This window comes from Mirounga angustirostris, unplaced genomic scaffold, assembly GCF_029215605.1.
Source record: "Mirounga angustirostris isolate CCGP_5_RB_7025 unplaced genomic scaffold, mMirAng1.0.hap1 SCAF_7, whole genome shotgun sequence".
NCBI classification, from domain to species: domain Eukaryota; kingdom Metazoa; phylum Chordata; class Mammalia; order Carnivora; family Phocidae; genus Mirounga; species Mirounga angustirostris.
This window is the reverse complement of record NW_026991715.1, coordinates 46,538,244-46,826,601: the sequence shown is the minus strand read 5'-3', so window position 1 is coordinate 46,826,601 and position 288,358 is coordinate 46,538,244. Positions and strand designations below refer to the sequence as shown.

The following is a 288,358-nucleotide window of genomic DNA, read 5'->3' as shown; positions in this document are numbered from 1 at the left end:
GGGTGAGGTCCAGGGAATGTGAAGCCAGGGGCAAAATGAGTCAGAAGCTGAGTTTAAGGAGAAGGAAAAAGGGCTCACACTGAAAGTCCACGTTGTTGCCTGAAGGACTGGCTATTCTGTCCTAGAGCTGAGCTGCGTTAGCTGCCAGGACAGGGGCAACACAGGCCAATAGGACTGGAAAGAAAGCCCCTGTGTAGTTGTGGTTCATTTACTTTCACTGTTCTAAAATATTATATCATATGATTTTAATACAATTTATTTACACAGTCGATGGACATTGGGTTGTTTCTAACCTCTTAATTCTTGGAGGGGAGTTGTTTGATTTTTGTTATTGTAAACAGTGCTGTTATAAACATTCCTATACAGGTCTTCCGGTACCCAAGTGAATGTTTACATTTAGAGGCCAATACCTAAATGTTTTCCCCATGAGGGCACCAAGTGGTATTTCCACCAGCAGTGTGTATTGCATTTGCTCCATATCCCCACTCACATTTTGTATTATGACACTTTTTAATAAAAACAAAAATCCTGTGATTTCCAATGCAAATTTGAATTTTTCTGATTACTAAAGAGATTAAGTATATTATCATGAATATTGGTCATTTGTGTTTCTGCTGTGAAAGCTTGTTCAAGGCTTTGTTCATTTTCATTTTGGGATATTTGTATTTTTCTAACTGATTTCTAGGAGTTCTTTATATATTCTGAATAATAATCATTTGCTTTACAGTGTCTCTTAATAAACAAATGTTCTTCATTTTTATGTACACAAAAATATTTCAATATTTTCTTCATGGCTAGCAAATTTTTGGTCATTTCTAGCAGGTTCTCTACATTGAAGTCATAAAGATAATGATCTATTTTCTGCTAAAAATGTTGAAGTTTTGTCCTACACATTTATGTGTAATTTATCTGGGATTAATTTTGTGTATGGTGTGAGGTAGGGATCCAATTACATTTTTTTTTTTGTTATGGATAACTGACTGTTCCAGGACAATTTATTGAATTATCCTTCCTTCCTCCAGTGATTGCAGAGCTGCCTCTGTCATATATTAAGTTGCCATAATGCATAGGTCTGCTTCAGGGTTTTCTATTTTGTTCTATTACCAATTTGTTTAGTCCTCAATCAATACCACCTTGTCTGAATTACCACAACTTGATGAAAAAGTGCTTATATCTGGAAGAGCAGATTCCCCACCTTAATCTTCAAGAGTGCTTAGCAATTCTTAGGCTGTGCTCATTAATATATGTTTAGAATTGTCAAGTTCTTTGAAAAACTCCATTGGGATTTTTATTGGAATTGCACTGAATTCATCAATTTGAGGAGAACTGACATCTTTATAATGTTGAGCTTTCCTATTTAATAAAACCATGTATCTCCATTTATTTAGGTCTTTTTTAATGTTTTCATTTCATTCAAAATTCAACTGCTTTATGCTGGACACTACTCCAAAGGGCAAAAATCCCTGCCTTCGTGAAACATATATTCTGGTTGGGAGAAGATAATAAACAAAATAAATAAGTAAAAGAATAAATAAAAGTAAAATAAATAAGTAATAAATATGTAAAAGTTCAGAAGATAGTGGGGAAACCAGCTATATGGCTTTCTAGGGGAAGAGCATCTCAAGCAAAGGGACAGCAAGTTTAGGCTGGTTTAGTCTGTTCAAAGAACTCTGAGGAGCCCACAATGGTTGGAGTGGAGAAAATAAAGGCAGGAATTATAAATGAGGTCAGAAAGGTGATAGAGACCTATCACGTAGATCAGGGTGAGGCTGGGCTGATAGCAGAGGAGGGACATGATCTGACTGTGTGTAACAAGACTGCCTTGGCTGCTGTGTTGGAACTGATGAAGCAGGGAGAAAGCAGGAAGGCCATCCGTGAGGCTCCTACAATAATCCAGATGAAATATAATGGTGCCTTGGATCAGAGTAGTGGCAATGGGGTGGTGGAAGAGGCCAGCGAAAGGTAGTACCAAGAGAACTTGCTGACAGAGCAGACAGGAGGTGGGAGAGGAGGCCAGGACTGATTAGCCTAAGAGATATGTCTGAGCATCAGACATATTTACCAAGATGGGGAAGAGTGGTGGATGAATAGGTTGGAGGGAGAATGTCAGGAGCTCAATACTGGACATGATAACTTTGAGATTTCTGTTAGATGGCTCAGAGGAGGTGCTCTGTTGCCTGCTACATATGGAAGACTGGAGTTCAGAAGGAAGACTCCAAATAAAGTTATAAATTTGGAAGTCATCTGCACCAAAACAGTCAGAGTCCCAACAGAAAACAATGGCATACTCAAATTAGGAATATTTCAGGAGGGTTTATTTACAAAGGGATTATTAGAGGTGAGCATGCAAAGAAATACAAGGAATCGCTGAACATCCTGAGGGTTCCAAATTCTAAAAGAACAGGAGAGGTAGGTGTTATGGGAACTTGGAAACAGAAAGTTAGGTGGAGAAGGGGGCCTTGAGAGGAGTCATCTTGGTTAAGAGTCCCCACAAAGAAGGGGTTGAGGAAATAAATATCCCAACATCAGTCTTCTCTCTTCCCTGACTATGCTGCCACAGCTTGTTGTTGGTCACAACCAACTAGAAGTGAGAAGGCACAGAGGCCTGTCAATAAAGTACAGACAAGTCAACCACCTGAGGCAGAGACCAGGTTGGAGAAAGATGGAGAAGAGATCTGGAGGGAAAGAGCAGATACCTGGAACAAGCAGATAAGATGGTATTTGAAGACAAGAGATTGAATGAGATGACTAGGTAATGCATATAGACAGAAAAGAGAAGAGGTCCAAGAAGCTGAATAGATGAGGAATCCGCAAAGAGTACTGAGTGACTAGAAAGCAACTTTAGGGAATTAGGAGGTCTTGGAAGTCAGATGAAGAAACCATTTCAAGGACAGCTCTCATGGGTCTAGTGCTGCTGACAGGTCTAGTAAGATGAGGCCTGAGAACTGACCACTGGATGTGGCAAAGCAGAGCCCGCTGGTGGCACTGACAAAGAACAGTGGGAATGGGTAGGGGCCTCACCAAAGCAGGTCTATCTTAAGAGTGAATGATGAGAGAAAAGAATTGAGAATAGATAACTCTTTCAAGGAATTTTGCTATAAATTATAAAATTATATATAAAGGGTTTGAGGTAAATGGGTGGTCACTAGAAGGGAATGTGGATCAAGACAGGTTTTGTTTTTGTATTTAAGATAAAAGGAAATAGTAGTGTATCTGTTTACTAACAGGAATGATTCTGTATTAAGGAGAAATAGTGGATGACACAACAGAGAGGTCAATGGCTAGAGCAATGCACTGGAATAGATAAGACGGGGTGGGACCTGGGGCATAAAGAGGGGGCTTAGGTTTAGTTAATAGCTTGGGGAGTTCATCTATAGGAACAGGAGGGATGTGGTGTGGTGCAGAAGCTAGCAGGTGTGTGCATGAAGTTGGTGGTTTGTGGATGTTCTCTTTTGATTGCTTCAATTTTCTCAGTGTAAGAGAAAGCAGGGTCATCGGCTGACAGAATCTGGGAAAAGCTGGCACTTTGTGCAGAAAGGAAAAAATATCAAGTAATCAACTAACTTAGTAGTCATCAAATTTTTTTCTTTGCATACCTCCTAAAATAATTTTGAAAGATGGTATCTCCTCATACATTTTAAAATGACATCTAAAATGTTTCACCATAAATTTATCATTGCATAAGATATAAATTCACTTATAACTAGTTGGGAAGAGGAGTTTTATTAAAGCAAAGTTATAAAATTTTTGAAACTCCTTTGTTATTTATCAAAATCACAAAGATTATGATTGAAAATTATTTTTATAAATATTTTATATCTATTATCAAAAATTATTTTTCAGTTCAGTTTAAGTAAAAGCAAAGAGTTCTTATATGAATCTTATGTGTATATTCCTAACTGAAGGAATAAAACTATTGGAACTATACCAAATTAAAAAGCTTTTGCACAGTGAAGGAAACCACCAACAAAAAGAAAAGGCAACATACTGAATGGGAAAAGATATGTGCAAATGATATACCCAATAAAGGGTTGATATCCAAAATATATTAAGATCTACAATCCAATTAAAAAAATGGTCAGAGGACCTGAATAGACATTTTCCCAAAGAAGACATACAAATGGCCAACAGACACATAAAGAGATGCCCAACATCACTAATCATCAGGGAAATGCAAATCAAAAGCACAAAGAGATATCACCTCACACCAGTCAGAATGGCTAAAATCAAAAAAGAAGAAATAACAAGGGTTGGCGAGGATGTGGAGAAAGGGGGAACCCTTGTGCACTGTTGGTGGGAATGCAAATTGGTGTAGCCACTATGGAAAAAAGTATGGAAGTTCCTCAAAAAATTAAAAATATAAATACCATATAACCCAGTAATTCCACTTCTGAGTATTTCTCTGAAGAAAACAAAAACACTAATATGCATGAAGAGACATATATCTCTATGCTTATTACAGCATTATTTAAAATAGCCAATATATGGAAACAACCAAGTGTCCATCAATAGATATACACAATGGAATATTACTCACACATCAAAAAGAATGAGATCTTGTCATTTGCGACAACATGGATGGACCTAGAGGGTATTGAGGTAAGCGAAATAAATCAGACAGAGAAAGACAAGGAGCATATGATTTTACTTATATGTGGAAATCTAAAACAACAACAACAATAAACAAACAAAGGAACAAAAACATTCTTAAATACACAGAACAAACTGGTGGTTGCGAAGGGGAAAGTGGGTGGGGGGATGGGCAAAATAAATAAAGGGGATTAAGAGGTACAAACTTCCAATTATAAAATAAATAAGTCACAGAGATGAAAAGTACAGCATAGGGGATATAGTCAATAATATTGTAATAATGTGTGGTGACAAATGGTGGCTACACTTACTGTGGTGAGCACTGGGTAATGCACAAAATTGTTGAATCAATATGTTGTACACCTGAAACTAATATAACATGGTATATTAATTATATTTCAAGAAATGATTATCTGTATAAATATTTTATATCGATCATTAAAAATTATTTTTAATGATCTATCTGCTGACAACTCAATTAGTTCTTTTTCAGCTTAATTAAAAGTAAAGAGTTGGGGGCGCCTGGGTGGCTCAGTTGGTTAAGCGACTGCCTTCGGCTCAGGTCATGATCCTAGAGTCCCAGGATCGAGTCCCACATCGGGCTCCCTGCTCGGCAGGGAGTCTGCTTCTCCCTCTCCCGCTCCCCCCTCTTGTGCTCTCTCTCTCTCTCAAATAAATAAATTAAAAAAAAAAAAAGTAAAGAGTTGGAATATAATTGAGCTGTAGTAATAAATATTTCCCAACAATGACTCATTCATTTTCTCAACATGTACAACAATATTTCAAATTATTTCTTTATCTAGATTCTTACACACCAGGGCCATGCTCCATAATAAGATTCATAATAGATGAGATGCATGATTGAAAATATTTTTTTCATAAAGAAGAGAAGAGCAAACGTGAAAGAGGACCCCTGGATCTCAGACATTCTTAGGCACATTAGTTTTGGGAAAGAGTATATCTACAAAGTGACTGCCTCAACCACGAATCTCGTAAGAAGCCTTCATATGTTCTTTTTTTATTTTTATTTTTATTTATTTATTTTTTTAAAGATTTTATTTATTTATTTGAGAGAGAGAGAATGAGAGACAGATAGCAAGAGAGAGAAGAGGGTCAGAGGGAGAAACAGACCCCCTGCTGAGCAGGGAGCCCGATGTGGGACTCGATCCCGGGACTCCAGGATCATGACCTGAGCAGAAGGCAGTCGCTTAACCAACTGAGCCATCCAGGCGCCCCATATGTTCTTTTTTTAAAGTTAATTTTTTAAAAAGATTTATTTATGTATTCTAGGAAGAGAGAGAGAGGCAGGAGGGGCAGAGGGAGAGGGGGGAGAGTTCTAAACAGATGCATCGGTGAGTGCAGAGCCAGACGTGGGGCTTGATCTCATGACCCTGAGATCATGACCTGAGCCAAAACTAAGAGTTGGATGCTTAACCAACTGCACCACCCAGGTGTCCCGGATATGTTCCCTTTTAAAAATTGTGGTAAAATATATGTAATATAAAATTTACCATTTTAACCATTTTTAAGTATACAATCAATGGCATTAAATAGATTTACATGGTGGTACAATCAACTCTATTACTCATCTCCAGAACTTTTTTCACCTTCCTAAACTGTAACTTTGTACCTGTTAAACAACTCCCCATTCCTCCCTCCCTCCAGCCCCTGGTGACCACCATTTTACTTTCTGTCTCTATGAATGTGACTATTCTAGCTACCTCATATAAATGAAATTATACAGTACTTGCCTTTTATGTCACTCAGCATAATGTTATCAAGGTTTATCCATGCTTAGCCTGTGTTAGAATTTCACTTGTTCTTAAAGCAAAATCACATTCCATTATACGTAAATACCACATTCGTTTATCCATTCATCTGTCAAAGGACATTTAGGTTGTTTCCACTTTTTGGCAATTGTGAATCATGCTGCTCTGAACACGGATATACAAATTTCTGTTTGAGTACCTGCTTTTAATTCTTTTGAGTGTCTACCTAGGAGTGGAATGGCTGGATTCTATGATTCTATGTTCATGCACCCATTTTGAAAACACTGGTATAGGAGAATGGGAATAGAAATGGACCAAAAAAAAACACAGCATAGTTTCAGGGAAGCAGTAGGGCCCAGTTAAAATGAGCAATCCTAAATTTGAAGTGAAACCAGCGGGCATGTTTGTGTTATTTTACTCTAGTCACATTCAGTTGCACAGGTGCGGGGCTAGGGTGGGGGGAGTGTTGGCTATGACTATGATTTTGGCTAAGCAGGCCAGCATGCAATGAAAATGCAAGGCAGTTGAAGATCTGCACATAATTCTTAGTGATTATAGTTATTGGCCATGAAATATATGCTGGGTAAGGACTTCAAGCAAGTTTTATAATCTTTTCCATACCAACCTGGGGAGTCCTTTGTTAGGCTAATTTCTAGGTTCTTTATAAAAGAAAATCTTTTAAAAGATGTTTCCCAACTGTTTGTTGTTTGAGTATACAAATAAAATGTTGGTTTTAATATATTAATCATAGAATCAAACTAGCCTGAAAAACTCTCTTATTATGTACGTAGGTTCCTTGGGGTTCTCTCCAAAGTGGTCATACCCTCCATAAATATTATCAATCATGTTTCCTGCTTTTCAACCATTATGCTTTTCTTTCTTTTCATATCTTGCTGTGTTGACTAGTAACTGCAGTATAATGTTAAATACAGAAGTGGTAATAGATGAGTACTATTATCTTTGGACTGATTTTAAATGGAATGCTTCTAACATTTCATTAATAAAAATGTTTACTCTAGGTTTTCGGTCAAAACCTTTATCAAATAAAGGAATTTCCTAAGAATTGGCTATGAGTTTTTAATCATGATTAAATGTCGAAGTTTTTCAAATACCTTTTCTTCATCTGCTGAGATGATCCCATGGTTTTTCGCTAATAATCAGTTAATAGGTTATACTTATGTATTTCTTTATATTAAATGACTAGACCATTCCTTGGATTCCTAACTTGGTGATAATGTAATATATTTTTTATGTGATTACAGTCTTTGAATATTCATGACCTAAGGAGCTAGAGCTTATTACACCCATTTTACAGACAATAAACGAGACTTAGAGAAATATGTAATATGCATAAGACTCATACTCAGGAGGTGGCAGAACAGTAATTCAAACCCAGGTCTCGAGAATTTGTGCTGAATTAATATTGAATAGAAGCTTCAGGACCTTATAGACTCTTTAAACATTCCTTAGCTGGGAAAAAAAAAAAATGCTTTCCCATCAAATTAGTTCACCTTAGGTATTGGTCACGAAATGATGTTAAACGTAATTAGAGGAAAAGATGTGTATAAAAGTGGGCCTAAAAGATAATCCTAGTAGTTCTTCATTATTAAAGTTCTTTAAATACTTTATCACATTGGAATTTATTTAAAAAGGACCAACAGGGGACAGAAAATAATGAAATCAAGATAAAATTTCTTAACATGTAGAGTCTCTCTTGGTCAATGTTTCTACTAGTATTGCATACTCAGGACCAAAGAGAAATTGAAACCATCAACATTCAAGTCTTTGTTAGAGCTTCCTCGTTTCTTTAGTGAAAAAAAAGTGGTATTTCCTGGGCAGAAATGTTATGAGGAGATGGGGAACGAGCCTCTCCAATTAGAAAAGGAGGAGTAGCATGTGAAGGCCTATGTGAGAGCAGTGACAGGCAGAAAAACTAGGTCACAAAGGCTCTGAAAGTGGATCCCCCATCCTGCAAGACCCTAGCATGGGCCTCTAGGACATAAACAAAGGCAGGAGACTCTCTACATAAAACTTTTGCCAAAATAGAATGAAGGAGTCAACAGTTGTCGCCAAAATAATATTTCATTGCTTGTTGAAAAACAGGCAGGAAAAACTACACTGTCACCTCTTCTGGGAAAAGCAAAAATAAAGTTGTATTTCAACGTTAATTTTCCACCTTGTGGGCAAAAATAACAGGAAAATTACTTCTGGGCAATACTGCACATATTATAGAATAATGAGCCATCTTAGGCAGTTGAGCAAGAAGCAAAGCAACCAGGGTGCTGCTCTCTAGAAAAGAACAACACAGTAAGTTTCTTTAAAGGAAATCTTAAAGAAATGCTATATGAGAAAGGAGACACAATAAGATACACCAAGGGCCATCTAAGAATGCCACATTTATCTATATTAAAGAGACAGTGTGACACTTGGAAATAAACCGGAACTTCAGCATTTGGGATGCTGATCTGATTCACATGTGGCTCCTTCACCACTTCATGGCCATCTCAACTTGATGTCATTTCACATCGGTTTCCTTCCTCCCTCCCTTTCTCCTTCTTTTTATGTTTTGGGTATTGATGCGCTGAACAAAACAACAAATTCTTCTGTAAAGCCAGCTATTAAGATGGTCCCAAGCACTACCAGCTTGCAAGACTGGCTTCTAATTGCACAGATATGGTCCCTCTATGTCTCTATGTTGGAAGAATTCTAAGACGGCCCCCAAGGTTCCTGTCCCTCGGTGTATATGTCCTGTATAATCCCCCTTACCACTTGAGTGTGAGAGGAACCTGTAAATATAATGGCATTTATACATCACATTATGTTATAATTACATTATGTTATATGGCAGAGGTATTTGTAGATGTAATTGAGACCCCTAATTAGTTGACTTTGAGTTAATCAAAAGAGAGATTAACCTAGGTGGGCCTGACCTAATCAGCAGAGCCCTCGAAAGAGATCAACAAAGTCAGAGAGCTTTCTCCTGCTGACCCTGAAGAAGCATCTCCTGCTGACCCTGAAGAAGCAAACAACTGTGCTGTGAACTGCGTCTAGAAGACGCTGTGTGGCAAAGAACCTGAGTGTGACTGCTAGGAACTGAGAGTTGTCCCTGACCAATAGCTAGCAAGAAGCTAGGGACTTTACTCCAATAACCACAAGGGACTGAATTCACCCAACAACCAGTGAGACCGTAAGAGGAACCTAAGCCTCAGATGACATGGAGCCCCTGCGGACACCTTGATTTCAGCCTGATGAGACCCTGAGCATAACACCCAGCTAACCCATATCCAGACTCCTGATCCATGGAAAGTACCAGATAAAAATACAGATTGTTTTAAGCCAATAAGTTTACAGTAATTTTTCATGCAGCAATAGAAAACTAATAAATGTACCCTCGAACCTTAAAGTTTGATGACAGTATCTTTAATCTGGGGTTTTGAGGTATGGTAAGTATTTATTACGTAATGTGAGAAGAAAAGCTAATGAGCTCCTTCATAATCTGGAAAAAGGTAGCTCTATTGTTTTGTTTTTAAAAGATTTATTTACTTATTTTGGTGGCGGGGGGGAATGGGGCAGAGGGAGAGGTAGGGAAAGAATCTTAAGCAGACTCCCTGCTAAGCACAGACCCTGACTCAGGGCTCAATCTCACGACCCTGAGATCATGACCTGAACTGAAATCAAGAATCGGTCACTTAACTGACTGAGCCACCCAGGCAGCCTGCTCTATTGTTTTAACTGAGGGGATGTGATAGTCATTCATGCTGGTCACCAAGTGCTTCCAGCTCTCCCTTACTCCAGACCTATAATAGCTCTGTACTGTCTGTTCTCTCTGGTACAATCCTTGTTGGATGGAATATGAGCATCATGTTGGTCAGTGTGTATCACTTCTGGGCCAGAACACTTGACCTATGCAGGACTCCCCAGAGCTCTCTTTTCCACTGCCCCAGGGCACAGCAATGCTCCTGATAGCCTGGGTCCTAAAGTGAGGTTATGTGGGGCAGAGCCTATCCCGCTGACCAATACGCTCACCTCTAGAATGAAAAATAAATGTTATTTTAAGACACCTCAACTTCACAATTGTGCGTTACTGCAGTGTAATGTAGCCTGTGCTAACTAAATGTGGGAGTTACTGAACTACACACCCAAAAGGAACAGCCCTCCAGAGACCCAGACATGAGAAGGTCAGAGATAGAAGGACACACAGTATCTTAAAATGTGTTCATATACCTAAATTATTTCCATTGGTCAATGTGAAACAAACAAACAAAAAAACCCAAACCAAAACGAACAGCTTCAGTTATGTTAACCTTAAAGATAAAACGCAGTTATTTGGCCAGCAAAAATGGGTTTATTTGGGAAGAGCCAAGAATTGTCATTTGGGACATGCAAGCCATGTCAAAACCACAGGCAACTCAAGAGAACAAAGGAGAGGAACACTCTTACAGAGGAAAGGGAGGAGCTGGGAGGGGGTCTTATAAACAAAAAGTCCATTGGAGTAAACTAGGAGTTTGAAGTGCAGTGGCTTTTCACAGGCAGAGCTGTGGCAGTTTCTCATTGGCTGGGCTGTTGCCGGGCGAGGAGAAAACCTTTCTTCTGCCCGCTAGTAAAGCAGTATTCATTTGGTCTGGGAAGGTTCTGCTCTTCCTGTGGGTTCTGCATTTGATAAGGAGTGGGAGGGCACGAGAGCTCCCCCTTCTGGCCTCCTGGCTCCATTTTAATGAGGCCTCCCTTCCATAATAAGTGCAAACAGAAGAAAAAACATGAGAACACCAATCATTACTGATCTATGCTGATCCTCACCCAGGATCTGTTAACATCTGCAAAGATCAGAACCAGTTGAGTAGCTGGCTCTTCACTCCAGGGAGAAAAGTTGGGGGAGCTCTTCCTGGACAGCTCTTCTTAGTACAAATGTCATCATCAGTCTTTGCGAGTTCAGTGTTCCCTTAATTTTGAGAACGTAGGGGGCAGAGCCTTCATATCTTGCTGTGCAAGACTGTCAAAGATAATTTAGAAGGAGTGTGTCTGTCCAGAAGAAACAAACAAACAAGCAACACAAACCAAGGTCTGATGAAAAAAAACAACACTGCCATCATAGGAGAAAAAAAGAGATGAGCAGTAAAATCCTGTTTTTAAAAGGGCAAGAAACAATATCAGATTAATAGGAAGATGTGTGTTCAATAATCAGTTTGATCAGTTTTAAGGTCCTTATGAAAACAGTCTGGATGGTTCCTGTGACAAATACTAAACCTAAATCTTAAAGATAGAGATTCTGGTAAAATGTTCTTTGGGAAATTAGAAATTCCATTCTAGCAGATTTGGATTTTGAAGATAAAAATACCACTGGCTCTGTGAGTAGTGGGATACTTAAAGCAGGAATGAATAAATTAAGCTAATCCTATGTATATCTTTGTTAGAGTGACATCAATAATGTATAGCCAAGGATGTGGATTGAGGAGTGAAAGAGATCTCCTGACCCCAACACCCAGGGCCTCTTGACCAATGATTATAGAAGTGACTAGATGATACTTCTCAGATAGTGAAATTTCATCAAAAACATACATCACCAAGAACTACAGTGGACACTACTACTTGTGGAACATTTTTGAATTTGAATATATTAGCTGTTTCTACATAGCAAGAGAAAATGGAATGCTGAGGCAATAATTTGGTAATTTGGGCCATAAGCTTATATTTACAATGAAAACATAAAGTAACTATGACAAAACAGGTTGTTGAATTGAACTGAATCATGTAAGGTAATTGCTTCAATTCCCTATCCCACCTTTTTTCATATACACGTAGTCATAGCCTTTGGGAGAGATATGGATATTGTGGGTACTTGATTGTTGGACTTAAATGCCATGGGACACATTCCTAGTGGTAGTCCAAGAGCTATTCTAGCTGCAAAATACTTGCCTGCTAGTCATATGCTCTTCTCACTCCAAAGCTAGCTGATATTACCAGCATATGGCTTCCATAGCAAGCTGGTGGCTATATTTTTCGGGTTCTATCTATATTTCCCTGGACCTGTACAATGAAGTCATCTGGATGAGGAGAACAAAATGCAGCATTCTTTAAAGAAATGTCATTCTGCTCTCACACATTCTCCTCTCACAACAGAGAGAGGCAACAATTTATGGTACATTTAAATATAAATCAATACATCAGATTTAAAAACGAATGATCTTATCGCCAAAGTGATGTGAAAATAGGCACGTGATGACTTTTCATGTTCCACCCAAAATTGTAAAAAGTTGGCATAAAAGAGGTAGTTTGGGTCCTTCAAAAGAATCACTTCCTTCTAGAACCAGAATTCTCCCCTGGTTTCTCAGCTTTTCTTCTAAATAGAAATGCTGACGCTTTATTAGTTAATCAATAAGACATGATACAGAGTATGGTTATCATAAAATAATCATACCCTGGAGCATTTTGAGGCATGAGCCACTTGCCTCTAATCAGATTGGGTTGAGATTACCTCTGGATAACCACACTCTTGGGAACTGTCTCATTTCTATTATAAGTACATTTTATAATAGGGAAAAATGTACATTTCTGTGGGGGGAAAATGAAGTTGGCAGCTTCTACCTAGCAATCATTTCAGTTGAGCCGAGAAACATTCCTCTTTTGAACCAAGTCAAACTATGCTTGGTCTATTCAAGTAATGTCAGAGAAAAGAGGCAGCTCACATGCAGCGTGGGTAATGCAATACAATGGAAACTGTATTTTACTTTGGCATTGCAAGCTTCAAATTATATGCAAACATTAAAAAGGGCATTTGAAACTTGGCATGCATGTTTATAAATGGCACATTTTGAATCTGGAGTGGGTTTAGGTGTCTAGGTTACAATAACAGATGATCTCCAATGTAAAAATGGAACAAAGCCTTTCTTTAACTTCCTACAGAGAAAGATGTTCATTTCTGCTTCAATTATAATCCCAGGCACACTGCAGATTCCGTTAAGAGCAATTTCCCTCTATTTCTCCTTATCCCGACCAGCCAAAATTTTTAATCAAATTACATATATTGTAAAGTTAAAGACAGAAAAACCCAGTGAGCCATGAAATACACTTTACAACAGTGTGTATAGCAGTTACCCTATTGGTTTAGAATGATGGAAAAATCCATTTAAAATGTTAGATGAACACAGTGGGCTGCAGAGATGATTATAAACTCTTAGAGCTGTAGGTTTTAATCCTATTTTTCTATGAATAGTATTTATATCCAGGAATTTTTAACATTGAACAAATGATAAAGAAAAAAAAAGATAACACTTATGTGAATTGCTTGGTGATGGAAGTAAGGATTTGTAACAAATAATGACAGTGAGATACAAGAAAGTCCAACATTATTGCCATATTGATACAATCAAATGACACTGTGTTGGTCTTTGTTAGCTACACACCTCTCATAATAAAAACAAAATTATTTCAGGTTGATCTTTTGAATGAAAGGAGACAGAATGGAACACAATCCTGAGATGCCATGAAGAGAAACTGCCTCATTTATGGATTTCCTACACTGGAATTAAATTTAGCTTTTATATGGCAACACTGCATTTGATTAATGAGACACCTCTCCAATACTGGTTATTTCAAGAGTCTCAGAATATCTGTCTTGGGCCCCAAAATTGCTTAATGCTTCCTATTATTTCATTTCCTCAGAATTCTACTTGATTTCTGCAAAACATCTAGGGCAACTGGGCTCCTGACTTGAAAGAAATGCGGCCTGGCCAAAAGGAAACCAAGCAAGGGATTTTTACTCATCATTAAAAATTCAAGTCACGAACTAGATGGAAGAGTCTATTTTTAATTATTCAGAGAGCAGAAAGGCTCCCTACCTCCGATTCCCCAAGTTGGTAGGTGTTTTCTCCTAAAAGTCTCATTTGTCTTGCCCAGGAGAGCCCCCAAACAGCCTGAAGGCAAACTGTGGTGTTACCTCGCACTGCAGAATGAAAGTCAACAGAGGGCGGTGTAGGAAGAGCTAGAGTAAACAGGCCCCGGTGGAAGCTCATTCTCTTGCAAAAGCAGTGACTCCTGACCCAGCCCAGCCCCTGACGGACGTGGGAGTTCTCAGAGGCCTCGACCCAACACTCCTCCTCCGCTACTTTACCAGCCCCTGCTTCACTAATTCCCCGCAGCCTCGACTCTGCCACCACCACAGCACCACAACAGTGTTCTCTAAGGTCACTGCATGGTCAAGTGGATGGCTTTGCCAGTGTTCCCCTGCAGGGCTGTGACCTTCAACTCTATTAATCTCCCAGCTCTTGAAATTCCCTCCTGTTTATGTGAGAGTTCGCTCTGAGTTCCTTTCCTCTATTTTGCTGATCTTTCTCTTCTTCTCTAGGTCCATTTCCTTTCCTAAATAGTAAACATCTTCCCAAAACCTAGAGTGTCTTTGTCCCTTTGCTTTCCTCTCTGGATAATAAACCTTCTCTCCTAGTACCAACTGTGTCCAACCCACAAGTCCATATGACCTTTCACCCATCACTGGCTTCTTGTCTCCCATTAATATTCAAATGTGACAAGGATGGAGCTGACTTACTGTGATCTGTAGGATTCCAGAGTGGCTCCCTGTGATTCCTACCCCCTGGTATCTATACCTTTGGGTTATCTTCTCCCATTCAATGTGGGTAAAGCCTGTGATTTGCTTCTAGCCAGTGGAATATGGCAAGGATGAAGAAATTGAGCAGATGTAATTAAGATCCCCAATCAGATGACTTTGGGTTAATCAAAAGGGAAATTATCCTAAGTGGGCCTGACCTAATCAGGGGAGACCTTTAAAATAGGGTGTATCCCTTCCATGAAAGAAGAGACCTGAGGAAAGACATTCTTCTATTGACCTTGAAAAAACAAATGACGATGCTGTGAACTACTTAGGAAGAAGACAGCCACTAGCTGCTGAGCGGCCCTATCATCACAAGGAATTGAATTCAACTGACAATTTGAACGAGGTTGGAAGAAGACCCAAACTCCAGAGAAGAGTATCAGCTTTGGCTGACTCTTTCATTGCAGCCTGTGAGACCCTAAACAAAGGACCTAGTTAAACTGTGCCCAGATTCCCCACCCAATAGGTGTATTGTGCATCATTTTAATCCAAGGTTAGTCGTTCTGCAGCAACAGAAAACTCATAGACTTACCCTTCTAACTTATTAATGCCCTCTCAGGCTCAAAGCTTTAAAGTTATGTCACTGTTCTCCTTCATCAGATACCAAGACTTGTCATTTATTCTTGACCAATTGAATTAAACTACATTCCTCTATTTTATTCAAGCTCCTCATTTATTCAGCAAATATTTGCTGGACACCATGGTGTCTACCTCTGGATATGCAATGATGAATAAGACAGGCATGGTTCCTGCCCCTATGCAAAGTAATGTTTAGTGGATAAAGTGAACACTGAATGTGTAATTGCAAGATGCTTTGAGAGACTTCTGCAGGGACTCTAACCTAGTTTGGTTGAGGGAAGCAGGGAAGGCCTTACTACCTCAAGTCTGATCACTGTGTCAGCTTTTAGTCTGTCTCTCTGCTTCTCACTCTTCCAGGCAGTACCCCCAGTGTTACTGGCTTCACCTTTCTTCAAGATACTTTAAACCAAACGGTCTCTGTTGGAGGACTTTCAACAGCTCCCTATTACCTTCTAAAGAGAATAAGCAAATATTAAGGTTGTAGCAAATGTCAATTATCCCTTATCTAATAAGAACCCAGACAGGTTTAAAGACTTGGCCGAAGTCACAGAAGTTGTAGAAACAGGACTGAATTCCCTGAGAGCTAACCCTGAATGAAATTTTCTTTTTACACTGTTATTACTCCTTCCATATTTTAAAAATCATCCAGTCGTGAGTATGGACCTTACAATGCTATAATCAGGTATAGTCCCTAAAGGCAAAGCACATTACCCGTTTGTGGTCTACAAGCTTGAAGATAATCTAAGATCAATATTTGGTGAGTGTGGCTAGCCTCAAAAGCCTGAGACTATAAAATGAGGGTCACTTCCCATTTATACCTAGATTACAATGACTCAGAGACCCCCACCTGTGAAAGAGGAAGCCCCACTCAGCTCCCTTTTATAGGCCATGCACCCACTACTCTAGTTTGGATTTTAATAAGACACAGCTTCCTTTTTCTCCAAAGAATTGCCCTCTTCATTTGGAAGGCTGTTCCAAACCTCTACAGCTGGTCCAAACTTCAGCCAATGACTGGCTGATAGAAAATTATGGAAGACCAACTCCCTTCGCCTCAGGGACCAGTTGTGAGGTGCAATCTACTCTCCAGAGCTTTTTGTGAGGTCTAATTGAAGCTAACCTCTACCTAAGACCTCATTTTGGGGTAGCTGTCTTCCCCTTGCCCCATCTTGCTTTCCTCACACCCTTCTCCTGAGAACAGTTCTCAAATGAATTACTTGAATAAGAATTTCCATCTCAGGCTCTGCTTTTTAGGGCACTTATTCTCAAACAATAAATGTACTCAAAGCATCCCTCATTTGTTTCCATCAGCCACCAAAGGGAGACTCATCTCTGTCTACTACCTAGTCTGGCACGGCAGTCTCACGTGGGTCCACCACCTTTTCCCCTTCCGTACAGATGTCCTCATCACTGCTCAGGAACCTAGTTGAATGAACCCCACTGAGGTCTTTGCAGAAGGCTCACACTCTGAGAACAATGAGGTCCAGGCCAAGGACCTCTAATTGTCAGCCCTCAACATACCACAGCTGACCTGACTTCCATGCTAGTTGGCAGAATGGCCTCCACCTTCACTCTCTGCACATTGGGACATGTAAGCCCCACATGGGCTGGTGCCCAGAGTTGCAGGAGGTCTACTTTCTGACCTTTACTTCTCTAATCCTGAGGGGCCAAACCCATGCTATGGGCAGGTAGCAAAGATACCATCATCACTTTACAATCTTCTTGAACCTATGCCCCAAACACGTCCCTCCTGTCACAGCTGAAAAACAAAACCCTATTGTAGGCATGAGTATGTGGGGAGGGAATTGTCTATAAAAGCATTTTCTGGCACCCAGCTCAAAAAAATTTTTTTAATTTGATTTTTATTTTAAGCCTGTATCAAGGAAACCTCCTTCCTGAAGCCATTTTGGACAGAGAGCTTCCATGAATAACAGATACAACCTGTTTTAAAGAAATTCTTCCTTCATACAAGTTACAAAAATGTGCTTAAATACACACAGAAGAAACTTTCAAAGTATAATTCTTCTAGCTCTTACAAACTTTGGTTTTAAATAAGGATTCTAGAGTGAAATCCAAGGTATCTTCTACTTCACTTTCACAGAGGTTTAACATTTATGATATTTTCTCTAATACTTCATTACAAACATTTTCAAGCATACAGCAAAGTTGAAAGAATTTTACAGTAAACGTATCTATACCCATCACTTAGATTCTATCATTAACTTTTTTCTGTGCTCACTTCATAATGTATATAAACATCTATCCATTTTTCTATCCATCCATCAATCTGTGATGGCGTTTAAATAATTTTTCTAAGACATTTTATACTTTGATTTACAACAATAAAGTCTAAGTGAAAATAAATTCTACTGAATATTATCTCTTCAATAAAACAATGAGAGGTGTAATCTGTTATGGTCTTATGAGGCTCTACTTGACAGAGTGGCCTAGTCAAGGAATCTTATATTATCTTAAAAAGCTCTAGTTCTGAGTGAATATTGTTTTATTTATTTTAGAAATTATTTATTTTTAAGCATACCCCCAACATGGGGCTTGAACTCACAATCCCAAGACCAAGAGTAGCATGCTCTACTGACTGAGCCAGCCAGGCGGCCAAGGGAGTGAAGATCATTTTAAAGCCATTGGTAAATCAATCGCCATATAAATCCCATGGAAAGTTGAGGAGACTGCCAGGTAAAGGTTTAAGTAATAATTTTCTAAAGCCCTAGTCTGTTCAGCCATCAATGTGGGGGAAGCTGTTTATATTTAATCAGTAGGTAAATGTGTCTATTAACACTTGTGTATGAAGTCAGGAACTGCACTTCATTTATAATATTAATGCACTAACGGAAACATATATTTTAACACAATGATTTCCAAAGATCTCAACACTTCTCTAACATTTACATACATATGATCTAACCACCCCAAAAGTGTTAAATTAGGAACAATAGATTCCATTCTGTGATGTAATTTTTGATAGGGCTCCAAGAAAAGAGACCCAGCAGTGGGGTTTGGAAAAAAGCAGATGTGCATTTTGTTTCACTCGTGTAAAAATAAAATTTGATCATCTTGGCACACCCGAAGTAGTTTTATCATTTACAAAGAATAACCATATAGTTGACTCAGAGAGAGATTTGGTTGATTTATTTTTGGCTTAAAATCACTAGTTTCTTGAGAATGCTATAGGAGGATGGAGTGGTACTGGAAACCAAACCCCGAAATAAAAAATGAGCAAGTTGACACTACAACTCAAAAGCTATAGACTACATTTACAACCAAACTTGGTAACAGAGTATCAGCTCTATAAAACCCAAAACATAAGTGGGTGGAGACAACCACAAGATCTGCCCAGTATCTGCATCTGTACAAGGGGAAGCACAGAAAAGCTATAGGATATCTGCCAGATATGAAAACAGAAGATACCAAAACTGCCTACAGGAATTCACTGAAAGCAGAGCAGGCCAACTACAAAACAGCAGCTAAAAGTGGCAGGATTTTACCTACAACCACAGGGCCAAGTGCACAAGAGCATCTGAAGCGGTTAGAGTCTATGAACTTTTGGAAATGATCAGCCAGAGTTCCCTTCCAGGCCAGAGCCCTACATTGTAGCAAAAAGGCTGTTAGTGGAATCAAACTTGAGAAGGATATGGATGACAGAGACCATGGAAAGAGATGGTCCAGATACAAGTGGGAGAGGGAAACAAAACCAGGAAATTTAAGAACACAAGCCCTCATATTTTGTTAATACTTTACGAAAGCTACATGAACCAAGCCTCCTTCTAAAAGTTAAGGAAAACTAATCTCATATAAAAAAAAGCAACATGAAAGTATTGAAGTCAAGTCCCACACTAAGTTATTATTTTTAAAAACAGAATAAGGAGAATAACATCCCTAAAGTCAATGAGAGCATGCCAGAAAGAGATGTCCACAAAACACACAGACTTTAATCTGCTATTTCAAAATGATCTAAAAAAAATTAAAAATTTTAGTAAGAAATAAAAGAATAGCATAAATCAAAATTAGAAAATGAGATGACAGAATTCAAGAAAGAATTAGAAATAAAAGGAGAAAACAATTTTAGACATGAAGGCCAAACTAGGAGCATAAGAAAGAAACAATAGGAAAATAAAAGGTCTTAAGAGAAATATTTACTTTTTTTAAGTAAAAAGAGATAAAAAAAGCATTTGGAAAAAAGTGACAAATGTTAAAAACAATCAAAGATCTACTATATGAATAATAGAGGTTCTTAAAGAAAAGTAGACAAAATAAATACTAAAAACTAACTTAAAAAAATTCCTAGCTCCTGGCTAGCTCAGTCGGTAGAGCATGAGACTCTTAAAAAAATTCTTAAAATAAATATTCAAAGCTACATTTTTAAAAAAAGATTTTATTTATTTATTTGAGAGTGCGCACGCGCACACACCTGCACAAGCAGGAGGAGCAGCAGAGGGGGAGGGAGAAGCAGACTCCCCACTAAGCAGGGACTGTGGGGCTTGATCCCAGGACCCTGAGATCATGACCCAAGCCGGAGGGCAGCTGCCCATGAGCCACCCAGGCATCCCCTAAAGCTACATTTTAAACTCAATGGATTTTAAATAAAAACTTATTTGGGTGTCCAGCCCAAAAGGAAAAGAAAATTACATTACTATCAGACATTCTGATAGCAGTGCTTAAAGGCAGGAGAAAATCAAGTAACATATTTAAGACACTCAAGATAATATGAGCCACAGATACACATTGAGCAAAACCTATCTTCAGGTACAAAGCGCATGAAGTATTAAGGTTACATGAGAACTCAAGGAATGTTGTTTCTGTGAACACTTCTTCAGGAATCTACTCGAGAGTAAGCTTCACACAACAGATATGACTCAGAGATGTTATATAAAGACTGATAGTCAACATTAACTATATAATTACATGTAGAACTGAATACAGGTTAAAAAGTATGTAACAGGGGCGCCTGGGTGGCTCAGATGGTTAAGCGTCTGCCTTCAGCTCAGGTCATGATCTCAGGGTCCTGGGATCGAGTCCCGCATCGGGTTCCCTGCTCAGTGCAGAGCCTGCTTCTCCCTCTCCCTCTGCCACTCCCTCTGCTTGTGCTCTTCTGTCTATCTCTCTGTCAAATAAATAAAATCTTAAAAAAAAAAAAAAGTATGTAACAGTTACAGCCTCCTAAAACTAGAGTGCAAGCATAAAAAAATGGGGATACTATATATGCCAAAAAAAATTTTTTTAACTGCTTCCAGTAATCATAATTGTTGGTGGTATTATTAGTAATATTAGTATTAGTGATATCAATGTTATTAGCATTGTTCCTCTGAGACTGTTGTGTGTGCAGTTGGGATAAAACAAAGGAATTATTATGGGATATTCTAATTCTATTATTGCTTATGTCCTTGAGAAGCAAAATTCATGACGTGGAAGAAAGGAGATACAGATATAACATAGAAGAGGGTAAGTAAAACCCTTATAGTCATGAATATGAATTACATACAGCAGTATAAAAGCAGAATCTCAAGAGATATTTTATGATTAAATAAATACATATTTCTTTTCTAGCTCCCCTGAAAAGCCTAGAAACAATGACCAATCCCCCAGACTATGGTCTTGATATACCACTTCCTACTGAAGGAAACCAGAGCTTCTTGGAAAATTGGCTGATGTCAACTGTGATATTGTGATTTATAATAAGAAATATATATTTGGTCTTTGTCCCTGTTTCTAGCACAGAGCTTCTAAAACCCTTGGAATTTCCTAAGTGGTAAGAGTAAAGGTGTCTTTTGTTATGTTAATAAGGTGACTTTTAGAATGCAGCCAGGTCACCTAGAGATGGGGCTGGTTGCCAGGGGAACCAACTCAGTGACTGGAGAGTTGAAACTTTCAATCCCACCCCTCAACCTCCAGAGAGGGGAGAGGGGCTGGAGGTTGGACTGTCAGTGGCTAACAATTTAATCAATCATACTTATGAAATGAAGCCTTCAAAAAATCCAAAAGGACAAGGTCTGGAGAACTTCTGGGTCTGTGAACACATGGGAGAGTGGTGTGCTTGTAGACCATGGAAGCTCCCCACCTTTTTCTCATACCTTGTCCTATGTATCTCTCCATCTGGCTGTTGATTTGTATCCTTCAGTATCTCTAGTAGTAAATCAGTGATCTAGTAAGTAAATGGGTTTCCTGAGCTCTGTGAGCTACTCTTGCAAGTTAAGTAAACCTACAAAAATGGTCAGAGGAACCTCTGATTTATAGCCAGTTGGATCAAATGCACAGGTAACAAACCGGGCTTGCAACTGGCATCCGAAGGTGGGAGGGGCAGTCTTGTGGGATTTGCTACTATCTCTGGGCAGACAGTGTCAGAATTGAGTTGAATTGTAGGATGCCTACCCAGTGTCCAGAGACTTGGTTGTTGGTGTGGGGAAACCCATCCCCCACTCACCTTGGAAATGGGTGATAAGAACACTCTACCAAGTCTGGGGCAAGAAATGTTTAAGATGAATCTGGTACGTCTTGTCATACCAGAGTAAGAAAGCTAACAAATCACTGGGGTCATGTCTAAAGGACTCAGGAGGCAACTTAAAGAGGCTCCTACTGCCCCAAATGGAATACTTTGAGCTTCGATAAATATAAGAATTGCAGTGGATCAAAGCCTATCAAACGTATATAAACTCAAATGCTTATAATAATCTAAGTATCTCCTCCAGGGGATGACAGGGAACCAATTCATTATCTTGAAAACTGATAAATTAAGGAAAATCATTTACCTTGCCTTTCCTATATAAACTGTACTACTGAGTTATCAAATAGTAGATAAAAAGAAGCATCTCTTAAAAAAAAATTCCAGAGAGTAAAATGAAAATGGCTAAAGTAGGATGTCACCAATTTGTAACCCCATGAAGTAACATATCTAGACAATGATGTCATTACAAAAGAGAGACAAGAAAATCAGCTGCAATCCTACTAAAGGGATCTAACCTGAATTTGATCAAGTGTCTGGACCCAATTTGCAAGAAATACATTAGAAAAAGAACATGATAAATGGCACCATGAAAAAAATCTAGACTGCCAAAAACACTACAGGTCAAAATTGCCCAGGTCCTTCAAATTGTGAGGAAGTCCAAAAATATATCAAAAAATTCAGGCAAGTGTAAACAACAGAGTCTAAAGATGCACACTTGGGTGATAACATCATAAACACAAGAGGTTACTACAAAGTCAGGAGAGTGGTTACTTTTGGAGAGAAGCATGGTGGCATGAAAGGGTTGGAGAAATACACAGTAAGGCTTCTGGGTCTATTTCTTGATATGGATAAGGATTACGGGGGTATTGTTACAATAATTCCCTAAATGATGAGATGGAATGAGACAAGCAAATAATTAAATACACAGTGTGGAGTTCTAGGGCTAGATTTGGAAGTCAAACAGACGATATTTACATTTATGGGGATGAATAAGGTCACTTAGAAAGTGTCTGGATTTTTAAGACCAGCAACTCCAGTACAGAGCCATGGGGAATGTCAACATTAGGACATGAAATGGAGAAACCAGAAAGTAAGATGGATAGATACTTGATAAGTGTGGTGCCAGGAAGCTCGTGACTCCTTTACATCTTCTCAGCCCTAATGTTTACTCCAGTCACTGATGCAATGACAAGTCCCAGGAAGGCTTTTTACTTTTTTTTAAAGATTTATTTATTTTTTCAGAGAGAGGGAGAGAGAGAGAGCATGGGGCGGGGTGGGGAGGGGGAAGGGGGCAGAGGGAGAGAGAGTCTTAAGCACTCTGTGCTGAGCAAGGAGCCAATGTGCAGCTCCATATCACAACCCTGAGATCACGCTTGAGCTGAAACCAAGAGTCGGGACGCTTAACCAACTGCACTACCCAGGTGCCCCAATGAAGGCTTTAAAGGCTTCACGCAGGTGCAACCAGGCAGGTACATCCCTAGAAACCAGATACCTCCCTCTTCCTGCCTTGGAGCTTCTCTGGCCCATGGAGTGGGAACCCATTTGGCACTTGGTGAGGACTAGAAAGATAACACATGTAGGAGCCCACCCCTAAGCTAGAAGGGATGAGATCTGACAGACACATGTTTCTTCTCTTAAGCTCCAAGCAGACAGTTCTAAGGCATATTTTATAAGACTCTTCAAGGTCTTATAAATCTGAGTCTTCTGAATCAAGTACTGGCTGCATCGGTCACCCATAGCCATGGCCAACACCAGAACACAATCTTGTTGGCTTTTTCTCTTTGTCTGGGATCTATCATGTGAGCTCCCTGGAATCTTTCCCCCAAATAAACAAGTCTGCATACAAGACTTTGTCTCAGGCTCTGCTTTGGGGAGAACCAGTTTTTAAACAGAAGATTCAGTTGTACTGAACACTGCCAAGAAGTTAAGGGTACACAGGATATGACTGATGGGATTCCTGGGAACCCTTACAAGAGCAGTTTCAGGGGAGTGATGGGGCAGAAGCTTGGTGAGGCGAGGCTGAAGACAACAGGAGATGTGGAAATGGAGACAGTAAAGTATAAATGCTTCCTTGAGGGTCCAAAACTGTGGATCCCGGACTCCTCAGCAGCATTCAACACAACTGACAATTCTCTATTTGAAATACATACCATTTACCAGTGACTGGGGAGAAGAGAAATGGGTCAGTAGCTAGAGTGATAGGTAGGGTCAGGGAAAGGCTTTTGAAAACCAGGAGACAGTAGACCATGGGGATGACGAGAATGTCCAGCAGAAAGGGAAAGAGGGGAAAACCACAAGTGACAGGTAGGAGGATCTTGAGCCTAAGCATCAGGTTGGCCTTTGGTACCCTTCATTCAGGGAAGTAGAAGGAAAGACAGATTCAGAGGCAGAGAAGTTTGGTGGTTTAGATGGTGAGGAAATAATGGAATTCATGTCTGGTTGCTTCAAGTTCCTCAATGAATTATACTGTCAGGTCAAAAGCTGAAGGAGAGCAGCAAGGGGTGTAGCAACTTTGAGAAAAAACGGGGAGTGAAATGATTTTGGCAACTAAGAACACAGACATATCAGGCAAGTCATAGCTGAGCTGTACTGAGTGTCCATTTATTTGACTGGAAAGATGGCCAACTCATTTCTATTCCATTTTGAGGGTAGTGGGCCCAGGGCTATACCCTGGTACTGTTTATTCCTTAAAACTTTTTTTTTTTTTTACCAATGTGTTGGAGTTGGAAATAAGATTACAAGGAAGAAGACCAAGTTAGAGATCTGGCTTCTCAAAACAAAAGTAAGGTGGTAGGTAAGGGATGGTGGCCAATGGAAGTGAAGGCCAGTGGAAGGACGACAGCTCAAAGGAACGTGGTCCAGGCGGAACATTAATTTGGGTCACACAGTTGGCTCAGTGTTGCCAATGTCTACCAAAAAACTTTTGCTGCCAATGCACAGATGATTTTTCAGAAACAGTACACTTTAGAATACATATTTTCTTCCAAACTACATTATACAGAATGATCCTGCTTCCCCTATTTTCCCCTCAGAAAAATAAAAGTTGTATCAATTTATTACAGAGGTGGAGGTGAGACTTATTAAATAACTGCAGGCTTCCCAAACCATGAGCCCAAATAGGGACGTTACTAAGTACTATGCTGAGCAGTGACATCATTGTTTCCCTAGTTACCCAATGTGGAGGCAGAAATGAATAAGCTAGATATAAATGCAATATCTAATAGGGTGGGAGTGTTAGAACTTTTTATGGCCATGAGGTTGGTTAGCCTTGTAACTCAAAATGTGGTCACTTAAAACATGTAACCAAAAAATGTCATGGGGCTTGTCAACTCATTGCTTATGGCACTGGCAAAAGATGTTCTATATTCATTTACTTTGGCAGAAGCTAAATGAGCTGGTTCTTTGGCTATACCTAAAATCCTGACTTAGGGCTTTGTGGCTATATCAACACAAAAGCATACAGATACTCTGTATTTTACACAGAGCTAGTAGATAACAAATATCTAGTAAATATCACAAGATTTAAAAATATGTATGTGCTTGGGACGCCTGGGTGGCTTAGTTGGTTAAGCATTTGCCTTTGGCTCAGGTCATGATCCCAGGGTCACGGGATCATCCTGCTCCTTGCTCAGTGGGGAGCCTGCTTCTCCCTTTCCCTCTGCCCTTCCCCCTGCTCGTGCTCTCTCTCTCTGACGAATAAATAAAATTAAAAAAAAATATGTGCTTATTTATATAATACACATGATTCACTCCTTCTCCTTAAATGATACCTACTCACATAAGACATTGAAAAGCAGAAACAATCCCCTTACTATCGCGATATGAAACTCAATGTCACTTTTGTGTTTATCATACTATCTAACAATTAAATAGTCCTTTTTTTTTTTTTTTTTTTTTTTTTTTTTTAGGTGATGTCTTTGACAATCAATCACCTTAATTCTTTTTTGGAGCAACCCTAACAGGTAAGCTAAAATGATTATTCCCATTTTAGAGTTGGCAAAACTTAAGTATAAAAAGATTGAAGTTCTGTGCAAACTCAATTTGTACTGCTTGTTATAATCACTTTTGTTTCAAATTGGACGTAGGATCAGTGACCAAAGAAGGCTTCTGAATTGTGCTGCTCCTCATCCTCAGGTCTAGGATCTGGAGAGCTGTATTTCAGTGCCAAGCTTGATACATAGTAACTAGAAGACAAAACACACAGTCTATGACTAACAGACAACAGAACCAAAAATTCAGCCTAGGCAACTAATAAACATGCCTGAACAAAAATACATTTCCATCAGAAGTGTAGAACAGGATTTTTAATTTTTTTTTTTGCAGTTTTGCAGAAATCCTCATTTTTCACAGTGTTTAATAATGTCACATCATTTGGACAATAATTTTTCTAGTTTTTGGTTTATCAAATAATATGTTTTCAATTATTTTTATGGAGCTTTTCCTTTTAATCAAGATAATAGCTAAGCTGTCTTTTCAGCTCGTGATTTCCAAATAAAAGCTTAACTTATTTTCAGAATTTTAGGGCTATGCACATATAGCCATCAACCTAATAAAAATCCTTGCAGATGAACAGCACATACTTTTAAAGGTTTTATTTTTCTTTCTCTCTCCTTCTTTCTCCTCTTTCAAAATTAAAAGCAGGCACAGCATGCCTTTACCATGTGGAAAAGGGCAAAGGAATTGGCTAAAAGCCAACTGTTTGAAATAATAAATCAACTGATACTATAAGTTTTAGTCAAAATATCTTCAAGTATTCCATTATTTTCTACTATATGTTTCTTATATTTTTAATTAGCTCTGATAACTTTTTTTAAATTTGAATTTTACCAAAGTTACAGATTTTATTAACAGTTTAAAGGGTCAAACAGCTCTAAAAACCATGTTATAAATATCAACTTGATTTCTTACTCCCAACTCACCACTACACCTCTAGTCAACCATTTTGAACTCTTGCAGCAGATTATTATTTACTTTCTCAGTTCCAAATAATATGATCATTTTGTGACTTTTTAATTTACGCATTATGTATTTATTTCCCAACATAGAAGATGAAGATTTAGCTATCTTTTATTTCCTGCTCCTCCACACAAATACACTTCTTTAAAAAAAAGATTTTATTTATTTATCTTAAAGACAGAGAGATGGAGAGCACGAGCAGAGGGAGGGGCAGAGGGAGAAGAAAATCTCAAGCAGACACCATGCTGGGTGCAGAGCCAATGCGGGCCTCAATCCCACAACCCTGAGATCATGACCTGAGCCAAAATCAAGAGTCAGACACTCAACTGACTGAGCCACCCAGGCCTCAAATATACACTTTTAATCCCCAAGTTTAGCCCATCATAATTTCAGTTAGATCACTATTCAGTACTTAAATTACCCTCATCTGTGCCACACTAATATACTATGATTATATTTCCTTTCCTACATAAATTTCTTCTTTTTTTTTCATTAAACATGAGGTAAACAGAATAAGATTAATTGTAATTCATGACACATGCTTCATTGGGCTATGCATGGCCCTTTTTTATTTATTCAATTAGCTGTTCTTAATAATGTGACTAGCTCCCTTGAACTGACACTTGAAACAAAAGCTAGAGGCATGAGAAGAACCTATATCTAACAATGTTCTCCTCATCTACAACCAATCCATCTTTCAGTATCCCCTTATCTGAATGAACCATAGTCCTAAATTTTGTGTTGGTCTTTTCCTTATTTTCATTTTTATATAACTTTGTTGCATCTACATGTATTCCTACATATAGGAATACATAGAGATAATAGATAAAAGCATCTTTTGGGAGTTCATTTTAGAGGTAAACTTTGTAATTTGGACCAATCCTTTCACTAAACAAGTTGAAAAGCTAGAGAAAAAAAACACATATATGTTTAATCTGCTTGTAATTATCAGAAAGATAACACAAGAGTAAAGAACTGTGAGTTCACAATCAGGGAGAAGAAACCCTGAGAGGTGAGGCAGAAATTTGGGGCTACCTTCCCCTTAGTCATCTGCTGTTTTGGATGAGGTGATGACAAAGCTGCTGGTAAACTCATAAGGCCAACAAGACAAAATTGGGAGTTCCATGTTCACCAAGGAGGAGGATGTAACTCCCAGGTTTTAGATTGAGATCATTAAAACCTAAACCCTAGGGGTAAAGAGAGGACTGGAAATATATTAGCCCTTACAAAGATAGAAGCTCAGTTGAAATTTTCTCAATCTTTTAAGGGATTAAGGTGATCTAATATTGCTGATGCCTTTATAAGTCTTTTGGAAACAAACTCAAATCTTCACTGGAGTAAGATGGCCTCATCTTAGACCTCAAAGTATCTGTACAAGTTTTCATTTAAAATGCCTGGCATTCAAAGATATCCAAGTATATGACAACATAATAAAAAAACAAGAAAAACAACAGAGAGGATCAATATAAGGGAGTTACCACACATAGACTTTAAAATAATTATGCTTAATATGTTCAAAGAAATAAAGGAAGACGGAGAACTCTCGTAAACAAATAAAGCTATCAGAAAGAACAAAAAATATTCTAAAACTTAAAAGCAATAATTTTATTAAGATCCCAGTGAACAGATCTAAAAACAGATTAAACAAAGCTGAAAAGAGAATTAGTGAATTGGAAGATAACTCAGATAAAAACATCCTAAATGAAACAAGAAAAAAAAAATGAATACTTTGTTCTGCTTTTTCTTGTAGATTTCTTTCTGTAAGGAATCTAGAGAACACAAAGGGGGAGAAGGAAAATTGGACAGCAGTGATATTTGAATAGATAATTTTTACATTTTTCTAAAAATCAAATATACCAAGCCTCTACTCCCCTCCCATACACACACCTAGACATGTCATAGTATAACTACTAAACACCAGGAACAAAGAGCAAGAGAAAAATGAAAAAAATGTCTTTAAAGGAATATCCAATTCCAGGAGGCTGGAAGACAATGAAACAATACTTTTAAAGTGCAAAAAGAAAATAAATCCCAACCTAGAATTTTATTCCCAGAAAATGTAATGATCAAAAAAGTAAGTAAAATAAATATATTTTCGACAAAAACTAAGAGAATTTAAGTATGTTCATCAAGCAGAAAGAAAATTATTTCAGGGAAATTAGGAAATGTAAAGAGGCACGAAGAGCAAAAAACCAGATAAATATGTAAGTAAACCAAATCAATACTGACTGCAGAAAACAACAGTAATAATGTTTTGTGAGATTAAAAAATGAAAATTAAAATATATGACAACAATGGTAAATAAGTAGGAAGGGTGATAAATAAGTGATAAATTGAAAGTCTTTGAATTTTCTAGGAAAACATGACTACTACTTTGTGAAGGATACAAGGTATAATCTCTAGGATAACCACAAGAAGAAAAGTAAAAGAATATATGACTAATAAATAAAGAGGAAGAGGATTTTGAAAAAGATTTTAAAATTTTATATAAAGTACATTGTGATGTATATATTTGAAAATTACTTTTTTCACTTATGATGAAATATTTTTATAAATTTTTTTAAAGATCTTTTATTTTTTATTTTTAAGTAATCTCTACACCCAAGATGGGGCTCAAACTCACAACCCTGAAATCAAGAGTCACATGCTCTACTGATTGAACCAGCCAGGTGCCCCATTACTTTTTTCACTTATTATGAAATCTTAGGATAAAGTTTCATTCATACATTTATTTGTTTTGATTGCTGTAAACTGTCACCCACTCTCTCACCGACAGGCAGGTTTTTGGGTCGTTTCCAGGCTTTTGCTGAACAGTGGTGTGTTGAAACTTCTTGTGCATTTCTCTTACTATATATATTTTAACTTTCTTTTTCCACCAAACAAAGAAGATTGCTGGGTCACAAGTGTGTTTTTTTCTCCCCCAACTTTGGAATGTAATGCCAAAGCATTTTTATTTTTTTAATCCCACCAGCAACACATACAAGATTTTATGAGCCTACACCTTATCCAACATTTGGTATTATCAGTCTTTGGAATTTTTACCAACGAAATGGCTGTATCATTGTGATCTTTATTTGCATTTTCTTGCTCACCAAGAATGCTGACCATCTCTTTGCATTTATTGGGCATATGTAATTTCCTCTTCTGTTAAATACTTCTTCAGATTTCCTGGCTACTTTTTATTGGGTTGTTTGTGGTCTTTTTATTAATTTTTAGGAATTCATTATATATTCTTGGTATTATTTGTCACTTATGTATATTATGAATATCTTAAGATTCTATTTTTTTCACTTGCTTTTGATCAGTACAAATTCTTAATTTTAATAAGCCCTGAACAACTTTTTAGTTCTCTCTTAATTTAACAATGGTCTTTTAATAGATTTGCTTACTTCTTGATGGGCTTGTTGCTAATTTAATCCAAATCCTTCCCAAAGTGTCCAGCTTTTCTCTTGAGATATTCAAATTAGGTAATCCAACAATTTCAACTTCCTGAAGAATTCCTTCCTGGAAACTTGTGACCTGTTCCATCCTGGACATGTTGCTTTCTAGGCACAGCTGTCACCTTGAGGTCTCCAATCAATCCATCCTACAGACTCTCCTTTTCTCTGTTTCTTGGATCCTAGGTCTTACTCTTTCTCACTTCACTTCCTTGTTTTGGTGGAACATATCCCCCTGTAGCTTCCTGAGAAGGGGTGCAAGGGAGATAGATTTTTAGAGATCTTCATTCTGCCCTCACACTTTTGGATGGGAATGGAACTGAAATTGGAAATGATTTCCCTCCAGAAGTTTGAAGGCTCTGTTCCATTGTCTTACAGCTTCTACTGTTATATTTGGAGGAGTTGGTGCCATTCTGATTCTTGATTCTGGTATGAAACCTCCCTTCCCCACCCCCCTGGAAATTGTAGGATTTTCTCTTTTTCCCCAGTGCTTTGAAATGCCATGATAGGATACAATGTGGGTCTATCTTAGACCACTGTGCTGGGCAAGCATGCCCAGTTTTAAGAAATTTTCTCGAATTACTTTCTATAATTTCCTGCCCTCCATTTTCTCTGTGTCCTCTTTCTGGAAACCCTATTATTTAGGTATTGAATCTTTTGGATTGGTTGTCTTATTTTCTTATTTTTTCTCTCCTACTTTCTGTATCTTTGTCTTTTTATTGTACTTTCTGACATAAATCTTAAATTCTATCTTCTGTATTGATCCTTTAGTTCATCTAAACTTCCTTCATATCTGCTATCTTCATTTCCAAATGCTTGTTTCTTTGTACTCTGATTTTTTTTTTAAACATAACAACTTGTTCTTCTTTTATGAATGTAACAACTTCTCTTATTTTCTCAACATTTCACACACTCACAGCAAAGGTTTTCCTTGTTCTTTGGGTATTCCCTGGCTGTTTGCTCAAACCAAAAGCTGTCCACCAGAAAGCAGATTAGTAACTCTGTGCATGTATGTGTAGCTTGTTTACTGTAGTCTTCATTATAGGGCAATTGAGCTGGGCCTATTCCTTGGGAGATTCTTAATGTCAAGATCTTAGTTCTATTCCTTGGGGACTTCCTGATGTCAGGATCTTAGTTCTTTTCTCTCCCCCAGAGAAGATTTCTATTTTTCTGCCAGCTGCATGTTGGTTGACAGCCAGCAGTCTGGGAGCTGAGAAGGTCAGGGGAAGTTGCTGTGCAAAGTGGGAAAGGAATAAAAGAATAATTGCTTCATTAACACACTGTCAGAGAAGCCTTAACCCCATATTCACCCTTGCTTTCCAGAGATACCTGTGTCTTAGGGGATTTTGCAATGTAAATTAGGTTTCTGTTCAGCTTTCCTTATTGCAAGTTTAGGATTGCTTTCTCTAGTCCGCTAAGTCAATAACCATATGCTTTCCAGCCTTCAGAATTTTGAGACAACATTGTCTTCCTTCCTGTTTTCTCCGTTATTTTAGGTTTGTGCCTTTAACTGGAAATTCAACTCAAGCTTTTTAAAGGATTGTCAGATCAATCCAACAAGCATATACTGAGCACCTATCATGTGCCAAGTTCACAGATTCATCACAACATTAATGGATCTGTGAGCTTAGGGCTGTTATTAAATGCTGAACTGGAATGATAGATGCTTGTCAAGTCTTTATTGTTCTTGCAACCACTGGGCTACTTTCTCCAGCTCTGATGTCTTTTGTTTATTCTTTTATCTCTAGGGTACCATTAATTCTTTTTCTCATCTTCTATTGACTGGAAACATCTTTTCTCATCTGAAATTTCCTTTTAGATTTAAGCACATAACCTATTTCTGAGTCTGTGTCTTCTTCCTAAATAAAAATGTCTCCTTTACCAATCCAGAATAAATAGAGAGGATTTTAAACTCTGTCTAGTAAGAAAAATTACTTCTAATTTGTATTTAAGCTAAAAACACATCATCCTCTTCACTCTCACTGGGCAGTATCATGACTCTTTCTTTGCCACATATCTGGCAATAGTGATTCAGACTATTATAGTTAATCACTTTACACATTAAAATGCATTATTATTTACAGTGGTTCACTACTACTAGGAATTTCCGTATGTGTTGGCATAGCAGCTAAATTCCAACTCTACCGGTTATTAGCTACATGACTTTGAGTGAATCTTTTGTGTGTGTGCTTCATTTCCTCATGTGTAAAATGAGGAAGATAATGGCACCTCCCTCAAATGACAGCTTTCTCTTTGGTAAAATGAATATAATAATAGTATTTCCTCCAAAAAACCATTTTGAAGATTAGATGGCAAGCCCTGAGCACAGCACCTGGTGCACACAGTAGGCATCATGTGTTATTAACATCATCATTGTAATTATTTCTGTCCTCATCTAACAAATTAGGAAACAGAAGTTCAGAGAAGTTTACTTAATTTGTCTACAGTTGCACAGTTAGTCAACAGCAGAGCCAGAATGCAAACTATGGCAATTCTGTTACTACTAACACGTTTTTCAGAGTGTTGATATACCATGTGTCCATTAAAAATGTAGTTCTTTTTAGACTTATTAAGTATTTATTAATTGCCAATTATGTACTAGACAACATGGAGTTTAAATGGAATAAAACGGACTCAGTTGGCAGGAACAATTTCACAAGTGAAGGAGAAGAGAAAGTAGGAAATGTCCATGCAACGGGGTAGCCTGGCACAGCTGTCAAAGCCTGGGTGGGCTGAGGAGGGCATCCACAGGGGATGGGGCCTACGGGAGGAGGGAGCATATGCAACCCTGGGTAGGGTGACAGAACCCAAGCGGGATGAAGAGGGCATTTGCATGGGAAAGGGGGCAACACTGGCAAAGGGGATGGCTTACTACATAGAGGGGAGTTAATAAAATAAATAAATATATTAAAGATAATAGGAGATAGATTGTTCATTGTTGGAGAAGGGGGTTACAAAATATGGAAAAGATGAAAACTAAAATTGACTTTGTGGTATTGTAATTATAATAATCAATTACTGGAATAATCAATTACTGGAATTGAGGGTAATGATATAAACTGTAATCTGTTCAGGAAACAGTAGTTTACAACCTTCCAACAAAGACAATCCTAAACCCAGAACACTTCAGGGTAAATTCTCATAACACTTAATGAAGAAATAATAATAATTCTACTCAAATTACTCTAAAAAATAGAGGAAGAAATACTTCCAAACTCATTCTATTAGGCCAGCATTACAATGACATCAGAAATCAAACAAAGATATTAAGACAGTAAGAGGCACTTAGAAACTGGGGGACCTGGGTGGCGCAGTTAGTTAGGCATCCAACTCTTGGTTTCAGCTCAGGTTGTGATCTTGGAGTCATGTGAGATCAGGCACCAGGTTGGGCTCTGCACTTAGCCAGGAGTCTGCTTCAGATTCTCTCTCCCTCTGGCCCTCCCACGCGTGTGAAAAAAGAGATAAACTTAAAAATTGATATCCCTCATGAACACAGATATAAAAATTCTAAACAAAATTTTAGCAAATCAAATCTAACAAAATATTAAAAGTATAGTACATTATAACTAAGTGGGATTTATCCCAGGAATGTAGGGTTGGCATAACATTATAAAACCAATCACTGGAATTCATCATGTGAACAAACTCAAAAAAGAAAAACATGGTCATCTCAACAGATGCAGAAAAAACATTTGAAAAAATCCAACTGAGATTCTGCTACTACCTTGTCAAGGGAAGCCTCTGTTGAAAATCACAGTTTTACAAGGATTAAAATATAGACAACTGTGTTCTCTTTTTGAGGATATGCAAAAGTGGACTCATACCCATTCTCGTTACACACTGCTAGTGTATATTCTAACTTCCAATTATCTCCAACCTAAATACATTATGCTGTAGTTTAACTCAGTATTTCCCAAACTCTATTCTGTAAAACATTAGCATCCTTTGAAATATAAGGCTCTTCCTGTACCTTCAAGATGTACATTAATATACTAAAAGTTCTAATTCCAAGGAAGAAACCACATTCAGGGTTTTTTTTTCATGTGAATTTTGATCATTGCTTTCCTATCAGGGCAAATTATTCTATATTTACTGCTAAGAGCATTTTATTTTGACCCACCCATCTGTTCTTGCTTATATACTGTATAATTATTCACAGAGGCTGAAAAATCAGCAAGGTTATAGCAGTCTGGAACATCATGGAAGGGCAGATGTTCCTGACTTTGGCCTGTCACTGGATGGTCTCCTTTAAATACCACCTTTATTATGGCATTCCTCTACTCACAGACCTGCCTACACACACTATACCACCATAACTCTATACCACCAACACAGAAACTGGCAACTTTTCTTAGCAACTGTCCTAATTCTTTGATTTCAATATCTTTTAATTTCATTTTTCAAAGATTTTATTTATTAATTTGAGGGAGAGAGAGCATGGGGGAAAGAGAGTATGAGCAGGGGGGAGGGGCAGAGGAGAGGGAGAAGCAGACTCCCCTCTGAGTAGGGAGCCTGATGCAGGACTCGATCCCAGAACCCTGGGATCATGACCTGAGTCGAAGACAGACACTTAACCGACTGAGCCACCCAGGTGCCCTAATATCTTTTAATTTCATAAAAGAATTGAAAATATTTATCCTAGATGAATAAAAACAATAAATTAAATTGTCAAAAAAAATTTAGAAATCACAAAAATATCGATAAAAGCCACTTTCACTTGACTCATAGGAGCACTTTAAGGAGGCTTGTCTCCATACCCAGAGAAAGCCAAGTGATAAAAGTGAAATTTCTACTGGTGTTTCTAGCTGCTACAGTGAGAATGGTTGTGTCCCCCTCCAATTCGTATTTTGAAATCTTAACCCCTAAGAAGATGGTATTGGGAAGTGAGGCCTTTGGGAGGTGGGTAGGTCATGAGGGCAGAACTGCATGAATGGGATTAGTGCCTTTATGAGAGATCCACCTTTCTGCCAAGTGAGATGATAGCAAAAAGAAAATGGTTTATGAACTAGGAAGCAGCCCTCACTAGACAGTGAAGCTGCCAGAGCCTTGATCCAGAACTATGAGGAGTAAATCTCTGTTGTTTATAAGTCACCCAGTTTATGATATTTCGTTATACTAATCTGAAGAGACTAAGATACTAACACACTGTTTCTTTCCATAAGCATGGAAAACACATTAAAGGGAATTGTGTCCTGTGAGAGGTGAATCTATAACAAAGCTGGGCATCAAGTCATAAACCTACCACAGAAAACCAAAATAAAACGGGAAACCCAGCAGAGCATTTTCCTTTTGTGTGCCCAGGGGATTAGTGACTTACTCTTTGTGCAAAGTACTGCACATCTTGGAAGCAAATAGTTTAAATAAGGTAGTAATATATTTAAGAGCGACTTTTGAAAGTTACAATCCCTAAGGAAGACAAAAGAATCTTTTCATTGCAAAAAAGAATTCCAACACATTTGTTGTAGCAAAGGAGCAAAATGAATTGTGGTGTGGGTAGGATGCTGAATTCACAAGAAGCAGCATTTTCTCCCAGCCTGATCCTGGATAAGTAATTTTTAAATTAAAGTGACTTTTCCTCACCACTTGGAATAGTTCTTGAATGAGTTATAAAGTGTTTGTGCTAACTGCATTAGACCAATGGTCATTTCCTATAAACAGGAACAAGATTTCAGCTAACCAAGAATAGTGTGACAAACATTATTTTGACTCTTCCGCAGAGGCTGTAGTATGAAACCCATAAAAACAGGAAGATACTGAAATCAATTTACCATGATCTGACCTTACTGGTGAAATCAGGACAAGCCCTAAAAGACATATGCTCTGAAGCACAGGACCATCACAAGTGACACACTTGCATTGTACTGGATTGTGTATTTTGTCTTTCATTTCAAAAGGCAAAGGACCCGTATTATAATTAAGAAAACAAACAAACAAACCTCAGAAATACACTAATATTAGTTGTACTTAGGGCTAGTAAGAATGCAGTAGGAAAAATTATGGAGAAAACAGATTATTGCACTGACTCATCCAAACTATTATTTTCTGTTTCAGGAAAGAGGCTTTCAAAACAGACACAGTTTTAAGTTAAACTAACCTACTCCTGCCTCCTTTTTAGGGGACTGTCCCTTGCAAATTATACCTACTTATAAAAAAAATTTTACTCCAAAGAATACTTACTGAGGAAATATATATTTAGTGGGGACTTAACATCTTTTTAGCAGTGCCATGGTCTCTGTGAAGAACACAGAAGAAATTTAAGATACATTCTCTGCTCTGCTTCACCCTGTTAATTTTAGAGTTCTAGAAATAATACTAGAGGTTGTTTAAAAATGAAAATGTTTTATTTTCTTGATGAAACGTACTTGCAGATATGAATCTTAAACAAAGGTAAAATCTTGGATACTCTATTTTTTATTTACCTAGATGGAAGTTGTGATCTCTGTGTCTAGACAGCACCTATCACCCTAAAATAACCAAAAGAATGTTTTCTTTTTCCTTCATTAAATTACTGGCTCATTAAATTTGCACCTAGAAAAAGATAGTTTAATTGTCCACTGTTACATCATTAATATTTATTAACTAGGACTACAGCCAACAGAAATACATGTCCTATGTGCACCAAGAGAGGGCCTAAGAATAGTCATAGTAACACTATTGCAGAAGGTACAAAGTTCAGACAACCCAGACATCCAACATAACAGAATGGATAAGTAAACTGTGGTACATTTACACAACAGACTACTACAAAGCAATGAAAATGACCGAACTGCACCTACATTCAACCACATGGATAATAAATGGAAGAAGCAAGACTAAAGAATATATCAAGTATGATTGTATTTTTAAAAAGTTGCTAAACATACAACACAACTATTTAGATGTATCTGGTGCATATAGCTGCACACTTAAGTGGTAAAACTATAAAGAAAAGCAAGGAAATGATTACCGAAAAAGGAAAGCTAGAGCTTTCTCAGAGAAGAGAGGACAAGTGTGGGGAGAAGGTTGTGACTGCCAAGGGACCCACAAGGCTTTTGACATGTTGGTCAAATTCTTCCACATTTTATTTATTTATTTATTTTTTACCCATGGATGGCAGTTACAAGTGATGCTTATTCTTACAATCACTTGTAAACTGTAGACGTCATGTTACCACTTTTTAAAATAACATTATACTTCACAGTAAAATACGTCTAAAAAACCCATGGGTTACCGTGCTAAATATTAAATACATACAATATATACATATATGCGTGTGTATAATATACACACTAAAAGCTACTGGTTTCAAGGGGAAAAAAAGCACAGTGATTCTATACTAGACTTCTCTTGTTCCTGTCCTTATCTGCTGAGCAAATATTAAAAGAGCGAATGAACTTAGAAAATGAAAGAGATAGGGTGTAGAAGTACACTACAGAATACTATTCCCTGTCATGAATGTTATTTGAGAATGTGAAAGACTTATGTGGCTTTCTGGCTGATGGTGGAATTGCATGTATATTCTTAGTCTCTCCTTTGTCTATGATATAACTTGCTGATACAACTATGCAGAAGCAGTACTTGAGAAAAAATGAGCATCATTCTGTCCTTATAGTCGTGACACAGAAGCAGCTGTACTTTGATTTTACACCTAATGGCCTGCTCCTAAGTTTCCTGCTTCCACCAGTAATGTTGATGCTAATCTTTACAAAGTCTGCTTCTTTGAACAACAACAACAACAACAACAACAAAACCGCACTGAACTAACTCAGCCATGTCTGCTTATAAGTTATTTGACTTGAGTTTGGTCCAAATCAACCTATTTTTCCTCCATGCTCCTGAATTAGCTGGGTAATAGGTTATTATGTTAACTTTTCATCTGGCCTGGAAAAAACGTGTGACATCTAAATACTGGTGATACGATGATATCCTCAAAGCCTCCTTCAGCAACGATCCCAATACAAGTCTTGGTTAACAGACTGACATTTTCAAACTCTGATATATCACACAAGAAAGAAAATGGGGGGCGCCTGGGTGGCTCAGTTGGTTAAGCGACTGCCTTCGGCTCAGATCATGATCCTGGAGCCCCTGGATCGAGTCCCGCATCGGGGTCCCTGCTCAGCGAGGAGCATGCTTCTCCCTCTGACCCTCCCCCCTCTCATGCGCTCTCTGTCTCTCTCATTCTCTCTGTCTCAAATACATAAATAAAATCTTTAAAAAAAAAAAAGAAAGAAAGAAAGAAAGAAAATGGGTTGACCAACTGCCCACCTTTATGCGCCAGAATGGATTTCCTGAAGGGAACACAGAAAAATCCGTAGGGCAACTTTATTCTCCCATCTGTGATCAGGATTTATTCTATAGCTCTTGGGTAGGTCAAAATCAGTTTTACATTTAAGAATACCTGAATCTAAGGGACGCCTGGGTGGCTCAGTCGGTTAAGAATACCTGAATCTGATCTGTGCTCTTAGAAGTTAAATGTCATTTTTCAAAGTCAATCCCACCAAGTAATGTGGTATAAACAACGTTGAGGGCAATATAGATCACTCTTGATCTCTGCCAAAGGTTTATCCACAGCATAGATTTCTTCAAGCAAACCGTGATCCAAAGCTTGGTAAAATAACCAACAATACTGCTTAAGTCACATGTGGTCAACAGTCTGTCTACTTAATCTAACACTCAGACTCAGTGCCTTCAAGGCAAAATAATTATTTGTCTATCACCTGGCAAAGATAAACACTGAAGAAAAATGGGCATCTCTTTTTACACTGGTGTGTTATTTCCTCCTGAGTTAATACTTCCTCTCATATGAGGGATAAATTCTGCAAGGAGGAAAGGAAAAAGAGCTATAAAGCAATCTTATAATGAAGCTGCATTATTCTACCTAAGTAGTATCTACATTATAGCCCATTACATGGCTCAAAAATAGTATGGGTCAAAGGATATTTCCCCAAATATAACTAAATACTCTAAGAACATGATACAACAGAGTTATAAACCATAACTCCTATTCCCCAAAATCACTGTTATATATGGGGTGACACCGAATTAGAGTTCCCCAAAATATCACTCACGTTCAAATATAAATTCTAAGACTTATTTCAAAACCAAATCTCATTGTGTTGGGATTCATTACCACTTGGCTTACAGAATACCATGGCTGTCCTCACTTAAAATGATAAAAACTGACAGTACAGAATATACCTCTTTTAACAGAGCAAAAGAAAATATGTTCTAGGACAAAATGTAAACTTCATATATTGAGAAAACATTTTAACAGAGGAGGGATAAAAATATTACCTTACATTTGTGAATAACTGGAATTCAAATTTGGGCCTTCCGATTTCATGGCTGGTGTGCTTTCAGTACAACACAGGTGTCCTTAGCTTCCTTGATAATGATTTATCCAAAACCTTCCTATGAAAAAAAGTGATTTTAGAAAGTAACTGCAACAGTTCAGTCTTTTGTTTTTAAAGATAAACATGTGCTCTCATTTATTTCTACCACCTCTCCCAAACAATTCCTTATAGAATAAAATCTGAGGGGGTGCCGGGGGGTTGCTGGTTAAGTATCCGACTCCTGATTTTGGCTCAGGTCATGATCTCAGGGTTGTGAGAGATCAAGCCCTGTATTGGGCTCCGTACTGGGCATGGAGCCTGCTTAAGATTCTCTCTCTCCCTGTGCCCCTTTCCCCACCTCTCTCTCTCTCTCCCCCCTGCTGTCTAAAAAAAAAAATAAATAAAATCAGAGGGGAAAAAACATATATTTTCTTAGATTCTTTTTTTTTTTTTAAGATTTTATTTATTTTGACACAGAGGGAGTGAGCGAGAGAGGGAACACAAGCAGGGGGAGTGGGAGAGGGAGAAGCTGCTTCCCGCCAAGCAGGGAGCCCGATGCGGGGCCCAATCCTAGGACCCTGGGATCATGACCTGAGCCCAAGGCAGACGCTTAATGACTAAGCAACCCAGGCGCCCCTAAAACCGTGCATTTTCTAAGCAAACATTTTCCCTTAAGACTCCCCTCTAGCATCTGAGGAATTAGAAGATCACAGCCATACGCCTCTTTCCCCACTGCTCAGCAGCAGTCAGTGACCAAGCAGCAAGATAACCAAAGCAAGAATAGGGTCTAGAGACTGCAAATAATATTACAGACGATTTTAATTGAACACTAGACCAGAAATTAAGTATAAACGGTTTCTAAATCAAATATGGTTTAAAAGTAATTAAAGACTTATAGCAAGAAGCTTACTTGTTAATTCATTAAAGTCAAGATCACACTTATTCAGATAATTTCAACCATCCAGCAGCTTCAATTGCAATTTTATTTCCTTTAATTAATCTCTCTCAAGATACATATAGACACAGCACAATCTTTATTTTATTGGGTTATAATATTACTTTAAAATTTTATAGGCCAGCATGGTGATTTTTGTACAATTGCCAAATTCTGAGTTTTGATAAAGGGTGTCAAACATGTAAATTCACCACCAATGAGTAAACAGTTGTTGCTATATTTAAAATTAAGCTTCCCTCAGTTTTTGGACAGTTTTGGATAGCCAGTGATTGCTTATATAAATAAGTAATGTGCTGTATATACAGAAAATAAAATTTTAAATGCTTATCTTTGTGTCAAACTGTGTCTCTTTAAGCAAAAATAGACAATTCTCAATCAATGTATACCAACTCTGCATTAGACATTTTAAAGTTGACTAACACAAAGAAGGAATTCTAAAACAATCACCCAAAGCATAAAAAAAATGTCACCCTGGTAGACCAGTTTCATTAAACTAACTGCATAAGAAGCTGTGTGTCTGAAAATGGAACAGAGAAATCTGACACACAAAACTCATGTTATCAGGAAAAATTAAAAAATAACTTAAAAAGTTGCTATCAACTATTTCATATGCATCTGTGGTTTTTGATTAGTTGAGTGTTGCCTTTCAATGATTGACTTCCCTCTCATTCAATGCCCCTGCTTAGGTTCAAAGTTGACAAAACTGATACAGTACTTGGTTGGACAGCAGAGAATCTCCCACCAACGGCTAGGACAGGAGTCTAGGGAGAAGCCACAGCTGTGTTTTCTTGCAGTCATGATGTAACAGACTGTCTAGATCAGTGATTTCTGAGCTTGTCTGCACATTGGAGTCACCTGGGGACTCAAAACACTATTGATGCCTGTATTCCATTGCTAAAAAGTGTGATTTAATTGATCTAAGTGTGGCCTGGGCTTTGGAATTTTAAATAGATCTTTAGGTGATTCTAACATGTAGACAAACTTGGAAAGAAAAAATGGTCCATGTTCTTTTATATTCCTAGCTTATAAATTTTTGACTAATTAGGTTCATGTCTTTTTTAGCACTCTTCCTTTATCAGTCTTATGCCATTTGGGGAAACCTACCAAAGCACAACTTGTTCTGGAATACTGTCAAAAGGAGAATAAAAGGAAGAATAAGAGGATGAATAAGCTAAATTTCATAAAATGTTTCTTCATGACAATAATTACTAGTGTATGCATTTTTTCCCCCCAAATCCAAGCCCTAGAAACTTTGTTTGACATCCTAAAACCATACTGAAGAATTACAGAATACTGCCTATAATAATCTGGAGTTTTAAGTAATGATCTGGATTTGTATGACCTATCCTAGCTTTCCACTTTATCAGATGGAGCACGGGCAGCTGCTGGAACAAGGAAGAGGAATAAGGAATTGGGTCTTATACATGAATAAACCTGTGGAGATACTAAGTTCATTAATGTTCTTGTTGGCAGGAATCAGAATGGCTTAGAGGCAGCCAAGTTGAATTACAGGGTTGATTTACTTAAGAGATACATGTTATGCGGACATCAGCTTTTTTTTTTTTTTTTTGCACCAGCCTCAAGGCAGGCTTGAGATGAGACAAAGTGCAGCCCTTCCTTTCACAGTAAGATTCAGTTGTATTTCCCTGTGGCTTCTCTGCCTCCTGAGGGGGTATATGAGCTGTCTAGACGAGAGAAGAAAGAAAATAGTTTTAAAAGTTCAAAAGTGTCAGTTTATCACTAGCAAATAATGGGCATAACTAGATATCTTTACTCCTTAAAAAAAAAAAAGTACCCACAACACGAGTAGATTGAAACTGGAAAGCAAGTATCACAATGTCAGGGATTCAAAATAACAACATGTAACTTCATTCTGATACACAGGATTAACATGCTCTAGGTAGACTGATGTACTGAGCGGAATGTACTGCTCCTTTGAAATTAAAACAAATGACCAATGGGTGCTTGGGTGGCTCAGTCGTTAAGCATCTCCTTTGGCTCAGGTCATATTCCCAGGGTTCTGGGATTGAGCCCCAATAGGGCTCCCTGCTCAGTGGGAAGCCTGCTTCTCCCTCTCCCACTCCCCCTGGTTGTGTTCCCTCTCTCACTGTCTGTCTCTCTGTCAAATAAATAAATAAAATCTTAAAAAAAAAAAAGCAAAAAAACCCAAACAAACAAAAAAACACAAATGACCAATACGGTCAACTAATATTTGACAAGGAGCCAAGAATACTCAATAGAGAAGAGACAGTCTTTTCAATAAATGGTGCTGGGATAATTGGATGTTCACATGTAAGAGAATGAAACTGGACCCATATCCTATACCACTCAACAAAAAATTAACTTAAAATGAATTAAAGACTTAAATGTGAGAACCGGAGCAGGGCAGAACTTCAAATTAGTTGAAACTCCTAGAAGAAAACATAGGAATAAAGCATCTTGACATTGGTTTTGGTAATGAATTTTTGGATATGACACCTAAAACACAAGCAACAAAATAAAAAATAAACAAGTGGGACTACCTCAAATTAAAAAGCTTCTGCATAGGCAAAGAAACTATCAATAAAGTGAAGAGACAACCTACGGAATTGGAAAAAATATTTGCAAACCATCTATTTGATGATGGGTTAATACCCAAAATACACAAAAAAATTCATACAACTCAATGGTAAAAAACCCAATAACCCAATTAAAACATAGGCAAAGGACCTGAATAGACATTTATTCATTTGAGACAGAGAGAGAGAGAGAGCAAGAATGAGCAGGGGGGAAAGGCAGAGAGAGAGGGAGAAGCAGACTCCCCACAGAGCCAGGAGCTCAACGCGGGGCTCAATCCCAGGATCTGGAGATCATGACCTGAGCCTAAGGCAGAAACTTAACCATCTGAACCACCCTAGGACCCCCTTAATAGACATTTCACTATAGAACATATACCAAAGGCCAACAGGCACATGAAAAGATGCTCAACATAATAGCCATGAAAGAAATGCAAATTAAAACCACAATGAGATATCAACTCATGCCTGTGAGAATGGCCATCATCAGAAAATAGAGATAACAAAAGCTGGCATTGTTGTGAAAAAAGGGGAACCTGTGTGCACTGCTGGTGGATTGTTAGTTGGTGTAGCCACTATGCAAAAACAATATGGAGGATCCTCAAAAAATTGAAAATAGAACTACAATATCCATCAGTTTCACTTCTGAGAATACATCCAAAAAGAAAAAAACACTAACTCAAAAAGATGTTCATAGCAGCATTATTTACAATAGTCAAGACATGGAAACAACCTAAATGTCCACCAGTGGATAGATGGATAAAGAAGTTGTGGTATATACATACAATGGAATATTATTAAACCATAAAAAAATGAGGAAATCCTACCATTTTTGCAACAACGCCAATGGACCTTGAATGCATTACACTAAGTGAAATAAGTCAGTCAGTTAGGTGGAATCTAAAAAAGAAAAAAAAAAAACCCTTGGAAAAAGAGATCAGACTTGTGTTTACCAGATGCAGTGGGTGGGAAAGGGGTTAAGTGGAGGAAGGTGGTCAAAAGGTACAAACTTGCAGTTATAAGATAAATAAGTACTAGGGATGGAATGTGCAACATGATGACTGCAGCTAACACTGCTGTATGAAAAATATAAAAGTTGTTGAGAGTAAATTCTGTGAGTTCTCATCATAGGAGAAAATTTTTTAACTTTTTTCTTTCTTTTCTTTTTATTGTATTTACAGAACATGGATGTTAGCTGAACCTATTGTGGTAATCATTTCACAAAATATTTAAATCAAACCATCCTGCTGTAAGCCTTGAACATACACAGTGATGTATGTCAATCATTTCTCAATAAACTGGAAAAAAAAAAGATCAGATCATGATGAGGATATGGGGCTGTCACCATCCAAACCCTTTCCACTTCAGGACACAATACAATCTGATGTCAGCTCAAAATTCTAATAACTGGGCAAAGCAAGATATTCCTAACCTAAATGGGAAGAGGGGCAAAGGCATCTAAGGAGAGGAGTGTGTTGTGAGTGAACTGCAGTCAGTAGACACAAATGGTGAAAAGCAGCTTATACAGCGCAATTTTAAAGGTTTCTTTGGTTTAGTGAAATAGAAAACTTTCTAAAAGTCAATATAGCTATTCTCAAGATCATTCCTGTCTTAGTGAGAGCTGACTGCACCAAAACACATGGAGACAAAACAGAAGCTATGTTCTCGATTATTTCCAAATATACAAAATCATCCCCAAGATGTGCTCTTTTGGCAAGTGACATGGCAATTTGGTTTTCATTTCTAGTGCCAACTGCAACCAGTTGTTTCTTCTGAAGCTTTAAACTTAGGTCTAACACTGAACTGTTCATTTCCTTCTGTCTTCTGCTTTTGCTTCCCCCATATCTGTTGCCAAATTTACAGTCTACCACCCACACAACTGCCAAGCCAGAACCCAGGAGTCATCATGGGCTCCTCCCTTTGCATTTCAGTGCATGCTTCCCAGTCTTACACATTATGTATCCTAGTTAGCAAATTAATCCTCCCCTCTCCTCTTCATCCCTTCTGCCACCACTGCAGGGCATGTCATCATCCTAACTGGTCTCCATAACCCTAATTTTGTGTTCTGTCAACACTCCCCCTACCCTTCTGGATCTTTCCGGCCCTATTACTCAAATATGAACATACCACCACCCTGCTTATTCTCGAAAAACTTTGTCCCTTTACTCTTGTACTCCTTTGCCTGCAATGTTTATCCCTCCATGTTCTTATTCTAGATGACTAGCTTTTACATTTAGCTTCAGAATAACATTTTCTATGTCAACCCTTTTCTATCAGGCTGTGTTAGGTGTTTCCTCTTCTGTGTTTATATCACCTTGTAAATAACTTTACTGGAGCATTGCTGTCATTGTTTGTTTACATGTTTATCCTCTCTTCTGACCTATGAATGAAAAGTGAGCTCCACTTCCCATTCAATGTTATAGCTCCTACATCTGGCACCCAGAGGGGGCTTACTAAATCAATTTATGCTGAATCAAAGATTCTTCATCTACTCCCTGGAATTACCTAGGGAACTTTTAAAAATACTGAGGCCTGGACCCATCCCAGACCAATTCAAATTGAATATTTGGGGGTGAAGCCCAGGCACTTGTTTTAAAAAACTGCCAGGTGATTTTAATGTTAGTGGTTGAAAACCACTGTGCTAAATCATTTATCTGGAAATGCTAAAGCTGTATCAAAAAAACACAAAGCTTGAGGGTCTTTTGTGATTTGTTTTTTCAAGGGCACTGTATTAGTTACCTCTGGCTGAGTAACAAATGACCCCAACATTTAGCAACTAAAACAACCAACACTTATTGCACAGTTTCTCATGGTCAGGAATCTGGCACAGTGGGGCTCAGGCCTTCATGGTGTCAGCTGGACTGTTGTCATCAAGGCTTGACAGAGAGGAAGAGGAAGAGCTTACAGCCAAGCTCATGCACACAGTTATGGTAGGATTCGGTTCTTCACTGACTACAGGCTAGAAGCCCTCCCCAATTCCCCTTCCTCTCCATAGGGAGCTCACAACATGGCAAACAGGCTTCCATTAAAGTGAGCAAATGAGAGTACAAGATAGGGTGAGCCAGATGGAAGCCAGAATCTTTCTGTAATCTAACCTTGGAAGTGACATCCTATCACCTTTACCCTGTTCTATTAATCAAAAGTATGTTATTAGATCTAGCTAAACTAAATGAGAAGGAATAAAACAAGGGTATGGATACCAGCAAGTGGGTATCATTGGGAGCCATCTTAAAAGCTGCCTACTACAGATGTTTAATGATACCTGACTTAAAAAGTAACCTACTTTAAAGGAATCTCAACCAGAGTGTCTTAACATTAGGAGTATACATATCATTGATTTCTTTGTAAAACTGACTGAACTTGCTTTGACAGAGATGAACCAAAAGTAAGCTGACAGGAGTATTTTTTAATAAATTTATATTTTTTCTTTCATTATCTAAGTATAGATGTATTAATTTAAGGCCATTTAAACAAAATAAGGTCAAGGCAAGTCAGCTTGCATAACTCCAATCTTCACATGGCTTTATGAATTAGGTCAATGTGCTTTTCAAAGATTAAAAGCGCCCCTTTTTTCCCCCAAACAGTTCCCCAGTTATTCAAGTTCACCAAAAAACAGGCCACTTTAAGGATTTAACATATAATTTCTTTTTAGTGAAAGGCAGTTAATAGTAAATCTAAAGGTAAAATACCAAGCAAAACAGGCAAATTAACGTACGGATGATGTTAAGCTGAAGAGACTAATCAACTTTAAGTTTACCTCCCATTTTAGAGGAAAAAGCCAATGTACTGCACAACACTAAATACTGATCTTAATAACCAAAATTTAAGCATTCCTCAAAGATATTATCAATACAAAAGGATCCATTCATCTTTGGACTGCTTACTCTTCGGTGCTAAGGTGGAAAGTTGAAGATGCTTAATGATATCTACCAAAACTACACAAAGTAGTAAAAGCAAAAAGAAATTGATATTAAAGCACAAATGGCTTGCATACTTGAAGTCTGATGTTAACAGCACATTTACACAAAATCCTAAACTCTAAGTTTCCAACTATAAAATATCATCTCCCCCAAATCAATTAATTTTTGGTGTAGAAAGTGCTAGACTCCAGATTAAGAGTACTGCATTTAATAACACCTTTTTCCTTCAATCATTTCCTAAAAATATTTGTTAAAAATATCAGTAGGTCATAAAACCGGATGTGATTTTTTTAAAGAATATAATTGTTAACAAAAGGTTATAAAAGATGTCACTGAGAAATTGTGCTTTATGTGTGGCAGAAAAAGCTTAAGAACAATCTACTGACGTTTGCTTCTAAAAAAGATTTAATTGCACCGTCAAGGGGGAAATCTATCCTTTCCTTCAGCTGAGGTGCCAATTCTTAGTGCCATGATTATACTTGCTAAGACCTGGTGGATAGAGCCATGATCAGCTACTATTGCCCAACATAAACATTTCTGTGAGTTACAGCTGACGTGAAGTTTGAAGCTACTACCCTAGACTGTTGAAGCTCTATGGCCCTTTAACAACCCCCTGGGCCATCCAGATCTCCTGGCCTATACACACTTATCTGGGGCTTTAGTTTGAATTTATTAACCTTATTTAAGAGATGACTTTTCAGTAGCCCGAGAGTCTGGAAACAGATGGGTCACTTAAAAATCTATATATTTTTTTCCCCCCAAATACTATGAATTAGCAATGCTAAAAATACCTTCCATGTATTTCAGCCTTGAGCAAATGAGTAAATATATTAAAGAGAGTAGCAACAACTGAGGGTTACAGAACGGAGGAGGGGTGCGGGAATGGGGTAACCAGGTGATGGGTATTAAGGAAGGCACGTGTTGTGATGAGCACTGGGTGTTATATGCAACTAATAAATCGCTGAACACTGTATCAAAAACTTATGATGTACCATATGCTGGCTAACTGAACATAATTTAAAAAAAGAAAAAAAAGAAAGATAGTGGCAGCCAGGAGTCTTTCTGTTGAGGGAATTACAAATAAGGAAAAGGGAAAGAAGAGAAAGTAGTGATAGACTGTAACTGAAGGTATTGAAATAAACCCATGGTTTTTAATAGGTATAAGTATAGCTATTTGTATATGTGTCTATCTGCTAAGAGGGACCACAGCCAATGACACACCAGCAGTGGGAGCAAACCTAGCACTTCAATCTTGGTTCCCGTATTCCATTGTCCATAAAAAGAAAGCAGGGCTCCTTGAAGAAATGACTGATTCCAGGACTAGGGCAGGGCAAGTACAAGATGAACCTGGAATATCTGATAGTACCAAAAAGAAAGAGCTCAAATTATGTTGAATACATGACACAACTGGGACTTCTGACACACACAGGGAACATTCTGGGGCCCCAATGGTCAAATGTGGTACAATTAACAACATCAAAATAAATAGTAATGGATTTAATCTGTTAACTAAGAATCCATGAATCCATCTGTTAAGAATAAATGAACAGGTTAAATACTTGCTTTTATTACAATGTCAACAACTAATAAATATAGATGGAATGATGGACTTAGAAAATCAGTCACTCGCTCCAATAGGGACTTGGAGGAAGGGCAGGTTTAACTGTCCCATGGCCAGACATCGTCTTTCCGGGGCTCAGTGACATGCCAAGAGCTGTTTCTCAATAGCCATCCAATTACCTGCTGCAGATGGCATGACCTTACTCCAGAATCCCAGGGGCCTGTATTATGATTCTCCCACTGAATTTGCTATAAATTCCACACTGCATTTTTTCTTACCACGGACACCACTAAGGTCTGCTGGATCACAAGGTCCAAATGTCTGTCAGGGCTACTTACACCAAAGCTTGCAACTGTCCCAGAGAACTCTCCTGCTCTGGGCCCCATTCAAAGTTGGCAGCCTTCCATGTTTCTTGGTATAGGAGCCAGCATTGTTCCTAGTTGTGGAATGCCTTGTCTCCAGAAGGAAAAGAGGCCAACAAAATGTTCTACTTCTTTGTGGTAGGGGCTGCACAAGGCAGCAATTTGACTTTCACTTTGGAGGAGATATCCTGCATTCCCCTGACAATTAGATCTCCAAACTTTACTCAAGTGACCGGTCTCTCAGTCTTCTTAGTGTTTATCTCCCATCGTCTGGGGTACATGTATCTCACCAAGGTCTTCAGGATAGTAGTCACCTCTTGTTCATCTGTCTAACCACATGATATTGTCAACAAAATGGACCAGTGTAGTGTCATGAAGGGTATTCAGGTGGTCCATATATCTTTATATTATATTATGACTGAAGATGGGAGAGTTAACATAGCCCTGAGGAAAAACTCCGTCTAAATGAATAGTGTTGACTGTTCTTTGTGAAGGTGAAGTGTTTCTGATTCTTTTTTCTAACTGGAATGGAAGAAAACACATTGCCAAATTAGTGACACACCAGGTATCTGAGGTCTTACTAATCTGTTCTAGCAATGAGGGCAGCACAGAACAGCAGCTGTACTAAGAGTTACTACTTGGTTAAGTCAGCAGTAGTCCATAGTAACTCTCCAGGATCTGTCCAGTTTATTTAGGAGCTGGACTGGTATATTAAAGAAATAGAACTGGGACCAGCACTCCTGTATCTTTTAGGTCTTAAACGGTGGCACTAATCTTCATTTTCCCCCCCAAATACAGTATTATATCTGATTTACTGTCTTGGTGGTGGTGGGGGGGGTGGGCAGTTTCAGAGGGCTCTGTTTGGCAATCCCCATTATAACCCCTACTCCACAGATCAGGGACCCAATGTGGCAGTTACTCCAACTGCCACATAAATAGATTCTAATTATGCACTTGGGGCCACTGTGAGACTAACTTGAGCCAGAACACCTGGTCTGGTAAATGTCCATTTTAACAGGAAGGCTGTAAATGTTGCTTTAAATTTCCAGATACCAAAATCAACTCAAATCCTATGACCGATAGTCCTCAAAATACCTGATTATTACCCTTTCCCTAGTGTAGTCACTTAGAGATGGTCACAAAGCCCTTTTGAAGAAATGTCATGTATTTAGGTACTTTCTGTGTTGCGGTAGGGTTCTTCTTCCCTGGGACTCATCCACATACTCAGTTCTAGATCTGGAAATTGTTTTAGGTCTGGAAACTAAGCAAGGGATCATGCCTTTTTACTGCTGTCACTGCCTGTCGTCAGTCTCCTGCTCCTCCATTTTTGCTTTTTCAGGGTAATAGATGTTAATCAGCACCCTCACGGACTGCCCATCTATTTTGCCCGTAGGGAGACTATGCTCTATTAGTGGACTCTAGAACTCCTTGTGGGTCAAGCTCTTTTGGATGTAAGAATGACTTTGCCAGTTATTATAACTGTGGTCTTCTAGCTTCTGGCTGTTAAGCAACAGCACCTGGCTTCCCTTACTTCAGGGCTCTATTATTCCCATGGATGTTAATGAGCCTGCTCTGTGGCTGCTTCGCTTCCCTCCATCCCAGACTTGAAGAGGACAGCTACCACCAAACTTCTAAGTGATGTTGAAGTTTCTCTCACCAGTGCTCTCCTGATGGCCTTGGGTGAATGGTGTAGATTCTAGGCCAGCTCATGGAGTACAATCCTCCAGTGAATCTTCTGGCCTTATGCAATGTATCCATTCCAGCATGCCCATTTGCTCAGCCTCTTTATTCCTTCCTCCACAGTCTGCCAGGGCAACTCAGACGTTTTTCACCTCGCTGAGATTTAACCCATTGAAATCTTGGTTACTGGTTAGTTATTTGCTTGGCAACTAGGAAAGGAGAAAGGGAGTAAAGGAGGAGGGCTACTGCCTTGTGGGCAAGAGGCATCTGCAGTATCTCCAGCAGAGCAAACATACTAGTTTTTACTAAAGAAGGGCTACCTTTGCAAGCCCTGAGGGTCCAGAGGGAAGAGCAGGGGAGTCCATTGAGATGACCCCATCCCTTGGGGCACCTGGGTGACTTATCAGTTGAGTGTCTGACTCTTGATTTCGGCTCAGGTCATGATCTCAGGGTTGTAGGATAGCGCCCTGGTGTTGGGCTCAGTGGGAACGTCTGCTTCTCTCCCTCTTCCTCTCTTCTGTCCCTCCCCCTGCTCATGCTTCGTCTCTCTCTCAAATAACTAAATGAATCTTAAAAAAAAAAAAAAAGGACTCCATCCCATATTTAGGACCTAGATTTCCCCACCTTCACATTAACAAAGCCATGTTATCTAAACATTCAAAGCTTAAATGTCTCTGGAGCTCTGTGACGTCAACATTGGCTAACTCTTCAGCATGTAGTTAACGGACTCTGACCTTCTAGGTTATGAAGGCTACCACAGGAGGCCTCCAGCTCTAACACTGAGCTATTCACGACTTGTTAACAGCTATTTCTATTTTCCTTCTGCAGTACTTCAATACAACTTAACCGTAATCAGCCAACTCTATTGTCTTTGTAGATGTTATTCCTCCCGTATTTTTCAAATGCCTGTACACTTACCACAGTTCCCCTTCACTGGGACATTATCCCAGGTCAACACTGGTGAAATCTTTAATAATTAATCTGCAGGCTTATGCCAGGGGCAATGAGTGTCCTACCTACCAATCACGGTGGCCTCTTTGGCCAAGAAATGGAATGAGCCATTTCTAAATCTCAATTTTACCATCCCAGAAGCCAAGATGGAATTAAATATATAAGATTTTTTATTAGGGGAAATATTTGTGAGAGAAAATGGGGCGGAGGCCAGGAAGACTGGGTGAACTGTCACACGATGATGCAAGTCTGACCCTAAGTGAAAGAGAGAGGGAAGGCAGGTTGGGTGGAAGTGTTCTAGATGGCCATGTAGCCTAAGGAAGGCTTGGCAAGGCAATGGAGGACTCCTTGAACCCCTGCAGGCCATCAGGGAAGTCTTGCATCTGCCAAAAACAGGCCTTAGTCTCTGCCATGCTCTCAGTGAGCTGCAAAAGAAACAAAGTCTTGGCACAAACATAATGATGGATTTCAGAGCACAGCAGCTGGGTCCTTGGTCAATTAATTAAGCTCCTTGTAGTGAGGGTCTGTGAGGTGCATTCTCATAGTAGTCTCATCATCCTAGCAAGAGGGAGAGCAGAAATTCAAATTAGGTAGTTTGGTTCCAGAATCTATACTCCAACCACTACACTAAGAAGGCATCTCTTAGAGCTGCGGAGGACTGAAATAAATGGTCCTCTATCATGTTGGAAGATTTATATGGCAGGCTGGACCAAATTGGTAAGAATCATTAGGCTCCTCTAAAGAGTTTGTACTTCATTCTACAGACAATAAAGTGGGGAAAGGGGGTACATCACAGATTAATGTATATGAATATATTCCATATGCATTGCATACACACATGAATATTTATAAACCCATATGTAGCTTTAGTTTCCTGTGGCATAACTATGGCATAAGTTTAGCAGACTTGAAAACAGCTGCAACAAACAGTGATTCCTGGACTGCATATACGGTAAGATGTATCACCCTGCATATATGGTAAGATGGTCAGAAAGTATTGACAAATCATTCATACCAGCTAGGATGTAAAAATCTGGGGGAAAAATGGACTCAGATAAATTCATTTTCTATCTCTCGGTATAAGATCTTACCATGGCACCAAGCTATCAAAAATTCATCTAATTTTTACTACTTTATTAATAGTTTTGAAAATTATATTCTACCATTTTTATGCAAAGGCACTCTTTTCACTTATTCTGTGTGTCAAATAGGCATTTACAGGCTAAATGAAGAACATAACCACTATCTATAACATAATTCCCTGGGAATCTGTGTAAGCTCCCAACAATCAATTTACAGATGAATTCTATAAAATATAACCTTCTATAAAAAGGAGATCACACAATTATTCATTAAATAGTTAGTGTTGCAAAAAACAGGTAAGTCTTAATTCTATTTTATGGACATGGGAACCGAGCACAGAAATAGATGATTTTTTTTGCTCCACATCATGAAATCAAATATGAACCTAGAACTAGAGACTAAGGCAGATTCTTACACACCTATATTCATTAATAATACAAGTGTACAACTGCAGTATAGCCCTGCAACAGAATATTAAAACCTAAAGATGAAAAGAATCTCAAGAGAACATTGGTCCAACTTTCTGTAAAATGGCAGGTATTACTATTACCTGCTTATTACAAAGAATGAAAAATTAGTTGATCAAGGTCAAATCTAAAAATTAAGTAAAAATCCAAATTCAAAGCCTCTAGAAACTCAACATACACACCACTATTATTTATTACTTCAAGAGTACATATGTGAATCTGAATGGAGTTTTAAGATTTCAGACTGTTTCACTTCCTGACTTAATGCCTAAAAACATAAACTGTAAACTCAGCAAGAGCAATTTATGAATCTGGGACTAGGATATCTCTAAGTGATGATTTAGGGAACATAAACCATATATATTTATAGCCTGGCACAAGTAAATTTTGTTTATTCTTTAAACTAGGTTCCTAGTATACACATTATACTCCAAGGGCTATTAAAGGCACAAACTAGATTTTAGTATTAGGCTTTGGGATGCAATTCCACACAATGATTTCCTATGTTCCCTAGTTTTAAATGAAACTCCGTCTATCCCAAGTGCCGCGGGTCACGGGTGCCGGCACCTGCCCTCTACCTACAGGGAATTAGTTTGCTGCATGTTCATGTATAGCACATTTTGAAGATAAAGAACTGTAAACAGTTTCAGTGTTAAAAAAAAACAAAACCTAATTTTCAGCATTTTGTGAAAAAATTCTATAAATTACCCAAAGCAGCAATATGTAACCAAACACACTGAATGTTATAATACAAGATTTTAAAATAGACATAAAATTAGAATCAGTGAAAGAATTTTACAAGCAAATAACTACTTGTTACATACTGAAAGTTTCTGTTTAAGTCTTTGTTTCAAACACTTGATAAACAGGCAACTATATTGTCCCTTATTTCACCAAGGACTTATCTTACTACATTAACACATACGATAATTATAGATAGATAATACCTGTCCTAGGAAAAAGGTGTTTAAAAAGAAATCCAAGTACGCAGGTCAGGATAGATGTTAAACATGAACTTCAAATTTGGTTCTTGAGCTTCCTGACAGTCAAATCAGAAAGAGGCAAAACTTTCACTATCAGAAAGTGGTTTCCAAAAGTTTTTTAGAATCACATTCTAAAGTATCTTACATGGGACTTTATATAAAGGGTATTCTATGACATGGAGAACAATGTCCCTGACAATTATCGTTGAACAAATATGGTTAAAATGTTTTATATGGTTACTCTGAGTAGCTTGTTTAGGTGAAGGTACAAATTAAAATTCTACCCAGTGAAAGTGATATTGCTAGGGGGTGCTTTTGCAATACACATTTTTATACTGAAAGATTCTTAGACATGGATTAGTTTTCCCAATTGGGAGAGCAATTCTTATTTAATGGCTAGGAAACTCCAGTACAGACATCAAAAGTAAATTAACATGGTTAACACAATTTCATCATTTAGGGGCAGTCCCAAAATTTGAACCTTGGGATTCAGCAGGGAAGTTTAGTATCTCACAACTTCAACAGCATTGACTGTAACCCAAGGCTTCATAAGGATTTACTAGAAATTCTACCCTTCCCAAATGATGCCCTCTACCTACAGGGAATTAGTCTGCGGCATGTTCATGTATAGCACATTTTGAAGATAAAGAACTGTAAACAGTTTCAGTGTTAAAAAAACAGAAATAACTAATTTTCAGCATTTTGTGAAAAAATTCTATAAATTACCCAAAGCAAGCCGTATGTAAGCAAACACAATGAATGTTTCTAAATGTATGCAAGAAGCCATGGGCAGCAAGGAATAATCAACGAGAGATGCAGCTGCTGTTCAATCGAAGTATTTCTCCTGCAATCTGCTTTGGGAATAATGAAGGTGGAAAATATCTAGAGAGAGCATCTAGTCTGCATATACACTTCTGCCCTATTTTCAAAGATCTCTATATAGATATCTACTCCAGTTTGTTCTTATCGTAAATCTTAGCACCAACAGTTTCTGTACCTTGTTACATACTTGGTAATTATTAAGCAACTAGTGTTCTTTCATTAACAAGATAATCACAATTAGCCTACCTTTCTCCAAACACCTTACCCACTCATCTTTAGACCTCTTACTGGGGCATCCATTATTACCCTGAAAACATACTACAACTGTTTGGTACTTTATTTATTTATTTATTTTTAAAAAGATTTTATTTATTTATTTGAGAGAGAGAGAGAATGAGAGACAGAGAGCATGAGAGGGAGGAGAGTCAGAGGGAGAAGCAAGGGAGCCCAATGCGGGACTCTATCTCAGGACTCCAGGATCATTACCCGAGCAGAAGGCAGTCGCTTAACCAACTGAGCCACCCAGGCGCCCCTGTTTCGTTCTTTAATACAAACCACAACTTCCCAGGATTTAGGTTATTTCATGATTTGTTCAAACTACAAATTAAAATAAAACTAACAGTTTTATTTATAAGGAGCAATGCTCTATCTTGGAATCAATTATTCAAAACAATATTCTTAGGTACTGAGGTAATTGATCACATAGTTTACCTTCTAGCAGGAAAAACAGACAACAAACTGGTAAACAAGTTGTCAGATTGGAGTGCTATGAAAAAAAAATTTAAGTGATAAGGGGCAGAGAGGGTTTTTGTGAGGAGGTAGCATCTGCCCTGCAAAGATGAGAATAATATTCCAAGCAATTTTTGGCTGAAGTAGGTTTAACTAGTTATTCTGCTATATATGCATTCATTGTGAATTTTATAACCTTGCACTGCTCCCTCCTGAATGTTCTTTTTCTTAATTTGAAGACTAATTCTATCTTTTAAAAGCTTTTTATTACCTCCTTAATTGGTGTATCCCATAAGTTTAAGAAGCATGCCTTCTAATTTAAACAAGTATTTTATAATATTAGTTCATTCTTTTAGTATATGTTTCTTCCAAATTACCTTTAACAATGTGTGAAAAATAACAATATTTGAAAAAAATTCTTTGTGTTACTGGATAAGTCTACATGAATATTCTAAAAAACAGTAATTTTGTGATTCTTTCAACGTCGAACAGGCTGAAAGCAAACTGGCAGAGTAGGACCCATTCAGAAGATGAGGCTGATGGGAGGATGGAAGACAGAGTTAATTAATGATGGCTTGGTCTAACAGTAATGAAAGCCCAAAAGAGAAGTTAGTTGACAGAGATCACATATGTGAGATGAAGAGGCAAAATCAACTGGCAAAGTTGGAGAGAATCTTTTGCACCATACTAGCTCTTTGAGACATGCTGCCACCACCTGGGCAATAAGAAATTCTAAAGTATGGAAAAATTTTGGTTGTGATAATCAGTTAATTAACAATTACAAAATCAAAAAACATACTTTTATTTTATGAAATCAGCTTTTGACAAGTCTTTGGATATTAAGGAAGAGCAGGGATTTTGGCAAGATGTGTTTAGAATCCTGCTCTACTTTTCAAGTCTCTGATTCCTTATCTGTTAAATGGGTATAAGAGCATTATCATTTGGGGTTGTTTAGTCTCAGGATTAGTAATAATAGATCTGAAGCATCTAGCCCAGTACCTGGTACACAGTAAGTACTCAATAAATAGCTTTTAAGAAATTATTATTCTTCAGTATGATCTTGCAAATACTGCTAAGGCCTGATTATTACTTTTTAAATCAATAATTGTGCCCTTTAAGAAATGTATTTTCAGGGCGCCTGGGTGGCTCAGTCAGTTAACTATCTGATTTCGGCTCAGGTTGTGATCTTGGGGTCCTGGGGTAGAGTCCCATGTCTAGCTCCTTGCTCAGCGGGGAGGATGTTTATCCCTCTCCCACTACCCCTCCTCCCCACTCACGTGTGTGTGTATGTGTGTGTGTGTACACGCGCACATGCTCTCTCTCACATAAATAAATAAAATCTTAAAAAAAGAAATGTATTTTCATTATGTTTCAATGAAAGGAAAAAACTAACAATAAAATTCAGGGAAGAAACCAATTTCATCAAATTAAGTCAAATATGTGGCAGGTAGGAAAGTTCTCAAGATCTTTAGTCAAGTCTAGGTTTTTATAATAGAATCTTATTCAGGTTTTACTCATTCATGATGTTTTTTTTCATTCACAATTTTGACATGAGTCAAGGGGAAATGCAACTTTGTACTATCAAAAGACTTTTTAAGCAAACAACAGAGTAGGACTTAACTTCTTAAGAGAAAAAAAACAGCTACAATTTTATAATGTTCTTTTTTTCAAGATAACTAGTGTGAATGGGACAGGAAGTGTGATACACTGCACAGGAATTACGCAAAGACAAACCCTCCTTAACAGTGTAAGGCTTTGTTAATTTGGTTAAAGTTACATGAATAAGATTTCTTAAAAATAAATACAAGCAGAGCTTATTTCCTTGTTATTCTAAGTTGGCAATTCTTAAAGACATTTGTGAAAGAACAAAAATCCAATTAAGGATCTTTTCAAATAAAGGATAAGACCTTAAGAAAATGGTCTATGTTTCCACTAAATTCCTTGTTCTGCTGCCACTTATGAAGCCTAAGTTAGAAAAATGGCCAAGCCCAGTCCAACTGACATAATTTTAAAGCTGAAAGAACACCAGAGATGACCCAGTGTACGTTCCACATAAAGAAGAGGAAACAGGCTCAGAGTGACTTACAGTGTATACAGATCAGCAGAGACAAGGCCTGTGAAACTCAACTCACAAGCTAAGACTCCTCACTAGAGAAAATAGTGCACAGTATTTGAACCAATTTTGACACCATCTTTCATTAAGGCAATGCAAGTTGCATTAAGGGGCTCAGCTGTGGCAACCCCTATGCTATTCCTGGGCTTGCATCCTGTCCTGGAACTGAAAACTAGGTCAGTATTAGGCTGTGAAGGCAGGGTCTAGATGACAGCCAAAGAGCTACAGAGGCTTCTGTCTTAGGCACCTTTTCTTGTAGCCCAAGACTGCAATGCATTTAACTAGAGAAGCAGCAGAGCAAACTACTGGGAAGGCAGTAACTGGGTATACTGTGTATCCAAGATGCAAACAAAACACACACACCTTGGCCTGGGGAGTGAAGGATGTTAAAATACATTCTGACCCCCTCCTAGAATTAATATTTGAACAAGTTTTCAGAGATCACATAGTTACCTATAGCAAGTAAAGTTTTCTGTACACACAATCCAGTGACTGAGTCTGCTTTTTCTGGCTACTACAGGTACAGGCTAGGTCCAAGCAGCAAAAGCTTTGAAACCATCATCCAAGTTTTCAAACAAGAATGAGTAAGAGGGCGCCTGGGTGGCTCAGTTGGTTAAGCGACTGCCTTCGGCTCAGGTCACGATCCTGGAGTCCCGGGATCGAGTCCCGCATCGGGCTCCCTGCTCGGCGGGGAGTCTGCTTCTCTCTCTGACCCTCCCCCCTCTCATGCTCTCTCTATCTCATTCTCTCTGTCAAATAAATAAATAAAATCTTAAAAAAAAAAAATGAGTAAGAAAACAACTGCTGCTAATACAACATACAAACATTAACATATGCCCAACGAACAGTATTTTAGATCACTAGATTCTTTGCCAAAAGCCTGTTCCCTGGTAAATAATAGTTACTGTTGTTACATCTAAACTAGTTATGCATGTCACAGCTTGCTCCTCAAAGAGAGCATTCTATAGTCTCTCAAGAATAAACACCTGCTTTATTTGACACACAAAAGTGAAGAGGTCTTGCAACATTCGCAGTGGTAGTAAAACAGAGCAGTTCAGAGCAAGCAATCACAAAATTTGGTCACCAACCAAACCAGAGTTAATCTCTCAGTTCCTGTAGATTAGAACACAATATTAAACTCACTCTTTCTGCTTGTTGACTTTTGCATCCCTTTATTTGTGGACTGAAAGAACAAGTTATCTCTGTGGGAACTCTATGCCCAGTTTATTTACCGAGTTTACTTTGGGCAAGTATGGTTCATTTTGTGTGGGGGCGTGTGTGTGAAATGAGTTAGGTTCTCAAACTAAAAACAAACAACAAAAATCCCCTCTTCACACAGCATGGTTGCATTTTCCCTTAGTAATAAGGTTCAGTGGATCCACCATGGTCCATTTGCTTCATTGTCTCCAGTACGTGTGGCTTTAACTACTGTCCAGCCAGAAGATGAGAGGGGCAAAGGGTGGGGTGGGAACCGGGAGAAGGAACGCTCCGGAATCCCTCAACAGTCGCTGTGTGACCCTCACCTTGACTTCGGGCGGTTTGCGGAGACCCACTCCTTTCTTGCCGCCGCTCTTTAGTCTGTTTCCGGGGGCTACATACATCACCCATCGGGGCCCTCCATCAGCGGTCTCGCTCCAGCAGGGCAGGGGGGCTGTCTCCTGGCTTACATCGGGGGTAAAGGCAGAGGGCCCGAGTCCACCCGCGCCTCCACGCTGGCCCCTTCGTCCCGGCAGGAAGCGCCGGTCTCGGGCTCCTCGCCAGAGGCCAGCCGGGGCGCCGCCGCACAGCGGCGCGGCCTCACCTGCGGCTCCCCGGGAAGCCGGGCGCCGCTCTCCCCCGCCCTCCCGCCCCCGCCAGTCTTCGAAGTCGAGATGCCGGGACCCACACAGCAATGGCGCAGCCGGAAACCGGCCCCTCGACTTCCTCAGGCCCACTCGGGGCTGGGGCCGGCCTGTGGGCGGGACGGGAAAGCCGCGGCTTCCGCCTTCCTGCTTCCGGCCTGGAGGTGAGTTGGGAGTAGGGGTCTGAGCCCCCGTTCCCGGCCGTGACGTAGGGTGGGCTGGTGGCGGCCGCTGGGGTGGGTCTGCCCGCGTGCCCAGAGGAGGGGCCACGGCGCCGGGCGGATCGAGCTGTGGCGGGATCAAGCCTGGATTCCCGGGAACCGCCCGCCGAGGCCGAGGGGCGCCTGAACGTGGCCCCCGGGGGCGGACGGCCGGATGGGCTAGGAAAGCAGGAATGAGCAAGGGCGAAAACAGGGATGGACGGGACGTGCTGATGGCGGTGAAGCACCATCCGCTGCAGCTCCAGGAGCCGCGCAGGTCTGGTTTGGAGATCAAGCCCGGTCGACCCGTTACGGAAAGAAGAAGGGTAATACGGATTCCTCCAGGTGTGGAGACACGGGCCTTTGGGTCCGAAATTGAAGTGCACGGGAGCTGTGTGGCCTGTGGACGATAACTTTTTTGCGTTAATGAAAAACTCAGCCACAAACCGGATCCTTCGCTTCCGCGTTACTCTTTTTTGCAAAGTTTTTTTCGCTTATCACTGAATTTTGCCTTAGTTAATTCATTACCGTGCTAGAGAAGCTGAAGGGACAGATGGGATCTCTGTGTGGTCCTAAGAATTCAAGGGCAGGGGGCGGAGGCTAGACTAATAATATACTACTAGAGGCGCTTTAACTAATGTTTTCTGTTGAAAATACGAAGAGGCCGGTGGAAGGATATTAAAGCCAGTGGTAGTTTCCTTGAAGTGATGGGATTGTGGGTGATTTACATTTTGTTTTGGTTTTCTGTAAAGAACACGAATTGTATCATAGGGAGACCAAAAAACCTTTAAAGAATAAAGTGAGATGTTTGATTTTGTAATTACATACCTAACCCTATAAATTAATATTTTTAGCATTAAAAGCTCAAAACCTAGGAATGGATGTGCTGTAACTTATCAGTGAACTAATTTGTCTTTTTATATATCCGTGAGCTTCATAATTTTATTTTGGAAGTAATTTAGTAAAATACTTGTAATTACTCCAGTAGGATTTTCTTAGCATTTGCAATTGTAGTAATGATTTCTTTCTTCAAATTAGGAAGAGATAGATATTAAATGTCTATAATATGCCAGGCAGTTTTACAGGTTGCATATATACGATTTCGAAATAGTCCATTTGAAAGTGTCTTAAAGTTATCCTGAATGTTGTGACTTAAACTTTTTTTTTTTTTATCTGTTCTTTTCAACCCACCCAGTATATAAAATTTAAACCTTCTCTCACAAGTGTATGGTAGAGCTAAAGAAGAAGACAAACAAGTAAGGGTCATCTGAAATTGTAATTGGCTCACTAATAATCCCAGGACTAAGTTGGAAAGAAGTACTCAAGCATAAGGTAGATGACTTTTTAAATTCCCGCTGAAATTGTGGATGTATGTACACCCATTCCTACCCAAGTATTCTTAATTTTCACCTTTGAATAGAGGTTGACACAAACACTGAAAGGTTGAAAAGCCTCTGGGCAAAACAGAAAATGTCACTCAGATCCACACCATTCTTATTTACCAGATTGCCCTCCCATACCAACTCAAAGTGGAACAAAATGCATGGCACCTGTTATGGGTAATTTTCTCATTTATTAAATTATGTCCTCAAGTAGGAGTCTTCAGAGCTGAAAGAGGGCATAAAATAGCATGTCACTTTTTTGCTTATATTTCTTTGCATATGAATATGGATATTTCATGCTTCCCATACTCTCTCCTTTTCATTCCTGGAAACAGCTCTCCATTACCTTCCTTTCTCCAAGCATTTCATGTACTCTGTGGCTTGTCCTTTTCAAACACCAAATTTGATGAATCATACTTTTGTTAATTGTACTTAATACTAAGGATGTGTCAAAAAATAACAGGATTCCTCTGTTTCCTGGAAAGAGTGCTTAAGACTCGAGATTCTTATAAAAATGTCTGCTGCTAAATAAAATTTGTCTTGATTACGAAGAATGCATAGTCCCTATGACAGATTCCACATGGTTTTTAATCTTCTATACCTTTACATCTTTTAAGTGTTACCTAGTTTAATTATTTCTTCTTAACTGGAGATAGCAGTCTGTATTAAAATAGTACTAATTGATGCTTTTTAAAAATAAAAAACTAATGATAACAGAATTCTGAGTTAACTGATTGTATGATGTAACTTTTAAAAAAATTTGATTAACCACATAGTCTTTTCTTTTGTTGCCCCTCTCTTCTCTTTTTCAAAGACAACTACAAAGATGTTTGATATAAAGGCTTGGGCTGAGTATGTTGTGGAATGGGCTGCAAAGGACCCATATGGCTTCCTTACAACAGTTATCCTGGCCCTTACTCCATTGTTTCTAGCAAGTGCAGTACTGTCCTGGAAATTGGCCAAGATGATTGAGGCCAGGGAAAAGGAGCAAAAGAAGAAACAAAAACGTCAAGAAAATATTGCAAAAGCTAAACGACTAAAAAAGGATTGAAGGAATGAATGAACAGGCTATATAACCGGAGGAACATCATTTGGAAAATTATTCAGTGTTGAAAGGACCCACTAAGGTTTCTTTTCTGGTTTTTCTGGTTTTTATGTCAGTAATTTGTTGTAAACAAAGTCAGAGCACCTGTAAGAATCATGTTAGTTGTGACCTCTACTGCAGCAACTTTTAGGTTTTGGTGTAGAAGTCTATTGAGAGTTAACTGTAAATTGGCTTTTATTATGCTATAAATTCTTTATAATTGACTTAGTCATTTGCCATTTTGCAGATTGTGTTCTGAAATGAAACATCCTGTGGAGAAAAATGACTGTACATTATGAACTCTATTCAAATAACGGCTTAGAATGGGGTCCTGTTCTGGACGAAGGGAATTGAGAATGTAAAAATCACAACTGTCCAATGGTGAAAACTGTGCTTTGGCTTAAAGAGGCATATAGTATATTATTTACATCTATCATTATTGCTTATTTCTTGGCATAGAATCATTTCTGGCTTTCTCAAAGCCACATATTAACCAATGACTGTGTTCTGCATTTTTCTCATTTTAGTCTTTGAGATAATTAACAGACATTCTATATTTTTTAAAATCTCATTTTATAAGAATTCTCTTACTGGCTATTTAGAATACCACCTACCAGATAGAACAGTTTTTGTACTTATGAACCTGCCATTTTCTTAGAGATGTCTTGAGTAGAATAACACTATGATCTAAAGCTTGCAGTAAAAATGCCAAACCTTGTGGTACCTTGGAACCAGTGTATTCTTTATTGTGCTATGTAGAAATGTAAAGTAGTTAAAATGTCTTATCACATAATTTGCTCATTACATAGATGGCCACTTTTGTGTTTTTATTCATTTCTTCATTTTAATTTATCTAGTAGTGATGTTCTATACTTTCTGATCAAACAGGTTCATGTGAAAATTAAAACTTCATACTTCTCTTAAAGAATTCTTAGAAAGTAATAGTTAAGTACTATTTCATAAGTGGTAAAGGTTTAACATTTGGAAAAATTTTGTTCATCATACTAGTAATTGGGTGAAAAAGACAAATTATGTCAAAATGAGGATGTGTTAAAATTAGAAATAAAGAGCTAAAGGATATTTCCTTCAGCTAAGTAGTATAACTGGAATTTTTTACTGTTAAACATGGCTTTTATAAATGCGTAGTCTAATAATTTTATTCACTGTCAGTATATAATAGCTTATTAACGTTTTCCTCACCTCTGATAATGAATTTTAAATTACAAAAAAATTGTCCACCAGCTTTAATTTAAAAATGAAACTAGATATTGAAATAAATTTGATACTTTTTTATAAAGAGGTCCTGGGTTTTTTTTTTTTTTTAAAGGGGGGTTAATAATAAGGTAATTAAGTTAGATGTGTTACAGAAGTTAGACTTTTAAGAGGGTTTTGAGTTTCATTTCTTTTTTTTTTTTTTTAAGATTTTATTTATTTATTTGAGAGAGAATGAGAGACAGCACAAGAGGGAAGAGGGTCAGAGGGAGAAGCAGACCCCCCGCTGAGCAGGGAGCCCGATGTGGGACTCGATCCCGGGACTCCAGGATCATGACCTGAGCCGAAGGCAGTCGCTTAACCAACTGAGCCACCCAGGTGCCCCGAGTTTCATTTCTAGCCAAAAGCCTACTTAAAAAAGTTAAGGGCAATGTTTCTCAACTATGAAAACATAAGGACTCCTGAGAATGCTTATGGATTGGTCTAAACACTAGTACTTTCACTTTAGGTTGTCAGTTTCTACTTGGTGCCAGTGGAATGAACATATTGCAACTCCAGGCACTAAGATAATTCAGTGTTCCGTTCCGTTACTTTAGCGATCTAGGATATCTAGTGATCTTTTTATTGTCACTGAACGTTTTAATAGTTGAAATTATCATTGGAATTAAAACTTAAAAATATGCTTCTATGGATCTACTGGCCCTCCTGGGCCCACAGAGCACAGTTTAAGAAAAATGAGGTTAAGATATATCTAAAATGTGTTTGGGTTTCTGCAGTCAAGCTGTTCGTGAAAGGAATTTATATCCATAAATCTTGCTTATGGCCACATTTTAGAGTCAAATATTGAAGCAAAAGGTATATTCACCGTAATTCTCAGTTATTTACTAAAAGCTGTGTTTTCATTGGTTCTCTTGTTACAATTTAAAGATAGTTATTTAACTGAAATCTGTTTTTCTATCATTTCTTTTAAAGTCTAACACATGCCAGTTTTGTATTTGACATATGCCATTTGTTGTTCCTTCAGCTTTAGCTTTTTCTAACATTTATGAAGCCTTTTTATATATGCGAGATCAATAGGTTTTATAATATGTATGTCTGTATACTTATGTGTATGTGGGGGTGGGGGGATGTAAAATAGAGAGTATTGTGAGGGTTGGGATTCTTCAGAAAAATCAGAATCTCATTTACTATTAGCTATAATACTTTTTTTTTTTAAAGATTTTATTTATTTATTTGACAGAGAGAGACACAGCAAGAGAGGGAACACAAGCAGGGGGAGTGGGAGAGAGAGAAGCAAGCTTCCGGCCGAACAGGGAGCCTGATGCGGGGCTCGATCCCAGGACCCCGGGATCATGACCTGAGCGGAAGGCTAGACGCTTAATGACTGAGTCACCCAGGCGCCCCTAGCTATAATACTTTTAAAAATTGCCTTTTATGTAGTTTCTGAAATTTTGAGAACTAATATAATCAGTTACCTTTTTATGGCTGGTTTTGGAAAACACACAGGCTGTTTATAACAGACATTTTACCCAAAAAGAAAAAAAAAAGTTTGTGTGTCAGAATTTGATCCATACTATCCATGTGATAAACTTCAGCATGGTATTACTGTATGAGTTTATACTTTTTAGTATAGCATTTTTTACTTTTATTTCTTGAAATTATAGTAAGCAAGCAAAGTAAGCTTACCATGCTGTGAGCTGGAAAACCAGTGTTGAGATAAATTATAATTAGCAGGTCCTGACCCATTCCTTCTCTCCTTGTACATAATGTAAAGGGGCAAGGGGCACTTACACCTCATCTGGTATTATGTTAGAGGATGTCTGATTCCTATTCATGATTGTTTTTATGTTTGCAATTGGTTATAGCATCACTCTGATTTACTTCATATTTGGAATATATACATGTATATATACATGTAACCTCTGGTAACCCTCAAACATATTAAAACAGATTCCATGTTCAAATACCACAAGTTTGGAAAATATAAAATAGAACTTAGGATTTATTCCTAAGAGATTTCTTGAAGTCTTTTAACGTAATTTGACTATCATAGACTCTTCTCGCTTCTGTTTTTTTCCCTAAGGAACACAAACACAGTTTGAGAAAGCCTGTTCTATATAAATTCAGGTTACATTTTATTTTATTTTTGTTTTTGTGTTTTATTTTTTGTTTGGTGAGATCAGGTTACATTTTAAATAGTAAGGTTAAAGATAGCATTGAAAAGATAACATTAAAAAATATAATGGTATTGGTTCAAGGCTGATTAAATTAAGAAATGAAATAAGTGACAGCCAGAAATCAGTTCATAAAAGTAGAAATGGAAAAGAGTAATATAATAATGGGAAAATTTTTTTCCTCCATTTTTGTTGATTTCAACTTCACATATCCAAGCCATAGCTAATAGGCTAGATTTGTATGATTAAACCCATCAGGCAACAAATTTTCTGTACTTGAGCGGTCAGAAATCTGCTACATGCACATATAGCACAGGCATGGGAAATCAAGAACAATTTACTTCTGAGAAAGTATGTAAGGTATATACAACACTTTCATTACTTTGAAATGAACATTTTTACTTTTGGAATTAAAAAATTTTGCATAGGTCTGAAGTCTTGAAGAAAGATATTTTCACTTATTTTAAGGCATTTTCACAAAAAAAAACTTGTAAATGTCCAAAATATAACTATTTAAAATATGACATATGGTGGACAAACTAATACTTTATTTAATGCTTTAATTGTGCTTTGCATGTGTCTGGCATAAAAGCCAAATATAAAAAAGGTTGCTTATAAAGGTAATTTGAATTAGGCCAAAGTTATAATTCAATTTTTAGGTAGGACATTTAACTCTGTTTTGATACCATCTAACAGCGCCACTAAAAAATGTTAGTCTTGAGAAAAGGAGTGCGGATGGATTACTATAAATGTCATTTCCACTTCTTGAAATCACTGTAATACTGCATGCTCTAGGGGTATCTGGTTGGTTCAGTCAGTAGAGTGTGCGACTCTTGATATTGGGGTTGTAAGTTTGAGCCCCACATTGGATGTAGAGATTATTTAAAAATAAAATCTTTTTTTAAAAAAAGTGCGTGTTCTACTAATAATGGTGGGCCAGTATCATAATCTTACTTGAGGTATTTTTCCACAAGGACTTTTGGTTAAGATTTTCTTTTGCTGCTTCTGTAAAACAGGTATTTTAATTTAATTTATTTTACTTTATTTTTTTATGCCTCACCTACTTAGTATTTATTATCTTTAGGTTTTTATTTAAATTCCAGTTAGTTAAAATACAGTGTAACATTAGTTTCAGGTGTACACTTTAGTGATTTAACACTTCTATACATCACCCCAGTGCTCATCACAAGTGCCCTACTTAATCCCCATCACTTATTTCACCCATCCTCCCACCCTCTGGTAACCCTCAGTTTGTTCTTTATAGTTAATAAAACAATGATATTAAAATGAAAACAAAAATTAAAATGAATGTAAATTCTGTCATACATTAAGATATTTACAGACTGTAAGGCAAACATTAAAAGATATGTATAGAATACATTTATTTATTTATTTTTTAAAGATTTTATTTATTTGACAGAGAGAGACACAGCCAGAGAGGGAACACAAGCAGGGGGAGTGGGAGAGGGAGAAGCAGGCTTCCTGCTGAGCAGGGAGCCCAATGTGGGGCTCGATCCCAGGACCCTGGGATCATGACCTGAGCCGAAGGCAGATGCTTAACGACTGAGCCACCCAGGCGCCCTATAGAATACATTTAATAAGCTAATAGGTATTTGGCAGTAGAAATATTCTAGCATGTTAGAACATTTGCAATTTTTCTTATAACCCAGGACTCAAGAACATCTTAATTTACAGTCATTTGTACCTCTGTACTGCCTGGTGACTAGTTCCTTTTTTAAACTGGTAAGAACAGATACTACACTTGATCTTAGCCAAAAGGCCAAGAAGCAATGATTAGTTCCTTTTTTGCCTGCATGGTAAAATGTAATACTATTGTACCTCTGAAACAAATAATGTAATATATGTTAAGAAAAAAAAAAAGAAGAAGAAGAAGAAGAAGGTAGCGGGAGGGGAAGAATGAGGCGGGGGAAATCGGAGGGGTGGACGAACCATGAGAGACGATGGACTCTGAAAAACAAACAGGGTTCTAGAGGGGAGGGGGGTGGGAGGATGGGTTAGCCTGGTGGTGGGTATTGAGGAGGGCAGGTTCTGCATGGAGCACTGGGTGTTGTGCACAAACAATGAATCATGGAACACTTCATCTAAAACTAATGATGTAATGTATGGGGATTAACATTAGAATAAAAAAAAAAAAGTAATACTATTTTGTAATGATAGAATGGTTAAACTCATATTAGCAGGTTGCTGGAATGGCAGTATTTTCACCAAGGGGCTTTTCTGTCATTCAATAAGTATGTAATGGTAATTACATTTGATTATTTGTTTTAATATTATATTTTATAAGGTTGTATTTTTCTGTAATTTATTAAGAAATTAAAATTTTTACCTTCTATTAAGTAAAAATGTTAACCTATGTGTTTTTAGGAATTCACTGTTAAAACAGGTAACCAAGGATTTCCTGTACAGCATTAAAATTTGAATCACTTATGCAGTAAATATTTATTGAGCACCTATTATAATGCCATACACTGTGAGAAGTCTATATTAGCAACAAAAACATAGTTGTGCACTTCAGAAAATTTATGACCCTTCAAAAATACTTTTGTATAATATGAGTGTTTTAACATCACCCGTCTGTGTTTTTCATCAATATACAAGTCCCTGGAATCCCCACTGTCAGTGCAGTCACAGAGAACTATTTTTCATTTTTTCAAAGTAATTTTTTTCGTTCTTTTCTTTTTTGAGGGGTGGAGTGGAGACAGGGAGAGAGAGAGGGAGAGAGAGAATCCCAAGCAGGCTCCACTCTCACAACCCTGAGATCATGACCTGAGCCACCCAGGCGCCCCTCTCAAAATAATTTTTAATCTTAGGAACTCCAATTATTGTACCATTTCTCTGTTTACTGTCCTTTCAGACTTTTGTGATGGATTGTCTATGTCTTTTGGTTCTAATTCCTCTCTTCAAACTCCAGGTCTTCATGGCTTTTTTTCACTTATCAACTACATTTTCTTGGCCTCCACATGTTTTATCCAAGTACATGTTTTTGATTAGTCCTTTAGAATCTTACAGACTGCCTCTCCAGAAACAGCAGTCTTCTCACTTTTTTCTTTTTTTATTGGGTACTTTAGGAGAGCTCACTAATTACCCTTACCTTCTATCATGATAAACATTGGGGTTCCTAAATGATCATAAGGATCCAAAATGTACTGAGAATTTACAACTACAGAATACTTCACAAAGGAGCAATCCTAAGAGGGAAAACCTAAGCAAATTCATAAACAGAATGACGACTAAAGCAAATGAAGGAGTTAAACCTAAAAGAAGTTAGGTTTTGGGGTGCCTGGCTGGCTCAGTTGGTACAGCATGCGACTCTTGATCTCGGGGTTGTAGGTTCAAGCCCCACGTTGGGTGTAGAGATTACTTAAAAATCTTTTTTTTTAAAGATTTTATTTATTTGAGAGAGTGAGCAAGAGAGAGAAGAGGCAGGGGGCGAGGCAGAAGGAGAGGGAGAAGCAGACTCCCCGCCTAGCAGGGAGTCCCACATGGGGCTTGATCCTGGGACTCTGAGGTCATGACTCGAGCCAAAGGCAGACTCTTAACCAACTGAGCCACCTAGATGCCCCTAGATTACTTAAAAATCTTAAAAAAAAAAAAAAAAAAAAAGGTTTCTATAGTTCATAACCTCACATTTCTTAATACATACTAAAAATAAATTCTTAAGCTTAATGGAACAGAGAACTACTTACTGTACAGTCAGAAAATAAAGTAATTTTTACTTCTTTTATTGTTAAAGTTACATCCAAATGAAATACTACCACAGTGTATTCATTGATTGGGGTTCTTGCCCCCTTGTGGCATCCAGGATCCTGGTTGAAAGGTTTTACCAGTGCTGGTGGGAGCCACGGTGGGTTCTTCCTTTCCAAAGTATGGAGCAGAGGCATGCCCTTTGATCTGAGTTTGAACTGGTGGAGCCAAGAGTTCTTCATTGCTCCCTTTGCTAAGGAGCTTTTCTTTTCCATAAAGATCTTGATTTTTTATTTTAATTTCTTCTCTATTTTTTTCATTCTTTAGTATTTCCTGCATGTATATATGAATGGAAGAAATTAAATTTCTAGTTAGAAGAAAACCCAAACTATAGGTTTTATGAAAGTAAAATAGCTAATAAATATATATACATGATACTTGCTTTGCATTTAAATAATATACAGATATGCATAGGACAAGTTTTACAATTTTTTAAATTAATATTTTATTATTTATTTGACAGAGGGAGAGAGCACAAGTAGGGGGAGTGGCAGAGGGAGAAGTAGGTTTCCCACTGAGCAGGGAACCAGAGGCGGGGCTTGATTCCAGGCCCCGGGGATCATGACCTGAGCCAACTGAGGCACCCAGGCACCCGTCAGATAGCTTTTTTAAACTTGTCTTGTGGGGCGCCTGAGGGGCTCAGTCAGTTAAGTGTCTGCCTTCTGCCTAGGTCATGATCTCTGTGTCCTGGGATTGAACCCCGCATTGGGCTCTCCTGCTGTGGGGAAACCTGCTTCTTCCCTCTCCCTCTGCCCCTCTTCCCTGCTTGTGCTCTTTCTCTCTTTCAAATAAATACAATCTTAAAAAAAACCCAGCTATCTGATAATATACCATTATTATTTGAATTAAACAATTCTGCCATCGTATACTGTAATAAGACATGAAGGACCACAAAATAAAAATATTTACAATTTACCCAAGAGGTAAAACAAACTACTTGACATCAAATATCACACAAGAGCATAAGTTACTCTATCAAAGATTTCCTAAGATTCACAGCTATTTTCTGGCTCAAAAGTAATCATCAGTGATTGTACTGGAGATGAAGTGAAGGGGAGATGGCCTCAGAAAGCTGCTCCTACCAGTCTAATTTTCTGTGGGAATTAAAGCATGGATGCTGCTACCACCCCCCATAGCACCAGAACCAAGTCCCATCTCTGTCCCTTTCTCTTCTGGAGTGGTGGGTGTGGCGGTAAGGAGGAGGACAGGGATGGAATCAGAGTTCAGCATGCCCTAGGCACCAGTGGCAGAGAGGCACTTTGCTGTTGGAAATGCTTCTTAAATCAGCACAAGCTATTTGTGCAATACAGTTCTGTCCCTCAAAATTGCTACTCTACCCATAAAGATCTATAGCCAAAATTTCATTGGATACAATGGAAACATCGAATTTAAGATTTAAGAAGCATCACTGTTGGGGCACCTGAGTGGCTTAGTCAGCTAAGTGTCTGCCTTCAGCTCAGGTCATCTTAGGGTCCTGGGATCAAGCCCCTCATAGGGCTCCCTGCTTGGCAAGGAGCCTGCTTCTCCCTCTCTGGCTCCCCCTGCTTGTGCGCTCTCGCTCTTTTCCCCACCCCCTCTCTGTCAAATAAATAAATATTTTTAAAAAGAAGCATCACTATTACACATACTACTAAAAAAAAGCACCAACTCCACACATCCTCATTTCAGAGATGTTAAAATTTGAAAAGATGTGCATCTTAAAAACAGATGAAATGTAGTTATTACATCTTTTATCTTTATTGATTCCTTCTTCCTTTTGTCTTAACAATTACTTTTGAATGGGGAGTATTTTTTAAATGTTCTTTTCACTTACCTGTATTTTTAAATTTTTCCTTAACATATCATTTATAATATGAAAAACATTGAATGTTAATGTAACTAGTATCTGACAACACTGACAAAAACAAGTTCTTCCAAGTTATGTGTTTTAATGTCAACATTTTAAAAAATGACACTTAGAAGCAACATCTGGGTATCTAAATGTATGATGGCACCTTTCTGTTTCTAAAGTGAATTTCAAGTAGTAATAGTCCTTTAAAAAGATAAACACTGATAATTAAAATCACATTTGAAATAATGGTTTCTACTTAAAGGAAAAAAGAGGTTTTTTGGGGGGTATAGTGTCATAGAATTAGTTTTAGGCACAAAGGGCCCATCTAATGAAACTTCTCCTTCAAAGCAAACATGCTTGGGAAAGAATATTTATAAATATTCATGTAATTTCTACAACACAGACCAATTCCCCATGAATAGTTTAATAACCACAGTAACTGAGTTTAGGGGCAGCTCTTAGGAGCGAGGGGGGGTGAGAGTAGTGAGGCTCTTATGCACCCTGTAGAACTGTCAGGTGAAGTGACCATGTATCATAAAGGAAATCTCTCTCAATATGATACTGGAAATAGTGGAATTTAGAAAAAATACTTCTTCATATCTCCATACTCTTCAATACCTTCTATGACCTGCTGTGTCTTCATGGAAGCTCTTGAGCAGAATGAAAGCTACGGGACAGGGTTGAACTTAAACCAGTAACCCACCACAGGTAGCAAAACGCTACTGAGAAGCTGGTCTGCAGCTTGTCTGGTTCTGGTGTAAGAGGATCAGTCACGTCACATCGCCTGAGGCTGCCCACACCTGCTTTATTTACCTCAGCTCTACTGCTGCAGTCTTACAGCTGGTGTAAGCCTGGAGCTTCTGCATCAACAATTGAGGGCAGAGAGCTGTTCCTTCTCTGGTTCTATCTTCACATAATTTCTCTTTACTCACCATCACTCTGCCAAATCAGTTTCTTTCTTACAATAGCCATTTAGGCAAATAAAAAACCCAATGTGAATATGTTAATTATTTTAACATATGAAGATAGATTAAAAATTTCAGCGTTGAGAAACATGGAGATTATAATTTTTCCTAGAAAAGAATTTCCTTTTTGTCTTTTTTTTTTTTTTTAAACTAATTGTTACCAGACCCCTCCTAATGGCCTCCAGGAAAATTAAACAGAACGGGAAAATTAAACAGAACATAAATCATGTATGAAAGGAAATCTAGTTTTGTAAATATTTGGAATAGATAAAATGAAAGTAGTTAGGTGGAAAAAATAGGAATCTGTGGACTTAAACAAATCATTTTGTAACAAAGCCTATTTTACAGTAGGATTTACCATAAAATAAGGATTTTTCCTTACATTTCCTTTGAACACCACCACCTTGAGTCTCAGTATGTTCATCAATAAAAATAGTATGTTTGTTTCAATGTGTAGAGGTAAACCAAGAGCAAGTGGGTCTTCATATAAATGTTTATATGCTTAAAACAAATACCCTTTTATATGCTGCTTTTTTCCCTGATAATATTCTTCAACATAAAAAAAAAAGATGGTTGTATGACTTGGCATCGTACCACAATTTACTTAATGAACACCCCTACTGTTATTTCCAATATTACACATTTTCATTTAAAAAAAAAATGGCAGGGGCGGCTGGGTGGCTCAGGCGTTAAGCGTCTGCCTTCGGCTCAGGTCATGGTCCCAGGGTCCTGGGATCGAGCCCCGCATCGGGCTCCCTGCTCCGCGGGAAGCCTGCTTCTCCCTCTCCCATTCTCCCTGCTTGTTTTCCCTCTCTCGCTGTCTCTCTCTCTCAAATAAATAAATAAAATCTTAAAAAAAAATTAAAAAATGACACTGTGATGACCATCTACATAGGTCTTTGACTCAAACAGACATAATTTCTATGCCAAACCATCTCTTACTAGCTGTGACACCTACAAGGTCACTTAAGTGTTTTTCAGTCTCAGTTTCTTTATCTGAAAATGGAACTAAAGTGACTGTATATGTATAAATATTTACACCTCAAATACTCATATGTATACTGTTCACATTGTCAGGTCTCCTGAAAGTTTGTGGTTAAGACCATGGGCTCTGAAGCAGGACTACCTGCATACAAATCCCAGTCTAGGCATGTCCTAGCTCCGTGACCCTGTCAGTGTTGCTGACCCTCTCTGTGTCTCAATTTCCTCACGTAAAATGGAGATAACAATGCTGTCTTCTTTCATGGGCTGTTGTAAGGACTGAGGAAGAACTGGTTGCCGAGCAGTGATAAGACAATAGAAGAGGGTACAGGGTGAATTTTTAAATAGTGGATTTTAGATAGTGGATAAACGGGTAGATTATTTATTCCATTTCATTAAAAAATAAACATACCAAATTTATATCCATCCCTCTTTTTTACTTCAGAGTAGAAATAAAAGTGTCTTCAATACTTACGCTGTATAAGTAATTAAAATTTTAACTCACTATTTTGTGACAAACATTGAATAACTATTTGTTGTGAAAACGTAAGTAGCAGGATCCCCATATCAATGGCTATTCTTATGAAGAATAGACAAAGTTCGTGATTTTGCTGAACTGAAAAATCTTCACTGTTTTAATGTGCCACAGCCCTCAACAAAGGCAGCAATCATTACCACTTGATTGAGGATAGAGGTGTTAGTAAAACATAATGTACTGGCTTGAGAACAAGATAGAGTAACTGGTTCCACATTAGTCTTTCTGCCATAAACCACTAGAAAGCTGGATAAAAAGTACTAAACTTTTCAGATATTAAACAATTGGTAGTTCAGTACTGTGATTCCTGAGAGAAGGGAAACAAATGAGATAAGCCCTGTATTACCTCAGCTTTCTGCCTGGAGACATATTAGGGGCTGCTGCATAGGGTGGGAGAACCCAAGCAGAAGTTGTGCTAAAGAGATAGAGACGTTGGTTACAGAGGCCAAGGAAGCCAGAATTTGTGGGGCAGGGTACCACAATACACAGAAAAAAAGTTCTAGAAATCTGCATAGGGGAGCACTTAAGTGTTCTGCTGATTATCAAGCTATATGAGGGTAGAGTGAGATGCTACAGGGCCAGGAATAACTACTAAGGAGCTGTAAACTGAGTAGCTGCTGGAATATGCATGAGAATAAAAGACATTCAAGTTCTAATAAGCCAGAGATGCCTCACTGAACACACAGGGTATTCAGTATAAAGGCTTCAGAAAGATCACTCTTTCGGAGTAAGGATAAACTGGCATGACAGCAGAGGTAACTCTAGACATGCACTGTCCAATAGAGTAGCCACTAGCCACACATTTTAAATTAATTAAAATAAATTAAAACTTCAGTTCCTCCACTGCACTAGACACATTTCAAGTGTTTAGTAGCTAAATGTGACTAGAAACTCCTATTGGATGCCACTGCTAGATCCACCCTAACAAAACTTAAAAATAAGCCTCCAAAAGTTTGGGCAGATTAACATGTAATTTCACGTCCTCTGAACAAAACTCAACATTTTTAAAAGCAGGACATCAAAACCCAGACTGTAAGCAATATACTATTTCAGTGTTCATCATCCAATCAAGAAGTGAAGAAGGAAAGTGTGATCCAAACCCAGTCAACAGAAACAGAACCAAACATGATAGAAATCATGAAAATATTTCATAATTATGTGATAAATATAAGGACTTTATCACAACTTCCATAAATATGTTCAAAGACATAAAAGGAAAAGGAACATAAAGAGAAAAATAGAAACTAAGAAGAACCAAATGGAACTTACAGAGGTGAAAAATACAATATATGAAGTGAAAAACATAATGGATTTGCCTAACAGCAAATTAGACACTGCAGAAGAAAAGAAAAATGAATCTGAAAACAAGGCAATGGAAACCATCCAAACTGATGTAAGAGAGAGGAGAAAAAAGCTTAAAAACTGTTCTAGAGCCTCAGCAAGCTGTGGGACAATATCAAGCAGTCTAACATGTAAGTGGAGTCACAGGAAACAGGAAGGGGAGGAAATAATGGATAAAAATATTCCAAAAAGACAAACATAAATCTACATATCTAAGAAACTTAAAAAAAAAAAAAAACAAAACAACTCCAAACAGGAGAAATATAAAAACCAAACACACAAAATCAAAGTGCTAAAAGCTAATGATAAAGAGAAAATCTTAAAACCAGGTACAGAAAAAAAGATTTATTTACAGAAGAGAAAAATAAATAGTATTGAGTTCTCACCAGAAAGAACGCAAGGTATAAAACAATGGATTGGGTTTAATGTGCTGAAAGATAAGAAAAACTGCTAACTTAGTACATAAAATATATTAAAATATATAAAATCCTATATGAAGTGAAAATGTCCCTCAAAAATGAAGGCATAATAACATTTTCAGACAAAGGCTGAATTTATCACAAACCCCTGCCATAAGAAACATTAAAGAAAGTACTTCAGGCTGAAGGAAAATGATGCAAGATGAAAACTTGAATCTACATAACAGAATGAACAGTGACAGAAATGACCAGAATGGAGGACCTCACTGCACAGAAAAATGCTAGATTTGTGGACACTCTGCTACTTGCTTGATGCCCTGGAACTTTATGTCACCCACTGGACATTCCTTGAGCACATGAGGAGTTTCATCATACTGTCCATGGAAAGTACCGCTTTGGATTTTGAGGCTTATTGTGATTGTGCCCCCACTAAAAGGTCTTCTTAAGGCTTGCAAAGGTATCCGTTATCTTTGCTGAGACGTACTGCCTGAAGGCAATGGGACTGTTGTGATTATATGCAGCCCTCAAATTAACAGCACTAGGCAGGAGGAAGACAATGCCTTACTCCCTCTCTACTCATACCCAACAAAGAGCCTCAGCCCACCAAGCGTTCCATGTCCTACGCCATTGTCCTGGCTTCCCTGGCCTGGGCTTTGAAGCAGTAATGTCAACAATGGCCCTTCTCCATCTGAGGCTGAGCCCAGTGGAGTTGACAATCAGAAAGTCACGCATGAGGTCAACCCCATTCTGAGAAAGTCACATCTAAGAGTCCCGGGAGTGAAGTATTGAAGGATATCATTTTTAACTAAGCTCAAGGAAGAAGAGAAAGAAATCATACTCAAAACAGAGAAAGCATGAGCTATAGCAAAATCTGTTATTTCAGAACTTTCCCTAAATATACTGTTAATGAATGACTATTCTGTGACAATCTTCATTTCAACAGGCAGCAGGGTATTCAGCTGGAGCAAATTACTTAGACTTGTTTATGGAGCCTTGATACTGGGAAAAGAGACAAATTCAGTTGTAAAAAGTACTATGTATTGGGGCGCCTGGGTGGCTCGGTTGGTTGAGCGACTGCCTTCGGCTCAGGTCACGATCCTGGAGTCCCGGGATCGAGTCCCGCATCGGGCTCCCTGCTCGGCGGGGAGCCTGCTTCTCCCTCTGACCCTCCCCCATCTCGTGCTCTCTCTCTCTGTCTCATTCTCTCTCTCAAATAAATAAATAAAATCTTAAAAAAAAAAAAAGTACTATGTATTAAATATTTGAATTTATGTATTTTTCCATGTCATATTATACATTACCATTGTTTGTGAAGGATTACATTGAAGACTTCTTTTAAAAAAGGAAAAGCTTTGGATGCCTTTAAAAAGCTCACCCCTATTTTTAGCACAGTCAAGTTAGTGGTTATTTACTGTGTACAATTCATTAATTCAACGATGTGAACTCAAGCCCCAAAAGGTATAGCTCAAGTCCTTTCCAGTGCCACTTCTTGCCTAAGCTCTGCTTAAGAGCCCTTTTGGTAGGTGTAGTACCGTACTCAGTGTTGCAAATTGCTAAGTGTGGTATTGAAAACAGACTGAAAGTTTTTTTAAAATTAATAAGATACAGAAAAAAGCTTGAAAATGGAATCTACTGACATGTTGACTTACAGCTCATTCATAGACCTTAGCCATGATATAATCCCACTTCAATCACATAGTCCCTTATGCAAATTCTAGTATACATGAATTTTTTGAGATGGTGTAGAAATCAGCTCTAATACACAGTTATACCTGGGGGAGGTGTTAGGTAACAGAATTGAATAGTAGAACTATAAAAAAAAAAAAAGAGGTAAAACAAATGGCAGGATAGGACTAGACATCTCTGTGATGATGCCTTGGGAGAGATTATGGAAACTGAGGCAACGAAAACTTGAACCTTGGAACTCCACTCTAGTATCTCAGAGAAGGAAGAGAGCTGACTGTAAGTGCTCTTTGATGAAGAAAGCTGCAAGAAAGTTTAGATTACTCAGCAAGTATGGGGAAAGAAGGGCTGAGAAATATCTAAGTAAGTCAAAAAGGTTACTCAAGATTTTTCAGGTATCCATCTCTGGGGCCACACTTGGACCAGAGGTGTGGGAATGAACAATTCTGAGTCTATGCTATTAAATGGAATTGAATATTTGGGTACAGATCTAAGCATACATACAAAAACATCTTAGGAATATTATCTGTTTTTACGTATATATCTAGTAAACAAGGAAAGGTAAATACAAATTACAAATTACTCATTATTACTAATTTAAGATACATAAAATGTCACTAGTATTCTTAAATTTCCTTGTATGTGCCATATGTATAAATAAAAGCAAATAATAGTTTCATGATATAATTCAAGATCCTAATCCCCTAACCCTATTTCAACTGAGAATACTTCTATCAAGGAGTGTTTCAGTAATACTCTCTATATACATATATATCATGCCGATCATGTGATATGTATGTTAAATATAAAATTCCATAATAACAGATTTCAAAATCATTTGATAATTTTCATACAGATGGATCAGAGCTAATGGTAAGTCCTTTATTAGGGAATTACAATGTTTATTTTAAAAGTGCTATAAATCCAGCTAAGAAAAAATGCAGGCACAACACTCATATGCATATCATAACCCAATGCTCCTTTGATGTTCTGGTTCCACGCTTCTCTGGAGTTTAGTATTTATAAATGGTCTCCATTTGGTTTCTTTTTTTTTTTTTTTAAACCAAACTCTTTTTTTTTAAGATTTTATTTGACAGAGAGAGACACAGTGAGAGAGGGAACACAAGCAGGGAGAGTGGGAGGGGGAGAAGCAGGCTTCCCGCAGAGCAGGGAGCCTGATGCGGGCCTCGATTCCAGGACCCTGGGATCATGACCTGAGCCGAAGGCAGATGCTTAACGACTGAGCCACCCAGGCACCCCTCCATTTGGTTTCAACTACTTTTGAATTCCAAGTATACCATATATAACTATGTTCAAACTTAAGTACAAAACACATCTCAAGATAAAATCTAAATACAGTTTAAAGTAAATTAAACAGTTCTTTATTGTTAGAAAGTTTATTAAATTCAAGAGCAAGCAAAGACTTAGGAGTCAGTCTTATGCATAATGATTAAATTGGCCATGTCACTAGATTTTTTTTTTCAAGTCTTCTGTGGGATTAGAACCATGGCCATTTCATAATGATCAAATTATATTACATACAGGAAAAAAAGAAACTGAAGTCTTTAAAAGTTTTAATTTGAAGTCATAAATTAGCAATATATTTGTGGCAAAAGTGTAATATAAATATAACTTTAATAACTACTGGATCTAGGTATATGCTTTTCAAAGTGCACGTAAGATAAAGATACAATGAAAGTTTTGGTCTTGGAAAGAGATGAACTTTCTAAAATATTTAATAAGTACAGCTCCCCAATTCATATGTTTTTTCACCTCTTGCCACACATGTGCTATATATATAATATAAATACATTTGACTTTGACAGCTCCATTACTTTCTTTCCATAATTTAAACTATACATATGTATTTTTTATTTTAATGAATATTAAAAATTTTAAAGTATAAGCACCCTGCCTTTTGTCAATTTAAGAAAAAACATTTTGAAGAATACGAAAGATTTAGTAAATACATTATAAGTGAAAATTTGGCAAAGTATGTTCCAGGTCCCCAAACCATACACATTTGGTTACTATACAGTGGTCTCATCCAGAAAGTAGCCTTCCAGAATATGCCACTTCCCCCCACCCCACAATCAACATAATTATAATGGGAATTTGGTGTACAACTATTTCAGAATGTTCCAAGCCGGATACTCTTTTTACGGTGTCATTTTTATAACATACCATGAAATAATTCAGGCCTAATAAATATGATAGCAATGCCCAAGCTTGAAAATATTGCCAAATTGTTGATTTAAACTACATTTTCTAGTTCTACAAGTTGAACTGCCAGGATGGAAAAAAAGTTATTAGATCACGTTTGTTCAATATATGAAAGAGAGAAAAAAAAGCAGGGAGGTATATAAGTCACCAAAAGGTACTCTGTATCAAACCCAAGGCAATGTCTGCTAGATTAGTAATCAAAAATGAACTGAATCTTGGCTGGATGGGATCAGAAACCAAAAGGGTAAATAAATGACACCGCTTAGGTTAGTATGACAGCACCAGGTTGCTAAGAAATCTATTAGAATGAGACAACAAGCAAGCAAGTTCTCCTGCAGCAGAAGCTGCTCTTGCTATGTGTTCTTGCCAATCACTAGTGTGCCTCTGCCAAATCAATGTCACATTTAATTTATTCACATTCAAATCTATTGCAAACAGACTTTGATCAATTACAATTATGAAAATGCAGACTGAGTTTTGTTGTTTTGACATGCTTTCTTGAACTTCTCTCCTGCATTTTAAAAAAACATTTCTAATTGCAAGTTGATCTCAATGATTTTTGTTATTTAAAGGGAACAATTGTTAAGATTTGTTTATATTCTTTGCTGGCTAGGAATTTCTGATGTTGAGTTTTCTGTCTTTGAACTTGAGCCAGATTAATTATTACATCTCAAAATGTTACTAAAAGGAACTAATCATAGGGCTCAAGTCATTAATAGTTTTGCGGGTGGTATTTCTTTTAATAAAATAAATGAACTTCCATCTATATGAAAAAAAGACCTTTGAACATAAAGATAAAATTACTTAACTGAAAAAGAATTACAGCAGTTAAACATTAATAAAAAAAATAATGAGACTCACTTAACTTTAGTCCTATTTAATTGCACTGCCCTGGTGGAAGACAAAGAAAGCCTTGCTCCCCTGTGTGAGAAGTGGGGAAGCCCATTATCCCTGGGAGAGAAGCAATGTCAGGTCCCCATGGCTTGTCAGGCCTGGGCTCCTAGAGTGGGGAAGAAAGGGCAGAGGCTGGAGCCCTGGAGGAAAAAGGAGGCTCCATCTGTGGAGGACTGCTAACACTTATTGAGCTGTTATATGCCAGCCGCTGTACGGAGGAAACAGTTCTTCTCTCCTAGGTTGAGGGAGGGAAGGAAAGGAGCTGGGAGGAAGAATCAAACAAGTCATAGCCATGGAGGGAGGTTACCTGCCCCAGGACCTAATGCACAGGTACTGTCCTTTGATGCAAGGGACAATAAACCTGTGGCCCTGCATGATATACTCCTTCATTCATGCATTTTTCATTCTTTCTTTCATTGAATAGATATATATGAGCACCTACAATTCAAGGGCCTGGGGATACAGAGAACAAAACCTGGCTTCTGCTTTTAAGGAGCTTCCTTGGGGGCCAAGAGGAAAACAAACAAAGGAGGTTGCCTGCTGCAACAGAGACTCATCTAGGAATCAACATAGGGAAGAGCTGGGTAAACACCAATGGTCAGTTTTGTGGCTAATGCTTATGAGTTCTTTCCTACTTTCCCATTTGCTCATTCATTGGTTCATTTAGATATTGAGAGCCCACTATGTGCCAAGGACACAGAGTGAGAACACACAATCTTTAGCCCACACTTAAGGAACTCACAATCTAAGGAAGCGAGATGGATTAAACAATTAATGAGATTACAGTATGATAAATTCTGTGATAATATTAAGCAAAGAATGTTTTGAGATTGCAGAAGAAAAGCTGGTGTTCCTATTATTATCCACAGAGGGGGCTGGAGGAGGTGAGAAATGACTTCCCAGAGGGGGTGAGGTCCGAGTCTCAACAACAGGAATGAACCAGAGAACTGAGAACAGAGGAGGCATGCTGGGAAGAGGTGAGTACGTGCTCACAGGTTCTGAGGAGTAAAGCAGCACAGCAAATTCAGAACACTAGAAGCAGTTCATATGGCATGCAGGGGTGAGAACATGCTGACTCTTAAAATGCGATGTTAGGACATTTAGCTTTTATCCTGAAAGCCATGGTAAAATATTTTGACTGTGAAGCAAGAGTAGGATTTCCAGATAAAAGAGGAGGAGAATGCACAGTTAATTTGAATTTCAAATAAACAACAAATAATCATTTTGTATACATAGTTCTTATATATTGCACGGTATATACTTACCCTTACAATTATTCATTGTTGGTTTGAAACTTAAAATTTAAGGTGCCCTGTCTCTTTTATTTGCAAAATCTGGCAAACATAGCAGGAGACCTACGTGTTTATACCACATTAAAAAAAAAAATGACTCTAGCAACTAAAAATTAAACCAGAGGGAGGCGAGACTGGAATAGAGAAATCAGATAGGATGCTACTGCAGAACTAGAACTGAGACGTCATTAAGGCAGGAACCAAGACAGGTAGTGAGAAGGAGGGGAAAAGACAGATTGTGAGGATGTTCAAAATGAGAAAGGTCTTGCTCACCAAGGATGTGGTGGTGAACCAGACCAGGACAATCCCCCAGTCTCTGATGATGACGGATGACAGGTAATGCCATTAACCATGGGAGGAAACAGGGGAGACGAGGAATTCTGTTTTAGACATACTGAATTTGAGACGTCTGTAAAACACCCAAATATCATGCATCAAACTGTTAGCTCCTTCTTCTCAGCCAAACCTCCAAATACCAAAGTGCTTCAGGACTCACTTTGAGGTTTGCCCCTTTTTCTATACTCTCTGCCTAAGTAATCGTTTCCAATCTTAGGAGTTTAAATACTGTCTACATATGCTGAAAAATCTCAAATTTATACTTTTAGGCCTGACTGCTTTTCAAGCTCCAGAATGATACACTATCCAACTATCTAACTGATGTCTTCACTTGGATGTCTAATGGACATTTTAAGTTAAATAAATCCAAGACCAATGAGGCTCGGAGGATTAGCTCAGAGTCACACAATAAACCTAGACTTGAGACAGAAGCATCTGCTTCCACCATGTTCTTTCCACTACTCATTACTGCCTTGCACAGTTCTCAGCAAGCCCCACACAGAGCTCCGCAAACCGCAGGCCTCAGTATAGTGCTGCCTGACTACAGTGTTGCCTTAATCTCTGGCAGCTTTGCTTTGCTTCACTTCAATTGGGACTCACCCTGTTGCCTTTCTTCTTCTTCACGTGCTAAGACACAGACAAGCTCCAAGGCGATACCACGCTGCGCACATGTATCTAGAGGGCATCCAGCTAATTGGTTGGCAGCCCTGAAAGTGAACTACCATACTCTCAAAGTAGCCTCGCTGACATACCAAACACACACCAGTGCACAGGATCTGGAGAAGACGACAGGTTACTGGGATGTCCTTGTGCTGGGAAGTAGCCCACTTTAGCCAGCAGCAGCCGAATCAGCCTCCCTTACACAGCTGTGCACATTTAGTAAATTATTCCTATACTCCCCTTGCCTCCTACCTCCATCTAGCACTAAATCTTACCAATCCTTCCTCCAAAGTGTATCTTGAGCTGTGCAGTTCTCTCCATCTCCCTTGGCAAAAGCATTTACTGTCTAGATCAGTCTCCTAATAGGTCTTCTTGGTCCTCTAGGATTCAGTGTCCAGAGCAACCACTGACCTTTCATGCCACTTCCCGCTAACAACACTTTAATGGGTCCTTAGAACAAAACCCGAACTTGCCCATGGCAGAGATGGATATGGAGATACTCTGATCGGTTCCCACTTCAAGACAGGACTTGCTTCCCAGCTAGAGAGAGTGTGCTGAGCCGACAGGCTCCAGTGAGTGGCATATTATGGCTTATTAACAGACATTTGGGTTGTTTCTAGCCTTTCCATATGCCATATTTACTACTGCTATTATAAATAGTCCTGTGAATTATGATAAATTACTTATTTCATCAGATAATTTGGAGTAGATTTCTAGAAGTTAGATTGCTAAGACAGAGGGTAAATGCATAAATATTTTGCCATCTGTAAGGGAAGGGTTTTTGACTGCCCTTTCTACCTCCCTTCTCTCCTCTTTCCCTCCACCACATTCATTGCCTAGAACGATGCCTAGGATGTAATAGATGCTCAATATCTATCTGTGGAATGAATAAATTTGGCTCTGTATATGCACTTTATTGACTAATGAGTAAACTAACTCTGCAATTTGTAATTGTCTTATAAAGTCAAATCTAAACTTAAATAGCTAGTAATCAAGGATAAATCATATTCCATCATTAATAAATAAAATAAATTTTGATTTGAACTGGCTTAAAGTTCTCTCCATAATGTTGAAAAAGCCTTAATAACTTCAAAAGTGAGAGAAGACAGGTACACGTTTATTTATACTCTTGGAAGCTTGTGCTGGTTTTTTAAAACCAGTGTGAGGGCATCAGCTCTCGGTGCGACTGTTGTTGCACTGGAATGCAGTGTGGCCCCTGAGGTGCCCTGAGCCAGCACCGTCGGGTCCCAAGGACCTGGGCATGACAGTGGAGGTGGGTGCACAAGGCGAGGATGAGGCTTCGAGGAGGAAGAATATGCTGCCATTAACTCCATGTTGGGCCAGACCAACTCCTGGCTGGACCACCTGGAGAAGAACGACCACCTCCATGCCCACCTCCAGGAGCTGCTTGAGGCCAACCGGCAGATACCCCTTGAGTTCCAGTTTGAGGAGGCCCTTAGGGATGCCAGTCCCTAGGCTCTTGGAGCCCCCAACTAGCTCCAACCCTGCCTCCCTGGGCGAGGCTCTGACCTGAGCACTCACCACCTGGCTTAGATATCTTTTCAAGGGCTGGACTATGGATCCCCCTGGTGCATCTGCCTGCCTGGGCCACCCTTTTGGTACTCTCTCCTTGGCGTGCCCAGGCCAGTCCCCACCACTCTGCATCCCCTCCTGTAGTCAGATGTGGGGCCTGCAAACCACCCACCCTGCCTACCTGCCCGATTCCAGGGCACTCGCCACTTTGCCCAGGCCTTGAGCAGCCACATTAAACAGGCCAAAAATGAACGAATGAATGAATAAAACCAATGTGGCAAAGATGACTCAGTTTGTCCTTTTTTTTTTTTTTAGATGTATTTATTTATTTGAGAGACAGAGAGAGACAGAGAGCGCAAGCATGGTGGGGAGAAGGGCAAAGGGAGAGGGAGAGAAAGTCCTAAGTAGACTCGGCACTGAGCGCAGAGCCTGGCAGGGGGCTCAATCTCACGACTCTGAGATCATGACCTGAGCAGAAACCAAGAGTCGGATGCTTAACCCAACTGTACCATCCAAGCACTCCTCAGTTTGTCCTTTTGAAAATTAAGAAAAAATTATTTTTTCTTTGTGTACCTTTCACTTGTCAACCAGTAAGTATTTGACTTAAAATATATCACTACCCAAATACAAAATTCCTAACTTTGGAAGGCATCAAGGTAAGAAAGTTTAATAATTGATCAGTTATTTTGGACCTAAAACATTTTTTTACCCCCAAAGAAATAGTGTTACAGTGATATTTATATTCCCGGCCTAGGATACAATTTAACCACAGTGTAACATACATGCAATAAAAATACACAGTAGAGTCATGATACATCATCTATAGCATCTATGACTGACTAAAACTTGAAAACAGGCTGTGGGGCATTTCAGAGGGGCTGCTGGTGCTGCCTCCCTAAAGAGACAGAGATACTATGGGAAGGTAGATGGGTGACCTTCAGTCACTTCAAATGGAACCCAGGACTCCACTCCTCCCAACTCCAAAGACAGTCCAAGCACTTCCCTTCCCATTAAGAGATGGGAGAAGGTAGAAGAAATAGGAACACAGGCTTGGGAAATGATGGCTAGTGGTAAGGGGCAGAAGAAGGTGAGCATGTGGCCAACTAGAATTGCAGCAGTCACATAAAGCACCACCATGGGGCACCTGGGTGGCTCAGTCAGTTAAGCGTCTGCCTTCGGTTCAGGTCATGATCCTGGAGTCCCAGGATCAAGCCCCATATCTGGCTCCCTGCTCAGTGGGGAGTCTGCTTCTCCCTCACCCACTGCCACTCCCCCTCCTCCTTCTCTGTCTCTCTCTCACTCTCTCAAATAAATGAATAATTAATTAAAATAAAAAAGCACCACCACTACACCAGCAGTAACAGTAACAATCACTTTATATAATTGGAGTAACACCAACAGACAGGACTGCCTACAGCAATTATACTGAGAGGAGAGTGGAATTCCCAGAAGAGTAGTAGCTGATGAAACTAACCAAATGACATTGAGGGAAGGAAGGACAATAAAAGGGAGGAATAGTAACATCTTTTCTCCTAAGAGGAAATGAAAAGGCTAGAATATTGATTAGGGTTGTAGAGTGAGTTCTAAAGGTCAGGCAATCAGGTGAGCAAGCAAATGTAAGCTCAAGTGGGCATCTGTGGTTGCCTAGGAGCCAGGCTTCCTTTAGGTTTGGTGCCAGGAGAAAGAGAGCCTCAGGGATATCCCAGCAGTGATGGGGACAGGAAGATGAAGAAACAAGGTGGGTGAGAATCCTCATGGGAACTGGTGGACAGCAGCAAAAAGATCACTAAGAAATAAGAATAAAGACAAAAGGAAATCAAGAGCAGAGAAGAAACTGGCCTTCTTAGGGCTCTCAGAAAGAGACACAGGCTTGAGTCATCTCTTTCACTTTTTCACATAGTAAGTCATGCAATACTATTGAGAACCTACTCTGAGCCAAGCACTGTAGTAGATAAGGCAGGGAACAAAACTTCGTCCCTGCTCTCATGAGGCCTGAAAAAGGCAAGGGAAGCAAGGGCAAAAATGAACTATTGGGACTTCATCAAGATAAAAAGCTTTTGCAAAGCAAAGGAAACAGTCAACAAAACCAAAAGACAACCGACAGAATGGGAGAAGATATTTGCAAATGACATATCAGATAAAGGGCTAGTATCCAAAATCTATAAAGAACTCATCAAACTCAACACCCAAAGAACAAAGAATCCAATCAAGAAATGGGCAGAAGACATGAACAGACATTTTTCCAAAGAAGACATCCAAATGGCCAACAGACACATGAAAAAGTGCTCAATATCGCTCGGCATCAGGGAAATCCAAATCAAAACCTCAATGAGATACCACCTCACACCAGTCAGAATGGCTAAAATTAACAAGTCAGGAAACGACAGATGTTGGCGGGGATGTGGAGAAAGGGGAACCCTCCTACACTGTTGGTGGGAAGGCAAGCTGGTGCAGCCACTCTGGAAAACTGTATGGAGGTTCCTCAAAAAGTTGAAAATAGAGCTACCATATGATCCAGCAATTGCACTACTGGGTATTTACCCCAAAGATACGAAAGTAGGGATCCGAAGGGGTACGTGCACCCCGATGTTTATAGCAGCAATGTCCACAATAGCCAAACTGTGGAAAGAGCCAAGATGTCCATCGACAGATGAATGGATAAAGAAGAGGTGGTATATATATACAAATGGAATATTATGCAGCCATCAAAAGGAATGAGATCTTGCCATTTGCAACGACGTGGATGGAACTGGAAGGTATTATGTTGAGTGAAATAAGTCAAACAGAGAAAGACATGTATCATATGATCTCACTGATATGAGGAACTCTTAATTGCAGGAAACAAACTGAGGGTTGCTGGAGTGGGGGGTGGGGTGGGAGAGATGGGGTGACTGGGTGATAGACACTGGGAAGGGTGTGTGCTCTGGTAAGCGCTGTGAATTGTGCAAGACTGTTGAATCTCAGATCTGTACCTCTGAAACAATGCAATATATGTTAAGAAAAAAAAAGAAGAAGAAGGTAGTGGGAGGGGAAGAATGAAGCGGGGGAAATCGGAGGGGTAGACGAACCATGAGAGATGATGGACTCTGAAAAACAAACAGGGTTCTAGAGGGGAGGGAGGTGGGAGGATGGGTTAGCCTGGTGGTGGGTATTGAAGAGGGCACAATCTGCATGGAGCACTGGGTGTTATGCACAAACAATGAATCATGGAACACTTCATCTAAAACTAATGATGTAATGTATGGGGATTAACATAAGAATAAAAAAAGAAAAAATAACGTCACTACTGAATGTAAGCAAACAGATGACTGCTTGCTATTGCTATATCTTTCTCATTTAATCAGCCTGCCCTTTTGGGTTTACTAAGAAATAGGAGATGTTTTAGGTGAATCCATGCAATGTACTAATCTTCAATGAATATATCACTGGACTTATGACATGCAAATATTTTTTCAATACACAAATGAATTTTGTTAACAGATATCACTCTAGTGTGATAATATGCTATGGCTTTATAATTATTGCATTTAAATTTTTATGTAATATAAATTTCTTGGTAAAAATATCCATCTGGTGATGAAAATTTGGAATTCATCCAATAGAAAATCTTATTCGTGAGGTTATTTTCAACAAACACATATGAAATTAAATATTTTTATGATAAACTATCTTGTAATTTGGTGACCATAGATAATGCAATTAGTCTAACTTTCTGTGGGGGGGCGACAATTATTGAACTTTATGCTTATCAGTCCTCACTAAAATAAAACCCTGTCCCTGTCTAAAGAAGAGAGATTATCAAAACAGATAATTCTAGAAAAGCTAGAAATAGTTTAAAAGAAGAAAGGACAAAAAACTTTATTTTCGGGGCGCCTGGGTGGCTCAGTTGGTTAAGCGACTGCCTTCGGCTCAGGTCATGATCCTGGAGTCCCGGGATCGAGCCCCGCATCGGGCTCCCTGCTCGGCGGGGAGTCTGCTTCTCCCTCTCCCACTCCCCATTTGTGTTCCCTCTCTCGCTGTGTCTTTCTCTGTCAAATAAATAAATAAAATCTTTAAAAAAAAAAAAAAAAAAAAAAAAAAAAACTTTATTTTCCTCTTTAACATTTCACCTTATATCTATTCAGAAACATTCAGAAAACATTTAACTTTATTACTATGTACCAAGAACTTCATACATTAAAGATGAAAAGTAATCAATTATTTAACCTAATGTTTTTCATAATTTAAATACAAATAAAAGAAAAAACATGACTTTTTAATAAAAAAAGAAATTTATTTCAAATTATAATAGCCACATGTAGCTAAAAGGCTACTGTATTAGACTAGAGACAGTCTACATTTGACAGGTCTAGACAGTCTAAATCAAAGATACGAATATTACTAACTATTTAGAGAAAGTTTAGGATGAAAGATTTATAAATTATAACAATAAAAATAAAAATTGAGAACCATCATAGAGAGTAATATGTCCAGAACAGAAATTCTTTGATAATTTGACCTTTGAATAAAAATCTTCAGAAACTGGAGATTCATTCAAAGATGTAGATACAGAAAAATAAGTATATAAAGTATAATGAAAGAAAGAGTGAAAGTTAATTTATATAAACAGTCTTGCTAGGTAAACACAGGAAAAATGTTAATTACCTGATAAACAGAACATGGCAGCACTTTATAAATATTTATTGAACTGGAATGACTTTTGTGGTGGTAACAAAGAGTAGTTGTTACTTTAAGGCTACAAAAAAAACAGCCTTAAGATTTTAGTTAATAACACACGAAAGACAGATATTAAATTAAGGAAGTCAAGGCACAATCCCAAGGCCAAAGGTGGGTATTAAGGTGGGCTCTTCCTCATTGTGTACCTTTGGCACCAACTGTCAGATCACTAGAAACCACTGAGCTGGCATTTTTAATTTCCTTTTTGAAAGTTAAATATTTTCTGATTATAGAGAAATATTTCCTTTATGTAGCAAATGCATAAAATACATAAAAGCATAAAGAAGAAAATCAATTCACCACCCAAATAATTTGTATTTACATTTCCTTCAAGTCTTTTTTTTTTCCACACACAGACTTCCTTACTTTAAAAAATAACAGAGTCAGGAAGATATGGTATATTTTATAATTTTCTTTTTCATTTCTATTTTAAAGATTTTATTTATTTGACAGAAAGAGAGAGCACAAGCAGGGGAAGGGGCAGGCAGAGGGAGAAGCAGGGAGCCCGATGTGGGGCTTGATGTGGAGCTAGATGGGAACTAGATGTGGGGCTCGATCCCAGGACTCTGGGATCATGATTTGAGCCCAAGGAAGAGGCTTAAACAACTGAGGCACCCAGGTGCCTCTATAATTATCTTTTTTATTTTTATTTTTTAAAGATTTTATTTATTCATTTGAGAGACAATGAGATAGAGAGAGAGCATGAGAGGGGGGAAGGTCAGAGGGAGAAGCAGACTCCCTGCCGAGCAGGGAGCCCGATGTGGGACTCGATCCAGGGACTCCAGGATCATGACCTGAGCTGAAGGCAGTCGCCCAACCAACTGAGCCACCCAGGCGCCCTAATTTTCTTTTTTAAATTAATTCTCATATAATGTGTTTATAAAGGCAAAGCATATGGACATGACATTAAGTGAGAAACAGGCTGACTAATTAGATTCACATTTACACCTTCATTGCTAATTGTGATAACCTGTTTGAAGTAAGGTCTCCAAGGGTTAATTAGCCAGCAGCATTTATCAGTATAAGATAATGTACTTAAATTTTAAAATATGTGCAAATTTGAAAGTCTTTCATTTCCCAGTAAGAATCTGAACTCCAGAAAAATTTTTCTTATATTGGTAGTTGTATTAAAGATATAGATTTTTTTTTTAAAGATTTTATTTATTTGACAGAGAGAGACACAGTGAGAGAGAGAACACAAACGGGGAGGGGGAGAGGGAGAAGCCAGCTTCCCACGGAGCAGGGAGCCCGATGCAGGGCTCCATTCCAGGACCCTGGGATCATGACCTGAGCCGAAGGCGGACACTTAATGACTGAGCCACCCAGGTGCCCCAATGATATAGAATCATACTTAAATTGAGATGTCTTGGAAAACAGAGGTTCGGGGGGGAAGATGGCACAGGAGTAGGGGACCCTATTTCAACTGGTCCCCAGAATTGAGCTGGATATCTACCAGACCACTCTGAGCACCCATGAAACCAGCCTGAGATGTAAGAAAATCTGGATCTCTACAAACAGAATATCGCAGGTGGTTGGTTTGGAGGTACGAAGCGGGGAGCCCTGATTCCATGGGCAGATATTGGAGGATAAACAGCAGCGGGAGGGCACCTGGCCATGGGGATCCTACACCGCTGGGGAGTGACAGCCTCACGTGCTGCAGATGGGAACAGACTCGCAGACCGGTAGCAGTGGGGAAAGGACTTTAGGGCAGCCCCCGGGGCAGAAACCCTGCATGGTGGGGTTGCGCCTGCGAATTGCAGCCCCTGGGACAGAAACCCAGAGCGGTGGGGTCGTGCGTGGGCGAACTGGGAGCGGCTGGCGGTATTAGAAGCACAAAGGGCAGCGACGTGCCCAACCTGGAGGCAGGACTGGGGGCGCTGTGGAGGGGTGCACACCCCAGGCTGCTGCAGTTTATAGGGAGCAGGGACAGAAACGGAGAGAGTGTGGCCTGGAGAGCTCACTGAAGAACAGACTGTGATTTCTGCTCTGAGGCAAAGGGTTGGAAATGGTCTCTTCTGCTCTGACTCGCGGAAGAGATGCGGAAAGCCGCCAGGAAAAGCCACCAAAAAACAAAAGCCCCCAAAACTGATTCCTGCTGAGCCATCCCCCGCCACAGGGGGGCAGGGCAACTCCGCCCAAACAGGGTTGCCTGAGTAACAGTGTGGCAGGCCCCTCCCCCAGAAGACAGGCTGGGAAAACAAGAGGCCAGTAACCCTAAGGTCCCAAGAAAACAGGTGCATCTTGCTTGGGTTCTGGTCAATAATTTGGACTTTATACATTCCCTCAACCACCCATCAACAGAATGACTAGAAGGGGGAACCCCCAAAATAGGAAAGACTCAGAGATTATGACTTATGCTGCAGATTTACATATGGATGCAGGTATAACCAAGATGTCAGAGATGGAATTCAGGCTAGCAATTGTGAAGACAATAGCTAGAATGGAGAAATCCATTAATGGCAACATAGAGTCTCTGAGGGCAGAAATGAAAGCTGAACTGGCAGAACTTAAAAATGCTATCAATGAGATCCAGTCTAATCTAGATAATCTAACAGCTAGGGTAAGTGAGGCAGAAGAACAAATTAGTGACCTGGAAGACAATTTAATAGATAAAAAGGGAAAAGAGGAGGCCAGGGAAAAACAACTCAGAATCCATGAAAATAGAATCAGAGAAATAAGTGACACCATGCAGCATTCCAATGTCAGAATAATTGGAATCCCGGAGGGAGTGGAGAGAGAGAGAGGACTAGAAGATGTATTTGAGCAAATCGTAGCTGAGAACTTCCCTAATCTGGGGAATGAAACAAACATTTGAGTCCTAGAGGCAGAGAGGACCCCTCCCAAGATCAAGGAAAACAGGCCAACACCCCGGCACGTAATAGTAAAACTTGCAAATCTTAGAACCAAGGAAATCATCTTAAGGGCAGTTAGGGGGAAGAGATTCCTTACGTACAGAGGGAGGAACATCAGAATAACGTCAGACCTATCCACAGAGACGTGGCAAGCCAGAAAGGCCTGGCAAGACATATTCAGGGTACTAAATGAGAAGAACATGCAGCCAAGAATACTTTATCCAGCAAGGCTTTCATTTAGAATGGATGGAGAGATGCAGAGCTTCCACGACTGGCAGAAACTGAAAGAATATGTGACCACTAAGCCGGCGCTGCAAGAAATATTAAGGGGGGTTCTATAAAAGGAGAAAGCCCCCAAGAGTGATATACAACAGAAATTTACAGGGACAATCTAGAAAAACAACATCTTCACAGGCAACATGATGACAATTAATTCACATCTTTCAATAATCACTCTCAATGTGAATGGCCCAAATGCTCCCATAAAACGGCACAGGGTTGCAGATTGGATAAAAAGACAGGACCAATCCATATGCTGTCTATAAGAGACTCATTTTGAACCTAAAGATACATCCAGACTGAAAGTGAAGGGATGGAGATCCATCTTCCATGCCAGCGGACCTCAAAAGAAAGCTGGGGTAGCAATTCTTATATCAGGCAAATTAGATTTTAAACTAAAGTCTGTAATAAGAGACACAGAAGGACACTATATCATTCTTAAAGGGTCTATCCAACAAGAAGATCTAACAATTGTAAACATCTATGCCCCCAACATGGGAGCAGCCATCTACATAAGCCAACTGTTAACCAAAATAAAGAGTCATATTGATAACAATAAGTTAATTGTAGGAGACCTCAATACTCCACTCTCAGCAATGGACAGATCATCTAAGCAGAAAATCAACAAGGAAACAAGAGCTTTGAATGATACATTGGACCAGATGGACCTCATAGATATTTACAGAACATTCCACCCTAAAACAACAGATTACTCATTCTTCTCAAGCGCACATGGAACTTTCTCCAGAATAGACCATATACTGGGTCACAAGTCAGGTCTCAACCGATACCAAAAGACTGAGATTATTCCCTGCATATTCTCAGACCACAATGCTCTAAAACTGGAACTCAATCACAAGAAAAAATTTGGCAGAAATTCAAACACTTGGAAGCTAAAGACCACTCTGCTCAAGAATGTCTGGGTCAACCAGGAAATCAAAGAAGAACTTAAACAATTCATGGAAATCAATGAGAATGAAAACACATCGGTCCAAAACCTATGGGATACTGCAAAGGCGGTCCTAAGGGGGAAATACATAGCCATCCAAGCCTCACTCAAAAAAAGAGAAAAATCCCGAATTCACCAACTAACTCTACACCTTAAAGAACTAGAGAAATAGCAACAAACGATGCCTAAGCCACGCATTAGAAGGGAAGTAATTAAAATTAGAGCAGAAATCAATGAATTAGAAACCAGAAACACAGTAGATCAGATCAACGAAACTAGAAGTTGGTTCTTTGAAAGAATTAATAAGATCAATAAGCCACTGGCCAGGCTTATCCAAAAGAAAAGAGAAAGGACCCAAATTAATTAAAATTATGAATGAAAGGGGAGAGATCACGACTAACACCAAGGGAATAGAAACAATTATTAGAAATTATTATCAACAACTATATGCCAATAAACTGAGCAACCTGGATGAAATGGAGGCCTTCCTGGAAACCTATAAGCTGCCAAGACTGAAACAGGAAGAAATTGACAACCTGAATGGGCCAATAACCAGTAAGGAGATTGAAGCAGTGATCAAAAACCTCCCAAAACACAAGAGTCCAGGGCCTGATGGATTCCCTGGGGAATTCTACCAAACATTCAAAGAAGAAATAATACCTATTCTACTGAAGCTGTTTCAAAAAATAGAAACAGAAGGAAAACTTCCAAACTCATTCTATGAGGCCAGCATTACCTTAATCCCCAAATCAGGCAAAGACCCCATCAAAAAGGGGAATTTCAGACCAATATCCCTGATGAATATGGATTCCAAAATCCTCAACAAAATCCTAGCTAATAGGATCCAACAATACATTAAAAGGATCATCCACCACGACCAAGTGGGATTTATCCCCGGGATGCAAGGGTGGTTCAACATTCGCAGCTCAATCAATGTGATAGAACACATTAATAAGAGGAGGGAGAAGAACCATATGGTCCTCTCAATTGATGCAGAAAAAGCATTTGACAAAACACAACATCCTTTCCTGATTAAAACTCTTCAGAGTACAGGGATAGAGGGAACATTCCTCAAGTTCATAAAATCCAGCTATGAAAAACCCACAGCAAATATCATCCTCAATGGGGAAAAGCTGAGAGCCTTTCCCTTAAGATCAGGAACACATCAAGGATGCCCACTCTCGCCACTGTTGTTCAACATAGTACCAGAAGTCCTAGCAACAGCAATCAGACAACAAAAAGAAATAAAAGGTATTCAAATTGGCAAAGAAGAAGTCAAACTCTCTCTTTTCGCAGATGACATGATACTTTATGTGGAAAACCCAAAACACTCCACCCCAAAACTGCTAGAACTCATCCAGCAATTCAGTAATGTGGCAGGATACAAAATCAATGCACAGAAATCAGTTGCTTTCTTATACACTAACAACACAACTGTAGAAAGAGAAATTAGAGAAACGATTCCATTTAAAATAGCACCAAAAACTGTAAGATACCTTGGAATAAACCTAACCAAAGAGGTAAAGGACCTATACTCTAGGAACTACAAAACACTCATGAAAGAAATTGAAGAAGACAGAAAAAGATGGAAAAATGTTCCATGCTCATGGATTGGAAGAATAAACATTATTAAAATGTCTATGCTACCCAGAGCAATCTATACCTTCAATGCCATCCCGATCAAAATTCCAATGACATTTTTCAAAGTGCTGGAACAAACAATCCTATTTTTTTTTTTTAAGATTTTATTCATTTATTTGACAGAGAGAGACACAGTGAGAGAGGGAACACAAGCAGGGGGAGTGGGAGAGGGAGAAGCAGGCTTCCCATGGAGCAGGGAGCCCGATGCGGGGCTCGATCCCAGGACCCTGGGATCATGACCTAAGCCGAAGGCAGATGTCTGATGACTGAGCCACTCAGGCACCCCACAATCCTAAAATTTGTATGGAATCAGAAAAGACCCCGAATCGCCGAGATGTTGAAAAAGAAAAACAAAGCTGGGGGCATCATGTTGCCCTATTTCAAGCTATATTACAAAGCTGTGATCGCCAAGACAGCATGGTACTGGCACAAAAACAGACATATAGACCAATGGAACAGAATAGAGAACCCAGATATGGACCCTCAACTCTATGGTTAAATAATCTTTGACAAAGCAAGTAAAAACATGCAATGGAAAAAAGACAGCCTCTTCAATAAATGGTGCTGGGAAAATTGGACAGCTACATGCAGAAGAATGAAACTCGACCATTCTCTAACACCATTCACAAAGATAAACTCAAAGTGGATGAAAGACCTCAATGTGAGACAGGAATCCATCAAAATCCTAGAGGAGAACATAGGCAGTAACCTCTTTGACATTGCCCACAGCAACTTCTTTCAAGACATATCTCCAAAAGCTAATGAAACGAAAGCAAAAATGAACTTTTGGGACTTCATCAAGATAAAAAGCTTCTGCACAGCAAAGGAAACAGTCAACAAAACAAAGAAGCAACCCACAGAGTGGGAGAAGATATTTGCAAATGACACTACAGATAAAGGGCTGGTATCCAAGATATAAAGAACTTCTCAAACTCAACACCCAAAAAACATAATCAAGTCAAAAAGTGGGCAGAAGATAGGAAAAGACACTTCTCCGAAGAAGACATACAAATGGCTAACAGACACATGAAAAAATGTTCATCATCATTAGCCATCAGGGAAATCCAAATCAAAACCACATTGAGATACCATCTTACACCAGTTAGAATGGCAAAAATGGACAGGGCAAGAAATAACAAATGTTGGAGACGTTGTGGAGAAAGGGGAACCCTCTTACACTGTTGGTGGGAATGCAAGTTGGTAGAGCCACTTTGGAAAACAGTGTGGCGGTTCCTCACAAATTTAAAAATAGAGCTACCCTATGACCCAGCAATTGCACTACTGGGTATTTACCCCAAAGACACAGATGTAGTGAAAAGAAGGGCCATATGCACCCCAATGTTCATAGCAGCTATGTCCGCAATAGCCAAACTGTGGAAAGAGCTGAGATGCCCTTCAACAGATGAATGGATAAAGAAGATGTGGTCCATATATACAATGGAATATTACTCAGCCATCAGAAAGGATGAATACCCAACTTTTACATCAACATGGATGGGACTGGAGGAGATTATGCTAAGTGAAATAAGTCAAGCAGAGAAAGTCAATTATCATATGGTTTCACTTATTTGTGGAACATAATGAATAGCATGGAGGACATTAGAAGGAAGGGAAAAATGGGGGGGGGGAATTGGAGGGAGAGAGGAACCATGAGAGACTATGGACTCTGAGAAACAAACAGGGTTTTAGAGGGGAGGGGGGATGGGTTAGCCCGGTGATGGGTATAAGGAGGGCACGTACTGCATGGAGCACTGGGTGTTATATGAAAACAATGGATCGTGGATCACCACATCAAAAACTAATGTTGTGTTGTATGGTGACTAACATAACATAATAAAATTAAAAACAAAAACAAAAAAAACCAGAGGTACAAATAAAACACTGATTAATGTGTTGTTTCTTGTTCAAGGAAATTCCATATTGTAAAATATCCAATAACTAGAAAAAAAAACCAATAAAAGACTGATTCAAATTATCATGGCCCAAATACTAGTACCTAAAAGGTTAATCATATTCTTGTGAGTAGAATTTTTTTCACTGGGTCATATTCATACTTTCCTGGCAAGCAATTTGAAGATCAAAATTCCAGAGGATTCAAAACCCAGTGGATTTTTTTTTTTAAGTTTCTTACTTAGATAAATTTATTTTAAAAGACATCTTTCTTTAAATTTTTTTTTTTTTTTACCCGAGTGTAGCTGACACACAATGTTACATTAGCTTCAGGTAAAAACCCAATGGATTTTACAACAAAAAATATAACTAAAAACTAATTATCAAAATATAAGCACTAACTATCATCTGTGATGATTAGTTTTATGTGTCAACTTGGCTAGGCCACAGTACCCAGTTATTCAATTAAACACTAACCTAGGTGTTACTGCAAAGGTATTTTGTAAAAGCAGTCAACATCTATGATCCGTTGATTCTAAGTAAAGGAGCTATCCTTCATAATTTGGGTGACTCTTAAGTAGTCACTTGAAAGGCCTTAAAAGCAAAACTGAGAGTCCCGTGAGGAAGAAGAAATTCTGTCTCAAATCTGCAGGCTCAGCTCTTGCTCAAGAATTTTCAACCTGCTTGCCTGCCTTGCAAATATCTGACTTGCCAGCTCCTACAATCACGTAAGCCAACTCTCTGAAATAAATACATCTCTTAATTACATCTGCATCTATCCGCCTTCGTTCTTCCCTTCCCTCCCTCTCTCTCATCACTTCAACAAAGAAATGCCTCATGCCTTTTTCTGTGAGGAATCGCTAGGCTCCACAGTTCCCTACTTTTGCAGTAAAGTCAAGTCCATTGCAACTATGCCACCCCAGTACTGAAATATGCACATCTGCCCATCGGAAATGTACCACAGATTAGCACATTTAACAGAGTAAACGCATACATTTCTTTCCCTAGCCAGAGTGTATTCACTTAGTCAATGAATCTAGGGATCCAGTTTTTTAAGGAGTAAAAGAAAGCTGTTAAGAAGTGTAAAAAAAAAAAAAAAAAAAGTAGAAGTAAAAGAAAATTGTTTAAAAAGTCAAACCATGGGGAAAAGGAGGAACGATACATGGTAACTACAAGTGTTAATATAGTTTCTGGGATTTAACAGTACCTTTTAGTCTCAACTTCCTAATAGCCTGGGCAAAAAGCTAAACAAATTATGTAACTCTTTTTACTTAATAAAAGGAAACATATTTATTCTTTTAGAGAGAAAAAAAACTTTTTTCTGGTAGATAATTCCATGAAGAATTTGGTTTTGAGAAATTCTTAAATAAGAGATAAACAGCAAAATAACCAACATCTTCAATAATCACTTTCAAACAGATTCAGAAGTGATTATCTTCCAGCCTTTTCACTCGCTCAAAGGCCCAAAACAGAAAAGCTAGAACTTAATGAGGGAGGAGCTATATGTCTGATGATCTCACTTGATACAGGAGGTGGCTAGAATATCCCTTAGATCTTCACTGTTCAATGGTGAACACCGGCCACATGCAGCTTTGACAACCTGAAATGCGGCTAGTCTGAATTAAGATATGCTCTAAGGCAGGGTGCCTGGGTGACTTAGTTGAGCACCTGACTCTTGGTTTTGGCTTAGGTCATGATCTCAGGTCCTGGGATTGAGCCCCATGTTGGCGGGGGGGGGGGGGGTGCCCCCCCACTCAGCAGGGAGTCTGCTTGTCTCCCTCTCTCTGTGCCCCTTCCCCCCATCGTGTGCGGGCGTTTTCTCTCTCAAATAAATAAATAAATCTTTTTTAAAAAAAGATATGCTGTAAGTGTAAAATAAACACTGGATTTCAAAGATTAGTATTAAAAACATAAAATATGTCAATAATGAGATGAAATGATAATATTTTGATATACTTGGTTAAATAAAATACATTATTAAAATTAATTTCACCTATTTTTACTTTTTCTAACGGGCTTTTTGGAAAATTTAAAATTAAATATGTGGCTAACATATTTCTATTGCACAGTGCGGCCTTAGGCAATTCTTCCCCCAATTTTTCACAACAGGAAGCAAATGTCCAGTGGAGGACTAAGAGCATCAATACTGTGGGACTATCTCTATACAGCTCTGGCTCACCAGCTAGGTAGTTCTATCCTAGAAGATCTTTAGACAAAAAAAAAAAAAAAAAATCTTTAGACATAATTTCCTTCAGCCATACTTTTGAAAGGTTCAAATCTAAGATAATCTAAGGAATACTTCTGTAGGTCAGTTTGTTAGCAGTGTTCCATGTGGAAAGGAGATGCCTGCTTCTAATCCCTGATGGGCAGCAGTAAGATAGTCACTCCACAATCAAGCTAGAAAAGTACAATCAGGATTCTTACTAGGAAACCAAATCACTGGACTCCTGTATGAGTTAAGTTTCAATAATGCGTATAGGCCAAGTCAGCTGTTCTTGAAAAATTAATCTCAGGGTCTCTCAAGTATCTGGGCAAGTACTGAATGACAGCCCAGAATTTTATCCCATTAAGATGATTTTGGTCACAAAATTTTCAAGTATATCTGATAGACCTACACACACTCTTTCTCTTCAATATTTCTAAGGAACACATTATTTTGTGCCAACAGGACCAATGTGCACTCATGTTACAAAGTCAGTTGGCCTGATGAATTTAATTACTAGGTACTGACCATTTCAATTTTGGGCTCAATTTTGTCTACTACAGACAACAATTTTGGTTTCAATAAATCCAATGCTGAACAAGTGATCCCCGAGAAGAGGAGTAAGATCCTAGAGAGAGTGAAATAGGGAAGGAAAGCCAAACCAGAGGTATGCTTTGGATCTGGTCAGTGCTCTGGACTCTGGGACCCAATTCCTGCTGGAACCTTTTGAGGAGTCATGTTGAATGTGCCCGAACTGTCTCAATGTGCTTGACCTGTCTGCCTATGGGGCAGAAAGGGAGCATTTATCCATTAGCTCCTATCCCCCATGGATCAAGGGTCACCTGGTGTGGTAATCCTCACACATTTCCAGGTTTATTACCCACAGGTATCTCATGCTACAGTGTCAAAGCAGAAAGCTAAAGCTACTCAGCAGAGCTACAGTAACGTGATACGTATGATAGATGGTAGCTGCAGCTAGGCTGGAGTAAAGTAGGACAAGAGGATGTGAGGGAGGGCAGGTGATACTGGGTTCTTTTATGTCTGTCCCTTACATTGAGATTAAGAATTTAAATCACCTTGGGGCACCTGGGTGGCCCAGTCGGTTAAGCAGCTGCCTTCGGCTCAGGTCATGATCCCAGAGTCCTGGGATTGAGCCTCACATCGGGCTCCCTGCTCGGTGGAGAGCCTGCTTCTCCCTCTCCCACTCCCCCTGCTTGTGTTCCCTCTCTCGCTGTGTCTCTCTCTCTCTGTCAAATAAATAAATAAAATCTTAAAAAAAAAAAAAGAATTTAAATCACCTTGAACTACATGTAAAGAAAGAGTATCTTTTCACAAATTCAAAAATATTAAACTGCTCTGAATATTATGGTGGAAAAAACGCAGGCAGCTCTTAGGCCATACAAATGGGGAGAAGGAAACAAAGCAGAAAATTTGACAATAATTTCTATAAAGCAAACATTCAAAATACCACAACGTTATTCTCAAATGCAGATTAATCTCTTTAAAAAGATAGTTTAAATGAGTATAGAACTTAGAAATATCTCAACATAACTTCACATCAAATTAGGATTCGCCTGGACTTTAAATAATAACAAGCAGAAATAATAAAATAATAGCAGCTATCACTTATCTAATGCCTATCTTGAGCTAGGGCCAAGCATTTTACATATACCAGTCACTAGGTTAAAAAACTACTCTCAAGATTAGTAATTTTCAACTTTTTGTACTATGACCTTTAAGTAAGTATATCAGGGTTCTCAAAAGAAACAGAACCAATAAGATGTGTATGAATGTGTGTGTGTATATATATATTTATATGCATATATAGTATGTGTATGAATATATGTATATATATGGGCGAATTAATTTTTTTTTTTAAGATTTATTTGACAGACAGCGAGAGAGCGAGAGAGGGAACACAAGCGGGGGTTAGGGGGAGTGGGAGAGGAAGAAGCAGGCTTCCCGCTGAGCAGGAAGCCCGACTCGGGGCTCGATCCCAGGATTCTGGGATCATGACCCCAGCCGAAGGCAGATGCTTAACAACTGAGCCACCCAGGCGCCCTGGGAATTGATTAATTTTAAGGAATTGACTCACATAATTGTGGAGGTTAGGAAGTCCAAATCTTCCTGGTAGCCTGGCAGTCTGGAGACCCAGGGAAGAGGTGATGTTGCCTGAGTCCAAAAGGAATCTACAGGCAGAATCCACTCTTCCTCAGAGGATGTCAGTCTTTCTTCTCAACTAAGACTGGATGAGGCCCAGCCACATTATGGAGGATAATCTGCTTTATTCAAAATCTATTGTTGAATGTTCATATCAGCTAAAAAAAATTCCTTCACAGCAAAATCTAGACTAGTGGTTGACCAAATATCTGGATGCTATGGCCTAGTCAACTTGACACATAAAAATTAGCCATCGCAGGCACCTGGGTGACTCAGTTGGTTAAGCGTCTGCCTTCGACTCAGGTCATGATCCCAGGGTCCTGAGACTGAGTCCCCCCATCAGGCTCCCTGCTGAGCGGAGAGTCTGCTTCTCCCTCTGCCCCTCCCCCCCGAGCTTGTGCTCGCGCGTGTGCATTCGCGCGCGCCCACATGCGCGCGCTCTCTCGCAAAAATAAATAAATAAATAAATAAATAAATAAATAATCTTTTTTTTTTTTTTTTTAAGATTTTATTTATTTGATAGAGAGAGACACAGTGAGAGAAGGAACACAAGCAGTGGGAGTGGGAGAGGGAGAAGCAGGCTTCCCGCCGAGCAGGGAGCCAGATGCGGGGCTCGATCCCAGGACTCCGGGATCATGACCTGAGCTGAAGGCAGACGCTTAACCGACTGAGCCACCCAGGCGCCCCAATAAATAAATAATCTTAAAAAAAAAATTAACCACTGCAGTAAGAAATACATTTTACATTACAACTGACACACAAACATATGCATATATGTATGTGAAACAAGAATTTCAGCAAACAATACTCACCGTTAGTAAGGTTTTATATGCTGGTATTTCCTATCCCATATTTTTTTCTACTTTATTAAAAAGCAAAAATACTTATAACTCACTAAATTGATTTCACAGCCCTCTAATGTAGCACATAAATTGAAAAACCCTGCCCTAGATGACACATTCATTTGCTCATGTTTTAGAATACTGGTAAAGGGGCGCCTGGGTGGCTCAGTCGTTAAGCGTCTGCCTTCGGCTCAGGTCGTGATCCCAGAGTTCTGGGATTGAGCCCCACCGCATGGGGCTCCCTGCTCAGCGGGAAGCCTGCTTCTCCCTCTCCCACTCCCCCTGCTTGTGTTCCCTCTTTCGCTGTGTTTCTCTCTGTCAAATAAATAAAATCTTAAAAAAAAAAAAAATTTAGAATACTGGTAAAAAAAAATACATCACAGTGGCAACAGAATGTGGTATTTGAGAAGGAAATTAAGTATATTTGAATACATAAAACACAATGAACATATGTATATCAGAAAAATTATATAAAATGCCTAATTTCCTATCACCATAGGAACAACATACACATAGCAAATTAGTGTAGTATTTTATCACTGTCATAATAAATATTTGAGAATAAAATCTGGCATACCTAACTGTGACAGTCAACTGTGGCTTGGTATCCTAGAGGGTACATCACCCATACAATCTTCCTAAGCACCATTATTACCCCCATTTAAAGAAAACAAGTAACATCTGATAAAAGTGATCAGTAGCAATTTTTTTTTTTAATTTAGATTGTGAAAAAAATCATTACTTCTCCAGCATGGAAGAATAAGAGAAAAATCACAAGAAATTGTTTTGGTAAGATAACTGAGAAAGAGTGTGGATTAAAAAACAAAAACAAAAACAAAAACAAAACCCTGACCTCATTTTAACTCCCTTAACCTTTTTCACTCTGGATGTAAGCCCAGTTTTAAATGGGACATGTTTTAGTGACTGATGATATGTCTCAGAAGGTTAACTATTCAGAACTAATTCTGTATAATTTTTAATATGCACCTAGTAAGTTATGATGAATCTCAGAAGAAACTGAGCGTAAGCATATCTAAAAATAATAAATAATAGCACTTTATTTATATACATCTTTAAAAAAAACTTTTTTTGTTCCGCTCCTTAGAAGTCAGATAAAAGAGCAAAATAGAAGAAAAAGAATGTGCTAAGGATAAACTAAGCTGAAACTCAGACCTCAGCTTTGTACAGAGGCATATAAGAAGCAATCCTTTCAGAATGAGAAAGGTGGGATGCTTGAAATTTGAGATACTTTTTAGCAAGCCCTACCTAAAATCAATATTTTGAAAACCAGGAAGATTTACAACACAAACTAGAATAAAAATTTCTTGTACAATTAATAAATAGCTACAGTAAGGGAGATATAGTAGCTTATGCTTGAGTATGGACTCCAAGGAGCTCAAAATGCTCAAGTGATTCACTTTCATATCCTCCCACATTTTTCTAGAGGAACATGGCAAATTTATATCATCTCAGCTTTTACAAAGCTAGAGGTCAATATCAAAAAAGGTATATAGAAAAGGCATCTCTAAGTGTTACGCTCTTGTGTTTCAAGCACTGGCTTTATTCTTTTGATAGTTAAATGAAAACATCAGAATACAAAATAATAAAAGTATGCCCAAATTACAATAATGTACCAATATATGAATAACTTGTTAAAGTTGAGTTGTGCAACCAGCCATAGGATTTGGGGTAATTTACCATCTGTTTTTAAAATTGTTACACTAATTTTTTAATCAAACAAAGGGAAAAAAACAAGTAAAATCATAACTCTGGCCACGCCAGAGTCACAGAAGTACCCAATAATTATACTGGCAGGGATAAACTGCAGAGCTTCAGGTGTTCCTGAATGGGGAGAAGACTGCCACTTTGCCTGGTCAAATACAGGCACAAATGCGGTAGGCATGAGGGAGGTCAAATGACTGGCATAACTCCCACTCAACAGGAACTTTTCATTGTGAATGGTGGTAAACCCATCCAGACACATCATCTTCAGGGAGGAAGAAATGCTAGTAGGTGACTAAAGAATGGGATGCTGATCAAGCTCAAGGATATATCCTTTCTAGTCTTGGAAACCAAAGATCCTGGAATGACTGCACAACTGAAGACATAATGCTCTTGTGTAAACTTGCAATAAGATCTAATTCCTGAAGGCAATATGTGAATATTTTTCCCTTGCAATCTTAAAGATTAATCAGACGAATTCGCTTTCTCAGAGGGAAAAAAAAGATACTAAAACCAAAATCTAAACATAATTTAACAGAGTTATGGTATCTAGGACAGATTGGTACTACAAAAGAGGTCTACAAGGAAATTATGGTAGCTATTAAGCACATACAGGTGCTTAGTAAGTAACTGAATGAATAATAGAAATATATAAGCATTAGGGTTTTAACAAGGAATTCCAAAAACTAAGCCACACTGGTTTCTTTTTAAAGATTTAATTTATTTATTTGAGAGAGAGGGAGTAAGAGAAATAGTACAGGAAGAGGGGGGAAGGGCAGACGGAAAGGAAGAAGCAGACTCCCCACTGAGCAGGGAGCTAGATGAGGGGCTTGATCCCAGGACCCCAGGATCATGATCTGAGCCCAAGGCAGAAGCTTATGATCTGAGCCGAAGGCAGAAGCTTAACTGACTGAGCCACCCAAGGCGCCCCAACACACTGATGGTTTCTTATGCATACTGCTATGATAACTCCTTATGTGCTTTTAGTATTTTAGAATTTCAAGCATTCCAGTTTTCAGTTTATTCTAAATATCTTATTTTTGTATCAGGGACCCAACATGTTCTCTTAAAATATAGGATTACAAGGTTTCATTGTATTCTTTTTTAATAAGATATTTCAAGTGTATAAATATAGTTAATAATATTATATACACCCATGTGCCCACCATCCAGCTTAAGAAACAAAATACTGCAGCTATAACCAACTTAAGAAATAAAACACCACAGATAAAACACTACAGATATGACCATGATCCAGCTTAAAAAATAAAATACTACAGATATGACCAATAAAACACTGTGACCCCTCCCCCCAACATTCTCCTTCCCCAGAGGTAATAACTACCCTCAATTTCTTGTCTATCATTTTCATGCATGTTTTTAAAACTTTTACTACACCTTTATATATCCATAAACAATGGGAGCAGTGATTTCCTAAATTTGTTGGCATACGTATCTCTTAAGACTTTTGAAAACCATGTACCTATCTTGCACATTTAAGCTGACACTTAAATATAGCAAAGGATGTATTTTCCGGTTTATTGCATATTGGATGCATCCTCTAAGTACGTTTTTTGCCAAAGCCTTGGAGCTGCAGTTTAACTTATTCAATGTGGAAAATATAACCATATAACCTCATTGGCAAAGCCAGTCCTCATTGTCAAACCCAATCAGCCAAATGTGACTTACTCTCTGTCAGAAAAAGTCTAACTTAGTTTTTAAATTCAAATAAATGTATTATTATATGTCCCCATGACAACTTTCTCACTTGTGGATTTTAATTTTAAGAGAGATAAATGGATAGCTAGCTAGGTAGACAGAGAAACTATAAGGCATGGATCCCTGCCACGAGTTTGTCACCTGGCTGAAATAATGTGTTCCCCCTTCAGTAATTTTTACTGAAGCTTTCTCTGCTTTAGTCTCAAGAGACTCTCCCTCAGGAGAAATTCAGTCTCCAAGTCTCTGTTTGGTGCCCTGGAGATTTTTAAACCCCAAGGCAACGCACCAGAGTAAGATTTAGCATGGACGAGGGGTAAACTTTCCTTTTGAAAAGTGGGAGACAGATGACCATGAAAGACGTCAAAAAGGAGAACTGGCAGACCAGAAAGAGTTCTCAGGCAGATCATTTTTAGGAAAGACGACATATGGAAAGAGAGAATAGGGAAATTAATGTCTTTAAAGCGATCCATACCTGCATATCCCACTGAAAACCTTTGTGTTCTCAGCTGTAGAGGTATCCCAATTTGAAAGGCACTCATCAACAGCTGGGGTTGGCAAACCAGGATCTACCCACCACCTGTTTTGTGAATAAAGTTACAGGATCTACCCACCACCTGTTTTGCGAATAAAGTTACACTGCACACAACCACACTCGCTTGTTCACGTACTGCCTGCTGTAACTGCGTTCACACTACCACGGCCGAGTTAAATACGAGCAATGACACTGTGTCTCACAACGCCTGAAATAGTTACTTGCTGGTACTCTGGGGAACAACTTCGCTACCTCTCATCTATAGCACTGTTTTTTAAAATTCTTCTCTTTAAATCAAAATTACATATTCACATAATTTGTGCGGCCACATTGTTCTACAAAGCTTATTATGAAATATAGTTCTCTCTCCCCCCAAACAACTACTTTATATGCTTTCACTTGATGTCTCCGGTTATGGCACAGGCCAAACAAGGGAGCCACGAAAATGAAAATGTTTGACAGCTATAAAGGAGATTCTGCTCCTGATCCCTCCTCAATATCTAAATAACATTCGTATGTTATCACTTCTTTATTTTTCAAATTTAAGCACTGTATATTAACTTACTATTGAAAATGAGGATTTACCTCATCCTTCTTGAGGCTTAATACTCTCAATATAGTGGTATATCAATATTCAATATTTATATGATTATGAATACACACTATAACAAGTAAGTTATCTAGTATACCAGGATTATTTTTCTTTTTCCTACCTAAGCTTTGTTTTCCTTAGAAATAATAAGTAAATTCTGTGTATTTTCCAGGTATTGGAATTATACTATCTATAATTCAACCTCACTTGTTAAGTTCAGTAAGTATATGTTCATTCAATCACTCCTATTTTCAGATTGGTACCTCTTCCCTCAAATTTGTCTGGATATTGTTTTTCCTTTTCCATATATAAACTCCCAGTTCTCAGTTGGGTAGAGAAGTTGCTGGGTTTTCAAACTTTCACAAAGAGAATTTAACAGCATCCTTCTTTTTACTTCAGGAGACTTAACCCTGAGATCGTACTATTATTTAATATATGGTTCATGTTCAAACTTTACTAATTACCCCAATACTGTCCTTATTTATAGCTAAGTTCGCCCCCCTAATCCAGGGTCACAAATTACATTTAGTTGCCATGTTGATTAGTCTTTCTTTGTTGTTCATAACACTGACATGACCTGAAATGTGTTCCAATTTAGGTTTTCCAGTTCTTTCCTCATGATTAGATAAAGATCATGCATTTTAAGAAATACAACGTAAGTATTGTCTGATTCTCAGTGCATTACACAAGGGGCACACAATGATGTCAAGTTGTTCTACTTGGTACAACTTTTGACCACTTGGTTAAGGTGGTATCCACTAGATTTATCTACTATAAACGTACCTTTTTTCCCCCTTTGTAATTAGTAAGTATTCTGTAAGGAGATAACTTGAGCTCACGTAAATATCCTGTTTCCCAACAAAATCTGTCCCAATGGCTTTAGTACACACTAATGATTTTTCCTGAGTAAGCTATTACAATGATCACTGAAAAATGGTGATTTTTTGCAACTCTACCATTTTGCCTACAATTTATTGGTTAGCATCTAATTGCTTCTTAAACAGATTTTCAACCGGGTTATTGTTTTTAGCACCAGCCTCAACTCCACTTTTAGGATTTCCTGGCACTGCCAATTACTGAGCATTCGGGGGTTCTGTGATGTAAACGGGGTTGCTTCGGGGCTTTCTTCTCTGCCAGATTAGAAGACATTCTCAATTTTCCTAAATTTGTTACCACCTGTTCATCTGCTTTCCAGCTTCCAAAACAATGTTGCTGTTTTTTCCTCTTCAATTTCTTTGACCTTGTAGGTTTATGCTTTTTAAAATAAATCCCTTTGCTGTTGTTTTCATTAGGCTTGAAAAGATAAAGTAAATTCATAGCTTAACTTGCTAATTTTGCTTGAAGGTCCGTTAATCTTTCCTTGCTTTCAAACTTTATAGAAATGGTATCCTACTGTATGAAATCTTCTGTAACTTCTCTTTTTGCTTGACATCATGTTTCTGAGATTTAGCCCCACTGATACACCCAGCTCTAGGTCATTCATCTTTAATGAATGATGTTTTTGTTTTTGTTTTTTTAAAGATTTTATTTATTTATTTGACAGAGAGAGACACAGCGAGAGAGGGAACACAAGCAGGGGGAGTGGAAGAGGGAGAAGCAGGCTTCCCGCAGAGCAGGGAGCCCGATGCGGGACTCGATCCCAGGACCCTGGGATCATGACCTGAGCTGAAGGCAGTCGTTTAACCAACTGAGCCACCCAGGTGCCCTTTAATGAATGACGTTGTAACCCAGCATACAAGCATGCTGCAATTTTCTCACCCATTTCCACTGTATAACCAGAAATGATAGTGTGAGGTTTGAAGTACGGGTCTGTTTTTCCACAAGAACCTACACTCTATCTTTGCAATTTAAGGTATCAGGAAAGTGAGGTTACATATGCAAAAATGTCCATTTTAAGACATTTCAATTCTGTAACTTATAAAACGAACACAATAATACTGGGCACTGAGAACTCAATCAGTAAGTGTCAGTTACTTGGAGACAATGGTAAAATGGACCTCAAGATTTCAGAAATAAGATTCCTTGCTGAAAGTTAAACTGTAAGATCAACACAATATAGGCCAGAGCAGAGATGTGAAAAGAATAAATGAAAGAATATAGCTGCAGGGCCAGCAACATTTGATCATAATATAACCACTGTAAGAGCCAAATCAATAATATGTCAGTCAGAACCGGGAAGCAAAGAAAAAAGACAATCACAGAGGCAAACACTGGCAATCCATACAGTGTGTCCCTGAAAGCCTCAACCAGCATGTAGCAATTTTTCCTATTCCAAATCATAAGGTTATTCCTAGGATAGAGACAGATGTTGGTAACTGTGGCCAATTCTATCTAAATATTTCCATTCCTATGGGTCAGATTATCCCTATTTTGAGATGCACACAATAGGCAATTTTAGGCCTGATGCAATTAAACATTTATTTTACTTAACGCCCCATATCCTAAAGACATACTCACCAGGTAACCTACTGTTTTTCTCCTGTGCCAACTGAATTACTATTGTAAATTAATATACTGAAATTCTGGCTACTATTTCAAACTCACATGTCTTTTAGGAATTGTGATATCTTTTAGAGCCAAATCACCTTGGACATGGACAAAAACGAGTTTGGAGCTTTCAGCTCAGATCTTAGAACACAGTCAAGTAAACAAGTTACTGTGAAGTATTATCCTATGCTACCCCAACCTTTTGTTTGACTACAGCATCACCATCTCCAACTCCATTTTCTACTGGTTTATAGAATTTCCTCTTCCTTTTTCATGGAGCATATGTATTAAAAATGAAGCAGGTGAGGTCCATTATTACAGCTTTCTTCTACTGTCTGTAAACCTCTTCCTGAGTCATGTATTTTGTCAATACTTGGCAATACATCTATTTACTTTTTAAAATGGAAAACTTTATTTTGTTTCCTACTGTTTTGTCAGTCTGAAAGGAGAAGCAATATTTAAAAATATTTGCTATATGTGATTTCTAATGGAATAGAGTCACTGTTAGGAAAAGTCTACCTCATTAATTTTGTGACATGTTAATTCAACTGGTACCACACTGATGAACAGGTGCTGTACTACATTGGCAACCTGCAGCAAAATGTGGATTTCTAGGACAGCAGGACAGGCAATGCTCACCTTCAAAATATGTTCAGTTTAACAGGGTCATTTTATAATTGGCTGTCAGGAATTCAAACTCTGTCATGGAAACCATGTAATATACTGACATGCCACTGAGATTTCCAATTCTGTTGACAAAAGCCTATCTAATAATGAATCAGGCTCTGTGTTAGGTGTCTGTGACCTACAAATGAATGAGACATAATCCTTGTGCCATACAGCTTTACAATATAGTCAGAAAGACAAATGAACAAAACAAAGAGTGGGAATACTGAACTCAAAGGGCTATACAGCTGTACAAGGCATATAGTTATATCCAGAAAGGAGTGATTAACTCTATGAGATAAAAAGTTGAGGAAAGCATCAAAGAATTTTAAAGGGAATTAAGCATGAGCAGAAGTGTGCCAGCTGATGAGAGAGGGGAAAGAGAGTAAACCTGAGAGACCGTAAGAAGTTCCTCGGAGAGGACAGTGGGTGTACCCAGTGTAAGGAGGAAAGTAAGAAAACTGGGCTGGGCACATATCAGGAGGCCTTGCATGGTCTGCCAAGCAATGAAACCTTCTTTTGGCTAGAGCTTCCCAAGAAGTGTGCCTAAAAATCTATTCCTTCATGCCTTCAAAGAGGCCAGGAGAAAAAATGTGGGGTCATAGGTTAGGTGTGTGTTTGATTTTATAACAAAGAGCCAGTTTTTGAAAATGGTTGTATTACTTTCACAACAACCAGCACTGCGTGAAAGTTATGGTTGCTTTAGTTATAGCTGTTGTTAATCTCTTGAATTTTCACTCTTTTCATGGGTGTGCAGTACAGTGGCATCTCATTGTGGTTTCCCTGATAACTAGAGATGGTGAGTATCTTTTCACATGCTGAGTGATCATTCTTGTATCTTATGAAGTGACTGTTCAAGGTTTTTATCCCATTTTTATTAGTTTTGTCTTTTTTTCTTTTAAATCATTGAGTTGAGGTGTTCTTTATTTAGTGTGGATACGAGTCCTTTGTCAAATACATGGATTGTGATTATTTTCTCCTAGTTTATTGCTTTCCTAATGTTCTCTTTGGATAAGCTTAGTTTTTAATTTTGATTAAGTTTAATTCATCAATGTTTCTCCCTTCTGGATAGTGCTTTCGATGTCCTGCCTACCTCAAAGTTGTGAAGATACTCCACTATGTTTTCTTCTAGAAGCATTATAAGTTTTAGCCTTTATGTTTAGTCTCTGCTCCATCTTGCATTAGTACTGGTACATGATGTCAGGTAGGGATCAAGGTTTATTTTTTTCCCACATGGATATTAAGTTATTCTAGCATCTTTTGTTAAAAAGACTTTCCAATTGTAATTGTGTTCCTTCGGTGCTACTGTCAAAAGCCCATTGGCTGTATAGTGTCTACTTCTGGATCCTCTATTCTTTTCCATTCACTTATTTATATATGCCAATGCCAGTACCACACTGTCTTGATTACTATGTAATTACTATAGAGTAAATCTTAATGCCAGACAGTATATGTCCTCTAATTTTTGTCTCCTTTTTCATGATTGCTTTCAGATACTTTAGGGCCTTTGCATTTTCAAATACATTTTAGAATTCATATACATTTTGATTTTGACAAGTCTGATGGGATTTTAATTGGATTTTTATTTGACTGACTCTCTACATCAGTGGTTCACAAAGTATGGATCAGTAGCATCAGCATCACCAAGGAACTTGTTATAAATGAAAATATTCAGGCCTTCCCCTTGACCTAGTGGATCAAAAACTCTAGGGCTGGGACCCTGCAATCTGTGTTTTAACAAGCCTTCCTGGTGATTCTGATGCATGATAAAGTGTAAGACTTGCTGCTGCAGATCAATTTGGAAGAATTAACATCTCAGCAATATTAAATATTCCTATCCACGAACAGATATTTCTCTCCATTAATTTAGGTCTTCTTCAATTTCTCTCACCAGCATTCTGTAGTTTTAAGTGTACATGTCTTGCATATATTTTGCTTAATTTATATCAGGCTGTTTTATGTTCTGATGCTACTGTAAATGACATTTTAAGCATTACTGGCTAGCCTTTAACCATAGTGTAAAGGTGAAAGGGAAAAAAGGCTCTTTGGGGTGGGAGTTCACTAAGAGACTTGAAAAAAAGTAGAGAGCTTGAATGATTGGTAACATCTTGAAAACTAACTAGTTTTAACAGGCATGCAAGATAAGGAGGTTGTTTCCAATGAATTGATATAGGCATTAAGCAAAAGCAACTGTGAAGATCACAAAAAGAGGGACAACCAGATGTGCTCTCCCATAGTCTTGTCAAAATTTTCTACAATCTTTACAAAAAGTTCAAAACATGAGTATCCAGCCTCAGGATCCAGCTGCTAAATTGAAAGACAGAAGACAGAGTAACGTGTTGAACTACATGAAGAACATAAGATCGAAAAAATCTAAACTGTGGCAAGCTCTACAGGTCAAATGGGCTAGGTTTTTCAACAGACAAATTTAGAAGAAAATAAAAGGGATGGAGGAGAACCACAAAGAATGACAGATATTTAAATCAAATGTGAAGTTTTTACAAAATGGACAACTCTAAACTAAAATGTACATCTGGGTGGTCAAATTAGTTAAAACTGTGAGAAAATGATTATTGTAAAAGTCAAGTTCAGGGTTTCTTTTGGGGGAGGTTGTACTGAGACAGGGCATATGATTCTGGAGTAGCTGACAAAGTTCTGTTTCTGACCTGTGTGGAATTCACCTTATAATAACCCATTAAGCTGTACATTTAATTCTTGTGGTTTTCTGTATACTTGTCTTATTTTACATTAAATATAGGTTTTATTCTCTTAATATGACACATACAGAATCTGGAATTTAAGAATTTACAAGTTTTAGTGGTAGAATGGTGTTTGGTGATAAGAACCAAGTTGTGGCTATGGAAGCGGTTGTTCAATTGAGGTAGGGATATTAGTATGGATGAAGTAAAAACAAACAAACAAAACGGAACAGCTAAGACTCGGGAAGGCACTGAAGGAGAAGTCTATAAGTTTGGTTCTCATCTCCACCATCAGTGTGGGGAGTGGCCTGGAAGTTGGCAGAGACAAAAATTATAAACAGGTGGAGAAAAATATACTTAGATTGCCGAGTTACTACTCTCCCCTGGCCCCATAAAATTTAAGAATATTTTTGGAAGTGACTAGGGAAAGAAAGGGGCAGTTGAACCCACTTTCTTTCTGTGGGTTGTGGTAAAATGAGCATGAAGAGGCTCACTATCTTTCAGACACAGGCAGATTTCAGTTGCGGCTTTGTGGTAGAGAAAGTTCCTAAGAAAATATTAAAGGTGAAGGGTAATTTGCTAACAAAGAAAGAGAAATTCCTGAAACATGATGGAAAAGAAAAGATCAGGAGGGAGGAAAAGGGTGTGTGTGTGTGTTGGGAAGGTACAGAAGAGCATAAAGAAGGATGAGATTGACAGAACTTTAGAAAAGAGGCAAGGGAAGGCTCCTTTTCATATATTCAAGAATGTGAGCACCATGGATGGAATAGCTTGGTCTTATTGTTCTAATTGGAGCTTGTGTGAAAAACCTGAAATTTATAGGGTGGTGTCTTAGGCCTAATTGTTGCAGTTTTCTCCATCTAATCACTTTGCGTATCAACGTTTCCATTGAAGAAGGCTTTTAAAGTTCTAAGGATAGAAGAAACATCTTTAGTTCTGAGAACAGGAGCTCTTACTATGGTTAAGAGAAGGGTTCTCAGGAGGGCTCCTCGATGATTCCTACCATTGTAAACCACTGGGGATGCCTCTGAATCTTGGATCACAATGACTTTTCTTCCTTTTTATTCCAAGATTCACTGATATTAGAAGGATTTGACAAGAGTAGGGCAGGGCCATAGTGGAAACAACATACAAAGCTAGAAATGGGTTTAGAGATGCACTCATTCAGACTCTGGCCTGACAAACATTGTTGGGCTAGTACAGGAGAAATGGAGCATAAGTATGTCAATTTATGGGTCATCATGAATTCTACCTCTCAACAAGTGGGGCCTGAATGTTGGAGCCCATTTCTCTTGTTATCAGGGTTGTAGTAGTGATGGGAGAGGGGAGAGAAAACAGAAAGGAAGTCCTAAATAGAAGAAAAGGAACAGGTAGTACACTAATGAATTTGGGAATTCTCCTCTTATGAAATACATTTATGAAGTATTTTTAGAACACTTTATGTTATTGTTTTAAAATAAAAATTATGAAATGTTTTAAAAATATGTACATCATAGCATTGCTATACTTTTTATTCTGCATACTATCAAAACTATGTTTTTAAAGTTTAAAATAAAAATTCAACTATTAATCTGTTTCGTGTTACATGCTAATTGTATATTTTAAAGTTTCTTAAGATACTTGATAGAGTTAAATGTGTACAAAATCATAAAAGTTTACATTTGCTATAAAGTTAAGGGCATAATAAGCAGAGCATGATTTGGACAGGACCATGAGATTCAGTGTTTCTCAGACTTTTCCACCAAGCACCCATATCAGAAAATAGCTCCCAGGAACCAGGCGAAATGTCCTGATGCAAACTGCTCTAAGTCTAAACTTTCTAAAATGTATTTTTGTTTTGTATTGCATTTTTCTTATTTCATTTAAAAATTCACATGAATTTCATGTTACATTCCATAACTTGTGCATTTATTTTATTATAAAGACATTTTAAATTGTTTTCTGTGGAGTAAAATTAACACTCTGGGAAGATGCATAATATTTATTCTGAGGCTTTATATAAACTCCTAATTGAGAAACACAGCATTATAAAAACATGCTATTTGAATATTTTCATTGTGTATTCTTACCTCCATTGTAGGTGGAGTCTTTCTTGTTTTTCTAATCCAAGCTAGAAAGAAAAATGATACTTAAATGTAAGTTTTTGATAATTTGCACACTTTATTCATTCATGCATAAAACAATTATTTTTTTTTTTAAGATTTTTATTTATTTATTTGACAGAGAGAGAGATAGCGAGAGCAGGAACACAAGCAGGGGGAGTGGGAGAGGGAGAAGCAGGCTTCCTGCCGAGCAGGGAGCCCGATGTGGGACTCGATCCCAGGACCCTGGGATCATGACCTGAGCCGAAGGCAGACGCTTAACGACTGAGCCACCCAGGCGCCCAAAAACAATTATTTATTAGCACCTGTTACATATTGTTTTAGGCACTGGGCATACAAGAAGGAAGTAAACATGAATTTCCTCCTCTCCTGCAGCATTTATACTTGTGAAGGGGAACAGAAAATAAACACACAAACATATGATGTCAGGTCGTGATCTGTGTCATAAAAAAATACAACAGCATAGGGAGTTTATTAAGGAGGGAACAGTCCACATCTAAAATCAGGCCTCAAAATCATCTGAACTCAACTGAGTGCCTGATGCTTTATAGCAATAGGAAGGAAGTAGGGCAGGTGCCTCTAGGGAAATGTATCAGAATCACATGGAAGACATATAGTACATCGTTTAGGAGAGTAGAATCAGATATTCTGGGTTCAAATCCCAGCTTCATCACTTACTAACTGTGTCACCTGGGGGAAGCTATTTAATTTTCTAAAAGTCAGATTTCCTATCTGTAAAATATAGACTATAGTAGTATCTACATTTTAGAGTTGTTGTGAAAGTTATATGAAATGATATCTATAAATTCTTAGGTCAGAATGTGGCATACAGTAAGCATTAAGTCTAAGTTAATACTATCATTATCACTATTATTCCATAAACCTATTTTTTTATAACAGACTCAATAAAAAAACTAAGATCAATAATATCTGCTTGGCCTATGGGGATATATAGAAAACTGTGAGTAAATATACTTTAGGAATTTGGTCTTTAAAAAGTAGAAAACTGTTTGATCACTTTAGTTGATTTAGTTTTCATTACAAAATTGTGAGATATCCTAATTTAATAGAGAAATTAAATAACTTTCTCAAATTTATACATTAGGTGGTAATGGTGGCATCTGAGTCCAGATTTGACCCTGTCTCTAGCTCCAAAAGCTATCCATGTTCTACTAGGCAGTCTCTCAAATTTCACTAAGCAACAAGCAAAGAACATAAAACTAGAAGAGGAATAGGTCATAACTGTAATTACATGCAGGAAAATAAGGATTAGTGACCCCATTTTACAGAGGTTCAGAAAGATTAAGCAATCTGCCTAAATTCATATAATTAGTAACAGCCTGGGAATCAACCCCTTGTTTGACTGGCTCTAAAACCTGAGCTCCGTCTGCTAACCAGCTCCCTTTTCTTCAGACCAGCTCCACCAGCCAGCCTTCTGTCATTCAAATCATAGCACCAGGAACTGTCCTCATGACAAGTCCAGTACTGAATGGCTATTGGGGTACAGACAGCAACATTCAACTGCAGGCCTTGCACTGATCCCATAGAATGTATTTTTAATATAGTCCAGCATTTTAACCTTCTCTACGCGCCTATTTCTGAGTTTCTATCCCTGTTCTTCTCTGCCTTCTCTTTCTTCTTAGCTTCCACTCCTATCTGGTCCATTTCTAGTCACAACTTGTATAGATTTTATGTTCCTTGTTAGGCTTGCAAGGCTGTCAGGGGCAAGGTGCATCCATGGGAGATTTATGTTTCTACCACTTAAATGCCTCCAAACAGTAGGTACTTAATACAGCTGTTGAATGAATACATCCACTATAAAATACTTCCACTATATGAATATTTGTTGTAATGGAACTTTTGCCTGTGTTAGAAAATCCAGCTTAGCAATAGTAAGACTCCTCTGTGCAATCAAGGAAATAAAGTGCTTTATGTAATTTTCAACTGCCTCTTTATGGTCAAAATAAGTTACTTAACTTTAAAGATTTTTTTTATTTATTTATTTGAGACAGAGAGAATGAGAGAGAGAGAGCACGAGAGGGGGGAGGGTCCGAGGGAGAAGCAGACTCCCTGCTGAGCAGGGAGCCCAATGCGGGACTCGATCCCGGGACTCCAGGATCATGACCTGAGCCGAAGGCAGTCGCTTAACCAACTGAGCCACCCAGGCGCCCAGTTACTTAACTTTATTCATGGACATTTTTTTTTTCTAGGACAGAGGTTTCTTTTAAAATAATTCAACATGAGCCATATACCTCTAAAAGGTTTTAAACAGTAAATCTTTAGTTTTAAATTAGATTAGAAAGTTAATTCAGAAAAATGAACTGCTAGGGCAGAGTTGGCAAACTATATAGCCCGCAAGCCAAATTCAACCCACGGCTTGTTTTTACATTTTTAAATGGTTGAAAAAAAAATCAAATGAAGAACAATATTTCATGACACATGAAAATTACATACAATTCAAATTTCAGTGTCAGTAAATAAGGTTTTATTGGAACACAGCCATACTTATTTGTTAACATATCTACAGCTGCTTTTGCCCTACACCAGCAGAGTTGAGTAGTTGTAACAAAGACAGTAGAACCCAGAAAGCCCAAGATGTTTATCACCTGGCCTTTTAAAGAAAGTTTGCCAACCCCCTTACTAGAGCTACCAATAAGTAAGGCCTTGTAGCAACAACTATCTATCTTGATTCAAAAGTACTTTCATTAAGTCAATCAGAGAAAGACAAGTATCATATGACTTCACTGATATGAGGAATTCTTAATCTCAGGAAACAAACTGAGGGTTGCTGGAGTGGTGGGGGGTGGGAGGGATGGGGTGGCTGGGTGATAGACATTGGGGAGGGTATGTGCTATGGTGAGTGCTGTGAATTGTGTAAGACTGATGAATCACAGACCTCTGAAACAAATAATACATTATGTGTTAAAAAAAAAAAGAAAAAAGAAGATAGTAGGAAGGGAAAAATGAAGGGGGGGGGAATCGGAGGGGGAGACAAACCATGAGAGACTATGGACCCTGAGAAACAAACTGAGGGTTCTAGAGGGGAGGGGGGTGGGGGGATAGGTTAGCTTGGTGATGGGTATTAAGGAGGGCACATATGGAATGGAGCACTGGGTGTTATACGCAAACAATGAATCATGGAACACTACATCAAAAACTAATGTAATGTATGGCGATTAACATAACATAATAAAATAAAATTTAAAAAACACTTTCATATTATCTAAAATGAAAATCATTATTAACTATTATACTTTTTACTAATGAATACCATGTATTTGAGAGTCTGTGAACACCTACTATTGGCATGAGATCATGCTGAAAAAGTATAATGGCACAATGCATACTTACTATTATCATGAGAAAAACAACAATCTGTCTTACGGATGAGTCTATAAAACAGCATTTTCAGTTTTTTGGTAAGGTTAGAAAAATACTTCAATAGAATCTCAATAATTTTTTAAAGTCCCAACATAAATTAATAGACTAACTGATATGTGTTTTCTAAAGTTTACTGGTTTGTATAAGTTTATAAAATTCATGCACGGAAGAATGCAATATAACTCAGATAACATATTAAGAACTGCCTAGAATAGTCGCCCTCATGAGACACACTATTCTCTCAGGAAGGATACAGGACTTCTTTAGCTTTGTTTTAAATGGCTCAAGGAAAAAGATCTTTGTTTTATCTAGATAAATAAATGCAATTGCTGAGATAAATTTGTATAATTCTACAATAACCAGATACTTGAAATGTTCTTGAGATGATGGTTGATGTCCATTTACTGCTATGTATCCAACAAAGGTTACAGCTGGAAATATTCGATGTGATCACTCATTTATATAATCTTATCTAACTTTGCCAATAACTATATGCAACAAAGGAAATATCCTGCTGAAGGTTGGCAAAGGTTAGGAAGAGGAAGGAATAAAAATAAGCATTAATATCAAATCATTACATTTCTTTTTTTTATCCTCATAACAATCTGGAACTGAACCTCTATCCAATTATAAATTATATAATGATTTTGCCATTGCTAATTATATCTGTATGGTGGATTCTGTATCAGTCTTCATTATAATGTAACCATTGTTTGAGTAGAATTTAGCAAGATAACTGGACAGTTTATGCCTTAAAATCCTAGCATTCTTTCATCAACGTTCATTTGCATTCTCATCAGTATGCATGAGATCTTCATTGAACTTTAATACTCTTATTGGAACATAACACACTATAATAAGTGTAAAAATGAGCATGCAAATTAAAGTTCCCATTAATCACTAAAAGAGACTAGAAGAAGCAAGCAGGAAAATACTTCATGAAGCATACATTCTTCAAATTTCCATAAGCACTGAAAATGGCTAACACACTTTTAGAAGCAGTACCAACTGGGGTTAAGGTAAATGAGACATTTATCACTAGAGTCAGTAAGGTGACCATTCAGAACTAAAATTACAGAAAGTTTGTCAACAGTTTGCATCCAAAAGATATTATATTAGAAATACGGGTTGTTTACTTCACTCAAGGAAAAGACAACACTATAATAAAGCCTCATCTTTTAAAAAATGATCTTTGCCAGTTCTGGGTGTGTATACATTATAAAAAACTACAAAAATAAGAATCCATATTTTTTAACTGTGAAAATTCTTCAAATGATATATTATGAAATGAGTCACTTTCTGATTACTGACCCTTGGGCATATCTTAAGGATATTATTAGATTTAGTTGGCACATTTAAGTTAAATATTTTGTGATGCTCACGATGATTATTGTTCTTTTTTCTTAATCCACTTTATTGAGGTATAGTGAAACCATTTTAAGTGTACAATTCCATAAATTCTGAAAAACATATACAACCTTCTAACCAGCACCACAATCAGTATATAGAACATTTCCATCACTCCCGTAAGTTGTCTAATGTCTGACCACATGCAAACACCCACCCTAATCCATCCACAGCCCCTAATTATTTAGTGCTACACTTTCTGTCACTGTTGATTAGTTCTGCCTTATCTACAATTTCATATAAACAGAATTTTACAATATGTACTCTTTTGCATCTAACTTGTTTTACTCAACATAATGTTAAAGTTCATCCATGTAACTGTGTCTGGAGAACAGACTCTTAAGGTAGGCTCCACAGCCCCCATCTCTTGATGTCCACACCTGTGTGTGGGCTCTTCCCCTTGACTGAAGGCAGGCCCTGTGACTTACTTCAAACTATGATAACAGGGCAAAGGTGATGGGATGTCTATGAGTGCATGATTACGTTAGGTAGGATTACAGCATCTATTTTGCTAGAGCTTCTCCCTTGCTGGCTGTAAGGGAAAAAGTGGCCATGTTGGAGGATCCTATGTGGAAAGAACTGCAAGTGACCTCTAGGAGCTTAGGGTGGCCTCTGGCCAGCATCAAGTGAAAAACTAAAGCTCACAGTCCTACAATTGTAAAGAAATGAATGCTACGAATAACCGCACATGTGGGAAAGTGGATCCTTCCACACTCACACCTCCAGATGAGAAAGCAGCCCTGGACACCTTGATTGCAGCCCTGTGAGATCCTAAGTAGAGAACCCATCTAGGCTGTGCCTGGATCTGTGACCACAGGAACTAGGAGATGATAAATATGTAGTGTTTTAAACTAAGTGTGTGGTAATACTGATATGGAGCAATAAAAAACAAATACAGTGAGCATAGCAGCAGTTCATTTTTTTATTGCTACATAGTATCCCACTGTATAGAAAAATAACAGTGCTATTATCCACTCACTTTTTGTTGGGTGTTTGCACAGCTTTCAATTTTGGGCTTTTATGAATAAAGCTGCTATGAAAACTTTGGGTACAAGTGTTTGGGTAGACCTATGTTTTTATATGTCTGGGTTAATATCCAACAGAACTTCTAGATTATAGGGTATGTGTATTTTAAAAATTTATAAAGAATTAATAAACTGTTTTTCAAAGTAGTTGTACCATTTACACTTCAGCCAAACTATTTATGAAAGTTTCAGGTACTTTACATCCTCATTAACACTTTGTATCATCATTCTTTTAAATTCTAACTAGTCAGTGTTATGTGTTGGTGGGAATGTAAACTGATACAGCCAGTATGGAAAACAGTAGGGAGGTACCTCAAAAAATAAAAAAAAAGAACTACCATATGATCCCACAATCCCTCTTCTGGGTATATATCCAAAGGACATGAAATCACTATCTTTTTTTTTTTTTTTTAAAGATTTTATTTATTTGAGAGAGAGAATGAGAGAGAGAGAGCACATGAGAAGGGGGAGGGTCAGAGGGAGAAGCAGACGCCCTGCCAAGCAGGGAGCCCGATGCGGGACTCGATCCAGGGACTCCAGGATCATGACCTGAGCCGAAGGCAGTCGCTTAACCAACTGAGCCACTCAGGAGCCCCATGAAATCACTATCTTGAAGTGATTTCTATGCTCCCATTTTCTCTGCAGCCAAGGTATAGAAACAACATAAGTGTTCATTCACAGATGAATGAATAATGAAATTGTGGTGTGTGTGCATACACACACACACACATATATTTACAATGGAATATTATTCAACCTTAAAAAGAAGAAAATCCTGTTATTTGTGACAATATCAGATGAACCTAGAAGATATGGTAAGTGAAATACACTAGACACAGAAAGAAAAATACTATATGATCTCATTTTTATGTGGAATGTAAAAAAGTTGAATTCATAGAAGCACAGAGTAGAATAGTGGTAACCATGGGTTGGTGAGCGAGGAGCCCCATGCCATCCCACAACCCTGAGATCATGACCTGAGCTGAAATCAAGAGCTGGACGCTTAATGGACTGAGCCACCCGGGTGACCCAACACTTAGGTTTTAATTTAATAAAATACGTGCCAGATCTGTAAGCTAAAAATTATAGATGAAAAAATGAAGGACAGACCCAAGGAAATGGAGAGAATATGCTGTGTTCGTAGAAAACTCAATACATTTCCAATGAAAACTGATCTATAAATTCAATACATTCCTAGTGAAAATCTAAGAAGGATTTTTTGGTAGTGACTGATAAGCTGATACTAAAAGTCATATATAATGACAAAGGGCCCAAACTAATTAAAACAGTTTTGAAAAAGAGATTGGAGGATTCAAATTACCTATTTCAAGACTTATTACAAAGTCTCAGTAATCAAGACAGTGTGGCATTGGGAAAAGGACAGACAGATCCACGGACAGAATAGAGAATACATAGCCCACATCTATATAGCCAAATGATGTTTAACAAAGGTGCAAAAACTGTGAAAAAAGGATGGTCATTTCAGAAATAGTGCTGGGAGAGTAGTTAAAACCATAAAGACAAAGTATAATGATGGTTGCCAGGGAAGAGTAAGGAGGAACAGAGAATTATTGTCTAATGGTACAGAGTTTGTTTTACAAGATGAAAAGAGTTAAGGGGATAGATGGTAGTGATGGCTACACAATAAAGTCAATGTATTTAATACCACTGAACTGTACACCTCAAAATGGTTAAGATTGTAAATTTTACGCTATGTGTATTTTAACACAATAAAAAAATAGTACTGGAAAAAACTGGGTATCCATATAAATGAAATTGATACCTAAACCATACAAAAAATAGAATAAAATGGATCACAGATATAAGTCTAAAACCCCAAACTATACAATTTCTAGAAGAAATCACAGGAGAAAATATTCATGACCTTGGGTTAAGCAAAAATTTCTTACAACACCAAGATCATGATATATCAAAGAAAAAAATGATAAATTGGACTTCATTAAAATTATAAATGTGTGCTCTCCAAGAAGCACTGTCCAAAGAATGGAAAAACAAGCTACAGACTGGGACAAAAATGTTTGCAAATCACATACATGGTAAGGGAATTGTATTGAACATAAATAAGGAACCCTCAAAAATAAACAAGTTGGAAAAAAAACCCAACCAAATGAAAAATTTCTAGGCAAAAAGATAAGAATAGACACTAGAGTAAAGAAGATATACAAATGGCAAACAAGGCCATGCAAAGATGATCAGCATCACTAGGCACTAGAGAAATAAAAATTAAAACCACAACGAGACACTACAACACACCTATTACAATGGATCAGATCTAGTGATACTGACAACACCAAAGGCTAGTGAAGATGAGGAGCAACTATAACTTTCCATACACTGCTAATGGGAAAGCTAAATGGTATAGCCATGTTAAAAAACAGTTTAGCAGTTTAAGTTGAATCTATTCTTGCCACCTGACCTAGAAATGCCAATTCAAGGTAGTTACCTGAAAGAAGTGAAAATTTATGTTCATATATTTATACCTGAATAGAAATATGAATTTATATAGTGGCTCCAGTTATAAATGGTATAAAGTATAAACAACCTAAATGTCCTGCAGCTGGTGAATGGACAAATTGGTATACCAATATGATAAAATTCTACTCAGCAATAAAAAAGGTATAAACTGCTGATTCATGCAAAACACATAAATGAATTTCAAATGCATTAAATGAATTGAAAGAAAGCTGTTTTCTGCTTCTAGGCAACATGCAGCAACAGGGACAAATTACATGAAACAATAATTTTCAAGACAGTGGACATCAAGTAATGAAATATAGTGATCCCTTCAGAATGTTAAAAGAAACAATGCCTCACTTACTGCTCTGTGAGTTTCCATGCTGTGGCATCGGGAGGGGATCCTGCTAAAATTCACCATACTACCTATGTTATAGAGATGAAGCTGGGAGTGTAGGGAGACCAAGGTGACTAAAATTCACAGGACAGACTATCAGACATGACACAGCTACACAGAGAGAAAACTGTGGAGATTGGCAGGAGGCTGCTATCAAGTATTCAGCAGAGCACTAATGAGTTCATGTGAGTAAGGAACTCTTAAGACCAGGAAAAGAACCACCTGAAAGGATCAGAAGGAATAGTTCTCACGTTTTACACAGGGTCAAGAGTAATGTTAATTTCCACCACCCAGAGTGGAAAACCTCATGACTGATGGGGCAGAGGAGAGTGCTCAGTAATGACTTGCATCAGCAGTGCAGTTAGTTCTAGATTAAACTCTGTTCCAGTCCCAACTAACAATCTTAAAAGCAATCCCTGAAAGGATTAAACTGTTTCCAAGTAACTTAACTATGCCTCAGAACAAAGCTCAACAATACAGATAGGAATATAAAAATATCCAGTATCCAATGAGGCAAAAATTTTAAATGTCTGACATCCAATCAGAAATTGCAAAGCCAACAAAGAAGTAGGAAAATACTTCCCATATTGAGGAGAAAAAAAATCAACTAACCAAAACCAACTAAAAACAGACACAGATGGTAGAATTAGCAGATAAGAACATTAAAACAGTTATAACTGTACTCCATATGTTCAAAAAGCTAGTGGACAGATTGAACAGGTTAGGTAGAGACATGGAAGATATAAAACAGACCCATATCACTTATTCAGATGAAAGCTACAATGTCTGAAATGAGGTATACCCTGGATGGACTGGTAGGAATTTGACACTGTAAAAGAAAACATTAGTGAACTTGAAGACACAGCAAGAGAAACCATACAGAATGAAACTCAAAGAAAATAAACCTCCACAAATGATCAGAGTGTGTTTTTGAACTATGAAACAACTTCAAATAGCCTAAGATTGTAAACGGAGTCCCCAAAAGGAAGGACAGAAGGGACTCAGAGAAAAGTATTTGAAGAAATAATGGGCAAAATATTTCTAAAATTGACTGAAACAACAAATCCATAGGTCGAAGAAGCTCATGAAACTTCAAGCACAAGAGACTATATGATGGTACATCATGATCAAATTTCTGAAAACCAGTTAAAAAAAGAATAACTTGGGGCACCTAGGTGGCTCAGTCGGTTAAGTGACTGCCTTCGGCTCAGGTCATGATCCTGGAGTCCCAGTATCAAGTCCCACATCGGGCTCCCTGCTCAGTGGGGAGTCTCCTTCTTCCTCTGATGCTTCCCCCTCTTGTACACTGTCTCTCTCACTCTCTCTCTCTCAAATAAATAAAATCTTTAAAAAAAAAAAAAGAATAACTTCAAAACAGCTACAAGAAAAATATACACATTACACACAAAGGGACAAAGAAAAGCATGACAACAGATTTCTCGACAGAAACAATGTAAAGTTATCTTTAAACTACTAAAAGGAAAAAAAAAACACTATCAACCTAGACTATTATAGCCAGAGGAATATCTTTATATTTCATACAGGGGTGCCTGGGTGGCTCAGTCAGTTAAGCATCTGACTCTTGATTTCAGCTCAGGTCAGGATCTCAGGATTGTGAGACTGAGGCCTGTTTGGGCTCTACACTGGGCATGGAGCCTGCTTAAGATTCTCTCTCTCCCTCTCCTTCTGCCCCCCAAATATATATATGTTTCAGACATATCAAAGCTGAAAGAGTTCAATGCTAGCAGACTCACATTTAAAGAAATGTCAAAGGAAGCCTTAGACACTAAAGGAAAATGATCACAGTGGAAATGTGGATCTACAAAAAGGAATGAAGAGCATTAGAAATTGTAACAATATGAATAAATATGTCTTATTTTTCTTATTGATTAAATCTTTCTAAATCCCAGTTCACTATTTAAATAAAAATAACAATGCAGTGTGTAGTTTGTAACAAGTAGAACTAAAATATATTACAATAACAGAAATGTTAGAAGGAAGAAATGGCAGTACACCTTTGTAAGGTTCTTGTATCTATATGAAGTGGAAACATCACATAAATAAAGACTTTGATATGTTGAAGATATAGTCTATAAAACCCAAAACAGCCACTCAGTGGAGATACAGCTGAAAACCAACAATAGGAAATAAAATAGAATCATAAATAATCCTTAATACTAATTATTAGTTTGCTAGGGCTGCCATAACAAAGTAAAGTGCCAAACATTCAGTGGCTTAAATAATAGAAATTTATTTTTGCACAATTCTGGAAGGTAGAAGACTAAGATCAAGGTGTTGGCAAGGTCCGTTTCTTCTAAGGTTTCTCACCTCAGGTTGTAGATGGCTGTCTTCTGCCTGTGTTTTCACAAGGTCTTCCCTCTGTATATGTCTGTGTCCTACTCTCCTCTTCTTATAAGGACACCAGTTATATTGGATTAACACCCATCCTAATAACCTTATTTTACCTGATTACCTCTTTAAAGACTCTATTTTCAGATATAGTCTACAAATATAGTCTGAGGTGCTGGGGTTAAGACCTCAACGTAGATTTTGGGGGAACACAATTCAGCCATAAAAACCAAGAATGAGAGAGAAGACATCATTACAGATTCTAAAGATATTAAAAGAATAATAAGGAAATATTATGGTCAGTGTTATGCAAAAAAAACTGGAAATCTAGATGAAATAAACAGACTCTTTCAAAGAAACATGCTACCAAAGGTCACTCAAGAAGATATAGATAACCTGAGTATCTTAAATCTAATAAATTTAATTTGTAGTTGAAAACTCCAGGCCCAGATGGCTTCAGTAGTAAAGTCTATCAAATATTTTTTTAAAATAATTTTAACATATACATAAAGTTTTGCAAGATATTGAAGAAGGAATATATCCAAACTCATTTCATGAGATCAGCTTTCACTGACACAAAACCCAAGCAAAGACATTACAAGAAAAAGAAGTTACTAACCAATATACCTCAAGATAAAGTATTAAACAAAATTTTAAATAAACCAATCAACAATGTATAAAAAGAGTAATACATCAGGAACAAGGCAAGAATGTCCATTCTCATATCTTCTAATCAACAGTATACTGGAAGTTCTAGTCAGTGCAAACAGGTAAGATTAAAAAAATTAGAGGCATCCAGGCTGGAACGAAGAAAATGCCTTTATTCACAGACTGCATGATCTTCTAAGTAAAAAAAGATCTGATGAAGTTGATAAAAAAAGCTACTATAATTAACAACTGAGCTTAGCAAAGTCATAGCATACAAGATCAATATACAAATACCTATGGCATATTTATATGATAGTAATGAACAATCAAAAATTAACACTGAAAAAATTATCAGAGACAACAGCATCAAAAATATGAAGTACTTATGAATAATTCTGACAAAAGATGTGCAAAAAAAAAAAAAGGCCTAAATTAAATTAAGAGAAATATAATGTCCAGGGGTCAGAAGATACTTATTGTTAAGATGTTCGTTCTTGCAAAGTGATATATATGTTCAACACAATCCCACCAAAAATCCCAGGAGGCAATTTTGTAAAAAGTAACAGGATCATTCTAAAATGATCTAAAATGTGACAGGTGCTAGGCAAAGAACTGGTAAGGAAAAGGGAATTTATTACAAGGATATGGGGTGGCACTAGCACTCAAAGACAGATGTGCATCTGAACTTCATTTAGAAAGAAATGGAACAGAGAACTGGAAACTTCCTGGAAACCTAGGAAATATTCTGTCTCACTATATTCTTTTTGCAGACTGGTTTCTATTTTCTTCTTAGTAGATCAGCTTTTCCTGCAACAAAGCTTAGACAGTTGATTGAAGATAATATCCACAATTGTATGTTATGGTTCCAGTCGTATTGAAAGATTGACTGCACCTGTTTCATCTCACTTTGAACTCTTACCTTAATTCCAAAGTCCTGATAGGGATCAGGTGTCCATCCTTGTCTTAACAGGGGGTCAGTTACCAGGGTCATTTTAAGTTGAGCAAATATTCCAGATGGTGACAGCAAGTATTATCCACAATTTGTACAAGAGTAAACTAAGACTGAGAAGTATGAAATTACTTTTCCAAGTTCATGTGGGTAGTGAGTGCCAGAAACGATACTTAAACTCTGGAGGAGTGCAAGTGCACAGTCAGCACATGACAGTGAGTGCCTCCTTCAATCCTGTATTGCAGAAGCTTCGCTCTGCTCACCCTAGTACCAGCTCTGCTAATGTTTACAAGTTCCTTTCACTGGACATGTGTTCCTGTACTAGAGTGTGACACCTTCACAACTTTCAAAGAAAGGCAATATTAAAAAAATTTCATAGATTCAGATTACCAAAGTTTTTGTAAGAAGAATAAACATCTAATTTTGTATGAACAATTTGCCTTCCAGAAGATACTACTAAAAACACAAACTTACCCTCCCATTCTGTTGGAATATCTCCAACTTCATAGTCCACTTCTCTTTTATTTGCTGCTTCTACAATTCTTTTCTCTCGAATAGTTTGTCCTGTAAGACAAAAGCCATTATTTTATTTTTAAATAAAACTCATGACACAGCAGTTACTATAAGTAATATTTTCTCTTTGGATATTGCACATCTCCTCATATGGTCAAAGAATTATCAGGAAAAAGAACAGATTCCATTAGAATTAGGTACCTTAGAAAAAGCAAATTCTAAACTTACTACAAAAATTTTAAATTTCCTACATAGTATGCAAAATCAATTTTGGTAGAAAAAATCTAGATGCTGTGTTAAAAGAAAAGGAGCAACCAATTAATCTTCGGGCACTAATGGCCAAAAAAATCAAACAAAATAACCAAAAAAAACCCCATTTTAATAATCAACAGTGTTTGAGTCCTTCAAATTCTGCAAGTATGTGTATTAGAGGTTCCAGTGGCTGCTGGAATTGCTATTCATGGCACCAAGTATGCCGTGAATCACAAGATCCTGCTGCCACTCTGTCTCCACATTACACTGGCAAACCCAAGGGAACCAAATCACGGGTTGGATTCTATGACCCATCTGAGTGACTACCTCTCACTGGATCTAAAGGAAGAGGGCAAAAGCTGATGAGTTCTAGGTACCGTGCTTCAGGTGTGAGATTAACACTGGTACAGGATGGTAGCAATGTAGAAACATGACAGCAGAGGGAGCAGTAAAGAAAAAAGGTGTAGACGGGTCGGGGATGCGATGAGAATACAATAGGCTTACTTTTCTCAATAATAAAAATTTGATTAGCATGTATTTTAAGTTCATATAAAAGACATAAAACTATTTTGTATTTTCCTCTGTTTCTACAAAATCTCAATTATATCCTTCAAAGCAGCTTTGTCAAAATGATGGTTTCAAAACATGTTCCTTTGTCATTGAGCCTGTGAGCCTGGGGAAACCAGATACGCTTGCTACTTCCCAAAAGTTAGCAAGTGTGCCTGCATGGTCAGGGAATGCAAGCTGAAACAAGGAGACAGGGGTGAGTAACAGAGGAGGAGCGTGGTTTAACAATGATCACACCAGTCAGGGAGAGAAATGTGGGCTACTACTCCATTCTTTGTAATAAGTCCTACTTGTATAACTTTTTTTTTAAGACTTTATTTATTTATTTGAGAGAATGAGATAGAGAGAGCATGAGAGGGGGGAGGGTCAGAGGGAGAAGCAGACTCCCTGCCGAGCAGGGAGCCCAATGCGGGACTCGATCCAGGGACTCCAGGATCATGACCTGAGCCGAAGGCAGTCGCTTAACTGACTGAGCCACCCAGGCGCCCCTACTTGTATAATTTTTAAGAACTGGAATGAAGTCCATTCCTCCCACTGAGTAAGAAATTATGCACAAACTGTACACTTAATCATACTAATATGCTTTCATACAATAGTTGTAAAGACAATCCTACTTATCACAACAAAAAATTTCCATCCCTGCAAATAGAGCAATTTTAACTACCTGATCAGTTGTCAAAAATTTAGGGTCTAATTTACATTTAAAAATTATTTTGATAACAAAAACATTAATCTAATATATGTATAGGCTTAATAAGTCCTAATACAACAATAAGTAATTGACATTGGTACCCAATGAGTTTTATTATATAAAACAATGCATAGTTTCTTCACTTAATAATAAAACAACATTAGATTTAATTAAAACAGTCAAAACAAAAAGTCATGTAGATAATGGTCAATGGCACAGGGATTTAAAGACTGCAGAAGTAACAACATTATTTTACAAACTTAAAAAATTTTAAAGCTATGGATTTAAAGCTAATTGCCCTAGGATAACAGATTTCCTATTCCTCTGTTTAGAAAAATATAAAACCTATTTAGTTAAAACAAAAGAAAAAAAAAAGGGAGATCTCCAGGTATTAGGTAGATGACAGGCTTAGTTAGGTAAAAGACAGATTTCATCTGTTGCGCTTCTGGAATAGGGTATGGGAACCCTGGACACAGGGCAAGAAGGATCTAGAGCTGAGAGCCGTAAATGTCAGACAATTTTCATTCAATCCAGCTTTGTGTTTTTTGTCATACTTCACAGTATTATATTCTTAATATTTTTCTTTAATTTGGCTTGTTTTTCTTTCAATATTCACTTCTCCTTTACCCTAAAAAATACCATGAAATGCTTGACTTATACTACAGTTGACCCCTGAACAATGTGGGGAGGTAGAGTCACCAACCTCTCTATGTAGTGGAAAACCAACCTAATGTTAACTCTACTGGAATTAAAATAAAATAAAAAATAATTTAAAAAAAAGAAAATCCACCTAATGCTTTTGGCTAACTACTAATAGCTTACTGTAAAAACTACTAATAGTCTACTCTTGACCAGAAGGCTTACTGATAACATAAATAGTCAATTAACATACATTTTATATGCTATATGTATTCTATATTGTATTCTTACAATAAAGTGAGCCAAAAAAGAGAAAATGTTATTAAGAAAATCATAAAGAAGAAAAAAGATACCTATAGTATTGTATTTATTTATTGAAAAAAATCCATATATAGGTGGGCCTGCAAATTTCAAACCCATGCTGTTCAAGTGTCAACAGTAGTTGTATTTTTTGTTTAAACACATATAAAATAGATATTTACAATTTCAATGGGTATCTTTGTATCACCTAAAGTCATCTTGCAGATCACACTTGGGACACCACACTATTCTACAGAGACAGGCCCAGCAACATACATGGTGATACAGGACACAGGAGCCAACATAACCAATAAGAAATTCCTGTGGATGGGAAATGGCTGATAAATACCAAGTCTTTCCTGGAGAAACTTCAGTCTTTTCCTAGTTCTACTTGCAGCCAGACAAATGGCTAACTCTAGGCCTTGAGCAGAGTGGGTTTAAGATGAGTCTGGAACATCTTGCTATGCCAGGAAGTAAGAGAATTCTCAAAAAAGAACTTGAGCCAGCTTACAGGGGTTGATAATTGCTAAATCTGGGATAAATCTGAGCACCAAAATAATTAAGGAATTACAGACCAGCTATTCTCAAATTGTTGTGGGGAACTCTGTGGGGTACCAATGACCCTTTTAAGGGGATTGTGAGGGAAACACTACTTTAATAATAATACTAAGTGTTATCTGCCTTTTTCACTTCCATTCTTTCATGGATGTGCAGTGGAGTTTTCCAGAGGCTACATGTGATATAGCAACAGACTGAATAGGAAGCAGATATGAAAAACTCCAGCTGTCTTTTATTAAGCTAGACATAGGGAAGACTTATAAAACATAAAGCAATGCTACCCTTTTCTCTACATGTTTCTGTTTGGGAAAGTATAGTTATTTCTGATAAAAAATGCATTCTTTATGTAAACAACAAAAAAAAATTTCTTATGTTAATAGATTACTAGTTTCATTTTTATTTTTTTAATGATTTATTTTTTAGAGAGAGAGAGAGAACGAGTGGGAGGAGGGGCAGAGGGAGAGAATCTTCAAGCAGATTCCCCACTGTGCATGGAGCCCAACAAGGGACTCAATCTCATGACCCATGACAGCACGACCTGAGCTGAAAGCAAGAGTCAGGCGCTCAACCGACTGAGCCACCCAGGCACCCTGTACTAGTTTTATTTTTAAAGAATTAATAAACACTTAAAATTTGGTTTTAGTTTCAATATAAATATAAATACATCTCATAAACAAAGCTCTTTCAATAATTGTGAAAAGTTTAAAGAGATCCTGAGACCAAAATGCTTGAGAAATAAATATGCTACTAGGAAAAAAAAAAAAGGAATCCATAAAGCCAAACCACTAAAAGGTAGAGATAAATAGATGGATAAGTAAACTGGGGAGGTAAAAGGGCTCTTGCTTACCACAGTACTGAATTGTAAATGTAGAAGTGCCAGAACTGAAAAACCATCATTTTGTAACCATCACGATAAAAGACCAGTTCTGGTAAGAATCAGTAATGGAAAGGGATTTTTTGTTTTATTTGGAAGTAATTTCCCCTTCCTCTGTATATAGGGTGTTCTTACAGTTTGAAAGGTGAGTAAGGCTTACATCTTAAAAGACAGTTGGGTTAGAAATTATAAAATTTCTAATTTGATACCTATAAATACTGCCTTCCTATGGTTTTAGTGACCCTGTAGGTAAGACCCTTGACAGGTACCAGTCACAGGCAGGTAACACCAACAGTCCTAAAGAATGAGACAGCTGACTTACGCATTTCTCCTTCTCTAGGCCACTGCACCTTCCCTAGTTCAGGGTAGATATTTGGGCAGCCTTTAATCTTTAAATTTTGGAGCTTCAGAACTCATAAGGTATCTGTCACACTGGAGGAAGGATTTTCTTCTACTACCAAATCAAAGGTGGAGGCCTACATTGGTTGTAACCCATAAGCACATAAATCCTTGGTGATGTTTTCAACCAGCTGCCTACTTCCAGCCCAGTATTTCCCACTGGTGGGGCAGCAGGAGGGGAGATGAATGCTTCTGGAGGTCACTCCAGGGTGGAAAAAAGATGTTGGGTTGACTGAGGTGACACATCTCTGAGACAGCTATGCCCCTGTAAATAAGCAAGACTGATCTTGACAGGAGCACCTGGCTTGGAGAACTAGGATGGCCAAGGTTAAGATCCTCTCTGTCTGACTAATGTCTGGCCCTTTACCTCACTGGCAGTGATCAGAGCAACCAGGTGATAATCCTAAATCAGTTTGTCTGGTGATACAGAAATGACTGAATTTTGCATACGAAAGGAGGCTTAGAAGTGTTGGTGCATAATACATGAAAGTGAGGGCTACTGAAAGCCAAGAACCACACTCTCCACTGGTTAGATTTGGGGACTTTTAACCTTGTTATGATGAAGCATCAAAAATTAAAAAAAAAGGGGCGCCTGGGTGGCTCAGTTGGTTAAGCGACTGCCTTCGGCTCAGGTCATGATCCTGGAGTCCCTGGATCGAGTCCCGCATCGGGCTCCCTGCTCGGCGGGGAGCCTGCTTCTCCCTCTGACCCTCCCCCCTCTCATGTGCTCTCTGTCTCTCTCATTCTCTCTGTCTCAAATAAATAAACAAAATCTTTAAAAAAAAAAAAAAAAAAAATTAAAAAAAAACATTAATTAAGAGTACTAAAATAAGAATTCTTATACTGAAAGCCATTTTCACATATGACTTAAAGGATAATCTGACTGAAGTTACTCAGATGTAACATCTATTTTTTAAGAGCCTGCTATGTACCAGGAAGTGTTTAGGTATCTTCCATATATTATCTCTTGTCTTTAAAACATCTTTTACAGATGAGGGGAAAAAAAAGCATAGGATGATTAGCTTATCCAAATGTACATAGTCAATTAAAGTAGTACAGCCAGCATTTGAACCTAAGGATTTTTATTGACTTCTACCCTTAAGCATTTCCCATTTAAGATTTTAAAATTAGCATTTACAAAGTTTGCATACAGTATCATTAGATACCCAATTAAAAACTAACATTTTATTCATAATCATAAGCTATTATTTTCCCATAGTGACAAACGAGGCATTTCTGCTTGAAAATGTGATGATTCTATAATTTGACATATTCTACATATATTTATATGAGCATGGATGACTATCTCAGCAGGTCTCAGCAGGTAATACTTTTTTTTTAAAGCAATTAAAGAGGCCTTCCAGATAAGCTTTCAGAATTTTTAAGACGGCCAACTAGTTCAATGGATTACCTAAAATCTTATTAGCTTCTTCATACTTACAGGTTTCCCAAAAGGAATCTCTGCTTCTATCTTAGAAAATCCAAAATTAACTCTTTAAATCTGACTTCATTAATTTTTTAAAAGCCATAAATACAATTTGCAAAACTGAAGTCTGAAAGTACATGTGAAGAACATAATTAAAAAAAAAGGGAGATGAACGTATTGCAAATTTGTGCCTGTGGTTTTCACTTGGACAATAAACTCATTTATTGTTTATTTTTCAAATTCTCTAGTAATCTTATATGCAAACAAAAACTTAAAGTTCTAAAAATATGTTGTTATTTAGCCAACAAATGTATATTGAATTGTCAATTGTATTAATCCAAGAAGATTTATAGTAAAAAATGATGTAGATTTTCTGAATGCATTCCCAAATGCATTTGGGTCCTAGAAATGTCTAGTATTTTACTCCATTTACTTCCTATCTATGAATACTACAGAAATCAAACATTTCTGTGTAAAAATCATTTATTTTCCAAATGGCAAGGAATTTTTGACCCTCAGAAAAAGGACAGCTGTAATTACACTTGCTCGCCTACCCCCAAAAGGAGGTAAACATTAAAAAGAATTTAAATGATAGATTCATGACTATTTAGTCCATGTAATAATGTGTTCACTCTGAAGAAAAAAAGAGAAACAGTCTTCTCAGGTTTTGATTGACATGCAAGTAATCAGTTTTTGAAAGTACATTATTCACCTAATACATTCTACAACTCTTTGTAAGGTTAAATTACCTCTAATGTATAAAACATATTTATAATTAAGAATTTGAACATTTAACAAAATAACACAAGAAAACTAACATTCAGTGATCCTGTTATGATGTCTGAATTATGACTTAGGAGTTAAAATGTCTTAAATATGCATACAAAGGGAAGGAATAAAAGGGGGCGCTATAATTTTTTTAGCTAAATTAAATAGGTTTTAAGATATATCATATGGCAATTCCAGGCTTTAAAAGGACTATTTTTTTAAAAGAGCTTATTTATTTATTTGAGACCAAGAGCATGGGCGAGCGGGGAGGAGGGGCAGAGGGAGAGGGAGAAGAAGACTCCCCACTGAGCAGACAGCCAGATGCAGGACTCAATCCCAGGACCTGGAGATCATGACCTAAGCCAAAGGCAGAGGCTGAACTGACTAAGCCAGCCAGGAGCCCCTTAAAAAGGCTATTTTACAGTGAGGAAATTTATGACTGAAAAATCCTCATTTTATTTTTAGTGACAATCACTATCTAAAGCAAGTAAATTCTAATCTGGTACATCCTTAATATAAAAGGGAATAATATTTTCCCCTCTCAAAATTAGCACACACTCATAATATAGTATAAACCAATATAATCAAGTATTTGATTTTCACTTTGAGAGTCTAACTTGAACAACTGGGGCTATCAATAGGTAAAGAGAGAAACGGAAGGAATAAACAAACAGTGACAGATATTACTAGAATTTAGAGAATTAGAAAATTATGCCACTTGTAAAGCTTGGGCCTAGCCCAAACTTTATTTTCAGATTTGAAATGTAGAAGATATGGCTGGTTATTTGATTGATTTCTGGATCCAAAGAGTTTTATAGAAATCGGGTAGTACTTGGGTATTTTACCAAAGATCATAAAAGAGTCAAGGGGCGCCTGGGTGGCTCAGTCGTTGGGTGTCTGCCTTCGGTCGGGTCATGATCCCAGGGTCCTGGGATCAGGCCCCGCATCGGGCTCCTTGCTCCGCCAGGAGCCTGCTTCTCCCTCTCCCACTCCCCCTGCTTGTGTGTTCCCTCTCTTGCTGTGTTTCTCTCTCTGTCAAATAAATAAAATCTTAAAAAAAATAAAAATAAAAAAGAGTCGAGGACTGCTCTATTAGCTACTCTTACTAATTCACAGAATATATGACAGTTTTAAATATGAATAATTTAGTGAAAATAAATAGAGTACATTTTGTGGTGCATTAGTCTTAATTAAAAAAAATATATATTTATTTATTAATCCATGAAATTACTAATACCCTTCATTAATCTATTTAATTTAGTTACCATCAGGCACTATTTAACATTAATGAATAGAAATCTATTTTGATATAGAAAGAAATCATATAATCATCTAATGAACTGTGATATTCATCAGCTTAAAAGGAACTATTCCAGTATTTGTGAACTAGATCCTGAGTATAATCCTGGGCTCAGCTGGTAAAAGGTTGAGGTGTCAATAATTTTCAAACTCTTCTTTAAAAATATCTTCAATAGAGGTTGAATTTATGAAACTGCTCAAAGCAGAGCTTCTATAGTTGAGGCAGGGGTCTACAACACTACTTCACCTTTTGTCCCCTCCCCTTCCCTGGAGGCAATCTCCTCACACTCTGGAGAGCCAACAAGCCCTATGAGTATCACGGATTCAGACCTAGTATCGCACTTTTGAGACTGTGAAATGCATTCAAGCACATGTATTGGTTCCCTAAACAAAATCAAGATCTTATGAATGGCAGAAAGAGCATCATGTATTTTGCTTCTCCTTACCTTTCACAGAGTTCATCAAGCCATCTGTCACAAACTCCTGAGTAATAAGGTGGAAGACAATGCACGATTTTTCTGGCAGTTCCACAGTCCGAGGAAATCAAAGGCCTACTTCAGATGTGGAGCTCTGATTTAAGGCTGGAGCATGACTTAAGGCCTGCTTCCAGTGTTTAGACAAGATGAGTTCAGTGAGAAATCATTCTCTCACTTGGAAGCAAGAAGTCTTAGGAACACATAAAAAAGTCTGTATAGCAAAGAGGGAGAAACAACTCTTGGATTCACAAGTCCTCAAGGAGGCAGGCCTTCACTGAAGAAGCACTGGCAACACTTCCTTTAGCCCCTCAAACCTAGAGGATCCAGTGAGGGGGAAGAATTTGGGGTAGTCTAAGGCCAACCAGAGCAATGAAAAGACAGGAAAGGAAAGAAATTCTAGTAAGAGCAATTTATTTATAGTATCCCATTATTTTAGTCATTAGTTTTAGCCTTCTCTACAATAAAACTTTACCTTGGCTAATAACTAATAAAACTGGATAACATAAATTTTACCTACGTTCTCTACTCCAGTTCACTGGCAGAAAGAAAGGCTAATACACTGTGACTTCACCAAAAGGAAGCCTGTAGAGTTATGAAAAGTAAAGGTTGGTCACATTTTGCTTGTGCAGGCTGCAATAAAGAGTGTTATCCTGCTATTTTTCCCTACTTATTTCTTACTTTTCATTGATGTTCAAAAAGATTAAGACTATAGTCACAAATAGTGAAGATCTGCAAAATGGTTAATATTACTTTAAGATAGGTGTGTCCAAATACATTGTGCAACAACGTAGACTACATCTACTCAAGGGTGTACTTGGTAATGCATATCAGGATACTTAACCTACAAAAGAATCAAATAATCAGTTTTAAGAATTTTTTATTCTTAGTAATAAATAAAGTTTAACATTTTTCCTACTTCTTTAAAAGATTCCAGGGTCCAGATATCATCAATTTTAGTCTAATTTTGCAAAATATCAATAACATTATGTTAATATAGTTTATTAATTTTATCTGACTTATTTAGGAGATGAACACAATATTTATTGAGCAACCACTATGTATATGGTACTTATTAGATACTTTTTATTTTCTTGTTTAATTCTCACAATAATCTTTATTTTTATAATTGAGTATACTAAAGCTCAAAGGAAATATTATGGATGAGAAAAGGTGTGTTTTCAATTTTATATCTAATTTTTACACAGAAATTTAAGAAAATGTACTAATACAGTCACCTCTTCTGCTATAAAACCTGATGTACCAACATCATCCACATATAATCAAATTCATACTGCGTCCCTTATTTTTTTCCTACCTCCCTTTAACAATCCAGTTTAAAACCACTTTACATATACTTCCCCAATCTTCCTTTTGTTTTGAGAACTAAGAGCAACCTAACTATTGTATGACAACATCACCACCTATTGGCTGCAAAGGGATTGGGATAATCTGCTTCCTTACCCTTCAGAAAGACTAATGCATAATTTGAGTTCTCCTTATCTTCTGCCTTTTATTTACACTTATTTGAAAAAAATTTCAGCTGAGTTAAGTCCACTTAAAAACATTTTTTTCCTCATAAGTACATCTTTTGTCTCCATCTCTCCTTTTAAAAATCTGTAGAGTTATTGCATCTCTTGATTCCACTGCTATGAGTCTGTGTTTTTGCTAATGTGCAGCAATTCAGATGAACTGTGGATTAAAAGCAATGTGAATTATTCTGGAAATTGAACTACCATTTATAACACAATTTCAATGGGAAAATGTGTTGAATTTAAGCAAGCTGCTTACATGGAACTTTTGGAATTCAAGTAATTTGTAGGTTGGAAACTTGTTATAATACTAAAACATGTAAAAGTATTAAGTCTTTCACTGCGGTTTCCAAGGCAAATAAAGGAATTCTATTGTAACACAAAGCAGTCCAGCATATATTCCAGCCCCCCTCAAAGTTGATAAACACCTGTCCTGTGGAATTTGAATCTTGTACTACACAGAGTGGAACACTCAAATATTTGTTGATAATAATGATGAGGTCCATTGCTACTTTGCAGTGGCTCATTAAAGTTACACCAGTGATATAGGAAGGAACAGCTTCCATTACTTTTTTTTAAGATTTTATATATTTATTTGACAGAGAGAGAGGGCACAAGCAGGGGGAGTGGCAGGCAGAGGCAGAGGGAGAAGCAGGCTCCCCGCTGAGCAAGGAGCCCGATGTGGGACTCAATCCCAAGACCCCGGGTTCATGACCTGAGCCGAAGGCAGTCGCTTAACCAACTGAGCCACCCAGGCACCCCCAGCTTCCATTATTTTGTCTTTTATCTCTATGATGAAAACTACCAGGATAACATTTATAACTCTAATCACTTAATGAGCTCTAATCATGAACTTTTGTTTAAAGCAATGTTCTACTTGGATGTTCTTACACTTTTGTGGCAGAGTTCTATATCTTCCTGTAGTATGTCCTAAGTATCTAATCCTTGAAGTCCTATCTTTATAGTAAGCCCTGTGAATTCCCATCTGAGGAAATTTTGTGCTGAAACAGGAGAAACACGTAAGATTGCTCAAGCAAATTGGTCATTATGAAGTCACTTTTGTTGCTGGTACCAATCAAGCAGCAACGTATTTTTGTCCCTTGGTCTGTGCCCTGCACCTCAGTTCTAGAAACTGCTCCTGAAATTCTATTTTGAGTCCATTTTTTTAGGCAGGAAAAAACCTTCACTGCCCATAAAATACTGTAACCAAAAGTGTTCTCACTGGCGTAGACAGAGCCTATTCTTGATTAGAAAGACCCTATTCCCTTACACTGAGACCTTTCTGTGGCCTAATCCTGACATCCAATGCCCAGGTATATGACTTTCTCCTCACTGTTAACTATATTCCAGCCTTGCAAATCACCTGCCCAGCACTACTTTATTGGCCCCCAAGATTTTGGAAACCTATGGTGTTGGCTGTTTCATCAGTAATTATGACATCCATCTCTCCCTATCCCCCACTGCTTTGCCTTTCAAATCTCTCAAATCCTTTGATAGTACTACATTTTACTCATTTCCTAATTCAAAAACTTCATTTGTTTTTATAATATGAATATATTTAACACTACACTTTTATGGTTAGGTTGACAAATATTGTTATGTTTTTTATCACAACAGAAATTTTGTTTGGAAGTTGACTTCTGCTGATAAAGTACAAGCAGGAAGGGCAGAGGGATTTGAGCCAGGTGGTCAGGCGACCTACCACACCAGGGCCTGCTGTCGCTGCTGCTTGCTGGCCGCCTTGCTGGCAAGGTCCTTGGCCTTCTCCTTTGCCATCCCTTGGCTTCCTTGGCATTCTCAACAAGGGTCTTGGAAGGGGCCTCCCCTTGCAGCTTGGTCAAGATGTATTCAAAGCCCTTCACAGTCTTGGTCAAAGTGCTTGGGAACAGGGTGAGGCCAAATTCCCGGACAGCTCTGGAGACACCAAATAAGCTAGAGGAGACCCCGCTTCCTGGCGGATTTCGGTCCAGCCCCTGTTCTCAGAGTTCATACCGTAAACACATCGTTCCTCCACCACCGTCAGCTGGGCATGGTTGATGTTCCAGGTGAAGGTGGTCATGGTCTGGTTCTACGGGTCCACAACAGAATCCTCTAAGATGTACACTACACTGACCGAGCAACGTTGGCAGGAAACCGTCGCTGGGCCCTTGGAGGGTACCCTGTTGGTGTCGGTCAGGAGACCCTGCGACAGGAGCTCCTGGTCAGGGGTCACCTCCCGGTACACCATGTCTTCCCCCAAGAAGACATTCAGCCAGAAAGAAGAAAGAGCACTGAGAAACAAAAGGAGATTGTACTGGTGAGGCCAGGGAGTGACTCACCTCACTTCCGGTGACAATGCACTAGAGAAAACGTGGTCATATAGCCACACCTAATTTTAAAGGAAACTGGTAAATGCAATCTACCTATGTGTCCAGGAAGGAGATAGTGGATTTTGGTGGAAAGCTAGTGGTCTTTACAAATATACTCCTGGATAAATCTAAATCAACAAAGATACTGAATACCAGGCCATCTCATATTGGCCCCAGAAAGACTGTTACTGAATTTAAAAATCTGGTAAAATAATATTTTACCCATATTTTAGTGCTATCATAAAAAATACTCCAGAAAGAAACACAATAAATCTATCAAAAGATGTTGTCAAGGATACTTGTTCATTACATTGCATAAAGTCTAATCATAAAAACCATGGGAAAAGTCACATCAAATCTCAGTACTAAGAATAATAGAAAAATAACAAATATCATTTTTCTCTTATAGGACTAAGAAAGATTAGCAACACTGACCCGAGGGTGCAAGAAAATTAACAGGTTCTTATGCTGTTGGGAATGTAAATTAGCCAGTATGAATTATGTTACCAAGTGTTTCCTTTTTTGAACTGCTGAGAAGTTAAAGTGTGGCCAAAAATGATCTCTAGTGGGGTATTTACATGAGATTTTTGTACTTACTTTATTCGTTGATCATTTTTTTAATAAGAAATGTGTATTTTTTTCAGAATAAAAGTAAAATGAGGTTATGTTTATTTTTGGAAGACAAAAAATAGTCTTATTCCTTCAAAATAGTTGTTTAGGTGACCGATCTCATAGCCATGGTGAAGTTCTGACCAGAAGGCTGTCCCTTTTTGAGTTGGTTGCTACAAAGCCCAGAGATGCCTTGGCAGTCCACTCTGAGAAAATGTGCAGGTAACTGGAGTATACATTACAGCCTCATATCTGGCTCCACTTTTCCCTCACCCTGATTTTACTTTCTCCCTTCAGTGCAATTTTATACTTCTATCTTCGAGTCTTCAATCTCATACCTCTTCTAGAAGAAGGAAGAGAATGACTTTATGGCACAGTTTTATTGTATCACAACTCTATCACTCTTCCTATAGAAATCTTAAAATTCCACAATGCATATATTTTTCTTAAAAAGAAAATCCAAAATTTTCACCTTAGTGTTCACCCATTTAAAAAAATACAAAATTTTAAAATACATTTTAAAAATACAATGAATATTTATTTATATAAACACATATATACACACATACATTGAATTCCTAGGTCTAACACTGTTCTGTATATGGAAGAAAGAAAGAAGGCTCACGTTACTCACAGTCTGGTTCAATGATCCCAGTATTTTTTTTTTCAGGATAACACACATCAGAAAACCTAATGGCCTCACGTTCCCAGAGGCCTACCAAGACGTATGCTATGTACAACTTGCAGCATGATAGCAACAACTTTGTCTCTGATCTGAGACATAATGGTGGTCTCAGGGATCAGATGGTTAAGAATACAGATTCGCTATAATACAGAGAGATAAGTGTAAGAGAGAAAATGCTATCTGCTATGATACCACACAGAAAAAAATAAGGAACGTGGAATTGTGGAGTATAAAGAAATGGGAAACTTTCTGTAAGAGATAGTCATCAAATAGGAGTCAGGCAGACACAAAGGAGGAGGGAAACAGATTTCAAGGACCATTCCAGAAAATGGAAAATTACAAAGACAATTGGATTTTACAAAGAGAAGATGGTGAAAATATTTCTGAATAGAAATTACTTGAATAGATGCTACTTTAAACATCTTTGTTTAAACATATTTGTTATTTATTTTATTTATTTATTTATTAAATTACTTGAATAGATCTTTTCGGCACCACTGAAAAATCAGCTAATCCATACAACAGCATTTTTAGATATATGAAGCTGATTGCTTTGAAAAGCAAAATACTTCCAGTATGACCATTTTAATAAAAATAATTTTAAAATAATTCAGGGTTTTTTTCCTGCCTTAGTAAATTAAACACCCTTTGTGTACTCACTTTATCTTTGGATCTCATGCTAATTACAAATAAGTAACATAGTATGCTGTACTTTACCATAAGTAGGTCCTACTGGGATTGGCTTTTTTTTTTTTTTAAGATTTTTATTTCTTTATTTAACAGAGATAGAGAGCACAAGTAGGCAGAGAGGCAGGCAGAGGGAGAGGGAGAAGCAGGCTCTCTGCTGAGCAGGGAGCCCGATGCGGGGCTCGATCCCAAGACCCTGGGATCATGACCTGAGCCGAAGGCAGACGCTTAACCAACTGAGCTGCCCAGGCGCCTGGCTTTTTGACTTTTAAATGATCCCACTATAGCACAATAACTCAGTTATTTCCTTTTTTTTTTTTTTTTTAAGATTTTATTTATTTATTTGTTAGAGAAAGACACAGTGAGAGAGGGAACACAGGCAGGGGGAGTGGGAGAGGGAGAAGCAGGCTTCCCGCTGAGCAGGGAGCCCGATGCGGGGCTTGATCCCAGGACATGCGGGGCTCGATCCCAGGACCCTGGGATCATGACCTGAGCCGAAGGCAGACGCCTAACGACTGAGCCACCCAGGCACCCCAACTCAGTTATTTCTTATTACCAGTGTTACTGCTTCTAATTACTGTCTATCAGCTTTTTCCTAACCTTTTATGTAGAAAATTAGAAGGGAAATTGGCAGAGGAAGAAATATTATTGAGCTTGCTACATCCCTAACCTATTTTTGCACATTACACCAAGTCGGTAGTTGTGGTGTGAGGATAGCTGTATTCTGTACAACGTTCAAAGTACACAAATTTTGTGATTTATTTTTTTCACACTACTTTGAAAGAGATTTTGTTGGATTTTGTTTCAGTCAATTTGTAGGCAAATTTTCCTGACTTCTTAAGCTGTCATAAGCCTTACTCAAGGCCTATCATTTGGGGCACAGTGAGGTAGAAACAGTCAACTGGCGTAAGTTTTAAAATTTAGACTTTTGCTATAATCTCTGAAAGATACTAGACATTTAATCATAATTCTCCCTTCATCAAACTTTAATTTAAAAGGTACTACTCTACCTCAGACCCCCCAGGATAGCTCCTATTAAACCCCCCCCCAAAACCCCAAATCAGACAAGTGTTGGCAAGATGTGGACACATTAGGACCCTTGCAGCATTGTTTGCAGGAATGTAAAATGGTGCAGCTGCTGTGGAAAACAAGATGGTGCTCTTCAAAATAATTAAAAATAGAATTATTATATGATCAAGCAATTCCACTTCTGGGCATAGAACCAGAAGAACTGAAAGCAGGGTCTCAGAGAGAGAGGAGTACACCCACGTTCACAGTAGCATTACTCACAACATCCAAAAGGTAGAAATGACCCAAATGTCCACTGACAGATAAATGGATAAACAAAATGTGGCATATAGATAAAACGGGATATTTTTTAGACTTAAACATGAAAGAAATTCTGACACACATTATAACATGGAAGAACCGTGAACGTAATGCTAAGTGAAATAAGCCAGTCAAAGAAAGACAAAAAGACAGATACTGTATGATTCCACTTACATGAGTTACCCACAGAAGTCAAATTCATAGAATTAGGAAATAAAATGATGGTTGCCAGGGGCTGAGGGAGGAGGGGGGAACCGAAAGTTGCTGAGTTTCAGTCTTCCAAGATGAAAAGAGTTCTGGGGATTGAGGTGCACAGTAAGGTGAATGTACTTAATTCTACCGAAATGTGTACTTAAAACATGGTTAAGATGGTAAATTTATGCTATGTGTTATTTACTATATATCATATATATATAAAATTTATAGATTTTATAAACTTGGGAGATCCCACCACAGTTTTTTTAAAGATATTATTTATTTATTTATTTTATAGTGGGGGGTGGGGGTGGAGAGCAGATGGGAAGAGAGCAGAGATGGAGGGAGAGGGACAAGCAGACTCCACACTGAGCACAGAGCCCAACACAGGGCTCCATCTCATGACCCCAAGATCATGACCTGAGCCGAAATCAAGAGTCTGACACTTAACCGACTGAGCCACCCAAGTGCTCTCTCCTTAACACTCTTAAAATTATTCTTTCACCACTCATTCAAAGACATTATGCATTAGGTTAAAAAAAATGTCCTCATAAAATGTTGTGGAACTAGACAAGGGTGAGGATTGCACAAAAATGTGAATGTACCGAATGCCACTGTATTGTATACTTTAAATTGGTTCATTTTATGTTATGTGATTTTTACCCAATTAACAAAAAAAATCCTCATCTACATTTGGGATTTAAAGATTCCCGAGGCCAAGGGCTACAGCATGAAGTGTTGTGGCTAGTCTCAGCCACTGACTGCATTAAAACCTCACACAAATCTGGCAACATAAGAAGGAATAAAATACTACAGTAATTCCTTAAATGTGGTACTGCAAGAAAAGTACTTTATGGTAACAGTGAGGCAGGAGATATACTTTATGGATATACTTTACCACCACCAGCACCATAGACTAAAACGATAATATAAAAGGCAACAAGCCTGTGATTCAGGGCTCCTCTAACCTGGCAAACAATTAATTTACCAGGCCTGCAAGATCAAAGAGATTAAAGAGATAGTGGAATCAGACCTCGGAAAGCCCAAGAATGCCAAGACAAGGTACTTGGACTTTTTCCTTGGCACAACAGGGAGTCGCTGGCAAGTTTCATAAAGCAGGACACTAACAGGTTCAAAGCTGTGTTTTAAAAGAAACACTTTGGTGACCACTTTGAGGATGAATTGAAAGACAAGACTGGAATACCAGACTACCACAATAATCCAGAGAGAGGTTTATAAGGTGGAATAGGCCAAACTTTGGGATCAAAGAGATACAGCGTTTAAGGCATGGTACTAGGGGCTTTTCTTAAGTTATTCCTTTTAATCTCCACTTTGAAGCCTAATATTATTTTTTGCATTTTACAGAAGAAGAAACAGAGGCTTGTCCCAAAATAAACTTGGATGAAGGTCACACAATTAGTTGGCAGAGAAACTGGAATTTTAATTTCAGTCTATACGACATCAAAGCCTGTGCATATACATTTTTTACTACCCTGTGGTGTCAGCCAATATATAACCAAAATAGTTAAACTGCTTTATATAACAAAAATGTAAGTCTGAGGTGGGAGATAGGCTAGATGGGGGATAGGCACTTGTTGTGATGAGTACTGGGTGTTCTATGTAAGTGACGAATTACTGAATACTACTCCAGAAACCACATAATTTAAATTTTAAAAAAATGTAAGTTTGGGTACACTGAATACTTCTCATCAACAGCATAGTTAGCCCTCATGGAAGATAAAAATCCATGTTTTATTCCTTAAGTAACTTTTTAGTACTTAATGAGATCCTAAATTATATGCACTAAAACCAATTTATATCTGGAAGTAATTTTTTTTTTAAAAAATATGGTCTTATTGGGCGCCTGGGTGGTTCAGTTGGTTAAGCAACTGCCTTCGGCTCAGGTCATGATCCTGGAGTCCCAGGATCGAGTCCCGCATCAGGCTCCCTGCTCGGCGAGGAGCCTGCTTCTCCCTCTGACCCTCCCCCCTCTCATGTACTCTCTCTCATTCTCGCTCTCTCAGATAAATAAATAAATCTTTAAAAAAAAATATGGTCTTATTAAAAGAAACTCTTTACACCAAGTAAGGTTGAGCTCATAAAAAAATTACTATGTCCTCTCGTAATCTATTTATACCATTTTTAATAAAAGGTTACATGAATATATTGACTCAGAAAGCATATAATTAGAGGCCGTAATCCACAGGGATATATTTGATCTTTAAAGCTGCACATTACGATACTTTCTCTCTCTCTATATATGTAATATATATAACGTATATATACATATATATAACATATATAACATTTAACATATATATATTATACACACACACATACGTATACATATTACAAAGAATACAAAACTCTGATATAAATACAAAAAACTTGGGAGATTAATGTATATTGGTTTTTAATATACCTTGGCTTCCACAGAGAGATGGTAGGGATGGTTTTGCTATGTATGTTGTGTGAAAAACAACTTGAGACACAACCACAAAGCCCAACAAAATGGCCCTGATTGTGAGTGTTCTTCTGCCACCACTCACTTCTCAAATCACCAATTTTAATGCACTGTGGTCAAACTTTGGTGTTCTTACAGTGTCAAAGATAATATTTTGCACTGCGTGATTGCTTCTAGCAAGAAGATGAGAGTAATGTCTAAGTTACAAAGAAGAATGAGGAATGACACTTCTCTATTATAATCTCATCAAGGAAAAAAAAAACAAAGGCTATGTGGAAAATTCTTATTGAGGGGTTAGGATTAAGATCAACTTAGCTGAGACTGGGAAATACGATGATCAGCTCAGGTATAATGGCTTCGAGAGAGTTAGTTGCCTAGGAGACAGCTTTTACAACTCTAACCTCTCAGTGCAAATTATTAAGCATTTCCATTACCCCTATCCTTAGGCAAACTGGCTTATTCAACAAGGATCTTAATTTTATAACTCTAATGCCTCATTCTTCACTTCGCATAAAAACAAGAACAGTCCATGCCTTTGAAACTATTCGAGGTAACCTGATTAAAAATCCACGTTTTAAACTCAATTTCCTTTTCAAAAAGTTTAATCTGAGTAAGCACCAACCCCGGGATACAAAAATAATTTGACAACTGAGTTATATGCCAAGAAATGATATGAATATTTATCTGTTTTTTTCTTGATTTAAAATGGATAAGCAAGCAAACATATCTTCTCAGTGAAAGCCTTACCCAAACATAGTTTTAATACTCTCCAAATTGCAAAAAGAAGAAAGAGCCAAGGGAATGAATTTTTGCGGGGGGGGGATGAATTTTTAAACTTTGTTCCAGTATATATTAGCACTTAAAAAAATTAGACACTGGGTCTTATTCAGAGACACACTTAAATTTGTGATATGAAAGAGAAATGAATACATTTGTCAAAAATAAGAAGGCAATTTTAAAGGGGAAAAATATGATAAGAAACAAGACTCTTGATTTTTTTCACTTCGTGTTTAATAAATTGCTCTGGGAGTAAACTTTCTTTGTTCTTCTACTCTATCTGCCATGAAGGAAGGATGATAAAGTCACTGACACATGGCTAGAAAGGCTTACCTTTCATCGCAGGGACAGTATAAACCCTGAGCTGAAGGCCACTTAAGCTAATTCTAGGCATTCACAGCATCATCCAAACACTACATTTTACCTCTTCTATTCTTCCCAGTTTTAAATATCTCAGCAGGAAGCCCTACTGGATGAGATGTTACCCTGGGACAAGCTGGGTTGATTCATTTCTAGGTGGTATGCTCTGTGGCAGGTTATAATCCTACTGACAAAGATAAGATTCTCATATTTAAATAACATGAAACATCAGAGAGAAGAGAGGAATAGGTCTGCTGCAACACTAAGGTCCACAGGCAGTGTTCACCTAGGGCAAACCATGAGGTGGTTCAGAAATGGCTGAGGTCAATCCTCACCTCCAACAGTTAAGGCACTGTCTTACTTCACAGGTCCCTACAAATAGGTAAGATTACCTTGGAATGCTCTGACACCAGCTAAGCGGAAAAGCAAATGTTGAATAAACTTCAGATTTTTTTTTACTGCATAGGCAATTAGTTAAGAGCACAGATTATGGAAAGAGACCCCCTGGCTCTGAAATTTACCGGCTTATATTCTTTAGTATTATGTAACTTCCTTGTACCCCACTTTCCCTACCTTTAAAATAGGGATAGTAAGATAAAATATGATCACTGGATAAAATTAATTACTACACGTAAACTGCTAATAATGCCTAGCACTAAGTATTACATGTGTTAGCTATTACTATTGTTATAAATTATTCTGTTGGTTGTTTATCATTTAAAAATTATACTACAAACTAAACAAAATATTTAATACTGAACTTAAAGAGAGAACACTCAGGTTATCCCATGAGGACTCAGCAATACAGAGATTTGTACAGTGCTCTCCCTAGGGTGCTGTGAGGCTGGTGGTAGTAGAAGGGCCATCATACGTCAGGTTTTGATCACAGAGTGTAAGTTTATGTTTCAGAACTGGCAGTTCTGCTGCTAACAGGGAAGGGTGGGCAAAGGCAAGTCCTGCGACTCAACGTTCAGATTAGCCTGGCACCCTGCACTGCAGCCATACTTCTGCCTGAAAAGCTCTAGGGACTTCAGGATCAAAGGAACAGCTCAAAACAGTTGGTAGAAAGGTCAAAGGGGAAATAACTGTGGAGGTGGGGAGAGGGAAATGAATGCAACTTAGGGCTAATTAACTTTGGCAGCACTATTACCTTCCCAAGCATGGGAGTCCTCTCCTGCCTGGGGTGCAATTAAAGTGCAAAGCAGAATAGAGAAGACCATCAATGTTGTCCACCCTCGCTGACCAAAGCATGGGCCAAGAGTGAATGGTGTATTCTGCCAGACATGCTGAAGGGATGCTCACTTCACTTTGGTTTTATAAACTACTTAGCCACAAGGTGATCTTGAACTGTGGTAAATTCTGGTTCGTTCACAAAACACACATCCACATTGTGTCTTTCAGAAGAGATGCTATGATAGGTAAGAAAATAAATAGCAAAATGGTATCAGAGACTATGGTTAAATAGCAAGTGTGAGAAGTCATAATGTGCAGAGGAACCCACAAAACAGTCCCTGACACCAGGAAAAAGCAAACCTTATATTCTTGGAATACTTTATTTGAACTTTAATATTCAGATATAAAGTGACATGAATGGATTATAAAAATAATCCTGGATTGGGAAAGGCATTTTTTTTTTTTTTAGATTTTATTTATTTGTCAGAGAGAGAGTGAGAACGAGCACAAGCAGGGGGAAGGGCAGGCAGAGGGAGAAGCAGGCTCCCTGCCGAGGAGGGAGCCCGATGCAGGACTCAATCCCAGGACCCTGGGATCATGACCTGAGCTGAAGGCAGACGCTTAACCAGCTGAGCCACCCAGATGCCCCTGGAAAGGCCTTTCTATAGATGACAGGAAACCCAGAAACTTTAAAGAAAAGGGTTGTATAATTTACTTCATAAAAATAAAATCTGGGGGAGCAAAAATATACCATTAAACAAAGTCAAAAGACAAAGTGAAAAAACTGCAGAAAAAAAAGATGTTTAACCAAATGAAAAGCAAAGGGCTGAATGTTCCTAATATACAAATAGGTTGAATAAAAAGAGAGAACTGATAAAACAATGGATGAAGGATATTAATAGTTTTTGTATAGGAGAGAAATATATAAACAGGAAAAAAAAAGATGCACAACCTCACTAATAATTAAAGAAATGTAGATTAAAAAGACATTCTCACTTGTTAGATAAAAATACAGACAGCAGCACAAACAGAGAAAAACAGGCAATAATACTGTGGTAGAGATTCCTATCTTCACCCATATCAAGTGCTCCTTGAAGATTGGGCCTCTGGCAATGGGCTGTGAGCTGAAGTAACACATCTCACTGCTATTCCAAAAAATGTCATTGCTAGTAAAAATAAGCTCTAAAGCTCTTAGCCTCTATCAAATTATCTGAAGAGGCCACACACTGCTGCTACAACACGGTGGAATCTCTCCATCAGTCTGAAACTGTCAACACCCCCACCCTTAACCTGGAGTAGGCAAGTGAGAAAGAAACTTCTGTCATGTTAATCCACGGAATTTCATGGTTATTTTGCTGTCACAGCCCAGCTACCCATCCTGACTCATAAACATACTCCTAACTGCAAAGTGGTTATTTCAGGGAGGGTGAGTAAGTATTATGGTGGACTTTTGCTGTCTGTATGAAATATTTCTATAATTTTGTATTGCTTTTGTAATTTGGAAAAAATTAAAAGGTAAAAAAAAGGAATAAAATGCTGACATCCAAATTATAAACACTGTTAACAATTTCCCCAGATTTACACTACTAGAGTTGCAGAAATATTTCTTATTTAGGTTAATACATCTGTCTCTAAAAGATTACCAACAAGGAAGCCATACTCCTATTCATAAATGGATACCAATTTTGAATTTATTACCAATAGTCAGGCCCAAAAGAACATTATTTCCACAGAATACACAGGAAAGGATACAGGAATAATGTTAAAAGATCAAAAAGAAAGGCCATATGTTTCAAAAGACAAGAAGATACTTTCATAAGGAAAATGAGTTCAGATAAAAAAGTATCCAGGAGCACCTGGGTGGCTTAGTCGGTTGAGCATCTGCCTTGGGCCCAGGTCATGATCCTGGGGTCCTGAGATAGAGTCCCACTTTGGGCTCCTTGTTCAGTTGGGAGTCTGCTTCTCCCCCTCCCTCTGCTTGCTGCTCCCCCTGCTTGTGCTCTCCCTCTCTCTCTCTGTCAAATAAATAGAATCTTAGAAAAAAAGTACCCAAATTGCTGGTAGTAATCAAAATCACTATCCTAAAAAGTAAAAAGCTCTACAACCATTCTCCTAAGGTTATCCTAGGGCCAATCTAACTTCTATCAATTTCATTTTTCTGAACACAATAATGGAAGTAAAATTAAACCTAAAGCATATTTCAAGGAATGCCCTGGGAGGGACAAGGTTCCAGGGAAGCCCCCTCCTTCTTCCATCAAACCCTGCAATTCAACCTAAAGAGCTTCATTTTTAGGTTTTTGCCACTGCTACTGTTGCATGAGATTTATTTTTTTTATTTTTTAGATTTATTTATTTTAGAGAGAGAAAGAGTGCAAGCAGGGGGTGGGGCAGAGGGAGAGAGAATCCTGAAGCAGGCTCCCCACTGAGCACAGAGCCCTAAGATACAGGCTTTATCCCAGGACCCTGAGATCATGACCTGAGCCGAAATTGAGTTGGCCACTCAAATGACTGAGCTACCCAGGCGCCCCTCACATGAGATTTTGTGTGAAGAAATGACCTGGAGACAAAAGATAGAAAATCCTTCATCTAAAATTGTAATTGTAGAAAGATATAGAAATATAATATTAAAGCCCATGAAAGAAAGAAGTTACTACATTAGGGTGTCTGCCTTTTGAATACCAAGTGGTTAAACTCTAGAAAAGGACTCTAATCACTGCAAAGCGTACATCACTGTAAAAGGTCAAACAAATAAATACATGAGCATACTACATAAGACATATCTGCATCCAAGCTTCTGAAATGGGATGGTATACCTGAGGCAAGGTCATCTCATCTAAAAGCATATCCCACTAGTTCTTTACAACAGGGAGATCTAGAAGTTTTATGGCTCAATTCATCTGCACTGGGGGTAGAAAGTCAGATTTACAGGTCAACTCAGCAAGAGTAGAACTCAAGGACAGATGGTGGGAAGAGAAAGACTGCCAGAAGGTCTTGTGTTTCAGACAGGAAAGGGTTACGTAGGTATATTTCATCAAGTCTCACAATAAAATAGATCCCGTTGTGGAAAGATAGCCTCACGGAACAGATGAACAAGCCTTCTGGAATAAAACTGCAAGCTAGTTTTGCTGCCCTGTAGGGAAGGGATCTACTTAGAATACATCCTGCCCAGTGGCAGAGAAGCAAGTTTAAATGATTGGTAGTTTTCAGTAGTTTGACAAAGTTATCCCAAATGCTAATAAAATTGTAAAAATCATAACCAGAGCTAGTCACACCAATTTAGAGCATTCATTTTCATACCTGAACTTGGGTTTTTACAAAGGACACTGATACAATGAAGAACAACTGGAGAAAGGATGATACAAAATTTAGAAAATACAACTTCAGAAAACTTTGGAGAACCACAGAGTTAATTTACTGATTGGAAGACTCTGGAAGGAAATTAGAGTCATACCACGATTCAAAGAGACAATACATAGAATCCTTTTGTAAAATGAGTAATATTTTTGTAATGTAACTAGTGTAGACTTTTAGTGTAGACTTTTAGAAGGCTGTCACTTTGTCCTTAAACTTTTTTTGGTAGCTTCAGCAATGTCTACTGTGGCAATTTACACATAACAGTTGTTCTACATATTTTCTTGATTAATTCATATCAATCCCCAAATGTAACTGTTTTTAAAGTTGGTTTCCACTTGCTGGGTTTTTCTTAAAGCAGAATTCACTAGCATACTTTTGAAAACAAAATATTCTTCCTATCTCTCTCTCTAGCTGGCACATTCATATGGTTCAAACATAAAGCATAAAACGGTATAAAGTGAAAAATCTCCTTCCCATGCCTATTATGCCCATGCTGAGTTCCTATCCCTGCACACACATACAACTGCCAACCCTTCTTTATTAGTTTATCCTTCCAGAAATTATTATGCACAAAGAAGTCAACATATACGTATATTATACACATACACACAGACATATAATTTCCCCCCTTGTTTATCCACAAATAGCTTACTCTACAAACTGTTCTGCAATTTTCCTTTGTATTTAGTTATATTAGATTTTTTCCCATTAATACATAAAGCAAATCCTCATTATTTTTTACAGATGCATCTATTGTGTGTATGTACCATCATTCCATAACTGGTCCTCTAATAATGAGCACTTGGGAGTTAAGAGAAATTTAAATCACAATCATGGAATTATTAGTTTCTAAAGGACTAACAAATTTCAAACAAAAGATAGTCTACTATTGCTAAAATAGTGCTATTAAGGTTACTGGTATCATTTGGGGTATCTAGAATAATAGTTAAGTCTAAAAGTCCAAAAACAGGGGCACCTGGGTGGCTCAGTTGGTTAAGCCCAACTCTTGGTTTCGCTCAGGTCATGATCTCAGGGTCCTTGGATTGAGCCCCCTGTCGGGCTCTGTGCTCAGTGCAGAGGCGTTTTGAGATTCTCTATCTTCCTCTCCCTCTGCCCTTTCCCCCATCACTCTCTCTCTCTTTCTCTCCTTACCCCCCAGTGCTCACCCTTCCCCCCCAGCATGCACTTGCTCTCGCTCTCTCTCCCTCAAATGAATAAATAAACTCTTTTTTAAAAAAGTCCAGATACATTTCCAAAAAAAGATTTCAGCACATTAGTGACAAATCTACTTGCTCATACCTGGATTTTTAATTGAGTTTATTATGGATAATTTTACCCATGTGATTTACTCGTCTGATATGTCAGGAAAATTGTCAGGCTTCAAGAAGCATATGTGGTTTGCCCATGGCTGCCACAGGGATTTTAATTTTGATTCATGGCATGTGGAAAAAAAAATCACTGGAAAGCAGACAGAAAATAATTACCAAGTAGCCTTTAAAATCGTCAATTTCCTCTAGCAAACACTGTGAACAAATGTCTGGAAAGAATGTCCTCTACTAACTAAAAGCAATGATTCTTTCCTCCTTATTAGTAGAAGATAATCTGAATGTCTGCCCACGGATATATAAAGACTTAACCATTACAAATGATCTTTATTAACCTGGTTGGATAAACTAAAATGAGCTTATAATTCATAATTCATTAGTTTATGTACTAAAAAGAGTCATACATTTAAGTCTTCACCAAGTTTTAAATTTGGCATTCTCTTAATCTGGTACTGGTCCATTTCCTGTAATGAGTTAAATAATTAGTATTTCTTACCAACAGTCTATGAAGGGTGAGAATTTCATATACAAAGACTGGGAATCTTTATATATTAAGATTCATGAAAAAAATTGGGAAAGGTGAAAACAGTCTACAAGGATCTCAAATAGCCAGTAGTGCTTTTATTGGCAATATTTCAACTTGTGGGTAAAGAAATATTCAAAGGGACAATTTAAAACTACTTCTAATTAAAGAGAGATAAAAATACTAGTAAATGGAGAGTATATTTAAACTGAGACATAAGAATACCATTTAATGATCATTTTTCATATTTCTGAAATTTAGGCTATAATCAATCTCATACTTTTTAAGATTAAAAAATATAAATTTTTAAATATCCATTAGATGTTATTTTTAATATCAATTCTTCATAAAACAACGTTACTTTAAATTACATTTTTTTAGTCCTTTTACAAATATGTTAATCTTTATAAATGATCTGTGCTTTAGACAGAATTTTGAAACTTAAGCAATCATTTATTTTCAGCCGTGCTCCATAATGTCAGAGCAAAATTGTGACAAACTGAATATTCTATGGAGAATTCAGATGGGAAGCCCTTTAGAAAGTTCATTTACTTTAAAACTCACTTCAGATCTTATCTTTCACACAAATGGGATATAAAAGTAGTAGTAATAGTCTAATATTACACTGTATGTTAACTGGAATTTATTTATTTATTTTTTAAAGATTTTATTTATTTACTCGACAGAGAGAGACACAGTGAGAGAGGGAAGACAAACAGGGGGAGTGGGAGAAGCAGGCTTCCCGCGGAGCAGGGAGCCCGATGCGGGGCTTGATCCCAGGACCCTGGGATAATGATCTGAGCCGAAGGCAGACATTTAATGACTGAGCCACCCAGGCGCCCCTGTTAACTGGAATTTAAATAAAAACTTGAAAAAAATAAAACCTTTGTTTTATATATTATACAACACTAATAAACACATGCATTTAGATCTTGAATCACTTTTGTACTCAATAATTTTTGCCTTCAGGTATGTGTATGTGAGTATACACATATATCTATAATAGTTTTGTATTAATTGTGGCTTCATTTTTGTAAATGTTCATATAGAATATCAAACATTCATATCTCTCTGCTTTTATTTTAGCACTGATGTACAATATTGATTTCTTTTTTTTTTAAAGATTTTATTTATTTATTTGAGAGAGAGAATGAGATAGAGCATAAGAGGGGGGAGGGTCAGAGGGAGAAGCAGGCACCCTGCCGAGCAGGGAGCCCAATGCGGGACTCGATCCCGGGACTCCAGGATCATGACCTGAGCCGAAGGCAGTCGCTTAACCAACTGAGCCACCCAGGCGCCCTACAATATTGATTTCTATGTCTTTTTTGAATGACACAGAATAACATCCAATGTTAAAAAAGTGATTTAAATTATTTAAATACACTATTACTAAGGGGCGCCTGGATGGCTTAGTCAGTTTAGCAGCTGACTCTTGGTTTCAACTCAGATCAAGGTTTCGGGGTCCTGGGATAGAGCCTTGTGTCATGCTCTGCGCACAGTGGGGAGTCTACTTGGGGATTCTCTTTCTCCCTCTCCCTCTGCCCTCCCCCCCCCAACTCACGCATGCACTCTCTTACTAAAATAAATAAATAAATCCTTAAAAATGAATAAACAGATACAGTATTACTAATTTAAAAAGGTGGTAATGATAGTTAACATACCTTGCTAACTACTAAAACCTAAGCCTGGTAATTGTCTATAACCTTTCCATACAGAATATCCTTATGGTTATTTATATTCTAGTCTTCCTCAAATATGCAAATTTAATAAAAACTAACATGTTTGTTCATGAAGAACACGTCTGGGAACCTTAACAAATAAGTATGTTCACAGTTTTTGATAATAAATAATTGGATGATACTGAATACTGTCCACTATGGATGAGTATGATGAGGTTCTGCCCCTGAGGACTTCACAGTTTAGTGGATAAAACAAATATGTCAAAATAAGCTGTAGTAGATAAGTTTATGGAAGAATGTTTAGGAATACTAACTCTCTTGGTTCCTATGGCTGCCATCACAAAGTACCACAAACTGGGTAGCTTAAAACAACAGAAATTTATTCTCTCACAGTTCTAGAGGCTAGAAGTCCAAAATCAAGGTGTAAGCAGGGGGCCATGCTCCCTTGGATGACTCCAGGGGACACCCTGTCTTTGCCTCTTCTAGTGGTGCTGGCAATCCTTGGCATTCCTGAGCTTGTAACTGCATCACTCCAATCTCTGCCTTCATCTTCATGTGGTTTTTTCCCTGTGTGTGACTCAGTGTGTCCTCTCCTCTTCTTATAAAGACACTAGTCATTGGATTTAGGGCCTATTCTAATCTAATAGGACCCTATCCTAGCTAATCATATATGCAAAGATCCTACTTCCAAAAGGTTCTGAGATTTGGGGCAGACATGAACTTTTGGGGGACCTATTCAACCAACCACATTGACCGTATATGAAGAAAAAAAGAAAAAAAAGCAAAGCAAAACAAACAAAACTTGTCAGACTGTGTAAACTTCAGGTTGAAGTGTTTTACAATTTGTGTTTCATTGTTAAGGCCAGAGGAAGAGCACAACTTAACTACTTCTTAAATGTTCTTGAAGTCTTCAGTTAGTGGTTGTACAAATCCTCAGTTCAACAACAGATCTGAAATGATTTAATAGAATATCCTCAAAATCCAAAAGAGTTATCATGTCCTGATCTATATCAGTGGCTCTTCGAAATTTCACCCATGTACTATTAAAAATAACAAAATAAACTAAAGAGGACTGTTCCATCACTCCTGCTTGCAGTAGCATATCTCATCAGAATTAAGGGTAAGGTTAGTTTTCTCTCTGATGAGACATCAATGAGATGCTCTTTTCTTTTTATTAAAGAGTTATTCATACTTGTGAAAAACAAACAAACAAACATAGCTATAATCACCAAAACCAAAGATCAGTTATCCCATCACCTGAGGGCTTCTTAAAAGACACCAGAGGTCTCCCAAATCACAGTTTGACAATTAATGATCTGAGTTAATTGGCAAAACAGAGATTAAAAAGACATCTTTACTTGCAGTGTTTACAAAACAGTATTTCTATGGCATAAAATGATAAAATTACTCACCAACACTTGGTTTAAAATTTGGCCTTAATTACTAATTTTGAGGAAGTAGATATATTTGTTTCAGTTTTAGGATTTAAAAAAAATATTTATGTCATAGCATTCAGTTTCCAGTTCTTTTTGAGAAGAACTCTTATGCATTTGTTTCATGTGCTTTATAAAATGTCTGATAGATGTTATACCTTCTTCAAAAACCTGATTCTTTAGAAAATGAATTCTATAATATGCTTGCTACAAATATGGTCTCTTCTCATCTCTTTCTTCAACAGTAGCTTAAATAATGCAAGTACAAATGCCACTTCTTTAAATATCTGATGGGTCCTCAGCACCCTGGCATGTGGTAGCTTTGTCCCCAAGCTTTTTTTTTTTTTTTTTTGGCCTGTCAGCTGTGAGAAACAGTTTTCTACCAATTACTGTCACAATATGAATAAATTCAAAACTGAAAATATAAGCACTCAATATTTTCAGTACATTTATCCCCAAACTACATTAAAATAGGGATTTAGCATGTAAACAAGGAATTTAGAAAGTAATAAAGAAGCATCACACTATACTTTGTCTTCTATAAATAAAAACACAATATAAGAAGATAAAAAAGCATTCACACACAGAAGAGAAATGGGCAAATGACAGCAAGCATATGAAATGAAAAAAAAGTTACAGCTGCGATGAGAGTACCAATTAAGATATATGAGTCCCCAAAACAATGCTAGAGTTGTTGCTGAGTTTTTCCCTTTCGAAAGATTAATTTTTACTTAACAAATATTTTTTAAAGATTTATATAGTATTCCTCTCTTTGTCCAATACCAGTTTCCTTTAGGATGTGGCTCTAAATACCCATTACACCAGCAGCTAGTTGCTAACATGATTTTGGTTTGAAGTATATTAACAACATATGATAAGAATGAGCAATGTTCTCTCTCTCTCTCTCTCTTTTTTTAAGATTTTATTTATTTATTTGAGAGAGAGAGAGTGTGCATGAGAGAGAGCATGAGCGGGGTGAGGGGCAGAGGGAGAAGCAGACTGCCCGCTAAGCCCGATGCAGTGCTTGATCTGGGGACTCCACGATCATGACCTGAGCCAAAGGCAGACGCTTAACCGACTGAGCCACCCATGCACCCCAGAATGAGCAATGTTCTTAGGTAATTACTGTTAATACAACTTCGAATACATAAGAGGTTCTTACCCTAAACTGGTTCTGTGTCAAAATTCTTCTTTTTTGGGGGGGAAGGGAGTGATAAAAATTCTAAATTTACAGGTATGATCAATAAACACACAGTGTGAACTTCCTACGTACATATAATCCCTGTGGTCTGGTCCATCAACCTCCTTTGGCCAGAACTCTGCTCTCTGAATCACAATCAGTTTTGACACCATGCTGATGATACTCAATTATTTCTAGGACACATTCTTTTTTTTTTTTTATTCTTATGTTAATCCCCATACATTACATCATTAGTTTTTTGTTTTTTTTCCTGGTTCATAAAAAGGTTTTTTTTTTTTAATTTTATTCTTATGTTAATCCCCATACATTACATCATTAGTTTTAGATGAAGTGTTCCATGATTCATTGTTTGTGCACAACACCCAGTGCTCCATGCAGAATGTGCCCTCCTCAATACCCACCACCAGGCTAACCCATCCTCCTACCCCCCCCCCAGAACCCTCAGTTTGTTTTTCAGAGTCCATCGTCTCTCATGGTTCGTCTACCCCTCCGATTTCCCCCGCTTCATTCTTCCCCTCCTGCTACCTTCTTCTTCTTCTTTTTTTTTTTTTCTTAACATATATTGCATTATTTGTTTCAGAGGTACAGATCTGAGATTCAACAGTCTTGCACAATTCACAGCGCTTACCAGAGCACACACCCTCCCCAGTGTCTATCACCCAGTCACCCCATCCCTCCCACCCCACCCCCCACTCCAGCAACCCTCAGTTTGTTTCCTGCGATTAAGAATTAGGACACATTCTTGGGCGCCTGGGTGGCTCAGCTGGTTAAGTGACTGCCTTCGGCTCAGGTCATGATCCTGGAGTCCCGGGATCAAGTCCCACATCAGGCTCCCTGCTCGGCGGGGAGTCTGCTTCTCCCTCTGACCCTCCTCCCTCTCATGCTCTGTTTCTCATTCTCTCTGTCTCAAATAAATAAAAAAAAAATCTTTAAAAAAAAAAAAAGAATTAGGACACATTCTTTTAAACTCATTTCCAGACTAGGCATTAAGTTGCCTTGTGTGTACTGTCACTCAAACTTCTCAAATGCCTTTTTTATACCTTATTCTTAATGGTCTGTGTACATTATTAAGTACAGTTTAACAAAACACACAGAATGGGAATATCTGGGCCTAAAAGCCCTAGTTTGTGTCATTCATGACACTTGCCTCCCTTCCTCCCTCCTCTGCCTGACTTTCCCTTTCCCTCCTGCTTATCTCCCATATTCATTCAGTCACTAAGTCATTTCTTTCCTAATGCCCCTCTCAATTGTGCATTTTTTACAGCCCACTACCACCCCTGACTGCAGATCAGCAAGCACTACGTGCCTGTATTATTGCAGGGGCAGAAGCTTCTATATCATCCACTTCATCCAACTTCATGGGCACTCCAATCCATCACTGCCAGGCGAATATCGCTAAAATACCTTTTATTCATGTCATAACTCTTTTAGAACTATTCAAAGGCTTCCCATTACCTATGAAGGCATTTCCCAAATCACGGTTCCTAGAATACTAGAGTTTCACAAGATTTTAACATGTTTTACGTGTTGTTGTTTTTTGTTTTTAAGATTTTATTTGACAGAGAGACAGCGAGAGAGGGAACACAAGCAGAGGGAGTGGGAGAGGGAGAAGCAGGCTTCCCGCCGGGCAGGGAGCCCGATGCGGGGCTCGATCCCAGGACCCTGGGATCACGACCTGAGCTGAAGGCAGACGCTTAACGACTGAGCCACCCAGGCGCCCTGGTGTTGTTTTTTTTTTTAAAGGAAGAGGGTGGATTCTCTTGTCAAATGTAGCTTAACAGAAAAAGTGGTTTCTGTACAATAAGATTTTTCAGATCTATTAATATGTTAAGTACACGTTACACATATCCAAGGGTGGGAAAGTACACATCTCTTTTTTTTTTAAGATTTTATTTATTTATTTGAGAGAGCAAGAGAGAGCATGAGCTGGGGGGGGGAGAGGCAGATGGAGAGGGAGAGGCAGACTCCTGGCTGAGCAGGGAGCTCGACGTGGGGCCCTGGGATCATGACCTGAGCTAAAGGCAGACGCTTAACTGACTTGATCCAACCCAGGCACCCTGGGAAAGTACACATTTCCTAAATTTATTTCACCGCAGAACCCTTTTACCACAAAACACCTTGTAACCTCTCCCAGAAAACTATGATGGTTTTAAAAAGCACAAATTCCTCAGTTTGCTCTTTATGTTTTTCTAAAGTCTGACCTCAAATTATTTCTAAACTTACCTCTAACTTTGTATGAATTGCCATTTTCAACTAGACTCTACACTCGCTGTACCCCAAGTTATGTTTATGTATCACTTTGTCCTCCTTCTTGTCTATAAAAACTCTGTCAACCTATTCATAGCCAAATTCTAGTTCCTTCAAAAGCCTTCCTCAACAATTCAAGAAAACAATAATCTCTTCCTCTTCTGAACTACTCCACCAATGCCTCATCTAATGCTTGAAAACACATCTAAAGACTTGCCTTTGAATTTAGTTTTTGTTTGTGATTTTTCTCCCTTACTAGACAGCAAGGTCCTTGAACGAAAAGTATATACCCTATAGTACTCACATCTTTGCAATGAACAGGGCCTTGAAAATATTTGCCAAAGAGACAAATTTTTTGTAGGATAGTGTGCTTTTTACCCTCCAGATGTCTCCACCTTTCTGCCCTCTGCCCCAGAAAACTGACCTCTATCAATTACATAAACAGGTTCCTTGCTTTCTGGCTTCCAGTAGGATTCAGATAATAATAGGGAATACCAATGGGAGACTAGAAAGAAGGAGAAGAATAAGGTCAGAGAACTTATTTTGCTGGCTCACTCCTTGCAAAATCAAATAGGCTGTCTCCCTTAGCCGGAGGTCACAACTCAAGGTCTCAGAAACCACTTCTTTTCCTCACCCTTTCAGGCTTGGAGGTGGGAGACACTCTCCTGTTAGACCTCCAATACTGGACGTGTGGTTTCCTACACCCTGTGGTTTCCTCTGAGATCCTGCCCACAGGGACACATAGTGCCTTTATTACCTAATCTGAATATGCCATCTGTTTCTTACCTGAATTCTAACATACAGATGGTAGATTCAACTCATTTGGCTGTTTTAAAATATTATTAGTCTCATAATACTAAGAATAAGCAATGGATTTCTTTTGAGAATCTAAAACTAAAAACAAGCAGTAGTTTACAATGAGTCTTGGATTATGATCCATTTGAGAGAAGAAATCATGACTTATTCAGCTTTCTACTACCCCTGTGCCTGGAAAAGTCACATGCACACTATTTGCAATAAACCTCTAATTGAATCTAATCATCTGTGGCAGACACAGTTACTGCTTACCAAGCATGCATAAGCTCCCCTACATTTCCCAGGATCCCTTGCAGTTAGGTGGCCGTCACATGACTGGCATCTGGTCAGTGGCATATGGGTGGAAGTGATATACGCCTCTTCCAGGTCTTGCCCTTAAAATTATCCCAAGTGACACCAGCTCTTTTTTCCCCTTGTCAACCTTGAAGACTTTTTCCAAGTGATGAAAATATAAATGAGAGTTACCTGATTCAAGAAATCAACATTCATAATAAGCCACTGAGTTTTGTGGGTTACTTACTAATTACCTATTACAGAATCTAAGTATCTCCTACACATAACAATTTGCATTTTAAATAATACCTCTGATTTTTAACATCTATTTTGATATTGTAGTTTTCTTATGAAAAATTTCAGTATTTCAAGATACAGTAAAGACTAATAATAAGCTCTGGACTGTATAAGGAATGAAAATATATGCCTTAACAATAACATTATTGACTAACAGGGGAAAAAAAAAACACCTAAAGGCATCCTTTTATTTAGTATTAAGTAAACCTAAGAATAAGATGACAATAAAATGAGGTGATGACGATCTGAGGAGTTCTACCTCCAGACAAGATGCCAGAAGCAGGCCCATGTCTTGCGCCTCTTGCTGTGGCAGTGAGGATGAGGAGAGAAGGGGCTGTTCTGTGGTTGAAAAAACAAGGTATAAAGAATGGTGTGTCCAGAAATTTGGGTCATTTTTAGATTTGCTGAGTATTTTATGTCCCCTCTTGCCCATGCTTTAGATTTTCAGCTTAAAATCACTTCTCTTCAAAAAATAAGAGCCAAAGAAAGGAATACAGCTGTCATACTCGGTCATCCACTAAAAATATACTGTCTCGGGCACCTGGGTGGCTCAGTTGGTTAAGCAACTGCCTTCGGCTCAGGTCATGATCCTGGAGTCCCAGGATCGAGTCCCGCATTGGGCTCCCTGCTCGGCAGGGAGTCTGCCTCTCTCTCTGACCCTCCCCCCTCTCATTCTCTCTCTCAAATAAATAAATAAAATCTTTAAAAAAAAATAAAATAAAAATATACTGTCTTCTCAAGCAGTGGGTTAAGCTTTTGAGATTTTTAAAGATTTATTTATTTATTTGAGGTGAGGATAGAGGGACAGGAGAGTCTGAAACAGACTCTGCAGTGAGCACAGAGCCCGATGTGGGGCTCGATCTCACAACCCTGAGATCAAAACCTGAGCCAAAACCAAGAGTCAGATGTTTAACCAACTGTGCCACCCCAATCTTTTGAAATTTTTATGTTTCAAATATTTTTAGCCATTTTGTGGATATTTAATACTGATAATTTACTCTATGGCATATTATCAAATAAGAACATATTTGATAGGGGCACCTGGGTGGCTCAGTCGTTAAGCATCTGCCTTCGGCACAGGTCATGATCCCAGGGGCCTGGGATCGAGCCCTGCATCGGGCTCCCTGCTCAGCGGGAAGCCTGCTTCTCCCTCTCCCACTCCCTCCGCTTGTGTTCCCTCTCTCGCTGTGTCTCTCTGTCAAATAAATAAAATCTTAAAAAAAAAAAAGAACATATTTGATAACTACAAATATTTACCTACTTAAGAAAAATCAAATAGATACACACACATACATTCCTACACAAAAGTAGACAGCCATTTTTGGTTTTTTATTTTATTTATTTTATTTTAGCCATTATTTTAGAGTTTTAAAAATCTCATTTCTCCTTTTGAGATTTAGTCTTTTTAGTGTTATGTTGTACTGATTTAAGCAAGGTCCTTGGCTTTTTCTTCCATTCATAGTTTAAATATGCCATTTTGTTAGGACTTGTTTTTAAATGCCTTAGACAATTATTATGTACATACTATGTCACAAAATTGGTATGTGTTTAATGACTATGTGGGAACACATCAGGCCCCCTATCTTGCTGCCATCATATTTCTTGTGGCTACACTTACAGATATTTTTCTGTACTTGCCCTTTCAAAACTCTAGTTACAGCACTCCTTATGACAGAGTTTCTATCTCTTCCTCATCAGGATCATTAACAGATACAGAGTCAGCACTGTTTTGTGTTGTTCTGTTGATTTTTCCATTCCCCTTGAAACAAACACCTATTTTTCCTGCAGAATTTTCTGAAGCTTCTACTTCTAATGTATAGGGTAGAATACACATGTAACTCACCAAATATGACTTTCCTTCACTATCATAAACTCTAAAATTATACATTGAATGCTCTAAAGCTTCTACTTTAGTAACAAATTTTCTCCTTGATGATCAGGATTAGGCCATGAACAGTAAAAGGCTCACTCTCCTTTTGATGTAACAAATGAGAACCTCAGCCACTGATTTATAACATGAAACAGGTGTCTGTATGTGTATGTATATGTGCACTTATTTATGTATAGTTTTTCCCTATATTAAATATAAAAGCACCCTGTCTAATCTCTCCTTATTCCTTTTTTGCAAGAAGTTATAACTCCTTCTAAGTGGCCTTCTTGGTATAGTTCTGATATATATCTGCTCTGACTTTTAAAAATATATACAAACCCAAACATTTTCCAAGAAAGAAAGAATTTGGGACACCTGGGTGGCTCAGTCAGTTAAGCATCTGCCTTCAGCTCAGGTCATGATCCCAGAGTCCTGGGATTGAGCCCCGCACTGGGGCTTCTTGCTTGGCAGGAAGCTTGCCTGCCACTCCCCCTGCTTGTGCTCGCTCTCTCTCTCTCTGACAAATAAATAAATAAAATCTTAAAAAAAAAAAAGAAAGAATTCTATCTAACAAGGGTTTAAGATAATCATGGCCAGAACATGAATTTCTGTTAAACAAATATGGAAATAAATGTATTTGTATGTATAAAGGAATTTTCCATACTTATCATACAAGAAGTGTCCTACCTAGTTCTAGGTTTACTAATTACAGGTCTCAGTATGAAATGTAAATAATTCTATGATAAAAACTAAATATCACAAAGTGGGTATTATATGGAGTAATAAAAAACAGATTTATATCATGAGGGGCTATATATAATAAAGCCCCTATCTGAAATGATGCTTTTAATATTTTCCACGTTACTATAACTTAATTATATACTGGCACAGAAAGATGACATTAAAAAATCTATATGACTATCTTCATACAGTAGAACCAGTAAGGTGAAAAAAGAAACCCTATATAAACCTGATTTCTTACAAGTTATCTATGTGAAAACATAACGGCAATTTGATGGATGCTGAAAGGCGAAGAACCTGCCATCCATGTCCATGACTGTCAAAGGAGCTGAAGTGGCTAATAAGTATGATGGAGACTGTAAAGGGGCCGATAAAAAAACTAAGTTTAAAAGAGCAGCCAAAGGAACTAACCAGAAGAGCTGGTGGTGATATGGTAGGGCAGTCAGGGAAAGGAGCTAAGGAGACATAGAAATAGTAACACCTTAGGCAAGAATAGTTGTAACTAAAGATGAAAGGGGTATTTGATAGAAGTAGGTTCAGAGAAAATCTTAATATTCTAGTTAAATAAAAATTGCTTGGCCTTTTGCTACAACAAGAGACTTCATCAGTTATCTGGGGAATTAGAAGTAATCCTCAAATATGATTATAAGTATTAAAGAAAAAAAGGAAAAGAAAGAACAGGAAAACAGAAGAAAATAACTGTTAAACTATCTAGAGGTCATATAATATTCTTTACTTCTGAATTTTATCTCTTAGACTTTGAACAAAATAGACTGAGAAACATTTCAAACTTTGAAAATGCTAAGAAAGAAAACTTAGTTAAGGTAAAAAAAAAAAAAAAAACCTAACTGGAAAACATAATCAATGATTTTACACATAAAAAATCTAAATTAAGAAGTTGATATCTTAAGAAGAAAAGTGGTCCAAACTAAATAGTAAGATTCAATAAAGGTTCTAAGAGCTGAGGTATGTTATGATAACAGAACTTGGAAGAGTTTGATTGCAGGCTTCAGTTTCTAAACCAAAATATGAATCTCTAACAGTAGAAGAGCAGTACATACTCAGATCACATTAAGATGGTAAGAATGAATAAGATAGGGAATGGGAAAACAGGGAATAGGAAGGCGAAACAGAATTGGCTACTCTGTATAAAACAACTCCAGACTTAGTTTGAAGAGTTGATAAAGTTCCCTACTTGTCATTTCTATTCTGCCTATATTCTCAAAACTTTGTCAGAAGTCTCTTGGGTTAATCAATACACTCTTGCTCACTACCTATCAATAACAGTATGGCATATTCCTTAAGATTTCTATATATGCCACACTACTAAACCAACTCCAACGACCCTCATGCTTGTCCTACATTAGAAACTTGAAATACCATCTGGCTCTTCACACTTGTGAAGAAATGAATAATCTTTGAGATTCACCATTTAAAGGCACGATCTCTGTCAAGCAGGGCTTAATCAGGATCACACTTTCCCTTTTCTCTAGAGACCAGCTGCTAATGCAGACTACATTTATGGTCACTCGGGCTCTTGCTGGGTCACCATAGCTCCCACCTCTCATAAAGAATAAATAATGTCAGAAACCCAGATATATTATAAACATTACCTTCTGGATTAGGTAGCTGTGAAAAGAAGATCCGGCTGGCTGATAGCAAATGGACATTTCAACATTAAGATTCTAAAATAGAGGGGGCACCTGGGTGGCTCAGATGGTTAAGCATCTGCCTTCGGCTCAGGTCATGGTCCCGGTGTCCTGGGATCGAGCCCCACATCGGGCTCCCTGCTCGGCGGGAAGCCTACTTCTCCCTCTCCCTCTCCTCCTGCTTGTGTTCCCTCTCTCACTGTGTATCTCTCTGTCAAATAAGTAAATAAAATCTTAAAAAAAAAAAAAGATTCTAAAATAGAGACTGGTTGAGACTAGAGATGAATTTTGTTTACACTTTAAATCTGAAAATGGGAATATACTTTTATCTGGTTGTAACAAACAGCTTGGCAAATGACAAACAGCTTTCACCTTGCCTGACCTCTGCTCATTGCTGCACATTCACATACTAGGGTAAAAACACCTGCCCAGTAAAATGTCAACAATATTCCTTCAAAAGATTTCAGAGGACAGGCCTAAAGTATGTATATGATTTCAGATCCAGAAAAAAATGCATAGAAGCCAGCAACAATCTGACAAATACAACTGTGCCCTCATCATAGTGATGTGCAATACAAGAAAAATGCATCCTTAAAACCCAAAGAGAAATAGTATCAAAAAGAGTATGTTTGACCTTTCAGGTAATACCTTTTATATGTAGTGAACTCTTATCTGCCCTGACAAAGATAAATCAATGGCACACATAATTCAACATGCCTGGCAACCAAAATATCTTGTACATTTGGTTTTAAAAGCAAGTATTTACCCAGACTGCCCTTCAACAGTATGCCAGGCCTTGTGTTACTAAAGTTTTGGGGGTCAGAGTAGGTAAAGACATATATTTGAATATGTATTAAAACAAAGCATGGCAAAATTGCTAAAAAGTGGTCTGTATAGTTTTATAAAAGCACATTGTTCCATTGTTCCAAAGTGCATGGATTCACAAACTGACCTCAGGGAGAGAGATGACAGATGGGTTAAAACAGTGAAGAAAGAATTAAAAACAGAAGAATCAAATGAATAACTACTTAAAAAGTATTTAGAGCCCCAAATCCCCTCTTTGCCTCAGCTCGGTAGATGGTGGCCATATCTATTCTCACCCCAGCAGAAGTCTGGGGTTTTATTCTCTGGAGAGGTCTCTGAACTGCAGGATGCCTGGTACATACCCTAAATCTAACAATGACCCTAGCCTTACCATTGAGCCCTAACCCCCAAACCACTAGCCCCTAACCATAACTCTAATCCTAACCCTAAAACTAACCCTCTCCAGAGGTCATTGAACAGCAAGATACCAGATACTTACCCTAACCCTTGGCCCTGGCCCTAACCCTACCTCTAACTCTAGCCCTAACCTTAGATCTGAGGGGGAAAAAGGATGTGTTATATATATGGAATAGAATATTACTCAGTCATCAAAAAGAACGAAATCTTGTCATTTGCAGTGACATGGATGGAGCTAAAGAGTATTATGCTAAGTGAAATAAGTCAGTCAGAGAAAGACAAATACCATAAGATTTCACTCATATGTGGAATTTAAGAAACCAAACAAATGAGCAAAGAAAAAAAAAGGAAGAGGCAAACCAAGAAACAGACTCTTAACCTTAGAGAATAAACTGAGGGTTACCAGCAGGGAGGTGGGTGGGAGGATGGGTAAAATAGGTGATGGGGATTAAGGAGTGTACTTGTGATGAGCACTAGGTGATGTATGGAAGCACTGAATCATTATATTGTACACTGGAAACTAATATTACACTGTATGTTAACTAACTTAAAAACTAACTTAAAAAGAAATCAGTCAAAGGTAACAGACAAAACATAGTACAAAGTTACCTAGTGCCAGTAAGGCTATGGAGAAGAGGAAACTCACTTACATTGCTGGTGAGAATGTAAAGTGTTAAGACCTTTTTGGTAAGTACTCTGATAATATTTATTAATAAAAATGAGACATTGGGGAGGGTATGTGCTATGGTGAGGACTGTGAATTGTGTAAGACTGATGAATCACAGACCTATACCCCTGAAACAAATAATACATTATGTTAATAAAAAATAAATTTAAAAAATTGCACATGTCCTTTGCCACAACAATGACATTTCTGGGAATGTATCTTAGAGACGTAGAAGCATGAGTAGGAAAGCATATTTGTATAGGATGTTTATTGGAGCATTTTTAGTAGTTGTAAAAAAACTGCTAGCAACTCAAATGCCATCAGTGTATTAGTCAAAGGTTAAACAAACTGTGGTATATCCATATTATAGAAATATACACAGCTATTTAAAGAACTGGGTTAGGTCTATATCTTCTGACCAAGTGATGATCCTCATTTACTGTCAAGTAAGAAACACAAGTGCCAGAGAAAGGTAAACTTATCAATGCCATTTTTGTAAAAACAAAACAAAACAATACCCCATGCAATTTGGGTCATGCTGCATAAAGAGGAATTAAGTAAAACTTTGTAATACTGCTCACTCCCTCACTTCATGCAGCTGTTTTTTTCAAATGGCACATCCTCAGAGAGATCCTTTTGAAACTTACTAAATTGTCACCCTATCCCCATTCTGTAACATTCTAGCCCCTTACCTGGTTTTACAGTTTTTCATATTTCCACATGACATTATACTGCATATTCATTTATTTACTGTCTATATCTCTCACTGAAATGCAAACCCCATACAGGTGGAAAGGGAGCTTTGTGTTGTTTACTATTGTGTCCCTAGCGCCTAAAATAGTCTCTGATCCATGGATATCAGTCAATAAATATTTGTTGAACAAATAAAGAATAAATTACACCTCATGTATAAAAACTGAAAATACACATGGGCAGGGACAAAAAGCCAAAACAGCAAATAAAAATATTGATTTGATTGGGTGATGGAATTGACAGCAACTTAAAACAAAAACAAAAAAAGGTTCCTTTTAATCAGAGGTAATTTGTTAAGCTCTTATATTTTGGAATACTGGGAATAGTAGGTCCTCAAATGGGGAAGGCAGGGAGAGAGAGGAAGAAAGAAGGACAGGGAAGTCCAAACTGTGTATACCTGGCGATGCTATGAAGAAAAAGCACAAATGAGAAAATAGTTTTTCCAAATACCTATAAACTTCATATGCTGGATGCAGTGGTACTTCTCTTACAAAATAGTTTTGCTTCAGTTTGTAAACGAATGCACAAAAAATGAAAATATATTTAAATGGCAGATTCTGGTAACAAACAGAGTAAAACAATTGCAAGTCATGTTGGAAAAGACAAGTATCATAGACTCCTAGCAGAATAAGAACATTCTTGTTATCTAACCTGAAGATGCTGATTTAACACCTAACTCAAATTCTTTAACTCTGAAAAATATCCAGGTGTATATTTAAAGCACAGATACCAGACATATATACTGTTTTTTTCCAAACTAGAATAGTTTACAGGATAGATATATGAGATGTTCTTAAACATAATTACATATAACAAAACTAATTGTAATCAGTTTCTATGTTCTTATACTCTTAAAAAATCCAGTATGTTAAAAAAATAAAGGCTAACAATTATGTATATATTTTCTGGGTAATAGTCTCACTTTTTATATTTAAACTATATAATTTTAAACAAGGTAATTTTTTTTCTCAGTAAGGGCACTGTTTTTACATACAGTTGTACAAATATTAATTTTCAAATAAAGCCATCTGAGGGCATTCTGTTAAGGTTAAAGCACACACCATCCACAGAGACAAAGAATTCTGCAAGAACAATGAACACATTCTTAATCCTTCAGTTCACCCACAATCCATGAATATTTTAAAATCATGTACAATATGAAATCTCTACAAGATAAGCATTAAGCAAAAGAAATGACTTTTTGTCGATTTTGCTAAAAAAAAAAAACATTTTAAAATGAGAATAAAATAATTTTCGTGAAAGGCAACTTGTTATCTGTGGTTGTTACTTGGTTGTCCATTCAAGAAATGTCTTTTAATACTGAAAATAATGAGTTGGTATTCTCAAAAAGTGAATTGTGGGTTACTTGCAAGAACATGAAATGATTTTTCAATCTTATAAAAAACAAGCTTGTATTGTGTTCCTGTAATACTCATCTTCCATCTTGAGAGGCTCTTATGAAAATAACCTACACAATAAAACCTATAACCTCACAAACTGCCTTTTTTTTTCTTGTTTAAATAGTAAAGATGAATAAACGGACTTTTAGGTCCATATTACATTTTCTACATATGACAAAACACATATTTAGATATCAAACGTAGACATATTTAGTTAATATCAATTAAACTGAGAAATCCTTCCCTTCTGACTGTCTATATTTTTCTTTAATCCTGGTCAGTGTAAACCCTTATTACCAGTAATTTGCCACTATAACGCTGAGGAAAAATGCTAGCCTCACAATTTTTGTCATTTTTCCCCCCTCTTCCCCTGCAGGCTGCTACTGCTGATGGCCTTTATGGAAATATAAATTCAATCAGCAGCTGCAAATTTCATGAGACGTCCATCTTCATGCTGAATTTCTAACTGAGTGTCAAAACAATCTGTGGATTTCTCCCTGATGAAACACACATTGAATTGTAAATTTCTGCAATTTCCTCATGTTTGAATTTCAGCTGCAGTAAAATAGTGCTAGCCTAGATACACTGCCTATCACGCTCAAACCAGTAATTTTCTCTTATCCCTTTCATGCCATTTAAAGAGTTAAATTTTTTTAAACCCATGAAAGAAAATATTTCCTCCAAATTAAACAATTACATTTTCAACACAATTATGAGAAAATTAGGATATAAAAACCATTAATATATTTGATATGTTTTTAAAACACACTTTTTTCTCTAAGAGACTTACTTATTCTATATGATTTTCTGATTTATTTATTTATTCATTCATTCATTCATTCTGTATTTCGTGGTGGATAATGCTAAGAGCTTTGATAAAATTAATATTTCTATATATAATGTCAAGATAGTACAAAAATGAAATGCAGTCACAAAATAATTACTAGTAACTTCAAGTTTCATGAGATAAATTTTCATTAAATATTGCCAAAAATAAAAATATTTTAAAACAAAGAATTACGGCAGCTAGACTAGACATTCTTCTTAATACATACTTAAACTGAGTTAATTTTTTCACCAAAGAATCATCTTTTACTGAATAGCTAAATAGAACTGCTTTTAAATACAGCACTATTATGAAGCCTATGGTAATTTTACAACTAAATAAGCAAAAATATTGTGTTAAAAAGGATACTTTAAGAACCTCACTAAGTGACTTGAATTCTTGTTCTTACAAACATCTTTTCATTAATGTTACTAAGAAAATAATTCCTAATACTATTTAAAAATTCACCAAGACACAGCACTAAGCAAGCCTTACAGATGGTCTGTAAAACAAGTCATCAAATGACAATCATTCATTCATTCCACAAATATTTATTGAATATCTCCTCTATGTCAGGTAGTTTTTAACCAGGCCATGGGAAAACAAAAATGTACAGAACACAGACCTTTACCTCAGGAAGCTAGTCTAGTTGTGAGCGAAGAAAATCATTAAAACTTAGTGAAATAAGTGCTATAAATGGGTACATTAAGGGAGGACAAATTTAGGAGAGCACTGAGAGAGACTACTATCTCATGAGCAGTATGGAAGCTTTCTGGAAGAGTCCTAGTTTCTAAGGACATACAGAGGTCAGCCAGGAGATAAGTAGAAGGAAGACACATTCCAGCCAGAGGGCAGAATATAATAAAAAAACATGGAAGCATGAAACAGCATAGTGCCTTTGGAAAACTGTTAATAACTGGGGATGGAGAACAGGGCTGATATGTGATTTGGTACAATAGGTAGGCTGGAGTAAAGTCATGAAGAGCTATGAATGCCATGTTAAAATATTTATTTAAACATTATGCAGAAGGCAGTAGGGGGCCTCTGAAAGATTTTAAGCATGGACAGAATAATAATAAATGGTATCTCTCAATGGGATATAAAAGTTAATCATTACCAGTACAGACTCCTGGAGACAGACTCGGTTCAAATCCAGCTCTGCCACTTGCTAGCCATGTGATTTGGGGCACATTACTTTCTCTATGTCTCAATTACCTCATCAGTAAAACAGTGATAATGATACTTTATACCACAGGGTTAAAGAGGAGAATTAAGTGCCTTCTAAGTATTAGAAGCTATTATTATTATTATAACTACCATCATCATCATCATTTTATAGTCTGGTAGGGTCTTTACATCTAACTCTAATATGCATAAGTCCTAAAGCAAATAACCTAATCAAAATCACCTGGAGCACTGGCACAAACCATACAAATTATTTTCACTTAGAAAACATTTACTGAATACTCATTATGTATGGACATGTCAAAAAAAGCTTTTAAAAAAGCCCACTGGAGGAAGAAGTCAAAATAATCTCAAAAGAGATTTCTTAAAAATTATTAATATAGAGAGTAAATCAACATCTTAAATGTTAAGACATTAAGATTTACTAAAATTTCATCAATATTAAAAAAATTCAAACAATTCTTACAATATGGTAGTCTAAGTTGATTGCAGGAGCTTTGTTTCTGGTGTAAGCATACAGAAATGATAGATAAAATGCTTTTAAAAATAATACATTGCTTTTTTTTTTTTTTTTTCTGGAAAAAACAGACATCCAAGCCAAAGCTCTAAGCTTGAGCCAAGATAATGGCAATACATAGGGTTTCAGAACCATCTCTAGACTCTAAGGGCTGAGGCCTTGGAAGTATAGTTTTAAAATCCCTTATCTGGGAGAAAACACACCTTTAGCTGGTGATCATCTGCATAAAACTCACAAAAGAAATGAGCTACTAATGAAAAAGTAACTAGAAAAACTGTGCCCCATAAACTTTGCAAAGGAGCAAAGAAGGTAGTCATTAGTTTAAGGACTAGAATGGGATAGGAGAAACATCACCAGTAAAAAATAAAAAGCTCTAGAGGAGTATCCCATGTATGTGAGGTTTTCAAATTTATACAGTTTACATGATGTGAACATCATACATTTAAAAATAAGATAAAATCTGGCTGGACTGCTGAAATCTTTAAGGATCCAGAAGACATAAATGTAAACAGCCCTAGAAGAATAATCATGCACTACATTGGACTTCCATAGACGAAATAATCCCTACCAAAGATAAGCTCATAAAAAATTACAACTTCAAGAAGTCACCATGAGGGGACAGTTTTAGCTGATGCAATAAACAAATTAGCTTCTAAAAACTACAAATACAATAATCTGAAAATTACTAAAACCACAAGAATGTATAGAATGATTACAGATTTAAAAATGGAGAAAGAGGGGCACCTGGGTGGCTCAGTTGGTTAAGTGGCTGCCTTCGGCTCTGCGCATGATCCCAGGGTCCTGGGATCGAGCCCCGCATCAGACTCCTTGCTCAGCAGAGAGCCTGTTTCTCCCTCTCCCTCTCTCTCTGCCTGCCTGCCACTCTCCCTCTCTCTCTCTAATAAGTAAATAAAATCTTTAAAAAAAAATAAAAATGGAGAAAGGGAAGCCACAATGAAAAAACTGGTCATATGACAAATGAACTAAAATATTTTTAAAAGAATCAAAGAGAAACTCAACAAATAATCACTGAAGAAAAAAAGAAAACCTCAAGGAATATGGAGAAGACAACCTATATCTCTAACAGACATTCCAGAAGGAAGTGATAGAAAGAAGGGGGAAGGTACAATATTTGAAAAGATAATAGACAGTTTCCCCAAACTGATGAGCCACAGGAACTCATTCCCAGATGCAGGAAGGACAAAAATAAGGATAAATTTTAAAAAATCTATAGCTACATAAACTGTAATGAAAACACAGAAATCAATGACAAAAAAAGGATCTTAAAAAACAATCAGCAAAAAAAGAGCACATTGTTTACAAAGAAAATAAGATTGAAGGTAAATTTCTCATAATAAACAGCTAATGCTAAAAACAACAGAATAATACTTTCAAAGAGGTGAAGGAATAGAGATGTTAACCAAGAATTCAATACCCAGCTAAACCATCACTCACATCTGAGAGCAAAATAAAAACATTTTCAGAAAGATGAAATTTTCAGAATTTATCTTCCAGAAATTCCCAGCAAAGGTCTGTTAAAGGAAGAAAACTAGACATAAAGGAGAGTGAATGCAAAAATAAATTATGTGAAAAAATATTGGTAAATATATTGGTAAAGCTAAAAAAGTACAGAATCTTAATAATAACAGAAAACTGAAAAATTTGGATGGTTTGATGGGTTAATTTTATGTGTCAACTTGGCTAGGCCATGGTGCCCAAGGATTTGGTGAAATGTTATTTTGGATGTTTTTATGAAGATATTTTTTGGATGAGATTAACACTTAAATTGGTGGACTTTGAGCAAAGCATACTTCCAACATGCAAGTGGGCCTCATCCAATCAGTTGAAAACCATAACAGAATAATGACTAACTTCAACAAAGCAAGAAGGAACTCTGTCAGAGACTGTTTTGGTCTCAAACTACAGAACTTTCCTGGATCTCTAGCCTGCTGCCTTACTCTACAGATTTTGGATTTACCAAGCCTCCCAAATGTGTGAATCAATTTCTTAAAATAGATCTCTCTCTCCTGTTGGTTCTATTTCTCTGAAAACCCTAATACATAGGACACTTAAAAATAAAGGGAAACTAAAATGATAGAGAATAAAAAGAAGGTGCAGAAGAGGATGGTATTTAAAGGTGAAATTTTACGGTGTTTATTTTGTTTTTGAAGAAGCTCAAAAGAGATACTACCTTCAAACTTTGCTAAGTCAAATACGCACATTAAACACCTAATAGTAATACTGAGGAAGAGAAACAGAATGTATAATGCCCAAAACAGGAAAAGGGGAAAGGCTGGGGGAGGGGTATACTCTAAAAGTTTACCAGTCAGAACTGGTAGAGAAAGAAGAAGGTAAAGGTACGATTAAGAGAAAACATAAATAAGGTGATAGAAATAAACATAAAATAATAAATAATAAAAAGATTACACTCATCTCTTAAAAGACTGAATGTTTTAAAAATCCACTTATATGCTGTATATAAGAGATATACTTAAAACATTACAACACAGAAAGTAAATAAAGAGATAAAGATACCAGTCAAACATTAATTATTAATTAATTAATTATTAATACAAAAAGCTTTAATAGATTTTAAAAGGGCCATTAATGATAAAAGGGAAAATTTACTATAATGTAAAACAATCCGGAAGCTGAACACACCTAACAACATAGCCCCACTATACATGAAGCAGAAATTGACAGAATTACAAGTAGAAACAAACTAATATTGAATAAAATTAGGACATCTTAACATACTTCTTTCACAATCTACTAAAGAAACAAATATCAGTGAAGATTTGGAAGTTACGTATAGTATATTTAACAAGTTTGATCCTGTAAATATGATCTTGCAGAGAACTACATACCCACACCTAGATTCTTTTCAAGCACATACGGAATCTTAATAAAAACAAACCATTTGCTAGGCTACAAAGACAGTCTCAACAAATACCAAAGAGTGTATGCCCCATGAATGGCCTCTAACCATGGTGCCTGTGATAGGCAGAACAAGGAGCTTTCAAAATGTCCAGGTACTAGTCTCCAGAACTAGTGTTACCTTACATGGCAAAAAGAACGTTGCAGATGTGACTAAATTAAGGGCATCTAGGAGATTGTGCTGGTTTACCTGGTAGACCCAATGTAATCACAAAAGGAGGGAGGCAGAAGGATCAGGGAAGATGTAAGGAAAGAAACAGGTTTTTGAGGGGTTTTTTTCCTAAGTTTTTATTTAAGTTCTAGTTAATTAACATACAGTGTAATATTAGTCTTGGGTATACAATTTAGTGATTCAACACATCCATACAAGGCCCGGTGCTCATCCCAAGTGCATTCCTTAATCTCCATCACCTATTTAACCCATCCTTCCACCTACCTCCCTTCTGGTAACCATAAGTAACTCTATAGTTAAGAGTCTGTTTCTTGGTTTGCCTCTCTCTTTCTTTCCCCTATGATTGTTTGTTTTGTTTCTTAAATTCCACGTATGAGTGAAATCATAGGGTATTTGTCTTTCTCTGACTTATTTCACTTAGCATAATGCTCTCTAGCTCCATTCATATCATTGCAAATGGTAAGATTTAACTCTTTTTTATGGCTGAGCAATATTCCACTGCATATATATATATCCACATCTTCTTTATCCATTCATCAGTTGATGGACATTTGGGCTCTTTCCATAATTTAGCTATTGTTGATAAGGCTGCTATAAACATCAGCGTGCATGTATCCCTTCAAATCAGCATTTTTGTATCCTTTGGCTAAATACCTAGTAGTAAGATTACTCCATCACAGGGTAGTTCTATTTAACTTTTTGAGGAACCTCCGTACTGTTTTCCAAAGTGGCTGCACCAGCTTGCATTTCCACAACAGTGTAAGAGGGTTCCCCTTTCTCCCCATCCTCACCAACACCTGTTGTTTCCTGTGTTGTTAATTTTAGTCACTCTGACGGGTGTGAGGCGATTATAGTTTTGATTTGTATTTCCCCGACGGTGAGTGATGTTGAGCATCTTTTCCTGTGTCTGTTGTCCATCTGTACATAGAAGCAGAGATTTGAGAGTCAAAGAGACTTGAAGATGGAAGGAGTCACCAGCCAAGAAACACAAGTGGTCACTAGAAGCTAGAAAAAAGAAGAAAACAGATTTTCCCCTAGATCCCCCAAAAGGAACACAGCCTTGCTAACACCTTGATTTTTAGCTCAGAGAGAATAATTCTGGACTTGACACTCAGAACTATAAGATAATAAATTTGTGCAGACTCTGCACTGAGCATGATGTGGGGCTGCATCTCCCGACCCTGAGATCATGAACCAAGCTGAAACCAACAGCTGCAGGCTTAACTGACTGAGCCACCCAGGTGCCCCTATTGGTTAAGTTTGAAAAGGCTAGTATAAATAAACAATATTAAAAATCTACAAATACATATAAAAGTATCAGAATATTATCAAAATTTTATGTCAACAAATGTGAAAACTTAAACCAAACAATTTTACAACATACAGAAATTATAAAAATGGATCAAAGAAGAACTAGAAATACTAAATAAAAGCTGCAACTATTACAGAAATTGAATTCAGTCAAAAATCTTCCTGTAAAAAACACCACTGAGCCCAGAAAGTCTAACAAGTACATTTTCCAGGACGCACAAGGATAGACAACCCATCTTAACAATCTATTCAAGAGAACAGAAAAAGAGGGAAAATGCCTCAGTTCTTTTTATGTGCCTAGCATAATCTGATACCAATATCAGAGGAGGCCAGTTCAAGAAAAGAAAGAGAAAGCCAACCTCACTTAATATACATAAAAATCATTCATTAAAAAAAATACGTGGGTGTCTGTATCCTCTCAGATATTTTCCTTACTCCCTTGAAATCTAAGGCGGACATTTTTTTTAGAAGTTACGGTTTATTCAGCACTACTGAATTTTTGTAGTGGGAGACTTTTTGAGGTTTTAGTCTGTCTTGTCACTGGAAGAAGAAATCTTTCTAAGAGACTTTAAAGTTCTTAATTTGTTATAAACTTACTGAAGTGTATTGCACCTTTAAAGAGTATTTCTTGCTACTCTACTTGTTAAGAAGAAAAATGGTGGTCATTTAGTAGGAACTAGGTACACCTTCACCATCAATCCTCTGGAGAAAGAAGTGACAGAAAAGGAAGTAAGATGGGGTAAGGGAGAAAGGGGAGGTAGGAAAAAGGTGGAGGAAAGGGGAGGAAAATAGAATAGCAGCTAATATTTATGTAGCTCGTACTTTGTACCAGAAATTCTCTTAAACACTAACAAATTTACTTACTGGAACTCCAAAAGAACACTCTGAGGATAGGTACTGTCATTATCCCCATTACACAGAGAAAGAAACAAGTAAAAGAGATAAATTACAATCACTGCAATTTTCTTTGTAGGATAAGATAACTAAGTGGACTCAGAAGCAGCAGTGAAAAATAAATCACTATGAATGAAAGGTAATGTTTTGATCAATCATCTTCTCCACCTTAAAGATTATGTAGTATAATCTCCTTATTTTATGGATTAAAAAAATGGAGATTTTTAAAAGGAAAGAGAATTACACATGCAAAGTAACAGAACCCTAAAATGACGGAGTCAGGACAAGAAAACCAATCTTCAAATTCTTTTCATTTGTACTGATACTTTCTTTGGATAAAATTCAGTGATGAACTAGGGGAGCCTGGCTGGCTTAGTCAGTGGAGCACTCGACTCTTGATCTCAGGGTTGTGGGTTTGAGTCTCACATTGGGTGTAGAGATTCCTTAAAAATAAAAAAAATATAGGGGCGCCTGGGTGGCTCAGTTGTTAGGCATCTGCCTTCACCTCAGATCATGATCCTGGATTCTCAGGACCCCATCCTGCTTGGCAGGAAGCCTGCTTCTCCCTCTCCCACTCCCCCTGCTTGGGTTCCCTCTCTCGCTGTCTCTCTCTGTCAAATAAATAAAATCTTTAAAAAAAAATTTAAAAATTTAAAAAATATGTTAAAAAAAGCCTTAGTGATGAACTAAAAATATCTTCATAGTATACTGTTTATGATATTCTAACCGCACAAAATGAGATATGTAAGAGTGTCATTAAACTCAATAGATAAACAGCATGTAGTTTCCTAAAGTTCCTTTTATCTTCTTTATTTTACTTATTCCAAGTAAAAGGTCTTCAAGTATTCAAAAAGGCATTGGAAATAATGTCATACAGTGATTCCGAGGCCTGTCTGATGATTGGTACCACCAGGGAAGATTTATCAAATGCAGGTTCATAGGCCATCCATAAATCTGTGGAATCACAATCTCTAGGACACAACTCATGTTTTTGATGTCATTGTTTTTAAGGTTTGCTACTCTGATCAATCAGTTAGAGAACTTCTACTAAGAAGAACAGAGGCTGTTAGACAATATTAAAATAAAAGAAAACCTATAAGCTAGCTTTTATTGTAAATAAAATTTAATAAAACTACAAGCTAGTTTTTTATTATAAATGCATAAATATATCTCATGTTCTGGGAAGCAACTGATATTGGATGAATAAAAATACATTTTATTGCCATTTGTGTAGCTTCAATTTAAAGCACTTACGTTAAATCCTGATTTGTTAACAAAACAATTAACAAGGTTTATGAATTTAATCCTGTGGGATGCTGGTAAATGCTTATCAACTGCCTCTCTGAGTGTAATTCCATGAACGTTGACTGGATTATAGTTTTTGAATCTTGAAAGAATATTTCCTGAATTTTTGTGCTATTCACAATATAATGACTATAGACGCCATGAGCATTACTAACATTTTCTCCATCATTTTAAGTTCAATCAATAAAATAATACATCAAGCCCTGATTTATAGCATTTGCCAATTTCTGTGGTATAAATACTCCACCACAACCAAGTTCAAGCCACTAACACGATATCACTGAAAACGGACTTAGGAAGAGACGCACAATAGCCAACCATCGTATAGTAAGTATCTCAACCATGTAGGTGAAACAGGCATAAATAACATCAAGAGCATAGAAAATAGTAAGATGTAGTCAATTAATTAGGAAGTAATGAATTTTGAGTATTTGAGTATTGAGTATATAACTTAATTTTGAGTTCACATGATTTAATTGTAAATAATATCTGTGTTGAACAACCAGCACACGAAATTCCTGAAATGTTAAAATCTGCTCTCATAAGCCAGTGAAGGGTTGCTCCAGCACACCACTGAAAAACCTGTAAATACTATGGCTGTTTCTGAAACTTCACATAAAATCACACATCTATTTTAGTCCAAGAAATTCTACAGTTATTTGATTTAGCAAAAGTCAATTCATAACAAATTACCAGTATGCCCAAAGAAAACCCAAATCAATAATCTATTTGATCACATTATAATTCAAAGTTTCTACAAAGATTTTTTTTTTAAAGATTTTATTTATTTATTTGAGAGAGAATGAGAGAGAGCACATGAGAGGGGGGAGGGTCAGAGGGAGAAGCAGACTCCCTGCCGAGCAGGAAGCCTGATGCGGGACTCGATCCAGGGACTCTGGGATCATGACCTGAGCCGAAGGCAGTTGCTTAACCAACTGAGCCACCCAGGCGCCCTCTACAAAGATTTTTAATGTACATTATGTTTATATAGAAAGGACTCAAATGCTTAACTCTCTGGGTATGGGGTTGTTTTTGTTTTTGCCCCAAAACACACTGTCAACATAACATGAATATGAATTTGGCTATTCTGAAATAATTTTAGATAGAAAGATAATAATTTTATTAGGATATAATCAATTCTTATCGAACCTACTATTTATCGTAGGGTATCTCGTGCTAACCCCACCTTATTGAAAAGTAAAAAAGGAAGAGCTACAGATAGAGAAAAGAAGATACTGATGATCCGTGGCAAATGCTGAGCTTTAATATAATCCAAGTATACAAGGCACATAGCATTATATCAATATATCAACAAAGGGAACTCTTAAAATAACTTATTTTAAGAGAGTTGAAAGAAATTATTATAAAGGGAAAAATTTTTTTATGTACCTTTGAACAAAAGACATTAAACAAAATTAAAATCCAAAAAAAATTACTGTTCTTCCATAAATTAAGTGTTTGAAAAAAATCTAATTAAGCTTACGGGTTTCAAATGAACAAAATTACACTAACATACTTTTATGTATCAGCTGTTTTCTTGGGTTGATTAAATATAAAAAGCTAACTAGCAAATTTCAATACTTTTCTCAACTTCTCTGTTTGAATGTTTGCAACATTACAACCAATTTTTATTTGTTTATGTGGCTTAATAATTTCCCAATATGAAGAAGATGTTTTTCTTACAAGGTAACTGAACTGGTGAAGAAGCTTCTAACTGGAACAGCCCCGTCAGGCTATTTACATGATTGTTACTCAGAAAGTTCAAGGAAAATACAAATTTGGTTAAAGCAAATTACTGCTATGATTTTCAAAACACTTAATTGAAAATGTCAAAGTGAATTAAATGAGATTATAGGTGAAATTTTTATGTAAAAAATAAGCACGACTAAGTTTGACTATTTTTTCAATTACTATGTCCCATTTCTTTGTATGTTTTATGTTACGTTTTTCTGAAAGCTAAGATACTCATTCTACTTCGAAAAGATTAAAAACTCCATTAAATAGAAATGGTAAATTAAAATTGCTTAAAATGTAATTAAAATGATTTATCAAGGTAGACAAATATAGATGGCAAATGTATTCTACAATTTAGGTCTATTCAAAATGCAATATTAATACATATTATTATTTGTGTTTATATTCAATATAAAGTCCTGGTACTAAACAGAATTTTGAAAGTTATAAATAGTCTTATTTGTACACTAATAGAAAAATAGAAAGTACTAAAGAAAAAACTCTGAGAACAAAGTTCAATTGTGAATTTGCACATGCATATTAACTTAATTGAGCTAATCTGCTGAGAATTAGATTAAGCAAACAATTTAGATAATAGCCATATCTGTAATATCTGTCTGTTGGGGAGGGACAACAAAATTTGTTTAATTTCAGACCTGTAGGACATGCTGAATTTGAGAGATTTGTGGGATATCCAAATGGAGAGATCCTGAAAAGGCAGATGAATACAGTGGTTTGAAGCTCGAGAGAGAAGTTGGGTTAAAGATAAGGTTTGAAAATCATCATCATGTATAATAATTGATTCCGTAGAAGTAGGTGAGCCCAAGAAAGAATTCTGGGGGAACAGTAGGATATAAGAGCTCGCAGATAACAAGGAATAGCTTCGGAAACCGAAAGAAAAATAGTCAGAATGGTAAAATGAGAACCAGCAAGGAATACTGTGATCAAGCCTTTAAAGAAGTTAATCAAGCTAGAGTGAAAAGTATCCAATGGATTTGGAAAACAGAATACCAGAAATCATCTTACAAAGAGTGATTTCAGTTGATTAATGGAGCTAAAGTGAAATTGCTAGGGTAGGTAAGAAAGTTAAGATCAGAGGCATGGATTCCTCATTTATTTAAAAAAAAAAATACTGAGCACCAATTTAATATGCCAGGCACTAAGCTAGGATATACTGAGATGGCAGGCACTGTGGGGATATACTGAGAGAATACAGCCCTCCCAGCATTTACAGTCTGCTAGGGAAGACCAGTCATGACTACTTCAGTCAAGGATTTTAACCACATGCAATAGAAACCTTTGCTCAGTTTAAACCAGAAAGAAAATGTTAGATAGTTCACGGAATTGCTGGGAAGCCAAAGAAACAGGCTCAGAAAGTCTGTAATGAGGGAGGAAACCATGGAAAGTGATGCCACAGAACTTGTCCAGTGAAGACGTCAGGACTGCCACCAGCAAGCATTAACTGTGACAATTGGCACTACCTATCTCATTGGTACTGAACAACAGATGGTACTTCCATTCTGAATGGTGCACTGCTGCCCGCCTCCCAAAAGTCCCATCCAACCATGACCACTGCCAGCAAGAATTTGCTGCTGCCTCCATTTGTTTGTATCACTAACTCATGCATTCACAAGTGGGGAAAATACTTCGCACTCGTTGAATCATGATCATACATCCATAGTCCAGCTACAAGGGAAGCTAAAGGGGTGAGTATATAGCTCTTCTACTGTGAAAGGGCTCTGCCTTTAGTAAGACTTAGAAGATACGGAATTCTCCAAACACAAGAGGTTCATGTGAAGAACAGCTATATCAGAGAGTAAAAACACATACTGAAGTAAGTAACTAACACTAGCTTAAACAAAATGGAAGCTTATTTTTCTCTCACATGAAGTAAACGTGGAAGCCAGGAGTCCAGGGCTGATAATGGTAATACAGTGAAGTCATAAGGAATCCAGGCCCCTTCTATGCAGCTGCTCTTTTGTCCTCAGTGCCGTTTCATGACCCAGTCAGCACATTCACATGCTCGTCAGCAGAAAAAGAAAGAGAGAGGGGCAAAGAACAGCATGCATCTTCCCTTCAATGCTACTTTACATAAGTCATACTCAACATACATCTCATTTCCCAAGACTTAGTCATAAGGCCAAACCTAGCTGTAAAGGAAAAGAGAGGATGCAGTTGTTTGCTTGTGGCAATGTGCCAGGTTAAAAATGAGAGTTCTTGCTCTAAGAAAGAAGGGATCAATGTATACAGGAAGGTAAAAAGCAGCATCAACCACAATGAAAAGGACCACTGTAATAAAATAGGTGATAACAACAAAGAGTGGTGAGGAAGTGCAAAAAAGATATAGCAAAAGATACAGAAAGAGATTCTAACCTGGTCTAGAAAGTAAGGAAGGTCTTGGGGAAGATGTATTTGAACAGAAAGTAAACAATGAGTAGTTAGCTAGGTTGAAAGCTTAGAAGTAGAAAGGACAGAAGGAGAAGGAAGGCCATTAGAGGCAAGGGAAACATGTATGAAGGCCTGGCATGATACACAGAGAAGGAATGGAAGAATCTCGAGTGGATGAACACTAGAGAGCCAGGGGGAAGAGTAGAGTGAGATAATGCTCGTCAGGGAGGCAGGGCCCTGATCCTAGGACATGCCTCTTAAACTGAGCAGCTTGGATTTAATCCTAAGGGTGGTATGAAGTCACTGATTAAAGCAACACAGCGATATAATCATATTGGAAGCTTGGAAATATCAATAAGACTGTAGTGGGGAGCCTAGATTAGAGAAGAACAGGTTGGAGGTAGAAAATCAAGAGGCAACTGCAGTTTATGAGAGAAGTGACAGAGGGCTAGACTATGGTAGAGGTACTAAGGATAGAACTGGAAGGATTGAAGAGCTACTTAGAAAATATAATTGACAGGCTTGGTAACTGAAAGGATATTGGGAGTAAGGAAGAAGAGTTGGGCCTGATTCTTAGGTTTCAGACTTAGACATCTAGGTCTGGATAGGCTTCACTTACTAAGGTAGGCAACATGAAAAAAGAAGGAGAGGGGGTTTTCTCATTTGTTTTTTGGGGTTTTGTTTTTGTTTTGAGGAAGGGAATAATTAGTTTCAGTTTTAACATGGGAAGTCTGAGGTCCCATGAAGCATCTGATTGGAGTTATTCAAAAAGCTATTATTTCTAAGCATCTAGAATCAGAAAATAGGAGAAATGGACCCAACATGTTTTAGAGCAATGGAGCACTGAAGCCATGGGAGTGATGTCACAGCTTAAAGAAGATGTACAATAAGACTAGTAGATAATTGAGAATGGAGCTCCAATTAGCTCAGTCATTTATGAGAAGGGAAAAGAAAAACTAAGAGATGTTTTATGTTACTTCCCCAAAATTTTATTTTAGCAGGACTGGGGTATGACCTAGGAATCTTGGAACTTAAAGCACCCTAACCAATACAGACATGATGGGTCCAGAGTTTTCAGATAATCATTGCTGTAGATCTGTTTATTCCAATAAAATTAATCTCTATGGGCAGGGGGAAAGGGTTCTTTAGTTCAATTAGCTGAGGGGATATTATATATATATATACAAGGGAAGCTAAAGGGGTGAGTATATAGTATATATATACTGTCCACTATACACCCTCTCCCTTCTTGGAGATTCCCAGTGCACAATGGAAAATAAAAAAGCTCCAAGAGATTCTGCATTTTGCTAGATAATCTAAGTTAACCCTGTTGAACAAATTGTTACCCAAATTTACTGGCTTCAGAATATATCTATATTGTAACATAATCTAAAAATAGATCACAATCTGGGGGCACCTAGGTGGCTCAGTCAGTTAAGAGTCTGGTGTCAGCTCAGGTCATGATCTCATGGGTCCTGAGATAGAGCCCTGAGTTAGGCTCCATGCTCAGTGGGGAGTCGGCTTGAGGATTCTCTCCCTCCCTCTCCCTCTGCCCCTGCCCCCATGCTTTCTCTCTCTCTAAAATAAATAAATATTTTACTTTTATTTATTTATTTGAGAGAGACAGAGAGCAAGCACGAGGGCAGTGGGGAAGAGCAGAGGGAAATGGAGAAGCAATTTTTCTATGATTTTGAGAAGTCATTTTGAACACCAAGAGGAATAAGGTATAAATAAATGAAGTATTCTGAAAGTCATAAAGTATCATACAAAGTCTAGTGTTATTAAAAACTGTATATAAATATCTTTCTTACAAAGACTGCCCTTAGCAGTTAGTTATTAAGGTATTAGTTAGTTATTAAGGTATGAGAAAGGCAAACATCAATTCCTTGGGAACTAAACACTGATAGCTTCTTCCTACTGTATTGTTTCAAAACCAGAGACTCAGTGTTTTTAATATTTTTGGAAGCTCGGATGAGTCAAATGCTTTGACCAAAATAATCACTGAAATTAAGTAAATAAAAGGTCATGATTCTTTGGGTATATACCCAAAGGAAATGAAATCAGTATTGCGAAGAGCTATCTATAGTCCCATGTTCACTGCAGCATTATTCATAATCGCCAAGATATGGAAACAACCTAAATGTCCATTGACAGACAAAGGGATAAAGCAGATTGGTATATATATTCAGTGGAATACTACAGAGCCATGAGAAAGAAAGAAATCCTGCCACTGGCAACAACATGGATGGACCTTGAGGGCATTCTTCTAAGTGAAATAAGTCAGACAGAGACAAATACAGCATGATCTCATTTATGCGTGGAATCTATAAAAAACTGAACACATAGAAACAGTAGAAATGGCAGTTGTCAGGGAGTAGGGAATGGGGGAAATGTTGGTTAAAGGGTACTAATTACCAGTTACAAAATGAATAAGTTCTGGTAGTCTAATGTACCACATGGTGACTACAGTTAACAATACTGTACTATATATTTGAAAACTGCTAAGACAATAGATCTTAAACATTCTCACCACATAAAAAAATAAAAAGGTAATTATGTGAGGTGATGGAAGTGTTAACTAACCCTATTGTAGTAATAGTTTCCTAATATATATGTGTATCAAATCATCATGTTGTACATTTTGAACTTACACAATGTCGGAGGCCAATTATATCACAGCTGAAATAAGGGAAATATTAGAATGCCATGAGAGAACATATACCTTTTATATCTTTTTTTATCACAGTATCCCAGCACTTGGAATAATAGCTGGCACATAGTAGATGCTCCATAATTATTTGTGAGTCAACCAAACAAACACTTAGTGGTTGAGCTAAGATTCAAATCCAGGTCTGACAGGTTACCCACCCTTAGAATTTGTCAACTATGTCATACAGCTTGTGAGGACAGGGTTGAATCTGACTTACTCCTGTATCCCCCATATTCACTGCTGTATGTAAAATATGTTAGCAATACATACTTACTGAATAAAATAACATTTTAGATTTCCTACTAAAAGTTCTTAGGTACTAGAATAACAAAAAACAGAACATGAGTATCTATAGGTACAGAACCAATTCATGCTATTCCTTCTTCCTAGAATACTTCCACAATTCCACTCTTTTTTCCATTTAAAAAATTTCTACTTTGCTTTCAAGAACCAGACCTTGTTTTTCTTTTTCAGTCTTCCTCAGCACTAAAAGAAGTGGTTCATACAACTTCTGAACTCTCATAGCACTTTCTTCTTACCCTTACCATATGACCGATTTTTCCCAAAAGACTGTGAGCTAAGGCAGGAACCTGACTCCAACTCTTTTTTTTCCTTCTTCTTTTCTTCCTTTTCTCCCTCTCTTTCTCTCCGCCCCCCTTTCCACCTCTTCCCTCCCTTCCTTTCTGTACTTTTTTAGGTGATTAAGGAGAGAAGTTTAAAATGTTTTCAAAACATAAACATTTGTCATGGGATTATAATAAATTTTAATCCTTTAAATGATGTGACTATGCCTTAAATGTTATCTAGTTACATTTACCCAAGAAAACTGTCCATAGGGGTAGACTATGACAAATTAAAGCATTCCCAATGAAGCTGAGACACCAATAACAGTTTAACAGGAGAATTCCTAAGATCGAGAGATCCCAAATACTTCAAATACGAGACTTAAATTTACTCAGCCCCCCACAAAGTATACAAATGTGTGTATTTTCTTATAATACAGCTAAAAAACATCTAAGACCCGAACTCTTTTAGTTCTGATGTTTAACACTCTCAAGAGCGCTCTTTTACTCCCTTATGTGATATTCCAATGGATTTCACAATCACAGCTTTTGAAATACTCCATATATTGAGTGGTCTACAGTTGGTCATCCATTATATCAAAGACTTCATACCATAAGAAAACATCAGTTTCCGTTTTAAAGTATTATTCTTTACAATGGGTAGCATACAATATCATTGGAACGCAGTTCTCTAACTTAATGATTTGATAAACAGGAATTCATGTTTACTATAGGAAGGTCATAAGACATACAAAGGTAAAAAATATATCTGTAAGCCACCAGGGGAAAAGAGAAGAAAATAAAAACAATAAGGACACAAAAACTTAGTGAGCACAGACATATAGGAAAAATAATATAGATGTAAACAGCCCAATATACCTCAAAAAGGCTACGAAGGCACAAGTATTTTTTTTCTTATGGGGGGAGAGGGGCAGACGCAGAGGGAGAGAGAAAATCCTAAGTAGGCTCCATGCCCAGCATGGCGCCCAATGTGGGACCCAGTCTCACAACCCTGAGATCATGACCTGAGCCGAAATCAAGAGCCAGATGCTTAACCAACTGAGTTACCCAGGTGCCCCAGCATAAATATTATACAGGATAGAAAAATGATGGTCATTACTGTAATGTAACCATCATATCCCGTCTTTAAGAAAACAAGAAGGGGTATAGGGCATCAGAGATTTTTGTTACAAGTGTAGACATTTCAAAGAAACCCAGTAATTTACAATAATATGTTTTCTTGGTTCAGCATAGCTAAAGTTTTAGTACACGGCTATGTCTTTTTTACATTGTAATGAAAATTAGTCACTTTTATCTATTCATGCTGCTCCAAGGATACAACCCTTCATTTGAGGGATAGGACCTCGTTTAATTTATTGCACCTAAAAACTTCACCTGGTCCAAAAATTTTGTTTTTGTTTTTTGATAATTTGTTGGAGTATGAATAAAGAAATCTTTCTGCCATTTTAGCAACAAAACCTATTTGAGGTAATATTCTTAGTTCTTTAAATAAAGAGTTAAGAACTTCAGAGACAGTATATTCCAAAGGCCTCCTTAGCCAGTTTTTTAAAGTACAGAATGATCAATAAAAATCAGCCTGTAACTGTACCTTCCAAACGTCAATTGGAAAGAATCTGCATTCAATGAAATGCCAAATAGTACTGGCAGATATTTACTTTTATAGAAAGAGAATGCTATGTTTGCATTGTTCTGTTAATAGCATACTAACAAGTATGTTTCCTATAGGGTCACTAATGGACAGAAAAAAATACACAATAAAGCAGTGAATAGTGGACAGCCATTCACGCTCTCTTGGTCTACAGTTACTAGAGAGAAGAAAGAATAAGTTCTATAATCTTAGGCAGCTATAAAAAAGAATACTCCTCTGTTAAAGCTCAAGAGAATATGAAGAGGAAATAAAAGAGAAAAAAGTCAGACAGATTATGCTGTCAATTTTAGTTGTCATAATGTGCTTCAGAGATAAAACATTCCTCTGAATGGCAATTGAACAGATGGAAATTTTCATTTTTGGTTAACTGGATGGAAGAATTGGACCAGTACCTAAAATGACATTGAAATGAAGCTCAAACCCCCTCCCACAAGAAAGAAACAGATGCATCACTCCAGATACAAAATAAATTATTGAACAGTGCATATATTATATTGGCATCATTGTATCCAACTGTACATCTGCACAATGTTTTAGTCTCCTGGTGAGAGAACAGACATTTCTGAAAGGGAAAATAGGCAACTATTGAAGTGAATCAGATAAGTATACCATTTGGGTAAGAAAAGCCAAACAACACTTCACTGAATTTGAAGTTATTCATACTGAGATGAAAAGAGAACCATAAATTATACTGATTCCAATGCCCTTGAACTTATACATTGATTTAAATGTGGTAGATTCTGAAATATAAAACCACATTTTCAAGATTTTTGTAATCTTAAATAATAGTGAATAAAAAATATGACTACTTAAGACTCTAAAGGAGTTAGGGTTGAATACCCTCTTTGCTTGAGCTGACAAGAAGTGAGTGATATATTAAACTAAAACTACATTCCTCATCTTATGCTATGATTGGAGAGGACTCACATAATAGGTAACTAAAAGGAAACCTATTTGATAACTTAAAGTTAATAATTGATCTTATGAGTTGTGAACTAAGAAAATGGAACTGAGATGAACTCCTTTTTAAAAATAAGTTCCAAGCCACTTGCTGACAATACGGTCCTGGTTGGTACTTTGCCACGGCTTTCCTAGCCAGCTCTAGCTCACTGCTAAGAGCTGATCCATGCTGAAGCTTACAATATCCTATACTTCCACCTCAAGTCTTCCTATTAACTCTTTCAGCTCTTTCCTAACTCACTAAATCCTTAGTCTAGCTGCAGAGAAAATATGAAGATACCAGCCCTAGAGAGTTGGTAAACAAGCAGGGTTTGTATTTTGTTTTGTTTTTAAGCCATAATCTCAGTTCACATTGGACCAGTAACACTCCTGTAGCATAAGGTGACCATATAAGATGTGAGTAGGAAGACGATGCCTGAGGATGTCAGCAGAATAAATTCTGATGTTAGTAGCTAACAGAGAAATATCTTATATAAAAAGATTTTAGTTAAATAATAGAAATTCTGACTTTTTGATTTATTAAGTCATTCATCACAATGTAATGAGATTTTAGTAAATACCTAAAGTGATAGAATATTTTATCAGACATGACTTCCAATCAAACTATATTTAATAAGGATTCACTATCTTGAAGACCAACTGAATTATGTCTCATAAGACTATTAGAACAGCACAGGTGGGAAATCTATGTTCAGTGCAACGCTACAACATATTAATGGAGAGTGGATATCATGGGCACAATGAATTACTAGTCCGTACTGGTGCAGGCTTCACAGGGAAGTCATTCTTTGCATTCTCCCTATCATTTTTAAACACAGGCAAATGTGAAACAGAGCTCATTAAAGATAGAGAAAGACAAATATAACCTAAAAGTAAAAGTATAAGGAGGTTGGGCCCATCTGGAATTATTAGACAGAGAAAAGCCTTGAGGGGAATAGCTGGGAATGTGGGATAGGAGAAATAGAAGGTAATTGGGAAAGGGGAACTCAAGTTGGCTCCCTCCCTGGGGTGTTTCTGCCAAGGAAGGAGAATAAGAATAGAACCTTCAGGAATAGTATCATGTGGTGGCTGGATGCCCAAAGAGAGTCTGTTGCTAGAAAAAGGCCATGGTATAATATGGTAATGATTCACAGAAAAATAAGAGGAAGAAGTGGACCAGAAATCATATTTTGTCCCTCTGACTCATTCTGATGCTCTCTCTTATTTAAACATAAGCTGCTCTATGGTTTCCAGCCACTCTATTACCCACTCTCTGCTGGCAGTATTTCTCAATGTCATTCTGTAATCATTCCTACATTAGTAGGAGTGTAGATTTAATTTAATAGGTAACCTAAAACAAAAGATTTCACAAAACATTTTATGTATTCAGGTGTTTCATCTCCAGTGGTCACTAGTCATGGGTCCAACAGAGTAGGCTGATGGATCATCATCAAGGAGCTAGATGAAAATTTCTAATCTATAAGACAAGAAAGCAGGTAGGAGTTCCAGGTCTCAAGTGAGGACAGAGAGCCAAAAAGGCTAACTTGAAGGAAGCAGCATGTTTTCATCTCAGGTTAAGTCCATCTTTAATTGCATTTTTTAAAAGTAGGTTCTATGCCCAACATGGGGCTTGAACTCATGACCCTGAGATCAAGAGTCATATGCTCTACAAATGAACCAGCCAGGCACCCCCCCCCACCTTTTTTTAAAGTACACCTCTCACTGCATTTCATTGTCATCTGAGATAGATAGTTAAGACTCTTATTTTGATATCTGTATGTTTTCTTATCAAACACATCAGCAAAACATTTATTGACTTTAATCATGAAATAAGCTAATTTATGAATAAAGCATTTCTTCACATGGTTTAGAAAGTGTTGAAAGATAACCTTAGACAGTACATGTGGAAACTGGCAAGTCTGATGGGAGGCTGGATTCACCTCCCTAAGTGTAAAGCCTCAAATGGGGCAGAGAAAAGCTGAATTGCTATTAATGAAACCGTATGTGGCAAATGAACACTAAATCTACTCAGCCCTCATTGAAAAGGACCACTAGAGACTAAAGCTCTTTTAATCCCTTTGTTCATCTTTTTTGTTGAGCAGATGATTAGCACACTTTCAAGGTTGACACGTTACACACTCTGTTAAACACTGGATCCTTCACCACTATCATTTATAATAATTTTAATATTTTCTTCTATCATGTTGTCTTCTAACATTTTTAATTTTTCCTATCAAAATAATTATGCAAATGCAAGCCAAAAAAGAAAATTCTCTCAACCTGGAATTCTAAACATTGTTAGCTTTTCTGATTTATAAAAGGCAAAAAGACAAAACCAAACCCCACACACTACACAAAACAAAATAATAGGATATCTAGTTTTTTGAGTACTTTCTCCAAATAGTTTCAGAATAAAGACCTCTGACTCCACAGGAAATATTTCCCCAAATGGACTGTATATGAAGATGCTGGTGTTGATAGCATTATCTCTGTGTACTAGTGTAATTATTTTTTTTTAAATAGAGGTGAACTTCATATAAGATAAAACTTTAAAGTGCACAATTCAATATTTAGTACATTTGAAATGTTACGCAACCACCCCCTCTATCTACTTTCAAAATACTTCATCACCCCAAAGAAAAACCCCATTACCATTACTCACTTGCTGTTCTCCCCTCTCCCTAGCCCCAGCAATCTTCTTTCAATGGATTTACCTATTCTGGTTATTTCATATAAACAGAATCATACAATATGTGACCTTTCATGTCTTGCTTCTTTAATATAGCATATTAATATGTTCACAGGTTCATCCATGTTGTAGGAAGTATCAGGACTTCATCCCTTTTTATAGCTGAGTAACATTTCGTTGTGTGAATATACAACAATTTGTTTTTCCATTCATCTGCTGATGAACATTTGGGTTGTTTTCACCTTTTAGTTACTGTGAATAGTGCTATTAACATTCATGTACAAGTATTTGTTTGAGTACTTGGATATATACTTTAGGAATAGAATTGCTGGGTCATATGGTAATTTTATGTTTAGCTTTTTGAGGAACCACTAAACTCTTTTCCAGAGCTGCTGCACACTTTTACATTCCACCAGCAATGTAGGAGGGTTCTAATTCTCCGTATCTTTGCCATCACTTTTTCATTTTTTTGATTATCGCCATCCTAGTGGGTGTAAAGTGGTAACTCATTGTTTTGATTTGCACTTCTCCAATGACTAACGATGTGAGGCATCCACTAATGTGCTTGTTAATCATTTGTATATCTTCTCTGGAGGAATGTCTACTCAAATCCTTTGTCCATTTTAAAATTCAGTTATTATGTTTTTGTCATCTGTTTTGGATACTAGACCCTTATTAGATATGTGACTTGCAAATATTTTCTCCCATTTTGTAGCCTGACTTTTCACTTTGATAATATCTCTTGATAAACAAAGTTTATAATTTTGATGAAGTCCTGTTTATCTTTTTTCCTTTTGTTAACTGTGCTTTTGATGTCATATCTAAGAATCCACTGCCAAATCCAACATCATGAAGTTTTATCCTTATGTTTTCTCCTAGGAATTTCATAGTTTTAGCTCCTATATGTAGATGGCTGATCCTTTTTGAGTTAATTTTTGTATGTGGTGTGAGGTGAGAGTCCAACCGCATTTTTTTTTGCATGTGGATAGCTAATTTTCTCAGGACCTTTTGTTGAAGAGACTCTTATTTCCCCCACTGAATCATTTTAGCACCCTTGCTGTAAACCAACTTGCTAATGGATGTATGAGTTTATTTCTGAACTCCCATTTCTGTTCCATTGGTCTGCAGTTATCCATTTAAACTGTATATTTTTCTAAGTGCTGAAAGCATGAGTACAAAAGAGTTTGGGTAAGAAACACTAAGATTTTTAGTTTGATCTAATGTTTCCCACTAGACTGGTAACATGCTTTCTCAATAGCAACCACATCACCACTGGGAGCAGAAGGGTGGTAAAAGAAGAAAAAAGTGACAAGAAGAAGGCATAGGCTTCTACTCCTAGGAGATCTGTGTTACTTGTTAGCAATACCTAATAAACTGGCCAAGTGACCAAGAAGCCAGTTTACCACATCCACATAGGCACCTGCAATCATTACTAGTAACCTCACAGATGTAAAGACTGCCAAGATTTCATCAGAAATTGTAGGGGGGTGCCTGGGTGGCTCTTTGGTTAAGTGTCCGACTCTTGATTTTGACTCAGGTCATGATCTCAGGGTCATGGGATGGAGCCCTGCATCGGGCTCTGCACTCAGTGTGGAGTCGGCTTGTCCCTCTCTCTCTCTGCTCCTCCCCCTGCTCTCTCTCTCAAACAAATAAATAAATAAAATCTTTTTTAAAAGAAGAAATTGTTTGAACACTTGGTATTTGCTGCAAATGACACTCATGTTCTCTGATTCATTAATTTGGGAAATAGTGCATGAAAATGGACAGATGAAAGAAGGGAAAGGGGAGAATACCATTTTATCTTAGTGACAAAGACTTTTTTGAAGCCACCTGCGAGATTCATTTTCTTTTTTTTTTTTTTTAAGACTTTATTTATTTATTTGACAGAGAGAGGGAACACAAGCAGGGGGAGTGGGAGAGGGAGAAGCAGGCTTCCCGCGGAGCAGGGAGCCCGATGCGGGGCTCGATCCCAGGACCCTGGGATCATGACCTGAGCCGCAGGCAGACGCTTAATGACTGAGCCACCCAGGCGCCCCTGCGAGATTCATTTTCAATATAGTTTTAAAAAGAAAAGTCTTAGGAATTATTTTTTATCCCCATATTACAACAAAAATAGGAAATTATTCTTTTCCTTGCTTTAGCTTACTCTCAATTATCTTTTAGAAGCTGAAATATAACCTAGCCAGCCCTCATCTACCAAGTCCACTGTTCTCAACAATGAACACCATTAATGGATTTATTTACAATTCATAGTACAGTGACATTGAAAGGTAGGCAAGGGTCATAAATTTTAAAAGTGTGGTATGATCATGAAAATATCCATCATTTTTACTTTTAAGAGGGAGGGGGCAGCCTCTTTGGTACCAAAAATGCCATTAGAATTAGATGCTGCTTGAAATTTACTCATATCAGACATCTGCTTCTTTCCTCATATCAGCCGAGAAGAACACTTAACAGCAGAAGAATTAGTCATCTGGCTGAAAGCTGTCAGCCCTTCTATTAGGTACTATGAGAATAGTATCAGGCAAAAGCTCTGCCCCAGAGTGTCCCTAGATATAATAATCTCACTTCCCTACATGAGAGGCTCTCTGGGGTTACAGGGAATAGCTAACTGACGGGTATATATAAGACACTCTTTTGCCATCTAATAAATCATAAGGTAGATGATGAAGGTCATGTAAGAGGAAAATCTGACTTATTTCACCAACCTCTTTTTAGTGGTATACTACTTAGCACACCTTCCTCTCTTCTTTTTCTTCATGTCTCAAAAGGGAAGTACCAATGGCATATAACACTGAGCTGAAAAAAAGTCCAGAATAGCTGGAAAGATCAAATTAAAGGAATGAAGGGAGCAAGGGAGAGATGGGAGAAGGAGGAGGGCAATGTGGAAAGTGGAAGGGCTGCTATCTAAACTAACCAAGCCTGCTTAACCCACAGATCAGTCACTTGGAGCAGTGATTTCCAAACTTTAATGTGCAGGTGAATCACCTGTGCATCTTGTGAAAATGGAGATTCTGACATAGTAGGTCCGGGATGGGGCCTGAGACCCTGCAAGGACATACAGAAGATTGTATCTGTCGAAGAGAAAGGCGATTGTCAGGATGACACCACCAGGACTCTCACCAAAACTGAAAGGTCTACCTTGAACATCCTCCTTCCTTTTCCCAAATGCCTCCTCAATTTTATGGCTCTTCATTCCTTCTGTACGTCACAAGTCTTCCACCTCATAGAGGTAAGCCTCACAAACAAGAGAGGAAGCTCTTCTCTGCCCTTAACTTTCTAAATCAACTCTCAATCTTAACTGCACTTTGATACTGTTATCCTTAATGGTTAAAGCATTCTAGACTAAAGTGACAATTCACAATAGCTTTACTCCTTCAAAGGGACATTTGTATTTTAAAAGATTGTCTTATCAGCCCACATTAATATCTACTGGGGTCCACAAAGACTGCCATGTGGAAAATATTTTTGAGATCCTCTATTTCTTACCCATCTGTGGTAACATGCCATTATTTCCACTCAACTTTGATCCGCCTACTAGCATTTTATTTTTTACTAAAAAAATTTTTTTTCTTTTAAGATTTTATTTATTTATTTGAGAGAAAGAGAGCAGGAGCAGAGGGAGGGGCAGAGGGAGAGGGAGCAGCAGACCCCGCTGAGCACAGAGAACAATGCAGGCTCCATCCCAGAACCCTGCAATTATGACCTGAGCTGAAATCCAACGCTGAACCAACTGAGCCACCCAGGTGCCCCTAGTGTGTGGGGTTTTTTTTTGGGGGGGGGGGGGTTAAAAAATTTTATTATGATAAAATATAGATAACATAAAATATATCATTTTTTGCACTTCTTTTTTTTAATGTTATATTAATCATCACACATTACATCATTAGTTTTTGATGTAGTGTTCCATGATTCATTGTTTGCATATAACACCCAGTGCTCCATTCAATACATGCCCTCTTTAATACCCATCACCAGGCTAACCCTCCCCCAACCCCCCTCCCCTCTAGAACCCTCAGTTTGTTTCTCAGAGTCCATAGTCTCTCATGGTTCGTCTCCCCCTCCAATTTCCCCCCCTTCGTTTTTCCCTTGCTGCTATCTTATTTTTTTTTAACATATAATATATTATTTGTTTCAGAGGTACAGGTCTGTGACTCAATATGTCATTTTAACCATTTTAAGTGTACAATTCAGAGGCATTAATTACATTCATACTGTTGTGCAACTCTCATCACTATCTGTTTCCAAATCTTTCCATCACACCAAAGAGAAACTCCATAACCATTAAGCAATAACTCCCCATTCCCCTCCTCTCCTAGCCCCTGGTAACTTCTAATCTGCTGTCTCTCAATTTGCCTATTCTAGATATTTCTCATAAAAGTAGAATCAGGGATGCTTGCATGGCTTGGCTGAGTGACCCTCTTGATTTCAGCTCAGGTCATGATCTCAGGGTCCTGAGATAAAGTCCCTAATGTTTTAAATTCATAGAATCTACATTAAGAACATGCAGCCTTAAAGCCACCAATCCCACTTTTTCTGCCATGATAAGTGGCTTTGTACTTCATGGTATACTGAAAACATAAGGTGATACAGTGTACTCAAATACTTGAAATTTTAAATCATAAATCTCTGAATACAATACTGAAAAATCTCATCTTAATAATAAATTATCTAGCCAAAAGAGTAAATTAAGGAACTTATGAAGGTTTGTTAGGTCATGCTATGGGAAGGAAGCTAGAGAAGGGTATAACCTATTATGTGGAATACTACTAGAAGGAGAGAAAAATGGGATCTTTGCAGAGAGAAAGGAAGATCACAGAGATTAGGTTTGGGTCACAGGATCCTTCACCTTGGAGGGAGCACATGACTCAAACCTCTGCTACATTTTTATGGTTTACTCATTAAGAGCAAAAGCCTTTGTGAAGTCTCTGATTTCCAACATTCAGGTCTATTCATAGGACAAAAATATTTTTTCAGCATATTGAGAGAAAATAAAATTTTATAAGTCTATTCCACATATTCATTAAACAAAAGGAACATTTTTTTAAAGGTCACCAAGCTACTAAAAGTTCCAAAACAGCAACGATTTCTTATTGCTAAAACAATTTATTTGGAGGTTTCACATGTCTTATTTCATTATTTTCAGAAAACAGACTATCATATAAGAATAATTCTCCAAAATGATATATACTAGAAATTTAAAAAAATGATCATTTAATTTTTTTGTTCTTTCACTATCAGTTTCTTAAAGGACATGGTTAAATGTTAATGATTACAATTGCCCTTATTAAAATTAAAGCTTTAGACTTGTTAGTGTATTTATTCATTCATTCAAGTTTATAGTCACCCAAAATGTTCCTGAATATCTTTTTGACAAATTAAGCAGTAACTACACATTTAATTCTGCTGGCTCCAAACCTGACCCAGACTCATTCCTGAGAGTCTTAGAGTTAAAAAATTTGACTATTTTATATTCCCCAAAACAGAAAAGATACAGATGGGTGCCATTTATTGACTGAAAGTCACACTAAATACTTGGTTGCCAATAATTTAGCAGGACACTTGGCAGGTGGCCAGAAAATAAACCTTTCTCCAAGATGCTAATACCTAATTTAGAGGCTGCTATTTTAGACATTTTCAAAATTTTGTTCTTGCACAAGCATGCAATTAAAAAATATAAGGAGGACGAAATCCAAGCACAATAAAGGTTAGAATGGAAAAGGAGATCCTGAAAAGATTTTATTTACTAATGGGTATAAAACAGTGCCCATTAAAATAATTCAAAAAAGGAAAAATAAAACCTTATTAGTTATAAATAATTGTGCTTAATACATTTATTTTCTAATTAAACTCTAATGTCATATCAAAAGACTATCAAGATTTATCATCAAGCTTATGAATCAAAAGTAAGTTAGCCAAATAGAGCTCAGTTAAGTTTTTTAACACCAATGTGGACAGCCTTTTCATCATACAGAATTTGAACTAGACAAGTGGTTATATAGCTGACAAAAATCCGACACTGGCTTTGACCCATTTTCCTTTCTCACAGTTTAACCAATTGTTTTTACAGTATTTCCAGTGTTTCAGTTATTTTCCTCATTTGGCTCTCCTGCCTAAATGAAAACATTTTAGTGAAGTCGTACACGGTTATAGAAATACAGCACAACAGGGCCATACACAGTTTTTGATGAGTTTCAAAAGAGACTGATTGGAAACTATACTGCAATCACAAATCCTTTGTGCTGATGAACATGTGTGCCACACAGTACTGGGCTGCTACGGTTGGTATGTGTCAAAGCTTCCATCATAAAACTTTGCTGCTTTCACGGTTTCGTGAACTAGCTATAAAGCTTGATTTGGTTCTGATAAATAGAAGATTATTTTCAAAAGAAAGACAGATAAAAAGCTATAAATTTGCAGACATGTGGAGTGTGTGCACATGTGTATATACAATATAAATTTATATATATTTATATTTCACATATAAATATGTATTATAAATATATATATTCATATATACATGATGGCACTAAAGAAAGTTTAATTGGTATAGAGAGTAAAGTATTTATTGTGTGGTGCATGCTAACAAAAAGTTAGCATACCACAAAATCAGTTCAAAGATCATTTTTGTTAAACTACATTGGAAAAATACAGCCTGAGGTCTTAGGAGCTGTGGGCCAGGAACAATCTATTTCAGACGCCAGTTGCTTCATCCATAAATGAATAAAAGTAGCCATTCAAAAGGCCCTCCGTTTACAATTCATATCTGGAAGGAAATAACTGTGTCTTAAAGTTAGACACACATACACGAACAAGGTTAAAAATTTAAATGACTTAATGATTTCTGCATCTTTCTTATTCAAGCTGCTCATGTGGTTTTTGACAATATAATAAAATCAGAATAAAAACATTTTAACTCCAATTTTCTACCAGAGTAACTTTCAGTGTTTAACAAAGAAATGAAAGAAAATCCAACAATTATTTAACTTAAAAATACTTTTAACATAAATTATGCTAGATTATTTTTACTTTATTTATTTTATTATTTTTTTAAGATTTTATTTATTTATTTGACAGAGACACAGAGAGAGAGGGAACACAACAGGGGGAGCGGGAGAGGGAGAAGCAGGCTTCCCGCTGAGCAGGGAGCCCAATGCGGGGCTCGATCCCAGCACCCTAGGATCACGACCTGAGCTGAAGGCAGACGCTTAATGACTGAGCCACCCAGGCGCCCCTACTTTATTTATTTTAATGCTAGATTTTTTTTAAAGTTGCTCTTTGGAAAACTACAAATGCAAAGTCAATGTGGAAAACTTAGAGATCAACCAAGTGAATCTACAATTCAGTGGGAGAAAAACACCTATGTGAGAGTCATGAAGGAAAAATATAAGGTGTCTCCAATCAAAATGGGTTTAGAGATGAGTATGCTATCTTACCAGCAACCGCTCTTTTGTACAGGTTGTTGAGTGGTCAAAATAAGTCGTGAGGGCAAGGGTACTTTGGGAAATACAGAAAATACATGTGAGATAAATGCCTACCTAAATGTCATTTGAATGGCATTATTCCATAATTCATGTAATTAACTAACTACAATAACCTGAGAAAGTCTGCTTAATAAAAGCACATCTGCATCTGTGTAAGTTTTACTATAGATTTGAATTGTTTTGCATGTATTTCAGCTTTGGTAAAACATGGTTATTTTTTAAAAGTTAAAAAAAAAGTGTACATAAAATTTAAATACCCCATTTCTACACTGAATATCTTCTCAATGGCTCATAATTTTACTTTTGACCTTCAGTGACAGTATATGCTAAACTCCAATATGTCAGGAAAAGTATTTTCAATTTTAAAAATGCCTGTATTTGATTAAATTATACTATTTTATATATTGTGATCTTGATCATTAACTAAACTACTTGAAATAATTTATTCAGTCAGTAATTTGCAAAAATGGTATTTCTAAAAAATAAAGTCTATTAATTTTAAAAACACACATATAGCTAGCACATAGATAATGTTCAATAACTATTAAAATGAAGGATGAAAGGGGCAGAAAGAGGTCCTAGTTTTGATGCACTGTCCCTTTTTCCTCCTCTTAAACCATCTGCCTCCCTCAATACAGCACACAGGCTTAGAACAATATATCTGATTCCTAAAAAAACAGAAACGAAAAGAAAAAAAGAGGCATTGCTGGGAACAGTCACTAAATGTAGGTTCATTTCAGATGCCAAAAGGGAGGCCTCAGAAATAACATCTTAAAAAAAGAAAATCAAATTTTAGAGGTAAAATGACAAGGAAATCTTTTAGATTTAAAGTGAAACCATCTCGAGGGCTTTTATATTCTCAAAGGGACTACGTTTCTCTTTATTCTGCTGCTGCTTAAGAGAGAGAAGCAGCAAAAGCAGTGCAAGAAAGGAAATGAGATAAGGTAAGCCGAAGTCTCCCCCTGTGGAGTCTACTTCCTTCAATTGAACAGACACTAGATACACGAGAATCCAGTATATGTTAGGTACCAATGTAAGTGCTGAGGCTAACCCCCACCTCCCTTCATTCAGAGTAAAACGCTAATCTGCGTTGCTACTCCATCTGACCGGTGTGCTCCTGCTGCAGAAAGCCCGTTGGCTACCTTCCTTACCCCCTCCAATCAAGTCTTTGTTCAATATGTTACCTTCTCACGGGACGCCTGGGTGGCTCAGTTGGTTAAGCGTCTGCCTTTGGCTTGGGTCATGATCTTGGGGTCCTGGGATCGTGCACCATGAAGGGCTCTCTGCTCGATTAAGGGCACAGATTTTTTAGTATTCTATTTATTGATACATCTCTAATGCCTAGAACTGTGCCTGCCACATAGTAGATATTCAATAACTGTCAGTCTAATGGATAAACTCGCTTTCCTGAACACCTGACACAATCTGGACACTGTCCAGAAGAACACAGTCAGGAAAATGCTACAAAAGTGATCACCTATAACACAGTGAGGGGCACAAAGTTAAATACTTAGAGAACAGTGAATTCTAGATTAGAGTTACAATAAGTACATTGACCATATTTTCAAAAATCTTGCCAGTGAGTGGAAAGCAAATTGCAAGTATTTAAGTCCCAGATTTCCTCACTGATTATATATTTATTAATAGAGTAACTGCAGTTTCTAGTATATGTAGGAAAGCAATAGTTTCAACATAAATAAAAATACACATGAAATAAGCTTATAATATTGGTTCACTTTTAAATATCCACTCAATATTTTAATTTGTACTCACTCTCCAAGGCAACCTCTTTACTTACATTATCAATTTCTCTAATTTTCCAATGTTTACAAATACAGCATTAGTTGAATGCAAAGTGAAATTGCAAATCTTGAAACAGCTTCATGAAGTCTATGAAAGTAATGTAAAATCACAAAAAAAATAATTTCTAATTGAGGTATCTGAGATAGACTAATAAAGACTAAAACATGAAAGGTGATTCAAAAGATAATGAATATTAATCAAAGATTAATAAAAATCCTTAGATGATTTGATTAAGACCCCAAATTTTGCAAAAGAATACTTAATCCTGCTGCGAGAGACAAATGTGAAATGAAGGATAGTGCTATTAGAATTTTGTCAGAAAAACCTTGTTAAAAAATCAGTACTTGATGAATTATCAATTCCATTAATTAGCTTACAGTTGAAATTATATAGTAAATTTTGCTGAAGATTTTAGGTTTCATTTTTCAACATAAAGGGCTAACCAGATTTTTCCCTGTCTCATACCCACACACACCACCACCACCACCACCACCATCACAATAGCTCTTTTTCTACAACACTTCATTGTTAAACAGGTCACTTCAAGTGGTCTCTTTTGAGTGCCTTCTGTCCTCCTTAATGGTGAAAAGAAAATAAAGAGAAAGATGGAAAACACATGGAGAGAAGGAGAAAAAATATTTTTCAGAGCAAAGCCCTAGAGCGAAGACTGGATCAATGTCTGTTTAATAAGAGTTATGCTTTTAGGAACTCACTGATAATAATACAGTAATAGTAGGAGACTTTAACACCCGACTTACATCAATGAACAGATCATCTAAGCCAAAAAAAAAAAAAAAAAAATCAACAAGGAAACAATGGCTTTGAATGACACACTAGACCAAATGGACTTAACAGATATATTCAAAACATTTCATCCTTGGGGCGCCTGGGTGGCTCAGTCGTTAAGTGTCTGCCTTCGGCTCAGGTCATGATCCCAGAGTCCTGGGCTCGAGTCCCGCAGGTTCCCTGCTCAGTGGGAAGCCTGCTTCTCCCTCTCCCACTCCCCCTGCTTATGTTCCCTCTCTCACTGTGTCTCTGTCTGTCAAATAAACAAATAAAATCTTAAAAAAAAAAAAAGAAAAGAACATTTCATCCTAAAGCAGCACAATCCATTCTTTTTTTTTTTTTAGATTTTATTTTATTTATTTGACAGAGAGATAGCGAGAGCAGGAACACAAGCAGGGGGAGTGGGAGAGGGAGAAGCGGGCTTCCTGCCGAGCAGGGAGCCCGATGTGGAACTCGATCCCAGGACCCTGGGATCATGACCTGAGCCGAAGGCAGACACTTAACGACTGAGCCACCCAGGCGCCCCAATCCATTCTTTTTAAGTGCATTCTCCAGAACAGATCACATACTAGGGACATTCTCCAGAACAGATCACATACTAGGTCACAAATCAGGACTCAACAAGTACAAAAAGACTGAGATCACAGCATGCATATTTTCTGACCACAAAGCTATGAAAATTATAGTCAACAACAAGAAAAAATTTGGAAAGATCACAAATACATGGAGGTTAAAGAACATGCTACTACAGAATGAATGGGTCAATGAGAAAATTAAAGAAGAAATAAAAAAAAAATACATGGAAACAAATGAAAATGAAAACATGATGGTCCAAAACCTTTGGGATGCAGCAAAAGCAGTCCTAAGAGGGAAGTATATAGCAATATAGGCCTACCTCAAGAAGCAAAAAATATTTCAAATAAACAACGTAACTTTACACCTAAAGGGGCTAGAAAAATTAGAACAAACAAAGCCTAAAGCCAGCAAAAGAAGGGAAGTAATAAAGATCAGAGCAGAAATAAATGATACAGAAACTAAAAAAATAGTAGAACAGATCAATGAAACCAGGAGCTGGTTCTTGGAAAAAATTAATACAATTGATAAATCCCTAGCCAGACTAATCAAAAAGAAAAGAGAAAGGATCCATATAAACAAAATCACAAATGAGAGGGGGAAAATAACAACCAACACCACAGAAATACAAACAACTATAAAAGAATACTATGAAAAATTATATACTAACAAACTGGACAATCTGGAAGAAAATGGATAAATTCCTAGAAACATATAAACTACCAAAACTGAAACAGGAAGAAATAGAAAACTTGAACACCGATAACCAGCAAAGAAACTGAATCAATAATCAAAAATCTCCCAACAAACCAAAGTCCAGGGCCAGCTGACTTCACAGGGGAATTCTACCAAACATTTAAAGAAGAGTTACACTGATATGAGGAATTCTTAATCGCAGGAAACAAACTGAGTGTTGTTGGAGTGGGGGGTGGGGTGGGAGGGTTGGGGTGACTGGGTGATGGACACTGGGGAGGGTGTGTGCTCTGGTAAGCGCTGTGAATTATGCAAGACTGTTGAATCTCAGACCTGTACCTCTGAAACAAATAATGCAATATATGTTAAGAAAAAAAAAAAAAGAAGAAGAAGAAGAAGAAGGTAGCGGGAGGGGAAGAATGAAGTGGGGGAAATCGGAGGGGTAGACGAACCATGAGAGACGATGGACTCTGGAAAACAAACTGAGGGTTCTAGAGGGGAGGGGGGTGGGAGGATGGGTTAGCCTGGTGGTGGGTATTGAGGAGGGCACATTCTGCATGGAGCACTGGGTGTTGTGCACAAACAATGAATCATGGAACACTTCATCTAAAACTAATGATGTAATGTATGGGGATTAACATAAGAATAAAAAAAATAAAAAAAAATAATAAAGAAGAGTTAATACCTAGTCGTCTCAAACTATTCCAAAAAATATAAATGGAAGGAAACCATCTAAACTCATTCTATGAGGCAAGCATTACCCTGATTCCCAAACCAAAGAATTCACTAAAAAAGAGAACTACAAGCCAATATCCCAGGTGAACATGGATGCAGAAATTCTCAACAAAATACTAGCAAATCAAATCCAACAGTATATTAAAAGAATCATTCACCACGATCAAGTGGGATTTATTCCTGGGTTGCAAAGGTGGTTCAATATTTGCAAATCAATCAACGTGATATACCACATTAATAAAAGAAGGATAAGAGCCATATGATCCTCTCACTAGATATAGAAAAAGCATTTGACAAAGTATAACATCAATTCATGATAAAAACCCTCAACAAAGTAGGGATAGCGGGAATATACCTTAACATCATAAAGGCCATATATGAAAAACCCACAGCTAATATCATCTGCAATGAGGAAAAACTAAGGGCTTTTCCTCCATGGTCAGGAACAAGACAGGGATGTCCACCACTATTAGTTAACATTGTATTGGAAGTCCTATCCTCAGTAATCAGAAAACATAAAGAAATAAAATGCATCCAAATCAGCAAGGAAGAAGTCAAACTTTCACTCTTCACAAACAACATGATACTCTATGTAGAAAACTCTAAAGACTCCACCAAAAAATTGTTAGAACTAATACACGAATTCAGTAAGGTTGCAGGATACAAAATCAACATACATAAATGTGTGGCATTTCTATAAACCAATAATGAAGCAGCAGAACGAGAGATCAGGAATTAATTCCATTTACAACTGCACCAAAACCAGTATGATACCTAGAAATAAGCTTAACCAAAGAGGTAAAATATTTGTACCTGAAAAACATAAAACACTTATGAAAGAAACTGAAGATGACACAAAGAAATGGAAAAACATTCCAGGCTCATGGATTAGAAGAACAAATATTGTTAGAATGTCTATACTACCCAAAGCAATTTATACATTTAATGCAATCCCTATCAAAATAACACCAGCATTTTTCAGAGCTAGAACAAACAAATCCTAAAATTTGTATGGAACCACAAAAGACCCTGACTAGCCAAAGCAATCTTGAAAAAGAAAAGCAAAGCTGGAGGCATCATGATTCCTGACTTCAAGTTATATTACAAAGTGGTAGTGATCAAGACAGTATGGTACTGGCAGAAAAACAGACATATAGATCAATGGAACAGATTAGAAAACCCAGAAATGAACCCACAATTCTATGGTCAACTAATCTTTGACAAAGCAGGAAAGAATATCCAATGGAGAAAAGACAGTCTCTTTAACAAATGGTGTTGGAAAACTGGACAGCAACATGCAAAAGAATGAAACTGGACTACTCTTGTATACCATACACAAAAATAAACTCAAAATGGATGAAAGACCTAAATGTGAGAGAGGAAGCCACCAAAATCCTAGAGAACACAGACAGCAACCTCTTTGACATTGGCTGTAGCAACTTCTTACTAGACATGTCTCCAGAAGCAAAGGAAACAAAAGCAAAAATGAACTACTGGAACTGCATCAAGATAAGAAGCTTCTGCATAGCAAAGGAAACAACAAAACTAAAAGGCAACCTTCGGAATGGGAGAAAATATTTGCAAATGACATATCTGATAAAGGGTTTATATCCAAAAATCTATAAAGCACTTAGCAAACTCAACACCTAAAAACCCAAATAAGGGGCGCCTGGGTGTCTCAGTCGTTAAGCGTCTGCGTTTGGCTCAGGTCATGATCCCAGGGTCCTGGGATCGAGCCCCACATCGGGCTCCCTGCTCCGCGGGGAGCCTGCTTCTCCCTCTCCCACTCCCCCTGCTTGTGTTCCCTCTCTCGCTGTGTCTCTCTGTCAAATAAATAAAATCTTTAAAAAAATAAAAATAAAAATAAATAAATAAAAACCCAAATAATCCAGTTAAAAAATGGGTAGAAGAGACGAAGAGACATTTTTCCAAAGAAGACATCCGGATGGCTAACAGACACATGAAATGTTGCTCAACATCACTCCCCATTGGGGAAATACAAATCAAAATACTACCTCACATCTGTCAGAATGGCTAAAATTAACAACATAGGAAACAACAGATGTTAGTGAGGATGCAGAGAAAGGGGAACCCTCTTACACTGTTGGTGGGACTGCAAACTGGTGCAGCCACTCTGGAAAGCAGTAAAGAGGTTCATCAAGAAGTTAAAAATAGAACTACCTTACCATCCAGCAATCGCACTACTATGTATTTAGCCAAAGGATACAAAAAAACTAATTTGAAGGGATACATGCACCCTGATGTCTATAGCAGCATTATCAACAATAGCCAAATTATGGAAAGAGCCCAAATGTCCATCTACTGATGAATGGATAAAGAAGATGTGGTATGTACACACACACACACACACACACACACACACACACACTGGAATATTTCTCAACCATAAAAAAGAATGAAAGCTTGCCATTTGCCATTTGCTACGATATGCATGGAGCTAGAGAGCATTATGCTAAGTGAAGTAAGTCTATCAGAGAAAGATAAATACCATATGATCTCACTCATATGTGGAATTTAAGAAACAAAACAGATAAACGTAGAGGAAGGGAAGGAAAAATAAGATAAAAACAGAGAGGGAGACAAACCATAAGAGACTCCTAACTACAGAGAACGAACTGAGGGTTGCTGGAGGGGAGGGGAGTGAGGGGATGGGCTAAATGGGTGATGGGTGTTATGGAGGGCATTTGTTATGATGAGCACTGTGTTTTATCTGTAAGTGATTAATCACTAAATTCTACTCCTGAAACCAGTATTACATTATCTGTTAACTAACTAGAATTTAAATAAAAGCTTGAGAAAAAGAGTTATGCGGGGCACCTGGGTGGCTCAGTCGTTAAGCGTCTGCCCTCGGCTCAGGTCATGATCCCAGGGTCCTGGGATCGAGCCCCACATCGGGCTCCCTGCTCAGCGGGAAGCCTGCTTCTCCCTCTCCCACTCCCCCTGCTTGTGTTCCCTCTCTCACTGTGTCTCTTTCTGTCAAATAAATAAATAAAATCTTTAAAAAAAGAGTTATGTTTTTATGCTTTTAATAAACAAAGTGCAAAAAATAAGTAACTTTAAATGATATACTCAGCTGGGGGGGGAGGGAGAAAGTTTAATTAGAGCTCTGCAAAGGGTGCAATTTGTCATTTGGACCACAAGATGGAGGCACCAGTCACGGCAAAGGCAATAAAGGTGAAAGAAATAGCTGCTTCTGTGTTAAAATGACAAAACTAATTTTAAAAAAATTATATATATTTCTAAGTCATTTTTTAAATGTAAATTTATTCTAACAATGATATAATGAAGTCTGTACTATGATTCTGAAGAGAATTCTCTATCCAATCCCGTTGTCAACTCTCAAAAAGCAAGCATGTTAACTCAATTTTGTAATTCTTGCAGAGAAACACTTAGAAAGTTTTAAAATAGCAGCTGAAATGAATTGCTGAACAAAGCAGTACTCTGAAAAGGGACAGGCCTAAGTAAGAAAAGTTACAGTTCCATCTGATTTAAACTGACAGAGAAATTGGCTTTTGCACAAATATGTTAATACAAATGGAGTTCTCATCACTAACCTTGACAAATCAACAAAAGACATGTTATTTTCCTTATTTGTTATAATTCTTCCACAAGTACAGTGAATCATGACAAGTGCTAGGAATAGTGCCTAATCCACAGTATTTAATACTAATCATCATTATTGCCATTACTATTCTTAATGTAAAGCAACTATAAAATCTTCAAAGCAAAAGAGGACAAATGATTCTTTTCTATTACATATTTTCAGCCTCACTTAGAAACAGATATAATATAGTCTAGTCACTCTTTCATTGTTAGTTTCTGTTTTGGTTAAAAAAAAAAAAATCCTGTTTTTCCCTGGCAGAGAAAGACAGAATTCAAGATTAAGGATGCTTATGTTCATTTTAAAGCCAGTAGAAAGGACTGACACGTAGAACTGTGACGTTTCATCCTGTTCTTGCAGATGAAAGTATGGCACAGACGTGGCTCTACTGGAGGCAGGAATGCAATCAAGGACTACAGGGAAAACTTTGGTATTCTCTATTCACCAAAATACCAGTCAGTGCTCAAGTACATGGAATGCAGACACATGCAAAAGTAGGGAATTCGGTCAGCAACTGAAATCATCTCAGAAGAAAACACAATTAAGGAGTGAAATATTAAAATGAAGATGAGAGGGCGCCTGGGTGGCTCAGATGGTTAAGGATCTGCCTTCAGCTTCGGTCATGATTTCAGGGGCCTGGGATCGAGTCCCACATTGGGCTCCTTGCTCAGCAGGGAGCCTGCCTTTCCCTCTGCCTGCAGCTCCCCCTGCTTGTACTCTCTCTCTCTCTCTGGCAAATAAATAAATAAATAAAATCTTAAAAAAAAAAAAATAAAATGAAGATCAGAAAATTAAAAACCCAACCTTCAGACCACCCTGAGACAACCTATATAAAAAGTTTATAATTATTATTTTATATTCGACAAGGTATTTTAAAGTAAGTTCAACTTCTTCTAGATATCCCTTAAGAAAAAGCTTATTTTAGCTAATATCATAAAACATTTTAGGGTATTCTATCAATTTGATGATGTCCATGGTAATGATTACATTGTGATCTCTGACAAACTCAAGATAGAATATCGCTTCCTATTCTAAAAACTATATGTATTATTTTTTAAATTTTTGGTCAATTCTTCAAAATATAATTGCCATTTATATCGTTGTTCATTACTGACTAGGAAAAATTCACAGTGTCATTTTAAAATCCTTAAGAGTTAGCAGTTTATAAAGCAGTAGTGCAGGGTTTATTTAGAGGAAAAAAATATAAATCCAATTATTTTATTTTATTTATTTTTTAAGATTTATTTATTTATTTATGGGGGAGAAGCAGGAGAGGGAGAAACAGACTCCCATTAAGCACAGAGCCATACACAGGGCTCTATCCCAGGACCCGGAGATCATGACTTGAGCTGAAACCAAGAGTCAGACACTTAACCCATTGAGCCAGCCAAGTGCCCCTAAATCCAATTATTTTAGAGAAAAGATGCTTCATTCAAATCAGCTCAAAGAAAAATGTTTAATAAACTGGCACCCTACAAATATTTTAAACAATGCTGCCACCTGCTGGAAAAATCTGAAATGTTTTTGTTATTTCCCATTAGACTATCTACATTAAAGAGTTGTACCATGATCTTCCAATTACCTTCAAAATCAAGACACACCTTATTTAATAATTCTGACCATGTGATTTGTCTGGTTCTTAATAACAACATCTTAACCAAGTACTAATTCATTATAGTTTTTAGTATATTTAAATACTAAATACAAACAGGTGAGGCAACATCATCAAAAACAAAGCAACTCTGTAATTGTATGTAACAGTAGATGATGCAGGTTTTGGATTATCAGATGATGATATATTCACCCTTACGGGAAAAAAATAAGACTGGGTATCTTAACAGATGTTTGAGGCTAGCAATAAAACTAAGTTTGGAAGATCACTGACTAAGCTAAGTCCAACTGGAACCACATTAGAAAAGTTATGGAAAAGATATGCTTATTTCTAATGAGAGCATTTTAGACCGTGAAGAATAATTTGGCCATTCATCATAAATAAAAAGCATATATCCTTTAATCACCTGTTTTAAGATTTTATAAAACAACTTCATCATTTCGTGTGGTTTTTAAAATTTTGCTTTGTTTTTGTTTTTATAATTCTGGATCCATAAATATCTCAATTCATTGAACAGCTGTTTTGTGAGTACCTACTCTGTACCCAAACATGTATACATGAAGCTTATTTAAGTATTCAGAAATGAAACAATCACCTCATGTTGAAAAAGAGGATAATAATCCCTAGTTATATGGATGTTGTAAAGACATGAAATAGAGTTGGCACTTGAATGGTAGTTATCATTAATGTGACCATTACTAAAATGACTGGAGGCTATGCTAAATTGAGAACAAAATGGAGGAAAAAACTTCAGTTTAAAACAGCCATTGATTGGGGCACCTGGCTGGCTTAGTCGGTGCAGTGTGCCACTCTTGATCTTGGGGTTGTAGGTTTGAGTCCCACGTTGGGTGTAGAGATTATTTTAAAAAAATCTTTAAAAAACAATAATAAAATAGCCATTGATTGTTTACCTCATTTATCTTTCAAAATATAAGTGGGGGATGAAGCTACATCAAAAGGGCAGAAACTGAGGCAAACAGACCTGAAATACATAAAACAGGTATGTTTTATATACAGCAGTGCTGAATAAATATTTGTTACACGAGAAATTAATGAATGGTACAGGATGAGCTGGAAGGCAAATTTAGGAAAGCTTACTAGCTTATGAGCTAGCAGACATACCAGCCACACTGGAAGAATCTCTGTAAGTCTTCCCCCCAAAAAAATTCTGAGAGAACCCCAAGCTTAGAGCAACAGGCCTGAGAGCACAGAGCAAAAAAATGGTTAAAAAAAAAAAAAAGTAGGACACAGGACGAGAGCATGGGGACCCAGCTAGATGGGATGGTAGGCGCAGGGGACCTTCCTAAAGGAAAGGATCAGCAACATTCACAAAGGAAACGAACCATATTCACTGAGAAATAACTGGCAGATTTGGAATTCTTGTTGAGCAAGAACCCATACCCTGCTCCCAGCCTTCAGAAAGAAATGGCCTCGAAACTGGAGATACATCCCACCGTCCTGCAGGTTTGGTTCAAGAACCACAGAGCAAAAGTCAGGAAAGCCAAACAACAGCAATTAGCTGGGGTGGAAGTCAAGACCAGCTCTTCCAAGAGACACACGGATGCCGCTCCAGGAGCCCCGGATGGTGCCTACCCTGCTTCCCTGGTTTATACAGATCACTCCATTCCTTCCTTCCAACTCAGCATATACTCCAATTTTAAGGCTGTCCCAGACCATTCTTTTGGCCACAAAATAGTCCATTTCGGCTGCTGCCGAGATCCTAATATCTACTCCCATTACAGAATCCCAAATTCTTTCCACAAACTTCACTGCTAATTCTTTGGGTTCTTCATCTCCACAAAGAACTTAGTGAGCAAAGCCAGACACAAAAGGTCACCTACTGTAACGATTCACAATAATTCCCGACAAGAGACAGAGTCCAGATCTACGCAACATGGAGGCATTTCAAAAACAGGCTCTGTGAAAAGAAAAAAAGACCCACAAGTACCCGTGGGGTGGAACTGAGTGGCAAGAGTCGTTCAACAAACTATTGCGATGGGGATGTTTCATGTTGTAAATTCGGATGGCAGGAACCTGCATGTATAAATTCATCCAAAGACACAGAACTGTAATATTGTATACATACACAACAACAAAAAAAAATCACGTGACAGGACGGAAGCATCAGCTAATGCCACGGCAGTAACCATTTTGCAATATATAAATGTATCAAATCAACACATCATACACCTTACACTTGTATCTCAGTAAAGCTGGAGACAATTTTTAAATTATATCTCAATAAATATATACAATGAGACCAAAAAAAAAAAAGTAAGCAGCAGGTCTGAGATCAAAGTCAAAGGTCAAAAAGAAAATCTTACCTGATATTGGCCTTCGTAAGATTTCTACTTGCAGAGGCTAAAAGTGAAGCATCCTGAGTAATGACTATAGTTCTCCCAGAAAAATTTGACCAGAGCCCTATGAGAAGCCACAGGCATACAGCATTAATATAGGTATCCCTTGGTACAATCACTTTCAAGTAAAATAAGGGATATGTTGCAAAAGTCATCAAAGGAGGGTAGTCAGGAATAAGAAAATATAACCAACAGAAAGCATAAAAAATAAGATGACTACAGTAAGACTAAAAAATCACTTACTACAACAAATATAAATGGATTCATGCCATCATTAAAAAAAAAAGTTACTTTTTTTCAACACCCACTCCCAAAAAAGCAGGGGTCTGTGTGTGAAAGTGGGGGGCAGGGAGGGGAATCAACATAAAAAGAGAACTTACAAATTTTAAGAGACTTAAAAACATACTAGCAATTATAAAGATTGTTTGGAGCTAAATTTATATAAATTGCAAAAATAAGTCAACAAATCAATCAATCAACAAGACCAGGGACAATCAAGGAAATGTGACAAAAAGGATATTTGATGATGTTAAGGAATTGTTGATTTCTATATGAGATGATGATTACTGTCATATTTAAAAAGCGGAGCCTTGTGTTTCAGAGACATAATCTAAGATGTTTACAAGTAAACTGACATCATATTTAGTATTTGCTTCAAAATAAAAGGAAAGATGAGTAGAGCCAGGGAGAAAATAAAATTTAGCCATGAGTTGATATCTGGGAAAGTGAATGATGGGTACATGGAGGTTTGTTTTATCATTTTCTCTACTTTTTTTTTAAGATTTTAATTACTTATTTGAGAGAGAGAACATGTGAGTGAAAGAGCACAAGCAGGGGGAGCAGCAGGCCAAGAGAAAGGGAGAAGCAGACTCCTACTGAGTAAGGAGCCTGATGCAGGGCTCAATCCCAGGGTCCTGGGATCATGACCTGAGCCAAATGCAGACACTTAACCGACTGAGCCACTCAGGTGCCCCCTACCTTTATTTTTAAAGATTTTATTTATTTATTCATTTATTTGAGAGAGAGGAGAGCCTGAATATGCACAGGGGGAGGGGCAGAAAGGGAAGGAGAGGGACAAAAACCTAAGAAGACTCCCCATGGAGCCCAGAGCCTGACAAAGGGCTAGACCTCATGACCCTGAGATCACAGACCTAAGCCAAAACCAAACCAAGAATTCCACCCTCAGTTAACTGACCCACTCAGGTGCCCCTCATTTTCCCTGCTTTTTATGTCTGGAAATATTTCTTAATTCAATAGTTAAAAATAAATAAAAGGATAAATAAATAAAATAGAAGTGATTCTCTGGTTAGAACAAAAGGTTAAATCAAATTACTATAACATTCTTTTTAAAAAAAGGAACCACATAGAACTGATACAAAATACCCTTCAATTTTAAATAAAATTCAATTTTAGATCCACAAACTTCAATTTAAAATTATTACTTTTAAAGTTTGGTCTATACCTCTTCTGAACTGGCTTCTCAAAAGTGTTTGAGAACTCTGTATTTAAAAGACTTTTTTTTTTTAACCAAAAGCTTAAAATGTAAAATTCAGGAAATGTTATTATAAATAATGTGTTTGACACACTGATAATCCAAATACATGTGAGTCTAAATATACCCATATAAATTAGAAAGTATACAAGATATTATCTGGCAGTAAATGCTTTCATGAAAACTTTAGTACAAATTTTTCTTTGCTCACAATTCTCATAAATGTACAAATAATGCTTCATTAAAAAACTGAGAACAAAATGAAAAAAATCCCTTAGAATGAAGACTTTCTATTAAAATGTTGAAGTTGAATAGATTTATTTAATAATTATTAAAATATGACAATTTGAAAATCACTGCTAGTAGCCTAGTGTAAACAATTCACTATGCAAAAAGCCCTAATGAGGGTTTATACAGTTTTTAAAAATGTATTCCAAAAATAAATCTATCTACCATCCCGGATTCTGAAAAAAGGCATCACTGTTATCTACTGTCCGTTGCTATCCCTGCCTTGCCCCCAACCAATTCTGTTTTGGGAACATCAACTGAAGCTCAGTATCACAAAAAGTAAGTCTAAATATAACTCCTAAATAGCTTTGTTCAATTAAGTTTTATTTTTTTTCTGAGTGCTGAAAATTAAAATAACTACAATTAAATAACTATTATCTGATTCAGGTCCCTGGTAAAAATCATGTAAGCTTTCAGTTCTAATAGCATAAATATCTACGCTTCTTATAAAATTATTGATCTAAAGATTAGATTATAGACAAACATCACTTTCAGGATGGACTCAAAGGTCATGAATGTCAGCCAGGTAGTGTGGATATATTCCTCCTTGAATGGGAAGCCCCTGAAATGACAGTGTTCCCGCCTCTTAACATCATCTTACGATTACTCTCTCCCTACTTGAATTCAAATATCCCTACATTTTTAGGTATCACCTATATAAAGGTGGCTTCCAAATCCGCATTTTAATCACTAACATCTTCGGAACTGCAGATCTGAGTATATAATTGCCTGATTATACAGTTGTCCTATTATAACAAATTCCACTTACTCTTTTACCAACCCACCCTAAAGCCTACTTCTCTATTTGCATTTGTCCCTCTTAAGCCTTTATTTGCATGAATCTGTACATCATAATCCACAGGCTCTCCAGAATTGAAACAAAATCATCTTTGGCCTCTCATCTTTTCTTTCCCATTCCACCAGTCTAAGTAATTACCAAGTTCAAAAGTTTTGCTAAATCAAACTTTTCTGGGCACCTACCTGGGTGGCTCAGATGGTTAAGCATCTGCCTTCAGCTCGGGTCATGATCTCAGGGTCCTGGGATCGAGTTCCGCATCGGGCTCCCTGCTCGGCGGGGAGTCTACTTCTCCCTCTCCCTCTACCTCTCCCCCTGCTCATGCTCTCTCTCTGTGTCTCAAATGAATAAATAAAATCTTAAAAAAAAAAAAAAAAAAAACCTTTTCTTTCCATTCCCATCACTTGAGTCTCCTAACATCTCTTTCCAGAATCACAGTCAATCTAGCAATGCTTCCACCAAATAGTATTTCAGCTCCTCCCTCTCCCCTCTAGCTCACCTTCTACAGGGCTTCCGGAGTCATTTCTTTAAGAGCTCTGATCATGTCACAAGCTTTTCAATGGCTACCTACCAGCTAGAGAATAAACTGCAAACTTCAAACTCACAGTATTCAAGGCCATTTAGTATCTGACCCTGTTGATCCCCTCACTAAAACAGCTTTCTCTAGTCTTCTCCACTGAAGCCTACCAGCATGGGACTACCTTCTACTTTCTGTGGTGTTTCCTAGCCCTTCTTAGCCCTGACTGGGAATGCTCCTCAACCACTCTTTCTGAAATTGTATTTATCATTCAAGGTGCTGATCAAATGTGTCCAGCTCCTTACCTCCCTAAATTCTCTCAGCTACAATTAAACACAAGGCACTCTCTTCCTTTTCTAGCATGACTCTAATAGGCTGAAAGTTATTTCTTCAAAAAAGGTAAACATCTCCCCTCTGATCTAAGTTCTGATTTAAAGGGCTGCATAGATGAACCTAATCCTTTTCTATACAACAATCTTCCAAATATCTGAAGCTGCTCCTAAATCTTATCTTCACAGGATAAATTTCCTCAAAATTCACAGCTAATAGTCATAGATACAATTTCTAGAAATTTTCATCTTCATAACTACTCCTGTCTGGACACTCTAGATTTTCAATCATCTCTCCTAAAGTGTGGTATCCAGAGGCAAACACAATACTCCAAAATTTGTTTTTTGCAAATTATGCACGATATTCACCTTCCTTCCCAAATTTGGACATTCACAATGTCTATTAGGAAATTAACAACTCAAAATAGTCTTTCAGTAATAAACTTGCTAGTTTTAACTGGGTGCAGATGTTTAATAAATGTGCAAAAGATAAAGATGAAAATAATAAAACAAGGTTCAAAGACGTTCTAGTCAGAATTAAGTATACAAGAATTTATCTTAGGAAGGGAACTCGTTTTGAAACATGAGCTAAATGGACCAGATGTATAAAAACTCAGAGATAGTATAAATAAAAAGGGTGCAATATCAAAGGAAATTTCTAGACAAAGTTTATTTGGGGAATCTTTTACTAAGTAATCTTCCATAGAGCAAGCAAACTTCCAATAATAATATGTTGATTAACATCTTTTTATTTAAAATGCCAACTAACGCTATCTTCACAATCTTTTTATCCTGAGATGCCAGTATGTTTTTTTTTTTTTTTTTTTCAAAAAAAAAAAGTTAAAATTTCAACAATCAATCCTAAACTTAAATTCAGCTGACTGGACAATACTCCAGAGATTTATTTTAAATTGCATAAGTATCTTTGCTCTCATTAAATAATATCCTATGTGGAAAGTATAGTAGTTCTTTAATGACTGGCGCCACACTAACTAACTGAATTAAAAGAAAAAGTCATTTCCTCTAAAGAGTTCTTAAATACTCTTCAATGGTGGTGTTAAATGCTCAACAATTCATTCAATTCAAAGAAAACTCAAGGAGACCTCTAAAAAACCATCTTTCATACCAAGGAAATAAAGTTAGATGACTCATTTTTGGAAAACTTGCATTAAAACAAACTAAAGATATTTCCCCTACATATAGTGGAAGGCTTAGGAAATGTGTAACAGTATTTACAGAACATAATATGTGTCTGTGCCACAGGCTTCAATTATCTAAGAACTGAGCAACACAGATATGTTATATAGCAGCATACAATGATTCTCCTACATCATCAATAAAAGCCTCATTTTCTCACAGCCAAGAGTACATGAATTCCAAATATCAAGCTGATAGAAGTATAAATTTATAATCACTTTGGAAAACAATTTGGTATCATAATAACATTAAAGACCAACATATCCTTTGACTAACAAATTATGTTGTTTTAGAATACACATGATTTTGTTAATTTAAATCTTTCTTCCATCATATTGTATTTTCATTGAAATGGTACAATGAAGTTGATCCAAAATTATTTTTTTTAAGATTTTGTTTATTTATTTGACAGAGAGAGACACAGCGAGAGAGGGAATACAAGTAGGGGAAGTGGGAGAGGGAGAAGCAGGCTTCCCACTGAGCAGGGAGCCTGCGGGACTCGAGCCCAGGACTCTGGGATCATGACCTGAGCCGAAGGCAGACGCTTAACGACTGAGCCACCCAGGCGCCCCGATCCAAAATTATTTTTAATGGTCAAAAGAGTTGAACAGATACTTTACCAAAGATCTAAGGATGGCAAATAAGCACATAAAAAGATTCTCAACATTTTCAGTCATTAGGAAAATGAAAATCAAAACCACAATAAGACACCACTATACAACTAATAGAATGGCTAAAATAAAAATAAAAACAGCAACAAAAACCTGACAATACCAGTGCTGGTGAGGATGTGTAACCAGAATTTTCTTAACATTGCTGGCAGGAATGCAAAATGATATAGCCAATTTGGAAAAGAGGGGGGTAGTTCCTTATAAAGTTCCATACATGTGCGCACAACCCAGCAATCTCACTCTTAGGTATTTACCCAAGTGAATGGATAAACTTCGGTAAATCCATAAATGAACTACTACTTAGCAATAAAAAGGAATAACTACTGACACATAGATGAATCTTAACTGCATTACGGTGTGTGAAATACGTTTTATTTGAAAGACTACATCCTCCATAATTTCATTTATATGATATCTGGGAAAAGGCAAAATTGTAGGGACCTAAAACAGATCAGTGGTTGCTAATGCCTGGTTAATGAGGTAAGGGTCAATGAAATACTAAGGGGTAAAGGGAATTTGGGGAGTGATGGAACCATTCTGTATCTTGATCGTGTGATAGTTATAGGACTATGCATTTGTAAAAAATCATAAAACCATACACCAAAAAGGATGTGTTACTGTATGTAGATTATACTTCAATAACAAAAGCCAATAGACATTTTGCATATTTTTTAATGCTACTGACAACTTATGGAAAAGAAGCATCTTTCCTTCTGGTTGCAATTTGTGAAGAAACACCATCAACACGCTAGGTTATTTGTGGACTTAAAAAAAAAAAAAGACATATTCCCTACCCTGATAGAGTTTAGAAGCTCATTTAAATGGGAAACAAGTCTTAGATATTAAGTTACAGAAAAAGGCTGGGCAAAACAATTTTGAGAGATAAATCACTAAATACAATTTACATGTGCTCTAAGTAAGGAAGGAGTAATTCTCTTTGACTAGAACTACCGGAAATGAATGGATCACAATATTGGAAAGATTTTAGTGCTTCTCAGTAACTGCTATTATTACCATCTCTAACTTCCAAGTGAGGAGACTGAGACCAGGGAGGACAAATATTTTGTCAGTTTTCCCTCAGTTATTCGGTGTCAGAGCTGAAGTTCTAACCCAAGCCCTTCTGATGCCAAAGCCTGAGATCCTTTGCATCGCGATGATGGAGCCACATCGCAGAGGTTATAACGGCTGCTACGTGAGACGATCTCAACCGACAGGAACGCCCCCTAATTCCCCAAACTCCACTACTTTGCATGAATCCTAGGAAACACCACGATTGGAGCAATGATCTTAAAGCGAGCTCCATGGGGTTTTGGAGTGCAAATTCGTGGGAAAGGTAACATAAAACCTTGTGAGGACCCCTCTCCACAGGGTGCACAGCCCTGCTTTAGACAGCTGGACGAAAGTGACGCGTGTGGCCAACGCCGAGCTACCGAAAAGGTAAACACCAAGAAAGAGGAAAGCGGAGACCCTCACGATGCACCTCTTCCATTACACAAGCCGGCCTGGTCGCCAGGAGGGCACAGGAGCAAGAAAAGCTACTTCCCTGCCCTCCTGAGGCCCTCTGGCAAAAGACCTCCGTGGACTTGTCCCTGTCTGTGTCGCCCAATGGCCAGGACCGGCGCCGGGGCGTCGTCTGCGGGGGGGCTCTCGATCCGGGGAGGAGAGCTGCGTGTGTGGTGCGGGGCTCGCGCGGGTCGCGGCCGGTGGCACCTCACCGAGGCGCTGCAACCCCCGGACGGCGGGCACGCTGCGGCCGGGCCGCGGCGCCGAGCGCTCAGCTCAGAGTGAAGGGGCGGCAGGGTGAACGAATCTGGGCTGTGACCCCGGGAGACATCAGAGCCATCGGACGCTGTGCTAGTTTACGAGACGCGCTCACGTTCCCCTTATTTACTGACCGCGCAAACGTTGCGAGCTCGCTGTAATCTCACCTCTCCAGTTCTTGTACTCGGGGACATAGTAGTATTTGTTCCCAAACTGGTCTGTGCCCACTTGCTGTTTCGCTTCTTTTGACAGCGCTCTCCATAAGGCACGGAACAAATCCTGAGACCAACCCATGCAGTCCGCCGGGATTTAAGCACGAATCGCTGCCGGATTCGCCACGACTGAAGCACACTCGTTCTCCAGCCGCTGACCCCGCCCATCCACTCCATTCTCACGCCCCTCTAGTAACGGCGCTCACCATTGGTTGGATAGCACCTTGCTTGACCAATGGGAGGCTCCACTGTTAACAGCCCGGCCTCCGAGCTCTGTCATGGCGGCATCTAGTTTTCAGGCCGGTGTAAAGGAACGGGATGTTAGGGTTTTTATTAGCGAGACAAGCGGGTTTGGACGACCCTCTTCGCCTCCGGAGAGCGGAGTCCACACAGAGGTAACGAAAACCTTACTTTTTTCTCAAACAGGCCATTTAAAATCTGGACCTGTTTCTGTGGTTAGTCTTGCCTCCCACTTTCCCGCCTCATTATCACTTTACTGCCACCAAACTAGACTTTTCATTTCTTCTGCTCTGTGCCTTACGAAAATAAGATGCCTTCTACATACCTGGAGGCTGGTGGGTGCGCACGCGGCTTCTGGGGAAGATACTTTCCTTTTATCTTATTCCTTTTCCCTCACATTACATTTCCTTCCCACTCCCCAAGGAGTAACTACTCTCCAAGGATTCCTTCATTCATTCAGTCGACATATTTACCGAGCTCCTATTGTTTGCCAAGAATTATGTTAAGGGTAGAGCATAGGCCAGGAATCGAAGAAAGTTTACCATGACTAGAGCAGACAAGGGGGCCATTGACAAGAGATGAAGCTGGAGATGTAGTCTGGGGCCAGGTGAGAAAGAGCCTTGTGTGCTTGGTGAAGAGGTATGAAGATGAGAAGAAGATGACAACTATTGGATTTTGTCATCTGCTTGGAGAATGGATTGAAGTTGAGAGCAAGAGTGAGAGTCAAGTTAGGTAACTGTTCCAGTTGTCCAGAAGAGAGCAGATGGAAGCCTGGGAAATGGTGGTTGGGTGGAAAAGAGTGAAAATATTTAAAAAACATTTAAGAAATAGAATCAACCAGCTATGTAAATTGGTTGAATATAGTGAATGATGAAAAGAGAGGAGTCAACAATGATTCCCAGATATGTGCTTTGTATGTAGCAGAGTGAATGTAACTTGACCATACGGACGTTTTCCATATTACTTTCTTTTTTTTTTTTAAGATTTTATCTACCCATTTGAGAGAGAGAGAGCAGGAGCGGGGGGGGGGGGCAGGTGGAGAGGGATAAGCAGACTCCCCAGTGAGCAAGGAGCCCTACCCTGGGCTCGATCCCAGGACCCTGAGATCATGACTTGAGCCGAAGTCAGATGCGTAACTGACTGAGCCACCCAGGTACCCCTTCCCATATTGCTTTCAAAGAACCTGTGAAGATTTTCACTTGGAGAGAGGAGGAGAAAGTTTAATGTACATATTTGTTGCTTAGAAGAAATTGAGATATCTTTAATGTGAGATGATACTTGAAGTGAGGTGGAGATGAGATCATCCAGGCATTATTTGTAGAGTAAGAAAAGCATTTCAATGACCAAAAATCTGAGAAACATCAACATTTAAAGTTAGGCAGAAGAAGAGACTACAAATGAACCGTTGCAGCAAAACCAGGGCAATGAAGTATCTCTTAACCTGAAAGAAGAGGAAGCCCTCATATGTGTCATTTGCTGGCCCTCGCCCCGTTCTTTGCTCTCAGTGGTTCTCCCTCCCATTACTCTGCTTATCTATTCAATTTATTACTACTGAAATTGTATTATATACATATTTTCTTATTAGTATATTGTCTTCTTAAACCCTGTGAGAAAAGAGACATGAGAGAAGGGGCCTAGAAAAGTTTATGTTAAGTGAATGGCATGCATTCAAGAAATATGAGGAATAAAGGAAGAATTAAAAGTGTGCATTATATTTAACCAACAGGGTGATCACTGATGACCTTGGGAAGAGCATTTTTAAGAGAATCATGGGAATAAAAGTAAGATTTCAGTGAGTTGGAGAATGACAGGAAAAGAAGTGGGAACTGCCTTAAAAAAAAAAAGAAGTGGGAACTGCCAACACTGATGGCTTTTTAAAGAAACTTAAGGAGAGAAAAGCAGAGTACGGTTGCTTATTGGAAAACTGATGGACATGATTTTTTTCTAATATCTCAAAAGAAGAATTCACCTGCTGCATTTGTTATCAGTGGGTGGGTAACAAAGTACCCCAAGCATAATTTATCAGTGAGTGGGTAACAAAGTACCCCCCAAAACTTAGCAGCTTAAAGTAACAAAAGATTTATTATCTCACAAGTTCTAGGGGTCAGGAATCTGTGTGTCTTATCTGAGTCTTCTGGCTCATAGTCTCTCAGAAGGCTGAAATGAAGATATTGGCTAGGACTATAGTCATTTCAAGACTTGACTCTCGAAGGATCTATTTCCAAGCTCACTCAAGACAGGATTTAGTTCTTCCCTGACTTTGGTCCAGAGGTCTCCCTCAGTTCCAGTTATTTTTCACATAGACCTCTCAAATCACATGACAGCTGGCTTCCATCAAAACAAGAAAGTAAGAGAGCAAGAAAGGGCAAGCAAGATGGGAGCCAGATTCCTTATAATCTGATCTCAGAAATTGCATCTACTGTTGGCCCCCTCTCCCCACCCCCAATTAGTGCAGAGTTGACAGTAATTCCTATTCAGCTCAGTGATCCACTCTAATAAAAGCATACAGACATATCCAGAGGTTTTTATTTCAATGATTTCAAAGACTCAAAATTTATGTTTATCAAAATTGGTCAATCTCCGATAATTTAGCTTGTTTCCACCAAGTAGTTCTGCAATTCTTCCATTAGGATCAACAAATTAAACATTGGAAAGTGAATGAACTTGACTGTTAGACCTTTAATTTTAGTAAAAATATCTGTGCTTTTTTGAAAAGAAGCAGCATTATTTTTTCTCTACTATGTTCAGAAGTCTTATCATATCAGTAATAATTTAAATCATGTGAGCTACTGAGGGTCTAAAATACTGGGTGTCTCCAGAGTCTTTTAATCCCAAATAGTCCTCAGTCTGAGGAAGCAACTAAGTATCGCTCTTTGTTAAAATTCCATGACCTAAACCTCTTCATTAGAAGAAGTAAAGGTTTGGGGCGCCTGGGTGGCTCAGTCGTTAAGCGTCTGCCTTCGGCTCAGGTCATGATCCCAGGGTCCTGGGATCGAGCCCCGTATCGGGCTCCCTGCTCCACGGGAAGCCTACTTCTCCCTCTCCCACTCCCCCTACTTGTGTTCCTGCTGTCGCTATCTCTCTCTCTGTCAAATAAATAAATTAAAAAAAAAAAAAAAGAAGAAGTAAAGGTTTGAAATAGTGAATGTTTCCTAAGAAGATCACCAGATTAATCCATCTGTGAATGGGTTTCATTTTCTGTGTAAAACATGCTGGTTCCCCCAGCATACTTAACACTTGGGGCTAAAAAGCCTATAATCTAGTAATCCCATGCACATCTCTTCCACCAGTTGCTTTATATGCTTATCAAAAATCAGTATTTGTCCCGAGTCCTGAGAATGCCAGTTTTATTATTCTGATTACATCATTTTAATAAGAATTAATGAAATACAAAATGAAAAAGAATTATTATTCTTATAAAAACTAAATGAACCACTTTTGAAATAATCCAAACAAATCGCTTAAAATAAAATGCTGTTCAATGAGGTATGATTGAGAAAATCATACTATGAAAGACTGGAGGAAAATATTAAAAGAACAGTTTTTTTCAGCTTTGCCATGATATTAGAATCACATAGGGTGATTTGGAAAAAATACGTTGGAAAAAGTATTCATGCCAAAGTTCCAACCCCAGAGATTCTGATTTAATTGGTCCAGGACACTGGGATTTCTTTAAAGCTCCGTAGGTGATTATAATGTATAGCCAGGATTGGCAACCATTGCTTGAGAGAGATTCCACATTCAATTGCTTTGCATGTCTGAGATTCCATATTCATTTGTTTGGCATATGCCTTAAATGTTTTCTCAACTAAAATAACAAGTTAATGACTAAAACATATATTTTAATTTTAATTAAATTAAATCTTAAGCAGAGTCTGTGCCCAGTGCAGAGCTTGATGCAGAGCTTAATCTCACGACCCTGAGATCACAACCTGACTCAAAATCAAGAGTCGGACACTCAACCGAGTAAGTCACCCCAGCTCTCCAAATAAAACCTATTTTTGAAAATCATAGAATACATATAGTTATGGGTAAGGTTTGTAAAAAAAAAAAAGGTGATGTGGCATTCTGTTCAGCATGTTTAACTCTACTTCAAACAATTGGCATATAAATATTCGGACAGTCCTTGCTTTCCATAGTATTATACATCTATAATATAATTGTGCCAGGCAAAATCTATGGCAAGTAATTTTAATAATCAGTGGATAGGGAACAATTACCATTGTTCTGTGATATTTAAAATTTCTTCGTCAAACAGTAAACTTTTACTGTCCATCCTAAATATATAAGAAATGAAAAAAATAGGAAAGCTAATATTAGTACACTGTAATATAAGACATTAGAAACAATGAGAACTACAGTTATTTCTTTGTTTAAGGGGCGCCAGGGTGGCTCAGTCATTGGGTGTCTGCCTTCGGCTCAGGTCATGATCCCAGGGTCCTGGGATCGAGCCCCGCGTCGGGCTCCCTGCTCAGCGGGAAGCCTGCTTCTCCCTCTCCCACTCTCCCTGCTTGTGTTCCCTCTCTCGCTGTGTCTCTCTCTGTCAAATAAATAAAATCTTTAAAAAAAAAAACAACTGGGTGGCTCAGTCGGTTAAGCGACTGCCTTCGGCTCAGGTCATGATCCTAGGGTCCTGGGATCGAGTCCCACATTGGGCTCCCGGCTCTGCGGGAAGCCTGCTTCTCCCTCTCCCACTCCCCCTGCTTGTGTTCCTTCTCTCGCTGTGTCTCTCTCTGTCAAATAAATAAATAAAATCTTTAAAAAAAAAAAAAAAACTGAAATCAAGAGTAGTTTGAGTGGCACTGGTCTTCTCATTGTATAGTTTCTAATGCAAGTTGAGTATCTGTTCTATATCTTGGCTAATTATCATTCTTTCTAAGTCCGAATCAGATTCCAACATTTTGTCCTTTGCATTTCAGTGTCGTGAAATAGGTCTCTGAGAGTTTTTTTATGTGAACGTTTTTGCCAGTGTCATTTCCTCCCAGACATCTTCAGCCTTCTCATCATGACCACTTTTTCTCATTTATTGGGATAAGTTCACTCACCTGCATTGATTTCCTCAGTCTTTCTCTAGAGATTCTCAAATGGCCACAAGTGTCAACATTTCCACAATCAACTATTTCTTCTGTAACTCCATTTACATTCCATTGGAGTTTTATTTCCAGCATTATCACTTAGCATATTTTTGGTGCACCTCCATGTCAATTCCCTCTTTTAATTCTCCATTTTTCTAAAATTTCGTATGGGTTTATCTCAGAAGTACAGAACTTTGCAGGCTCTGTGTGAATTGAATGACAAATGTACAGTAACCAATCACCTGCAGACTTTGAAAGAAGTCATGTAAATTGGTCACGAATTATGATGTGCATGTTATTTTTGTAGTGATTTGTGCACTGAAAAGCTAGTAGCCAACTTTGTGCTTTGTGCTCTTAGTCACAATTAATATACCATGGTAACTGAATTTTGAACCATATTGTTGGGGGGGGTCTGGTATTTAAATCATGGTAACTTGCATTCTGTGCTTAGTTTGCAAACTGTGCAAAGTGAGGATTGCTTATATATTTAAGTTGAAATAAAGTGTTTAAGGTAGTGTTTCTTCTTAAAGATTCCCCTCGTTAAGTGATGTGTTTGCTTAACTAAACAACTACACAGTCCTATTTTATTTAAAGAAGATGTCTACTCTAATTTACCCCAAGTTCTTCTTTGTCAATGATTAAGGGCAAAAGCGTGAACACGGATATGCAAAGTTTACAATTCTTACCCCACTTTTTTTTACAACTTTCTTGAGGTGTAATTGACATACAATAAACTGCACATTAAATTAGAGTAAACAGCTGGATGGGTTTTGACATACATATATGCTTTGAAACCATCACCATCAAAATAACTAATATCCATAAGCCAAAAATTTCATCCTAACTCTTTGTAATGCTTCTTTTCTTTCTTTCCCTGCTTCATGCTGTTTTACTCCAGGAAACCACTCCACTGCTTACTGTCAGCATAGATTACTGTACATTCGGAATTTTATATAAATAAAATCATGCTTTATCTAGCTCTTTTCATTCAGCATAATTTATTTTGAAGTTTCTCCTTTTGATTCTTTTTTACTGTTGAGGAATGTTCTATTCTGTGGATATATCACAGTTTATCCATTCACTTGTTGATGGACATTTAAATGTTTCCAGTTTTGGGCAATTACATATAAAGCTGCTGTGAATGTTCATGTACAAGTCTTTGTGTGGATATATGCTTTTATTTCTCTTGGCTGCATGCCTAACAGTGGAATGACTAGAGCCTGTGTTTCACTTTTTAGAAACTGGTAGTTTTCTAGAAGCTTAACATTCCCACCAGTGGTGGATGAGAGTGCTGGTTGCTCCACATTTTTGTTTCCCCTTTCCTGCTTTTTTGGGGGTTATTTGAACATTATTTAATATTCCATTTTAATTTATCTCTTGTGACTTCTCGTTATATGATTGTTTTTGGTGGTTGCTCTAGGAATTATAAAATACCCACTTTTCATTCTCCTCTTAGAATCAATTTTTTTTTTTTTTAAAGATTTTATTTATTTATTTGACAGAGAGAGACACAGCGAGAGAGGGAACACAAGCAGGGGGAGTGGGAGAGGGAGAAGCAGGCTTTCCCCACGGAGCAGGGAGCCCGATGCGGGGCTCGATCCCAGGACCCTGGGACCATGACCTGAGCTGAAGGCAGACGCTCAACGACTGAGCCACCCAGGCGCCCCACTCTTAGAATCAATATTTTACTGCCTCATTTGGCATATAGAAACTTCATCACTCTTTATCCTCCACCATATATGTTGCCTCACATATTACATTTACATACATTGTAAACCCCATCAGATAATGTTAATACATTTTGTTTTCAGCTATCAAGCATACTTTGTCAATTATATTTGCCTAGGTATTTATCATTTCTTTTGCTCTCTCCTCAATCCTGATATCCCAAGTTTTCTTATTTCATTTCCCTTCTGTCTGAAGGACTTTATCTCTTCTTTTAGAGCATGAACCAAAATTTCTATGTACTTAACATGTACCAAAATTCCAGACTCCCAGAAGGAAAGCAGGTATTCATCACAAAGCACCTTGTTGGCTCCACATAGTTTAGGCCCAGTGAACCATTCTTATCCAGGAATGATTAGAATCTGCAATCACAGAAGCAGACAAAGGCCAATCTTGCAAGTAGGCTTTCTAAAGGATAGCAGTCTCTGGCATGCTGTGTTAACTCTTTTTTGCACACCTTGCCTCCTTTCACACACACCGTCCCCTTGTTTACCTATCATATTACCCTCTTACTTTCCTTCATTTAACACCTTTTAGTTCCCTAAAAATGCAGTCCTAAAGTCTTTAGGTTGGGCAGAGGTAGGCTTCCATACACAGGCTGGGATTAGATTGCTTTAGAGTGATATTGGAGACCCTGAGCAGGTTAAAGAGGTAGTCTGATTGTGGGGACTGACAAGCCCAGGTGATTAGGAGTATTAGGGGAGGCAGAAATCAAAGCCCAAGCCTGGTGAGCAATTTTCTTGTTGGAGATGGAGATGGTATTGGTGATGGGAGATTGGTTACGTTCAGTGGCATTGATCAAATAAATAAACATATTAATGATAGTGGGAGCTACATTTCTCACTGTTCAGAGAAAGGAACTCAGGGAAGGGGTGATTACCTTTGTCCATGTTTGTATGATATTTTACTGGTTACAAGAAGCACAGATTACTGTTATTATTTGAAAAATCATCAAATAGGGGCGCCTGGGTGCCTCAGTCAGTTAAGTGTCTGACTCTTGATTTTGGCTTAGGTCAGGATCTCAGGGTTGTGAGATCCAGCCCTGCATTGGGGCTTAAGATTCTCTCTCTCCTTCTCCCTCTGCCTGCTCCGCCCCCCCCCCCCCCCCCGCCACGCATGCTCTCTGTCTCTCAAAAAAATGAAGTAAAATAAAATAAAAATGAAAAATAGAAAAATATTTTAAGAAGAAATGGGAATTCGCTAGAAAATGTGAAAAATTGTTTTCTGGTGAAATACTGGAGCTCAGAGATGGAAGACAGCATAATGGTCTGGAGAGAAAGTGTCAAGAGTTCAGATCCAAGTTCAAGCAATTATTAGATGTATGACCTTGGGTAAATTACTTATGTCTTAGTTTTATAATCAGAAAGAGCAGTTACTAATATAACCTACCACCTAGGAAATCCATCACTTCAGATTACCACTTATTACACTTTTTATTACCACTAATCACAGTGTCAGCAAGTGGTAGGCTCTTAATGTTGGCTGTTACTGTTATTGATCAAGGTCAGAAAAGTAGTAAATGTTAGACTGGATATTTGAACCTAAGGCTAAACTGTTCCAGAAGACAAAGCCCTTGTATATCTTTAAATCAAACATTTGATATGCTAAAATGATTACTAAAATGTTTATAATTATTAATACTGCTACTGTGAGGACATAAAAGTATCAGTTTGTATTTTTTCTAGCACTGTGCATTATTTTTAAAAAATAAAACTGACAGATAGGCTAAAAATTTTCATATAGATAGCATCATGTTGGTCAGTAATGAATTTAGAAATCATTCTAGTTAAATTAATGTAAATGTTCTTTAACATCCGACAGACTAAGACAAATTCTAATAGTTAACATTCACTGGGCACTTACTAGTCATTGTAATGAGCACTTTCCATAATGATGTTTTACAGTTATGCAATATCAGAAATTTCACTCATCTTAATTTGTAAGAGTACTTGCTATTCATCTTTTTATAGATATTTAATTGGCTTTTAAAAAGTGTGCTTAATTGTTGAATTGAACATAGTCATTTTGTTTCTACCTAAAGCATAAGAAACACTTCAGGAAATTTTTTTTAAGTACTGTAATTTAAGCTTTTGTCCACTAGGTGTCCTCAGTTAAGTTTAAGATACCAGAATTTAACTTTTTGTTCATGAAAATTTATTTCAGTCTCTAAATACCTTAATAAAAATTAATGAAGTACCCCTTTAAATGAAATTTAAGATAATGCTTTGGAGAAATTCTTTATATATAATTGTTAGTACTGTTGGCATTTTTTAAAATTCATATAAGGTCTTTAAAAATCTATAAATACCTTTGAATGTGTAGTAGAAGATTTAAGCATTACTTGCAATTTTTGTACTACATGTAATTTTGGTGAAATAAGGATGTTTTTAATGCTTAAATTACTTTATTTTTGTTTAGTTTTATCTTTCTTTTCCCTCCTTTCCATTTTTATATTTTTTTCAAGGGTTTTGGGACTGGAGTTAAACAAAGACAGAGATGTTGAAAGGATCCATGGCAGTGGAGTTAACACCCTTGACATTGAACCTATTGAAGCAAGATAGTAAGTTTATTACACTTAAACAGTCATTTTGTTGTTGTTCAAAGTGAGATGCAGTAAAATCTTGTTTTCAGGTTACTTATGTAAAGTTTCATAAAAAGTAGTAAAATTTCTAAATTGTAGCATTTTAAGTCTGATGTTAATAATTTAAATAAATACAAAACATCACACCCTTAAAATGTTTCCAGGTAAACATTTCCAAACTACTTTATATAAATATATTCATTGTAACAGACATTGAACTTCTTTGGATACAGAGGGCTTTTAAGTGCTGGGGTGTGTGCTTTAGGTACCATTTTAAAACAGAGTTGCTACTCTGAAGGAGTCTAATGGGAAAACAAATAGAATATAAAAAGTGAAACTATATGTTGGAAGATTAAGCTTGAAGAAATCCAGACCTTTATTTGAGCTCCTCCTGGGCTTTATCACTTAGCAGCTAAGGGACCTTGAGCAATTGACCTAACCTTTTTAATTCTCAGTTGCCTTAGCTATACAATGCTAACAATAACAGCTACCTAACAAGTTTGTTGTAACTTAATTGAGATTATATGTGTAACATGATTAGCACAGGACCTGGCATATCGTAAATGGTTGCCTCTACTCCTCTTAATCAAAAATATTATCACCTATACTTTTACTCCTTTCAGTCCTTTTCCATACAACAGCTGGAGTGCTTTGAAAAATGCAAATATTGGGGCGACTGGGTGGTTCAGTCGTTAAGCGTCTGCCTTCAGCTTAGGTCATGATCCCAGGGCCCCACATCTGGCTCCCTGCTCAGCGGGAAGCCTGCTTCTCCCTCTCCCTCTCCCCCTGCTTGTGTTCCTTCTCTCTCTTTGTCTCTCTCTGTCAAATAAATAAAATCTTTAAAAAAAAGAAAAAGAAAAAAATGCAACTATGAACATGCCATCCCCCCACTTAAAACATCTTGATCCCATTATTACTCCTACAAGAAAGTTCAAAAAGCTTCATGTGGTCTGTAATTAGAACAAGTATAACAGTAACTGAAGTTTGTTGTATCATGTGTTTAGCATTGCCCCAGAGTTTTTATATTATAATGAAGTGTTATTATTATTTACATTAAAATGAACCAGACAGGTTTGAAGAATTCTGGTTTTAATTTTCAGCCACTGTCATAGTCCCACCTAGTAGTATATGGGAAACATGTACAGTGAACACATTCTCACTTTAGCACATGGTTAAATCTAAAAGATGATCAGCGATAATTCTTTTCTTCGTTCTGAACTTTTCCAGACGCAACATAACACCTCCCATTCAAGGTCAGCTGAGGGCCATTTGCTTATAAAACAATGGCACAAACAGAAAGGGATAACTGATTTCTTTTGGTCATGGGTGCTGGTGGAAAAGATATTCAGTACTGCTTCTCCAGCCAGCCATTTGGAATAGAGATCATTTGTCTAACTTGTGAAGTACATGAAGCCAGTAGGTTACCAGTTGTCAGAGTCAATGAGAAAGATGAGAAATCTGGTTTCTCAGATTATATGTGCATAAAATATGTGTGAGAAATACAGGCTGAGGAGTCTTTTTGCAGAGCATATTGAGAAGTCAAGATTCTCACTACACTTCACTGTAGTGAAGTCTGTAACTATCTCATTGGTTTGCCAAGATTTGTATTTTGCATTAAATCCTTTAGGCAGCAAAGAGAGTAATAAAAAGCAAAATATATGTTTAATGGAAAATTAAATCTTCATGTTTTTCCTAAGAAAGTCAGTGCACATATAATTTGCTCAAAATACTTTTTAGTATTTACCAACCACCATGAGAGTTGTAGTGATATCACTGAAAACCAGAAACCAGAATATACACATCTGGTAAAGAAGCATTTATTTCCAAAGTTAGGAGTTATTTTAAGAAGTCTCCCTGAAAATAATGTTTTAACAAGTGCAATTGCATAAAGTACATTTGCATATCATTCTGTGAAGCTTGAATTTTCTTTGATATCTTCTAAATTCTTCTAAATTATTGTTGTTCATCTTTAATACCAGGTTTTCTTGTCCATATTAAAACATGACGTTATATCTCTTACTGTAATTACCCTATGAGCAGAATAATAACCTCACTGTTAAATAATGTCATTGTCCACAGATCCTTCAAATACAGAATCATTTAATTCCAATAGTGGTTCAGTTGTTTCAACCAATTAATAGAATCCAAGGAAAGCTTTTGGAAATCATTCTAGCAAAGATGAAGCATGTGACATTACTACAAATACAATTTAAATTCAGTTAAGATGTTCACCTGTGAATATAATTTTTTGTTTCTGCATTGAGAATACCTGTGCCATGGTAAAAAAAAAAAAAAAAAGTATTTCACAAAATTCAAATAGGAAGCAAAAATATTTTCAGAACTGGTTTTGGTATACATGTAACTCATAGTTGTGTCCAAATAAGCTGCAAAATTCTATCAATGAAAATAAAAATTGTAGTTGTTAAAATTTATAAATATTTTCCTGTATGAATACTTAGTTAACTACAAAAGTTTTGTGGTGAACACTTTAGCATGGCATTACTTGCTGTCTTTTTTTACTACCCCCAATCAGATTTTTAGAACTGTTTCAGCAAAGAACTTTGAAGAATTACTTTTAAATAAACCTTATTGTTCTACAAATTGGCATTGAATTTTTCTTAAAACAAGTCTGTAAATCAGTGCTACTTGGACATGCCGCTGGCTCATGAACCCTTTGTAACTGGTTGACAAGATAAGGAGCTTGTACCAGAATGTAAGTTTAGTACATCACTAAGCACACAATTTATTTTTCATAACAAGACTTTCTTAGTGAAGACAGAATTGTGTTCATGTGTGGCACAAGCCCCTCATCTTGCACTTTAACAAAGAAACTAAAGAGGGAAATATAAAAAAATTAGTGTATAACACTTAGAACAAGTATAAGTGATCAAATATCCCCACAACCCACAAAATATGGATGAGTGGGAAGAAGTCATCCATATTGACAAGATCTGTGTGGTACCAGCATCTATATCAGAAGAGACAGTGAAAACCAGTGGAGCATCTAGTAGACCTGATAACTCCAAGATAACCAACGTTACTTGGAAGTTCAGCAAGCTAATTTGACTACAGGGGGTGACACTGGGAGAGGATGACCTCCTCCCAATGATTAAGGGCTTCACAGTAAGACTGGAAGGGGCTGGAGCAGTCTGGGCCCACTGATCTCTCCAGCTTATCAACTTAAGATCTCCTAAAGGGCAAAACCCTATAGTGAGGAGAAACTGCTCGGAATAGAATCCAAACTGAGCAGTATAGGGACAATAGAAACAAAGGGAAAAGATGGCCCAGATAAAATTGAGGAGGTGAACAGAACCAAGAAATCTCTAAAAGTGAGTTGCCATGTATTGAACATCTTATAAAAAAGGAAGAGGAAGATATTCTATAGATACAACATTTAAATATTATTCTAAACCAAGACTTCTTTCTAAAAGTTTAAGAAAATTAATTTCATATAAATATGAGCAAAATAATAGGATTAAAATGAAAGTCCATTCAAAATTAGTATAAGAACAAAGAGACTAAGTAATGCCCCTTTAGAGAGTGTAGCTGTGCCAGAAAGATATTTCTGTGAAATAGTTGAGAACTCTAACCTAATATTTTAAAACTAGCTGAAAGTCATTTTAAAAAGATACAAGATCCGAAAGAATAACATAAGTTGGAAATAAGAAAACTCAGAAATGAGATGAACAAACTCAAGAAAAAATTAGAAATAAAAGGCAAATGTTTCAGAAATGAAGACTAAAGCATAAGGAACACAAGCAAATCAATACAAGAGGTAATAGCTTAGAAGAAGAAGGTAGAAGGAGGATATTTTTAAAAATCAAGAAGAAAATGGAAAAAGATAATTCAAGAGATGGGGATGTATGTGGGAGATAGAGAAGATCCAGCATACATTTAATAGGAATTCCCAGAGAAGAAACCCAAAGGAAGAGAACAGAGTCAATATTAAAGGTATAATCCAAGAAGAGTTTCCTAAAATAAATAAGATCTAAAACTAGATATAAGAGAAAGAAAATCCTGTTTTAACTAAACTGCTTTGGGGCTTTATTCCCAAAGAAATGAAGTTTCTTATCTCAGATGTTCAGAGAAATAAAATGTGACTCAAGGGTTATATATCCAGCCAGACTGATTTTCAAGTACAAAAGAACAGACAAATTGTCAATAACATACAAGAATTCAGGGCCTGTTGCTCTCATTAGCCCTTTCTTAGGAATTTACCAAAGAGTAAAATCAGAGAACCAGAATGAGTAGAGCGACAGCAACATGAGGTTTGATTATGAGCAATAAGATTAACAAATAACAATTCTTCATTTAGATATATAAATTCATAGATCTGTCTGTCTTTCCTGCTAGACTGTAGACTCTGGAAAGACAGAAAGTATGCCTGTCTTGTGGACAGTTATATTAGCAGAGTGCCTAACATATTTCAAGTGCACAAAGTTGAATAAAGTGAGTATATGTGTTTTTAATACTAAATCTAATATTTATTTATTTATTTTTATTTATTTTTTTTTTTAAAGATTTTATTTATTTATTTGACAGAGAGAGACACAGCGAGAGAGGGAACACAAGCAGGGGGAGTTAGAGAGGGAGAAGCAGACTCCCTGCCGAGCAGGGAGCCCAATGCAGGGCTCGATCCCAGAACCCTGGGATCATGACCTGAGCCAAAGGCAGACGCTCAACGACTGAGCCACCCAAGCGCCCCCTAAATCTAATATTTATTAATCATTTATTTTTTATGAGGCAGTATAAAACTCACTTGCATATAACTTTTATCTTTACGTCGTCTTTATGACTTAGATGAAAATGTACCCTTTTTCAGAAATGTTTGAAGGCTTAGACAGGTGAAGTAACATGCCCAGAGTCAGATAGCTAGCATCAGTAACAGCTGGTCTCACTGATTCCATTTTCACTTATCACAATTTTAATTAGGACATTAAGAATGACTTCATAATATTTTACTTTCTTAATTAAGATAGATCTTTTGCCATCTTGTTTCTTTTTGGAATTATAAAGGTGAACTTTAAATGGTCACAGATTGAAACTTTCTATATTCTACAAATACTAGGTTGAGGAATTTTACTTTATAAAAAATCTTTATTAACGAAGATTTACTCTGTATTTGTGGGCATAATACATTTGGGTGTTTGTGGATCAGTATATAATAAATGAAGTACATAAAATGACAAATTAATGTGAACTTTTTTATTATTAGCATGTTATCAGGTGGTTCAGATGGTGTGATTGTACTTTATGATCTTGAGAACTCCAGCAGACAACCTTATTACACATGTAAAGCAGTGTGTTCCGTTGGCAGGTGTGTATTAAAAATGTAATTCATGAATTTATAAACATTTTAATACTTTTTGCTTCAAATGCAAAACATGAAAATAGCAGTCATATGATTGTCTCAGGCAGCTTGTTCAAATGTCACATTTCACATGGATATCCTTTGACATTTTCTTGAAAATAAAAAGTTTTGATTATGTCCTTTTGTTGTATACCTACTTAGCACACCGCAGTAACTAATCATAGTTTTTAGTACCACTTAGCATAAAATTTATTTATGTCTTTCAGCTAATTATAAACAAAAATTATATTTTTCAAATTATATTCATTGAACAAAAAGATTAATGGCTAGAAGCAGTAAATATACTGGCAGTCCTTCACCATACACACACATATACACACCTATACACAACCATCCTATCTCTCTACTTACTCAAAGCTGTCTAACTTAACATACCTCTCTTTGTCTTAAGTCTCCTGACTATTCTTTACTGCCTTTCCAGTCTTGTGAGAATTATTTTTAAGCGTCTAGAAAGATGTTTTGTGACTGTTGTAATTTGTTCATAATGGCTACTTAATTCTTCCTTGTCGCCTGTATCTGATCCAATATTGAGCACAGCTTTGAGTTAACAGGAAGAAAGGGTGTTAGGAAAATGCTTTCAAGAGGAAAAATTTCATGAACATTTAATGTCAACAATCACTCTGTATTAAAGCTGTTCCCAAAGCACTAGAATAGGTACATAAGTCCATGGAGTATTTGGGAGGAGATTTGCGATTGTTTCTTGGCTCTGGTGCTTCACTTTGAAAATAAAGATTTGGGACACTCTTTCTCTGAACCTCAGATTATTTTGTTTCAGAGATAATTATACCTGTCCTGTCATTCTTGTAAGGTTTTTATGAGTCTTAAATGAAATGTTGTCTTTTAAAAAGCATGTTAAAAACCATAAGGCCACTCTGTAAAGCAATATAATTATAGGGACACTTGGTACACAAAGATAACACTCAAATAGTCTGAAACTTGGTTTCTAAGAGGCTTACACCATTTTATACTCTCACTCCACTTGTACCAAAAAAAAACCCCTAAATTCTAAAGTGTAAGATAGTCATATTAATTAATTCATTTAGTTCATTTTCTTCTTTTATCTTAGCTAACATTTTAACATTGTTTAATTTGTTACATATCAAAATAATATTTTCATATATACCACATGCTATCTAATGTTATTCCTGAGGAACTGTGATTTACTTTTCTGGTAGTTAAAGTCAAGTAAATGCTTAGTGTATCAATCTTTTGCTTTACCATGACATTCTTCTTGGATTCACTGTCTTTAAAAGCATAACTTTGAATGTAAATGGGCATACAGTGAGCATGTTTGCAAAATGAGTTAAAGTAGCATTTTTTATATCTGAAGACTTTATAATCTAACTTTACAAAATAATTTCACTAAAAATTTTTAGTTAATATGGCTTAGAGTGTTTGCTGATATTTATTTTTGCTTTACTTAATGCATATGTTCTTAGGCACCAAAAAGATTCCCTTTCTGTACCAAAATCCTCATTAAATGTGAATGAGAATAACAGGTCATACCTGGTAAGATAATAATATAATATTTTGTCCTATTCTTAAATTTACATTTAAAATATAAATGAGCTTTTGTTTTTAATCACTACATTAAAGATTTGTTTTACTATAACTGGAAAATCTTGGTATATATGAAGGTTCTTAGGAGCAAATGGAAATCAGTTCTCCTTATTTTAAGCAGAAATTTACTGGAAAGATATTTAGTATCTCATATAACTGGCGGGAAGGTAGGGGAATAAAATGTGGAAAGGAGCAGAAGGTAAGAGAAACTAAGGCAAAGACAACAGTTGGAGTCCACCACAGGAACAATTTAGTTTGGGTTCTGCTACATGTTACCAACACAGACTCTCAACTTCATGACTATGAATAATTGTTAAATATCCCTGAGTTTTGCATTACTAGCTGGAGTTTTAGAGTCCCAGGCAGGTTTGGGAAGCTTAAACCATACGTCCATGCCCTTACTGCCAAGGGAGAGGGAAAGAGAATGTCTGGAGTCCCTAGCTTTCTGTAACAAGAAGCAATAAAATAAGGGAGATGTCCCCCAGATAGGAGGAGTTTGGATCCAACTTAAAAAAAAAAAAGTTCCAAGTATCTACTCCACAACCAAAAAGGCAAGTATCCACTACACAACCAAAATGTAATCATCCCTTTCCCCAAAGGTGATAGATCCTCAGTCTACTTAATTACCATATCCAGTTCCAGTTCAAGATAATGTCCATTTTTTCACTAGTTTTACATGATCTTTTATCAAATTATGCAACCCGTGGACTCAGTTTGTTGTTAACCTATATAAAATAATGGAGGCAAGAGAGAGAAAGAAAAGGGAAATCAGTTAAAATATATAAATTATACATGACATAGAAAGGAATAATGGATAGACACTATAGTCCTTCTTTTTTGCAGCTCTGTCAATGCCAGACTAACACTTTAAGGCTTTACTTCATGTTCTCATTCATTCAAGTGCTTAAGGTACTTCATCCTGTATTGATCCAAACCACCTTAAGGAATCAGAACTCATGATGGTCCTATCTGTGTAGGATTGCAATAGTCTTCTGTTAACTTTTGTTTGTTTATTTTGTTTTGGAAAATTTCCAGCATATACAAAAGAGGAGAGTAGTATAGTGAATTATGTACCCATCACACAGCTTCAACAACTATCAGTCATAACCAATCTTGTTTCATCTCTAACCCCACCCACCCACTGAGGATTATCCCAGAAGCATTTTTTTTTCATTCATTATTGTTTATATCTCTAAAAATAGAGACTTTATTATCTCACACAATAATTCCTCATATTAAATATCCACTTGGTGTTCAGATTTCCATCATTGTCTTATAAGGGTTAGTTAACAGCCAGTTTTTGTGAATTAAAATTTAGTAAAGTGACACATATACTGTATTTATCACCGGTTCAGAGCATATACTGCTTCCTTTAGGACAGCATGTCACCCTTACAAGGTAGTGTATTATAGCTGATATCATAGCTTGAGTCTTCAACAGATCATGCTTCTACAGGTAATGGGTTACATAAGAGTGGTGCCTTGAACATCTACCAATTAATTGCATTCTTTTGTCATTGAGTAAGTTCCTTGATCAGAAGCAATATTGCGTGGGATACCATGGAACTATGTGAGGCATTCAACAATTCTAAGAATGATAATACTGATAAATGGTACTTGGGAAAAGCATATCTAAAACCAGAATGGGTATCTCTTCCAGTATGGAAAAATCACTGCCCCCCTCCGTGAAGAGGTTCAGTGTAGCTGGCTACTTTCTCCAGGCTCAAATACAGAAATAGGAAGTCTCCCATTTAATAAGCCTTAGTAGGAAGCGGGCCTCCACATTACACTACAGAAGCCTGAAACTAGAGGTGCCTGGACATTGTCCTCTGGAGAGCTGGGATGCAGGCCTGTGATCTAGGTTTGGCCATTCATATTGTCCTACTTGAGACTGCTACCTGTTAATACAGTATCAGTACTGAAACTCACGTAAATCAAGTATTTCTAAATTTTGATGGCTGTTTTGTAGAAACCATCCTGATGTTCACAAATACAGCGTGGAGACTGTACAGTGGTATCCTCATGACACCGGCATGTTCACATCAAGCTCATTTGATAAAACTCTGAAAGTGTGGGATACAAATACATTGCAAGTAAGTATATTAAAACCTTTCCAAATAGCTCTAGAAGATGAAGGAGAATTGAACCCTAAGCCATTTTAGCGTGATTATTTGCTAAGATGTTATGTATGTGTTGGCTGAGGAGAGCTAGACTGCTTGAGTCCACATCTTGGCTCTGCTGCTGACTAGCTCTGTGACATTAGGCAAGTGACTACACCTCTGTGTGTTTCAATTTCCTCACCTGTGAATGGGGATAGTGACTGTATCTTATAGAATGGTTGTAAATATGTTGACATATGTAAAGCACCTAGAACAGTGGTTAGCATATAGTAAGTGCTCAAAAAATATTAGTTATTATTATCATCTTAATTATTTGAAAATTATTGTCTAGTGATCTAAGGAAGAAAATTGGATTTATCTTCTATTGACCTAAAACCTTAAAGGAAAGGAAAGTTACTAATATTATTGCTTAGTAAAGGTAGACACTAAATAATAAAGGTAGATAATAAAAGTGGCTCCTGGGTGGCTCAGTCGGTTAAGCGTCTGCCTTCGGCCCAGGTCATGATCCCAGGGTCCTGGGATTGAGCCCCGCATTGGGCTCCCCGCTCGGCGGGAAGCCTGCTTCTCCCTCTCCCTCTGCCTGCTGCTCTGCCTGCTTGTGCTCTCTCTCTCTCTCTGTCAAAGAGATAAATAAAATCTTTAGAAAAAAGATAGATAACAAAAAATAATTTTTATGATATTTGGTTAAAATTTATATTTCTAGTGCTAATCCTTTCCCTGAACTCTAGTCCCATATGTCTCTACCTGTCTACTGAACCTCTCTTATTTGAATATAGGATAATCTCCTCAAATATAATATGTTCCGAATTGAACATGATCACTCCTCACATCACTTAGTCCTCAAATCTTAGCAATTCTTTCTTTAAACTCTCCCATATTTTCTTCTCTTTCTCTCACCAACACTATACATCTAGACTACTCCTAAAAACTCGTAAGTGGTATTCCTGCAGTACTTTGTTCCCATATTTTCCATGGTAAGTTCTACCCCAGAATTAACCATACTATAAAGTGGTTTCATTGTGTCTCTACCCAAAACCTCTAGGGACTTCCATTGTCTAAATTCATCCTGGTGTTCTAAATTCCCCCAACCCCAACCCCTACTCCCTCAACCTTAGCTTCTACCTCTTTTCCACCTAAATTATTTGCTGTCTCTAAATTGATCTCCTTTTCTCTTCTGATCACATCTTGATTGTATTATAGTACCTTCCTCCAGTTCCTTTCCCTATGCAACTTTTTTCGTCCCTTAATTGTCCAAATTTTATACCCTTTAACCAACATCTCCACATTTTGTGTTTCCCCTCTCCCCCACCAATCCCTCATAACCACCACTTTATTCTGTTTCTATGAGTTTGACTTTTGTAGATTTCACATATAAGTGATATACAATAGTTATCATTCTCTGACTTACTTCACTTAGCATAATGCCCTTAAGGTCTATCTATGTTGTCGTAAATGGCAAGATACCCTTCTTTCTTGTGGCTGAATAATATTCCATAGTACAAAAATACCGTATCTTCTTTGTCTCTTCATACACTCATGGACACTTAGGTTGTTTCCATGACTTGGCTATAATAAATATAAAATAAATATAATAAATAATGATGCAGTGACTATGGAGGTGAAGATATCTCTTCAAGATAGTGACTTTGTTTCCCTTGGATATATATCCAGAGGTGGAGTTGCTGGATCATAAGGTAGTTCTGTTTTTAATTTTTTGAGAAACCTCCATACTGGTTTCCACAGTGGCTGTACCAATTCACATTTCCACCAACAGTGCACAAGGGTTCTCTTTTCTCCAAACCCTCACCAACACTTGTTATCTCTTGTCTTTTTGATAATCGCCATTCTAACAAGTGAGAGGTGACAGCTCACTGTGGTTCTGATTTGCATTTCCCTGATGATTAGTGATGTTGAGTACTTTCTCATGTACCTGTTGGCCATTTGTGTGTCTTCTTTGAAAAAATGCCTATTCACTTCCTCTGCCCATTTTTAAATTGGAGAGTTAATGGTTTTTTGGCTATTGAATTGTATGAGTTCTTTATATATTTTGGATATTAACCCCATATCAGACACATGATTTGCAAATTTTTTCTCCCATTCAGCACGTTGCCTTTTTATCTTGTTGATGGTTTCCTTTGCTGTGCAGAAGTTTTTAGTTTGATGTATAGTTCCACTTGTTTATTTTCCCTTTGTTGCCTTTGTTTTAGGTGTCAAATCCAAAAAATCATCACTCAGATACTGGTAACAGGGAGCTTACTGCTTTTGTTTTCTTCTAGGAGTTTTATGGTTTCAGGTCTTACATTCAAGTCTTTAATAGTTTTTAAGGACTTATTTGGAGCCCAACTCACGACCCTGAAATCAAGAGTTGGACACTTAGGGTGCCTGGGTGGCTCAGTCAGTTGGGCATCTGCCTTCGGCTCAGGTCATGATCTCGGGGTCCTGGGATCAAGCCCTGCATCGGGCTCCCTGCTTAGTGGGGGGCCTGCTTCTCCCTCTGCCTGTCCCCACTGTTCATGCTCTCTCTCTCTCTCTCTCAGATCAATCAATAAATAAATCTTTAAAAAAGAGTTGGACACTTAACCAACTTAGCCACCCAGGCACTCCTCAAGTCTTTAACCTATTTTGTAATTTATTTTTGTATGTGGTGTAAGAAAGTGATCCAGTTTCATTCTTTTGCCTATTGCTGTCTGATTTTCCTAATACTATTTCATGAAGAGACTATCCTTTCCCCATTTACACTCTTGGCTCCTCCTCTTATTGACCATATCTGCATGAGTTTATTTCTGGGCTCTCTATCCTGTTCTGTTGATCAGTGTGTTTGTTTTTATTCCAATACCATATTGTTTTGATTACTATAATTTTGTAAAATAGTTTGAAATCAAGAGGTATGATACCTGTAGCTTTTTTCTTCTTTCTCAAGATTGCTTTAGCTATTTGGGATTGGTGTTCCATACAAATTTTAAGATTTTCTTTTTCTGTTTCTGTAAACATGGCATTGGAATTTTGATAGCACTTACACTGAATCTGCAGGTTGCTTTCGGTAGTATGGACATTTTAACAGTGTTAACACTCGCAATCCGTGAGCATGGAATATCCTTTCATTTATTTGTGTCTTCGGTTTCTTTCATCAATATCTGATAGTTTACAGTATACATATCTTTTACCAATTTAGTTAAATTTATTTCTAGGTATTCTATTCCTTTGATGCAGCTGTAAGTGGGATTATTTTCTTAATCTCTCTTTTGATAATTCATTATTGGTGTATAGAAACACAACAGATTTTTATATATTGATTTTATATCTTTCAGCTTTATTGAATTTATTAGTTCAAAGAGGTGTTTGGTGGAGTCTTTGGGGTTTTCTATACATATTATCATGTTATCTGCAAATAGAGACAGTTCAAATTCTTCCTTCCCAGTTTTTATGCTTTTTTTCCTTGTTTCATTGCCCTGGTTAGGACTTCTTTTTCTTTTTTTCTTTTTTTTTTTTAAGTTTCATTTATTTATTTTAGAGAGCGAGAGAGAGAGAGCATGAGCAGGAGGGGCAGAGGGAGAGGAAGGGAGAGAATCCTCAAGCATACTCCGCACTGAGCATGGACCCCGACATGGGGCTCCATCCCGTGACCCTGAGATCGTGACCTGAGCCGAAACCTAGAGTTGGAAGCTTAATTGTGCCACCCAGGTGCCCCCTGGCTAGGACTTCTAATGCCAAGTTGATAAAAGTGGTGAGGTACTGGCATCTTTGTCTTGTTCCTGATCTTAGAGGAAAAACGATCTTAGAGGAGAAACTTTAAGTTTCTCGTTGTTGAAGAAGAGATGAAATTAGCTTGTGGGCTTACCACCTATCTATCTGTGTATGTGTGCTGTGTGTGTGTGTATTCTTTATTATGTTGAGATACTTTGCCTTTATATTTAGTTTGTCAAAAAATGCATCATACTTTATAATAAAAGTCAATCTTCATTCCTGATTCTTCAAAAATTCTTAACATACTAGGAACAGCAGGGAAATTCCTTAATTTGGTAAGGTCTATCTCTTTTTTAAAAACACACCTAAAGCAAATATTTTGTTTGTTGGTAAATTATTGAAAGCTTTCCCTTTGAGTTATCTCTATTATCCCCTCTGTTTAACATTATATGGGAAGTCCTAGGCAGTACAATAAGGCAAAAAAAAGAAATGAAAGGAATTTAAACTGTCATTCACAGATCACATGATTATGAGCATAGGAAATCCAAAAGAATCTCTAGCCAATTATTAAAACTAATATGAGTAAACTTAGCAAAGTTGCTGGATATAAGGTCAGTTGCATTTCTGAATTTTAGACACAACAAATTATGAATTTTGAAAGTAGTATCATTGACAATTGCATCAGAAATCATCATATTCCTAGTAAGAAAGTGAAAAGTATACAAGACCACTCAACACCACACAGAAAACTATAGAATATTAATGACACAAGATTTAAATAAATGGTGGGATATACTATATTCGGGAATTAGAAGGCTCAGTATCGTAAAGATACCAGTTTTACCCAGAGTGATCTATAGAATCAGTGCATTTCTAATCAATATATTCACAGGATTCTTTTATGGAAGTGGACTGACTAAGACTTACCATAAATTTAATTACACTAAATGGTGTGATATCAGTACAAGTGAAAAAAACAAAGAGTGGAACAGGATAATCAGGAAACACACCTATACATACACCATCATTTGATTTATGACACAAGTAACACTGCAGTGCACTGGGGAAGTGATGGCCTTTTCCACAGATTGTGCTGGATCAACTAGGTATCCATATAAAAAAAAAACACATAATCTTTACCATACCCCACAACAGACAGAAAAGAAATCTACCAATTTCAGGTAAATGACAGGTATAAAAATATAAAAGAAAACAATAAAACTTAGAGGAAAAAAAAACCAGAAAATATCTTCGTGGTTCAAGATAGGTAAAAACACAAAAGGTTTAAACGAAAAAGAGAAAGATTGATAAATTGAACTGCATTAAGATTAGAAAGCTCTATTCATCAAAAAACATTAAGACGGTAAAAAAGTAAGCCGTGAAGTAGGGTATATGTGACAGATGCATACATCTTTAAAAAGACATATATAACTTATAAAAAATGGAAAATTAAAAGACTGGAAGCCCATAGAGAACTAGGCAGCGGAACGTTTTTTTAAATATTTTATTTATTTGAGAGTGAGAGAGAGAGAGACAGAGAAAGAGAGCAAGGGAGGGGAAGGAAGAAGGACAAGCAGACTCCACGCTGCGCATAGAGCCCACATGGGGCTCTATCTTAGGACCCTGAGTTCAGGATCCTAAGAAATCAAGAGTCAGGTGCTCAACCAACTGAGCCAACCAACTGAGCCAACCCCTAGGCAAAACATTTGCTTAGACACTTCATAAAAGAGGATATCTAAATAGCCAATAAATAAATACATTCAACTTTATTAATTGAGCATCTGGATATTTTAATTAAATCCACAACGAGGTATGGATTTACCTCCATTTACCTGTGTATCCTCCAGGGTAGCTCAAATTAAAGGGTCTGATAAAAATAACAAGTGTATCTGTTGCTGATGAGATTACAGTTGGTACACATATTTGGTATCAACTGAGGCCAAATATGTGGGTTTCTTGTTATCCAGAAGATACACTTTTGAGTATATAAATGCATACGTATGTGTGCCAAGGGACATTTACAAGAATGTTCATAGCAGCACTATTCATGATAACCAAAAACTGGAGAAAATCCAAATGTCCATTAACAGTCAAATGAAATCTGGTATATTTTACATTGGAATACTATGCAACAATGGCAAGGGGACACTCACTACTATATCAACAAAATGTATAATTTTACATAATAATGAACAAAATAACCAGATACAAAAGAGTACTTCATATATAATTCCTATTCAAAAATTGGCAAAACTAATCTAAAGTGATAGAGGTCAGTATGGTGGTTATCTTTCTTGGTGAGGGTTGAAAGGGTGTAGGGAGCCTTTTGGGGGTGTTAGTAAGATAATGTTTGTAACATTCTATGTTATAATGTAGGTGGTGGTTACTTTGTGAAAATTCACACTGAAAATTCACTGAGCTGTATACTTATGATCTGTATACTTTTCTGTATGTTTATTACTTAACACTTCAGTTAAAAATGTGGTTTAAAAATTAATAAGCCATACATTTGCATTTTCTTTGATTAACATTGACTTCTTTTTAAAACTCTAAGAAAAGACATCTTGATTTCAAATTTTCTTTAGAACATAAATGTTTTTGGGTTTTTTCAAAGATTTCTTTAAATTTATTTATTTGACAGAGAGATAGCACAAGTAGGCAGAGCGGCAGGCAGAGGGAAAGGGAGAAGCAGGCTCTCTGCTGAGCAGGGAGCCCGATGTGGGGCTCGATCCCAGGACTCTGGGATCATGACCTGAGCCGAAGGCAGCCGCTTAACCGACTGAGCCACCCAGGCGCCCCAGAACATAAATGCTTTTGCCAACTCAAAATAGTGTTTCATGGAGGTGCCTGGCTGGCTCAGTCGGTAGAGCATGTGACTTTTGATCTTGGGGTTGTAAATTTGAGCCCCACGTTGGGTGGAGAGATTACTTAAAAAAATAATATTTCATGAATTCATAGTTCTATCTGAAATAGACAAAGCATTTTATTGATAAGAACTTTGAAAGTATTCAATAAGAAATAATTTCTTGTGCATCTGCTAGGTACAAAGAAAAATAAGGAAGGCATGATATTGTCCTTTTTCCACATCTATCCCTGCCACTAATTTTTCCTATTAATATACATATTATATATCTATCATAGTTTTACTTCATCTGAGCTTTCCATAAATGTGTTTAAAGCTTGAGCACATGATATGGCTTAAAGGAATATCTTCTCTAGAGACTTCTCTGTTACACATTAGGGTAAAGAACAACTTTTTCTCATTCTGAGTTTTCTTAGAATTTTGCATAATGGAACAAAAATCAGAAAATACAGATGTCAGTATCCAGCCCATGTTCTTTAGAAATGAGTTAAGATCCTTGAATATATTCAACAGTATGTATTCAATTTCTGTTACATGTTAAAGCTGGGGATTCAATGGCAAGCAAAATAAACATTGTCCCTGCCCTATGGCAAGGAGTTTCAGTTTAGCAAGGAAAACAAATGATTAAACAAGAAATAATAGTGAAGTCCAAAAGGAACTATAACGATGAAAGTGTACAGTATTTTAGCAGGATCACCTAACCTATGGAGAATCAGGGAAGGCTTTCTAGAGTAAGTGGTCCTCTGGCTTTTGGCTGAGATGAAGGGTGAAGAGTAGAAATTGGCCAAGTCCAAAGAAGGAGGATAAGAGTTCTAGTCAGAGGGAACAACATGAGAAAACTCCTTGGGGTAACAGTGAATGTGACATTTTAAAAACTGAAAGGTGCTCACAATGGCTAGAGTGCCAAAGGACAGTAGCCAGAGATAAAGCCAAAAAGGTAAGCAGTGTCTGTATCATGAGGGGCCTTATTAATTTTATTAAGTAGGTTGAATATTTTCCTAGGGGAAAAAGCAAGATTTTGAAGAGTCTAAGTGGTGGCCAAAAATGAAAACATCAAATTGCCATTTTAGGTGAAAGAGTCTGGATATGTTGCCAGTTGGTTGGAAGGTAGCAAGAGGAGAGTCAAAGAGACCAGGGAGGAGGTTGCAGTAATCCAAGCAGGAGTCAGTAGATCATGGCTTGACTAGGGTAATGGCAATGGAATAGATAGATATGAGAGGATTACAGAGAATTGACAGGAGTTGCAAGTTGATTAGCTCTCAGGAATAGTGAAAAATCAAGAATTTCAGGGAAATGCAAATCAAACCCACAGTGAGATAACCATTTCATACCTTTTAGGATTGCTGTAATCAAAAAGACAATAACAAGTGTTGAGTAGGATGTGGATAAACTGGAACAATCATAAATTACTGGTGGGAATGTAAAATGGTATAGCGGTTTTGGAAAACAGTCTGAAAAGGTTAAACATAGATTTAGCACATGACCCAGCAATTCCACTCCTGTGTGTGTACCCAAAGCAAAATGAAAACATAACTTCACACAAAACTTGTACACAAATGTTCATAGTGGCATTATTCAAAATGACCAAAGAGTGAAAACAAATAAACATTCATCAGCTGATGAATGGGTAGCCATCAAATGGAGTATTATTCAGCAATAGAAAGAAGTGAAGTACTGATAACAAGCTAAGTGAAATGAAACATGCTAAGTGAAATGAAAAAAGAAAATGTGTTAAATGAAAGATTGCAAAAGACCACAGATTGTATAATTCCATCTCTGAAACATCAAGAAATAGGCTAATATAGAGAGACAGAAAGTAGATTAGTGGTTTCCTAGGGAGAGGGTAGGAAGAAATGGGGAGTGCCTGCTGATGGGAGTGGCGTTTCTTTTTGGGGTGATAAAAATGTTCTAAAATTGATTTTGGTGATGATTGCACAACTCTGTGAGTATACTAAAAACCATTAAAGTACATACTTTGAATGAGTGAATTGTATGGTATGTCAACTATAGCTCAATAAAGGTATTATTTAAAAAGACCAAGAATTATTCTTAAGTTCTCTATGTTGGGCAGTTGGGTAGAGTATAATTGTTATTTACTAAGACAGAGAAAGATTAGGAGGTATTGAGTTCAATTTTAGATTTGTTAAATTTGAAGGATTCACAGGAAATCCAAAAGAAGATAATCCAGGAAGTGAGCTATACATATCTGGTATTTAAGAATGTGGTCTACACAGAAAATACAGACTTGTGTCACCACCATATAGGTGGCAGTTGAAGAGAAGAGTGCATAGAACAAAACCTTTAGGAAGACCAAGATTAATAGGACAGGAAAAGGAACAACAAAGCTTGCAAAAGACATAAAGAGGAGTAGCCAGAGAGAGTAAGAGGAAAATCAGGAGTATGTGATAGAATGGAACCAGTGAAAGAGATTGTTTTAAGGAAGATGGAGTAATCAGCTGTGTTGAATGTTACTGACAGGTTAGGTAAGATGGGGTCTATACTTGGTGACGGCAGGTATCAGTGATATGGGAAGAGTAGTGTGAATGGGAGTAGTGGAGATAAAAATAAGATTACGGTGACTTGAGAAATATGTGGGAGATAAATTAGAGCCAAAATTTGGATTCAAAGAGGAAGAAAGAAGATTAATTAGGGATATAGGATGAAAGGTTTTTGTTTTCTTGTCTTGAGGAAAGGGTTGCTATTAAGATGAAAGAAACATGAACATTTTTTAATGCTGATGGGAATGAGCTAGTAGGGAGGGAGAGTATATACATATCCTGGAGATAGAGGAGGTAATGTGTAGCATGAGATTTTTAACAGTGCTGAGGGTCATCTGAACACAGGTAGGGGTATTAACTTTAAATATGAGGAAGGATGATTTTTCCATGATAACAGGAACAAAGAAGGAGAAGGATAAATGGAAGCAAATGTGTTTGTAGGTTTGTTGATAAGATATTCAAGGAATTCTCATTGAATGACTTCCTGTATTCTCTTTGTAATCAAAGATCAGATCACCTGTTATGACCAACTGGTGATGTTTATGGAGAGTGGGGAAGTTTGAAATAGCAGTGAATATTGCAGAGAATAGTAGTGAAATATAATAGGATATAATAGGACTGGCAGTGAGTCCTGAAAGCCCAGTTGAGATGAAAGATCTTTTATAGTGATGCCAGTTTGCTTTACTGTAAGATTCTCTTCTCTTGGGTTAAAGTAGAGGTCAGCTTACTAAGCAGCCCATAGGCCAAGTCTGGTCCCCTGGCCTCTTTTTGCAAATAAAATGTTATTTCTTGTCTATGGCTGTTTTGACACTACAGTGGCAGAAATAAGTAGTTGGAAATGACAGAAATGAGTAGTAGTCCTCAAAGCCTAAAATATTTACAGCCTTACCTTACAGAAAAGGTTTGCTGACCTCTGGTGTAGATCAGTGTGGATACAGGTGCAGAGAAGGCAGACATTTGGAGTCATGTGGGGTTGAAGGCTTGACAGAGTGAAAGAATTAATGACAAAGGAGTTGAAGATATGGTGGATGAAGTACTGAACCTCGGTATCCACACCAAGGAAGGAAAAAAAGCAAAGACAGGAGGAACTGATAGGAGTTTCGGGTTTTATTTGGATGTCTTGGAAGTAGTTGGGAAAAACTAAGCTGAAAATGGTAGAAGATTGTGGTCATACATTACATATGTGAAATGTATGATTTTGAAGGAAGAGTGAGTGTAGGTGATGAGAGTGCTGGGATATGGTAGCTAAAGTTGAATGGGACCGAGAGGCAGAGCACTAGCTAGATCACCTGTGTAGATGATGAAGTTCCCCAGACTGGAGTGGAGAGGAAGATGGTGAGCCAGGTGGTTGTCTTTTCTTCATCTCTTGAATTTATTAGAGAAAAAATGTTTCTCTCACAAAAGGGACAGAGTGCAATAAATAACATAGGATTTATTTTTTTTAAAGATTTTATTTATTCATGAGAGAGAGAGGCAGAGGCAGAGGGAGAAGCAGGCTCCTCATGGAGCAGGAAGCCCAGTGCGGGACTGGATTCCAGGACCCTGCGATCAGGACCTGAGCTGAAAGCAGACACTTAACCTACAGAACCACCCAGGCACCTCAATAGCATAGGATTTAAAATTAACAGGTTTTTGAGGGTATCACATTCCTTTTTTTTTTAATTTTATTTTATTATGTTAATCACCATACAATATATAATTAGTTTTTGATGTAGTGATCCACGATTCATTGTTTTCATATAACACCCAGTGCTCCATCAGTACGTGCCCTCCTTAATACCCATCACCAGGCTAACCCATCCCCCCCACCCCCCTCCCCTCTAGAACCCTCAGTTTGTTTCTCAGAGTCCATAGTCTCTCATGGTTAGTCTCCCCCTCCGAGTTGCCCCCCTTCATTTTTCCCTTCCTGCTATCTTCTTCTTTTTCTTTTTTTTAACATATAATGTATTATTTGTTTCAGAGGTACAAGTCTGTGATTCATCAGTCTTACACAATTCACATTCCTATGTGTTTGACTTCAAATAAATTGCTAACAGTCATTCAGAAATTGGTAACAGTGTAGAAATAAGTAAATAGAATGTTTACTGCTTTTGTGACTATAATTAGAACTTACAATTTTTAAATGTCTTTTGATTATCAGACGGCAGATGTATTTAATTTTGAAGAAACCGTTTATAGTCATCATATGTCTCCAGTTGCCACCAAGCACTGTTTGGTAGCAGGTTTGTACCTGTACTCTTTTGCTTTTCAACATATTGAAACTTGCTCCCTTTTAATACATAGTTAGTTTTGATATAGACATTTCAACCCAGATGAATATCACAATTTAAAAAAAAAACCTCAAGTATATGCTATATTTACATTCAATTTTATTGGTATTATGCAGATCGGGCACTGTGCTAGTGGCTAGGATTCAAAGATTAAGAAAGCACATTTCTGTTCCCTAAGGAGTTAATTTTCAACCACCGAAGTTTCAAAAATTTTACATGAACAAAATTTGGCAACTTTTTCAATTCAACATAATAAAAAAATGGAAATTATTTTCTTTTCTCTAAGATTGTGTTATTCAAATTAAACATCCATTTTTATGAAAGCACCTACAACAAGAATTTTCATGTGTGAGGAAGAAAAAATGTTTTTCTGGTATCTGGTATCAGGTCCCTAGGATTCCATTATTTGTTTGGCACTGCATGAACATCTTCACCTGCAGATACCAGTCAGCTGCATCATCTGCAGGAAAGAGCTAGACACTAGCTTGTCCTCGAGGTCCACTCAGTCTGTGTCGAGAGTCTCTGGAAGTATATGATTAATATGGACAGACTGAGGCATTAAGTAAATTTATTTGATATAATAAAATAGCATAGAATTGTAGCAATGCAGATTTCCTGGTTTTGATACTCTGATATAGTTACCTAACATAACAATGGTTGGGACAACATGGGTAAAGGGTACACAGGGTCTCTCTGTCCTATCTTTGCAACTTTCTCTGAATCTATAATTATTTCAAAATTAAACATTAGAACATAATGCAATAATAGAGCTCTCTTAGTACCTTGTGTAACTGCAATTACATTTGCTAATTATAAACATTAAAAATGATTTGAAGTATATTTTTAGCATACTTTTTTTATATTTCTGTGTAGATGCAGAGAAGATATCATGATTCATAAGGTAGTTTCTTGTTTCCTTTTGGTGATGATTTATAATAAAATTATCTTAAACCATTTTTGTTTTTGTTTTTACAGTTGGTACTAGAGGGCCCAAAGTACAACTTTGTGACTTAAAGTCTGGATCCTGTTCCCACATTTTACAGGGTATTTTTTTTTTTTTTATTTGAAACAACAACTACTTTGAGTAAACCGTTCAATAAAAAGAAACATTACTAACAATGTATTCTTTGTAACTGACATGACTGATGTATTTTGTGCTAGCTGTTAAAAGTCAACAGGGAAATAAAGATCCTTCTGTGCATTATTCTTATAAAACTGAACTATTGAGGAGACATTTATATAAACAATAGCCATAGGGTAAACTCAAAAGATATGGAAAGTCTAGCTGAAAACCTTATCTTATTTCTACATTAAAAAAAAAAATTATTTATGAAACTTACATTGGTACATTTGTCTTATGAGCATTGTTTAGTATTGTTCTCGCTAAGTAAACATTCTTAATATTTAGGTGTTTTTCCTGAATGCAAATATTTTAGAAAAAGCTATTAAAATAATATTTTGGTTAAGATATATTAATTTGAATATTTTTGCTACTTTGCTATCAATATTAGACCATCGATTCTAAATAATGGAAAGATGGCTTATAATTCAGAAATTTACATTTCTATTCATCCCTGAGAAACACATAATATATCAAGAGAATTTGGTGAAATGGATAACATTTGTTTTACATTGTCATGAATCTCTAATAATATAAGTTAGGTAGATGAAAATATCTACTTTGAATAGTTCATTTAGGCAAAAGTGAATTAAAATGCTGAAGTCAATTATTCTATGAACGTATCACCTGTGCTTTCTAGAAAAAATTTTTTATCCAAATGCTTTCTACAATCATGAATTTTACAAAAATTTCTATTATAACTTTCTGAAAAGTTAGAAACCATTTTTATATTCTAGAATGTTTAATTTGTATGGTTTGTTGCAGTGGTTTTTTGTGGTAGATACAAGTAAATGAGCTTAAGCTGTATTACTTAACAGTGGATTCACTTTTTAATCTAACAGCTGTATTAAAAAAGAAAGACTCACTTGCTCTTTCCAATGTGAAACCAGGCCATTTATAATGGGATAACATGTAAGAAATGCCCCACAGACTTCATATTAATATTTAAACGTAGATTATTATATATGTGAAAAAGTGATGATCATATCAATTTATTTTTAATATTTAGTCTTCACTTTCTTCAAAATCAGACATATTACACTGTATCTTCTGATTTTTCAACTATTTTTTTTTTTTAATTTTATTTATTTATTTGACAGAGACACAGCGAGAGAGGGAACACAAGCAGGGGGAGTGGGAGAGGGAGAAGCAGGCTTCCCCACGGAGCAGGGAGCCCGATGCGGGGCTCGATCCCATGACCTGAGCCGAAGGCAGACGCTCAACGACTGAGCCACCCAGGCGCCCCTGATTTTTCAACTATTTTACAAGACTTTTCATACAGTTATATTTGCAGGTCACAGACAAGAAATAATGGCAGTTTCCTGGTCACCACGTTGTGAATATGTCTTGGCAACTGCAAGGTAACATGCAAATTATTTGGTTTTGAAGTTGATAATTAATGATAAAAATTTTGAAAATACTTTTTTATAAGATGCATATTTAGTTATTAATTAGGCCCTTTAAATAATTGAGTTACTGTTTTTTAGTCCTATCACTACATATCTTGAAGGTGCTCACCTTTTAAAACAGAGAAAACAAGAGAATCTCTAGCAATGCAAATTTGCTAGTACTACCCATAAAAAAACTGTGTTGTCATTTTTTTCTACCCAAGTATAAGACTTACTTTTAAAACAGTAGCATTTCATTTTCTTTAATACAGATTATTTTGAATCTGATTCAACATTTATTCCTTGATTCAATTTAATAATATTTAATGATGACCGCCTACCTTGAGCCAAGCAGTTTAGTCCCCAGAGAAGCTTCTGTTAATAGTTTACAGAATGTGATACTGAGATCTATGCTTTCTGAAGTAGAACAAGTCTAGAATGTAGCTGTTAGAAGGCTGCCTAAAGAGGTGTGAAGGTGAAAAGCTAGGTGCTGGTTGTGGGTCCATGATAGGGCGAATTTATATTGTTCATGCCTAACTTGGTTTTCCTCAAACCATGGGGAAGCTAAGAGGCTTTCAGTTCTCAGAATACCGCAGGAATTTGAATCAGTATGAGAATGGACCTAGTAATCAATGCTAGTAATCAGGTAAGTCCAAATCTTATCTGTTTCAGAAAGTACTTGAATCCTCAGACTCATCCCATTGCAGACCTTTTTCCCCAGCTGGAAAGAAAGAAAATCATTTTGAAAATGGGAAATGCTAGCTTTTTGCTTACTATTCTTTTTTTTTTTTAAAGATTTTATTTATTTATTTGACAGAGAGAGACACAGCGAGAGAGGGAACACAAGCAGGGGGAGTGGGAGAGGGAGAAGCAGGCTCCCCACAGAGCAGGGAGCCCGATGCGGGACTCGATCCCAGGACCCCGGGACCATGACCTGAGCCGAAGGCAGTCGCTTAACCAACTGAGCCACCCAGGCGCCCTTTGCTTACTATTCTAATTGGCTAGGTTTGATGGCGAACTGTGAAAAGAATCAAGACTATAGGAAGAGATAAGCCCTGTATCTATGAAAAAAATAGATTTATAAGTTAGAAATAGGCTTATAAAGTGCATTGTATTGCTCTTTCTAATTAAAGGGGCCTGGATAAACCCAATTTGTTAGAATATTGTTGAGGTCTTTTTTGAGAACATGATAGCATTAGTTAAACTGATTTATATTTTCTTTAGGAGTAATTGAAATTGAAATTGATAATGTGGTCATGGTTTTTTTTGCCTTTATTCTTTTCACTTACTTGAGGTAAAATAAAAGTAAGTGCCAGATTTCTAAGAGACATTAAAGTGAGTTCTTGTATATCTGGTAAAGATTGATTTGAGTATAGGAAACCAAATATAAATGTATTGTCCTTATTACTCACCTTAATTTTTTCATATAAAAAGAAAACACCAAATTCATGCCAAATGAATTCTTAAAGTAAAATTAGTTAGCTGCTTGGTTGTCTAGAAAACATTTGAATAACAAACAATAGAAAGGATGTAGTAACAAACTTGCTAAGGGACAAGCTCCAAAACTATCTAGTTTTGGCAGAGGAACCATTAAAAACAAAATAAAAATCAGCAGAATTCTGTTCTTGTGATCTAAAAAAGTTACCCTTTTTTTGGCTATTTTTTTCACTGCTTTTTGCTACTACTGATTTTGAATATTTGATGAAAAGGCAAAAGTTCAACAACCCAAAAGTACAAATATATTTGCACTAATATACTGAGACTTCTGTGTGCCGTAATACTGTAAAGGTAGGTGAAGAGTACAGTCACTGTCCTAGCTATATATGTCAATGTAACATTTATTTCTTCTTAGTGCTGACAGTAGAGTAAAATTATGGGATGTGAGAAGAGCATCAGGATGTTTAATTACTCTTGATCAGCATAATGGAAAAAAGTCACAAGCTGTTGAATCAGGTAATGAAGAATACATTAATATAGAAATATGCCAATGATAGTATTTTTTATATTAAAAATTTTTAATTGAAACCAAGTAATTAATGTATATTGACAAGTTGCAAATTTTATGATTTAAAAAATGGCATTCACAATAAATTGATTTCTAAAAATACATAACTAAATTATGGTTGTCTTTCTTCAAGATACAAAGAAGTATGACATTTTATCTACCCCTAAATTTTCAAATGCAGGAACTTTTCTGAATTAATTTGTTACTTTTTTCCTCCAGTGAAGTCAACTAATACAAATTCATTGCCACGTTAGGAAGCTACAATAAATCGAAGGAATAGTAACATTTTGTGGCCATTGTATGAAAATAGAATTTGCAAATTGTGTTAAATGTGTCAGCTGCTATCCAGGTGATGAAGTACCTCAATTGCTTTTTTCCAATAGAATTCAATTCCTTTTTTTTTTAAGATTTTATTTACTTATTTGAGAGAGAGAGTGCGCATGCATGCGTTTACAAGCAGGTGTTGGGCAGAGGGAGAAGGAGAGAGAGAATTCTAAGCAGACTCCTAGCTGAGGGCAGAGCCCGACGTGGGGCTCCATCCCAGGACCCTGAGATAATGACCTGAATGAAATCAAGAGTCAGACACTTAACTGACTGAGCCATCCAGGTGCCCCTAGAATTTAATTTCTGTATAGGATAAGATTCTGATTTAGAATTAATTGTGGACCAGAAAAATCTTAGGATGAACTATATACATTTTTGTGATTGTTTTAATAATCTTTTTTAATTAATCAGGCTCTTGAGAATTATGCTTTCTCAAATTTGGTCATTTTGAAAGTAATACAAATTTTTTTTTTTTTTTTTAGATTTTTTATTTATATGACAGAGAGAGACATACCGAGAGAGGGAACACAAGCAGGGGGAGTGGGAGAGGGAGAAGCAGGCTTCCTGCGGAGCAGGGAGCCCGATGCGGGGCTCAATCCCAGGACCCTGGGATCATGACCTGAGCCGAAGGCAGACACTTAACGACTGAGCCACCCAGGCGCCCCAGTTTTGAATGAAACTAGAACACTTATTCTTTCCCTACTGAAGTTTTTTTTTTTAATAGTAAATACTAGTATGACTGATTTTTAATGGTCCATAGAATAGTCCATGGAATGATTTTTAGATAAAAAATGGAAATAGTATATGAGAAATTTAGAAGGTGTTTAATTTAAAAATTTAGTGTTAGGCATGCATTTAATTGAGTTGGACAGCACAGCTTACTCTCTGAAGAAAAATTATATTTGGCAAGATTTCTTTCTCTTTAGTTTTCCTGTTTTTCTCCATTTTTATGGTTCTAATTTATATAGCTTATGATATTCAAATAACCAAATATAATCAACTTGTATATTTTAAGTAATTCAGATAGTTGTCCTTTAATATGTTTAAATAACTGTATCATCAAGCATTAAGTGTGTGCTGAATACAAGAATAGATTAACTGAATTGTATTTTTCATTGCAGCAAACACTGCTCATAATGGGAAAGTTAATGGCTTATGTTTTACAAGTGATGGGCTTCATCTCCTTACTGTTGGTACGGATAATCGAATGAGGCTCTGGAATAGTTCCAATGGAGAAAACACACTAGTAAGAGATTTTAAATATCTCCAACTTTTTTTTTTTTCTTTAAGTAATCTACACCCAGTGTAAGGCTTGAACTCACAACCCTGCGATCAAGAATTGCATGCTCTACTGATTGAGCCAGCCAGGTGCCCCTCTAACCTTTTGAATATATATTTAAAAAATGGATCTGTGAAATACACTTGGTGTCCTTCTGTAGATTTAACTCTTTTCTTGTCTCTGTATTCCAGTTTTCTTTTTATATTTTTCTATTAGTGAACTAATAACTCTCAACACAGGACAGCCTACCCTACCATGCCCCCACCACATTCTCCTCACTTGTGGAGAATTATTGCTCTACTGCGCATAATGTGAGTGTGCCATATTTCTCAGGTGTATTGGAGAAGAATATAAGATTGAGAACAACTGATATAAATTAAAGTTATAGTCAAATTTTATACTATATATGACTTGTAAACAAAATCTAAGATGAATGTTATAGTACCAGAACATATGGTACTTTAATACTGGAGTAAATGTGTTTTAGATGTGCTAGATTCTTATGTGGTATTTAATTTCTAACACTTTTTAAAAATTTATGTTATGCTCCTTACCAGGTGTACCTGTGGTTTAATAACTTTCAGAATAAGCTAATAAGTTTGTATTTTGGTGGTAATAGTAATAGCTAATACTTATTAAGTGCTTATGTGTCAGATACAGTGTTAATAAAAATTAACATGTAACATGTACTGAAGCATATAGGATCTTATTTAATCATCAAATCAATACTGTGAAGGTAGTTACTGTTATAATACCCATTTTACACATGAGGAAATGAGACATAATGGTGATTATACCAAACACCTTATAGCATTTATTTAATGCTTTAAGGTAGGTATTGATTATTAATATTAATTATTTATTAATTTAAGTACTCTCTTCCCCCAGCACGGGGCTCAAACTCAACAACCCCTAGATCAAGAGTCACATGCCCTTCTGACTGAGACAGCCAGGTGCCCCATTTCATCTTCCTTTCTTTAACCTCCTTTCTAAGTAATTCTCTTTTAGATACTCTAAAGATCATTTCTTTTATTAAATTCTAATTTTACTATAAGGTCAAAATTGTTCATACTAGGTTAGAGTTTGCTAATCTCTCATGTACTTTATGAAGTGCTTCTCCATCATATCTCAGACTAGAAACTCAGGCATTGCAAATTTTACTTTAGAATCTTCCATTCATTATATTTGTATCATGTTTCTAACCAGGTCACACCTTTCTTTTCTCATTTTATTCATTTATTTAATAAGTATTTATTGAGCATATCCTGTTTTCCAGACACTATTATACAGCAGCAGACAAAACATAGAAAAGTCCTATCCTCATGGAACTTATATTCTAGGGGGAGGAAGAAAGACATCCATCCATCAGTCAATAAATAGATGGATGGATAAAATATATTTTAGATGTAGCAAGTGCTCTGAAGAAAAGCAAAGCAAGGAAAGTAGCATAGAAAATATTGGGAAGTTGGAGTTGCAGTTTTACATAGGGCAGTCAGGGTATGTTTCACTCAGAAGACGATATTTGGCCTGAAGGAAATGAAGTGAGCCATCAGATATCTGGGAAGGCAAGCGTTCCAGGCAGAGGAAGGAAGAAAGTAGAAAGACCCTGAGTCAGGAGCATACTTGGAATACCCAGGAAACATCTAAGAGGCTCTTGTGTTGAAATAGAGGAAGCAAGGGGGAGAGTACTAGGAGATGAGGAACAGAAGGAACCAGACACCAGAGGATATAGGCTTGTAGGCCTTTGTAAGGGCTTAGGCTTTTTCTCTGGGTGAAATGGAAAGCCACTAAAGGCCTTTGAGTGGTGATGTGATGGGGTCACTTTGGAAAGGTCGGTTGGCATGTGCATCAAAGGTGAATGTGATAAGTATAAAGGGTATTGACTATATATATAAATTGTTAGTGTGATTCTATTACATTTTTCTCTCCTTCTTGAAGGTGATACTCATGCCTTAAGGGTTTTTGCTAGTAGTAAGTCTACTTCTTGAATAGTGTGTTTGGAATGGATAATACCTTTTTAAATTGACTTGATCTAAGTAGTCATTCATGCATAGCATTTGGAGTCTTTGGTGATCTTCCTGCTGATAATTCTCAAATGTTTAGCTACTGGTTTTACACCTGCCCTAAACTGCTTAATCTAAATTATCAGCGGGATAATTTCAGCACTATCAATTTCTTTTGCCCAAAGCTTCTCAGACTTTGATGAGCCTTTAGATCACCTAGTTATCTTATTAAAATGAAGATTCTTGTTCAGTAGGATTGGGATAAAACCTGGAATTTTCCTTTCAAACTGCAGAGGAGATGCTGATGTTGGGCTCGCACCTTTGGCGTACAGGTGCAGAATTTTTATTTTTGTCCTAAATATGTAATTATAGAAAGTTGCAGTTGTATACACACTACTTGTGTTCTGTGCTTTTTTATACTTAGTTTTTATCCTTATTTCCTGCATAATTTTCATAATTATGATTTTTAATTACTATATAAGATGTAGAGTTATTATAAAATTATTAGAGATTTACATATATTTTTAGTTATTTTGCCATTCTAGATAATGCTGCATTGAATTCCTCTGGGCATATAGCTTTTTGCTGTTTAATTATTTCCGTAAGCTAAATTTCCAGGAGTAATTACCAGGTCAAGGAGTAAGAATAACTTTCTTGTGTAATGGGTACAAAGTTTCAGTTCTGCAGGATGAAAAGAGTTCTGGAGATTGAGGATGATGAAGGTTGCACAACAATGTGAATGTAATGTCACTAACTGTACACTTAAATACAGTTAAGATGGCAAATTTTATGCTGTGTCTATTTTGCCACAATTAAAAATGTTTTATTTTAAGATTTTATTTATTTATTTGACAGAGAAAGACACAGCGAGGGAGGGAACACAAGCAGCAGGGGTGGGAGAGGGAGAAGCAGACTCCCCACTGAGCAGGGAGCCCGATGCGGGGCTCGATCCCAGGACCCTGGGATCGTGACCTGAGCTGAAGACAGGCACTTAACGACTGAGCCACCCAGGCGCCCCACAATTAAAAATGTTTTAAAATAAAAAGAGAATTATTCCCTCCCCCCCCAAAAAAGAACATCTTTGTATTTTGTTGCATAATAAATCATTTGGCCTTTTAGAAGCAATGACAAGTTACAGTGCCACCAACACGTTACCTCACTTGTAACGGTATTCACTGTCTCAAGGTTTCTTGAAATTTTTTGCTAAATGGTCTATTTCTAGCCTGGTTAAATGTAAACATTTGCTTTTGTGGACTTTTTTTTACTATTTGTATTTTCCTCTTATGTGAAATATATATTTATGTCGTTGGCCCTTGTTTCTTTCTGTTAGGACCTTGATCATTTTCTTTAGGTTTATTACAGCCCTTTCCATAGTATGTTATAATATTTTAAGTAAATATTTCTTCTAATCTTTGTTGTCTTTTTAATTCAGATTTAAGAAATGAGTAATGTTACTATTTTACATCCTGCAGGTCAACTATGGAAAAGTTTGTAATGACAGCAGAAAAGGATTGAAATTCACAGTCTCCTATGGCTGCAGTACAGAGTTTGTTTTTGTACCATATGGTAGCACCATTGCTCTTTATACAATTTACTCAGGAGAACAGATAACTATGCTTAAGGGACATTATAAAAGTGTTGACTGCTGTGTATTCCGGTCTAATTTCCAGGTAAGAATGATCCTTAAGGGAATTTAAAATGTTCAGGTAGCTAGCTTGCCAGACTAGTTGTATACAAAAGAATAAATTGTGATTTCATTCTGAGGAATTACACTTGTAATCCACATTTAAGCTAGGGTTTCTTTAATAGAGGATTATACAGGATACAGTTTTAGATAGTATAGGATATTTGTAGGAATCAATATAATACTGTGCAACTTGACTGAGATAAATTCTTTCTTCTGCATTTGGGCTCCACTTATTTACCAGATGAAATCTCTAGTAAATTAAAATAATGTCTTGCAATCAATCTTTTGGGAAAAGATGGAATACTGTGTCTAATCTCAAAATACAGTTTTTGTATCTTCATTTATCTATGTGTGAGTCTGTCTCAGATTTTATTTCTTCTTTATTTCTTGTCAGTGGCTAATCATTTACTTTTGAGTTGATGCAGCTTACACGATTTCTTAAATATGGCTTTTGTTTTTTAACATCCTGACCTTTCTCTTTCATCTTACCAACAGAGCAGACTATATTTTTCAGAGAATATTGGCACAAATTACCTCATGTGTTCCTTTAAATGAGTCTCTAATATAGCAAGACTGTAGGTATTTTCTGTATTTTGTGGGTAAAGAAAATGAGGCTCATGAGCATTAAATACTGATAGGATGAAAACTATGGATTATTAGAGCTAGGAAGGACTTCATCACCTGGTAAAGTTGTTAATCATTTATTCATTAATGCTAATTACTTAATTTGTGTCTGATACTACAGTAAGATATACAGTGCTTATTTTTCAGCCACCACACATCTGTATGGCAATAGCCATTATTAAAATATTCAAATACATATTTTATTGTTTGTTAAATAGCTATTGCACCAAGCCCCCTAAGAGACCTCTAGCTTTACCCCCTTTCCTGAGGCCTCCTAGTTTACACCTTAACCTAGCACCTAAGAGGGACCGTCAGGATCCTGCTCCCACTCTATGGCTATTACGTCTGCTAATTGGTCAGTATCCTGATGTACTAGTTGTTAAATATTTTTAGTATTACTTCTGGGAGAAGAAGACTAAAACACCACTTTGCCTTGCCTCAAACCTGCAAGTAGTTCTTCACAGTGTATGGTTATCTATTCAAAGAAATTCTTGGAATACTGTACCTCTTTTCTTATGCAGAGTCACTCAGAGACACAGCCAAGATTTTAAACCAGATATCCTGACTATAAATTATTGCTTTCTACCAAATCAGAATTCCTAACACATGTGCCTAGAATAGATTAAAAGTGTGCCCAGATACTGGTTCCCCCCAGCCCTTGGAATAGCTGAGACAAGCCGGTCACAGCCAGAAACCTAGGCCAGTTGCCTCCTGACTAATCCCATTTCTCTAGGTGCTACATACGCAGATTTGAATCACTGCACTACATCAGACAGCTTCCGGCTCTTATCCCATTATATCCATTATGATTTTTGAGAAGGAAAATAATTCTAAGTCTCAAAAGCGAAATAGGGTAGTACTTTGCATGCAGTAGAACCCTTTTTCAAATTATATATTACACAGAATTTACAATCTGAAAACAAATTGATGTTTATAGTACTTCTATTATAACTATAAAAATCTAACAAGATATACCTAACATCGAAATAAATAATGATAATACTGGGTTATAACACATTGACTAAATAAGGGTCCATGACTCCATTCAGGTATAAGTAAGTAAACTAATAAATTGGAAGTCTAATGAGGAGTGGGATATTTACATAGTCCCAAAGTACCTCCCTACAAAATATTAATTACAAAGGTAAAATGTGTAATTTTATCTTGAAGAAGCCTGGCATACATCACCTTAATCAAATGATCAAAGTTAACATCCCAATTACATAGTATTCCTTCAGTGATAGCCCTGGCAAAGATGCATCACCTCAATTTAATCACGAGGAAAGAAAAAATTTGAAGGGCATTCTAGAAAATAACTGGTGTTTATCTTCAAAACTGTCAAGGTCAGGAGGGCCAAGTGCAGACTAAAGAACAGTTTCAAATTGAAGGAAAGTTAGGAGACATGACAACTAAGTGTAGCATATGATTTAAATCTGGACCCTTTTGCTATAAAGGACATTTATTCAGACAATTGGTGAAACTTGAATGGAGTCTAAGAATTAGCTGGCAGTAATATATCATTGTGAATTTTTTGATTTTGTTAGATGCACTGTAATTGTATGAGAGTGTCCTTGTTCAAAGGAAATAATACACTAAACATTCATGAGTGATAGGACTCATGTTGTCAACTTAGTCTAATTTCCCAAGTGAACACCTAAACTTATCCCAAAAACTTTAACACTCAATTCAAATCCCTCCATTTACCTGAAGTTCTTATTAGTCATTCTAATTTAAGTGCTGTCTCTTGTAAGCTTTCTTGAACATCTACAGAATTTCCTTTGTCTCCATCAGTGTGGCAGTACTTAACCACAAATTGCCTTGTAAGCTTATCTGACCAAGTTATCTTGGAGGGGTGTGTGTGTGTGTGTGTGTGTGTGTTTATAGTCTCAGGAAATTAAATTGTTCAAGGGCACTGAACATTTGAAAATATCTTTACATCATCCACAGTTAGTGTAACTATATATTCAAGGTTAAACAATACAGTCTGTAGAATTTTGTTCCCTTCAGGAAGTCTGATAATGTATAACTAAATCAAATTTACTTTAATATTTTTACATCTAGGGGCGCCTGGGTGGCTCAGTCATTAAACGTCTTCCTTCGGCTCAGGTCATGATCCCAGGGTCCTGGGATCAAGCCCCACATCGGGCTCTCTGCTCAGCGGGAAGCCTGCTTCTCCCTCTCCCACTCCCTCTGCTTGTGTTCCCTCTCTCGCTATATCTCTGTCAAATAAATAAATATTAAAAAAATATATTTTTACATCTATATTTCCTATGAATAACTTTATAATCTTAATTTCCCTTTATCTAGAACCTTTATTTTTTTTTAGAAAAATATTAATTGTACCATACTTCAAACTTTTTGAGATGAACAGTATTGAAAATAAATAATTGCATAGCAGAGCAGGAAAAAACTTCACTATTAGAAATGTTTGGGGGTGCCTGGGTGGCTCATTTGGTTAAGCATCTGACTCTTCATCTCAGCTCAGGTCTTCATCTCAGGGTTGTGAGTTCAAGCCCATGTTGAACATGTTGAAAAATAAAATGTTTGTGTAGAAATACAGAAATAAATTTGTGTGGAAAAAAACCACTTAGTCATTCATAGTTTTACAGCTGCTTATCATTTTGCTGTTTTTTCTTTTTAGACCTTTTTCCTTTACATAGCTTTTTCTTTTTTTTTTTTAATTTGGCCTTGTGTTTTACATCTTGCTTTTTTCCTTCACAGGATGACTCTGTGGTTCATATCCTTCTCTTTTCTCTTGACATTGAGTATTTCCCCATGTCATTAAACACTCTTAAAAAACAAATTTAATGATTATATGACATCCCATACTATGAATGCAACATAAATTTATATATAAATCATTACCCTACTTTTGGACAATTATTTCCATATTTTGTTATTTTAAATATAATACTGCTGATATCCTTGAATTTCATACATGTCTTTGGCATGACTTCTCAGAAACACATACAAAAACTTTTGACATGTATTGAGATTCTATTCTGCATAGATTATACCAATTTATACCTTCTTTATATGAGAGTATCTATTTCACTGCTTCATAGGAATGTTTTTAGTACTAGACAATATAACATATTCCTTGAGTTTTGTTGGGGATGGAAATGAACATTGTTCAGCTATGTGTAAACAGCATATTCATAAAGATGTTGACATAGACTGCGCATCAGCCCAAGCTTCCCCTTATTAAATAAACTTCTGATTAAGCATAGCATATGGATCTAAAAGCTTTTCTGTTGAATAACAACCAGTTAGGCAGCTGTGAGCTAAATAATATTTTTTGTGAAGTTCTGGCCTATTTTAGCTAGAACTCATAAGGTTTTATTATTGATGTCTTTCTTAAAACTCAGTTATTGACAGAGAAGGACAGACTCTTGATTCCATCTTTTTTCTTTTTCTACTCTGACACTTGCGATAAATGGATACTATGATTGATAAAAAACCACTAGGTTGTTCAATCTTTTTGTAAAATTTTCAGGTTAGCAAGCTCTGACAATATCAGATATTTTAATCCTAATATCCTAATGATATTTTAAAATATAAAACAAAGCTTTACTGCATCTTAAGGAAACAAAAGACCTCAGCTCGGTTTCCTTGGAGAGAAGAAATAGAATTAATCTAATTGATCTAACCTAAAAATTAGTCTTTAAATGATGTATTCATTTCAGATTGGCACCAGCTTTAAACTGACCCACGATCATATCTTTATTTTCTGTGTTATAGGAACTTTATAGTGGTAGCAGAGACTGCAATATACTTGCTTGGGTACCATCCTTATCTGAACCAGTTCCTGATGATGATGATGAGGTAAATATTATTTACACAAATTATACAGTGACTTTTAAATCTCAAAGAAAATAGTTTTAGAGGCACCTGGGTGGCTCAGTCGTTAAGCATCTGCCTTAGGCTCAGGTCATGATCCCAGGGTCCTGGGATCGAGCCCCACATTGGGCTTCCTCTCCCCCTCCCCCTGCTTGTGTTCCCTCTCTCGCGTTTCTCTTCTCTGTCAAATAAATAAAATCTTAAAAAAAAAAAAAAGAAGTTTTATTAATTTATTTCACATGAGAGAGACTTTAAGATTTTATTTATTCATTTGATAGAGAGAGCACGAGCGGGGGGCGGGGGAGGAAGAGAGAGAAGCAAACTCCCCACTGAGCAGGGAGCCTGATGCAGGGCCCTATCCCAGGACCTGGAGATCATGACTTGCGTTGAAGGCAGACGGTTAACCATCTGAGCCACCCAGGCGCCCCATGAGAGAGACTTTTAAAAGCATGTCTGGCTATTTTCAGATTGTGAAAATAGTTTGCCTGTTATAACACTTTTGGAAAATCCAGAAAAATATGAAAGAACAACTTAAATTTCTAAAGTTGAATTACTATTAACACTTTCATTTACTTCATTCTTGCTTTTTCCTATGCATATATGGTTGTTTAAACACAGTTAATATGCTTGGACACACAACTTGGCATCCTACTTTACTAACTTAATAATAAACCTTCTTCCCTGTCATTAATAACTATTTGTAAATTTGTTTTTAATAACATAGCACGCTGTCATTTATATATCACAATTTACTTAAATATTTACCTATTCGGAGAGATTTCTTTTGATCACTATAAACAAATCAAGGTAACTGTTTATAAATTGTTTATATTTCTTTTTTTATTTTATTTTATTTATTTATTTAACAGAGAGAGACACAGTGAGAGAGGGAACACAAGCAGGGGGAGTGGGAGAGGGAGAAGCAGGCTTCCTGTGGAGCAGGGAGCCCAATGCAGGGCTCGATCCCAGGACCCTGGGATCATGACCTGAGCCAAAGGCAGATGATTAATGACTGAGCCACCCAGGCGCCCCATAAATTGTTTATATTTCTGATTGCTTATTTGGATAGATTCCTAGAAGTAGATTTTATCTCTTGAGTTATCATGTATGACATTTTTAAGGTTTTTTATTCACACACTTGAATTTTACCAATTTATACTCCTCTATCAGCAGTCTGTTAGTGTCTGTCTTACTTTTTTTTTTTTTTAAGATTTTATTTATTTATTTGAGAGAGAGAGAGCATGAAGGAGAGGGAGAAGCAGACTCCCCACTAAGAAAGGAGCCCGATGTGGGACTCAATCCCAGGACCCTGGGATTATGACTTGAGCCGAAGGCAGCCACTTAACCAACTGAGCCACCCAAGCACCCGTTAGTATCCATCTTAGACATAAATTGATACAAATATAACCAATGGCCATGGGAATAAAGACCCTTAAAAATGTGGTAAACAAAGATGAATAAGACATGCCCCCTGGTCTTAAGTAGTGGCCTCTGTATATTTTTACTTCTATGTTACACTGTCTAAAGGTGCTATCTTTCTCACCAAAGATTTTTTTTTTTTTTAAGATTGTATTTATTTATTTGACAGAGAGAGAGACAGTGAGAGAGGGAACAAGCAGGAGGAGTGGGAGAGGGAGAAGCAGGGTTCCCACTGAGCAGGGAGCCCAATGGAGGGCTGGATCCCAGGACCCTGGGATCATGACCTGAGCTGAAGGCAGACACTTAATGACTGAGCCACCCAGGCGACCCCCACCAAAGATTATTTTACTGACCACTGTTAATCATCCCTATTTATCTTAATTTCTAGGATATAAAAAGTCAAATGTCTAAAAACCAATATTTATGTATATAATTTTTTTTTAAATTGGAAATATAAATAATGCAGTTAGAAACACCTTGAGTTAATCTTACTCAAGTCTTGGTATAAAAACAAAGCATCTTCAGTGGAGATGAAAAGTATTGGTAGAGCAAGTTTAAAATTCTAAAAATATTTTCACATATTTAGTTCCTTTGTGAGAAAATGACTGTCCAAAACCACATGGAAATGAGTTTTTATGGGGGTGGTTGATACCATTTAGCAGCTATTGGCAAAATCTATTTCATGCCTAGATTTGCAACTGCTGTGGCTTACTGCAGTGTGTAGCCTGTGACTTATTTTCTTTTGGCCCTAATCCAAATAAAATAGAGAAAACACATAATGGTAAATCTTCAAGCAGCTGGTCAACTGCTGTATGAATATTTTCAGATTTCATCACAAATCTAGTTTATTATGGCTTTGATTAGTTTTGGTGTACAGCTGCTTTAAATGACTGAATATTCTTTTTTTTTTTTAAGATTTTATTTATTTATTTGACAGAGAAAAACACAGAGAGGGAACACAAGCAGGGGGAGTGGGAGAGGAAGAAGCAGGCTTCTCGCAAAGCAGGGAGCCCGATGCGGGGCTCGATCCCAGGACCCTGGGATCATGACCTGAGCCGAAGGCAGACGCTTAACGACTGAGCCACCCAGGCGCCCCTTCTGTAGAAAGCTTAGTATGGTCAAATACTTTGGCTCAGGCACTTATTTTGCATTATTTAATTACTGCTTCCTGCCTTTTAGGAATTACTGTCTGCAATAAATTTAAGTTAAAACACTATGAAAAAACCCCAAAAAACAAAAACTAGAAAAGACCACTCGAGGCTATGTTAACAAGTATAACAATCACTTACAAAATGAAAACAATAAAAATAAATTAAATCTATGACTTACATATGGAGAAAGGATATTAGAAGAAAACTAAATTGCTTAATTTATAAAGATAGTCTGTGACTCTGATGTTTTATTTATACAATGTAGTTATAGTGATAGTTTCCTCATCTAGAAGAATTTTTGCATGTGGGAAACTAAACTGAACAAGTAGAAAAGCAAATAGAGATGCGTAAAAAACAAGTTAGCTTTATATTTAAGTTTTAGAGCTATAAAGCCTTATCTTTTAAAATATACTGTTTATACGCTTTAAGATAGCCATCATTCTCATAAAATGGTATGGGCTAAAATTATTTTCACAAAACTTTAGTTTGAAATATTCCTTTGAATGTAGGTAGAACATGAATGTGATCATGGTATAGATCCAAGAGAAGTCTGTCTGCACCAAACCCTACTCCTTACATGTATATTTACTATTTAACTCATATTTAAAAGTGTTTTTAGGGGCACCTGGATGTCAGTTAAGCCTTCAGCTCAGGTCATGATCCTGGGTTCCTGGGATCGAGCCCTGCTTCAGGCTCCCTGCTCAGTAGGGAGTCTGCTTCTCCCTCTCCCTCTGCCCTGCGCATGCGCTCTCTCGCTCTCCCTCTCTCTCAGATAAATAAAATCTTTAAAAACAAAAACAAAACAGTGTTTTTATCTCAGCTATCAAATAAGTGATGCTGCAATTTCCCAGAAGTGTGCAGGAACACGCTTCAAAACAAAACACGCACATACATGCACACACACTCACTTAATCTTCAGTTTCAGGTAAACTAAATAATAACCATACTGGTAACTGGGTTTGAATCCCTGTTCTGACATCCACTGTGGACTGAGGACAAGTTTATGGTCTCCTAATATCAGAATCATCAAGCAAAATTGTTCTTCAGTTTCTTTTCAAATCCACCTTTGAGATGAGATTTACTTCCCCATCAACTAAGATATAATCCCTTAGCAGTATTTCTTCTGATATCCAAGACAGAGGGGAAATTTAGTCCTACTGTAAGAAATTGAAAGGCATTGGGTGATAGGGACAGGTTTTATGGTCTTTAAGCATAAATCTATGTATTTAATTGGCAGGCTGTTTTATTATATTTTGAGGACTCTGCCTTCCTTTTGCCCTCTTTTCCTAAAACTTGGTCATGGTTAAGGCAAGCCTATATAACTCCTAATCACTTTTTCCTTTCTGAGATCTATACGGCAGCTACATTATAGTTTAAATCTGACCTCTCACCAAGAGTCTTACTTTATTTTGATAGTTACACAATACATAGCTGTTTTATTTACCACTTGGTAGGTATGTGCAATTGACCCTTAAACAACAGGGATGCTGGCACCCACCCCCATGCAATCAAAAATCCTTATGTAACTTTGACTCCTCCATAACTTAACCACTAATAGCCTACTATTGACAGGAAGCCTTACCCATAACATAACAGTCAATTAACGTATATTCTGTATATGTATTATATACTGTATTTTTACAATAAAGTAAGCTAGAGAAAAGAAAATGTTATTAAGAAAAGCATAAAGAAGAGAAAATACATTTACAATACTGTACTGTATTTATAAAAAAAAAATCTGCGTATAAGTGGATCCACATAGTTCAAAGCCCTGTTGTTCAGGGTCAGCTGTAATCATTTGCTGACAAAAACAGCCCTATTTTGCTCCTGTGGAGACTTTCCAGTAATTACCAGTAAGGAATTTAGAATACATCAAGATGTATATGTGTAGATGTAGGGGTTGGTTTTGTTCTTCCTTCCCATTATTTGGACCTGGACTAGATCCCTTCTAAATCATGCTTCTCTATCTCCATAATATTTACAACTGTCTCTCAATAGAACAGGCAACCTGGTGAGGTTCAAGCATAGAAAGGATGTCTACTAGGAGGAGATATTATAGAGAAAACTTAAGTGATAGATGGTAGTTACACTTCATCTGTGGGTCTCAAACGGTAATATGGGTACCACATCTATATACAACCTTCTCACAGTAGCTTTTAATTACAAGTGTGTTTTATTTGTGATTTTTTAGCAACAAAATATAACTGTAATAATCGTACTATAATGCATTTATATTGTTATCCTTTATTACTATAAACAGTCAAGTTTATAGTATTTGCGTATTAGTATTAGTATAGTATTTATCAAAATTTATCAATATTTCATTTCAATTTTCACTTAATTATTTTGGTTTCTTTGCTCACTGTAGCAACAATAATTTACAATAAATTATAATTTTGCTTCTCTCTTGAGTCTTAAAATGAAATTTAAATGTTTAATAGGTTACGTATTGGGCTTCCATAGTGGAGTTAGGAGGCATGACCTTTGTGTGGCTTATTCACACTCAGAGACATTTTTGGGAGATATCTAAGGCAGAGTAAGATAGAGTAAGGGAGAGGAATCACCTAACCCCCAAGGACATTACAGCTTTTTTTTTTTTTAATTCCAGTATAGTTAACATACAGTGTTATGTTAGTTTCAGATGTACCATATAGTGATTCAACAGCAATTCTGTACAGTGAACATTTGGATGAAAAAATAAACAAACTTAGGTGTGGTACAGTCATTGATTACAAATCAGTGGACTGCTGCTAGAAATAAGTGAATAATTAGCTGAGGTTTGGTAACAGTTTTTTATCTGAGTATTTGAGATATATTTTTTGTTTGTACAACTGAGTCATGATACCAAGCATGACTATTATAGTTTAATAATGGTGCCAATAGCGGGCATTAGGTTTAGTAATAGATTCTGATCTATAGCTTTAATAGCCATAAGGAATACTTAAATTAATGTGTCCTTTTCCAACTATCCTGGGTGATATTGGGGAACTTACTGGAAATTCACATTTTCTCTACTGCTATCATTGTTTAAATTTTAAGATTCTAAGTCATCATATCAAAAAAAAAGGCAGTAAACATGCTTAGACACAAGGGTTCCTCTTAACCTAAAACATTGCTGTATGTTGTATAAGGCAATATCTAAGGTAATATGTGAGTGGTCTTGGTGCTAATACATTGGTGGATTTGGGGTCTGAACACACTTGTAGCAGATGTAAAAGCTGCAGAATAAGAAGCAAACCTGGCTCAGAATGACCAGATACTCAAAACAATGAGACCGTCTTAAAGCCCTTTAGTCATTTGCCAGAGAGTAAGAAAGTAGCCATCCAAAAAGTTTCCTCAGGAAGTGAATTGATTTGAAATGCCACAAATAATTAAAATAACTCTAGTTGCTGATTACTTTTATTATGTAGGGCTCTAAAGTTGTAAGAATACTGTGATGTTTTGTTGTTTTAAATAAACACCATCCAGGTGCATATTAACTTTCAAAGAAATCTCCCTGGAAAACCTTTGAGCTAATGACAAACATATTACCATTTTTAACATATTTTTTCATGTACTTGGGAACTGCCTTACCAGCGATGAAAAAATAAATAAACCTCACTACTTAATAACTCACATTAGTTTTTGGACCAAAAATGGTGTTACTCCATTTGATGAACACCTTATTCCCCATATATGGATATTTGCGTATTTATAGTCAGGTCCATCCAAATAATAAAAAGTTGCCAACATTAATATTTTGGGCTGTCAGGTCAGATTATAGACCTGAGTCCAGTCTTAGCCATGTGGATGTTAATGTGCAGCCTTCTCCAGATAATTCCAAAGAGTTGCAGAAATGCCATAAGCAATAGCTGATCAGTGTGTGTGTGTGTGTAGATGCATTTATATATGTGTTTGTGAAGTAATTACTTTGAAGGAAACATAGTTAATTTGGATAAATTCTGGCTTGTCTATTTAAAATGAAGTTACATTGCCTTACATTGTATGTGGAGTGTTTGTTATATTACTTTTGTTTTGAATTAACAATTTTATTGTTACTTTCAAAATAATGTAATTGCTCTTCATTTGATAGATTTCATAACTATGTTGTGAACCTAAAATTATGAGGTAAAACAATCAAATTTTCCTTTTTTCTCCCTTTTTTAGACTACAACCAAATCACAGTTAAACCCAGCATTTGAAGACGCATGGAGCAGCAGTGATGAGGAAGGATGATTCTCAAACCTGAGTACCTTTGTGTCTCTACTGATGAAACTTTTAAAATGGGACTGTTTTTTGTTATTGTTTTCTTCCTAACTATGTGATGACAGCTAAATTAACCCTGAATTTGGGTGATTTTTTTCACCCATGTTTTAAAATGAGGGTAGTATTTGCATAAAATCCTGAAGCAGACTTTTATATAGTTTATTTAATCAAAAATAGAGACAGATCCTGGCAACCCCCGTGTGAGACCCTGAGCACATTGTGTGAACTGTAAGATGCAGTCTCAGAGGATGAGCAAGTAAAGGTTATCAGCACTGACTTTCTCCTACTGGCTGTACCATCACCTTGTTCATTTTCACTTTCAATGATGCTTTTACTGAGGACAATCATATCAAAAATGATAGTTGAAAAGTTAGCATCCAATTTTTAAATTCTTTTTTATTCATGCTTTCAGTTTTTGCAATGATTTCATTTAGCCAACCATTGTCTAGCTTTAATTAAATATTTTTGGACTCAGTCCAAAAAGTGTGTATCACAAAAGGTTTTTTTTTTTTTTTTTTTTTTTTTATGACAGAATTGAGTGTTTTATTTATCTGGTTAAGTCTTTCATTCCAAATAATTACATAATAACCAAAGTCAAAGTTGATTAGAATTATTAATCTTTTTGGGGCGCCTGGGTGGCTCAGTTGGTTAAGCGACCGCCTTCGGCTCAGGTCATGATCCCGGAGTCCCGGGATCGAGTCCCGCATCGGGCTCCCTGCTCGGCAGGGAGTCTGCTTCTCCCTCTGACCCTCCTCCCTCTCATGCTCTCTGTCTCTCATTCTCTCTCTCTCAAATAAATAAAATCTTTAAAAAAAAAAAAAAGAATTATTAATCCTTTTAAAAAGGAACAGGTAAATTGAAATGAGGTAGCACTATACTAAATTTCGGAATCTTCTAAGGTGACCTTCCCACATTGCTCTGGAAAGCATTAGCTACCCTTAAAAATATAAATCACCCTGGAGCACGACATGAGGTTGTACATATGTATCACAGAACGTTTTAACTTGGGGGAAATCCCATGTTTTCTTTATTTTTATGTGTCAGATGGTAGCTTGTACTCGTGCTTGAACCTCCCTTCTGTGAATCTTGTTAAGATGTGACCGAGTCCTGTTTCAGTCATTAAAGCAGAAAATGCCCTGGCAGGAAATCTGGCTCAACATGAAATGTTGTCACAAAATTTCTATTTTATTGTCTACTTTTCTTGTATAATAACCCACAAGTGATTATCATGAAGCTAATCTTACTCCCTTTCTTTCTGATTCTTATCAGCAGGAGACTAGGAAAAGAGGTTTTTGTAGCTTGAATAACAAGTGTATAGTCGTTGAGTTTTTGTGTGTGGTAGGCCTCATATCAGACCTTTCTGGGCAAATGTTTAACATGTATTTACTATACTTGATTTTCTTAAGCCCTGACCATTATAGTGTCACTTCCCCCCCACTCCTCAGTGAGGATGCTTATGATCTTTGAGAATGCTACTGAAATTGGAATCTTTTTTTATTTAAAAAGAAGTCCTCCTCTAAGCTGCAAATAACTATATTGCTTCTTTCTAGTTATATAAATATACATGCTGATTCTAAATCATTCAGACAACATTAAAACTTACAAAAGAATATAATGGTCACCTGGAATCATACCACCCTAAGGTAACTACTGTTATCATTTTGGTGGCCATTCTTCCATGCATCTTTTTTTGACATAATTTTACATAACGGGATGTTTGGCTTGTTGTTGTTATCATGGAAATTCCTCTCCTCCCACATCAGCACCTCCCTCCCCATCCAATAATCCACAGTATTAACCACGTATGCAACAATCCACATTATTAACCAAGTATGTGTTGTGGACTTCCGAACCAAGAGCATCTGTTTTTCAAGCTCTAGATCTGTGTGCCTGCGCTGCTGTAGCTTCCATGTGACAGGTCTTGGGATTGGTGATCTTTTTAGCCCTGCTTTAGGCAGAGAGGAAGCCGATTTTTACCTGCGAAGGGGGAAGGGGAGAGAAAAGGGGGACAGCTCAGGTAGTGAATCACAGCCCCTCTTTGGGTCTGTCTGCATCTGGGAGGCTTTATTCCTACTCCTCAGGTTATGCTTGGGGGTGACTTAAACTGTTGAAAGTAAAGACCAGCTCTCAGAAAGCCTTAAAGATTTCCAACTCTCTGGAAAATAGAGGCTCTCACAGACCCTGAGCCTGTGACCTTTCATACCCAGCAGCGTATTAAGCTTTAAGTCATGAGAACAGCCCACCAGAAACTCAGTATAACTACCAAGGCCTCCTTAAGGTAGGAAAGAGCCAAATCTGGGCTCTCTGGTATATTCCACCTGTAGGAGGAGGTGGCTCTCTCTGTCCTCAGTCCTTTGCCAGATGGCATGGTGCTGGAGGATGTCACCCCTCCCCTAGATCACTTGGCTGCCTGGGAAGACACTTGGGATTAACTGAATGAACAGCAAGGGAGTACCTAGACTATGCAAATGGCACTGCGAGCCACAAAACATGATGGAACTCAGTGGAATGTTGCTGCTTTCCGTCTCTTAGCCAAGATGTCCCTAATAAAGGACAGGACCCAAGAAACAACACACTTGGCCAAACTTCATGCAGTCATCTTAGTAGTCAATGCCCTGGCCAACAAGCAGCTTCATCTTTACATTAATTATAACTGTTGGGCCATTGCCTAAAAATTGTCCCTTTCAGGGAGAAACAAACAAGCAAACTCTGGGACTCTCTTTCCTCACAGATACCCAAAATCTAAGTCAAAATTATACAACTCCATCTATATTAAGGTCACAATACAATGCCTTGCCTGGACACTCCATATTACTTTCAGAGTTATAGACATTACTTATAATAAGCAAGACACACATTTTACTTATCAAAATACACAATGCTAGTCTTTTGGAAAAGGTATTCAATCGAACTTCTGTGTCCGTATTAAGTCCCAAATAGCTGGTTTAATTGATAGATATAGTGGCCTTCTCAAATAACTCCTTTTCGAGTTCCATTCAGGTAAATGGACCCATGAAGGGTCTCTATCTTGCTCCAGGCCTTATTCTCTCTTAATTCAAGGACCTTTGGCCAGATTACACCTCACACCAATTTAGAAAACTTTTCCATTGCCCTTTCCTGTATTTAAAGGGAGAAGTGTCTTGCTGCCATGTATATAAACATTCATTATTTATGAGGCCCTTTTTATAATGTTTTTCCCTGTCTTTATAAATTGTTTATCATTCCCCTATCCCAGAAGGGCTGGAGGCCATATCAAGGGTGCATACTCTTTTGGGACCCATTATCCAGATTGTCCATAGATCAGACAGCTGTTCATCTAATATAGGACTCATTTGAGCCTAAACTTCAACCAAAAAAAACCAAAAAAACAAAAAACAAAAACAACCCTGTGAGGTATAGCCACATACCTTTCTGTTGACTGTTGGTCTTATTACCATTGTTCTGTGTGATTTCCTTAACTTACAATCTGGAGACCCAAACCCTCTAAATAAGCCATTGTTGCAAATGCTGAGACCCACGTCCCCTCAAGTGGGTACCCTTTTGGAAAGGATACCCCAGTTCCACATCCTAGATAAGATTGCCCCAGTCCAAGACCTCACTTTTAGGAGGTGAGCCCATGGGTGCCTATGGGCTGGCTCTCCTAAGGCACAAATTAGACACAGGACATTTTTGCTTTTCTTCCTTTGATAGTAGGGATCCCATTATAGTTCTGAGCTTACTGTCTGCTTAGCCTATGACCCGGCTACAGTCTTTGTTCCCTGCCAAAAGGCACACTCCTACCCTCCCATGCCCATAGGGAAATCTGGTAGAGGTTACTACTATCTTCCATTCTAAATATTAATGGAGATTATTGCTTTCTCCTTAAGCACCTGCCTCATATCAGTAAAATCCTTCAACCCTCTGGGGAGAGAACCAAGTACTTCCCAAGACTTTTCGCCTCTTTTGATATCCCACCATGACCACCACAACCATTCTTTTCCTTTTGGCTACATGGTATCACTAATCTTTTTGTTTTGTTTTGTTTTGTTTTCTTTTGTTTTCTTTTTTTTTTCTTTTATTTTTTAATTTTTTTATTTTTTGGTTTGTTCTCTTTTTATTGGTATCACTAATCTTTACATACACTCTACTAACTTACCATTTCATACCCTGCAACAAAATAACTGCTGGACCCACCACCTTGAGATATAAATAGATAGAGCGATAGAGAGAGAGATACAGATACATAGATATATAGATATATCATACTTTTAACATATTATACAACTCCACCAAGATATTGTTAGAGACCCCAAGAATTTCAGATCTATTTTCTTGGCTAATGGCATCTTATGCCATACTCTCCACTAGCATTGCCTCAAATTTCCTTGATATGATGCAATTGTATTAATTATATTTTCTTATTTTCTGTGTTCTTGATACTCTGGCATTTGTGGCTTTCATCCTGGCAACACTGCCCCATTCCAGGACTAATTTCCAGAGATTAGCAAATGACTCCCCTGAGAGTGAGTCTTTGATATACAAACCAATCAATCCAGAGTCCACACCCACAACCATCTTCTTTATCAAACTCAGTTTGATCAAAATCACACCAATGCAGTGTTCCTACTGCCCTAAACCACCACAAGGCCAGGCCCCAGACAACTAGGGACCACCCCAATAGCCCAGAGACCACCAAAATTATTCAAACTATCCAATCCTAAATTTATTTAGTGTACATACCTGCTTCATCCATTCCTTGCCACAAACCCCAGCAAAGGCTCTGGGCCATGCTCTGTCCTCCCTCTCTGCCTCCTGACTAGCCATGGTCCTTCTGCATGTAGCCCTGCATGGCATGGTGTGCCTGCCTCCTGGTTCTGGGGGTCTGTGGGTATAAACTTTCTTCTTCATGACAATCATTTCTCTGTCTTCATGTCTTAGAACAAACCCCAGGTACAAAACTGAACACACTAAGTCATTCTTTTTATTAACTGCTCAATACTACATCTTGAGAATGTACCACAATTTCTTTAGCCAGTCCCCTGTTTAGGACCACATGTATAACAGCAAAGATTGTCAACGACCTGTTTTCCTTAGGTGATGTATTTGGGTGATATCTGTAGTTATTAAATATCTTCTTTTCGGGGCGCCTGGGTGGCTCAGTCGTTAAACGTCTGCCTTCGGCTCAGGTCATGATCCCAGGGTCCTGGGATCGAGCCCTGCATCAGGCTCCCTGCTCCGCAGAAAGCCTGCTTCTCCCTCTCCCACTCCCCCTGCTTGTGTTCCCTCTCTCACTGTGTCTCTCTCTGTCAAATAAATAAATAAAATCTTTAAAAAAAGAAAAATCTTCTTTTTCTCTGGCAGAAGAAATGATCATCTTGCTGGGTGTAGGATTCTTGGGTTGCAGGCCTTTTCTTTCCTTAGTGTGTAACTATTATGTCCACTTTCTTCTGGATTCTGTTCTTGCAAATGAGAACTCCAAAACCACTTTGATTTTTTTTCCCCTTTCTTGGGAACTCATTTTTTATAGCTGGAAGCTTGTCATCTGTGAGATTTTCTTCCTCCTATCCTTAGAGTTCCATAATTTTAGCAAGATATCTGATAAATCAATCTTCCCCCACCTTCTCCATCACTTCCTGGACCTTTAATGAGCTTTTTCAATCTGAAGCTTCAAGTCTTTTTTCAGCTTGGGGATATTTTCTTTTAGTATTTGTTTGGCTTCTCCTCTTTTTTTTTTTTTTTCCTTCTCTATATTACCAAATAATTGCATGTAATGTCTACTTTGATCTCTCCTTCATAGTCTTATCTTTTCCTTCCTGCTTGCCTTTAAAAAAAATCCTAGAACAGTAGCTAGCGCAGAGTAGATGCTCAGTAAATACTTACTTTGTTATTTCTATTGTATACTTGAAGATTTTGCACTTGATCTTTGAAGTCACTAATTCAGGCCTGACTATAATCATCAAAAGAGGCTTTTAATTATTGTTTTATTCTCTTCTCCACCTTAAATCTTTGTTTTGTTCTGTTTTTAAACATTTGCAGATTATATTAGAAAACTATGAAAGCTCCATGGAGGCTTCCACTTGAAACTTTTGTTTCATTTAATTGATGTTTGTCCAGCCTTATTGACAGTATATATCAATGAACCTATTACAAAGGTAGCTACACTTCTTTCTGAGGCCTTTTACATTTTACAAATTGTTCCTCCACCCTGTCCTGGCTAATACTATGTGTCTTTTGGTCCTTTAAGGTGCTGTACCACACCATGGATCAAAGAACACTTAAGCCAGTTGTTTGCTTCCCCTCAAACTGATCCCACTTTTAACTGAAGTCACTCCTGGTACATCCATGAAATGCCTAGTTTTAAAAAACAGAAAGAGGGACGCCTGAGTGGTGCAGTTGGCTGGGCCACTGCCTTCAGCTCAGGTCATGATCCCAGGGTCCTGGGATCGAGTCCTGAATCAGGCTCCTTGCTCTGCGGGGAGCCTGCTTCTCCCTCTGCCTGCCACTTCCCCTGTTTGTGCTCTCTCTCTCTGACAAGTAAATAAATTTTAATTAATTAATTAATTAATTAATTAATAAAGGAAAGAAATGCACATGCTTTATTGACAGAGCCCTAAACCTATGTTTAATAGCAAGCCTGAAAATAACATCATAGATAAGCTTTTATACTTTCTATTAAGCCTTTCTTTATAATTAATTAAGGAAACAGTAATGGGGGAAAAAAAGAAATCTTCCTTTCGAGTGAAACATTTTTTCTTTTAAGTTTATACTAAAAAGCCCTATTACTTAAATAAAAACATTTAAAGAAAGCTCTGAAGACAAACCCTTTAACTGTAACAATTGTATTAACAGATAGAAACAACTTCAAAATGAAGATTCTTGAGGAAGGGACATAAAGATATGTAAAGCCTACTATTGGTAAGGCACCAGAAAACAAAAACCTTTAGCTCTGTTACTTAAAATCTGAGTGAGACAATGATCGATGTTGCAAAAAGTCTGTCTCAACAAGCTAATCTCATTTATCTTTGAAAGAAAAGTTACTATCTCATATTGGAAAGGAAAACCTCAAATTAGATATTAAGCTTATGGCTGCATAGTTCCAATGCAGAAATATTTCATTACTCTTCATTTATATACATTTCTATAAAAATGATGTAATTACTAAAGATTAGAAAAGCTATAGACCTTTGAGTTATAATTTTTATAAACAAGTGTATTGATTACTTTTGTTTTTTTAACTTAATTTTTTTCTCTATATTCAGATGCTATATACTGAGCCTGAATTTAAAAAACTTTGAGTATCATTAGAGCAATAAACTAAAAAATCAGCCAAACCATGCCAGAAACAAAACTGGCAAAAAACCTGGCCTGCTTGGGATTTTGCCTTTCAAAAAGTATAACAGGGAAAGCTAAATACAGAAAGGAAAATAATCACTTTGTTTTGTATTGTGATGAAGTTTCTAGATATCTGAAGATTAATTCCAGTGCTAGGATAGGATTGGTTCTTCTGTTTTAACTCTGGAAAAAGACTAAATTCAGGAGACCTATCTAACAAAGCTCAATCATGAATATGGCTTTTCGTCTTTGCAAAGAAATACATACAGTTCTGTTCTACCTAGAGCCATGGTACTAATAAACCTTGGTGCTGAGAATTTATTACAAGTCATTTATTGTAATACAAGCTTGTCTGTCTTATTAGCTCTATCAGACACATCCTCACATACAAGAGGTATAGTTGTTTTGCTGCCATCTAGTTCTCTATTTTCTGCTTTTTAAAAAAATTAGACAAAAAATTTTTAAAAAAGGGCCACCTGGGTGGCTCAGTCAGTTAAGTGTCTGCCTTCGGCTCAGGTCATGATCTAGGAGTCCTGGGATCCAGCCCCGCATCCAGCTGCTTGCTCAGCGGGGAGTCTGCTTCTCCCTCTCCCCCAACTCATGCTCTCTCTCTGTCTCTCTCTGAAAGAAAGAAAGAAAAAGAAAGAAAGAAAGAAAGAAAGAAAGAAAGAGAAGGAAAAGAAAAGAGAAGAAAAAAAAACTAAGGGAAATAATAAGACAAACAACTCTATTGTGACCCTTTTTAATTCTCCAAGCCTAAGAGTCTGCAAATGGCCTATATGCTGCTGACTAACCACTTCTGTTTATCCTCACAAGGGTACTTGTAAACTTTGAGCTAGTAAGTAACGCTTTCCCAAGGCCTTTTAAGAAATAAAATGTCACAATCCTAACCTGGTTTGTTATTTCGTCACTAAAAACACAAGGGAGTGATGTTTAAAACCAGGTTTTTCAAGCTTATGTTTTTATGCTCTCACAGTTGTCTCTGGTTATTGTGTAGGCCTGGCCAGTGGCTTGTTTCCTTGGCAATGGGGGTCAGCTCTTGAAAGCAACAAATGATTGGCTCAAGTGATTGGTACAAGCCACTTCTCTTTTGTTCATCACATTCTTGGTGGCAGGAGTTAGCAACAGCACTAAATTAGGGGCTCTGAACACCTAACTGTTCAAACAGCACGAGCTGGACAGCCACTCCTTCCCAGGTGGCTCTCATTCAAGTCCAGCCGCTCTTCACCCTGTACAGTGACATCAGCCACTGTCATGTGAATCTGTGTATTTTCTAATAAACATACTGTTAAAGTTGTGCTAAAATGAGGAATAATCCTCCTAAGTCTTTGATAATCAACTTAACTTTTTTTGTACCATTTTAGTGTTATATATATTACATATGTAAAATTTTGTTAGAGTTTCAGTAAGAACTGTGAAAAAAAAAAAGGTATTCCAAATAACTCAGTGGTGATTACTATGAACATTAAAGAATGGTAAGATTATCAAAAGTAACTGTGACAGGGCGCCTGGGTGGCTCAGTTGGTTAAGCGACTGCCTTCGGCTCAGGTCATGATCCTGGAGTCCCGGGATCGAGTCCCGCATCGGGCTCCCTGCTCGGCAGGGAGTCTGCTTCTCCCTCTGACCCTCCTCCCTCTCATGCTCTCTCTTTCAAATAAATAAATAAAATCTTAAAAAAAAAAAAAAAAGTAACTGTGACAGTTTCATAAAGAAATAAATAGTAATAAATGGACTGGAAGTGAGAAGACCAGATCTTTAATGTTAGCTTTATTACCAAGTAAACATATGAATTTGAATAATATTTTTACTTCCTTTTTCTCATTGTTAAAAAAGAGAAAATTGGAATAGAAAATTGTTAAATTCATGTCTGCTCCAAAATCACACATTGTAATATTTAGAAAGCATTTTAAAATGGTATTTACTGTATGAAATGTGTAAGTAGAGGGTTATATTCAAGATTAAATGAATTGCATTGAAGGCAAAGGTGGAGTGTCTTTATATAAAAGTTTTATGAACTATGTCGTACTGAATGAACATTCAGATTCTAATGGAATGAATGAACATGCTGTTTTGCCTAAACTAAAACTTTAGTTTCCATTTACATTATGATGGAACTGCCACTGATTAGCTGTTAGATTAAGCAAGTTCCTTAGCCTTCCTGAGCAAGTTTCTTCATTTGTGGAAAGGGAATATAATACACCTTACAGAGTTGTAAGGGTAAATGAAATAAAGTCCTGACATATAAAAGTTGCTGAGTTAATAAAACTCTTGTTACTTAAAATCTCAAGATTATTGGGCTCTGAGCTCTTGTCAAAACTCTCTCAAATTTCACCTCCTCAGAACATGGTCTGCTTACTTATTTTGTCCTCTCCCTTCTAGAATGTATACTCCACGAGGTCAGGAATTTTATCTGTTTTGCTTATTGCTGTTATCCTCGGCACCTAGAGCACTGCTTGACAAATAGAAGATGCAAAAAATGCATATATATATTTATTGGATTAATTAGTGAACAACACCATTACCAATCACCTACCAAACAATTCCACTACAATCTATAAATGATAAAGTGCTTAACTGATTGTGTTATTCTTATAACTTACTATGTATGAAATTTTAAGTATTATTAAATATTAGTTAATAGCTTGGGCATTACATTAATCTTTTTTTTAATGTTTTATTTATTTATTCATGAGAGTCAGAGAGACAGAGAGAGAGAGAGAAGCAGAGGCAGAGGGAGAAGCAGGCTCCCTGATGCGGGACTCAATCCCAGGACCCTGGGATCATGACCTGAGACGCTTAACCATCTGAGCCACCCAGGCGCCCCCGGGCATTACATTAATCTTGCAGGTTTCTTACAGAGTGGCAAAGAGTCCTATTCTCAAGGTTTCTAATTGGCCTATACACCCAATACAGATCCTCCCTGAATCTATTAGACAGCTGCTATACACTGCAGACTTGCTTTGTGAATCTCAATAGCTAAACAAAATTAGAGGAGTGCCTTGAGTTCAGATTTCTTTATGTGGTCCCCTCCAACTCTACCCCATTCCTACCTGGTAATATTATGTTTAGGCGGAACTTCCCCATTGCCTTTGGCTCTAAAGTTCTGGGCCTTCTCTTGTGTCCCCTCATTATGGAAAAATGACAGATATATCTGGGAATTTTACATATTTCAGGTCATTGATTATCTTTACACCCAGGAAGAAGGCAAGAAAGGCAAGATGAAGGCTCACAGTCTCACATGATTACAAAGGTCAGGAGAATATGGTAAGCAAGTGAAAGGGTGGGAGTAACGAAGATCAAATATGAGAGTTATAATCATATCCTTTATTTTTATTGCACTTTGGTATAAGCATGTAACATAAACCTATATTAGAGATTAAATTTTCTGATATAAAATTCAAATCCTAATTAGATGATATTTTGGTTATTATATTTTTCTTGTCTAATCCATTATTTTGTTATCTTGAACCAGAGAAATGTGACATTTTTCTTCTGTAGCATCTGGGAGCAATATTAATTTTCTTCAAATCAATAATGTAAAAGTTTTTCACAGATAGGGTCTTTTTTTTAATTTAAATTCAAGTTAGTTAACATTTAGTGTAGTATTGGTTTCAGGAGCAGAATTTAGTGATTCATCATTTGCAAATAACACCCAGTGCTCATCCCAACAAGTGCTCCTTAATGCCCCTCACCCACTTAGTGCCTCTCCCTTCCCTCCTCCCCTCCCCCATCCCTCAGTTTATTCTCTATAGTTAAGGGTCTCTTATGGTTTGCCTCCCTCTTATATTTTTCCTTCCCTTCTCACAGATAGGGTTTTCTAAACCATAGATTCCTTACTCAGCCTTTTTTGCATACTTAAAATATTTATTGAATTCAGTTCATGGTTAGTTTTTAGAGCTACAATTCAGAACACTAACTTTCATGTTTTTTTAGATTTTTATGTACATCCATATTAGCTGAGAAAAGGCAAACTGATACAAGTTTGTTCATTTTTATAAATTTTGAAATCAAATAACTTTTTTTTTTTAAAGATTTTATTTATTTATTTGAGAGAGAGAGAATGAGAGAGAGCACATGAGAGGGGGGAGGGTCAGAGGGAGAAGCAGACTCCCTGCCGAGCAGGGAGCCCGATGCAGGACTCGATCCCGGGACTCCAGGATCATGACCTGAGCCGAAGGCAGTCGCTTAACTGACTGAGCCACCCAGGCGCCCTCAAATAACTTTTTTAGAATCAATTCTTAGGTCCACAAAGGGTAATCATCGCTTGAATTTCTGAAAAATGATTTCTGCATACAAAAGTAGGCCAGATTTTTCCTGGTTAAGTGAAAAGCGCAATTTGGTTAGAAATAAGATGAATAAAATGAATGATTTGTTTGTGTAAGTGGTTGTGAACAGACTTGTAGAGAAATAGAGTGTTTATAATGTCAACCAAAGGCCCAGTCTTCAACTAAATCTTCATTAATGAGTTTAGCTCACACTTTCTTTAGATAACAGAAACCAATTTCTTTTTCTTTTTCTATTTCTTTTTCTTTTTCTTTTTTTTAAGATTTTTTATTTATTTGACAGAGAGAAAGCCAGAGAGGGAACACAAGCAGGGGGAGCAGGAGAGGGAGAAGCAGGCTTCCCGCAGAGCAGGGAGCCCAATGCAGGGCTCCATACCAGGACCCTGGGATCATGACCTGAGCCGAAGGCAGACACTTAACGACTGAGCCACCCAGGCGCCCCCACAAACCAATTTCTTAAAAACACCCACCTCCCCACCCCCCAAAACACCTTCAGTCTCACACCACATCTATTGTGCCTACAATCCCTCAGGAAAACATTGACATGTGTCCATGGTTCAAACCATGGTAGTACATCCATTTCACAGTATTCATGGCTACGTTCAAGACATGTTCTCTTTTTGTAATTTGAATGTGACCCCCCCACACACTGAATTATGAAATACATGTATGTTGTATGCAAACTGCCAGCATAGATTTAATTTTTGTAAAGCAAGTCCACTGTGAGCGCTGACTTGCTAGAGCACCACCTGCATCCCTGTACCCACTTCACTCAACACAAAAATAATTTCCTGGTAGGCCCATTACTGGTTCGATACTCAAAAGCTATTCAAACACCTAAAACCTTCCAGACGTCACAAACGACTATAGCTAATAGGGGGGTATTTATATCTTTTATATCTGTACTCTCATTGGTAGGTGTGGAGGACTACAAATGATTTAATCTTTTCATGTAACTTTGCGCTATATGTCCTTTCACCCCCAGCTTCAACATGTGAAGAAATGTTATGTTAAACTTATATTTACAAGTGATAGTTCCTGTTCAGCAGGAATTTCTGCTGTAGTCAACCTTTTTATAAATCCATCCTTGGCAAAAGCTTTTCCTGCCAAGATTTTTTTTCTTTTTTACTTAATACATTTTAAACCATTAACACTACTGTAATTCCAGCCCTTGTTTCCAGTCCATTAAGTTTTTCATCAAGTTAACTTTGTCATTAACATGTCTTTGCTATTCTGGTCATACTTCTTACTGTCGTTCGTTTCATAATAGCTTCTTAAATCATGTAAATTTAATACAGTGTGCATTAGTATTTGGTGTGCAGTATTTGTCACATAGGAATAGTCTACTTCCACAATGACATATGCTCTTCAGCGACTCCTGAAACACACAGCTCTATCAGTCTTTCATTTTCTTCTTTTCAGTGCAGAGAAAAGCAGTGTGATGTGATGATAAATGGCAACTCCTGGGCAATGTTAGGAAGACATCCGGTAGTGGTGGCAGTTGTGATAAACCTGAGAACACCTGCCCAAAGGCAGCAGTTTTTATGAATCAGGGTTAAATTTACCTGAAAGCCCAAAATAACAGAGCTTAAATAAAATATAAACGCATTTCTCTTGATAAAAGTCCAGGAAAGCAGTCCTCAGTGAGTATAACATCAGGAAACTATGCCCTTTTTTTCTTACTGCCCTCACACCCTCCATCAGCAGCTTCCCCCCTGTGATTGAGCATGATTGCTCTAGCTATTATATCCACATTCCTCCCAACAAAAAAAAGGAAAAGGAAGAAGATGGCATGTTCCCTCCCTTTGAGGACACTTCTGAGACAGTTCACATACCACTTTCACTGACATCCTGGCCACACCCAACTGAAAAGGAAGCTGGGTCTTTAGGTGACCATGTGCTCAGCCCAAAACTGGGAGATCAATTACTGTTAACAAAAGGAAAACAGATCCTGGAAAACAACTAACTGCCCACACCACATGACTACTCGGCTCCAGCTAGTTTAGGCCATGTGCAAATGTGGACCTATTGAAATGCTAATTACTCAAGAGAAATGAAAATCCATATTTTTATCTGAAAGAGTACAATTTTTTGATGTTGGCAAGTGATTCAGAAAATGTTTATAGCTTGAGAATCAAAATATCTGTGGTCTACATCCTATCTAAGTGTATTACTTGTGACTATATATATAAATAAGGGTATAGAAAATCATGAAAAAGATCTGCTACATGTCTTCATGTTGCAACATTTATGCAAAAAGGCAAAAAAGGATTTATCATGGTAGGAGGAAGTTGCAGGTATTAACATGTTTTATCCTCAGAGGAGACACTCACCTGCTTCTTACTAGGTATTGACACAGTGAAGAACTATATCCATATTAACTTGTAGCAGGGGGAGGAGAAGTGGAGGCACAGAGGGAGAGGGAGAGAAAGAATTTTAAGCAGGCTCCACGCCCAGTGTGGAGCCTGATGTGGGGCTCCATCTCACCACCCCGAGATCATGACCTGAGCTGAAATCAAGAGTCGGACGTTTAACCAACTGAGCCACCCAGATACCCCGAAGTAATTTTGAATATATTTTGAAGGTAGAATTGGCAGAAAGGAAGAGAATAGTCAAAGATGACTCCCAGATTTTTGGCCTGAGCAACCAAAAGAATAGAGTTGCTATTAAATGAGACACGGAACATACAAGAAGGAGGGAAATATCAGGGAGTATATTGTGGACATTTAAATTGGAGATACTTATTAGACACCCGATAGGAGAGGCCCAGTAGACACTGAGATATACAGGTCTGGAGTTCAGGAAAGAGTGACAAGCTGGAGATACACATTTGGGTACCATGAGTAGACAGCATTTAAAGCCCCGAGACTGGTTCAGATCACCTGTAGAATAAGTGTACAGAGATGAGAAAAGGATCAAGGGCTGAAACCCAGGCACCCCAACATTTAAAGGTCAGATAAGAGGGAACCTGCTGAAAGACCTGAGAAGGAATGGCCAGGAAAGTAGGAAAAGGGGTGGTCAAGTGTGGCACCCTAGAAGTCAAGTGAAGGAGGTATTTTAAGAGGACAGTAATCAACTGAGTCGAATGATGTTGACAAGTCAGCTAAGACGAGGACTATAAAGGGACCATTGGCTCATGCTCTCAACAACTACATCAGCTTCCAGTCCTGGAGGAGGAGTACATTTCTCTGGAAAATGTTTCCCTGCCAGATCCCAGTTTGAATTAGGAGTTTCTCTTTAGTGCTCCTTTGGTATACTACACTTATCTATATAATAGCATTTAAGCATTCAACAAAAAATGTATCTATTATTTATTATTCCCCAAGTACTACTCTAGGCTGGCAGTCTAACAAAAAGTCAAAAATCCTTTCTCATGGAGCTTTAATTTTAATGGGGGAGGGGAGGGCACAGACGATAACATTAAAAAGAAAATTTGTATAGTATGTTGAAGTTACTAAGTACTATGGAGAAAAATAATACAGGGAAAGGGTATAGGGAATGTAAGGAGTTGTAATTTTAAATAATGTGCTCAGGAAAGGTCTCTGAGCAAAGAGCAAGCCACGTGGGTACCTGGGAGAAGAACGTTCCTGGCAGAGGGAACAAACCAGAAGCCCTGAGGCAAGAATATGCTGGCCATGTTCAAGAAATAGTAGGGAAATTTGTGTGGTTAGATCAGAGTAGGCGAAAAGGAAAGTGTTAGGAGAGGAGAGGTGGCATATTGCCAAAGAAGCTGCCAGGTTTTATCCAGCAAATACCAAAGAGAGGCCAATTTCCTGCAGTTCTCACTAAATCAGTCTTTAAGGCAATTTAAATCAAAATCCTACCATAGATTTTGACTGGGCGGGGGGAAGAGCTACTCTTAAAATTTACAAAAGTTACTCTATGTAAACAATACAACAGTACCTGGCAAATAGTGCATGTGTTAGCTATTGATATTAACACCACAAGGCTGCAAATAATCTACATGTTCATTGACAGGGGGCTGGTTAAGTAAATTATGGTTGAGTCACATACAATATAGAAGTAAAAGATGAATAAGTTTTCTATGGAAGTATCTCAAGATACATTGTTTAGTGAAAACAAACAGGTACACAGCAATATGTAGGGTGTTTAGTATTTGTATTCAAAAATAAACAGGAAGAATAAGCTTTTTTAAAAAAATTTCTTTTACATCTCTAGAAGTATATCAGAAAGGCATGGAGGGGCACCAGGGTGGCTCAGTCGGTTAAGCAGCTGACTCTTGATTTCAACCCAGGTCATAATCTCAGGGTCCTGGGGATTGAGTCCTGTGTCGGACTCCATGCCAGCGCATAGTCTGCTTGAGATTCTCTCTCTCCCTCTGCCCCTTTTCTGCTCTCTCTAATAAATAAGTCTTTATTTTGAAAAAAAGGCATGGTTGGGAGAAGAGGTGGAGGGAGATTTTCCACTGTATGCCTTTTTGATATGAAAGTCATGTGAATGTGTTACCTGTTCAAAATAATAATTTTATTTTATTTATTTTTTTTTAAGATTTTATTTATTTATTTGAGAGAGAGAGACTGAGAGAGAGAGCACATGAGAGGAGGGAGGGTCGGGAGGGTCAGAGGGAGAAGCAGACTTCCTGCCGAGCAGGGAGCCCGATGCGGGACTCGATCCAGGGACTCCAGGATCATGACCTGAGCCGAAGGCAGTCGCTTAACCAACTGAGCCACCCAGGCGCCCCCAAAATAATAATTTTAAAGCAGTTCCAGACAGATTAAAGATCTAAATTTAATAAGAAAAAAACCTAAATTTTAGAAAACAAAAATGAGTATATTTATGACTTCAGAAAAAGGAAATAATTCTAACATAAAAGGCAAAATGCACAAAATATAGGGAAAATATCAATTTAACTACATTAAAAATTTTTAAACTTGTGAACAACAAAAATCCTCATAAAATTAAAATATAACACTTAGACTGAGAAAAGATATTGTAGGGGCGCCTGGGTGGCTCAGTCGGTTAAGCGTCTGCCTTCGGCTCAGGTCATGATCCCAGGGTCCTGGGATTGAGCCCTGCATCAGGCTCCCTGCTCAGCGGGAAGCCTGATTCTCCCTCTGCCTGCCACTCCCCCTGCTTGTATTCTCAAGCTCTCTTGCTCTCTCTCGCTCTCTCTCTGGCAAATAAATAAATAAAATCTTAAAAAAAAAAAAAAAAAACTAAAAAAAAGAAGATATTGTAAAACCTATAACCGACAAAATTAGCACAAATTAACAAGAACAATATAAATATATAAAAATAAGCAAATGACACGAAAAAGCAATTCAGAGAAGACATCTCAATGGCTAAAAAAATATGAAAAGATGTTTGGTATCACAAGGAATCCTGAAAATATATATTAAAACAACAGTGGGAAACTGTTTCCCACCTATCAGACTGGCAAAAATACAAGGTTGAAGAACATGGAATGTTGACAAGGATTTGGGGAAATGTGAACTATTCTATAATGTGGTGGGAGTGTAAATTAGCACCACTTTGGAAAGTAAGTCAGTCAGGGTCCTCAACTGCAAGCAAAAGAAACTAAATGACTAATTTAAAAAGAAAAGGTGTTTATGTTTATTGAAAAAACACTGAGAAGCTTACAGATTTGCACAAAGCCTGGATAACAGGCTTGGAAAAAAGAACAAAGTAATGCTCTGCTGACAATCCAGAGCTAATTTTATGCTAGTGAACCAGCCTGGGGAGCCATCCATGCCTCTAGCAAGCACAGTTTCTTGTGTCACTAAATTCAACGTCAGCATCCTGAGTGGGGGAAGGGAGTGGGGGGGTATCTGTTTGGCCCAGCTTTGGTCACAGCCCTGTGCTCTAGCTGCCCAAGGGGCTGGCGAAGTTTCACACACTTAAGCTTCTATAATGGGAGGTGAGTTCTGCCTCCCATGAAGTCTTATAATAGGAACTTCCTCAAATATACGAAGAGGATTCAGATTCAGGGCAGCGAAAAAATACCAAACGTCCTTAGAAGAGAATAATCTAGTCCATGACCAGCAATTCCATTTCTGAGTGCAAACCCCAGAAATTTTTCTACATGTGTATAAGCAAATATTTACTCATATATTCATTGCCACATTGTCTCCAAAAGGGAAAAATTGGAAGTTACCCAATTTCATTCATTAGCAGGCAAATGGATAAATGGTTTTACTCCTACAATAGAATACTATATCATAATTAAATGAGTGAACAAGATCTATATGTATCAACATGAATAAATTCTCAAAAACAGTGGTGACAAAAGAACACAGTTGTAGAAGAATACACAGTATGATAGTATTTACATAAAATTTAACCATATGTAAAATTATAGTATGTATTTAGATATATATGTAATAAAATTAGAAACACACATTCATGGAAATGATACATAGCTACTTCAGGATACCTTCAGGAAAAAAGAGAGGGGTTAGGGTAGTTTTAACTATAACATTTTATTGCTTTAAAAAATGCAAATTTGGAAAATAATATTTGCATAGTAGACAATGTCAGTTTCACCCAGATCCCCTTGGATACCTTAATGGCCTCAATAGAGCACTCATACACAACTTTCTGTATCAGGTCTGCCTCTGGGGAACTTGATAAGACCATCTATTAACACAAGCTCCTACTTCCCCAACATATGCCCGTAACTCTGCCTTCCCTCTGTTACCTATGGGTGAATGTGCATGTTCAGATCTAAGGTCAGATTCTCTACCTGTGTACCAAATCCCACCCCTCTCACATACTCCAGGACATCACTACAAGAGTTGTCTTCTTTCTAGCCATACAAGTTTTTGCTTCTTTACTAATATTTTCCGAAGTATACAAACCACTATCTTTAACCAAAAAAAAAAAAAAAAAAAACCTCTCTAGATCCAATTCCCCTTCCTGCCATGACCACATTTCTTTGCTCCTTTATACCACAAAAGTCTTCAGTAGAATTGTCTAAACTTGTTTTCTCCAATTTCTGTCTTCCCACTTACTCTTGAAACTCACTCAGATGAGATTTTCATTCCTTCGGCTCCTCCAAACCTGTTCTTCCCATGGTTAACCAATGGTTTCCATATTGCTAAATCAATAGTCAATTTCTGATCCTCAGTTTACAGCATTTGACACAGATGATCACTTCCTCCACCTTGAAACACTTTCTTCCCTTGCTGTAATAAAAGCTGGCGTTATTGTGTAGCAACTATTCATTCTCCTCACCCTTCCACTATGGGCATTTCTTTTTAAAATCTGGGTCAAGGGGCGCCTGGGTGGCTCAGTTGGTTAAGCGACTGCCTTTGGCTCAGGTCATGATCCTGGAGTCCCTGGATCCAGTCCCGCATCGGGCTCCCTGCTCAGCAGGGAGTCTGCTTCTCCTTCTGACCCTCCCCACTCTCATGCTCTCTATCTCATTCTCTCTGTCAAATAAATAAATAAAATCTTTAAAAAAAACAATCTGAGTCATATGATGTCACTTCTCTACTAAAAAATGTTTCCCTTAATTGTTTGATCTCCTATATTACTAATGTCCTCACTTACCCCAATTCAACCACTCTGGCCTCCTTGCTGTTCTGTGAACATGACTATCCCAGGCACAGTCATGCTTCATGGACTTTAGCCTTGCTGTTTCACCAACTAGAATCCTGTTACCCAATTGGACACACAGGCTTGCCA

General features: G+C 37.3%; 3 protein-coding genes, 1 non-coding gene and 3 pseudogenes across 14 annotated transcripts; 4 read left to right on the top strand and 3 right to left on the bottom strand.

Annotated features, from left to right (window-relative positions):
- Positions 1–59,746: 59,746 nt before the first annotated feature.
- On the top strand, positions 59,747–64,233 carry SMIM15 (small integral membrane protein 15). 5 transcript variants are annotated; one of them, XR_010413078.1, is made up of 4 exons: positions 60,127–60,265; positions 61,116–61,252; positions 62,117–62,429; positions 62,634–64,233. XR_010413078.1 is itself a non-coding variant. In XM_045895313.3 (3 exons), exon 3 carries the CDS (start codon positions 62,129–62,131, stop codon positions 62,351–62,353), a length of 225 nt encoding a protein of 74 aa, XP_045751269.1. In that variant the 5' UTR covers positions 59,747–59,884; positions 61,116–61,252; positions 62,117–62,128; the 3' UTR covers positions 62,354–62,655. The 5 variants fall into 5 exon arrangements, 4 of the variants coding, with proteins under 4 accessions (XP_045751269.1, XP_045751270.1, XP_064452227.1 ...); XM_045895313.3 differs by lacking the exon at positions 60,127–60,265 and adding an exon at positions 59,747–59,884 and having other exon boundaries at positions 62,117–62,655; XM_045895314.3 differs by having other exon boundaries at positions 60,063–60,197; positions 62,117–62,655.
- A 3,143-nt stretch (positions 64,234–67,376) lies between these two features.
- Positions 67,377–67,564, bottom strand: LOC123836947 (U2 spliceosomal RNA). Its single transcript, XR_006789124.1, has one exon. It is a non-coding gene; the product is annotated as a U2 spliceosomal RNA (small nuclear RNA).
- A 1,834-nt stretch (positions 67,565–69,398) lies between these two features.
- On the bottom strand, positions 69,399–218,213 carry NDUFAF2 (NADH:ubiquinone oxidoreductase complex assembly factor 2). Of its 2 annotated transcripts, none has more exons than XM_064596156.1 (4): positions 217,969–218,213; positions 127,387–127,476; positions 114,249–114,289; positions 69,399–69,810 (listed from the first exon to the last, which is right to left on the bottom strand). In XM_064596156.1, exons 1-4 carry the CDS (start codon positions 218,126–218,128, stop codon positions 69,559–69,561), a joined length of 543 nt encoding a protein of 180 aa, XP_064452226.1. In that variant the 5' UTR covers positions 218,129–218,213; the 3' UTR covers positions 69,399–69,558. The 2 variants fall into 2 exon arrangements, with proteins under 2 accessions (XP_064452226.1, XP_045751271.1); XM_045895315.3 differs by having other exon boundaries at positions 218,002–218,213.
- On the top strand, positions 81,946–84,173 carry LOC123853746 (bublin coiled-coil protein-like; annotated as a pseudogene).
- Positions 137,962–159,592, bottom strand: LOC123853740 (PRELI domain-containing protein 1, mitochondrial-like; annotated as a pseudogene).
- On the top strand, positions 209,708–210,236 carry LOC135365276 (divergent paired-related homeobox-like; annotated as a pseudogene).
- Positions 218,214–218,283: 70 nt separating the features above from the next.
- On the top strand, positions 218,284–269,198 carry ERCC8 (ERCC excision repair 8, CSA ubiquitin ligase complex subunit). Of its 6 annotated transcripts, none has more exons than XM_064596151.1 (12): positions 218,284–218,441; positions 227,551–227,646; positions 232,883–232,984; positions 236,567–236,690; positions 247,903–247,984; positions 249,008–249,076; positions 250,447–250,513; positions 252,393–252,493; positions 253,991–254,115; positions 257,624–257,821; positions 262,204–262,287; positions 269,019–269,198. In XM_064596151.1, exons 1-12 carry the CDS (start codon positions 218,365–218,367, stop codon positions 269,085–269,087), a joined length of 1,194 nt encoding a protein of 397 aa, XP_064452221.1. In that variant the 5' UTR covers positions 218,284–218,364; the 3' UTR covers positions 269,088–269,198. The 6 variants fall into 6 exon arrangements, with proteins under 6 accessions (XP_064452221.1, XP_064452220.1, XP_064452224.1 ...); XM_064596150.1 differs by having other exon boundaries at positions 250,435–250,513; XM_064596153.1 differs by lacking the exon at positions 218,284–218,441 and adding an exon at positions 222,162–222,252 and having other exon boundaries at positions 250,435–250,513.
- The last annotated feature ends 19,160 nt before the right edge of the window (positions 269,199–288,358 follow it).

Bases quoted from the DNA above. Each gene is read 5' to 3' on its own strand.
- SMIM15 (XM_045895313.3), top strand. From the start codon at position 62,129: ATGTTTGATATAAAGGCTTGGGCTGAGTATGTTGTGGAATGGGCTGCA.
- ERCC8 (XM_064596150.1), top strand. From the start codon at position 218,365: ATGTTAGGGTTTTTATTAGCGAGACAAGCGGGTTTGGACGACCCTCTT. The intron at 227,647-232,882 runs GTAAGTTTATTA...TTTTATTATTAG, and splicing joins GAACCTATTGAAGCAAGATA to CATGTTATCAGGTGGTTCAG. The intron at 257,822-262,203 runs GTAAGAATGATC...TCTGTGTTATAG, and splicing joins TATTCCGGTCTAATTTCCAG to GAACTTTATAGTGGTAGCAG.
- NDUFAF2 (XM_064596156.1), bottom strand. From the start codon at position 218,128: ATGGGTTGGTCTCAGGATTTGTTCCGTGCCTTATGGAGAGCGCTGTCA. The intron at 114,290-127,386 runs GTAAGTTTGTGT...TTTTCTTTCTAG, and splicing joins TATTCCAACAGAATGGGAGG to CTTGGATTAGAAAAACAAGA. The intron at 69,811-114,248 runs GTAAGAATACAC...ATATACATGCAG, and splicing joins AGACTCCACCTACAATGGAG to GAAATACTAAAGAATGAAAA.